We start from the raw sequence: 248,961 nt of genomic DNA, 5'->3' as shown, positions 1-248,961 counted from the left end.
GAACATCGTAGACTTTAAATCCCCACAAGATTAAATACGCAGATGCATTCGTTTTGGGATAAATAAGCTAACATTAACAAAAATTTAGGTGTTCTATTCTACTGACGTGGAGTGTATGTAAACGTACTATAAGCTGCCTTGCCTGCTTGCCTTGCTTGCGTTACTTGATTTTTCTATAGCTCTGTTCCTTTACGTGCAAGAATCTTCAAGTTTTACCACTTTTTACTCGAAAAGCGTTCCTTTACTTCAGACACCATACAATTCATATGGGAGCAGTTTACAACTATTTTTGCCGGTTTTACCATTTTCAAAAGTAAGTCCCAATTTACATTGGGCGAGTTTACTTGCGGCAATTGTCATTTTGTAGGAGAGAGAGGTGACGCATATGGTAACCCTTTGCCTCTCAGCACCCTCTCTCACCTACAAACTGACAATTGCCGCAAGTAAACTCGCCTAATGTAAATTGGGACTAAAGGAACAGACCATATGTATTGATTTTTGAAATAAATAAATAGAGAAGGCCGAGTCAATTACGATTATGACACATGAAAAAGTGTAAGTTATGCCAAGTTTTTTGAAAAACAACAATATGGCTGCCGCATTAAAGTTAAACATAAGCTTTGTTCCTTTACTTTTTTAATGGTAAAAGTGGTAAAAGAGAAAACTGTCAAAATTGCCCAAAACTGCTCTCTCATGAACATTTTTACCAGAGAAGTAAAGGACGAATTAATGGTAGATCTGGTAGCAAGGTCAAAAAAAAAATAAAAATTAAATTTTCTTCTTTTATTTCACGGATTTTAATTTTGTTTTGTCGGCGTTCGATTTTTTTTTCTATTTTTGTTCATTTTTTTCTTCAATGTCAAATAATCGTAAAACAAATGTTGAAAAATCAAAAAATTTTTGCCTGAAGAAATTTGGCTGGTAGCCTGTGGTAGAAGAGAAAGACATTCTAGCTCTCTCTCCTCTCTCACTCTTTTCAAAATTGCTTCCAGTTTTAAGCATGGCAGAATAAGAAGGTAATCTCATTTGAAAAAACCGTCCTTGAGCTGCCAAATACAACCATGCATTCAAAACAGTATGAAAGTTGTTGTTGTTATTCTATGTCAATGACAACAATAACAAAATATTGTTTGTTTACATTTTATCTATTATATAATACATCTCAAATACATCTCAATTATTAATTTAGTTGAATTAGCCAAGCGGTGTAGCATCATCTTTGGCACTATTGCGGGAGAAAGTGTGTTCCTTTTCGTGATTCATTTAATTAGTGTAATTCTGGGCTGCAGATACAATAACTGTCCGAAAAATTGCCAAGAAAGATTGCAAGCAATATGCCTCAAGACACCAAATTTAATTGATGAACGGTCTCGTATATTGGGAAAAGGATAAATCAAGGAAAAGAGCGATTGCTTGCCAGCAGTGTTTAAGGAAGCCATTGTCCTGGATGTCGTCAACGATATTCATGAATTGATGACCGTAACTAGCGTATAACTTATTTCGTTGTCAGCGAAAAAGCAGGTAAGTAATTGAATTGGAGCGCTGATGTATGGAATTATATTTTTATATATGTATACAATTTGTGTTGCAGGTCACCAGACAGCCGAATCACAGTGTACTAGTCCTGCTGTTGCTTGTATTCCCCATGTCCGTGGTGGTTGTTGTTGCAGTCATCGCTCTTGTCAGTTGCTTTGTGACCGCCACGCATGTTCGGCCCTACTAAGACTTCCCCAATGTCATGTAAACCAACTACTAAACCAGCTACGCTTTGGTATCTGTCATCGCTGCTTCCATGACATATTTGAAGGCCATTGGTCGTTTCTGATGAAGTACAAATGTTGCAAAGGACCAAATGTGTAACGCTTCCGGGCTGACTGTGGAACCATGCCCGACCGTCGTCGCATGCCCTTCATCGTATATTGCGTAGACGAATCCTTGTGTCGTGCTCTCCGTAAGATTCCCCGGAATTGAAACACAAGTTTTGACAACCGGAACTTGTTGAAATTGGCTCATGGTGGCTTTGTTGGTCGTTTTGTCATCTGGGAATCGTTTTGTCATGGAAAGAATACAACTAATAAAACTTTAGTCAACCCAAGATGGCTAATACCTATTTGTCTCGCCGTAATAAACTGAAACAATCAGCAAGTTTGTCCGCCGTCTCAAGATGTCAATGAGAACAACGTTGAATTGGTTAAGAACTACTTTTCTGTTGTTGCCACCAAGCTATTATCCATTATTTGTAATATAGGCTGAATTCTGTACCGTCAGATGCTTGGCAAATATCTGCAAATGTCTGAAGTATAGTGTGTCATAATGCCGCAATATTTAACAAATGCGGAGCTACGTAGTTCAGAACGTCACTACTGCGCAAAATTAAACATGTATCATTTCCATTTCTGATGCATTTATTGAAATATGTTGACGAAGTTTAAAAACAACATAGCATCTGACGATACGGAAGTCAGCCCTAGTCTTCTGCTTTTTCATTAGAATCTCTTCGACGGTTGTACACAAAGTAATAAAGGCTGACAAATGTCCTAATAAAAAAATAATAAATAGCATTTTATGCGTTTGTGGGGTAGGTATTAAAAACAGAAAAACTTTAGTGCGAGAGAAGGAGTGGCCCTAAATATTGTGTCATTTCGGGTCCATAACTCAGAATGTGTTAATTTCCCCCAGCACAAAATAATATAATGTTGTAGCCATGATAAATTTCCAATTTTTTATTATTAAACATCAATGATGCAAAAATACATATCCTCTAAATAAGACAAATATATACATACATTAACAAGTGATGTAGTCATGATTACGAATAGGCGCTATACAATTTTCGAAACGCCTTAGTCCATCTTGCAACTTGATCTATTTTATGGAGTCATTTCTCTCGATAGTTATCGTGCCAAACAACCATTTTAGTTGGCTACCGTAGGATTTTTTGAACTTTGGCTCATGTCTGGAAGCAAGGACTTGCTCATGTTTGAGAGAAATATTACGTTGTGCAAAAGTTGGTCCCATCTCACTCCTTTCAATTATTGTGACCACCAGTAGGAATTCTTGAAGCTTTTGGACCAATATGTCTGGAAGCATTCGCTTGTCCAAGAAACACATTATATCGCTCTAAACAAGACCACAAGGAATACCTTAGGGAAAAGTGTCAAATTGATCCTCTAAATTTTTTGTGCTTTGATTTGTTGTACGTTTGGAAGAACTTTTTTGATGTGCACATTTCGGACAAAGCGGAAGTATGTACTTGCCCATGAAAAAACCTGCCTGCTGCAAAATACATCATCACGTGCGTCCAAGCTGCATTTATGCCAACAATTTTCTGTGGGAGACACCCAAGGGATGAGTCCGATACCGTCGATCTATATCAAGAAGAAATATTACGATGTGCAAATTATGGACCAAACTAGTAACTTACCAATACGCAACATATCAGAGAAAAATATTGAACTTTTTTGGAGGTTGTACAAGTGGACTGATATGGATCATCATCAAAGTTTCGACATAATAAATCCAAATTATAGGAAAAATTTAAATTTAATTTTAAATAATAAAATTGGGGTTGAAATTGAAAATGTAAACATAACTGACATATGTATATTTTAACATATACATACATACAAAGTTTGTCAAAATCATTTTGTCAATGAAGGGACGGCAAAGCGAATACAACTCTGTGAGCTGCGAGCGTGAGGTTACCTTGTATCATTGTATCATGGTTTTAAGGAACGCTTTGGAGGTTAAAAATGGTGACCTGAGGTAAGTAAAGGAACACAACTACAATTTAACTTTTTTGGCACAACGTGCGTCACAGAGTGCCACTCAACGGACAGTATGTGCTGAGCACTGTGTTATAACACAGTGCTGTGTTACATCAACCACATAAAACCTTCAAGAACAAACTTGGCATCACTAGGTGTGTTCGTTTACTCAATAATTTGTACAAGTCCAGTAATACGGCGTTTAGATTATAGTTGTTTGCAGGGTTAACCTTCTTTATGAGGATTTATTTGAAGTATACACAATGGAAATGACATTTGAAACCCGGACCCACTGGGTTAACCCGGTTATATGTAAACGGCCTATAACTTCTTGTAAACGACTAAGGTATTTTGCATTGTACTGTAGAGTAAACGAACAGCATCCAGTAACAATTTGTACAAATTTTGAGTAAACGAACACACATACTTACACATTTTTCATGAGGTTGTTGTTTTCAACGCGTCACACGATGTATCGTATGTGCCAAGCCCTTTAAGGCCTCGGCATCACTTACATTTTTTTCTTGTGGTTGTTGTAACGCGACGATCAACGTACCGTATTGCTTGGTTTACATTCAGCGCCGTTTCGTGATTTCGAAGGGGTTTTATGATTTCGCGCGGAACCCAGCAACATTTATTATGATTTCGGATACAAAAATGAAATCATCTCATTTCGTGATTTCAGCGAAATCATGATATACAACCCTGTTTTTGCCTAAAAAAGTACAAAAAGTTGCAACACTTTTCACGTAACACAATAAACAAGGTAGATGGTCAATTGCTGCAACAAAAAATATTATGCGCTTTTTACATTAGCACGAAAAACTGGTTTTAGAGCTGTTTCGTCATTTATCTGCTAAAACAGGCAACATTTTGCGTCATTTACCATACAAAAATAAATGGCGATAACTGCGTCATTTATTCTAAACAACGCACGAAAACACCATACTATTATACGCAACCCAGCTTTTTCGTCATAAACTACCAAAAAATGCAACTGTTTTATGATGTCTTTGTTTGTTTGTGTGTGTTGTAGAAAAACAAAAATACTCAAACGATGACAAAAGTGAAAATAAATGGTTAAAAAACTTGCAAAAATTATGTTTTTTTGCTTTTGGAATTAATTTAAGTTATTTGATACACATTTGTGTTGTGAAATTCCTATTTTTCTGAATAAATATATTGTGTGCGTGTGTTTGTGTTATTGTATAAGTGCGTATGTGCGATTGTGTGCGTAAGAAAATGACGCAAAAAAACAGATGTAAATACACTTCATTTGATTCTAGGATTTCGTAAAACGAAATCATTTAATATGCATATGTAAATTGGACTTTAGTATCAAAATGTGTAAACAATGTGAAAAAATATTAAATTACTTTGATACAATGATATTTTCCATTGTGTTCCCGTACTTTTTGAATGGTAATGTTAGAAAAAAGAGCGAATTGTCAAAAATTGCTTTCCCATACAAATTTCTTAAAAAATAAAGGAACGGAAAAATGACGTAATGGCCCCGGCACATACGGTACGTTGTGCGTTGCGTCACGCGTTAAAAACAACAACGACATGAAAAAAATGTAAGTGATGCCAAGTTTGTTCTTGAAGTTTTCATGTGGTTGTTGTAACGCGACGCACAACGTACCGTATGTGCCGGGGCCATAAGTTGCAAAAACTCCAGCAGAAATGCCAAAGTCAACGTATCAGCTGTCATATTCAGATATCAAAAACGTGCTGCTAGTTTCTACTATGCCAAATTTGTATAACAGAAAGCAGGAGAAGAGGGTGTTTGTTATTCAGGGCTATTTTTGTTTAATGAGAAGTGCAAGTCTTGCTATATTTTTGGAGTACTGGAAAACTACTACAAGTAGTAATATTTTGCAGGTTCTGAACAAAACTTGTATCTATCAAAATTTATTATTATTATGTCTCATCGATAAAGTCATTTTTTTTCATTTGTTAGTTTTTTACACAATTAATACGATATATAGCTAATTTTACGATAATTTTCTTAATAAAGCAGTAAAGTTCTATATTGTCGTACTTTAAAGCTGGGTACACATTGGCAGTTTTGAATGACAGCTTTGTTGTTGCTTGCTAGTGTGGCCGTTCATTATTGTCATTCATCATGCAACCAAAAAATGTTTGGTGGTTGCTGGACGTTTTGACAGTTATCGATAATTGCGAAATATCGACATTCAAAACTGACAATGTGTACTGCACTTTATCATGACTAATACAATTTACAACAATTTGTTTTGAAAATTCATGTTCGATCAGCTGCGCATATGCACCTACCTTGATTATTGTGATATGCTTAAAATCAACAAAAAAAAGAAAAAAAATAAGTGTAAACACCGGGGTGTATTTCAGGGGTGTAGGTTAGGTAATTTTGCGTTTCACAGTTTTTGGGAGAGATAAGGTGAAGGAACTCCTACATCTCCGCTCTCCAGTGTGATCATTTGAGCATTTTTGCAGCTAAATTTAGTATATTTTTTTCGTATATAGCCGCAAAATTTATATCTAGCGTTAAAAGGTCGCGACACATACGGTGCGTTGAGGCATTTGTTGTTGTTCCTTTACGTTTAAAGTCCATTTAGACTACTGTGGATTTAGCAATTATCTGGCTTTATTTGACATATGTTGTATGAAAATGACAACTTAAATCCACTGGATTTGCTAAATCCAGCATAGCCTAAATCAGACATTAAGTTTTTTTTTTAAGTTTTATAATAGACTAATGTCCAATTTACATTAGCAATTTTTTCGTCATTTAGAGCTGTTTCGTCATTTATTTGCTAAAACAGGCAACATTTTTCGTCATTTACCGTACAAAAATAAATGACGATAGCTACGTCATTTATTCTAAACGACGCACGAAAACACCAAACTATTATACGCAACCCTGCTTTTTCGTCATAAACTACCAAAAAATGCAACTGTTTTATGATGTCTTTGTTTGTTTGTGTGTGTTGTAGAAAAACAAAAATACTCAAACGATGACAAAAGTGAAAATAAATGGTTAAACAACTTGCAAAAATTATGTTTTTTGTTTTTGGAATTAATTTAAGTTATTTGATACACATTTGTGTTGAAATTCCTATTTTATTGTATATGTGTGTTTTTTTTTTTTTTTTTGATATTTTTATCTGAGAATATAGCTCCCATCAAAAACTAACCCCATGTTGCCATTTGCAAGAACAAAATATTTATCAACTTGTAGTTTTTGGCATTTTATATTGAGTTTCTTAGTGACCACACTATATTCGAACATACTCGGTGAGAGCATTGATAAATTCATTAGTCTATGGTTTCACTTGTTTTATAGTACGTTTATATATAATCGGATTTAACAAACCCACTTGGTTTCAAATGTCAAATCCTTTGCGTATACGTCAAATAATTCCTCATTCAGAAGGTTAACTCTGCAAAAGTTCGATAATCCAAAAGTTTGTACATATTTGTGGAAACTTTTACAAAATGCTGCTCGATAACAAACTTGTTCAGTAAAAGAGAAATGAGAAGTAGTTGCAAGTACTTGCAATTTTTTTTTTATTTACGAAGTTATCGAACATTAGTGCGATTCTCTAAAACATTTTTTGAGTTAACGACAAAAATCGGTAAAATTAAAACGCAAAATTATGAACGAAAAGTTCAAGTAAAAGTTGACAACACTCTTGCTACCGGTAGAACTTTGCGACTGCTTTTTATTCGTCGCTATCTTACCAAAATTATAAGCATTTTAATTTTGCCGACAATTGACGGTAAATGAGTTAGAGAATCGAACTACAGGCCTATCCCAGCAAAAAGTTTGCATCCGCGGATGCATTAAATCACTATAACAATTGCCGCTGGAGTACATCTTTTCCTATGAATTCACCTATGAATTTTACAAGAGAGCGCGCAGCTAGGATGCACTCCATTTTGCTTCCACGGCACACAGCTAGGATGCACTCCATTTTAGATCCAAATCACAGCCTTTGATGTAGTGTTTTGGATTGAATTTAAATGCAGTCTAATAGTACGTTTATATATAACCGGATTTAACAAACCCACTGGGTTTTAAATGTCAATTCCATTACATATACGTCAAACAAATCCTCATAAAGAAGGTTAACCCTGCAAAAGGCTATAATATAAACATGGCCTAAAGATAATATAAAATGCAAGCCAAATATCCCAAAATAAATAAAATACATTGCTTATTCGTGTCTCTGCTTTTTATGACGTCGAAATTGATATTGCTTCATCATCCAAATGGACTTTAATTTTTCCTCCTACTTCAGTTCAGATTTCCAAAAAACTCCAACTCCACTTCAAAAATAATTTGCGTCTCGTGAATTACAGCAATGTTCATAACTTTAGTTTGTATTTCTTTATTTTTTTATAAAACAAATTCTTAGAATTTTAACACTCTTTCTTGTGTTCAGAAAAAAGACTGCGACTGTGGGGATCAAAAAATTGGCTTGCTTGGCTAGGGATCTTAAGCGAGTGCTTCCAAAATGTATCAAGCGCAGTGCATTTTCATAACTCCGTGTGAACTGCATCGAAAGATTTATTGAAATCATAACTCTGCATTGCACTACTTCCAAACTTTTTTGCTGGGAAGGACTATGAAACGTTGGAAGTGTTTTCGGCTTCAGTGTCCCAGCAAAAAATTTTGGAAGTTGTGTAATTGGAGTTATGATTTCACAACATCTTTCGATGTACTCCAACAGAGTTATGAAAAATGCACTCCGTTCGATACATTTTATAAGCAGTTGCTGTAGAGATCCCTACAGAAAAAAAAAACAGTTGGTTGATCCCTACACATTTCTTTAAAAGATAAACGAGAGTGTGTGTATACATTTCAAAGAATTTGTAATAATTTAAAGAAATAAATAAAAATAAAGAAATAACAACTTATGTTGCGAACATTTTTGCGGTAATTCTCGAGACGGAAATTTTTAATGGAGTGGAGTTGGAGTCCATGTCGAAAACTGAGCAGTGAAGGGAAGGCAACATAAAAAACTTTAGGATGATGAAAGAAAATCAGTTGCGCTTGGATTAAATGGAGAACGGAAGAAGTACACTCAATTGTGATTGAATTTAATGGAAGCTTTTTAAATTTGTGTTTATATAATAAAGTTCTTTGTGTTCTTGTTTTACACAAATAATAAATGCATTTTATTAATTTTGGGATATTTCGCAATGGCTTGCAATTTAATTGCATCTTTAGATTGATTAAAAATGCAATCCAGTTCAAATGTTGTACAATATATCGCATAGTGGGAACAGAATTATCTACTAACTACCGATTACCTGTTAACCCTTCAGTTTACAATTCCAATACAACAATTTTTAATGAGTAAATGAGACAGCACTATTATTGGTATATGTTTTGTAAAGGCGGTCACTTGCGGGAGAGTTCGAAAAATATACGTTGGTATTTATTGATTTTATAGAATAGAAATTAATAATATCAATTTCATTCAAATATAATTGCGCATATAAACATATTTTACTGAATAATACTGATATAACCCGTTTTAGGAACTCCAATTGGAAAAATGAAGGAAAAACACTTGTTTATTTACCCATTCAAGATGAGATTTGTTGTTGGAAAGAGATCAAAACCTGTTGTCGCCGTTGAAAATTAAATCACTGGCCCGGTTATGTATTTTTTTCATTTGTTTTGCTCTCTTTCTCACTTCCTTTTGCATTTTGCGCTCTCTTCTCACAGGTTACTTCGGCAAAGAAACTTTTATTTGAATTTTGATTTTGACGTGAGTGGACGTGGAATTCGTGACGACGCAAAGTCTCCGCCATTAACGCGTTCTTAATTTTTTCTTATTGTACATTCTTCTTTTTAGTTGTACAACGTTCAACAAATATGGTGAATGCAGCGAAATAACAAGAAGAATTAAAACAAAAAGAATTAATAGAAAATAAATTATCAGTGAACGAAAAAATTTATGGTGTATATAAAAGTTCGAAGAAGCAATAATAAAAACCTCGTTTTTGGTAAAGAAGAAAAAGCAAAAACAACCTATCGTCGAAAAGGGGGTGGTAATAAAAAACCTGTGCGTTGTGTTGTGTGTGTGGCACGAAAAGAAGCAACCAAAAAAAGGTTTATCTCACTTTGGCTGCAACAAAATTACAAATTAACATAAAATTTACTAAATGCTGCATGTTGAGCAAAGCTAAATTGAATTTAGCTATAAAAAAGAAAAACAAATCTTTAGTGACAAATTATAATAACAAACATCCATCTCCCATTGCAAATTGGCCGGAGGAAAACTTGAAAACTTCTGTGAAAAATCCAACAACAAGAAAATTAAAACAAGTGCGTAATTTTCTTTACCCAAGATTACAAAAATCTAACGGCATTTGGAGTAAGAGAAGAAACGACAACAAGCCTCCTCCATCATTCGTGCACTTTGTTTCTTCGCGTTTTTCGACGGCAAAAAGTCAGCAGCTTCGTCTAAAAAGAAGGTAAGTCCAATTGTCATTTCTTCTTTTCTTTCTTGTTTGCATGGTTAATAGCGGATTCTCTTGTTTTTTTTCATTTTGTACATGTCTTGCATCACTGCTAGTGTCAACATTATTATGTATGGTGTGGTGGTGCGCCAAATAATCTCTTTATATTTGACATTTACCTGTGATTACGTTTTATGAACAAAAAAACACAACAAACTGTCAAATATAAATTGAGCACAAAAATCCCGGAAAATTTTTCTTAAATCTCACAGAGATTCCATCTCTGCCACAAATACAAAAAGAAGAATTGTTTTGACGTTTAACTTTTTTGTTCTCTCCTCATCTTGTTTACGCAGTCATTTTCTCCGCTGAAGTAAAATTTTATGCATGTGATTTAGGGTTGCCAGTTTTTTTGTGATTTCTTAAATAAAATACCCAAATTTGAAAAACTAGAAAATAATGGTTTTATCTTTTTGGGAATTTCTAAGACTGATTGTGCACTATTCGGCTTTAGGGGCACCTCTCGGATCGGGCTTAAATTTTTACAGTAGATAGCACTTGGCATCCTGAATACAACGATATATAATTTTCCATACTTCCCGAGATAGACATTTTATAATTCTAACGTGGGCAATATGGGCATCGTTTTAAAGCTAATGGAGAGTACTTTTATGCAGGCGACCTATTTTTACACCTGTTTATAGGAGAATGTATTAAATTCCTGGTCAAAGCCGGCTACTTAGGAAGCTTTAAATTTAAAAGAAAGTTTTGATCGCGTAGCCCACTTTTGTCCCTGTCCATAGGAGAAAGTCTTAAATCCCCGGCCGAATGCCGGCTACTTTAGAACACTTTCAATTTGAAAGAAAGTTTTAATCGCGGAGCTCACTTTTGTCCCTGTCCATGATAAAAGTAAAAAAAGTCAAGACCCATATCTCTGGAACTAAGGACTTCCCCCCGGAAAACTATATATCATTGTGTTCAGAGTCCCAAGAGCTACCAATGGTAAAAACTTCAGCCCGATCCGAGAGGTGCCATAAATAACCTATAGGTGTTAAAGTACGAAATTTCCGAAATGTTAAGACCCATATCTCGGGAAGTATGGACTTCCCCCCGCAAAATTATTTATCGTTCGAATCAGGTTCCAAGGGCTACCTATGGTAAAAATTTTAGACCGATCCGTGAGGCACCCCTAAACGACACTAGTTTCCCGGTTATTATGAACCGACTCCCTTGATATGTGTATCATATGAAAGTTTGTGAATATACCTATAATCGGATAACCAAGACAAAATTTCCAGCGTATTCCGAGCCTTATGCCTATAGTAAATTTAAGCCCGCATTGACACTCGGGAAGTCCATTCTTTTGTGCGATAATGACCCGATAGTTCTAAAGAACCCAACGGTCAGCTACTAAATTGTCTTTTTATACCCTCAGCCTTTAGGCTAAAGGGGGTATATACACTTTGAAAGAACGAAAAATGTGCCTCATGGAAATAATAATTTTTATACCCCAAGTATGTTGGACGAAATGTGTTTCATACAGATTGGAGTCGATTTAGGCATGGCCGACCGTCTGTATGGCTGGCTGGTGCGCACGATAACTCGAACGAAGCAACCGATAAGCAACCAATTCGTAATATTTTCTCCAAACTTAGTTTAAGTACGAAGATGGGCCATATTGGTCCACATCTTCGGTACCTCCCTCGCAAAAGTTCAAAATTTTCCACGATTACTCTCGAAGGGAGTAACCGAATTGGTCTTAACTTGCGTATGGTAATATTACTTCTAGGCATAGATAGGGTTCGAATATAGACTACACCTTTTTTCAGATGTACAGTTGCGTTCAAAATAATAGGAGCGCCCATACAAAAAAAGAAAATTGTCAAAAAATATGGTTAAACTTACCCATTTTGGTTTATTTTGAATTTGTTTAACATTGTTGACATCCCAACAGTTAATTCATCAGCAGAAATGTGGCAATATGTTTTAAATTATTTACTGTTTACACCGACATTATAAATCGTGTATAAAGTTTTTGTTCAAAAAAATAGGAGTGTGGAAGAAAAAGGACGATAAAAATAGCTTTAGTTGAGTTTAGGATCAAAATTTTCAATATTTTAGTTAACAGTAGTAAATCCAATAGATTTTATGAGATTTGATTGCTGTTTGAAAACAAAAGTCCTTTGGAGGTAGCCAAGAAACAGGCGATTGTCCTTGCAGAAATTGTTTCCATAAATTGAGCACTTATTGGGCAACTCAATGGATTTTGTAGACAAAAGCTTTAACGATTAGATTTGTTTGATGCTGTGGATGTTAGCTCTAACAATATATAATGATTGGTATCCCATAAATTTATGTATTTTGATCCTTGAGCCAAGTATAAGGACAGTTTACATTAGCCCTTAAGGCAAGGATCGTCCAAAAAATCGTATCTATAAGGAATTTGTTCCCCTAACCAAATAACATTTAAAAGTCCTTAGGATGCCAACCTTGTATATGCAATCAGTTTCGCTTCTATTCAAAAAATGTTTAAAACGTGAATGGTTGAAATGTACTTTGAACCATTTAGTGATAGGCAGGCTGGGATTGCACTAAGGTTGGTATACGCCGTAATATATTTTTCAATATAAGCTTACGTTTTTCACTCAAAAATACTTCATTTAGGTTATTTTCATTAGAAAACTGTTTATTATACGATGCAAAACCTAATAAAAATAATCTTAGGCAAACTTCAAAAGTTTATCTTTAAAATTTCCTTCTCAACAAAGCGTTTTGAAAAATGTCTCATATGTGCCAGTCATCCAATTATTCAAAAATGAACCATATAATGAATTCTGCGTGCAGTTAAGATGCTAAGGACCTCAAAACATCACTTGATTGAGAAATTAATGCCTTATAGATACGCTTTTTTTAACCGATCCTTACGTAAAGAGGTAACGGAAACTGGCTTTAACTTGGCTCAAGGATCAAAATACACAGATTTCTGGGATACCGATCATTATATATTGTTCGAGATAACAGTCAGAGCATAAAAAAACTCTAATCACAAAAGTTCTGTCTACAAAATCCATTGAGTTACCCAATAAGTGCTCAATTTATGGAAAAAATCGCTGCAAGGACAATCACCTGTTTTTAGGCTACCTCCCAAAGAACTTTTGTTTTCCAACAGCCATCAAATCTCATAAAATCTATTGGATTCACTACTGTCAACTAAAATATAGACACTTTTGATCTAAAACTCAACTAAAAATATTTTTATTGTCCTTTTTCTTCCGCACTCCTATTTTTTGAACAACAAATTTGAAGGCGATTTATAATGTTGGTGTAAACAGTAAATAATTTAAAACAGATTACCACATTTCTGCTGATGAATTAACTGTTGGGATGTCAACAATGTTAAACAAATTCAAAATAAACCAAAATGGGTAAGTTTAACCATGTTAATTCGACTATTCCCTTGGTGTGAATGAGCACTCCTATTATTGCTGCGGCTTCGCGTTCGAAAATATACTACATCGGTCCCATTGCTTCTTCGGGTACTTCCCACACAAAATTCAGAATATGTGAAGTTTAAGAGCATCTCTCGGCTCGTTGTGAAATTTTCTTCAGCAGGTTGTCCTTGCGACCGCCCCCGTTTTGAGGGTAATTTTTTTTTCGGGGACAAGTCCATACTTCCTGAGATAATGGCTTAAAACTACAAGAAACCCTGACGGTACCAACTAAAATGAAAAATCGGCAAGATAACTCTGGCAGGGAGTATCTTATGGTCCAAACATTGTACATCGTATTATTCCATCTAGTCATGTATCAGTTTGGAATATGGACTATATCGGTCCCGACTTTCGGGTACCTCCCACACAAAATTTAAAAAAAAAAACTGAATTTCAACACCTCGCCTCGGATCGTTTTGGATTTTTTTCGAAAAGTTCTTTTTGCGGACCCTGTTACGACTGCGAAATTTTTTTCGGGGGCAAGTCCATACTTCCTGAGGTAATGACCCAAAATCTTAAAAAACCCTGCCGTCAGCATCTTTACTGGGTAGTACGTAAGATAACCCTCTAAGGGAGAAACTGATTTGGTCCAAATGTTTTACACCGTATTATGTCATACAGCCTCGAATTATGTCATGTCAGAACATTAATTATATCGGCCCCCTCTTTTCGGGTATCTCCGACACAAAGTTTAGAAAGAGTGTAGTTTAAAGACTCGTCTGGGATCGTTTTAAAATTTGTGTCAGCATGTTAGGTATGCGGCCATAGTTAACCCTTTCGGCCCCGAACTTTTTTCCTCGCATTAGTAGTTACTTTAAGAACATAGAATTAAAGTATAAGTCAAAACTAAGACATAACATAAATTTGTGGGCGTTACCCCACCTATTTCGGAAGATACAGTACATTTTATCTAAAATTTATTTGCTCATTATTTTGTGCAATTATGTAAATATAAATGTTATAATCGTATAGAAGTATACCTCTGACATTACTTTTGAAGAATCAAAACTAAAGTTTAACATAAAGCTCATACATTTTAATTTAGAAACGATTTAAATAATTTGGACTGTACACATCGATTTTTGACATGCCGTGATTTTCCAGACTTCACACTGAATAATTCATCGTAGTTCTGTTGATCGGGATACAACTGGCACTTTTTTAAAATTTTTGCATTCTTAGGACTACAATTAGCCAAAGCAATGTGTTCTTTGAGGAAAAAATTCTGTTAGTTTTAAATAAAACGACGTTAAAATCGAAGTTGCTTATAAGCAACGTTGGGGCCGAAAGGGTTAAAACGGTACTATTTTTTCGGGGGCAAATCCATATTTCCTGTGAATTTGGGCTATAGTAGTATTGTGTTGACTTCTTTTCTTTAGATCCGAGGCTGAGGGTATATCTCTGTCGGCACAGCTGACTGATACTTTCTTACTTGTTATATCCTACATAGGGTAGGAATATACACATTGTCACAATCAGAAGTGTGTCTCATGGAAATAGTGGCTTAAGTCCCCTCATATGTTAAGACCAAATCCCATTCAGAAAACTTTGTGCCGGTCATGCAACACTACAAACCTCGAAGGGAATAAACGATTTACTGTAAACTTTGTACATCGTACTATTTCTTCCAAAGATCAAGTTCGGAGATGAACTATATCGTCAGTCCAAACTATTGGGTTCTTCCTTGTCCTGTCCTGATTATAATGATATTATTTTTTTCCGTTGAATGCTTTAAATCGGCTGCTGGGGCGATAACTTTCGAAAGGAGTGACTCCCATGTTAAGATCAAGTTTCATACTTGAGCTTAAATTCAGTTTAATGGCAATTTTCGGATCGTGTTGAAATTTATAGAGGGACCACTTCTCCGATCGTTTTGAAATATTAATAGCGTATCCAATACATTCCGAGGTATGGGCTCCGAAAAGTTTCAGTATTGATACCCTTAACCTTTAGTCTCGGCCCACACTAGAGTGATTTCAAGGAAATAATTTCATGAAATTAGACGTTCTCACATTTGGCTGAAATGAAAAGAAAAAATACGGATAATACTCATTGAAGGCCTATATCGGACAACACCTTCCTGTACCTCCCTCACTATAGTTGATAAAATTTCATTTAAGTGTTTCCTTCATGTTTCCTGACAAAGCTCCAAAAGTCTTACCGATAACCAAGTAAAATGGCTGGGCCACACGATAACTATCGAAAGGAGTACCACCCGATTTTCGGTATTTTGACTTGTTTGTTCCTACAAAACTTTCCTCCAGAAATTTGTCAGTATTGTTTCACGTTTTGAAATAGCCCTCATAGAACGGTACCGCACGATTTTCGGTATTCTTAAGGTTTTAGCCGCATTATCCTACAGGAATGGGTAGAATTCGGTACATAGTCTTTTTTGGGATATATAGCATTACTGCAAACAATTGTCGGTATATATCCACGTTTTGAATATATCCCGCATAAAATGCACATCCCGATATTCGGTATTTTCATGGATTTAACCACATTATCTAAATCAAAATGGCTGAAATTTGTTTGGTTGTGGGTACAAAACTTTCCCTCTGAGAAAGTTCGGTACAGATCTACTTTTGATATGGCCTCATAGCAAGTAACTCGTGATTTTCGGTATTTATCCACATTATCATATCGAGAAAATTGTGGGTATAGAAGCAACTTTTAATATAAAAAAAGAGATACGCCATACGCCCTATCATCGAGTCCACGCTATGAATATGCAAATGTCCGCCACTAAATCTACGTCCACTCTGTTCACCACATGGACGGGCAGAACTGAGAACAGAGTTGAATGCAATGGTAGATGGCCGCAGAATTCCGTCCACAAACTATCCTAAAATTCTAGGGGTCACATTCGACAGCATGTTCACAACGTCCTAGCATGCCACAGCTATCTGCGACAAGCTAAGATTTACGAACATGGTCTACAAGTCTCTGGCCGGCAACATTTGGGGTGCAGATTAAGAAACATACTCGTATAACGCGATAGGTCGGTCTGTGGTCAGTTTTGTTCCGCGAATATAAGTGCAACGTAATGGAAAAATATTCAAACCTGTCAGAATGCCGCCCTGCGAACTGAAAGAGAAGCCAACGAAGCTTCCAGTACAGAAACATAAACGCATCCTTTCGTTGCAGTACTTGATCGGGTGTTACCGTGAGAGCCATCCTAATCACTATATGGTGGAAGGACCCCAGGGGCAAGTCCATACTTCTTGAGAAAATAGCCCGAAAGTTGTAAAAAACCCTTATGGCACCATATGTAGTGGCTGGAGAGCTCGAACCGAATGACGTTCGTTCTCACTTTGGATATCTTAATATTTCTTCGAATATTAGATGTAATTCGAAGGTGGTGCTTATAGGTCCACTCCTTCCGGCACCTCCCCCACAAAAGTTCGAAAATATTCGCTAAAATGGTACGCGCGATATCTCATAGACGTAGCAACCGATTTGGTCCAAACTTTGGATCTTTAAATATTGTCGAAATTTGGTTTATGTTCAAATTCGGGCCCTATCTGTCGAATCCTTGTGGTATCACCCACACAAATGTCCAACATTTTTGTGTGGTTAAGGGTCTGTTCGAGGATCCTTTGGACAGTTTACCGAAGGTTTTCCTAGTGGCCCTGTTTACAGCGATATTATGTTTTTCGTGGCTAGTATGGTAAAAAAAGTCATATCTACCGATATCCCAGCAAATTTTTTGAGCTTTAATCCCATCCATATTTTTGTCGGTTCCTACTCCCAAATTTTTGAAAACGCCCCCCAAATACATACGTGTTTTTTTTTTTTTTGGGAAAAAAGTATTTAAATCCACACATGCTGAGTGTATATCTCTGTCGGCAAAGCCGACTGATGCTTTTTTACTTGTTTTTTTTTTTTTTTTAGTTTTGGCCATCTTTCACACTACAATGCATTTATTATTTATTTCTTGGAATTAATTTAAAAACTGCGAGATGGCATCACTGTTATTGGCTAATTAATTGCTCAAAAATTCTCTCTCCGCCTCTCCTCTTTTTTTGATTGCCAATTATTTTCAACTTCTAAATTTTATGTGTAGATTCGTTCTGCTAATGCATTGTATTATTTTGTTTATGTGGGATTGGATTAAATTTCTATTCTTCAGGAGGAGAAATGGATTTGTTTTTGTTTTAATTAAGATAATTGTTTATTTCTCTACATTAGACTGTCCCAAGAATACGTTCTCTCTACTTAAGAAATAATTTTTTTTCTCAAATAGTAATTTGTTGACTACTCTAAAATACATACAATCAGTTCATTAGCATCATTTCACTTTCATCTAACCACTGTTTTAATGTTTAATTTACGATTTTTTTCTAAGGGCTCCTTGAAAACATTATTAAATGACAGATGTCCTTGGGGTTAACTCAAGTCGTTTGACTTTTTAAATTGTAACTGCCAAATCTTGGTGAAAATGTAAATAAATGTCATTTCCTGCTAAGAATGAGAGTGAAAAGGACAGAGCAAAAATATCGATTAGTATTGTATTGTTTTGATTCACAAGTATGATCGTCAATTATTCCCAGGGATGGGAAATACGAATTAGAAATATAAAAGTCTGATGAAACTGGCTGATGCCATTTCATTAGATTTGCTTTCTTTGTTACAACTTATGTTGAATGTTCGGGCTGGGGAATGTAGAAAACATGTTTTCTTCTGTTCTGCATGTATCATCATTTACAATGTTGTTTAACAATGTCAATATATAAACAAAGGGGGTTATCATGAACGGCAATTCCCCGTGATTTTTTTCATTTTCTCCCTTAAGTTGCAACGGCGGAAAAACAAAACTCACGGGGAAATTTCATTCATGATAACCACCATAGTGTTCAATACTGTTTAAAATCTATAGAGTAACTGTGTTTTTTTTTCTCAACGCTGCTATGTAAAAAAGAAGTCCGACTTAAGTAAATAAAATTTTTTACAATTTTAAAATGTTATAGGTACCCTCTTTTAATAATTTCCATCCCTGATCATTTCCAAACATTGCGCCAAAAACTTGCCTCTTTTCCAATGCGAGAGCTACAACGACGATCAACACAATTGCGTTTAAGAAGAGCATAAAGAGCGAGTCCCAAATCTTTACTTTGAAGAGTAATTGAAGTGGTTTAGTAAACACCAACAACAACAACTACTACTACATAAAACAGGTACTTGATAAAATTTGACACCACTGCTCTGCTGTTCCTCTGTTGTTTTCTTGATGATTCCAAAAATAAACAAAAGCACCAAAGAAAAAGTGCTGATGGTTGTGGTGGTCGGTCGTTGTTTTCGTCGTCGTCGGGGTACTGCTGTTGGTAACGCAACAACAATAACAATAAAGTCATACAAAAAAATGCAAATCAAGACCCGTGCCAGAGTCAAGCTGAAATATAAATGCCAAAGCATGATGTGCCTGTCTGTCTGTCGTCTTTGGTCTGATGTTTTGTTTGAACATTGTTATCATTTCATGTACAAAATTTGTGTTTCTTATTTTTTATCGGACTGTCGCCTTTGTCATTGTATTTTGTCACACACGTGTATGCAACAACCAAGACATTAGGGTGGGATGGATTGTATTTTTTTTTTTGTAGGATTACATGTGATTTGTTGAAAAAAATTAGGAGTTTATCTTTTGTGCCCTGAACACCACTTTTTTATGAGCAGATATAGTCGACATCTCAGGGTTAATGATCGTGAACGAACGTTCATTGTAGAGATAATGGTCCAGGCGGGCCATTATCGTGGGCGTAATGATCTTGGCGGACATTATCTTAATGATAATGGTCCTGACCAGTCATTATCTCAGAGATAATGATCCTGACGCGCTACAGTCTTAAAGATAATAGTCCTGGTAGGCCATTATCTTAGAGATAATGATCCTGACCGGCCGCAATCATAGGCATAATTATCCTGACAGCCCATGATCTTGGTGATAATACTGACCAGCTGTTATCTTAAAGATAATGGTACCGACGGGTTATTGTCTTAGAGGTAATTGTCCTGACGGGTCACTATCTTACAGATAATGGTCCTTACCGGCCATTATTTTACAGATAATGATCCTGACCGGCCATTATCTTACAGATAATGGTCCTGACAGGCCACTATCTTACAGATAATGGTCCTTACCGGCCATTATTTTACAGATAATGGTCCTTACCAGCCATTATTTTACAGATAATGATCCTGACCGGTCACTATCTTACAGATAATGATCCTGACCGGTCACTATCTTACAGATAATGATCCTGACCGGTCATTATCTTACAGATAATGATCCTGACCGGTCATTATCTTACAGATAATGATCCTGACCGGTCATTATCTTACAGATAATGGTTCTTACAGGCCATTATTTTACAGATAATGATCCTGACCGGCCATTGTCTTACAGATAATGGTCCCGACCGGCCACTATCTTACAGATAATGGTCCTTACCGGCCATTATTTTACAGATAATGATCCTGACCGGCCATTATCTTACAGATAATGGTCCTGACAGGCCACTATCTTACAGATAATGGTTCTTACCGGCCATTATTTTACAGATAATGATCCTGACCGGCCATTGTCTTACAGATAATGGTCCCGACCGGCCAATATCTTACAGATAATGGTCCTTACCAGCCATTATTTTACATATAATGATCCTGACCGGCCATTATCTTACAGATAATGCTCCCGACCGGCCATTATCTTACAGGTAATGGTCCTGATCGGCCACTATCTTACAGATAATGGTCCTGACCGACCATTATCTTACAGATAATGGTTCTGACCGACCATTAACTTACAGATAATGGTCCTGACCGGCCATTATCTTACAGATAATGATCCTGACCGGCCATTATCTTACAGATAATGATCCTGACCGGCAATTATCTTACAGATAATGATACTGACCGGCCATTATCTTACAGATAATTGTCCTGACCGGCCATTTCATACAGATAATGGTCCTGACCGGCCATTAGTCCGGCTATTATCTTACAGATAATGGTCCCGACCGGCCATTATCTTACAGATAATGGTCCCGATCGCCTATTATCTTACAGATAATGGTGTTGACCGGTCATTATCATACAGATAATGGTCCTGGTCGGCTATTATTTTACAGATAATGGTCCTGACCGCCCATTATCTTACAGATAATGGTCCTGACCGGCCATTATCATACAGAAAATGGTCCCGATCGGCAAATGTCTTACAGATAATGGTCCTGACCGACCATTATCTTACAGATAATGTTCCTGACCGGCCATTATCTTAGAGATAATGGTCCTGACCGGCCATTATCTTACAGCTAATGGTCCCGACTGGCCAACATCTTACAGATAATAATCCTGACCGGCTATTATCTTACATATTATGGTCCTGACCGGCCAATATTTTACAGATTATGATCCAGACCGGTCATTATCTTACAGATAATGGTCCCGACTGGCCAACATCTTACAGATAATAATCCTGACCGGCTATTATCTTACATATTATGGTCCTGACCGTCCAATATTTTACAGATTATGATCCAGACCGGTCATTATCATACAGATAATGGTCCTGATCGGCTATTATCTTACAGATAATGGTCCTGACCGGCCATTATCTTACAGATAATTGTCCTGACCGGCCATTATCTTACAGATAATGGTCCTGAACGGCCATTATCTTACAGATAATGATCCCGACCGCCCATTATCTTACAGGTAATGGTCCCGATCGCCCATTATCTTACAGATAATGGTCCTGACCGGCCATTATCTTACAGATAATGGTCCCGACCGGCCATTATCTTACAGATAATGGTCCTTACCGGCTATTATCTTACAGATAATGGTCCTGACCGGCCATTTTCTTACAGATAATGGTCCTGACCGGCCATTATCTTACAAATAATCGTCCTGACAGGCCATTCATTATCTTACAGATAATGGTCCTGACCGGCCATTATCTTACAGATAATGGTCCTGACTGGCCATTATCTTACAGATAATGGTCCTGACCGGCCATTATCTTACAGATAATGGTCCCCACCGCCCATTATCTTACAGATAATGGTCCAGACCGGCCATTATCTTACAGATAATGATCCTAACCGGCCATTATCTTACAGATAATGGTCCAGACCGGCCATTATATTACAGATAATGGTCCTGGCCGGTCATTATCTTACAGATGATGATCTTGACCGGCCATTTGCTTACAGATAATAGACCTGACCGGCCATTATCTTACAGATAATGGTGCTGACCGGCCAATATTTTACAGATAATGGTGCTGACCGGCCATTATCTTACAGATAATGGTCCTGACCGGCCATTATCTTACAGATAATGGTCCTGAACGGCCATTACCTAACAGTTAATAATCCTGACCGGCCAATATTTTACAGATAATGGTCCTGACGGCCTATGATCTTACATATTATGGTCCTGACCGGCCAATATATTTCAAAAGAGTGTCCTATCCGGCCATTATTTTGCAGATAATAGTCCCGACCATCCATTATTTTGTAAATAATTGCCCTGACCGATAATTATTTTACAGATAATGTTCCTGACCGGAAATTATCTTAGAAATAATGTCCTGGCCAGCCATTATCTTACAAATAATCGTCCTGAACGAGGCATTATATTAGAGACAATGGTACTGACCGACCATTAGCTTAGGGAAAATGGTCCTGGCGGACCATTATCTTTGAAATAATGGTCTTCACCGACCATTATCTTTGATATAATGGAGATAATGGTCTTGGTGGTCAACTCTCTTAGAGGTAATGTTCCTGGCGGGCCATTATCTTGGAGATAATAGTCCTGCCTGGTCATTATCATGGAGATAAAGCTACTTGGAGAATATGTTCTCGATCCCGACCAATCATCTCGGAAATAATGGTCATTACCTTGGAGGTATTTGTCAAGTAATTGTCTAAGTAATGATCTGCATTAGCCATTATCTTATAGGTATGGTTCTGGTGGGCCATCATATTAGAGATAATAGTCCTGGCGTGACTGGACCATTATCTTCTGAATAATTTTCCGGGCGCCCAAAGTTGAACTATTCCACCCTAATATTTTCCCTTTTTAAGCTGGATAATGATTTCTTGACACGCGTTCACCTAATGAAATGTTACACAAGGCGCATAAACACACTTCTATTACTGGGACCGAACTACCTAAGCTCTTGTTTTAATTTACTTGTGCCATTTCAAAACAGAACGTCATTCCCCCCATCATTTCCACAGGGAAACCATTACGTAGAACTTGCGTTGTTGCCAATGGCTTCCCTACCTTTGTTTGTTGGGGCTATCAAAAGCCAAAAAAAAGTGAAAGTGAATTTCATTGTGTACCTACACCTACCCTTCGACATTACAACTTTTAACCCTTTGTATGTTAATAAAACCCTTTGACTCTCATTAAGAATTTATGGTTGTTGTTGCTGCTGCAATCCTTCTTAAATGCTTTGGTTGTAAATCCTTACTTTTCGGTACAGTGCAGTGTGCTGCTGCTGTTACTTTTAACCATGAATAAACGATTAAACTTTATTATGTTGTGTGTGTGTGTGTGCGGTTTAATGTTGATGAAGTGCTTGACTCAATTCCTGCACCGCACAACCACAATCAACCAGGGACATCATTGGCGGGCAGCATCATTACAGCAACATATGGTTTTGGTTCTTTTTTTCGGTGGCTTCTTTAAGGTTATAAATTGAATTTTTATAATAAAATTCCGTGGAATTTGCATGGATTTTTTAAAAGCATACAAGGTTGTGGGATGACGAATGGCAAGCAATAGACCGGAATGTTTTTAACTTGGCAATGACCTACCCTAGTAGCACTGGAGGACCTAGCTCTAACATATGGTCAACGTATGCTAGGTTCCAGAAACTGCAAGAGTCGACTGTTCTTGAAAATTTAAACATTTTTCCCTTAAAAAATTACTCAAAAATAGTAGCCTCTTGCAGGTTCTGGAACAGAGTAACAGTGAGCTATAATTGGAGGTGACATTATATATTATAGATGTGATGAGCATAGATAAGAGTTTGGTCGTGAACATCAGATTAAACATATTCTTGAGTATTCTAATGCCAAAATGAAACGAAGAATATCTTTGGCTCGGCCTCCTCCATTGAAATTAGATTTCTGTAAAACAAAATCAAAAAATTCTTTTAAAAATCCAAAAAAATCTTTTAAAAATCAAATCTCCAAAAAATACTTTTAAAAATCAACGTATCCAAAAAAATACTTTTAAAAATCAACGTATCCAAAAAAATACTTTTAAAAATCCACGTTTTGAAAAAACATTTCCAAAAAAATCTTTCAAAAATCCACGTTCCCAAAAAATTCGTTTAAATATCCACGTCACCAAAAAAATATTTCCAAAATATTCTTTTAAAAATCCACGTCTCCAAAAAAATATTTCCAAAAAATTATTTTAAAAATCCACGTTTCCAAAAAATATTTAAAAAAAAAATTCTTTAAAAAATCAACCTCTCCACAAAATATTTCCAAAAAATCCTTTAAAAATCAACGTCTCCAAAAAAATATTTCCAAAAAATTCTTTTAAAAATGCCCGTCTCCAAAAATTCTTTTAACAATGCACGTCTCCAAGAAATTCTTTAAAAATCCACGTCTCCACAAAAAATATTTCCAAAAAATTCTTTAAAAATCCACGTCTCCAAAAAATATTTCCAAAAAATTCTTTTAAAAATCCACGTCTCCATAAAAATATTTCCAAAAAATTCTTTTAAAAATCTACAGCTAAAAAATTTATTTCCAAACATTCTTTTAAAATCCGCGTCTACAAAAATTATTTTAAAAATCCTGGTCCTCACAAAATTATTTCAAAACTCAACGTATCCAAAAAAATATTTCCCAATAATTCTTTTAAAAATCCACCTCTCCAAAAATTATTTCTAAAAAAATTCTTTAAACAATTCACGTCTCCAAAAAAATATTTCAAAAAATTCTTTTAAAAATCCACGTCTCCAAAAAAGTATTTCAAAAATTCTTCTAAAAATACAAATCTCCTTCAAATTCCTATTAAAATCGACGTCTCCTTCAAAAAAAATTCATTTAAAAATTCACGTACCCAAAAAAATATTTCCAAAAAATTCTTTTAAAAATCTACGGCTCAAAAAATTATTTCCAAAAATTCTTTTAAAATCCGCGTCTACAAAAATTATTTTAAAAATCCAGGTCTCCACAAAATTATTTCCAAAAAATTATTTTAAAAAGTCAACGTCTCCAAAAAATATTTTCAAAAAAAAAAAAATTATTTTAAAAATCCACGTCTCCAAAAATTATTTCCAAAAAATTCTTTAAACAATTCCAAAAAATATTTCCAAACAATTCTTTTAAAAATCAACGTCTTCGAAAAAGTATTTCCAAAACTGTTTTAAAAAACCGAGTCTCCTTCAAAAATATTCTTTCTAAAATCGACGTCTCCTTCAACAAAAATTCTTTTAAAAATCCACATCCCCAAAAATATATTTCCAAAAAAATTCTTTTAAAAATCTAAGGCTAAAAAAAATATTTCCAAAAATTCTTTTAAAATCCGCGTCTACAAAAATTATTTTAAGAATCCAGGTCTGCACAAAATTATTTTAAAAATCAACGTCTCCAAAAAATATTTCCAAAAAATTGTTTTAAAAATCCACGTCTCCAAAAAATATTTAAAAAAAAAAATCTTTAAAAATCTACCTCTCCAAACAAAATTTCCAAAAAATTCTTTTAAAAATCCACGTCTCCAAAAAATTATTTCCAATATATTCTTTTAAAAATGCACGTCTCCCAAAAATTTTTTTAAAAATCCACGTCTCCATAAAAAGTATTTCCAAAAAAATTCTTTTAAAAATCCAAGTCTACAAAAAATTCTTTCAAAAGTCTACGTCTCCAAAAAATTTCAAAAGAATTCTTTTAAAAATCCAGGTCTCCAAAAAACTGTTTTTCAAACAATTTTTTAAAAATACTCGTCTCCAAAAAATATTTTAAAAATCCACTTCTCCAAAAAATGTTAAAAAAAACTCTTTTAAAAATCAATATTTCCAAAAAATTCTTTTAAAAATCCACGTTTCCAAAAAAGTATTTCCAAAAATTCTTTTAAAAATCCACGTCTCCAAAAAAATATTTTAAAAATCCACTCTACAAAAAAATCCTTTAAAAATCCACGTCTCCAAAAAAATTTTGTCCAAAAAATTATTTAAAAACTAAAGTCTCCAAAAAATTATTTAAAAAAACAACGTCTCCAAAAAATTATTTCCATTTTTTTTAATCCACGTCTCCAAAAAATGATTTCCAAAAAATTTTTTAAAAATCCACGTCTCCAAAAAATTCTTTTAAAAATCGACGTCTAAAAAATAAAAAATATACGTTTCCAAAATAATATTAAAAAAAATTAACGTCTCAAATAAATTTCCAAAAAATTATTTCCACTTCAAAAAATTATTTTAAAGATCCATGTTTCAAAAAAAGTATTTAAAAATCCACTCAAAAACAAGTTAAATAAAACACTGTAAAAATCAACGTCCCCAAAAGATTATTTATTTCCAATTTTTTTTTTTCAAAATCCATGGCTCCAGAAAATTATTTCCAAAAAATTCTTTTAAAAATCCACGTCTCCAAAAAATATTTTAAAAATCCACGTCTTCAAAAAATATTTTAAAAACCCACGTCACCAAAAAATTCTTTAAAAAATCCTCGTCTCCAAAAAATTCTTTAAAAAATCCACGTCTCCAAAAAATTATTTCCAAACTTTTTTTTACAAATCTACGTCTCCAAAACATATTTCCAAAAAATTCTTTTAAAAATCCTAGCCTCCAAAAAATTATTTAAAAATCCACGTCACCAAAAAATTCTTTATTTTCCAAACATATATTTGTAAAAATATGTTTGGAAAATAATTATTTAAAAATCCAAGTCTCCAAAAAATTCTTTTAAAAATTTAAGTCCCCAATTAATTACTTCCAAAAATTCTTTTGAAAATCCGCGTCTCCAAAAATTCTTTTAAAAATCCACGTCTCAAAAAATTAGTCCCAAAAATTCTTTTAAAAATCCACGTCCCAAAAAATTATATCGGAAATTCTTTTAAAAATCCAAAAAATTATTTCCAAAAAATTCTTTTAAAAATTCACGCATACAAAAAATTATTTAAAAAATCCAGGTCTCCAAACAATTATTTTAAAATATCACGTCGCCAAAAAAATATTTTCAAAATCCTTAAACCAACCTCGGGTCGATAAAATATCTACGTTATGGAAAGTGTTGCCCTCTCCAGGAAATAGAAGCAAAATTTATTTTAGAGTAACAAATGCCTAAGCCAAAAAATCCGAATCCAACTAGAAGTGTCATGCTGTCGCTGACTTTGGGATTAATAATACTTAACCTTGGCATTGGCAAGTGGCATAATGATTATTGTAATTTTGTTCTGATTTTGGAAAGGAATAGTTTTTTGATAGCCAAGGTGAATCTCATTAAAATGAATAACACACGCAATAAAGGTAATGTAATGGGTCAGGTACCCTACATTTCGGTGACCTTAAGGGGGCTATTCTACTTTAATTTTGAAGGTCCCAATAGTCATTTCCTACAGAATGACGGACAATAATTTAATCATAAATTACAGCTCACCACAAATTTCTATAAGAAAGGTTATGGGTACGGATTGCTAAGGAAGAAGCAGCAACCACGTGTTAACAACTCAGCAAAATGTTGGCTAAACGTCGTACACACTGCCTGGCTGGCTGACTGGTTGGCTGCCTAAACACTTGTTTTGCAAAAACAGCAAAACAACAATTGCCGTATTTTAACGTCAATAAACTTAAATCCTTCACACAATGATAGGCAAAGAATAAAACAAAAAAACACCAGAGAAGCAAAACCACCAGAATATGACACAATAGAAAAAGTAGAAAGAAAGCAAAGGATCTGAGAAAGCAAAAGAAGCGTGCTAAAGTGGAATAGCAAGCTAACCACATACCGCCGCATACACATTGTCAATTGAGTCAGTGTGTCGTTCGTTGTATCGTTCCTTTCCTACCAACAACGACGCATTCGATAAGAATGATGTGAACGCCAACGACCACGACAACGCCACAAAACCACATTGGGACACATTGCGACACACTGGTGGTGGTATCTAAGTCATCTCTTTGTCTTGCTGTCATTTTCATACCACCCTCTCATCCCCCCCATCAAAGGCCAGGAAAGGCTGACCGACATTTGCTATTGTTTGCGGGATACATAGTTAATAGTTAATCTAGGCAAAAATAATAGAAACGAATTACATCGTTAAATGACGGATTATGTGAGGGCGGGCGATATGTTGTGTTGTACAGAAATTTTCTCATATCCTGATGCGGAATTGTATTACGGATTATGTGAGTGTTTGAAATGAGGAAGTGATGTTGGTTTGGTGTTGGGAACTATTTTAGGAGGAAAATATTTTTTCTTTGGAAAAATCTTAGCAGCGAGAAGCTACCAAAGATTTGTAAGGTTTACAAGTCGGGACTGCAAGCCGATCATGGTAATATATGCTTAAGTTTTCCTGGATACTGTAATGATAAGCTATCTACGGTTGCTGGCATAAGCTCGTGGGTTTTTTTTATCATATTTTGTATTGAAATATGAATGGTTTTTTTTTTGTATGTTACAATCTGTTGATTCGGACCACTACCTTGTTGCAGTAAAGGTACGTACCGCCTAAACGTTGCAAATAAAGCACGAACAGACACAACGCGGAAGTTGGACATCGATAGGCTGCAAACACAACAGATAGCCACAGCATATTCCACTCAACTAGCCCAATTGCTTAATGAGAGCACTCCTTGTCCCGATAACATAACACAATGGCAAAGTATTGCCCACTCCATGCAAACAGCCGCAAAATCCATACTTGGATTCCAGAGACCTCCACAAAGGAATTCATGGTATGACCAGGAGTGTCGTGCTGCTACCGAAGAGAAAAATGCGGCATATAGAGCTACTTTACAATCCGTAGCAACGCATAGAGCACGAGAGAGATATCGGGAGTAAAGGAGAGAAGAGAAACGTCTTTTCCGCAAGAAAAAGAGAGAAATGGAAAAGCGGGAGTGTAAAAAAATCGAGATGTACAGGAGCCAGAATGAAGTCCGAAAATTCTACTAAAGAGTGAAACATCAAACAGATGGCTTTGGTACAGGCACATCCTCCTGTAGAGACCAGCAAGGTAATCTGGTAACAGATACAGATAGCGTGGTCAGGATATGGAAGGAAAATTTTTCCAATCTGCTGGTATGCAATAGTAGCGAAGACGATGATACCACAGATCCAATCCCAGAAGATGGTATAGAATGTATACCACCCGGCCAAGATGTGGTAAAAATAGCAATCAACCGGTTGAAGAATAGTAAAGCAGCAGGAACCGATGGCTTACCAGCCGAGCTGTTTAAAACCGAAGGCGACGCGCTGATAAGGTGTATGCATCAGCTAGTTAGCACCATCTGGCAGAAAGAACGCGTACCCGACGATTGGAACCTGAGCATCCTGTGTCCCGTCCACAAGAAAGGAGATAAGACCGTATGCTCCAACTATGGGGGCACAAGTCTTCTCCCTATCGCCTACAAGATCGTGTCAGGGATATTGTGCGAACGACTAAAGCCAATGGTCAACGAAATAATTGTTAAAATTGGAAAGAACCTCTCCGAACAGTTTAGTACCAAAAGAGGTTTCCGACAAGAATACAGCCTTTCGTGTGACCTATTCAACATTTTGCTGGAAAAGGTAATACGAGATTCCAAATGTCAAAAGAAATGGCACAATTTACACCAATAACCACATGTTACGAGTACTTGCTTATGCTGATGACATAGACATCATCTGGCGATCAGTAAAATAAGTAACCGATACCTTTAAGCATCTGTCGCCAGATCAAAGAACAAGAAATCAAATTGATCACGTTGTGATAGATGGAAGACATTCATCAAGCTTTTTGGATGTACGATCGTTCCGAGGTGCAACCATAGACTCGGAAAGCTGCAATCACAGCAGATAGCCACAGCATATTACACTCATCTAGCCCAACTGCTTAATCAAAGCACTCCTCGTCCCGATAGCATATCAGGACAATGGCAAAACATTGTCCACTCCATGCAAACAGCCGCAAAATCAGTACTTGGATACCAGAGACCTCCACCAAGGAATCCATGGTATGGCCAGGAGTGTCGTGCTTCTATCAAAGAGAAAAATGCGGCATATAGGGCTACTCTACAATCAGTAGCAACGCGTAGCGCATGAGAGAGGTATCGGGAGAAAAGGAGAGAGGAGAAACGTCTTTTCCGCAGGAAAATGAGAGAGATGGAAAAGCGGGAGTGTGAACAAATCGACATGTACAGGAGTCAGAATGAAGTCCGAAAATTCTACTAAAGAGTGAAACATCAAACAGATGACTTTGGTACAGGCACATCCTCCTGTAGAGACCAGCAAGGTAATCTGGTAACAGATACAGATAGCGTTCTCAGGATATGGAAGGAACATTTTTCCAATCTGCTGGTATCCAATAGTAGCGAAGACGATGATACCACAGATCCAATCCCAGAAGATGGTATAGAATGTATACCACCCGGCCAAGATGAGGTAAAAACAGCAATCAACTGGCTGAAGAATAATAAAGCAACAGGAGCCGATGTCTTACCAGCCGATCTGTTTAAAACCGAAGGCGACGCGCTGATAAGGTGTATGCATCAGCTAGTTAGCACCATCTGGCAGGGAAAACGCGTACCCGACGATTGGAACCTGAGCATCCTGTGTCCCGTCCACAAGAAACGAGATAAGACCGTATGCTCCAACTATAGGGGCATAAGTCTTCTCCCTATTTCCTATAAGATAGTGTCAGGGATATTGTGCGAACGACTAAAGCCAATGGTCAACGAAATAATTGGTCCATACCAATGTGGCTTTAGACCTGGCAAGTCCACCATTGACCAGATATTTACCCTGTGGCAAATCCTTGAGAAGACCAAAGAGATGCAGATCGACACATATCACCTTTTTGTCGATTATAAAGCAGCTTTCGACAGTCCCCTCCGATCAAAGGTATTCCATGCAATGTCTGAAATTGGTATCCCCGCAAAGCTCATCCGGCTTTGTAAGATGACTTTAACTGACACTAGGTCATCAGTTAAAATTGGAAAGAACCTATCCGAAGAGTTTAGTACCAAAAGAATTTTCAGACAAGGAGACAGCCTTTCGTGTGATCTTTTCAACATCCTGCTAGAAAAGGTTATACGAGAGGCAAACATCAAAATAAGTGGCACAATCTACACCAATAGCCACATGTTACTTGCTTATGCTGATAACATAGACATCATAGGACGATCAGTAAAGGAAGTAACTGATACCTTTAGAAAGGTCGAAGGAGAATCTGCGAAAGTGGGTCTGGCGGTAAACGGCGAAAAGACCAAATTGATGGTGTCGACGCGCAAAGCGTCCATAGAGCTCGGACCAACTGTGGAAGTTGGTACCTATAATTTGGAGGTAGTTAAAGACTTCGTCTACCTCGGCACTGCCATAAACACAACAAACAACATCAGTTGTGAAATAAGAAGAAGAATTGTATTGGCGAACAGATGCTACTATGGTTTAATAAGCAATTTAAAAACAAAGCCACATCTCGTCAAACAAAAATAACACTATACAAAACGCTGATACTGCCCGAAGCATGGGTACTTGCACAAGCAGATAAGGCAGTGCTTGGTGTGTTTGAGAGGAAAATTCTTCGAAAGATCTACGGGCAAATTTGCGTTGACGGTGAATATCGACGTCGTATGAACCACGAGCTATATAAGCTATACAAAGACATGAATATAGTTAAACGTATCGAGATACAACGATTGCGTTGGCAAGGCCATATCATAAGAATGAACGATGATGAACCCGCTATGAATACTTGCCACATGGCGGTGCACGCAGAATCGGGAGGCCTAAGCTTCGATGGAGAATACAAGTGGATGAAGAAATGAAAAGGCGCGGTATTCCAAAAAGCGAAGCGAAAAACAGAGAATTGGAGATCTTTTCTTAGTTCGGTCTATGGAACAAATTTTCTATATTGGGCCAGCTAAGTAAGTAAGTAATCATTTGATTCCAGATGCCGATTTCCCGCTGATGATTTCAACTTTGAGGAAAATGTGTTTTATTTCACAACTAAGGAGAAGCGTTCAACGATGTTTTTATTTATTTATTTTTTTTTTAAAGAGTGACATTTTAAAAATTATTTCATTTAGTTTTTCTTTTATTAGAGTCTGTTATGTATTTCTGTGGAATTTTGTATGTACCTATGTGTCTGTTGTTGCTTTTGCTTTTTTTCTATGCCTTTCAATAAACTACCACCATTTATAAATGTGTGTATATGTTTGAGATAGCCAGTGAGCGCTTACTGATAGCAAGTGAGCATACATTTCAATGTGTTTTACATTAAAAATTACGCTCCCTTGCTCTCAGAAAGCGCCCACTGGTGCATGTGTTTGTTTTTTTTTGTGGCTTTTATGAGAGAGTGGACCGATATGGCCTGAGAGAGTGGAACGATATGGCTTATCATCGAACTTAAACTTTGGACAAAATATTACGAAGGCCAATTTTTTGAACCGAATCGGCAGATCCGTTCGATAGTTATCTCAACCACTACACACGGTGTCATAGGGGTTTTTTGCACCTATCAGGCTATTTTCTCAGGAAGTATGGATTTGTCCCTGATGAAATTTGTACCGCCGTATGGGGGGGCAGTGAATACAAGTTGCTACAACAAAAATCGAAACGATTCGAGAGCAGTTCCTAAACTGAACTTTTTCGAAAATTTGTGTGGCAGGTACCCGAAGGAGTGGTAGAAATGTCACTATATACAAAGCGTGGACCAAATCGGTTACTCCCTTCAAGAGTTTTCGTATGCAAAAATTTTACGAACATTTTTCAGCTTTTGTTGGAGAGGTACCTGAAAGAGTTGTTGTTGTTGTAACAGTGTTTTTTTATGTTTGTACGTTCGTTCCTCTGTTCAATCTGGCTCTGGGTCTATCTCCAGTTCCAGAAAAATGGCTGCTTCAATGGGATGTAGCCACAGATCCACTGGAGTTAGATGGGTAGGTTTGGCGGGGCATTTGAAAAGGTGTTCTGTGTCGTGCGGATACTAGGCAGATGTCTTGCACGGCGCGATCGATTTCCGCCCAATAAGAATTTAGGCGACTGCAATATCCCGAGCGTAGTTGAGCCAAAACTACTCTGGTTTGTCGTGGCAGATGACGCCCCTCAGCTGCGATAGATAGGGGATGTACTCCGAGTACTTTATTCACACTATAATTGCTTAAGGCCTTGGCAACTGCGTCCGTGTGAATGCTATTCAAACCTCCTTGATATGCTTGTTGATCTAGGGGTTATCTCCTGTATCGTTGGACATCTCCCTCTAGAGCATAGATATCCTTCCTGATCTGCTTGAATGTGTCGTGCCTACCCGCAAAATGGTGATTGGGATGGCTCACACGATAACATCCAAGCAAGTACTGCAACGAAATCATCTCATGGTGTTACTTTACTGGAAGAATCTTTGCCTCCTCATGTAGATGGTCCACTGAAGATTTGAGGAGGCACCATGTTGCTGTTCTCAGGGCTGCATTCTTGCAAGTTTGAATCTTTTTCCAATTCGTATCACATAATCTCGGGGACCAGACTAGAGCCGCATAGCTTACCACAGACCGACCTATCGCATTATACGTGGTCAACAAGGTTTCTTTATCTGCACCCCAAGTGCTGCCGGCTAGGGAATTGAGGATCTTGTTCCTACATTTCAGTTTATCGCAGATAGCTGTGGCATGCGGGGACGACGTGAAAGTGGTGTCGAATGTGACCCCTAGAATTTTGTGGTCGGAATTCTGCTACCATCGACCATGATATTCAACTCTCTTCTATACTGCGCCGTCCATGTGGTGAACAGAGTGGCTGTAGATTTTGTGGCGGATATCTGATTTTCCTCCCGTGGAAAAAGGTGGTAAGATCGGTTAAATAGGAGTTCAGTCTCTCACAGATGTCATCATGCTAGGCACCCGACGCCAGGATCGTACAATCATCCGCATACGATACGATCTCAATGCCGTCTGGAGGGGGCGGAATACAGGAAAGGTAGAGGTTAAACAGTTCCAGAGATATCACCCCTCTTTGGGGAACTCCCTGTTTCACTCTACGGGGCTTGGATTTCTTGTTCCTGAATTCCACACACGACTGGCGACCACACATATAGTTGATTATCCAACGTTTCAGACTTGGCCTGAGGGTTGTCTACTCGATGTCCTCGAACAGAGTAGAGTGATTGACATTATGAAAGGCTTTTGATAAGTCAAGCGCCACCATCACTGTTCTATCACACGGCCGATCCTGGTGGAGTCCTCGACAAATATGTGTGGGGATGGTGTGCAGCGCTCTTGTCGTGCTGTGCTGCTTACGGAATCCATGCTGATGATGGGCAACTTGATAGCTATTTCTAATGCTGGGGGGACTAAGGCCTCAAGGATCGGCCTGTACGATTTACCTTTGCTGGCTTCAGTAGCGGGACCACCCTGCCGATTTCCAGACTTCGGGAACAACAAGGGTGGCTCATCCAGCTGTTTCAACATTACCATGGAAATTCCGTCTGGGTCCAACGCTTTGGATGATTTAGCGTTCCTGATGGCATTCGCAACATCATCCATTGTAAACTGTGGTGGTTCATCCTCGGCAGGAAGAGATGTAATGCGACGTAACACTCTTCTCATCGCCCTGTCACTCTCGGGGTGCTCGACAAATTGTCGATTGAAGTAACTTGCACACCTCTTCGGGTCAGTCAACGTAACGTCGCCAAACGTGACTGAGATCCTGTCATCCCACCTTTAGGGGTTCGAGAGTGACTTAACCGTTGCCCACAATTTACTTATACCGGCTCCAATGTTGCAACTCTTCCGATGATTTAACCACTTGTTCCGCTTATGTTCGCCGACCAGCCTGTTAACTTCCAGTGTCAGCTCCCTGACTGTGGGGTCGTCGTGGGGTCGTTTAGTCTTACTTCGGGTATTCGACCAGCAGGTATATGGCGAGCGGCTGCAGCATAGTTGATGTCTCGGAACGTCCTTTCCGCTACCCGAACATCAGAAGGATTGGGAAATTCTCTGAAGCGGTGATTGGTGAAATCTCTCAAACACGGCCAATCAGCTTTCCCATGGTTGACGAATGTGCGGCGTTCAGAGGTGATGAAATCGGGTGGTCTGCTGATGGAGACAATTATGGGGAGATGGTCTGATCCAAGGGAAATGACGGGTTGCCTGGTGACGCCATTTGTCAGACCAGGTGATACGATTGTTATGTCTGGCGAACTGTGAAACGTTCCTCTTATTCTGGTAGGGGCGTCCTCATTGACCGAGCAAAACGTAGAGCTATCAATCTGCTCAGCCAGCGCTGTACCTCTCTGGTCGTTTTCGAGGGCCGAATGCCACATCTCATGATGCGCATTAAAGTTCCCCAGGACCAGACGATTATGACCTCTCAAAAGCGGGCTAATGTTAGGCACGTAATCAGAGATACAGCTATTTCTCGGCGGGATGTACACGTTCCGCAACTCTATCTCGGCAGTTCCACACCTGACTGCTACCCCCATACCAGAGAAGTGCGCAAGTAGCTGATTTTGACACTCATAAGCCACATGCTAAAAAACAAGCGTATGTGCGGCTTGCTACTCTAAAAAATAAATGCAAGTGTTGCTTGCCATTCTCAAAATATGTACGAGTGTGGCTAGCCACTCAAAAAATAAGTTATTTAAAAATGGATATTTTTTGACACTTGCGTATGCTTTGCCAAGTAGTTTTAAATACGCAATAACATGTTCTGTCTTACTTGTTTGCTCATTGCACATCAAGTATTGTTTTCAACCCTTGTAATTCAACCGATTGTCTCGTGCTCTCCGAGAGAGTGAGAGCTAAGATCAGTTTCTAACACTGATTTTCAAACGTTAAAAAACATGCAAAAACACACATAACACTCCAAGCAAATAAAGAAAATCATACACAAACGAAACAACAACAAATAAAATTGCAATTGTTTATTTTTGTAGTGTTGTGTGTGTGCTTCTACTTGATAAGCCAATTGGCAAACTATCTACAATTGCGAGTTTTGTATACAGTGCAAAATACGATGGACACTTGTTTTACTTATTACGCACAAGCAACGCACAGTGGAAAAAAGTACCGATTTAGCGCGCCAAAAGTAAAAGTCTATGTTTTATTGTATGTTTTTCCATAAATTCGATATGAACAGCAATAAATTGACAATTTTACTTCATTTATTAATATATTTGGTAAATTTGTATTTTTACCGTAGAATGGTACCTATCGATTTTCGGTATTTTAAAGATTTCTACCACATTATCCAACCGAAACGGATAGGATTTGGTGTTTAGTCTCCGTGGGGGTTATGCATACACTCCTATAAACATTTTCGGTATAGGACCATGTTTTCATATAGCCCCCATAGACCGGTACCACCGATTTCGGTAATTTTGGAGGTTTTAGCCATATTATTCAACCGATATAGCTGAAAGTTGACATTTAGTCTTCGTTGGTGGTATAAAATATTCCGACTGAGAATTTTCGGCACAGGTACACGCATGGATATGGCCCCCATAGAAAGGTACCGCTCTAATTTCAGCATTTTTACATAAAAAATTATATTAATAAAAATAGTAATAAAATAAAATGTTGCAGTTTGTTGCAGCTAAAATTTTACAAATTAGTTAAGAACTATGTGTACTAAAAATAAAATAAAAAATCTACGCGCCATCCCGCGACACTCCTTAATAATAGGTGTAACAAAGTGCTCAATTTGGAAAAAAATCGGATGTCACATGTTTTAAGTGTAAAATCCTTGCTGCAATAAATAACATCTTATACTCAACATTTTTTAAATCACCTGCTTCACGAAATGTTAAATTCAATAAAGCTTTAAAATTACTTTGTAGGAAGAGTGCATGCGACGATCACAAATTTACTACTAAACTATATTATGAAAACTAGTTAAAAAAATGTCAACCAAAAACGGACCGTTATTCCGCTTAGACTGATGCAAAACAAATTATTTTAAATGCCGTTGCATTCTGTGGACACCTTAGATTAATACTGCAACAATCATTTTTAAATTGGCGTATGTGATTTTTTTTACTTTTGGCGCGCTAGATCGGTATTTTTTTCCACTGTGCAACGGTCTTGATGCGTCGTAAGTATTTTTTGTGGTGGTGGAAAAAATACCGAGTGCGAGAAAACACATGCGTTAAAAAAGCAAAAGGCCCAAAAAACTTGTGCGTGCTCAATTGGCTTACGGGGGCAAGTAACTCATTGATGATCTCTGCCCCATACATTCCATGTACGGGTCATTAGAGACAGGCTCAAGCGAGATAGGTCTGTATTAGACAGACTGGTGCAATAGGAAAGCTAATCCCCCACCTCCACTTCTGGTGCGATCATTCCTTAGCACGTTGTAACCATCGCAACGTTGTAAGCTACAGTTGTTGTTGAGCTTGGTTTCTTGCCCCGCAGAGACCTTGATATTCCTCCGACTCATGAAATCTACTATTTCCTCGATCTTACCTCGGAGTCCATTGCAAATAAATTGCAAAAAGGATGCATTTTCCGGGATTGGGACAACAACGACTGGTGTTAAAGGCTGCATGTGCGGTTGTTGTCGAGGGGACTGCGGGGGAGTCTCATAATCAGACGACGAGGGAGTTTCGTAATCCGATGACGACTCACTGGGGACTATATTCACACAGCATGTAGCAACATAGTCCCTTTCGTAGTCCAGAGCAACCCCTTAGATGCACCCACTCCTGACATTACCGAAGGCTGGAAGTGGATGAAGATGCGGATGTCACAAATATATTGGTCCTGGGTTTTCCTCCGTCCCGGCACGGACCAAAAGAATTCGGAGCAGGCATTCCGAGATTTGCTGCTCCCAACACAGAAAAACGGAACAATGATGTTGTGTAGTTCCGGGTCAATCCGGTACGAAAGAACCCGCTGCCGTGGGATTGACCTATGACCTATGTGTCTGTTGTTGCTTTTGCTTTATTTCTATGCCTTTCAATAAACCACCACCATTTATAAATGTGTGTATATGTTTGAGATAGCCAGTGAGCGCTTACTGAGAGCAAGTGAGCATACATTTCAATGTGTTTTATATTGAAATTTACGCTCCCTTGCTCTCAGAAAGCGCCCATTGGTGCTTGTGTTTATTTTTTTTTCTGGCTTTTATGTGAGACTGGACCGATATAGCCTGAGAGAGTGGACCGATATTGCTTATCATCGAACTTAAACTCAGTTTGGACAAAATATTACGAAGGCCAAATCGTCAGATCCGTTCGAGAGTTATCGTGTGCTCCAACCCGTACACATGGTGTCATGGGTGTTTTTTGCACCTTATTCTCAGGAAGTATGGACTTGCCCCTGATGGAACTTGTACCGCAGTATGGGACCAGTGAATACAAGTTGCTACAACAATAATCCAAGCGATTCGAGAGCAGTTCCTAAACTGAACTTTTCCAAAAATTTGTGTGGCAGGTACCCGAAGGAGTGGTAAAAATGTCACTATATGCAAAGCGTGCTCCAAATGGGTTACTCCCTTGAAGAGTTATCGTGCTCAAAAATTGTATCGAACATTTTTCAACTTATGTTGGGGAGATACCTGAAGGAGTGGACCGATATGGTTTATCTTCGAACTTAAACTAAGTTTGGACAAAATATTACGAAGGCCCAATTTTGGAAATTGAAACGGATTTCGTCCATACTTGATGAGATAGATGAGCCACATTTTGCCCGTATGAAAGTGTATAAACCCTCATTAGCATAAATGCTGAGGTATTAAAAAAATCTGAAAATATACTGAAATGTTTTGCTGATGAGCAGCATCACCACAACAAAAAATTAAGGAAATCAAAAATCAATTTTTGAAAAAGTGTCCGATTTCACACAGAAATCCCCTTTTATAATTGCGTTTTTTTTAAACCAAAATAAACCCCCGTGAACAGAAAAAAATTTTTATCGTTTTCCGCGATAAAAAAATGGTCATATTGACAAAATTCGATAAAATTATTTGATTACAAAGTAAAAATATTTCACATATTGACAAAAATATTTATCAAAATATTTCACATATTCCATTTTATCAGTTCAATATAAAAAATCGATAAATATTTTAGTCAATATGTAAAATATTTTATCAGTTGTATTTTTACTTTGTGATCAAATAATTTTATCGTATTTCGTCAATATGATCATTTTTTTATCGCCGGATTTTTTTTTTTGTGTGACACGAAACACCTCCCTAGCAAAGCCCGCCTCTCTTTCATATACCCCAAATGGTTTCTATAATATGTTTTTTAAACATATGGCAATGTCTGGGGATGCAATAACCTTTCAAGTGTATAATGTCGTATTCAACAACATTATATTTCAATTCATTCATTTCATTCTTAATTAAATATTTTCATTTAAGTAAATCCTTTTCTTTTACAGACATTTGTATTAATACAACAAATAAATTTCATTTTAAATGTTTGTCGACAGACCGTTGAAATGGTTACAACTCTTCCACTTGTTTACCAACCAAGCCATCGTCGTCGTTTGCCACTTCATTAAGAAAATAATTAGAATTTTTAATTTTGACTTGTACTTCTTCTTCTATTTGTTTTTGTTGTGTAGAGTGTTTCATTTATTCTATTCATGTCTTACTTCCAAATGACTTTCAAGGATTTCAAGGACATGTTAAAAGGCAATAGGGCAGAAGTTTTTTGTTTTCTTTAATTTCCGCAAGAGCTTTGGAATGTTCTACTCGAAGTATTCGCATTCGCATTCGATTTGTACAACCGAAAAAAGGAAGGTATTTCTTGTGCAAGAAAACCTTGAAATATTTTCCTTTAAGTAGTACCGAGCAGTCCATCAAGTCTATTTTACTTTGCAATTTATTTACAATTGGACATTTTAACATTTAGTTTGACACATTTGGTTTTTATTTTTGTTTGTCCTGTAAGCAGATCGGTAGGTCGGTTGGTCAGCAGCAGCGATTCCATGTGCTGAAATGTTACTAACCACCGCAGTATGTACAACGTGTACAAGTCGTCGTCGTTATTGCCCATTTATCCTTGTCTCGCTTGTTTGCCGGCCACCATCACGAACCGGCAGGAAATGCTCAGTTGTTGTTTGGTATGAATAAATAACAGGTGAAATCCTTTTCTTTATCCTCCAATACTTCCTTTTTTGGGTGATGATAGATAGACAGGCGGCGGATGGTCAAAACAGTTGTAGTAGTTGAATGCAAAGACGACTGGCATTTTGTTTGGCTTTGACTGCTGGTTCTTGTGTCAATTTTACTTTTCCGTAACGGGTTTTTGCTCTCGTGCTAACCGGTAACAAGTTGAATGTTTGTTTTTCGGAGACATGGAATAGTGGGCACGCTTTAGGTATGGATTTTTTTGGGAGACGTGGATTTTTAAAAGAATTTTTTTGGGAGACGTGGATTTTTAAAAGAATTTTTTTGGGAGACGTGAATTTTTAAAAGAATTTTTTGGGAGACGTGGATTTTTAAAAGAATTTTTTTGGGAGACGTGGATTTTTAAAAGAATTTTTTTGGGAGACGTGGATTTTTAAAATTTTTTTTTGGAGACTTGGATTTTTAAAATAATTTTTTTGGGAGACGTGGATTTTTAAAAGAATTTTTTTGGGAGACGTGGATTTTTAAAAGAATTTTTTTGGGAGACGTGAATTTTTAAAAGAATTTTTTGGGAGACGTGGATTTTTAAAAGAATTTTTTTGGGAGACGTGGATTTTTAAAAGAATTTTTTTGGGAGACGTGGATTTTTAAAAGAATTTTTTTGGTAGACGTGGATTTTTAAAAGATTTTTTTTGGGAGACGTGGATTTTTAAAAGAATTTTTTTGGGAGACGTGGATTTTTAAAAGAATTTTTTTGGGAGACGTGGATTTTTAAAAGATTTTTTTTGGGAGACGTGGATTTTTAAAAGATTTTTTTTGGGAGACGTGGATTTTTAAAAGAATTTTTTTGGGAGACGTGGATTTTTAAAAGAATTTTTTTGGGAGGCGTGGATTTTTAAAAGAATTTTTTTTTGGGAGACGTGGATTTTTAAAAGAATTTTTTTGGGAGACGTGGATTTTTAAAAGAATTTTTTTGGGAGATGTGGATTTTTAAAAGATTTTTTTTATTGGGAGACGTGGATTTTTCAAAGAATTTTTTTGGGAGACGTGGATTTTTAAAAGAATTTTTTTTGGAAGACGTGGATTTTTAAAAGAATTTTTTTTGGAAGACGTGGATTTTTAAAAGATTTTTTTTGGAAGACGTGGATTTTTAAAAGAATTTTTTTGGGAGACGTGGATTTTTAAAAGAATTTTTTTGGGAGATGTGGATTTTTAAAAGATTTTTTTTTGGGAGACGTGGATTTTTAAAAGAATTTTTTTGGGAGACGTGGATTTTTAAAAGAATTTTTTTGGGAGACGTGGATTTTTAAAAGAATTTTTTTTGGAAGACGTGGATTTTTAAAAGAATTTTTTTTGGAAGACGTGGATTTTTAAAAGATTTTTTTTGGGAGACGTGGATTTTTAAAAGAATTTTTTTTGGAAGACGTGGGTTTTTAAAAGATTTTTTTGGGAGACGTGGATTTTTAAAAGAATTTTTTTGGGAGACGTGGATTTTTAAAAGAATTTTTTTGGGAGATGTGGATTTTTAAAAGATTTTTTTTGGGAGACGTGGATTTTTAAAAGAATTTTTTAAGGGTGACGAGGATTTTTTAAAGAATTATTTGGAGACGTGGATTTTTAAAATATTTTTTTTGGGATACGTGGATTTTTTAAAGAATTATTTGGAGACGTGGATTTTTAAAAGAATTTTTTTTTTGGGAGACGTGGATTTTTAAAAGAATTTTTTTGGAGACGTGGATTTTTAAAAGAATTTTTTTTGGAGACGTGGATTTTTAAAAGAATTTTTTTTTTTTTTTTGGGAGACGTGGATTTTTAAAAGAATTTTTTTTTGGGAGGCGTGGAATTTCAAAAGAAATTTTTTGGGAGACGTGGATTTTTAAAAGAATTTTTTTGGGAGACGTGGATTTTTAAAACGAATTTTTTGGCAGACTTGGATTTTTAAAAGAATTTATTTGGAAGACGTGGATTTTCTTTAAAGGATGTTTTGGATTCTTAAATTTATATAAAATATTTTTTTTTTTTGGACACGTGGATTTTTAAAAGATTTTTTTTGGAAGTCGTGGATTTTTGAAAGAATTTTTTTGGGAGACGTGGATTTTTAAAAGAATTTTTTTGGGAGACGTGGATTTTTAAAAGAATTTTTTTGGGAGACGTGGATTTTTAAAAGAATTTTTTTTGGGAGACGTGGATTTTTAAAAGAATTTTTTCGGGAGACGTGGATTTTTAAAAGAATTTTTTTGGGAGACGTGGATTTTTAAAAGAATTTTTTGGGAGACGTGGATTTTTAAAAGAATTTTTTTGGGAGACGTGGATTTTTAAAAGAATTTTTTTGGGAGACGTGGATTTTTAAAAGAATTTTTTTTGGGAGACGTGGATTTTTAAAAGAATTTTTTTGGGAGACGTGGATTTTTAAAAGAATTTTTTTTGGGAGACGTGGATTTTTAAAAGAATTTTTTCGGGAGACGTGGATTTTTAAAAGAATTTTTTTGGGAGACGTGGATTTTTAAAAGAATTTTTTTGGGAGACGTGGATTTTTAAAAGAATTTTTTTGGGAGACGTAGATTTTTAAAAGAATTTTTTTGGGAGACGTGGATTTTTAAAAGAATTTTTTTTGGGAGACGTGGATTTTTAAAAGAATTTTTTTTGGGAGACGTGGATTTTTAAAAGAATTTTTTTGGGGGACGTGGATTTTTAAAAGAATTTTTTTGGGAGACGTGGATTTTTAAAAGAATTTTTTTGGGAGACGTGGATTTTTAAAAGAATTTTTTTGGGAGACGTAGATTTTTAAAAGAATTTTTTTGGGAGACGTAGATTTTTAAAAGAATTTTTTTGGGAGACGTGGATTTTTAAAAGAATTTTTTTTGGGAGACGTGGATTTTTAAAAGAATTTTTTTTGGGAGACGTGGATTTTTAAAAGAATTTTTTTGGGGGACGTGGATTTTTAAAAGAATTTTTTTGGGGGACGTGGATTTTTAAAAGAATTTTTTTGGGGGACGTGGATTTTTAAAAGAATTTTTTTGGGGGACGTGGATTTTTAAAAGAATTTTTTTTGGGAGACGTGGATTTTTAAAAGAATTTTTTGGGAGACGTGGATTTTTAAAAGAATTTTTTTGGGAGACGTGGATTTTTAAAAGAATTTTTTTGGGAGACGTGGATTTTTCAAAGAACTTTTTTGGGAGACGTGGATTTTTAAAAGAATTTTTTTGGGAGACGTGGATTTTTAAAAGAATTTTTTCGGGAGACGTGGATTTTAAAAATAATTTTTTGGGGAGATATTGATTTTTAAAAGAATTTTTAATCGAATTTTTTGGGAGACGTGAATTTTAAAAGTTTTTTTTTAAATGATTTTTGTTTTTTTGGAGACTTGGATTTTAAGAGACATGGATTTTTAAAACGAATTTTTTGGCAGACTTGGATTTTAAGAGACATGGATTTTTAAAACGAATTTTTTGGCAGACTTGGATTTTTAAAAGAATTTATTTGGAAGACGTGGATTTTCTTTAAAGGATGTTTTGGATTCTTAAATTTATATAAAATATTTTTTTTTTGGACACGTGATTTTTAAAAGATTTTTTTTGGAAGTCGTGGATTTTTGAAAGAATTTTTTTGGGAGACGTGGATTTTTAAAAGAATTTTTTTGGGAGACGTGGATTTTTAAAACGAATTTTTTGGCAGACTTGGATTTTTAAAAGAATTTATTTGGAAGACGTGGATTTTCTTTAAAGGATGTTTTGGATTCTTAAATTTATATAAAATATTTTTTTTTTTTGGACACGTGGATTTTTAAAAGATTTTTTTTGGAAGTCGTGGATTTTTGAAAGAATTTTTTTGGGAGACGTGGATTTTTAAAAGAATTTTTTTGGGAGACGTGGATTTTTAAAAGAATTTTTTTGGGGGACGTGGATTTTTAAAAGAATTTTTTGGGAGACGTGGATTTTAAAAAAAAAATTTTGGGAGACGTGGATTTTTAAAAGAATTTTTTTGGGGGACGTGGGTTTTTAAAAGAATTTTTTTTGGGAGACGTGGATTTTTAAAAGAATTTTTTTGGGAGACGTGGATTTTTAAAAAAATTTTTTCGGGAGACGTGGATTTTTCAAAGAACTTTTTTGGGAGACGTGGATTTTTAAAAGAATTTTTTTGGGAGACGTGGATTTTTAAAAGAATTTTTTCGGGAGACGTGGATTTTAAAAATAATTTTTTGGGGAGATATTGATTTTTAAAAGAATTTTTAATCGAATTTTTTGGGAGACGTGAATTTTAAAAGTTTTTTTTTAAATGATTTTTGTTTTTTTGGAGACTTGGATTTTAAGAGACATGGATTTTTAAAACGAATTTTTTGGCAGACTTGGATTTTTAAAAGAATTTATTTGGAAGACGTGGATTTTCTTTAAAGGATGTTTTGGATTCTTAAATTTATATAAAATATTTTTTTTTTGGACACGTGATTTTTAAAAGATTTTTTTTGGAAGTCGTGGATTTTTGAAAGAATTTTTTTGGGAGACGTGGATTTTTAAAAGAATTTTTTTGGGAGACGTGGATTTTTAAAACGAATTTTTTGGCAGACTTGGATTTTTAAAAGAATTTATTTGGAAGACGTGGATTTTCTTTAAAGGATGTTTTGGATTCTTAAATTTATATAAAATATTTTTTTTTTTTGGACACGTGGATTTTTAAAAGATTTTTTTTGGAAGTCGTGGATTTTTGAAAGAATTTTTTTGGGAGACGTGGATTTTTAAAAGAATTTTTTTGGGAGACGTGGATTTTTAAAAGAATTTTTTTGGGAGACGTGGATTTTTAAAAGAATTTTTTTTGGGAGACGTGGATTTTTAAAAGAATTTTTTCGGGAGACGTGGATTTTTAAAAGAATTTTTTTGGGAGACGTGGATTTTTAAAAGAATTTTTTTGGGAGACGTGGATTTTTAAAAGAATTTTTTTGGGAGACGTGGATTTTTAAAAGAATTTTTTTGGGAGACGTGGATTTTTAAAAGAATTTTTTTTGGGAGACGTGGATTTTTAAAAGAATTTTTTTGGGAGACGTGGATTTTTAAAAGAATTTTTTTTGGGAGACGTGGATTTTTAAAAGAATTTTTTCGGGAGACGTGGATTTTTAAAAGAATTTTTTTGGGAGACGTGGATTTTTAAAAGAATTTTTTTGGGAGACGTGGATTTTTAAAAGAATTTTTTTGGGAGACGTAGATTTTTAAAAGAATTTTTTTGGGAGACGTGGATTTTTAAAAGAATTTTTTTTGGGAGACGTGGATTTTTAAAAGAATTTTTTTTGGGAGACGTGGATTTTTAAAAGAATTTTTTTGGGAGACGTGGATTTTTAAAAGAATTTTTTTGGGGGACGTGGATTTTTAAAAGAATTTTTTTGGGGGACGTGGATTTTTAAAAGAATTTTTTTGGGGGACGTGGATTTTTAAAAGAATTTTTTTGGGGGACGTGGATTTTTAAAAGAATTTTTTTGGGGGACGTGGATTTTTAAAAGAATTTTTTTGGGGGACGTGGATTTTTAAAAGAATTTTTTGGGAGACGTGGATTTTTAAAAAAAAATTTTGGGAGACGTGGATTTTTAAAAGAATTTTTTTTGGGAGACTTGGATTTTTAAAAGAATTTTTTTGGGAGACGTGGATTTTTAAAAGAATTTTTTTGGGAGACGTGGATTTTTAAAAGAATTTTTTCGGGAGACGTGGATTTTTCAAAGAATTTTTTTGGGAGACGTGGATTTTTAAAATAATTTTTTTGGGAGACGTGGATTTTTAAAAGAATTTTTTTGGGAGACGTGGATTTTTAAAATAATTTTTTGGGGAGATATTGATTTTTCAAAGAATTTTTTTGGGAGACGTGGATTTTTAAAAGAATTTTTTTGGGAGACGTGGATTTTTAAAAGAATTTTTTTGGGAGACGTGGATTTTTAAAAGAATTTTTTTGGGAGACGTGGATTTTTAAAAGAATTTTTTTTGGGAGACGTGGATTTTTAAAAGAATTTTTTTGGGAGACGTGGATTTTTAAAAGAATTTTTTTTGGGAGACGTGGATTTTTAAAAGAATTTTTTCGGGAGACGTGGATTTTTAAAAGAATTTTTTTGGGAGACGTGGATTTTTAAAAGAATTTTTTTTGGGAGACGTGGATTTTTAAAAGAATTTTTTTTGGGAGACGTGGATTTTTAAAAGAATTTTTTTGGGAGACGTGGATTTTTAAAAGAATTTTTTCGGGAGACGTGGATTTTTAAAAGAATTTTTTTGGGAGACGTGGATTTTTAAAAGAATTTTTTTGGGAGACGTAGATTTTTAAAAGAATTTTTTTGGGAGACGTGGATTTTTAAAAGAATTTTTTTTGGGAGACGTGGATTTTTAAAAGAATTTTTTTTGGGAGACGTGGATTTTTAAAAGAATTTTTTTGGGAGACGTGGATTTTTAAAAGAATTTTTTTGGGGGACGTGGATTTTTAAAAGAATTTTTTTGGGGGACGTGGATTTTTAAAAGAATTTTTTTGGGGGACGTAGATTTTTAAAAGAATTTTTTTGGGGGACGTGGATTTTTAAAAGAATTTTTTTGGGGGACGTGGATTTTTAAAAGAATTTTTTTGGGGGACGTGGATTTTTAAAAGAATTTTTTGGGAGACGTGGATTTTTAAAAAAAAATTTTGGGAGACGTGGATTTTTAAAAGAATTTTTTTTGGGAGACTTGGATTTTTAAAAGAATTTTTTTGGGAGACGTGGATTTTTAAAAGAATTTTTTTGGGAGACGTGGATTTTTAAAAGAATTTTTTCGGGAGACGTGGATTTTTCAAAGAATTTTTTTGGGAGACGTGGATTTTTAAAATAATTTTTTTGGGAGACGTGGATTTTTAAAAGAATTTTTTTGGGAGACGTGGATTTTTAAAATAATTTTTTGGGGAGATATTGATTTTTCAAAGAATTTTTTTGGGAGACGTGGATTTTTAAAAGAATTTTTTTGGGAGACGTGGATTTTTAAAAGAAATTTTTGGGAGACGTGGATTTTTAAAAGAAATTTTTGGGAGACGTGGATTTTTAAAAGAAATTTTTGGGAGGCGTGGATTTTTAAAAGAATTTTTTGGGAGACGTGGATTTTTAAAAGAAATTTTTGGGAGGCGTGGATTTTTAAAAGAATTTTTTTGGCAGACGTGGATTTTTAAAAGAATTTTTTTTTTTGGGAGACGTGGATTTTTAAAAGAATTTTTTTGGCAGACGTGGATTTTTAAAAGTTTTTTTTTGGGAGACGTGGATTGTTAAAAGTTTTTTTTTTTGGAGACGTGGATTTTTAAAAGTTTTTTTTTTTTGGAGACGTGGATTTTTAAAAGTTTTTTTTGGGAAACGTGGATTTTTAAAATAATTTTTGAAGACGTGGATTTTAAAAGAATTTTTTTGGGAAACTTGGATTTTTAAAATAATTTTTTGGGAGACGTGGATTTTTAACAGAATTTTTGGGGAGGCGGTTTCTTTAAAGAATGTTTTAAATTCTTAAATTTCTTATTCCACTTTAACCAACTTTTTGATCTTAAATATTTACGACATTGCTCGAATGCTATTCATTTCAATTGAACTTTTCTGTTTTGATTTATGTCAAATTTAAGTTTTTTCCGTTGCCTTTTTCTTTGTTGTCATGTTTTCCGCTTTGTTGTATTGTGTGGTCAGTTTTTATTTTGCTGTTGCTCTTGTCACTCTGTGATGTAGTCATTCGTTCAATTCAATTGTTTGTTGGTGTGTGTGGTACCCGAGGTTTACCCCCATTTTTTCTGACATCATTGATTTTCCGTGTTGTAGCCGAGCAGAGTTGAATGTTTGGTTTGAGTGACAAGGGTTGGGTTGACTGGTGGGGTTGGCTAACTGGGTTTGGACGTTTAGTGTTGGTGGCGTCAGAACAAACAACAGAAACAACAAAAGGGGTTCTCGTATTTAATTCTGTTGATACTTTTTGTGTGTTTTGTTTTCGATTTTTTCTTAGCTGTCCTCTTGCTGCTAGTTAAGTTCATAAGTTTATTGGAACATGTCTCCCCGTCCTCCATCTCATTTTCAGGGTTTGTTTTCCTTCTACATTTCTGTTACATTTGTGAATAAAGCAACGTTGTTATTGTTGTTGACTTTTCCTGTTGGTTGTTTTGCTCATAACCAGGATAGAACACGGAAATCTGATATTGAATTGTTTTTTTTTTTCTTCTTTGATTTGTCCATTACGACAGTCGGACAATGGAACATGATGGATTTCGTATGGACAACGTGTTCACAAACCAGCAGTAGTTATGTTATATGAAACGTATATGTGAATGACAGTTTATTGGGTCAACATGTCCATATGCTTGCCAGAGTGAGGTACCCTTTGGTCTTTAATATCCTTAACAAATGTGAGGCAAGTTTGAAGAACTAAAGGCCGAGTATCTCACAGTTTTCAACCTGTCCCTAGCCACCCTTGAGACTATCACAGCCTTAGGCGTGGATTTTTAAGAATATTTTTGCCCAGAGACTATCACAACCTTAGGATTTTTAAGAATATTTTTGCCCAGAGACTATCACAGCCTTAGGCGTGGATTTTTAAGAATATTTTTGCCCAGAGACTATCACAGCCTTAGGCGTGGATTTTAAAGAATATTTTTGCCCAGAGACTATCACAGCCTTAGCCGTGGATTTTTAAGAATATTTTTGCCCAGAAACTAATCACAGCCTTAGGCGTGGATTTTTAAGAATATTTTTGCCCAGAAACTAATCACAGCCTTAGGCGTGGTTTTTTAAGAATATTTTTGCCCAGAGACTATCACAGCCTTAGGCGTGGATTTTTAAGAATAAATTTGCCCAGAGACTATCACAGCCTTAGGCGTGGATTTTTAAGAATATTTTTGCCCAGAGACTATCACAGCCTTAGGCGTGGATTTTTATGAATATTTTTGCCCAGAGACTATCACAGCCTTAGGCGTGGATTTTTAAGAATATTTTTGCCCAGAGACTATCACAGCCTTAGGCGTGGATTTTTAAGAATATTTTTGCCCAGAGACTATCACAGCCTTAGGCGTGGATTTTTAAGAATATTTTTGCCCAGAGACTATCACAGCCTTAGGCGTGGATTTTTAAGAATATTTTTGCCCAGAGACTATCACAGCCTTAGGCGTGGATTTTTAAGAATATTTTTGCCCAGAGACTATCACAGCCTTAGGCGTGGATTTTTAAGAATATTTTTGCCCAGAGACTATCACAGCCTTAGGCGTGGATTTTTAAGAATATTTTTGCCCAGAGACTATCACAGCCTTAGGCGTGGATTTTTAAGAATATTTTTGCCCAGAGACTATCACAGCCTTAGGCGTGGATTTTTAAGAATATTTTTGCCCAGAGACTATCACAGCCTAAGGCGTGGATTTTTAAGAATATTTTTGCCCAGAGACTATCACAGCCTTAGGCGTGGATTTTTAAGAATATTTTTGCCCAGAGACTATCACAGCCTTAGGCGTGGATTTTTAAGAATATTTTTGCCCAGAGACTATCACAGCCTTAGGCGTGGATTTTTAAGAATATTTTTGCCCAGAGACTATCACAGCCTTAGGCGTGGATTTTTAAGAATATTTTTGCCCAGAGACTATCACAGCCTTAGGCGTGGATTTTAAAGAATATTTTTGCCCAGAGACTATCAGCCTTAGGCGTGGATTTTTAAGAATATTTTTGCCCAGAGACTATCACAGCCTTAGTAGTCTATTTTTAAGAATATTTTTGCCCAGAGACTATCACAGCCTTAGTCGTCTATTTTTAAGAATATTTTTGCCCAGAAACTATCACAGCCTTAGGCGTGGATTTTTAAGAATATTTTTGCCCAGAGACTATCAGCCTTAGGCGTGGATTTTTAAGAATATTTTTGCCCAGAGACTATCACAACCTTAGGCGTGGATTTTTAAGAATATTTTTGCCCAGAAACTATCACAGCCTTAGGCGTGGATTTTTAAGAATATTTTTGCCCAGAGACTATCACTGCCTTAGGCGTGGATTTTTAAGAATATTTTTGCCCAGAGACTATCACAGCCTTAGGCGTGAATTTTTAAGAATATTTTTGCCCAGAGACTATCACAGCCTTAGACGTGGATTTTTAAGAATATTTTTGCCCAGAGACTATCACAGCCTTAGGCGTGGATTTTTAAGAATATTTTTGCCCAGAGACTATCACAACCTTAGGCGTGGATTTTTAAGAATATTTTTGCCCAGAAACTATCACAGCCTTAGGCGTGGATTTTTAAGAATATTTTTGCCAAGAGACTATCAGCCTTACGCGTGGATTTTTAAGAATATTTTTGCCCAGAGACTATCAGCCTTAGGCGTGGATTTTTAAGAATATTTTTGCCCAGAGACTATCACAGCCTTAGGCGTGGATTTTTAAGAATATTTTTGCCCAGAGACTATCACAGCCTTAGGCGTGGATTTTTAAGAATATTTTTGCCCAGAGACTATCAGCCTTAGGCTTGGATTTTTAAGAATATTTTTGCCCAGAGACTATCAGCCTTAGGCGTGGATTTTTAAGAATATTTTTGCCCAGAGACTATCAGCCTTAGGCGTGGATTTTTAAGAATATTTTTGCCCAGAGACTATCACAGCCTTAGGCGTGGATTTTTAAGAATATTTTTGCCCAGAGACTATCAGCCTTAGACGTGGATTTTTAAGAATATTTTTGCCCAGAGACTATCACAGCCTTAGTAGTCTATTTTTAAGAATATTTTTGCCCAGAGACTATCGCAGCCTTAGGCGTGGATTTTTAAGAATATTTTTGCCCAGAGACTATCAGCCTTAGGCGTGGATTTTTAAGAATATTTTTGCCCAGAGACTATCACAGCCTTAGGCGTGGATTTTTAAGAATATTTTTGCCCAGAGACTATCACAGCCTTAGGCGTGGATTTTTAAGAATATTTTTGCCCAGAGACTATCACAGCCTTAGGCGTGGATTTTTAAGAATATTTTTGCCCAGAGACTATCAGCCTTAGGCTTGGATTTTTAAGAATATTTTTGCCCAGAGACTATCAGCCTTAGGCGTGGATTTTTAAGAATATTTTTGCCCAGAGACTATCAGCCTTAGGCGTGGATTTTTAAGAATATTTTTGCCCAGAGACTATCACAGCCTTAGTAGTCTATTTTTAAGAATATTTTTGCCCAGAGACTATCACAGCCTTAGTCGTCTATTTTTAAGAATATTTTTGCCCAGAAACTATCACAGCCTTAGGCGTGGATTTTTAAGAATATTTTTGCCCAGAAACTATCAGCCTTAGGCGTGGATTTTTAAGAATATTTTTGCCCAGAGACTATCACAACCTTAGGCGTGGATTTTTAAGAATATTTTTGCCCAGAAACTATCACAGCCTTAGGCGTGGATTTTTAAGAATATTTTTGCCCAGAGACTATCACTGCCTTAGGCGTGGATTTTTAAGAATATTTTTGCCCAGAGACTATCACAGCCTTAGGCGTGGATTTTTAAGAATATTTTTGCCCAGAGACTATCACAGCCTTAGACGTGGATTTTTAAGAATATTTTTGCCCAGAGACTATCACAGCCTTAGGCGTGGATTTTTAAGAATATTTTTGCCCAGAGACTATCACAACCTTAGGCGTGGATTTTTAAGAATATTTTTGCCCAGAAACTATCACAGCCTTAGGCGTGGATTTTTAAGAATATTTTTGCCAAGAGACTATCAGCCTTACGCGTGGATTTTTAAGAATATTTTTGCCCAGAGACTATCAGCCTTAGGCGTGGATTTTTAAGAATATTTTTGCCCAGAGACTATCACAGCCTTAGGCGTGGATTTTTAAGAATATTTTTGCCCAGAGACTATCACAGCCTTAGGCGTGGATTTTTAAGAATATTTTTGCCCAGAGACTATCACTGCCTTAGGCGTGGATTTTTAAGAATATTTTTGCCCAGAGACTATCACAGCCTTAGGCGTGGATTTTTAAGAATATTTTTGCCCAGAGACTATCACAGCCTTAGGCGTGGATTTTTAAGAATATTTTTGCCCAGAGACTATCACTGCCTTAGGCGTGGATTTTTAAGAATATTTTTGCCCAGAGACTATCACAGCCTTAGTCGTCTATTTTGAAGAATATTTTTGCCCAGAGACTATCACAGCCTTAGGCGTGGATTTTAAAGAATATTTTTGCCCAGAGACTATCACAGCCTTAGGCATGGATTTTTAAGAATATTTTTGCCCAGAGACTATCACAGCCTTAGTCGTCTATTTTTAAGAATATTTTTGCCCAGAAACTATCACAGCCTTAGGCGTGGATTTTTAAGAATATTTTTGCCCAGAGACTATCAGCCTTAGGCGTGGATTTTTAAGAATATTTTTGCCCAGAGACTATCACAACCTTAGGCGTGGATTTTTAAGAATATTTTTGCCCAGAAACTATCACAGCCTTAGGCGTGGATTTTTAAGAATATTTTTGCCCAGAGACTATCACAGCCTTAGGCGTGGATTTTTAAGAATATTTTTGCCCAGAGACTATCACAACCTTAGGCGTGGATTTTTAAGAATATTTTTGCCCAGAAACTATCACAGCCTTAGGCGTGGATTTTTAAGAATATTTTTGCCCAGAGACTATCACAGCCTTAGGCGTGGATTTTTAAGAATATTTTTGCCCAGAGACTATCACAGCCTTAGACGTGGATTTTTAAGAATATTTTTGCCCAGAGACTATCACAGCCTTACGCGTGGATTTTTAAGAATATTTTTGCCCAGAGACTATCAGCCTTAGGCGTGGATTTTTAAGAATATTTTTGCCCAGAGACTATCACAGCCTTAGGCGTGGATTTTTAAGAATATTTTTGCCCAGAGACTATCACAGCCTTAGGCGTGGATTTTTAAGAATATTTTTGCCCAGAGACTATCACTGCCTTAGGCGTGGATTTTTAAGAATATTTTTGCCCAGAGACTATCACAGCCTTAGGCGTGGATTTTTAAGAATATTTTTGCCCAGAGACTATCACTGCCTTAGGCGTGGATTTTTAAGAATATTTTTGCCCAGAGACTATCACTGCCTTAGGCGTGGATTTTTAAGAATATTTTTGCCCAGAGACTATCACAGCCTTAGGCGTGGATTTTTAAGAATATTTTTGCCCAGAGACTATCACAGCCTTAGGCGTGGATTTTAAAGAATATTTTTGCCCAGAGACTATCACAGCCTTAGGCATGGATTTTTAAGAATATTTTTGCCCAGAGACTATCACAGCCTTAGGCGTGGATTTTTAAGAATATTTTTGCCCAGAGACTATCACAGCCTTAGGCGTGGATTTTTAAGAATATTTTTGCCCGGAGACTATCACAGCCTTAGGCGTGGATTTTTAAGAATATTTTTGCCCAGAGACTATCACAGCCTTAGGCGTGGATTTTTAAGAATATTTTTGCCCAGAGACTATCACAGCCTTAGGCGTGGATTTTTAAGAATATTTTTGCCCAGAGACTATCACAGCCTTAGGCGTGGATTTTTAAGAATATTTTTGCCCAGAGACTATCACAGCCTTAGGCGTGGATTTTTAAGAATATTTTTGCCCAGAGACTATCACAGCCTTAGGCGTGGATTTTTAAGAATATTTTTGCCCAGAGACTATCACAGCCTTAGGCGTGGATTTTTAAGAATATTTTTGCCCAGAGACTATCACAGCCTTAGGCGTGGATTTTTAAGAATATTTTTGCCCAGAGACTATCACAGCCTTAGGCGTGGATTTTTAAGAATATTTTTGCCCAGAGACTATCACAGCCTTAGGCGTGGATTTTTAAGAATATTTTTGCCCAGAGACTATCACAGCCTTAGGCGTGGATTTTTAAGAATATTTTTGCCCAGAGACTATCACAGCCTTAGGCGTGGATTTTTAAGAATATTTTTGCCCAGAGACTATCACAGCCTTAGGCGTGGATTTTTAAGAATATTTTTGCCCAGAGACTATCACAGCCTTAGGCGTGGATTTTTAAGAATATTTTTGCCCAGAGACTATCACAGCCTTAGGCGTGGATTTTTAAGAATATTTTTGCCCAGAGACTATCACAGCCTTAGGCGTGGATTTTTAAGAATATTTTTGCCCAGAGACTATCACAGCCTTAGGCGTGGATTTTTAAGAATATTTTTGCCCAGAGACTATCACAGCCTTAGGCGTGGATTTTTAAGAATATTTTTGCCCAGAGACTATCACAGCCTTAGGCGTGGATTTTTAAGAATATTTTTGCCCAGAGACTATCACAGCCTTAGGCGTGGATTTTTAAGAATATTTTTGCCCAGAGACTATCACAGCCTTAGGCGTGGATTTTTAAGAATATTTTTGCCCAGAGACTATCACAGCCTTAGGCGTGGATTTTTAAGAATATTTTTGCCCAGAGACTATCACAGCCTTAGGCGTGGATTTTTAAGAATATTTTTGCCCAGAGACTATCACAGCCTTAGGCGTGGATTTTTAAGAATATTTTTGCCCAGAGACTATCACAGCCTTAGGCGTGGATTTTTAAGAATATTTTTGCCCAGAGACTATCACAGCCTTAGGCGTGGATTTTTAAGAATATTTTTGCCCAGAGACTATCACAGCCTTAGGCGTGGATTTTTAAGAATATTTTTGCCCAGAGACTATCACAGCCTTAGGCGTGGATTTTTAAGAATATTTTTGCCCAGAGACTATCACAGCCTTAGGCGTGGATTTTTAAGAATATTTTTGCCCAGAGACTATCACAGCCTTAGGCGTGGATTTTTAAGAATATTTTTGCCCAGAGACTATCACAGCCTTAGGCGTGGATTTTTAAGAATATTTTTGCCCAGAGACTATCACAGCCTTAGGCGTGGATTTTTAAGAATATTTTTGCCCAGAGACTATCACAGCCTTAGGCGTGGATTTTTAAGAATATTTTTGCCCAGAGACTATCACAGCCTTAGGCGTGGATTTTTAAGAATATTTTTGCCCAGAGACTATCACAGCCTTAGGCGTGGATTTTTAAGAATATTTTTGCCCAGAGACTATCACAGCCTTAGGCGTGGATTTTTAAGAATATTTTTGCCCAGAGACTATCACAGCCTTAGTCGTCTATTTTTAAGAATATTTTTGCCCAGAGACTATCACAACCTTAGGAGTGGATTTTTAAGAATATTTTTGCCCAGAGACTATTACAGCCCTAGACGAGGATGTGTAAGAATATTTTTGCCCAGAGACTACAAAGCCCTAGGCGTGGATTTTTAAGAATATTTTTGCCCATAAACTATTACAGCCTTAGGCGTGGATTTTTAAGAATATTTTTGTCCAGAGACTATTACAGCCTTAGGCGTGGATTTTTAAGAATATTTTTGCCCAGAGACTATCACAGCCTTAGTCGTCTATTTTTAAGAATATTTTTGCCCAGAGACTATCACAACCTTAGGAGTGGATTTTTAAGAATATTTTTGCCCAGAGACTATTACAGCCCTAGACGAGGATGTGTAAGAATATTTTTGCCCAGAGACTATCAAAGCCCTAGGCGTGGATTTTTAAGAATATTTTTGCCCAGAGACTATTACAGCCCTAGGCGTGGATTTTTAAGAATATTTTTGCCCAGAGACTATCACAGCCTTAGGCGTGGATTTTTAAGAATATTTTTGCCCAGAGACTATCACAGCCTTAGGCGTGGATTTTTAAGAATATTTTTGCCCAGAGACTATCACAGCCTTAGGCGTGGATTTTTAAGAATATTTTTGCCCAGAGACTATCACAGCCTTAGGCGTGGATTTTTAAGAATATTTTTGCCCAGAGACTATCACAGCCTTAGTCGTCTATTTTTAAGAATATTTTTGCCCAGAGACTATCACAGCCTTAGGCGTGGATTTTTAAGAATATTTTTGCCCAGAGACTATCACAGCCTTAGGCGTGGATTTTTAAGAATATTTTTGCCCAGAGACTATCACAGCCTTAGTCGTCTATTTTTAAGAATATTTTTGCCCAGAGACTATCACAGCCTTAGGCGTGGATTTTTAAGAATATTTTTGCCCAGAGACTATCACAGCCTTAGGCGTGGATTTTTAAGAATATTTTTGCCCAGAGACTATCACAGCCTTAGGCGTGGATTTTTAAGAATATTTTTGCCCAGAGACTATCAGCCTTAGGCTTGGATTTTTAAGAATATTTTTGCCCAGAGACTATCAGCCTTAGGCGTGGATTTTTAAGAATATTTTTGCCCAGAGACTATCAGCCTTAGGCGTGGATTTTTAAGAATATTTTTGCCCAGAGACTATCACAGCCTTAGTAGTCTATTTTTAAGAATATTTTTGCCCAGAGACTATCACAGCCTTAGTCGTCTATTTTTAAGAATATTTTTGCCCAGAAACTATCACAGCCTTAGGCGTGGATTTTTAAGAATATTTTTGCCCAGAGACTATCAGCCTTAGGCGTGGATTTTTAAGAATATTTTTGCCCAGAGACTATCACAACCTTAGGCGTGGATTTTTAAGAATATTTTTGCCCAGAAACTATCACAGCCTTAGGCGTGGATTTTTAAGAATATTTTTGCCCAGAGACTATCACAGCCTTAGGCGTGGATTTTTAAGAATATTTTTGCCCAGAGACTATCACAGCCTTAGGCGTGGATTTTTAAGAATATTTTTGCCCAGAGACTATCACAGCCTTAGGCGTGGATTTTTAAGAATATTTTTGCCCAGAGACTATCACAGCCTTAGGCGTGGATTTTTAAGAATATTTTTGCCCAGAGACTATCACAGCCTTAGGCGTGGATTTTTAAGAATATTTTTGCCCAGAGACTATCACAGCCTTAGGCGTGGATTTTTAAGAATATTTTTGCCCAGAGACTATCACAGCCTTAGGCGTGGATTTTTAAGAATATTTTTGCCCAGAGACTATCACAGCCTTAGGCGTGGATTTTTAAGAATATTTTTGCCCAGAGACTATCACAGCCTTAGGCGTGGATTTTTAAGAATATTTTTGCCCAGAGACTATCACAGCCTTAGGCGTGGATTTTTAAGAATATTTTTGCCCAGAGACTATCACAGCCTTAGGCGTGGATTTTTAAGAATATTTTTGCCCAGAGACTATCACAGCCTTAGGCGTGGATTTTTAAGAATATTTTTGCCCAGAGACTATCACAGCCTTAGGCGTGGATTTTTAAGAATATTTTTGCCCAGAGACTATCACAGCCTTAGGCGTGGATTTTTAAGAATATTTTTGCCCAGAGACTATCACAGCCTTAGGCGTGGATTTTTAAGAATATTTTTGCCCAGAGACTATCACAGCCTTAGGCGTGGATTTTTAAGAATATTTTTGCCCAGAGGCTATCACAGCCTTAGGCGTGGATTTTTAAGAATATTTTTGCCCATAGGCTATCACAGCCTTAGGCGTGGATTTTTTTTGGAATATTTTTGCCCATAGACTATCACAGCCTTAGGCGTGCATTTTTAAGAATATTTGTGCTCAGCCTTAGGATTGAATTTTTATGAATATTTTTGCCTAGAGACTATCACAGCCTTAGGCGTGGATTTTTGAGAATATTTGTGCTCAGCCTTAGGATTGAATTTTTATGAATATTTTTGCCTAGAGACTATCACAGCCTTAGGCGTGGATTTTTGAGAATATTTGTGCTCAGCCTTAGGATTGAATTTTTATGAATATTTTTGCCTAGAGACTATCACAGCCTTAGGCGTGGATTTTTGAGAATATTTTTGCTCAGCCTTAGGATTGAATTTTTATGAATATTTTTGCCTAGAGACTATCAATCTCACGATAACTACTTCCATTTCATTTCACTTGTTTGTTTCATTGCCATAAAAACACTTCGAACAATCCTCCACGAAAAGAAATGCCAGCAGATTAATGTTTGTTTTACACCATTACATTGCTAAAAAAATCTAAAGAGCTTTACGTGTTCGAGTACTTTACTCCACTACCATATATAGAGTGTTTGTTGGAAGTGAGCGCACCTGCCAAATACTTTTTCTTGAGACCAAAAATAAGTATCCCATTTTCTGTGTCCTCACAACTCTGTTGCATTCCAATTTTTTGTGGTGGTTCTATTTTGTTTTTCCTTTCTTTTTGAAATCTATTTTGGTTGATGCCATAGTATTTTTTTGGCGCGACGGCAATAGTCTGCTTGCTGCTTGGCCAACAGTTTGTCTTGATAGCATCACATCTAAGCCATTTATTTTATTAACTCTTTGCCAGCCAAACATGAAAGCTGAATGATGTTGTTGGTGGTTGTAGCTATTCAGCAAAATGTATTGCTGTCGTCATTCGTTTATTTCTCTGTTTCGTTCTCTAGTCAGGATTGAATGAAAATATAAGGTAGGCAATTTGCTGCTTTTCTTGTTGCATTCTTGATCTGGAAGGGCTATTATGTAAAATTGGATTTATCAAATGGGAGAGGTGTTCAGTGGATTAGTTCTCCACACACAAACTTCGGTGAGATGCAATACATATCGGGAGTGGGTGCATCTCAGGGGTTGTTCTGGACTCGTCCATGCGAGGTACAATGTTGCGGCATGATGCAGCACCTGGTCTAATAAATGACAGCCTTGATGGCCATAGGAAAAAATATTTAAAAAAATCCACGCCTGCCTTGATGACCCTAGGAAAAAATGCTTAGAAAAAACCACGTCTGCCTTAATGACCCTAGGAAAAAATATTTAAAAAAATCCACGCCTGCCTTGATGACCCTAGGAAAAATGCTTAGAAAAAACCACGTCTGCCTTAATGACCCTAGGAAAAAATATTTAAAAAAATCCACGCCTGCCTTGATGACCCTAGGAAAAAATGCTTAGAAAAAACCACGTCTGCCTTAATGACCCTAGGAAAAAATATTTAAAAAAATCCACGCCTGCCTTGATGACCCTAGGAAAAAATGCTTAGAAAAAACCACGTCTGCCTTAATGACCCTAGGAAAAAATATTTAAAAAAATCCACGCCTGCCTTGATGACCCTAGGAAAAAATGCTTAGAAAAAACCACGTCTGCCTTAATGACCCTAGGAAAAAATATTTAAAAAATCCACGCCTGCCTTGATGACCCTAGGAAAAAATGCTTAGAAAAAACCACGTCTGCCTTAATGACCCTAGCCTGCCTTGATGGCCATAGGAAAAAATATTTAAAAAAATCCACGCCTGCCTTGATGGCCATAGGAAAAAATATTTAAAAAAATCCACGCCTGCCTTGATGGCCATAGGAAAAAATATTTAAAAAAATCCACGCCTGCCTTGATGGCCATAGGAAAAAATATTTAAAAAAATCCACGCCTGCCTTGATGGCCATAGGAAAAAATATTTAAAAAAATCCACGCCTGCCTTGATGGCCATAGGAAAAAATATTTAAAAAAATCCACGCCTGCCTTGATGGCCATAGGAAAAAATATTTAAAAAAATCCACGCCTGCCTTGATGGCCATAGGAAAAAATATTTAAAAAAATCCACGCCTGCCTTGATGGCCATAGGAAAAAATATTTAAAAAAATCCACGCCTGCCTTGATGGCCATAGGAAAAAATATTTAAAAAAATCCACGCCTGCCTTGATGGCCATAGGAAAAAATATTTAAAAAAATCCACGCCTGCCTTGATGGCCATAGGAAAAAATATTTAAAAAAATCCACGCCTGCCTTGATGGCCATAGGAAAAAATATTTAAAAAAATCCACGCCTGCCTTGATGGCCATAGGAAAAAATATTTAAAAAAATCCACGCCTGCCTTGATGGCCATAGGAAAAAATATTTAAAAAAATCCACGCCTGCCTTGATGGCCATAGGAAAAAATATTTAAAAAAATCCACGCCTGCCTTGATGGCCATAGGAAAAAATATTTAAAAAAATCCACGCCTGCCTTGATGGCCATAGGAAAAAATATTTAAAAAAATCCACGCCTGCCTTGATGGCCATAGGAAAAAATATTTAAAAAAATCCACGCCTGCCTTGATGGCCATAGGAAAAAATATTTAAAAAAATCCACGCCTGCCTTGATGGCCATAGGAAAAAATATTTAAAAAAATCCACGCCTGCCTTGATGGCCATAGGAAAAAATATTTAAAAAAATCCACGCCTGCCTTGATGGCCATAGGAAAAAATATTTAAAAAAATCCACGCCTGCCTTGATGGCCATAGGAAAAAATATTTAAAAAAATCCACGCCTGCCTTGATGGCCATAGGAAAAAATATTTAAAAAAATCCACGCCTGCCTTGATGGCCATAGGAAAAAATATTTAAAAAAATCCACGCCTGCCTTGATGGCCATAGGAAAAAATATTTAAAAAAATCCACGCCTGCCTTGATGGCCATAGGAAAAAATATTTAAAAAAATCCACGCCTGCCTTGATGGCCATAGGAAAAAATATTTAAAAAAATCCACGCCTGCCTTGATGGCCATAGGAAAAAATATTTAAAAAAATCCACGCCTGCCTTGATGGCCATAGGAAAAAATATTTAAAAAAATCCACGCCTGCCTTGATGGCCATAGGAAAAAATATTTAAAAAAATCCACGCCTGCCTTGATGGCCATAGGAAAAAATATTTAAAAAAATCCACGCCTGCCTTGATGGCCATAGGAAAAAATATTTAAAAAAATCCACGCCTGCCTTGATGGCCATAGGAAAAAATATTTAAAAAAATCCACGCCTGCCTTGATGGCCATAGGAAAAAATATTTAAAAAAATCCACGCCTGCCTTGATGGCCATAGGAAAAAATATTTAAAAAAATCCACGCCTGCCTTGATGGCCATAGGAAAAAATATTTAAAAAAATCCACGCCTGCCTTGATGGCCATAGGAAAAAATATTTAAAAAATCCACGCCTGCCTTGATGGCCATAGGAAAAAATATTTAAAAAAATCCACGCCTGCCTTGATGGCCATAGGAAAAAATATTTAAAAAAATCCACGCCTGCCTTGATGGCCATAGGAAAAAATTTTAAAAAAAATCCACGCCTGCCTTGATGGCCTTAGGAAAAAATATTTAAAAAAATCCACGCCTGCCTTGATGGCCATAGGAAAAAATATTTAAAAAAATCCACGCCTGCCTTGATGGCCATAGGAAAAAATATTTAAAAAAATCCACGCCTGCCTTGATGGCCATAGGAAAAAATATTTAAAAAAATCCACGCCTGCCTTGATGGCCCTAGAGTGTTCACCACATGGAGGACAGAAATGAGAACAGAGTATAATGTCATGGTCGATGGTAGCAACAGGAGGGTGCCTCCTCATATTTTCAGTGGACCATGAGGAGACAAAGGTTATTCCAGAACAGCAACACAGTGACATGCTCTCGTTGCAGTACTTGCTCGGGTGTTACCTTAATTAGGACCTCCCTGATTGTTTTTTACTTGTTTTATTTTTCCTTTTAAACAGCTATCACCATTGGCCCTGCCCTTTTCTCTTCCATTGTAAGAAATAAAAACAATAAAGCAAGTTGAAAACAAAACCTCAACAAATGAATTAAAGTTGAATGTTTGACACAAAAGGGCTTTTCAATTGTTGTTGTGTGACATAAACTATGAAAAGGACTTGGTTTTCATTTGAGGACTTGCGTCACAGAAGTCCTTCTATAATCCTTCGCTAAGTTGATGTAGTTATACTAAAGAAAGTGAATAAAGAAGACACAAAAGATAGTGGGGTTCTACATACCCCGCCTTTTAGCAACACCGAGTCTATAGAGTAACATAATGCGTTCTCCAAATGGATCAGGATTGTGAGATAGTCCACTTCTAAAAACTTGATCCTGGGAATTTTTTGTCGTAGAATCGAATATAACCTTAGTGTACATTGGGCTAGTCTCCTTATGATATTGTGATTTGTTTGTAATTTATTCTTTTTTTTTCTTAATCCACTATTTTAATTTACTGGGAATTCGTTTTCAACAGGTTCAATATCCCTTATTTAAATTGAAAATAATTCAAATTAGTAGATGGTTACAGTAGGAATTTCGTACTAATTCAATTTAATTGTATACAAATAATAATTTTTCAAATATAACCAAACATTTAGGGTCAATAGATTAGTTCTCCCTAGAAGTGTGTGTTTGTGTTTTGTGCGTACGTGTTTGATTTTAATTAAATTTATATCTGCAGCAACCATTTTTCATAAAATAATTTGCATGCGTGTGTGTGTCTTTTCGCTTACCCAACTGAACTCATTTCCACCTGAATAGAGATGTAGCTTTTCTAGCCTTTAATGGCCATAATCGAATGATGATTCTATTTATAGCTGGAGAGCATTAAATGCATATATTTTTGTTTGCAGATGGCAATAGGAACTTCTGTTCTGCTTGCAGTAGCTTGGCTATGCAAAATGAAACGAAGAAACTACCAAAAAATTGTTTTTTTTTTGGCATTTTGTCAAACGAAATTATGATTGTGTTTATTAGTAATTTTTTGGTTTGACGTTCTTATTGCCCTAAAATTTTGTTGTTTCTGTTGTTGGCATTACTTTTGCGGCTTTGGATTTGTGTTACGGAATTTGATTTGATAAAAACTAGAATTGTTGCTTTACAGGGAGGTTCTTTGGAACATAATAAGATAAGATCATAGCTGCTTTTAATGTTGGAGACGTTAGGTCTTCCTATCCAGAGGTCTTCATTAAAAGGACCGGCCGGACCAAAGGTCTTCACATAGGTCTTCATATAGAAACCCAAAGGTCTTCATAGAGGAAACCTGAAATCTTAATAGCGAAAACCATTGAGGTGTCCAGAGGTCTTCATTGGGAAGACCAGAGGTCCTCAAGACCACAGGTCTTCATAGAGAAGACCAGAGGTTTTCATTGAGAAGGTATAGAAGGCCTGAGGGTCTTTCCAATGAAGACTCAGAAGTCTTCATAGAAAAGACCCGAAGTGTTCATATAGAAGACCAAAAGTGTTTATATAGGCCAGAGGCATTTATACGAAAGACCCGCGATCTTCATAGATATTTTCATAGACAAGGCCCTCGGTCTCCATAGAAAGACCAGAAATCTTCCTATAGAAGTCCAGATTTCTTTATTTGGAAGACCTGAGATCTTCCTATAGAAGATCATAGGTCTTGCTATAAGAAGACCTAAAGTATACATATAGAAGATCTCAGGTCGTCCTATTAAAAAAAGAATAGAAAAGACCAGAGGTCTTCCTATAGAAGATCAGAGGTCTTCCTATATAAAACCTTAGGTCTTTCTTCATATAGAAGACCTTAGGTCTTCATATAGAAGACCTTAGGTCTTCATATAGAAGACCTTAGGTCTTCATATAGAAGACCTTAGGTCTTCACATAGAAGACCTTAGATCTTCACATAGAAGACCTTAGATCTTCACATAGAAGACCTTAGATCTTCATATAGAAGACCTTAGATCTTCATATAAAAGACCTTAGGTCTTCATATAGAAGACCTGAGGTCTTCATATAGAAGACCTGAGGTCTTCATATAGAAGACCTGAGGTCTTCATGTAGAAGACCTGAGGTCTTAACATAGCAGACCTGAGGTCTTCACATAGAAGACCTGGAAGCTTCACAGAGAAGACTTGAAAGCTTCACAGAAAAGACCTGAGGTCTTCACATAGAAGACCTGAGGTCTTCACATAGAAGACCTGAGGTCTTCACATAGAAGAACTGAGGTCTCCACATAGAAGACCTGAGGTCTTCACATAGAAGACCTGAGGTCTTCGTATAGAAGTCCTGAGGTCTTCATATAAAAGACCTGAGGTCTTCATATGAAAGATCTGAGGTCTTCATACAGATGACCTGAGGTCTTCATACAGATGACCTGAGGTCTTCATACAGATGACCTGAGGTCTTCATACAGATGACCCGAGGTCTTCTTACAGATGACTTAAGATGTTCACATTGAAGACCTGCGGTTTTGACATAGAAGACCTAAGATCTTCACATAGAAGACTGGAGGTCTTCATATACATAGAAGACCCAAGGTTTTCATATAGAAGACCCGAGGTCTTCATATAGAAGACCCGAGGTCTTCATATAGAAGACCCGAGGTCTTAATATAGAAGACCCGAGGTCTTCATATAGAAGACCCGAGGTCTTCACATAAAAGACCTTAGGGCTTAGACCTGAGGGCTTCTTATAGAAGGCCTGAGGGCTTCATAAAGAAGAAATCAGGTATTCATATAGATAACCAGGATCTTCATACATAAGACCCGAGGTTTTAACATAGAAGACCTGAAGTCTTCACATAGAAGTCCTGAGGTCTTCACATAGAAGTCCTGAGATTTTCACATTGAAGACCTGAGGTGTTCACATATAATACCTAAAGTCTTGACATAGATGACCTGAGATCTTCATATATAAGACTGGAGGTCTTCATATACAAGACTGGAGGTCTTCATATAGAAGACCTGTCTTCATATAGAATATCTGAGGTCTTCATATAGAAGACCTGAGGTCTTCACATAGAAGACCTGAGGTCTTGACATAGAAGACCTGAGGTCTTCACATAGAAGACCTGAGGTCTTCACATAAAAGACCTGAGGTCTTCACATAGAAGTCCTTAGGTCTTCACATAGAAGTCCTTAGGTCTTCACATAGAAGACCTGAGGTCTTCACATAGAAAACCTTGGGTCTTCACATAGAAGACCTTGGGTCTTCACACAGAAGACCTGAGGTCTTCACATAGAAGACATGGGGTCTTCACATAGAAGACCTGGCGTCTTCACATAGAAGACCTGAGGTCTTCACATAGAAGACCTAAGGTCTTCATATAAAAGACCTGAGGTCTTCACATAGAAGTCCTCATTGAAGACCTGAGGTCTTCACATTGAAGCCCTGAGGTCTTCTTATAAAAGACCTGAGGTCTTTATGTAGAAGACCTGAAGTCTTCATAGAGATGACCTGAAGTCTTCATATAGAAGACCTGAGGTCTTCATATAAAAGACCTGGGGTCTTTATAAAGAAGACCTGTGGTCTTCATACAGATGACCTAAAGTCTTCATATAGAAGACCTGAGGTCTTAATAGAAGACCTGAAGTCTTCTTATAAAAGACCTGAGGTCTTCACATAGAAGACATGGGGTCTTCACATAGAAGACCTGGCGTCTTCACATAGAAGACCTGAGGTCTTCACATAGAAGACCTGAGGTCTTCACATAAAAGACCTGAGGTCTTCACATAGAAGTCCTTAGGTCTTCACATAGAAGACCTGAGGTCTTCACATAGAAGACCTGAGGGCTTCACATAGAAGACATGGGGTCTTCACATAGAAGACCTGGCGTCTTCACATAGAAGACCTGAGGTCTTCACATAGAAGACCTAAGGTCTTCACATAGAAGACCTGAGGTCTTCACATAAAAGACCTGAGGTCTTCACATAGAAGTCCTCATTGAAGACCTGAGGTCTTCACATTGAAGCCCTGAGGTCTTCTTATAAAAGACCTGAGGTCTTTATGTAGAAGACCTGAAGTCTTCATAGAGATGACCTGAAGTCTTCATATAGAAGACCTAAGGTCTTCATATAAAAGACCTAGGGTCTTTATAAAGAAGACCTGTGGTCTTCATACAGATGAGGTCTTAATAGAAGACCTGAGGTCTTCACATAAAAGACCTGAGGTCTTCACATAGAAGACCTGGGGTCTTCACATAGAATACCTGGGGTCTTCACATAGAAGACCTGGGGTCTTCACATAGAAGACGTGAGGGCTTTACATAGAAGAACTGAGGTCTTCACATAGAAGACCTGGGGTCTTCACATAGAAGACGTGAGGGCTTTACATAGAAGAACTGAGGTCTTCACATAGAAGACCTGACATCTTCACATAGAAGACCTAATGTCTTAACATAGTAGACCTGAGGTCTTCACATAGAAGACCTGGGGTCTTCACATAGAAGACCTTGGGTCTTCACATAGAAGACCTGAGGTCTTCACATAGAAGACCTGGGGTCTTCACATAGAAGACCTGTGGTCTTCACATAGAAGACCTGGGGTCTTCACATAGAAGACCTGGGGTCTTCACATAGAAGACCTGGCGTCTTCACATAGAAGACCTAAGGTCACATAGAAGATCTAATGTCTTAACATAGAAGACCTGAGGTCTTCACATAGAAGACTTAAGGGCTTCACATAGAATACCTGAGATCTTCACGTAGAATACCTGAGGTCTTCACGTAGAATACCTGAGGTCTTCGCATAGAACACCTGAGGTCTTCATATAGAAGACCTGATGTCTTTACATAGAGACCTGAGGTCACATAGAAGATCTAATGTCTTAACATAGAAGACCTGAGGTCTTCACATAGAATACCTGAGATCTTCACGTAGAATACCTGAGGTCTTCACGTAGAATACCTGAGGTCTTCACATAGAATACCTGAGGTCTTCACGTAGAATACCTGAGGTCTTCGCATAGAACACCTGAGGTCTTCATATAGAACACCTGATGTCTTTACATACAAGACCTGAGGTCTTCACATAGAAGACCTGAGGTCTTCACATAGAAAACCTGAGGTCTTGACATAGAAGACCTGGGGTCTTCACATAGAAGACCTTAGGTCTTCACATAGAAGACCTGGGGTCTTCACATAGAAGACCTTAGGTCTTCACATAGAAGACCTTAGGTCTTCACATAGAAGACCTGATGTATTCACATAGATGACCTGAGGACTTCACATAGAAAACCTAAGGTTTTCATATAGAATACCTGAGGTCTTCATATAGAATACCTGAGGTTTTCATATAGAAGACCTGAGTTCTTCATATAAAAAGCCTGAGGTCTTCATGTAGAAGACCTGAAGTCTTCATATAGAAGATCTGAGGTCTTCACATAGAAGACCTGATGTCTTCACATAGAAGACCTGATGTCATCACATAGAAGACCTGAGGTCTTCACATAGAAGACCTGAGGTCTTCATATAGAAGACCTAATGTATTCACATAGAAGACCTGAGGACTTCACATAGAAAACCTAAGGTTTTCATATAGAAGACCTGAGGTCTTCATATAGAAGACCTGAGGTCTCATATAGAATACCTGAGGTCTTCATATAGAAGATCTGTGGTATTCACATGGAAGACCTGAGGGCTTCATATAGAAGACTTGATGTTTTCATATAGAAGATCCAGGGTCTTCACGTAGAAGTCCTGAGGGCTTCATATAGAAGACCTAGTCTCTTTAGAACAAAAATTCCTTTTCAAATTATTCATTTTGCGATTTGACATCATTTATAGTTCCCTTGAGTTTTCCCTTGCCATTGCTTTTTGTTTTCAATTTTCACCTTCATACCTGTTTTTTTTTTTTGTACGACCAACCAGGGTCAATGACTTGTCGAAAGATTTTTGCATTGGCATTATGCAGCTGCAGTACTTTCTTCTTTGCTTCCTTCTCTCTTTGTGTTCACATCCTAAGAAATTTTTCGGTCTATTTCTTGTTTTTCGTTTTCAATTAGATGATGTCTGATGAGAATGATAAACATGTCTTGGGTGGTTTTTTTCTCGGTTCTGGTGGGTGGTTGTGAACGGTGGAAGGAGGGAGGATACAGCATGCATAATTTCTATTTACATTTTTGCTACTAATGCTGAGGTGCAACACCCACCATGCATTATGACGTTGCAAAAAAAAACACACATTTTCACATTTTTGTGCATCTCAATTTTCCATCCATTTATGGTTGCTTGAAAAGAAAAATTATCTGACTGAAATTCGGATGTCATCACAAGTAACGGTATTAGCTTTTAGACTACCTGAGTGCGTTTGTTCTAAAAATGCTTCTTACAATTTGATTATGCTGAGTCAAAAGATTCATCCAACCATTCAAATGAACGGAAGGAATTTCCTTTTGTCAATGTAATTTACACGAATATAACGATGATTACTGTTGTCAGGTATTTTTTTCAAAGGAAAATACGTGTGTTTTAAAGGAGAAGCTAGATTTGTGAATTTTAAGAAAACACTTGCTCTTGTTTTAATGTTAATATTTTACTTCTTTGCTAATAATTAATTCTCTTTTTATTTTTTTAGGTTAGTAGACAGACCAATATACAGAAGTGTGGTAAGTTGATAAAAAATAAAATAGAATTTGTTCAGTTATGCCTACATTTTTCATATAAAGTAGAATTTTAACTAAGGCAAAATCACCAGGAAAATCAGAGAATAGTTCCCACGTAGTTTTCCAGTAGTCTGACTTGACTTGAGGGTCATTCTTTCGTCGTACTCTAACATCAAATGGAAATAATTCCCAACTATCCCATCAAACTATGAAACTATAAACGACAGGAAATGGTAATTGCAGGGGCAATATTAAACTTTTTTTAATCCAATCCTTTTATGCCTTGAATCAGAGACACGCGTAACCCTGGTCAGAAGCGCTGTTATGATGTTAATGTTGATCTTAATCATCAGTTTACACGATAATTTTCCTCGTACTGCGTTATCACGTTTCAGATTTGTAAATTAAATTATTTCACTGTTTTGTCGTTTATGACAAACAGACACCTCGTAGGAAGCCGCCAGAAGCAGTTTTTATAACTGAAATAATATTTTTTTATTATATTTTTTTTTGCCCTGCTGTTGCTTGTATTATTCCGTCGAAACCATCGTTGTATTCTGTACACAACAACACACAATAAACAGCTAATGTTTTCCATTTGTAATAAAATACAATTTTCATCACTTGTTCGTAATGTGATAATAACAAGTTCGTACACAGTGGGGGATATATTTTCGAATATATTTAAATTCTAAAACTATTTGAAAAATAGAAAATTTATTAACCCTTATTCATATCGACAGTATACCACCAAAACGTCTTCCATAGATCTAAGACCATCGAAAAGTTTTTCTATAGGCTGAAAACCTACAGCAGATCTTTAAAAGGTCATGTGTCTATAGAAGACCTAAAAGGTTTTAGAATACCCTCAAAATATCCTCAGCCTATTGAATATCTTTCGAAGCATATTTTTCTAAGAGAGTCCTTATGTTTGTAGAAGGTCTTCTGCCTATAGAAGACCTTAAGACGGCCATATAACTATAGAAGATGATTTCGGCCTATAGAAAACATTAAGAGCCACTTCTATAGGCAGAAGACCTTCTAGAAACAGAAGACCTCTCTTAGAAAAATCTCCTTTGAAAGATATTCTACAGGCTGAGGACATTTTGAGGGTAATCTACAAGCAGAAACCCTTTTAGGTCTTCTATAGACAAATGATCTTTTAACAAGATCTGCTGTTGGAAGAATACATTCTTATGTTCAATAATCATAATACCTTTTTAAAGTTTTCTGTAGACAGAAGACCTTAGAAAAGTCTTCTATCGTCAAAAGACCTCTGAGAGGCCCTCTACAGATAGAACACATCCGATAATCTTCTCCTTTAAATGTTCTATAAAAACATGTAAAAAAGTGTCAGTCGGCTTTGCCGGCAGAGGTATACCCTCAGCCAATGTGAATTGAAACTTTCACCTACGGACAGATCGAATATATTTAAGGTATCTTCTGAATTTTGTGGCTCTTTTAGGACATTTGAACTTGCCGACAAAAATGTGGATTAGGAATTAACTGCACTAAGACACAAATGGTGAACTTTTGTAGGGGAGGTACCCTTGGGAGGACCGATATGGGCCCATTTAGAAGTTAAACTAAATTTGGACAATATATTAGAAGATACAAAGTTTGGACCAAATTGGTTGCACCATTAAAGTGATATCGTCCTAACATTTTAGTGACATTTTTTAAATATTGGGGAGAAGTACCGGAAGTTGGGGACCGGTATTGCACCATGAAACTAAGTTTGGATAAAATATGACGAAGACCAAATGTTGCACCAAATCGGTACAGTTCGAGAGCCACATATGGTGACATAGGGCTTTTTACACCTTTCGGGATGTTTTCCCACGAAATATGGAATTGCTCCTGAAAAAACTTTTACCGTCGTAATGGAGGTAGGGAATGCAAATCGCTTCAACAAATCAAAGTGATTCGAGAGAAGGTCTTAAAGTGAACTTATCCGAAATTTTGTGTGGGAGGTACCCAAAGGAGTGCATAAATATAGTCTGTATTCGAACCTGATCTATATCTGGTAGATATATTAGGATGTGCAGAGTATGGATTACATCAGTCACTCCCTTCAAGAGTTATCGTGCGCATATATTTTTCCTAAGATTTTTGAATTTTTATGAGGGAGGTACCTGAAGGAGTGGACCGACATGGTTTATCTTCGAACCTAAAATATGTTTGGACAAAATATTACGAAGGCCAACTTTTGGACCGAATTGGCAGATCCATTCGAGATTTATCTTGCGCTCCAACCAATACACACGGCGTCATAAGGGTTTTTTTGCAACCTTCAGGCTATTTTCTCAGGAAGTATGGACTTGCCCCTTATGAAACTTGTACCGTCGTATGGGGGACAGCGAATACAAGTTGCTACAACAAAAATCAAAGCGATTCGAGAGCAGGTCCTAAACTGAACTTTTCCGAAATTTTGTGTGGGATGTACTCGAAGGAGTGTACCGATTGAGTCCATATTTAAACTTCATCTAAGTCTGGTAGAACTTTCACGATGTGCAAAGTGTGGGCCAAATCGGTTACTCCCTTCAAGAGTTATAGTGAGCACAAATTTTCCGAACATTTTCGAATTTTTGTGGGGGAGGTAACGGAAGGAGTGGACCGATATAGCCCATCTTTGAACCTATAGACCTATAAACAGAAGACATCATTTAGGTCTTTTATAGACATAAGACCTTTATGAGGTCTGTTTTACAGAATATACCTCCAAAACGTCCCTATATACAGAAAACTTCGAAAACTCTTCTGTAGACAGAAGAAAACCTCCCATTGATCTTATATAGTCAGGTGACCGTCTTTAGGTCGTCTATAGTTAGAATACTTTCTTAAGGCCTTCTGTAAACAGGAGTTCTGCAAACCTTCTAGAAACAAAAGACCTCCCTTAGGAGGCCCTCGAACGGTTTTCTATAGTCAGAAGGCCTTTTTAAGGTATTCGCTAGGCAGAAGACCTTTTAGGTCTTCTATGGTCTTCAAAGGTCTGCTTTAGACGAGAGAGACCATCTTAGGGTTCATAAATGGAAGACCTTCTTCTATTGACAGAAGACCTTTGATTTTTTTCTATAAACAGAAGACCTTCGAAAGGTCTTCTATCGTCAGAAGATATTCGAAAGGTCTTCTGTCGTCAGAAGACCACTTCGAGATCTTCTATATAGAAAAACCCTCCAAAACGTCTTCTATAGAGAGAAGACATCCGGCAGGAATTCTCTTTTAGGTATTTTATATAAGAAGAAGACCTTCTTATGGAAGACCTCCCTTAGGTCTTCTACAAATGGAAGACTTGTCTTAAGTCTTCTTTCTGTGGAATACCTTCTTAAGGTATTCTATAGGTAGAAAACCGTCTTAGGGTCTTCTCCAGGCCAACGACCTCCATTAGGTATTCTATAGGCAGAAGACCGTTTAAGATCTTCCATAGACAGAATACTTTGCAAAGGCCTTCTACAGGCAAATGACCTACATATGGTCTTCTATAAGCAGAAGACCTCACTTAGATCTTATATAGGTAGAAGACCTTCCTTACTTTTTCTAGGCCTTTAGGTCCTGAAGAAGACCTTCCCTAAAAGAACTTCTTAAAGTCTACTTACTTACATAGTTGGCCCATTACAGAGCATTTGTTCCATAGACCGAACTAAGAAAAGATCTCCATTCCTCTCTGTTTTTCGCTTGACTTTTTGGAATACCGCGCCTTTTCATTTCTTCATCCACTTGTATGCTCCATCGAAGCTTAGGCCTGCCGATTCTGCGTGCACCGCCATGTGGCATGTATTCATACGCCTTTTTAGCGGGTACATCATCGCTCATTCTCATGATATGGCCTAGCCAACGCAATCGTTGCATCTCGATACGTTTAACTATATTCATGTCTTTGTATTGCTATATAGCTCGTGGTTCATACGACGTCGATATTCACCGTCAACGCAAATCGGTCCATAGATCTTTCAAAGAATTTTCCTCTCAAACACACCAAGCACTGCCTTATCTGCTTTCGCAAGTACCCATGCTTCGGAGCCATACATTATACCATAGTAGCATCTGTTGGCCAATACAATTCTTCTTCATATTTCACAACTATTGTTGTTTGGTCTTTTCGCAGTTTACCGCCAGACCCACTTTCGCAGATTCTGCTTCGACCTTCCTAAAGGTATCGTCCCATGATGTCTATGTCATCAGCATAGGCAAGTAACATGTGGCTATTGGTGTAAATTGTGCCATTTCTTTTGACATTTGCATCTCGTATTACCTTTTGCAGCATGATCTTGAAGAGATCCCACGATAGGATGTCTCCTTGCCTGAAACCTCTTTTGGTACAAAACTCTTCGGATAGGTTCATTCCTATATTAACTGAAGATCTTGTTTCAGTTAGAGTCATTTTACAAAGCCGAATGAGCTTTGCTGGGATACCAAAGTCAAACATGGCTTGGAATACCTTTGAATGTAGCGGACTGTCGAAGGCTGCTTTATAATCGACAAAAAGGTGGTAGGTGTCGATCTGCATCTCTTGGGTCTTGGGTTTTTACCGAAATGGTGGACCCAAAAAGTCAAAATTAAATTTTCTGGCTTAAAAAACGGATGTTTTTTTGTCATAAAACGAACAAAAAATTTAAAAATAAAATCGATCGATGAAGGGCTATTTTTTGATGTCCCTAATAAGCCCACAAAATTATATGACAATCGGTTTATAAGTTTTTGAGCTAGAGTTGGCACCGTTTTCAAAATGTCATTTGGAGAAAATGACATCTCAGTCATTTTTGTTTCGATCGATTTGAAAGTTTTACCACATATTCTATGGTACTTATTCTTTAAAACAGTGCAATAACATTTTTTTCGATTTTCTGAAATTTACAATTAGGGATAACGCCTAAAAAGGCCATCTGTCTATAGAAGACCCAAAATGTTTTTGCGTATAGAATAATTGTTCCACAAACATCCCATACGGGACAACGCAGACTTCTCTCCTATCTCATGAGTAGACAGCGGAATCCTATGCAAATGTATATATGGTTAGGATGGTCGTAGAGAAAATCTGATTAGACAGAAAATCGTTTTATCACAAAATAAAAGGAACTAGGCCCAGAAATGTTTGCATATTTTGCATATTTTTACATATTTGCATAAAATTAACATATGCAAAACCATATGCAAGGGTTTGTGGCCTGAATATCCTACCGAAATGGCTGAAATTTAATATTAAGTTTTCGTTGGGGGTATAGAACTTTACACCTGAAATTTGTCCGCATAGGTCCACGTCTTCATATAGTTCCCATAGAACGGTACCTCCCGATTTTCGGTATTTTGTAGTTTGTGGCCTCAATATCCCACCGTAGTGACCAAAATTTGGTAATTAGTCTTCTTTGGGAGTAGAAAACTTTCGACCTGAAATTTGTCGGTATAGGTCCACGTCTTCATATAGCCCCCATAGAACGGTACCTCCCAATTTTCGATATTTTGAAGGTTGTGGCCTCAATATCCCACCGAAACAGAAGGCATATCTTAAAAAAATCTCCTTCGAAAGATATTCAATAAGCTGAGGACATTTTGAGGGTATTCTATAAGCAGAAAACCTTTTTTAACTTCTATGGACAGATGATCTCTTAAAGTTCTGCTGTAAGAAGAATACATTCTTAGGGTCTATAAATATAAGACCTTTTTAAAGTCTTCTGTAGACAGAAGACCTTAGAAAAGTCTTTTATCGTCAGAAAACCTCGGAAAGGTCCTTTACAGATAGAACACATCCGACAGATCTTCAGGTCTTCTATAAAAAAGAAGACCTTCTAAGATCTTCTATAGGCAGAAGACCGTTTTTTAAGTCTTCCATAGACAGAATACATTGCAAACGCCTCGTATAGACAGAAGACTTTCCTCAGGTTCTCTGTAGAGTCCTTGTTATATTGTTCTGCAGGCAGAAGACCTTCCACAGGCCTTCTATAACGAATACCTTCCCTATTTGAACTTATTAAGGTCTAGTCAGAGGACCTTATTTATGTCTTCTATAGGTCCTCTATAAACGGTAAACCTTCTTAAGGCTTTCTGTACACGGAAGACCTTCTATAGACCTACTATAAACAGAAGACTTCACTTAGGTCTTCTAAAGACAGAAGACCTGTAAGGGGTGTGTTTTACACAGTATACCTCCAAAACCCCTCTATAGACAGAAGACTTCGAAAACTCTTCTGTAGACAGAATCCCACTGCACGGTGCTCTTGGACCAACTTTAAACCAAAGGAGGCGATACATTCAGTGCATTGTCCCAATTTGAACTGCTATATCTCAAAAATGGTAAAAGCTACGAAAATATCAAAAAGGTCAATCTTGTAGAGAATTTTCACAGCCACAATATTTTCTCCAATTCAATTAGGACCTGTGGTTTTCCAAGCAAAATCATGAAAACCAAAAAACCTAAATATGTGAAATTTGATCGCGATTTATTTAAAAAGAGCTCAGGCGATTTTTTATGATTTTTCTCATATATGAACTTTGTAGTTTCAGAATCCGCAAAAAACTTTCAGTTAGAGTTGGTTCAAGAGCACCGTGATTGCTCAGATGACCGTCTTCAGGTCATCTACAGGTAGAATACATTCTTAATGCCTTTTTTAAACAGAAGTTCTACAAACCTTCTAGGCCTTAGGTGGCCATCGAAGGGTTTCCCATAGTCAGAGTGCCTTTTAAGATATTCTTTAGGCAGAAGACCTCTTAGGTCTTCTATAGTCTTTAAAGGTCTGCTTTAGGCGAGACACCTTTTTAGGGTCAATAAGCAAAAGACCTTCTTAAAGTCTTCTGTAAACCTTTAAACCGTTAAAAGGACTTCTATAGACCGAATAGCTTCTTCCATTGGAAAGTCTTCTATAGGCAGAATACCTTCGTAGGATTTCTATTGACAGAAGACCTTTGATATTTTTTCTATAGACAGAAGACCTTCGAACGGTCTTCTATCGTCAGAGGACCACTTACAGGTCTTCTATAGAGGAAAACCCTCCTTCTTATGGTCTTCTACAAAAGACATCTCTTAGGGCTTCTACAAATAGAAGAACTGCCTTAGATCTTCTATCTGTGGAATACCTTCTTAAGGTTTTCTATAGACATAAGACCGTCTTAGGGTCTTCACCAGGCTAACGACCTCCATTAGGTATTCTATAGCCAGAAGACCTTTTAAGATCTTCCATAGACAGAATACTTTGCAAAGGCTTTCTACAGGCAAAATACCTTCTTATGGTCTTCTTTAGGCTGAAGACTTCACTTAGATCTTATATAGACAAAATACCTTCCTTAGGTCTTCTATAAGCGGAATATCTCCTTAAGATCTTCTATAAGCCGAAGACCCCAGATTGGTGTTCTATAGGCAGAAGAAATTCTTAAGGTGCAGACGACCTTCCTGAGGTCCTGTATAGAGAGAAGACCTTCTAAGATTTCTAATAGACAAAATACCTTCTTAAGATTTTTTATAGGCAGAGGACCTTTTTAAGGTCTTCTAAGAAGAAGACCTTTTTAGGGTATTCTCATTGCAGAAGACCTTCATAAGGTCTTCTATAGGCGGAGAGCTTTTCTTAGATCCTCTATAGAGAGAAGACTTTCTTTTGTTCTTTCGCAAGCAGAAGACCTTCCCTAAAAGAACCTCTTAAGGTCTACAATAGACAAAAGACCTTCTTAAGGTCTTATATAGGCAGAACACAACTTGTATAAGTAGAAGCTTCCCTTAGGTCTTCTATAGACGGAAGACCTTCTTAAGGCTATATGCAGACAGAAGACATTCTACACGGCTTTTAAAGGTCTTTTATAGACAAAAGCAGCAGAGACATGGACAATTAAAGCCAAAGATGAAAAAAACTAGAGGCATTTGAACTATGGATCTATAGAAGAATCTTAAAAATACCCTGGACCGATCGAGTAACTACAATGAAGTTTTAAGAAGAATGAACGTGGATCGACAATTGATTAAAAATAGGAAAATCTCATATTTCGGCCACATAATGAGAAATGATAAATACCAACACATCCAAACAATTCTCAAAGGGAAAATTGAAGGATGACCCAGTAGAGGAAGAAGAGAACTCTCCTGGCTAAAAATATTCAAGATTGGACTGGCTACGTTGACGAAAGGAACTTGTTTAGGGCGGCCATAAATAGAGAACTGCCGACAATATAAATAACAAAAATATATATAAGAAAATATTTATATATTCTGAAATGTAAGAGAATTATTGTAAAACGATTTAATGTATGATCGCTTATATCCGAACAACGGATGGGAAAATAAAAGAAGAATAGACAAAAGACCTTTAAGAGGTCTTTTATAGATAGAAGACTTCGAAAAGTCTTTTGTAGTCAGATGACCGTTATGAGGTCTTCTATAGGCAGAATACTTTCTTAAGGACTTCTGTAAACAGAATAACTTCTACATTCCTGTCTTAGAGAAAAGGCCTTTCAATGGTCTTCTATAATCAGTGGACCTTACTTCTTAGGGTCTATAAACGGAAGTCCTTCTTAAAGTCTTCTATTGACAGAAGAAATTCAAAAGACTTCGATAGACCGAATATCATTGGTAAGTGTTCAATAGGCTGTAAACCTTCTTAAGGTATGCTATTTATAGAAGACCTTCGAATTTTTTACTATATTTTTTACTATCTACAAAAAGAGGACCTCTTTTTAGGTCAGGCATAAGGCCTTCCTTAGTTCCTCCATAGAAAGAAGACCTACTACAGGCATTGTTAAAGAATACATTGTCTAGAAGAACTATCTATAACGTATACCTTCCCTAGTAGACCTTCTTTACGTCTTCTATAGGTCCTCTATAAACGGTAAACCTAAAGGCTTTCCGTACACGGAAGACGTCCTATAGACCTTCTATAAACAGAAGGCCATGTCTAGAAGAACTTCTTAATGTGTCCAGTATTAAAAATACCATCTTCTGTAGGCAGAATGCCTTCTTAATGTATTCTATAGTAGAAGACCTTTTTAAAGTCTTCTATAGGAAGAAGGCCTTCCTTAGGTCCTCTATAGACGAAAGACATTTTTAATACTTCCTGCTGGCAGACGACCTTTAAATCTTCTATAAACAGATGTCTTTTATAGACAAAAGACCTTCGAAAGGACTTCTATAAACAGAGCACCTTCGAGAGAAGACCTTAAAAATTCTTCTATAGACAGAAGACCTCCGAAAGGTCTTTTTTAAAATAGAAAACTTTCGAAAAAGTCTTCTGTGGACAGAAGACCTCTTAGGTCTTTCATAGATAGTAGCCCTTAAGGTCATCTATATGCCGAAAACCTTGCAAAGGTCTTCTATAGGCAGAATACTTTTTTATGGCCTTTTAAAGGCAGAAGAACTTTTTATGGTCTTCTACCACACTTAGGTGTTCAATAGGCAGAAGACCTCACTTCTGCTTTTAAAAGACCTTCCAAAGGTTTTTTCTATAGACAGAAACCTCCGACCTATCTTTCGTAGATAGGAGAGCTTCTTATGGTCGTATATAAGCAAAATACCTTCTTAAGGTCTGCAATAGGCAGAAAACCTTCGAATAATCTTCTACGGATAAAAAAGCTATACTATAAACAAGGGGAGCTGCGAAATGTTTTATAGATGGACGACATTTGAAAAGTCTCCTATAAACGGAATAACGTTAAAAAGTTTTTTACATACTGAAGGCCTCCAAATGTCTTCTATAGAAAGAACACTCCTTGAAGTATATTTTATAGATAGAAAATCATCATCTATACACGGAAGACCTTTAAAGGGTCTCTGCATACACAAGACCTTAAATAAGTTTTTGCCTTGTATTTTTTAATTACCCAATATTTGAGAGTTTTGGCGTATTTATTTATGATGTCGACATCTATTTTGTGTTTTGAAAATAGTCAGGCTTAATCTATTGCAGTTGAGGAAAATCGGTTGTCCACTTTAGTTTTTAAGCCACACATTTCCACAGATTTGTCTGTATGTTTAAATTTTGGAAGAGTTTTTTTTTTTACAAATCTCCCAGTGTGTCATTTTCACAGCCACATTGTTAACCACAATCAACAGACATACTGACTGAGTGGCTGGATGATTGACAGACTGACTAACTGTCTATGAATCGGGATAACAACAATGTAACTGAGGTTTTCATAACAAAACACACACGAAATGGAAAATTGAGCAGAAAGCCAACCAAACTAAAAAAAACATAACAAAATAGGCAGGCAGGCAAGCAAGCATTTTCATGATTGCTATAAAAATTCCGGAAAATTACGTCATGTCGAATCTATTATTTGTCATTTTTTGCTTTTTATGGATGGATATGAAAGTTTTTCGCCACATCATCAGCATTGTCGCCGTCGTAGTCGTTTGCCGTCAGTCACATTTATTGGAATTCAGATTTTTCCCACTTTTCAGCCACCAAAAACCCACCCACATGTATGGTGATGATGATGATGCACGCACCAAAGGAGATTTCTGATGATGTTTTCTATAATTCTGTGGGTTGGGAAAATGAGAATTTCAAACATGAATTGAGGTGCTGTTGATTGGAGTTTGAAATTCGGGACAAAGGCAACATGTATGTATGTATAGAAGTTCTGAGGAAACAATCAAAAACGAATAAAACTAAGCATGGATTTTTAAAGAATATTTCAAAGGCCATCTGAGGCCAATTAAGCGTGGATTTTTAAAGAATATTTCAAAGGCCACCTGAGGCCAATTAAGCGTGGATTTTTTAAGAATATTCCAAAGAATAACTGAGGCCAATTAAGCGTGGATTTTTTAAAGAATATTTCAAAGGCTATCTGAGGCCAATTAAGCGTGGATTTTTTAAAGAATATTTCAAAGGCTATCTGAGGCCAATTAAGCGTGGATTTTTTAAAGAATATTTCAAAGGCTATCTGAGGCCAATTAAGCGTGGATTTTTTAAAGAATATTTCAAAGGCTATCTGAGGCCAATTAAGCGTGGAATTTTTAAAGAATATTTCAAAGGCCATCTGAGGCCAATTAAGCGTGGATTTTTTAAAGAATATTTCAAAGGCTATCTGAGGCCAATTAAGCGTGGATTTTTTAAAGAATATTTCAAAGGCTATCTGAGGCCAATTAAGCGTGGATTTTTTAAAGAATATTTCAAAGGCTTCTAGCTGAGGCCAATTAACCGTGGATTTTTACAGAATATTTCAAAGGCTTCTAGCTGAGGCCAATTAACCGTGGATTTTTACAGAATATTTCAAAGGCTTCTAGCTGAGGCCAATTAAGCGTGGATTTTTACAGAATATTTCAAAGGCTTCTAGCTGAGGCCAATTAAGCGTGGATTTTTACAGAATATTTCAAAGGCTTCTAGCTGAGGCCAATTAAGCGTGGATTTTTACAGAATATTTCAAAGGCTTCTAGCTGAGGCCAATTAAGCGTGGATTTTTACAGAATATTTCAAAGGCTTCTAGCTGAGGCCAATTAAGCGTGGATTTTTACAGAATATTTCAAAGGCTTCTAGCTGAGGCCAATTAAGCGTGGATTTTTACAGAATATTTCAAAGGCTTCTAGCTGAGGCCAATTAAGCGTGGATTTTTACAGAATATTTCAAAGGCTTCTAGCTGAGGCCAATTAAGCGTGGATTTTTACAGAATATTTCAAAGGCTTCTAGCTGAGGCCAATTAAGCGTGGATTTTTACAGAATATTTCAAAGGCTTCTAGCTGAGGCCAATTAAGCGTGGATTTTTACAGAATATTTCAAAGGCTTCTAGCTGAGGCCAATTAAGCGTGGATTTTTACAGAATATTTCAAAGGCTTCTAGCTGAGGCCAATTAAGCGTGGATTTTTACAGAATATTTCAAAGGCTTCTAGCTGAGGCCAATTAAGCGTGGATTTTTACAGAATATTTCAAAGGCTTCTAGCTGAGGCCAATTAAGCGTGGATTTTTACAGAATATTTCAAAGGCTTCTAGCTGAGGCCAATTAAGCGTGGATTTTTACAGAATATTTCAAAGGCTTCTAGCTGAGGCCAATTAAGCGTGGATTTTTACAGAATATTTCAAAGGCTTCTAGCTGAGGCCAATTAAGCGTGGATTTTTACAGAATATTTCAAAGGCTTCTAGCTGAGGCCAATTAAGCGTGGATTTTTACAGAATATTTCAAAGGCTTCTAGCTGAGGCCAATTAAGCGTGGATTTTTACAGAATATTTCAAAGGCTTCTAGCTGAGGCCAATTAAGCGTGGATTTTTACAGAATATTTCAAAGGCTTCTAGCTGAGGCCAATTAAGCGTGGATTTTTACAGAATATTTCAAAGGCTTCTAGCTGAGGCCAATTAAGCGTGGATTTTTAAAGAATATTTCAAACGCTATCAGCGGCCAATTAAGTCCGCTTATTAAAAGAAAATTTCAAAGGCTATCTAAAATCAAATAATAATCACAATGACGATAATGATGCTGAGAAATACGTCACAAATTTAAACATCTTCAGTAAAATGACAGGAACATGCTAATGATAACAAAATGCCGTGGTGGTTTATTTGTAAAAAAGTGAGCTCAGTGTTTGTGGCTAATGTAAACAATACAATGACAAAGTTTTCTCTGCTGCAAATGGGCCATAAATTCCACGAGTCAATGTGAGTTTATTCTTCTTTTGCCAAATATGGTGTAGGTATCGTGAAAATTGTCTGCGTATGTAATATTTCAAGGTCCCCATTGAATTTGTTTCTTATGCTCTGTCATCATCAGCAAAAATCCAAAATAGATTTTGATTGATTTCCTATAAAAATAAATTAAAATTTGGGGAATAATGAACATTAATATTTAATGTTAAGAACAAATAATGAACATCTACCCCTAGAAAAAATATTGTTCAAAAATTCCACGGAAAAATATTTTAAACAAATCCACGTATGAACAAAATATTAAATGGCCGCTAGGAAAAAATGTTTTAAAAAATCCGCGCTTTGATGGCCGTTTAAAAAAAATATTAAATGGAGCATAGAAAAAAATATTTAAAAAAAAAAACCACGCCTGCCTTGATGGCCGTAGGAAAAAAATATTTAAAAAAAAACCACGCCTGCCTTGATGGCCGTAGGAAAAAAATATTTAAAAAAAAAACCACGCCTGCCTTGATGGCCGTAGGAAAAAAATATTTAAAAAAAAAACCACGCCTGCCTTGATGGCCGTAGGAAAAAAATATTTAAAAAAAAAATCACGCCTGCATTGATGGCCGTAGGAAAAAAATATTTAAAAAAAAACCACGCCTGCCTTGATGGCCGTAGGAAAAAAATATTTAAAAAAACCACGCCTGCCTTGATGGCCCTAGGAAAAATATTTAAAAATCCACGCCTGCCTTGATGGCCCTAGGAAAAATACAGTGGTGTGAAAAATAATAAGGACACTTCAATCCATACCCAAGATTACATTGAAAACTGACTAAAAAAGTGAAAATTACATTAGTTTATAAAATTTATTGTTTTCTTAAAATGTTAAGAGAAGTATTATAAAAATATTTTGATTGCCTGTAACCATATTTTATTTATCTTTTATGTTTTATGCGAATTGTCGTAGTTTGGTGTGTGAAAAATAATAAGGACACTTCATGACATCTTTTAATAAGGACCAAACTTGATAGAAATTAATGCAGGTTTTTACTAAATAATGGTAGATAAAGTGCTTCAGTGTCATTAATACTTTGTAGATGATCCTTTGTTTTCTAAAACGGAAGCACATCGCCTGGGCATCAAGTCGACCAAATTTTGGCACTTCTCTACTGGTATCGCGTCCTACGCAACTTGTATAAGTTGCCAAAGGTCGCCATAATTTAATGGACACTTTCTCCTGCTTGATTTTTTAACTTCATTCCACAACATTTTTTCAATCGGGTTCAAATCAAGGGATTGTATGGGCCATTCTAACAACTTGACTTACCTATCCTGGAACACCTTTTTTCATTTTACCGTCATTTTTGGGTCATTAACCTTGCTGAAGACTCTTTTGAGAAGCACACCCACTTCAGCATACGGAATAATTATATTTTTCAAAATTTCAATATAATCTAGTGATTTTAAAAACACTTTGAATACTGTATAGAGACCCCACAGCATAGTAAGAAAATGAGCCCCACACCATGCTGTTACCTCTGCCATATTTAGCCGCCTTCAGAGTATATATTGGGTTATATTATTGATTTTTAGGTCTTGAACCCTGATAAACTCCTCTATCGGAACAAAAAAAATATATTTGGTTTCAACAGACCAAAGAATGGTACGCAATTTTTCTTAGACCAAGCGATGTGATTTCTAGCAACCTGTATTATTTGCTGAATATTTTTATACCCTACACTACTACGTGGCAAGTGTATAATTTTTCGATTAAAATGATACTTTTCTGACACTGTGAGCTCTAATGTGGCCACCACAGAGGTTTTTAGGAGTTGTTGATGCATCAAAATTAATATTTAAGTAGTTTTTTATTTGTAAAGATGTGGTAAAATGATCTTTTTTAATCATCGAATAACGCATTTATTATTACAGGTGCAATTTTTGGATTTCTGCTACGACTTTTACCTTTGAAATTCACTTAGCTGCATCCTCCACCATTGTTTTTAAAGATTCTAAGCTTTTTCTGTAATTTTTCTGTATGAATTTCCTTCTTTATGTAAACACTTAATGATTTCTCGAGTAGCATGATAACAATGCGTATTTTTACCCATATTTGCAAACAAAAACTAAAAAATAACAGTAGATTTAACATTTAATGAATAGAAATTAATTTATTTTAAACTTTTACTTACAGAAAGAATCACCAAAAAATAGAATCAATTTATTTTTACTAAAACGAAAAACTGTCCTTATTATTTTTCACAGCAGAAATCACGGATTTTACGAAAAATATTTGTTTTGTATAAAAACTAAACAGAAAGAAAACAAAGTCGTAACGGGATTTCTTATTGCAATACATGTACATTTGCAAAAACAAATTTCCATCGCAAATTCTTCCATTTTACACATTTTAGGAGCGACCAAAAGTTGTGAATGTCACTGTCCTTATTATTTTTCACACCACTGTATTTAAAAATCCACGCCTGCCTTGATGGCCCTAGGAAAAATATTTAAAAATCCACGCCTGCCTTGATGGCCCTAGGAAAAAAATATTAAAAAAAATCCACGCCTGCCTTGATGGCCCTAGGAAAAAAATATTAAAAAAAATCCACGCCTGCCTTGATGGCCCTAGGAAAAAAATATTTAAAAAATTCACGCCTGCCTTGTTGACCCTAGGAAAAAAATATTAAAAAAAATCCACGACTGTCTTGATGTGAGTAGGAAAAAATTTTTAAAAAAATCCACGCCTGTCTTGATGTGAGTAGGAAAAAATATTAAAAAAAATCCACGTCTGCCTTGATGGTCCTAGGAAAAAATATTTAAAAAATCCACGTCTGCCTTGATGGTCTTAGGAAAAAATATTTAAAAAAAGCCAAGCCTGCCTTGATGGCCCTAGGAAAAAATATTTAAAAAATCCACTCCTGCCTTGATGGCCCTAGGAAAAAATATTTTAAAAAATCCCACGCCTGCCTTTATGGTCCTATGAAAAAATATTTAAAAAAATCCCACGCCGGACTTGATGGCTTTAGGAAAAAAATATTTAAAAAAGTCCCACGCCGGCCTTGATGGCTTTAGGAAAAAAATATTTAAAAAAATCCCACGCCGGCCTTGATGGCTTTAGGAAAAAAATATTTAAAAAAAATCCACGCCTGCCTTGATGGCCTTAGGAAAAATATTAAAAAAATCAACGCCTGCCTTGATGGCTCTAGGAAAAATAATAAAAAAAATCCACGCCTGCCTTGATGGCTCTAGGAAAAATAATAAAAAAATCCACGCCTGCCTTGATGGCCCTAGGAAAAAATATTAAAAAAATCCACGCCTGCCTTGCTGGCCCTAGGAAAAATAATAAAAAAATCCACGCCTGCCTTGATGGCCCTAGGAAAAAATATTAAAAAAATCCACGCCTGCCTTGATGGCCCTAGGAAAAATATTAAAAAAATCCACGCCTGCCTTGATGGCCCTAGGAAAAAATACTAAAAAAATCCACGCCTGCCTTGATGGCCCTAGGAAAAAATACTAAAAAAATCCACGCCTGCCTTGATGGCCCTAGGAAAAAATATTTAAAAAATCCACGCCTGCCTTGATGGCCCTAGGATAAAAATATTAAAAAAATCCACGCCTGCCTTGATGGCCCTAGGATAAAAATATTAAAAAAATCCACGCCTGCCTTGATGGCCCTAGGAAATATATTAAAAAAAATCAACGCCTGCCTTGATGGCCCTAGGAAAAAATATTAAAAAAATCCTCGCCTGCCTTGATGGCCCTAGGAAAAATATTAAAAAAATCAACGCCTGCCTTGATGGCCCTAGGAAAAAATATTAAAAAAATCCACGCCTGCCTTGATGGCCCTAGGAAAAATAATAAAAAAATCCACGCCTGCCTTGATGGCCTAGGAAAAAATATTAAAAAAATCCACGCCTGCCTTGATGGCCCTAGGAAAAAATATTAAAAAAATCCACGCCTGCCTTGATGGCCCTAGGAAAAATAATAAAAAAATCCACGCCTGCCTTGATGGCCCTAGAAAAAAATATTAAAAAAATCCACGCCTGCCTTGATGGTCCTAGGATAAAAATATTAAAAAAATCCACGCCTGCCTTGATGGTCCTAGGATAAAAATATTAAAAAAATCCACGCCTGCCTTGATGGCCATAGGAAAAAATATTAAAAAACAAGTGAGAAAAGGCTACAGTCGGAACGGGGCCGACTATGTGATACCACTCCCTCTGTGTATAATCTTTTCACTTGAAAACATTTCTTTCAGGGAGATACGAAAGTTTTCACTTATCTGGCTTATATACCAAATGACTTAAGGCGAATGGAACCAAATAATTAAATTTAATTTTATATTTGACTACTATGGACATCACCAACATCAATATGCTTCTATCTCTGTGAGAAAATTTCGTGATGATCCGATCCGGACCTGTAGTGTGATTACAGTAAAAGTGGAAAAAGGGATGCATTACCGACCATTGCGATATTTCTTTTATTTGACCACCTACGCCAAACTACTTTGCATAATTTTGAAGATGGGATTTTCTACTTTCTTAGTCAGGCTTTGCTTTTAGAAGGTCCCCAAACAAAGGTGTGATATCCGTCATTACTATTTAAATCGCAAAAAAATGAAAAGTTGGGTTCAATTAGCGACTATTGCGATATCTTCGATGTTTGAGCACCTACGACAACCAGCCAGGTTTTGCTTTTTGTATACCCCTTATAGGCGCTGAGATATTTGCTTTGGAATAAAATGTTGACTTTTTCTCCAAATACATTTTTTGCTAATTCCGACCCCTAAATATTATCCGACCATCACCAAAATCAATAACCTTCTTCCTCTGTGAGACCTAGATTAACCCACGAAATATCGTGACGATCCGATCAAAATTGCGACCTGCAGCGTGATTTCCAAAAAAATGGAAAAATGGGATGTATTACCGACTATTGCGATATCTCCGTTAGTTGGTCACCTACGCCGACCTAGTTTGCGTCATTGTAAAGATACGATCTTCTACTTTCATAGTCAGGCTTTGCTTTTGGAAAGTCCCCAACCAAAGCTGTGATATTCGTCATTATAACTACAATCACAAAAATGAAAATTTGGGTTTTATTTGCGACTATTGTGATATCTTCGTTGTTTGATCACCTACAAGAACCTACTTTACATCATTAGAAAGGTGATATTTTCTACTTTTATTGTCAGGTTTTGCTTTTGGTATACCCCGTATAGAAGCTGAGATATTCGCTTTGGAAAAAAACGTTGTCTTTTTATCCACATAAGTTTTTGCCCATTCCGACCCCTAAATATTATCCGACCATCATCAATAGGCTTCTTTCCCTCCGGGACCCCCATCAACATCCAAAATTTCGTGGCGATCGGATCAAAATTGCGACCTGTAGCGTGATTACAAAGTTTAGATGGACAGACGGACGGACTGACGGACGGACACACATAGCCAGATCGACTCAGCTCGTCGAGACATTCATTTTGATATATATAAGTATGGGTCTACGACCATTATTTCGATGCGTTACAAACTTTTTGGCCAAAACCAACTTGTAATACCCTCCCCACATAGTGGTGTAGGGTATAAAAATCCATGCCTGCCTTGATGGTCTTAAGAAAAATATTTAAAAAATCGAGCCCTGCCCTGATTGCCCTAGGAAAAAATATTTAAAAAAATCCACGCCTTGATTGCCCTTAGGAACAAATATTTAAAAAAGGTCGACGCCTTGATTGCCCTAGGAAAAAAATATTTAAAAAATCCACGCCTTGATGGCCATATTTTATTTTAACAATTTCACGCCTTAATGGTCGTAGGAAAAAGTATTTGAAAAATGCAAACCAGATGGCCCAGGGAAAAATTATTAAAAAAATTTAGCGCAAATGCTTAAAAAATTCACGCTCGTTTTTTGTTCTTAATATGAAATATTAACATTTTTACTTTTTTGTAATTTTCATTGCAGATTATATCAACCAAAAAAGCTGTTATTGTTTCTTGTCAGCAATATAAATCTTTTGAGCCTCCCACTAATATCCCTACCTCTCAATGATACGGTAAGTTTCACTAAAACCAGCACTTCAAATTAATTTTCTAAGATTTATTCTACTCTACGGCCACTTAAAGTGTATTCGTTCGTTAACTACTATGCCAAAGTTTGGCAATTCAATGCGGATTAGGCCACAATTTTTCGTGTAGTCGTCTTACCTCAACAATTCGTGGGTATTTGTTGGTGTTTTTGTTGTTCATTTTATGAGATTCATTCTTCTCTTCTTAATTTGAAGTAGTTGTTGGTATTACTTTGTTTGTGATACATTAATTGTATTTTTTTTCTATGTCAAGACCATATATACATCCGTGTTCTTCTCCTCCGCCTCCTCTCTCCTCAATAATTTGCACATTAACAACAAGAAGGTCATGCCTGATAATAATAATGTTTCATGCCTTGCCTTGCTCCCATAAGTATGTGGGCAGACGGCAATATATCTGCGAAGGATATCACAAAAGGCAGAATTATTTTGTTTTTGAAAGGCAATTAGAAGAAAAGGAAACCCAAAAGTACGTGAATATAACCATATTTAAAAAAGGTTTTAAGGATATGTGAGTTGGTTAATGATTGAAACAGGGTTTGAAATATTCAGGGCTTGGGAATGTTATTTTGTGTGCGATTGAAGTTGTGTGTTCAGAAAGATGGCAATGAATTGATCTGGTCAAAACTTTGCCAGTAGTAATATTTTGTCAAAACTTAGGTTAAGGTCAAAGTTAGGCAATATTGGTCCACTAAGTCGGGTAACTCCTCCATAAAAATTTAAATATATGCGCTAAAATGTTGCGCACGATAACCCTCGAATGGAATAACCGATTTGGTCCAATCGGTTATAAATCGTAATATTTCTTCCAGACATAAATCAAGTTCGAATACGGTCTACTTCTTCGCTCCCATACATAGTGTGTGATAGTTGTTGTTGTAACAGTGTTTTTGTTATGTTTATTTGTTCGTTCCTCTGTTAAATCTGGCTCTGGGTCTGGGTCCAGTTCTAGAAATGTGGCTGCTTCGATGGGATGTAGCCACAGATCCACTGGAGTTAGATGGGTAGGTTTGGCGGGGCAGTTAAAAAGGTGTTGTGTGTCGTGCGGGCCCATGCCGCATACTGGGCATATGTCTTGCACGGCGCGATCGATTTCCGCCCAATACGAATTTAGGCGACTGCAATATCCCGAGCGTAGTTGAGCCAAAACTACTCTGGTTTGTCGTGACAGCTGACGCTCCTCAGCTGCGATAGATGGAGGATGTACTCCGAGTACTTTATTCACACTATAATTGCTTAAGGCCTTGGCAACTGCATCCGTGTGAATGCCATTCAATCCTGCTTGATATGCTTGCTGATCTAGGGGTTCTCTCCTGTATCGTTGGACCTCTCCCTCTAGAGCATGGATATCCTTCCTGATCTCCCTGAATGGGCCGGGCCTACCCACAAGATGGTGATTGGGATGGCTCACACGATAACATCCAAGCAGGTACTGCAACGAAAGCATCTCATTGTGTTGCTTTACAGGAAGAATTTTTCCTCCTCATGTAGATGGTCCACTGAAAATTTGAGGAGGCACCCTGTCGCTGATCTCAGGGCTGCATTCTGGCAAGTTTGAATCTTTTTCCAGTTCAAATCACACAATCTCGGAGACCAGACTGGAGCCGCATAGCTTACCACAGACCGACCTATCGCGTTATATGTGGTCAACAAGGTTTCTTTATCTGCACCCCAAGTGCTGCCGGCCAGGGACTTGAGGACCTTGTTCCTACTTTTCAACTTGTCGCAGATAGCTGTGGCGTGTGCGCACGACGTGAATGTAGTGTCGAATGTGACCCCTAAAATTTTAGGGCAGTTTGTGGTCGGAATTCTGCTACCGTCGACCACGACATTCAACTCACGTCCAAACTGCGCTGTCCATGTGGTGAACAGAGTGGCTGTAGATTTTGTGGGGGAAATCTGCATATTCCTCGAATGGAAAAAGGTGGTAAGATCAGTTAAATAGTTGTTCAGTCTCTCACAGATGTCATCAGGATAGGTACCCGACGCCAAGATCGTGCAATCATCCGCATACGTCACGATCTCAATGCCGTCTGGAGGGGGTGGAATACAGGAGAGGTAGAGGTTAAACAGTTCCGGAGATATCACCCCACCTTGGGGAACTCCCTGTTTCACTCTACGGGGTTTGGACTTCTTATTCCTGAATTCCATGTACGACTGGCGTCCACACATATAGTTGACTATCCAACGTTTCAAGCTTGGCCGGAGGGTTGTCTGCTCTATGTCCTCAAACAGCGTGGAGTGCCTGACTGTATCAAAGGCTTTTGATAAGTCAAGAGCCACCATCACTGTTCTATCGCACGGCCGTCTCTGGTTAAGTCCTTTACAGATATATGTGGTAATGGCGTGCAGCGCTGTTGTCGTGCTGTGCTGCTTACGGAATCCATGTTGATGATCGGCAACTTGATAGCTGTTTCTGATACTGGGGAGGATCAAGGCCTCAAGTGTCTTTGCTACGGGCGACAAAAGCGAAATCGGTCTGTACGATTCACTTTTGCTGGCATCCTTGCCTGGCTTCCGTAGTGGGACCACCCTGCCCGTTTTCCAGACTTCGGGAACAACGAGGGTGGCTAGCGATAAGTTGAAGACTTTGGTGAGATACTCGACTCCCGGCTCATCCAGCTGCTTCAACATTACCATGGAGATTCCATCAGGGCCCAACGCTTTGGATGATTTAGCGTTCCTGATGGCATTGGCAACATCATCCATTGTAAATTGTGGTGGTTCATCCTCGGCAGGAAGAGATCTGATACGACGTAATACTCTTCTCTTCGCCCTGTCACTCTCGGGATGCTCGACAAACTGTCGATTGAAATTACTTGCGCACCTTTTCGGGTCAGTCAACGTAACGTCGCCAAACGTGACTGAGGTCCTATCTTCCCTTCTTCCAGGGTTCGAGAGTGACTTAACCGTTGCCCACAATTCACCTATACCGGCTCCAATGTTGCAGCTCTTCAGATGATTTAACCATTTGTTCCGCTTATGCTCGCCGACCAGCCTGTTAACTTCCAGTGTCAGCTCCCTGACTCTGGGGTCATTGGGGTTGATACGACGAAGCTCATCACGCTCGTTTGCTAATCCCGTCGCCTCTGCTGGGAAATTTGGTCTTACTTCGGGTATTCGACCAGCAGGGATATGGCGAGCGGCTGCAGCAGTGATGATGTCCCGGAACGTCCTGAAATCGGGTGGTCTGCTAATGGAGACAATTATGGGGAGATGGTCTGATCCAAGGGAAATGACGGGTTGCCAGGTAACGTCATTTGTCAGACCAGGTGACACGATGGTTATGTCAGGCGAACTGTGACACTCTCCTCTAATTCTGGTAGGGGCGTCCTCATTGACCGTGCAAAACGTAGAGCTATCAATCTGCTCAGCCAGCGCTGTACCTCTCTGGTCGTTTCCGAGGGCCGAATGCCACATCTCATGATGTGCATTAAAATCCCCCAGGACCAGACGATTATGACCTTGCAAGAGCGGGCTAATGTCAGGCCTATAATCAGGGATACAGCTATTTCTCGGCGGGATGTATACATTCAGCAACTCTATCTCGGCAGCTCCACACCTAACTGCTACCCCCATACATTCCATGTACGGGTCATTAGAGACAGGCTCAAGCGAGATAGGTCTGTATTGGACTGACTGGTGCAATAGGAAAGCCAATCCCCCACCTCCACTTCTGGTGCGATCTTTTCTCAAAACATTGTAACCATCACAATGCTCTAAGCTGTGGTTGTTGTTCAGCTTGGTTTACTGCACCGCCGCGACCTTGATGTTCTTCCGACTCATAAAATCTACTATCTCCTCGATCTTACCTCGGAGTCCATTGCAATTCAATTGCAAAAAGGCTGCATTTTCGGGGATTGGGACAACAACGGCTGGTGTTAAAGGCTGCGTGTGAGGTTGTTGTCGAGGGGACTGCGGGGGAGTTTCGTAATCAGACGACGAGGGAGTCTCGTAATCCGACGACGACTCACTGGGAACTGTGTTCACACAGAATGCAGCAACATAGTCCCTGTCGTAGTCCCTCACGTGGACGAGTCCAGAGCAACCCCTTAGATGCACCCACTCCTGACATCTATTGCATCTCACCGAAGGTTGGATGTGGGTGAAGATGCGAATGTGACAAACTGAGCACAGATATATTGGTCGTGGGTTTTCCTCCGTCCCGGCTCGGACCAATAGAATTCGGAGCAGGCATTCCGGGATATGCTGCTCCCAACACAGAAAAACGAAACAAATACGAACATGTACACACTGAGGTGGCAGCCGCTGGCCGGAACATTGGTTTTGTGTTGTTCCGGGTCAATCCGGTACGAAAGAACCCGCTGCCGTGGGATTCTCCTAGTAGTTCTGTTTACAGCGATATGATGTTTTTCGTGGACAAATTCATGTTTCCTGATATAAGGGTCCTATCGAGTGGAATTACTCTCAAAATAAGACACACTTCCAAAATGGGCTATGTCGGTCCATTCCTTTAGGTAACTTCCCCAATGTGAATTTTCACAAAAATTCTCTAAAGATTGCAGTTATGGTCCAATCGATGAAAAAAATTGCCTTTGGCCCCCATACCATGTACTGTAGAAATAAAGATCCTTCAGGGGGAACAAGTTATCGTTAACCGATCGTTATTTCCTTATTTCCTTCGATGTGTCCAAGGGGTTCTTGCAGTCCAAAACCGCCGCTTACTAGATAGTGTGGGACCTGAGTGATATAAGGCCCGGATAGTCGACTATCTTCGTAGAATGTATCAGGTACAACAATGTCCCATTTTCCTATTGTTTATCAATTGGCTAGGAAGACATAACAATTGTCGTTAAAATTATATGAGACCAGTATAGGAATTCTGTAACTTTTATCGACTAAAAAGTTGTTAAAATTTCTTTTGTTTTTGTAACAACTACAAAACAAACAAATGAAGTTGTTGTAAAATAAACAATGAGTAAAGTTGTTAAAAAGTTACAGAATAGGTACCCTGTAAGTTATCCATCCTAGACCAAAATAAAGTTTGCCAAACCTCGCGAGTTCTTAAATATTCTTCACCCTTGGGGGTCTACTGACACCCTAATGAAAAGACTCCCATTTTCCGGAAAGTGACTAATCAATTTCCATGAGCTGGTGGTCGGCAGATTGGGATTCTGTATACCGAGTCAATTGTCAATATGGGTGCCACCGACTCCTGTGGGCCTTGCACACATGCTGGGGATTTCCTTCAAATTAACAACCGTTAGTTGGCACCCTTCCTCTGTTGTGTTAGTAAGAAATTCTACCGATTCCTTATCTGGCAACAGATTACCTTGACTCCTCTAAAGAGATCAGCGGTACCGTACTGCGTTTGGAAGGTCCAACATTGATAATCTTCGATAAACAGCAATCGATTGTCTCAGATCGATGAGTGCCACTCGTTGTTCATCTGGTACCATTGGTCTTCTGGCGCTGCTACCTTTGAGAAGAGATCCATAGACGAGAGCATGTGGATCAGTATAGCTTTGTGAGGCTATATTGGCAGTGGTCTGACTTCCCAGCTTTCTGCATATTTTACTGATTCATCTGCTTTCACTTAACATCCTTCCTCTTCAAGGGGTGCACTTTCGGTGTGGTGCAGAGACTCCTTTTGAAGAGGGTCCTTTTGAAAAGGGACAGGGACAAGTTATGGTGTCTTCTTTCGACTTTGCTCATCACCTTCATATTGATTCTGATTAATTCTATGAAAAGAAGGCCTTCTAAAGGCCTTCTATGGAAGGAGCAGCTTATAAGAGTCTTCTGAGGGAAGAATACGTTTTTTTGTGGAAAGAAGGATTGAGAACGGGAAGAAGATCTACAAAAAGAAAACCTTATAAAGACCTTCAATGGAAAGGAGATATTCTAAAGGAGTAAAGGCCTTCTCAGGGTCACCTGGTGAAAAACAACTCTCTATAGGGCTTCTAGGGACAAAATACCTTCTAAAGGTCTACTATGGAAAGAAGACCATTTAAAGGGATTCTTCTATAGAAAGATCTTCTAAGGGTCTTCTGAAGAAAGAAGACTCTTAAAAGATCTAAAGGTCTTCTATGGAAAAAATACCTTCTAAGGGTCTTCTGGTGAAAGAACACTCTCTAAAGGGCTTCCATGGACAGAAAACCTTAATGTCCGCTGGTGAAAGATGACTGGAGAGAAAAGAAGAAGAAAGTGCTTCAAGTGCTTCTATGAAACGAAGACCTTCTAAAGGTCTTCTGGCGAAATAAGACCCTCTAAAGGGATTCTATGGTAAGAAGACCATCTAAAGGGCTTCTATGGAAAGAAGGACTTCTAAAGATTTTCTATGGAAAAGGACCTAGACGTGTTTCTATGGACAAAATACCTTCTAAAGGTCTTCTATAGAAAGAAGCACCTTATAAGGGTCTCTGTAGAAAAAAACAGACATTATAAGGGTCCCTACAGAAAACAAGTAAAGAAGTATCAGTCGGTTTTGCCGACAGAGATATACCATCAGCCTATGTGAATTGGAACTTTCATCTACGGACAGATCGAATGAATTTAGGGTCTTTTCAGAATTTTGTGGCACTTTTTGGACATTTGAACTTGCCGACAAAAATGTGGATTAGGATTATAGTTCAAAAGTTTTGCGGAGGAGGGAATGGACCGTCATAGTGCATTACGGAAGTGGATCTTATTTTGAGAGTCATATCTTTTCGATAGATATCGCGCCCACTAGTCTTTTCAGTGGGTTATCGTACACCTGTTGGACCAGTATGCCAGGAAGCATGGACTTGTCCACGGAAAACATAATATGGCTGTACATCATCGGTATAAATTTCCAAAGGATCTCCGAACAGATTCTAAACTGCACTTGGACACAAATGTTAAGCTTTTGTGAGGGAGGTATCCTAAGGAGAGGACCGATATGGGCCATTTTAGAAGTTAAACTAAGTTTGGACAAAATATGACGAAGGCGAAATGTTGGACCAAATCGGTCTATCAGTTCGAAAGTTATTGTGCTCTTCAACTACTACATATGGTGCCATAGGGGGCTGTTTCCCAAGAAGTATGGACTTGCCACTGAAAAAACTTTTACCGCTGTAATTGAGACAGCGATTGCAAGTTGCTTCAACAGAAATCAAAGTTAGTCAAGAGCAGGTTTTAAAGTGAACTTATTCGAAATTTTGTGTGGGAGTTACCCGAAGGAATGGGCAAAAATAGTCCATATTCAAACCTGATCTATATCTGGTGGATATATTAGGATGCGTAAAGTATGTACCAAATTGGTGCGTCCCTACGAGAGTTATCGCTCGCACAAATGTTTCCAACATTTTTGAACTTTTGTGGGGGAGGAACCTGAAGGAGTGAACCGATATGGCTTATCTTCGAACTTAAACTATGTTTGGACAAAGTTTTGGATCGAATCGCCAGATTCGTTCGAGAGTTATCTTGCGCTCCAACCACTACACACTGTGTCATAGGGGTTTTTGAACCTTTCAGGCTATTTTATCAGGAAGTAGGGTTTTGCCCCTGATGAAACTTGTACCGCCGTATGGGGGGCCGTGAATACAAGATGCTACAACAAAATCAAAACGATTCGAGAGCAGGTCCTAAACTGAACTTTTCCGAAATTTTGTGTGGGCGGTACCGATTGAGCGTGGACCGATTGAGTCCATATTGGAACCTCCTCTAAGTTTGGTAGAAATTTCACGATGTGCAAACTTTGGACCAAATCGGTTACTCCCTTTAAGAGTTATCGTGCGCACAAATTTTCCGAACATTTTCGAACTTTTGTGGGGGAGGTACCGGAAGGAGTGGACCGATATAACCCATATTCGAACTTAAACTAAGTTTGGACAGACGGACGGACATGGATAAATCGACTCCAAATTGTCTGAAACACATTTCGTCCAAACATACTTGGGGTCTAAAACCATTATTTCGATGAGGCATAAATGCTGGGTGTATAAAAAGACATTCTATAGGTCTTCTATGGAGAGAAGACCTTCTAAAGGTATTCTATGGAGAGAAAACCTTTTAAAGGGCTTCTATCGAGAGAAGACCTTCTAAAGGTCTTCTATGCAAATAATACCTTCTAAAGGTCTTCTATGTAAAGAATACCTTCTAAATGTATTCGGGGGAATAGAGAACTTTTAAGGTCTTCTATGGAAAAAAACCTGAAGGCGTTGCTATGGACAAAAGACCTTCTAAGGGTCATCTATGGAAAGAAGACCTTCTAAATGTCATCTATTTATAGATAGAAGACCTTCTAAAGGTCTTCCATAGAAAAAACTCTCTAAAGGTCTTCTGGTGAAAGAAGACCCTCTAAAGGCCTTCCATTGAAAGAAGACATTTTAAAGGTCTTCTATGGAAAGAAGATCTTCTGAAGGTCTTCTGGTGAAAGAAGACTATCTACAGGTCTTCTGTAGAAAGAAAAGAAGAACAAACGAGACTCTCTCAAGGGCTTGTATGGAATGAAGACCTTCTAAAGGTCTTCTGGCGAAAGAAGACTCTCTAAAGGGCTTCTACGGAAAGAACAGCTTCTGGAGGTCTTCTGGGAAAGAAGACCTGCTAAAGGTCTTCTATGGAAGGGCCTTTCTGCGTGTGTGTTGATCAGTTCGTGTGTTTCAAGGGATTAGCTGTTTCCACTGAGCCGAAACTAGTTTATAGACGACTACAGTTGCTGGTCCGATTGGTATCGATAGATTCGACTTCGTCGTAGTATATGACGTCTTCAGGCTCACCAGAAGTACTACCTTGCCAGTGACTCCGGGCAACCGTCTGTTTTTTTGAGCCATACAGGTATGTGATGAAAACCGAATCGACTCGATTTGAAGAATTGTATATATTCGGGGTACTTTTGATGATATATATATAGTTTTGCTTACACCCTTATTTTAATAATATTTTTAAAATATTATTAATGTAATAATATAATATATTAATAAAATATTCTCAAAATTTTTAAATATACGATTTCGATTTAGGAGAAGTCGACAACTTCTTAATTAGGTACCCCTGCCGGATGAGAGCCGTCCAGTACAATCTTTATCTAGAAGAAATGATGCCGCTGCTTGGAGAGATCACTAACCTGGCTTGCTTGTGGGATCTCTAAACAACTGCTTATAATGCATTTTAAATTACTGTGTTGGACTGCATCGAAGATGTAGTGAAATCCTGACTCCACATTGCACAACTTCCAATTTTTTTGCTGGGATTATTTCTTTTGCTCTTTTATTTTTTTTTTTTACATCCCATTACATCCATCCCATATGACCTTCATCGTAATTTGGCTCCTTAACAGTAAAAGCTACGCAACATTTTATCTTTGTGTTCATGTGCAGGCACATAATTGAATTTTTGCTTCTCATTCAATATTCCTTTCTGTAATATTTCATTCTTTAGGGATATAAGCGAAGAATAGGCTGCCACAACCGAGCATATTATTATATTTTCATTTCATTTAATAATGCCATTTATATTTTTTTATGCAATCACCAGGGATAAAATATGTCCCAGTGACAATGTTGTTGTTGCTGGAGTATTGTTGTGACATTGATTAAATATTATTTATGGATTTTATTGTCAGAAAAGTCAAATTATTCCTTAAGAGGATTTCTTTTTTTTAGGCTAACATGTCGTCTACATGGCCTTTATGAGCTAAACAAATACTATTGATATAATTATATGACAAGGTTTGTAAGATTTCGAAATCTAAATCGTAATTTATTTTAAGAGTTAATATTCACTTCATCGTTTTAGCATCTAATCATTCTTATTTTACACCTGGTGATTCCAAGTCAGTGTAACATTGCAGTTAAATTTCCCAACATTGTCTTTCTTTATAAAAATGTTTTACAAAACTTTTTAATCCCCATAGAAATATAATTTTTGATACAATTCTTGATTACACCTTCCAGCTAACAAGGACTTATTGCTCAGCAGCGTATCCTCCATGCAATTGCAATGTAATGAAAAACACATCTGGTGGCCCCAATAGGCCAATTCAATTGAACTTTACTCAAATGTTTATTACCTTCGCATTGCCTTTTTTTCGTTGTTCGCCAAAAAATACATTTCTTTTAAATTTATGAGCGCTTCTCGTCTTTCAAACATTGGGGTATTCAGAGCATTTTATGCTATCCTTCTACCCTAGCCTCCACAACACACACGACAGCGAATGATTGTTGCTGCTGGTTTAACAATTTTGGCAGCACAATTTTTGCTGCAATTGCTCCTTCACAGTTGTTGCTTTTTTGTTGTTTTTGTGGTGAGGAGGCGATAAATGTAAATTTAAATTTTATTCGACACTCGCCGTTGCCATTTCAATTTCCCTTATAGGTGGAACTATTTGTTCTTTCTTTACTATTTGCCCACCACCACCTTCTTTGCCTTGTCAAATAATCGATTCACTCCGCTCCTCGTCTCTTCTCTTCTCCATACTAGCTGCGAAGTATAGCTTTTGTGTTATAACCATAAAATACCTTTTAGATAAGAATTAGCTTTTGTTCTGCTGTTGAATTATTGGAACATTTCACCGCCATTGAGCCACTGCAGATTTGAAGTTGTTTGCATGCATTGTTGGGCTGTATTTGTGTTTCTGCTGCCAAATTAACACAATGTGTGATGGTGTCATGTTTTTTCTCCACTGGTTGGTTGGTTGGTTGTCTGGCCTCACATCAGCCTTTTTAGTGTTGCATGTTTTTTTCTGGGTTATTGACTGCTGGTGTGGCTGGTGGTGTTGCTGATGTTGTGGTCTAATTAGGAACCACAGTCTGAAAACAAAAAAGGAAACATAGCAGCAATAATGGGGAATTTCTTTAAATAAGTTTTCAATATTTAAGAGGTTTTTTTTCATAGAAGTAATATAAATGTAAAATATAGAAGTTATTCTAAGGTCATAGAATACCTTATTGACTTAGAACGCCCCAATCCTGCTTTAGAAAACCTGCAAAAGGGTTTTCTTTTCATTGAAGACCTTTAAAAGGTCTTCGTTCCATAGAAGACCATGGAAAAATCCTTTTTAAGGGGTTGTGGTCACTTATTTAGGACGAAAATGACATTTTCTTGCCTTTTTCGAGAAAACTACCAAATTTTTGTAGAAGATTTTATTTTCAACTGATAGATCATACCTTGAGCTACTTTCGGATTTTTTTTTATTGAAAAATATCGCACAGTTTTGTGACAAATGGCCGCCTACGAAACACTGTTTTTATACCCTCAGCATTTATGCTAACGAGGGTATATACGCTTTCATACGGGCAAAATGGTTTTAGACCCCAAGTATGTTTGGACGAAATGTGTTTCAGACAATTTGGAGTCGATTGAGCAATGTCCGTCTGGCTGGAGCGCACGATAACTATTGATCAACCGATTCGATCCTAAATTTGGCTTTCGTAATATTTTGTCCAAACTTAGTGTAAGTTCGAAGATGGGTTATATCGGTCCACTCCTTCGGGTACCTCCCCCACAAAAGTTCGAAAATGTTCGGAAAATTTGTACGTAAGATAACTCTTAAAGGGAGTAACCGATTTGGTCCATTCTTTGCAAATCGTGAAATGTCTACCAGACTTAGATGAGGTTCCAGTATGGACTCAATTTGTCCACTTCTTCGTGTACCTACCACAACAAATTTGGGATAAGTTCAGTTTAGGACCTGCTCTCGAATCGCTTTGATGTTTTGTTTTAACAACTTGTATTCACTGCCCCCCATACGACGGTACAAGTTTCATCAGGGGCAAGTCCACACTTCCTGAGAAAATAGCCTGAAAGGTGCAAAAAGCCCCTATGACACCGTGTGCAGTGGTTGGAGCGCAAGATAAATCTCAAACGGATCTGCCGATTCGGTCCAAAATTTGGCCTTCGTAATATTTTGTCCAAACATAGTTTTAATTCGAAGATAAGCCATATCGGCCCACTCCTTTAGGTACCTCCCCCACAAAAGTTCAAAAATGTTCGGAAAAATTGTGCGCACGTTAACTCTTGAAGGGAGTGACCGATGTAATCCACACTTTGTATATTCTAATATATCTACCAGATATAGATAAGGTTCGAATATGGACTATATTTGTCTACTACTTCTGGTACCTCTCACACAAAATTTCGGATAATTTCACTTTAGGGTGCCACCGTGGCAATGGTATGCACGCGCGCCTTGCACGCAGAAGGTCGGTGGTTCGATTCCCCGGCCAGGCAACATCAAACATTTTTCAACGGTGACAAAATACCCCTCAGTAATGTTGGCGACATTTCCTGAGTATTTCAGCCATGAAAAACTTCTCCACAAGTGGTGTCTTAGACACGCCGTTCGGACTCGGCGATAAACAGTAGGTCGCATATCTAAGCTAAATATGAATCGGGGTGCACTCATTGATATGAGAGAAGTCTCCCTTGTCCCGTATGGGATGTTGTGGAACAATGTTGTTTATGTTCCCTTTAAGACCTGCTCTCGAATCACTTTGATTTTGTGTTAAAGCGATTTGAAATCGCTACCTCTATTACGACGGTAAAAATTTTTTCAGTTGCAAGTCCATATTTTTTGGGAAAAAAGCCCGAAAAGTGGAAAAAACACCAATGTCACCATATGTAGCGGTCGGAGAGCAGGATGACTCTCAACCGATTTGGTCCAACATTTGGTCTTCGTCATATTATATCCAAACTTAGTTTCAAGAGCCAATACCGGTCCACAACTTCCGGTACTTCTCCCCAATATTTAAAAAATGCCACTAAAATGCTAGGACGATATCACTTGAATGGGACAACCAATTTGGTCCAAACTTTGGATCTCCTAATATTTTCGTCAAAATTTAGTTTAACTTCTAAAATGGCCCATACCGCTCCTACCTAAGGGTACATCCCCCACAAAAGTTTAACATTTGTTTCTTAGTGCAGTTAATTCCTAATCCACATTTTTGTCGGCAAGTTCAAATGTCCAAAAAGGGCCACACAATTCTGAAGGACCTTAAATACATTCGATCTTTCCGTAGGTGAAAGTTTCACTTCACATTGGCTGAGGGTATATATCTGTCGGCAAAGACGGCTGACACTTTTTTACTTGTTACTAAAGCCGTTTGCGGTGCCCACTGTAGATCGAAATCGAATAAACCAATCAGCATATGTTTTGTAGGATCATTAGGAATCTAATGATCTTGTACTTAAGCGAAACGGATTTAAAAATATTCATTAAAAAAAAATGTGAACTCAAAGTCAAAATTTCGATATTAACTAAAAAATTGATAGTTTTTCGCCAAAAATCCGTCCATTTTTTTAAAGTCTCTCGCTTAACTACAAAACCTTTTATATGTAAAATAATCGCACAATAAAAAATTTTCGATATTGTAAAATTTGCAAGTGGCCATAACTCCTTAATAGGTCATCTGTCTATAGCAGACCTTCTAAAGGTCTTTTATCCATAGAAGGTATATTTTCTGTAGAAGACCCTTAGAAGGTCTTGATTCTATAGATGACTTTTAGAAGATGACCTTCCTGTGATAAAACACCGTAAGAAGTTTTTCTTTTCACAGAAGGCACGTAGAAGGACTTCTATCCAAAGAATAGTTTTTGAAGGTCTTCGTGACATCGGAGACTTTTAGATGATCTTCTTAACACAGAAGACATTCAGTCGGTCTTCTTTCCAGAGAAGACCTTTAGAAGGTCCTTTGTCCATAGAATGCCTTTAGAAAGTCTTCTTTAGAAGCCCTTCCATAGAAACCCTTAAGAAGGTCTTCTTTCTGTAGAGAACCGTTAGAAGACTTCCTTTCCACAGAAATCCTTTAGAAGGACTTCTTACCACAGAAGACCTTTATATGGTCTTCTTTACATTGAAAACCTTTAGAAGTCCTTTTATCCATAGAATACCTATAGAAGGTCTTCTTGCCATAGAGGGCTTTCCAAAGAAGACCTTTAGAAGGTCCTCTATTTGTAGAAGTCCTTTGGAATGTATCTTTTCATAGAAGACCTTTGGTATTCTGTTCATAGAAGACATTTAGATGGCCATCTGTTCACAGAGGACCTTTCGAAGTTCTTCTCTCCATGAATGACCATAGAAAACATTTAGAAGGTCTTCATTCCATAGATCTGCAGAAGGTGTAGAAGACATTCTTGCCTTAGAATACCTGTAAGAAGTCTTCTTTTTTTAAAAGACCTTTAGAGGTCTCCTTGCAATAGAAAACCTTTAGGAGGTCTGCTTGCCATAAAAGACCTTTTAAGTGTCTTATTTCCGTATAAGACCTTTGGATAGTCTATTATTTTCTGGAAGAAGGTTTGCTTTCTATGTAAGAATTTTAGAAGGTCCATAGAAATCTATTAGATCCCCTTAGAAGTCCTCTCTCTATGAAAGACCTTTAGAAGGACATATGTCCAAAGAAAACCTTTAGATGATCTTCTGCCCATAGAAGACCTTTGGAAGGTCTCTTTCCATAGAGGACCTTTAAAAGGTCTTCTGTCCTTTATATGTCCATTGAGGACCTTTCGAAGTTCTTCTTTCCATGAAGGACCATAGAAAACATTTTGAAGGTCGTCATTATTCTATAGACCTGCTGAAGCTCTTCTTGCCTTAGAATACCTGCAGGAGGTCTTCTTTCCATAGAAGAACACATTTGGAAGGTCTTTGTCCATAGAAGACATTTAGAAGATCCTCTGCCCATAGATGACGATTAGAAGACCCTCTTTCCATAGAACGCCTTTGGAAGGTCTGTGTCCATAGAAAACCTTTCGAAGTTCTCCATTCCATACTCCAACAGCTTGGCAAGAGGCAAGGGTAGTATTCATTCCCAAGCCTGGCAAAGCAAGTTACGTAATACCAAAAGCTTATCGCCCGATAAGTAATAGGAGCTTACGAAGAACCCGTCTTCCTAGATAAGAAGATAAACATTTCTCCAAGAATTAAGTACCTGGGAGTAATTCTAGACAGGAAACTGAAATGGAAAGACCACATTCAGGAAAGGGCTAATAAAGCCCATAGATGTGGGTCAACTTCCGAAATTAGAGCGCTCAACAGGCCTACTTTGGCTTAAGTGTATGCCTATACGGGCATATGGCGAGTCCCAAAACGCCCCTTTTTTTAAACCTAACCTATCCTTTCCATAGAAGGTCATATTTGCATAAAGAAGCTCTTCTTTCTATAGAAGATCTTTAGAAGGTCTTCCTGCCGTAGATGCCTGCAGTAGGTCTTCTTGCCTTAAAAGACCTGTATCAGGTCTTCTTTCCATAGAAGACGATTAGAAGACCCTCTTTCAATAGAACACATTTGGAAGGTCTTTGTCCATAGAAGACATTTAGAAGATCCCCTGTCCATAGATGACCTTTGGAAGGTCATTTGTCCATAGAAGACCTTTAGAGGGCTCTGACCTTTGGAAGGCCATTCGTACATAGAAAACCTTTCGAAGTTCTTCTTTCCATAAAATACCTTTAGAAGGTCTTCTTTCCATAGAGGACTTTTAGAAGGTCTTCCTGCCTTAGATGCCTGTAGTAGTTGTTCTTGGTTTAGAACACCTGTATCAGGTCTTTTTTTCCATAGAAGACCTTCGACCTTCGAAGGTCTCTCTCCATAGAAGACCTTTAGAAGAGGGAAAGGTTCAGAGAAGTCCTTTAGAAGGTGTTCTGTCCATAGAAGACCTTAAGACGGTCTTCTTTCCATAGAAGAAATTTGGAAGGTCTTCTTCATAGAAGACCTTTGGAAAGTTTTTTTTTCCGTAGAAGGCCTTTATAAAGTCCTTAGAATGTATTCTTTCCACAAAAGACCGTTGGAAGTCCTCGGTTTCACAGATACTCAGATACTCTTCTTGCCATAGAACACCCTTAGAAGGTCTTTTTCCATAGAAGACATTTGGATAGTCTTTTTCCATAGAAGACATTTAGATGGTCATCTGTCCATAGAGGACATTTCGAAGTTCTTTTTTCCATGAAGGACCATAGAAAACATTTAGAAGGCCTTCATTCCATACGAGGGGCAGTAGAAAACCTTCTGACCTAGGCAACACGCAGTGCCGCCGGGCGTCATTTGACATTTTATTGGAAAGTTTGATAGTTTTTAGCCTAAGCATACTCAGGACAGTTTGACATATGACCATATGTTGGGTTGTTAACAGTGGCTTGATTGATACACGCTTTTACAGAATCTTCTGCCGATGAAAATCGTTGACCACGCCTTTTTTTTCTTGATTTGCTGGAATCAAATGAAGCCATTGGATCCCCAGTCAAGGCTGTACGTCGGATGACCCATCAATTACACGTGTTGTCCGGTCAAACAGGCGCTAGTTTGAATCCATGTGTGAGAGCTCGCATTGTTATGAAGCAGATTGATTCGTCTCCTCTTGTTTGTTTTTCGAATTCCTCAGGAGACTTCAAGCAAACCAATTGTAGTGTACCACTCAGAATTAACCGTCCTACATTTCTCAAGCCGTATAGAAGACACAGGCGACCATTTGCTTAGAAGGTATTCTTCCATGAACAACTTTCGTTGGATTTGGCTCGCTTTCGAAGACCCAAATGGTACATTCCTCTTTTGTTTCGGCTCCTATGCATAGATCCAAGATTCGTCGTCTGTGACGATCGCCTTTTTTGAGCGATTGTCCAGCCAGGTGTACATGCAATATCAAATGGTAGTTGGTGGAAGAAATACCCAAGGATGCTCCTATCTCACGGTATATAACATGACGATCTTGTACTATCCTTTTACGCACGGTTTACTTTTTTTTGGCACAACGGTCGATTTTGTGCGAACCTCACGACCTTCGTTTTTTTGCGAGTGTCAGCCACGATTGAATTCATTAAATATAGGATGGCCCTTAATCGACATACAAAGATTTAATTTTATCGATGCGCTCTTGCCGTGATTATCCACGCCGAAAGTTGTGAAAAATAACGGACGAAAATGTTCACAAGTAAATTCCATTTTTTGCAAAGTGTTTTTTAAGTCACTGTAAACTACCCAACATGTGGTCGTATGTCAAACTGTCCTAAGTACGCTAAAAACTGTCAAACTTTCCAAAAAATGTCAAATGACGCCTGGCGACACAGCGTGTTGCCTAGGCCAGAAGGTTTTCTAGTGCCCCTCGTAGACCTGGCGAAGGTCTTCTTGCCGTAGAAGACCTGTAGAATGCCTTCTTACCTTCTTTCAATAGGATTCTTTCAGAGGGACTTCTTTCCGTCGTTGACCTGTAGAAGGTCTTGTTTTATAGAAGACCTTTAGAAAACCCTCTTTCCATAGAACACATTTGGAAGGTCTTTGTCCATAGAAGACATTTTGAAGTTATTCTTTCCGTCTATATAAGACCTTTAGAAGCTATTTTTCCATAGAAGACCTTTCGAAAATCTTTTGTCTGTAGGAGACCTTTGGAAGGACCTTTGACAATAGAAGATCTTTAGAGGGTCTTCTTTCCACAGAAGTCCTTTCGAAAGTCCTCTGTCCATAGAAGACGTTTAGAAGATCGATCCTCTTGACATATCAGAGCATTTTCTTGTCATGTCATACCAGTAGTGCAAATCTCTAACTCATTTTTGAGTTACCGACAAATGTCGGGAAAATTTAATCCCAAAACTATGAATGAAAAGATGTGCGTGAAGATAAAATCGATTTTGACTAGCGGAGACAAAAACCACATTGGTGGTGGTGGTATAACAGTATAACAGTTGTATAGCAGATTCGTACGAAGGTAAAAACGATTTTGAAAAACGATTTTCAAGAATATATGTTTGTTTTAGAATATTGCTCGGTATATAAAAAAAGATGAATGCATGCATAGCACTAAGTATTTCATTGTGGAAATTTTGAGAAAATCGGAAATTTTTGAAAAAAAAATATTATTACACAAGAAAGTTAAACAAATTGACCGATGATGAAAAGCCTCCATATATGGGATGGACCTATTGAGGGGCCTCCTAGGCGAAATCTGTGGGGGGTAGAACATTTTGGCGTATGCAGCTAACTAGAGCATTGGCTTGGCTATCAGAATATGCTGATATCCAATGGATTCATTGTAGAAAGTTAAACAAAATCGACCGATTATGAAAGTCCTTCATATATGGGATGGACCCATTGAGGGGCCTCCTAGGCGAAATCTGTGGGGGGTAGGAATATTTGGCGTATGCAGCTATTTAGAGGATTGGGTCGGCTACTAGAAAGTGCTAATAGCTAATCATTTGATTGTAGAAAGTTAAACAAAATCGACCGATTATGAAAGTCCTTCATATATGGGATGGACCCATTGAGGGGCCTCCTAGGCGAAATCTGTGGGGGGTAGGAATATTTGGCGTATGCAGCTATTTAGAGGATTGGGTCGGCTACTAGAAAGTGCTGATAGCTAATCATTTGATTGTAGAAAGTTAAACAAAATCGACCGATTACGAAATGCCTTCATATATGGGATGGACCCATTGAGGGGCCTGCTAGGCGAAATCTGTGGGGGGTAGGAATATTTGGCGTATGCAGCTATTTAGAGCATTAGGTTGGCTACTAGAAAGTGCTGATAACTAATCATTTGATTGTAGAAAGTTAAACAAAATCGACCGATTATGAAAGTCCTTCATATATGGGATGGACCCATTGAGGGGCCTCCTAGGCGAAATCTGTGGGGGGTAGGAATATTTGGCGTATGCAGCTAACTAGAGCATTGGCTTGGCTATCAGAATATGCTGATATCCAATGGATTCATTGTAGAAAGTTAAACAAAATCGACCGATTATGAAAGCCCTTCATATATGGGATGGACCCATTGAGGGGCCTCCTAGGCGAAATCTGTGGGGGGTAGGAATATTTGGCGTATGCAGCTATTTAGAGCATTTGGTTGGCTACTAGAAAGTGCTGATAACTAATCATTTGATTGTAGAAAGTTAAACAAAATCGACCGATTATGAAAGTCCTTCATATATGGGATGGACCCATTGAGGGGCCTCCTAGGCGAAATCTGTGGGGGGTAGGAATATTTGGCGTATGCAGCAATTTAGAGGATTGGGTCGGCTACTAGAAAGTGCTGATAACTAATCATTTGATTGTAGAAAGTTAAACAAAATCGACCGATTACGAAATGCCTTCATATATGGGATGGACCCATTGAGGGGCCTCCTAGGCGAAATCTGTGGGGGGTAGGAATATTTGGCGTATGCAGCTATTTAGAGCATTAGGTTGGCTACCAGAAAGTGCTGATAACTAATCATTTGATTGTAGAAAGTTAAACAAAATCGACCGATTACGAAATGCCTTCATATATGGGATGGACCCATTGAGGGGCCTCCTAGGCGAAATCTGTGTGGGGTAGGAATATTTGGCGTATGCAGCTATTTAGAGGATTGGGTCGGCTACTAGAAAGTGCTGATAACTAATCATTTGATTGTAGAAAGTTAAACAAAATCGACCGATTACGAAATGCCTTCATATATGGGATGGACCCATTGAGGGACCTCCTAGGCGAAATCTGTGGGGGGTAGGAATATTTGGCGTATGCAGCTATTTAGAGGATTGGGTCGGCTACTAGAAAGTGCTGATAGCTAATCATTTGATTGTAGAAAGTTAAACAAAATCGACCGATTATGAAATGCCTTCATATATGGGATGGACCCATTGAGGGGCCTCCTAGGCGAAATCTGTGGGGGGTAGGAATATTTGGCGTATGCAGCAATTTAGAGGATTGGGTCGGCTACTAGAAAGTGCTGATAACTAATCATTTGATTGTAGAAAGTTAAACAAAATCGACCGATTACGAAATGCCTTCATATATGGGATGGACCCATTGAGGGGCCTCCTAGGCGAAATCTGTGGGGGGTAGGAATATTTGGCGTATGCAGCTATTTAGAGCATTAGGTTGGCTACCAGAAAGTGCTGATAACTAATCATTTGATTGTAGAAAGTTAAACAAAATCGACCGATTACGAAATGCCTTCATATATGGGATGGACCCATTGAGGGGCCTCCTAGGCGAAATCTGTGTGGGGTAGGAATATTTGGCGTATGCAGCTATTTAGAGGATTGGGTCGGCTACTAGAAAGTGCTGATAACTAATCATTTGATTGTAGAAAGTTAAACAAAATCGACCGATTACGAAATGCCTTCATATATGGGATGGACCCATTGAGGGGCCTCCTAGGCGAAATCTGTGGGGGGTAGGAATATTTGGCGTATGCAGCTATTTAGAGGATTGGGTCGGCTACTAGAAAGTGCTGATAGCTAATCATTTGATTGTAGAAAGTTAAACAAAATCGACCGATTATGAAATGCCTTCATATATGGGATGGACCCATTGAGGGGCCTCCTAGGCGAAATCTGTGGGGGGTAGGAATATTTGGCGTATGCAGCTATTTAGAGGATTGGGTCGGCTACTAGAAAGTGCTGATAGCTAATCATTTGATTGTAGAAAGTTAAACAAAATCGACCGATTACGAAATGCCTTCATATATGGGATGGACCCATTGAGGGGCATATGGCGAAATCTGTGGGGGGTAGGAATATTTGGCGTATGCAGCTATTTAGAGCATTAGGTTGGCTACTAGAAAGTGCTGATAACTAATCATTTGATTGTAGAAAGTTAAACAAAATCGACCGATTATGAAAGTCCTTCATATATGGGATGGACCCATTGAGGGGCCTCCTAGGCGAAATCTGTGGGGGGTAGGAATATTTGGCGTATGCAGCTTATAGAGGATTGGGTCGGCTACTAGAAAGTGCTGATAACTAATCATTTGATTGTAGAAAGTTAAACAAAATCGACCGATTACGAAATGCCTTCATATATGGGATGGACCCATTGAGGGGCCTCCTAGGCGAAATCTGTGGGGGGTAGGAATATTTGGCGTATGCAGCTATTTAGAGGATTGGGTCGGCTACTAGAAAGTGCTGATAGCTAATCATTTGATTGTAGAAAGTTAAACAAAATCGACCGATTATGAAATGCCTTCATATATGGGATGGACCCATTGAGGGGCCTCCTAGGCGAAATCTGTGGGGGGTAGGAATATTTGGCGTATGCAGCTATTTAGAGGATTGGGTCGGCGACTAGAAAGTGCTGATAGCTAATCATTTGATTGTAGAAAGTTAAACAAAATCGACCGATTACGAAATGCCTTCATATATGGGATGGACCCATTGAGGGGCATATGGCGAAATCTGTGGGGGGTAGGAATATTTGGCGTATGCAGCTATTTAGAGCATTAGGTTGGCTACTAGAAAGTGCTGATAACTAATCATTTGATTGTAGAAAGTTAAACAAAATCGACCGATTATGAAAGTCCTTCATATATGGGATGGACCCATTGAGGGGCCTCCTAGGCGAAATCTGTGGGGGGTAGGAATATTTGGCGTATGCAGCTATTTAGAGGATTGGGTCGGCTACTAGAAAGTGCTGATAACTAATCATTTGATTGTAGAAAGTTAAACAAAATCGACCGATTACGAAATGCCTTCATATATGGGATGGACCCATTGAGGGGCCTCCTAGGCGAAATCTGTGGGGGATAGGAATATTTGGCGTATGCAGCTATTTAGAGGATTTGGTCGGCTACTAGAAAGTGCTGATAGCTAATCATTTGATTGTAGAAAGTTAAACAAAATCGACCGATTATGAAATGCCTTCATATATGGGATGGACCCATTGAGGGGCCTCCTAGGCGAAATCTGTGGGGGGTAGGAATATTTGGCGTATGCAGCTATTTAGAGCATTAGGTTGGCTACCAGAAAGTGCTGATAACTAATCATTTGATTGTAGAAAGTTAAACAAAATCGACCGATTACGAAATGCCTTCATATATGGGATGGACCCATTGAGGGGCATATGGCGAAATCTGTGGGGGGTAGGAATATTTGGCGTATGCAGCTATTTAGAGCATTAGGTTGGCTACTAGAAAGTGCTGATAACTAATCATTTGATTGTAGAAAGTTAAACAAAATCGACCGATTATGAAAGTCCTTCATATATGGGACGGACCCATTGAGGGGCCTCCTAGGCGAAATCTGTGGGGGGTAGGAATATTTGGCGTATGCAGCTATTTAGAGGATTGGGTCGGCTACTAGAAAGTGCTGATAACTAATCATTTGATTGTAGAAAGTTAAACAAAATCGACCGATTACGAAATGCCTTCATATATGGGATGGACCCATTGAGGGGCCTCCTAGGCGAAATCTGTGGGGGGTAGGAATATTTGGCGTATGCAGCTATTTAGAGGATTGGGTCGGCTACTAGAAAGTGCTGATAGCTAATCATTTGATTGTAGAAAGTTAAACAAAATCGACCGATTATGAAATGCCTTCATATATGGGATGGACCCATTGAGGGGCCTCCTAGGCGAAATCTGTGGGGGGTAGGAATATTTGGCGTATGCAGCTATTTAGAGGATTGGGTCGGCTACTAGAAAGTGCTGATAGCTAATCATTTGATTGTAGAAAGTTAAACAAAATCGACCGATTACGAAATGCCTTCATATATGGGATGGACCCATTGAGGGGCATATGGCGAAATCTGTGGGGGGTAGGAATATTTGGCGTATGCAGCTATTTAGAGCATTAGGTTGGCTACTAGAAAGTGCTGATAACTAATCATTTGATTGTAGAAAGTTAAACAAAATCGACCGATTATGAAAGTCCTTCATATATGGGATGGACCCATTGAGGGGCCTCCTAGGCGAAATCTGTGGGGGGTAGGAATATTTGGCGTATGCAGCTATTTAGAGGATTGGGTCGGCTACTAGAAAGTGCTGATAACTAATCATTTGATTGTAGAAAGTTAAACAAAATCGACCGATTACGAAATGCCTTCATATATGGGATGGACCCATTGAGGGGCCTCCTAGGCGAAATCTGTGGGGGATAGGAATATTTGGCGTATGCAGCTATTTAGAGGATTTGGTCGGCTACTAGAAAGTGCTGATAGCTAATCATTTGATTGTAGAAAGTTAAACAAAATCGACCGATTATGAAATGCCTTCATATATGGGATGGACCCATTGAGGGGCCTCCTAGGCGAAATCTGTGGGGGGTAGGAATATTTGGCGTATGCAGCTATTTAGAGCATTAGGTTGGCTACCAGAAAGTGCTGATAACTAATCATTTGATTGTAGAAAGTTAAACAAAATCGACCGATTACGAAATGCCTTCATATATGGGATGGACCCATTGAGGGGCATATGGCGAAATCTGTGGGGGGTAGGAATATTTGGCGTATGCAGCTATTTAGAGCATTAGGTTGGCTACTAGAAAGTGCTGATAACTAATCATTTGATTGTAGAAAGTTAAACAAAATCGACCGATTATGAAAGTCCTTCATATATGGGACGGACCCATTGAGGGGCCTCCTAGGCGAAATCTGTGGGGGGTAGGAATATTTGGCGTATGCAGCTATTTAGAGGATTGGGTCGGCTACTAGAAAGTGCTGATAACTAATCATTTGATTGTAGAAAGTTAAACAAAATCGACCGATTACGAAATGCCTTCATATATGGGATGGACCCATTGAGGGGCCTCCTAGGCGAAATCTGTGGGGGGTAGGAATATTTGGCGTATGCAGCTATTTAGAGGATTGGGTCGGCTACTAGAAAGTGCTGATAGCTAATCATTTGATTGTAGAAAGTTAAACAAAATCGACCGATTATGAAATGCCTTCATATATGGGATGGACCCATTGAGGGGCCTCCTAGGCGAAATCTGTGGGGGGTAGGAATATTTGGCGTATGCAGCTATTTAGAGGATTGGGTCGGCTACTAGAAAGTGCTGATAGCTAATCATTTGATTGTAGAAAGTTAAACAAAATCGACCGATTATGAAATGCCTTCATATATGGGATGGACCCATTGAGGGGCCTCCTAGGCGAAATCTGTGGGGGGTAGGAATATTTGGCGTATGCAGCTATTTAGAGGATTGGGTCGGCTACTAGAAAGTGCTGATAGCTAATCATTTGATTGTAGAAAGTTAAACAAAATCGACCGATTACGAAATGCCTTCATATATGGGATGGACCCATTGAGGGGCATATGGCGAAATCTGTGGGGGGTAGGAATATTTGGCGTATGCAGCTATTTAGAGCATTAGGTTGGCTACTAGAAAGTGCTGATAACTAATCATTTGATTGTAGAAAGTTAAACAAAATCGACCGATTATGAAAGTCCTTCATATATGGGATGGACCCATTGAGGGGCCTCCTAGGCGAAATCTGTGGGGGGTAGGAATATTTGGCGTATGCAGCTATTTAGAGGATTGGGTCGGCTACTAGAAAGTGCTGATAACTAATCATTTGATTGTAGAAAGTTAAACAAAATCGACCGATTACGAAATGCCTTCATATATGGGATGGACCCATTGAGGGGCCTCCTAGGCGAAATCTGTGGGGGGTAGGAATATTTGGCGTATGCAGCTATTTAGAGCATTAGGTTGGCTACTAGAAAGTGCTGATAACTAATCATTTGATTGTAGAAAGTTAAACAAAATCGACCGATTATGAAAGTCCTTCATATATGGGATGGACCCATTGAGGGGCCTCCTAGGCGAAATCTGTGGGGGGTAGGAATATTTGGCGTATGCAGCTATTTAGAGGATTGGGTCGGCTACTAGAAAGTGCTGATAGCTAATCATTTGATTGTAGAAAGTTAAACAAAATCGACCGATTATGAAATGCCTTCATATATGGGATGGACCCATTGAGGGGCCTCCTAGGCGAAATCTGTGGGGGGTAGGAATATTTGGCGTATGCAGCTATTTAGAGGATTGGGTCGGCTACTAGAAAGTGCTGATAACTAATCATTTGATTGTAGAAAGTTAAACAAAATCGACCGATTACGAAATGCCTTCATATATGGGATGGACCCATTGAGGGGCCTCCTAGGCGAAATCTGTGGGGGGTAGGAATATTTGGCGTATGCAGCTATTTAGAGGATTGGGTCGGCTACTAGAAAGTGCTGATAGCTAATCATTTGATTGTAGAAAGTTAAACAAAATCGACCGATTATGAAATGCCTTCATATATGGGATGGCCCATTGAGGGGCCTCCTAGGCGAAATCTGTGGGGGGTAGGAATATTTGGCGTATGCAGCTATTTAGAGGATTGGGTCGGCTACTAGAAAGTGCTGATAGCTAATCATTTGATTGTAGAAAGTTAAACAAAATCGACCGATTATGAAATGCCTTCATATATGGGATGGCCCATTGAGGGGCCTCCTAGGCGAAATCTGTGGGGGGTAGGAATATTTGGCGTATGCAGCTATTTAGAGGATTGGGTCGGCTACTAGAAAGTGCTGATAGCTAATCATTTGATTGTAGAAAGTTAAACAAAATCGACCGATTATGAAATGCCTTCATATATGGGATGGACCAATTGAGGGGCCCCCTAGGCGAAATCTGTGGGGGGTAGGAATATTTGGCGTAGGCAGCTATTTAGAGGATTGGGTCGGCTACTAGAAAGTGCTGATAGCTAATCATTTGATTGTAGAAAGTTAAACAAAATCGACCGATTATGAAATGCCTTCATATATGGGATGGACCCATTGAGGGGCCTCCTAGGCGAAATCTGTGGGGGGTAGGAATATTTGGCGTATGCAGCTATTTAGAGGATTGGGTCGGCTACTAGAAAGTGCTGATAGCTAATCATTTGATTGTAGAAAGTTAAACAAAATCGACCGATTATGAAATGCCTTCATATATGGGATGGACCCATTGAGGGGCCTCCTATGCGAAATCTGTGGGGGGTAGGAATATTTGGCGTATGCAGCTATTTAGAGGATTGGGTCGGCTACTAGAAAGTGCTGATAGCTAATCATTTGATTGTAGAAAGTTAAACAAAATCGACCGATTACGAAATGCCTTCATATATGGGATGGACCCATTGAGGGGCCTCCTAGGCGAAATCTGTGGGGGGTAGGAATATTTGGCGTATGCAGCTATTTAGAGGATTGGGTCGGCTACTAGAAAGTGCTGATAGCTAATCATTTGATTGTAGAAAGTTAAACAAAATCGACCGATTATGAAAGTCCTTCATATATGGGATGGACCCATTGAGGGGCCTCCTAGGCGAAATCTGTGGGGGGTAGGAATATTTGGCGTATGCAGCTAACTAGAGCATTGGCTTGGCTATCAGAATATGCTGATATCCAATGGATTCATTGTAGAAAGTTAAACAAAATCGACCGATTATGAAAGCCCTTCATATATGGGATGGACCCATTGAGGGGCCTCCTAGGCGAAATCTGTGGGGGGTAGGAATATTTGGCGTATGCAGCTATTTAGAGCATTTGGTTGGCTACTAGAAAGTGCTGATAACTAATCATTTGATTGTAGAAAGTTAAACAAAATCGACCGATTATGAAAGTCCTTCATATATGGGATGGACCCATTGAGGGGCCTCCTAGGCGAAATCTGTGGGGGGTAGGAATATTTGGCGTATGCAGCAATTTAGAGGATTGGGTCGGCTACTAGAAAGTGCTGATAACTAATCATTTGATTGTAGAAAGTTAAACAAAATCGACCGATTACGAAATGCCTTCATATATGGGATGGACCCATTGAGGGGCCTCCTAGGCGAAATCTGTGGGGGGTAGGAATATTTGGCGTATGCAGCTATTTAGAGCATTAGGTTGGCTACCAGAAAGTGCTGATAACTAATCATTTGATTGTAGAAAGTTAAACAAAATCGACCGATTACGAAATGCCTTCATATATGGGATGGACCCATTGAGGGGCCTCCTAGGCGAAATCTGTGTGGGGTAGGAATATTTGGCGTATGCAGCTATTCAGAGGATTGGGTCGGCTACTAGAAAGTGCTGATAACTAATCATTTGATTGTAGAAAGTTAAACAAAATCGACCGATGCCTTCATATATGGGATGGACCCATTGAGGGACCTCCTAGGCGAAATCTGTGGGGGGTAGGAATATTTGGCGTATGCAGCTATTTAGAGGATTGGGTCGGCTACTAGAAAGTGCTGATAGCTAATCATTTGATTGTAGAAAGTTAAACAAAATCGACCGATTATGAAATGCCTTCATATATGGGATGGACCCATTGAGGGGCCTCCTAGGCGAAATCTGTGGGGGGTAGGAATATTTGGCGTATGCAGCAATTTAGAGGATTGGGTCGGCTACTAGAAAGTGCTGATAACTAATCATTTGATTGTAGAAAGTTAAACAAAATCGACCGATTACGAAATGCCTTCATATATGGGATGGACCCATTGAGGGGCCTCCTAGGCGAAATCTGTGGGGGGTAGGAATATTTGGCGTATGCAGCAATTTAGAGGATTGGGTCGGCTACTAGAAAGTGCTGATAGCTAATCATTTGATTGTAGAAAGTTAAACAAAATCGACCGATTATGAAATGCCTTCATATATGGGATGGACCCATTGAGGGGCCTCCTAGGCGAAATCTGTGGGGGGTAGGAATATTTGGCGTATGCAGCTATTTAGAGGATTGGGTCGGCTACTAGAAAGTGCTGATAGCTAATCATTTGATTGTAGAAAGTTAAACAAAATCGACCGATTACGAAATGCCTTCATATATGGGATGGACCCATTGAGGGGCATATGGCGAAATCTGTGGGGGGTAGGAATATTTGGCGTATGCAGCTATTTAGAGCATTAGGTTGGCTACTAGAAAGTGCTGATAACTAATCATTTGATTGTAGAAAGTTAAACAAAATCGACCGATTATGAAAGTCCTTCATATATGGGATGGACCCATTGAGGGGCCTCCTAGGCGAAATCTGTGGGGGGTAGGAATATTTGGCGTATGCAGCTATTTAGAGGATTGGGTCGGCTACTAGAAAGTGCTGATAACTAATCATTTGATTGTAGAAAGTTAAACAAAATCGACCGATTACGAAATGCCTTCATATATGGGATGGACCCATTGAGGGGCCTCCTAGGCGAAATCTGTGGGGGGTAGGAATATTTGGCGTATGCAGCTATTTAGAGGATTGGGTCGGCTACTAGAAAGTGCTGATAGCTAATCATTTGATTGTAGAAAGTTAAACAAAATCGACCGATTATGAAATGCCTTCATATATGGGATGGACCCATTGAGGGGCCTCCTAGGCGAAATCTGTGGGGGGTAGGAATATTTGGCGTATGCAGCTATTTAGAGGATTGGGTCGGCTACTAGAAAGTGCTGATAGCTAATCATTTGATTGTAGAAAGTTAAACAAAATCGACCGATTACGAAATGCCTTCATATATGGGATGGACCCATTGAGGGGCATATGGCGAAATCTGTGGGGGGTAGGAATATTTGGCGTATGCAGCTATTTAGAGCATTAGGTTGGCTACTAGAAAGTGCTGATAACTAATCATTTGATTGTAGAAAGTTAAACAAAATCGACCGATTATGAAAGTCCTTCATATATGGGATGGACCCATTGAGGGGCCTCCTAGGCGAAATCTGTGGGGGGTAGGAATATTTGGCGTATGCAGCTATTTAGAGGATTGGGTCGGCTACTAGAAAGTGCTGATAACTAATCATTTGATTGTAGAAAGTTAAACAAAATCGACCGATTACGAAATGCCTTCATATATGGGATGGACCCATTGAGGGGCCTCCTAGGCGAAATCTGTGGGGGATAGGAATATTTGGCGTATGCAGCTATTTAGAGGATTTGGTCGGCTACTAGAAAGTGCTGATAGCTAATCATTTGATTGTAGAAAGTTAAACAAAATCGACCGATTATGAAATGCCTTCATATATGGGATGGACCCATTGAGGGGCCTCCTAGGCGAAATCTGTGGGGGGTAGGAATATTTGGCGTATGCAGCTATTTAGAGCATTAGGTTGGCTACCAGAAAGTGCTGATAACTAATCATTTGATTGTAGAAAGTTAAACAAAATCGACCGATTACGAAATGCCTTCATATATGGGATGGACCCATTGAGGGGCATATGGCGAAATCTGTGGGGGGTAGGAATATTTGGCGTATGCAGCTATTTAGAGCATTAGGTTGGCTACTAGAAAGTGCTGATAACTAATCATTTGATTGTAGAAAGTTAAACAAAATCGACCGATTATGAAAGTCCTTCATATATGGGACGGACCCATTGAGGGGCCTCCTAGGCGAAATCTGTGGGGGGTAGGAATATTTGGCGTATGCAGCTATTTAGAGGATTGGGTCGGCTACTAGAAAGTGCTGATAACTAATCATTTGATTGTAGAAAGTTAAACAAAATCGACCGATTACGAAATGCCTTCATATATGGGATGGACCCATTGAGGGGCCTCCTAGGCGAAATCTGTGGGGGGTAGGAATATTTGGCGTATGCAGCTATTTAGAGGATTGGGTCGGCTACTAGAAAGTGCTGATAGCTAATCATTTGATTGTAGAAAGTTAAACAAAATCGACCGATTATGAAATGCCTTCATATATGGGATGGACCCATTGAGGGGCCTCCTAGGCGAAATCTGTGGGGGGTAGGAATATTTGGCGTATGCAGCTATTTAGAGGATTGGGTCGGCTACTAGAAAGTGCTGATAGCTAATCATTTGATTGTAGAAAGTTAAACAAAATCGACCGATTATGAAATGCCTTCATATATGGGATGGACCCATTGAGGGGCCTCCTAGGCGAAATCTGTGGGGGGTAGGAATATTTGGCGTATGCAGCTATTTAGAGGATTGGGTCGGCTACTAGAAAGTGCTGATAGCTAATCATTTGATTGTAGAAAGTTAAACAAAATCGACCGATTACGAAATGCCTTCATATATGGGATGGACCCATTGAGGGGCATATGGCGAAATCTGTGGGGGGTAGGAATATTTGGCGTATGCAGCTATTTAGAGCATTAGGTTGGCTACTAGAAAGTGCTGATAACTAATCATTTGATTGTAGAAAGTTAAACAAAATCGACCGATTATGAAAGTCCTTCATATATGGGATGGACCCATTGAGGGGCCTCCTAGGCGAAATCTGTGGGGGGTAGGAATATTTGGCGTATGCAGCTATTTAGAGGATTGGGTCGGCTACTAGAAAGTGCTGATAACTAATCATTTGATTGTAGAAAGTTAAACAAAATCGACCGATTACGAAATGCCTTCATATATGGGATGGACCCATTGAGGGGCCTCCTAGGCGAAATCTGTGGGGGGTAGGAATATTTGGCGTATGCAGCTATTTAGAGCATTAGGTTGGCTACTAGAAAGTGCTGATAACTAATCATTTGATTGTAGAAAGTTAAACAAAATCGACCGATTATGAAAGTCCTTCATATATGGGATGGACCCATTGAGGGGCCTCCTAGGCGAAATCTGTGGGGGGTAGGAATATTTGGCGTATGCAGCTATTTAGAGGATTGGGTCGGCTACTAGAAAGTGCTGATAGCTAATCATTTGATTGTAGAAAGTTAAACAAAATCGACCGATTATGAAATGCCTTCATATATGGGATGGACCCATTGAGGGGCCTCCTAGGCGAAATCTGTGGGGGGTAGGAATATTTGGCGTATGCAGCTATTTAGAGGATTGGGTCGGCTACTAGAAAGTGCTGATAACTAATCATTTGATTGTAGAAAGTTAAACAAAATCGACCGATTACGAAATGCCTTCATATATGGGATGGACCCATTGAGGGGCCTCCTAGGCGAAATCTGTGGGGGGTAGGAATATTTGGCGTATGCAGCTATTTAGAGGATTGGGTCGGCTACTAGAAAGTGCTGATAGCTAATCATTTGATTGTAGAAAGTTAAACAAAATCGACCGATTACGAAATGCCTTCATATATGGGATGGACCCATTGAGGGGCCTCCTAGGCGAAATCTGTGGGGGGTAGGAATATTTGGCGTATGCAGCTATTTAGAGGATTGGGTCGGCTACTAGAAAGTGCTGATAACTAATCATTTGATTGTAGAAAGTTAAACAAAATCGACCGATTACGAAATGCCTTCATATATGGGATGGACCCATTGAGGGGCCTCCTAGGCGAAATCTGTGGGGGGTAGGAATATTTGGCGTATGCAGCTATTTAGAGGATTGGGTCGGCTACTAGAAAGTGCTGATAGCTAATCATTTGATTGTAGAAAGTTAAACAAAATCGACCGATTATGAAAGTCCTTCATATATGGGATGGACCCATTGAGGGGCCTCCTATGCGAAATCTGTGGGGGGTAGGAATATTTGGCGTATGCAGCTATTTAGAGGATTGGGTCGGCTACTAGAAAGTGCTGATAACTAATCATTTGATTGTAGAAAGTTAAACAAAATCGACCGATTACGAAATGCCTTCATATATGGGATGGACCCATTGAGGGGCCTCCTAGGCGAAATCTGTGGGGGGTAGGAATATTTGGCGTATGCAGCTATTTAGAGGATTGGGTCGGCTACTAGAAAGTGCTGATAGCTAATCATTTGATTGTAGAAAGTTAAACAAAATCGACCGATTATGAAATGCCTTCATATATGGGATGGACCAATTGAGGGGCCCCCTAGGCGAAATCTGTGGGGGGTAGGAATATTTGGCGTATGCAGCTATTTAGAGCATTAGGTTGGCTACCAGAAAGTGCTGATAGCTAATCATTTGATTGTAGAAAGTTAAACAAAATCGACCGATTATGAAATGCCTTCATATATGGGATGGACCCATTGAGGGGCCTCCTAGGCGAAATCTGTGGGGGGTAGGAATATTTGGCGTATGCAGCTATTTAGAGCATTTGGTTGGCTACTAGAAAGTGCTGATAACTAATCATTTGATTGTAGAAAGTTAAACAAAATCGACCGATTATGAAAGCCCTTCATATATGGGATGGACCCATTGAGGGGCCTCCTAGGCGAAATCTGTGGGGGGTAGGAATATTTGGCGTATGCAGCTATTTAGAGGATTGGGTCGGCTACTAGAAAGTGCTGATAGCTAATCATTTGATTGTAGAAAGTTAAACAAAATCGACCGATTACGAAATGCCTTCATATATGGGATGGACCCATTGAGGGGCCTCCTAGGCGAAATCTGTGGGGGGTAGGAATATTTGGCGTATGCAGCTATTTAGAGGATTGGGTCGGCTACTAGAAAGTGCTGATAGCTAATCATTTGATTGTAGAAAGTTAAACAAAATCGACCGATTATGAAAGCCCTTCATATATGGGATGGACCCATTGAGGGGCCTCCTAGGCGAAATCTGTGGGGGGTAGGAATATTTGGCGTATGCAGCTATTTAGAGCATTTGGTTGGCTACTAGAAAGTGCTGATAACTAATCATTTGATTGTAGAAAGTTAAACAAAATCGACCGATTATGAAAGTCCTTCATATATGGGATGGACCCATTGAGGGGCCTCCTAGGCGAAATCTGTGGGGGGTAGGAATATTTGGCGTATGCAGCAATTTAGAGGATTGGGTCGGCTACTAGAAAGTGCTGATAACTAATCATTTGATTGTAGAAAGTTAAACAAAATCGACCGATTACGAAATGCCTTCATATATGGGATGGACCCATTGAGGGGCCTCCTAGGCGAAATCTGTGGGGGGTAGGAATATTTGGCGTATGCAGCTATTTAGAGCATTAGGTTGGCTACCAGAAAGTGCTGATAACTAATCATTTGATTGTAGAAAGTTAAACAAAATCGACCGATTACGAAATGCCTTCATATATGGGATGGACCCATTGAGGGGCCTCCTAGGCGAAATCTGTGTGGGGTAGGAATATTTGGCGTATGCAGCTATTCAGAGGATTGGGTCGGCTACTAGAAAGTGCTGATAACTAATCATTTGATTGTAGAAAGTTAAACAAAATCGACCGATGCCTTCATATATGGGATGGACCCATTGAGGGACCTCCTAGGCGAAATCTGTGGGGGGTAGGAATATTTGGCGTATGCAGCTATTTAGAGGATTGGGTCGGCTACTAGAAAGTGCTGATAGCTAATCATTTGATTGTAGAAAGTTAAACAAAATCGACCGATTATGAAATGCCTTCATATATGGGATGGACCCATTGAGGGGCCTCCTAGGCGAAATCTGTGGGGGGTAGGAATATTTGGCGTATGCAGCAATTTAGAGGATTGGGTCGGCTACTAGAAAGTGCTGATAACTAATCATTTGATTGTAGAAAGTTAAACAAAATCGACCGATTACGAAATGCCTTCATATATGGGATGGACCCATTGAGGGGCCTCCTAGGCGAAATCTGTGGGGGGTAGGAATATTTGGCGTATGCAGCTATTTAGAGCATTAGGTTGGCTACCAGAAAGTGCTGATAACTAATCATTTGATTGTAGAAAGTTAAACAAAATCGACCGATTACGAAATGCCTTCATATATGGGATGGACCCATTGAGGGGCCTCCTAGGCGAAATCTGTGTGGGGTAGGAATATTTGGCGTATGCAGCTATTTAGAGGATTGGGTCGGCTACTAGAAAGTGCTGATAACTAATCATTTGATTGTAGAAAGTTAAACAAAATCGACCGATTACGAAATGCCTTCATATATGGGATGGACCCATTGAGGGGCCTCCTAGGCGAAATCTGTGGGGGGTAGGAATATTTGGCGTATGCAGCTATTTAGAGGATTGGGTCGGCTACTAGAAAGTGCTGATAGCTAATCATTTGATTGTAGAAAGTTAAACAAAATCGACCGATTATGAAATGCCTTCATATATGGGATGGACCCATTGAGGGGCCCCCTAGGCGAAATCTGTGGGGGGTAGGAATATTTGGCGTATGCAGCTATTTAGAGGATTGGGTCGGCTACTAGAAAGTGCTGATAGCTAATCATTTGATTGTAGAAAGTTAAACAAAATCGACCGATTACGAAATGCCTTCATATATGGGATGGACCCATTGAGGGGCCTCCTAGGCGAAATCTGTGGGGGGTAGGAATATTTGGCGTATGCAGCTATTTAGAGGATTGGGTCGGCTACTAGAAAGTGCTGATAGCTAATCATTTGATTGTAGAAAGTTAAACAAAATCGACCGATTATGAAAGTCCTTCATATATGGGATGGACCCATTGAGGGGCCTCCTAGGCGAAATCTGTGGGGGGTAGGAATATTTGGCGTATGCAGCTAACTAGAGCATTGGCTTGGCTATCAGAATATGCTGATATCCAATGGATTCATTGTAGAAAGTTAAACAAAATCGACCGATTATAAAAGTCCTTCATATATGGGATGGACCCATTGAGGGGTCCATAGCTAAAAGAATTTGCACCGATTGGAGTCGGGGGACAATAAATGCGGTGTTAATAGGATTTAATAAGGGACATGATATATGTACCATGAACAAATATTTGCAATGCTGCTATACGCATTGTTTAACAAATTCAAAGCCCGTCTTTACAGTTCTACAATTATGCTGCGGGCATTTCATGAAAGTTGTAGTAGATGACATAAAAAAATATGATTTTGATGAAAATGTTATGTCTTGTCTTAAAAAGCAATTTAGAACTGCTGTAAATATAAGTAATATTCATCGGTACAATGCTTGGTTAAAAAATATGTTCATATTGTTGTTAAGTCCCTCCACATCAAATAAAGTAGTAGCCGACCCAATCCTCTAAATAGCTGCATACGCCAAATATTCCTACCCCCCACAGATTTCGCCTAGGAGGCCCCTCAATGGGTCCATCCCATATATGAAGGACTTTCATAATCGGTCGATTTTGTTTAACTTTCTACAATCAAATGATTAGTTATCAGCACTTTCTAGTAGCCAACCTAATGCTCTAAATAGCTGCATACGCCAAATATTCCTACCCCCCACAGATTTCGCCATATGCCCCTCAATGGGTCCATCCCATATATGAAGGCATTTCGTAATCGGTCGATTTTGTTTAACTTTCTACAATCAAATGATTAGCTATCAGCACTTTCTAGTAGCCGACCCAATCCTCTAAATAGCTGCATACGCCAAATATTCCTACCCCCCACAGATTTCGCCTAGGAGGCCCCTCAATGGGTCCATCCCATATATGAAGGCATTTCATAATCGGTCGATTTTGTTTAACTTTCTACAATCAAATGATTAGCTATCAGCACTTTCTAGTAGCCGACCCAATCCTCTAAATAGCTGCATACGCCAAATATTCCTACCCCCCACAGATTTCGCCTAGGAGGCCCCTCAATGGGTCCCTCCCATATATTAAGGCATTTCGTAATCGGTCGATTTTGTTTAACTTTCTACAATCAAATGATTAGCTATCAGCACTTTCTAGTAGCCGACCCAATCCTCTAAATAGCTGCATACGCCAAATATTCCTACCCCCCACAGATTTCGCCTAGGAGGCCCCTCAATGGGTCCATCCCATATATGAAGGCATTTCGTAATCGGTCGATTTTGTTTAACTTTCTACAATCAAATGATTAGTTATCAGCACTTTCTGGTAGCCAACCTAATGCTCTAAATAGCTGCATACGCCAAATATTCCTACCCCCCACAGATTTCGCCTAGGAGGCCCCTCAATGGGTCCATCCCATATATGAAGGCATTTCGTAATCGGTCGATTTTGTTTAACTTTCTACAATCAAATGATTAGTTATCAGCACTTTCTGGTAGCCAACCTAATGCTCTAAATAGCTGCATACGCCAAATATTCCTACCCCCCACAGATTTCGCCTAGGAGGCCCCTCAATGGGTCCATCCCATATATGAAGGCATTTCGTAATCGGTCGATTTTGTTTAACTTTCTACAATCAAATGATTAGTTATCAGCACTTTCTGGTAGCCAACCTAATGCTCTAAATAGCTGCATACGCCAAATATTCCTACCCCCCACAGATTTCGCCTAGGAGGCCCCTCAATGGGTCCATCCCATATATGAAGGCATTTCGTAATCGGTCGATTTTGTTTAACTTTCTACAATCAAATGATTAGTTATCAGCACTTTCTGGTAGCCAACCTAATGCTCTAAATAGCTGCATACGCCAAATATTCCTACCCCCCACAGATTTCGCCTAGGAGGCCCCTCAATGGGTCCATCCCATATATGAAGGCATTTCGTAATCGGTCGATTTTGTTTAACTTTCTACAATCAAATGATTAGTTATCAGCACTTTCTGGTAGCCAACCTAATGCTCTAAATAGCTGCATACGCCAAATATTCCTACCCCCCACAGATTTCGCCTAGGAGGCCCCTCAATGGGTCCATCCCATATATGAAGGCATTTCGTAATCGGTCGATTTTGTTTAACTTTCTACAATCAAATGATTAGTTATCAGCACTTTCTGGTAGCCAACCTAATGCTCTAAATAGCTGCATACGCCAAATATTCCTACACCCCACAGATTTCGCCTAGGACGCCCCTCAATGGGTCCATCCCATATATGAAGGCATTTCGTAATCGGTCGATTGTGTTTAACTTTCTACAATCAAATTATTAGCTATCAGCACTTTCTAGTAGCCGACCCAATTCTCTAAATAGCTGCATACGCCAAATATTCCTACCCCCCACAGATTTCGCCTAGGAGGCCCCTCAATGGGTCCATCCCATATATGAAGGACTTTCATAATCGGTCGATTTTGTTTAACTTTCTACAATCAAATGATTAGCTATCAGCACTTTCTAGTAGCCGACCCAATCCTCTAAATAGCTGCATACGCCAAATATTCCTACCCCCCACAGATTTCGCCTAGGAGGCCCCTCAATGGGTCCATCCCATATATGAAGGCATTTCGTAATCGGTCGATTTTGTTTAACTTTCTACAATCAAATGATTAGTTATCAGCACTTTCTGGTAGCCAACCTAATGCTCTAAATAGCTGCATACGCCAAATATTCCTACCCCCCACAGATTTCGCCTAGGAGGCCCCTCAATGGGTCCATCCCATATATGAAGGCATTTCGTAATCGGTCGATTTTGTTTAACTTTCTACAATCAAATGATTAGCTATCAGCACTTTCTAGTAGCCGACCCAATCCTCTAAATAGCTGCATACGCCAAATATTCCTACCCCCCACAGATTTCGCCTAGGAGGCCCCTCAATGGGTCCATCCCATATATGAAGGCATTTCATAATCGGTCGATTTTGTTTAACTTTCTACAATCAAATGATTAGCTATCAGCACTTTCTAGTAGCCGACCCAATCCTCTAAATAGCTGCATACGCCAAATATTCCTACCCCCCACAGATTTCGCCTAGGAGGCCCCTCAATGGGTCCATCCCATATATGAAGGACTTTCATAATCGGTCGATTTTGTTTAACTTTCTACAATCAAATGATTAGCTATCAGCACTTTCTAGTAGCCGACCCAATCCTCTAAATAGCTGCATACGCCAAATATTCCTACCCCCCACAGATTTCGCCTAGGAGGCCCCTCAATGGGTCCATCCCATATATGAAGGCATTTCGTAATCGGTCGATTTTGTTTAACTTTCTACAATCAAATAATTAGCCATCAGCACTTTCTAGTAGCCGACCCAATCCTCTAAATAGCTGCATACGCCAAATATTCCTACCCCCCACAGATTTCGCCTAGGAGGCCCCTCAATGGGTCCATCCCATATATGAAGGCATTTCGTAATCGGTCGATTTTGTTTAACTTTCTACAATCAAATGATTAGCTATCAGCACTTTCTAGTAGCCGACCCAATCCTCTAAATAGCTGCATACGCCAAATATTCCTACCCCCCACAGATTTCGCCTAGGAGGCCCCTCAATGGGTCCATCCCATATATGAAGGACTTTCATAATCGGTCGATTTTGTTTAACTTTCTACAATCAAATGATTAGTTATCAGCACTTTCTGGTAGCCAACCTAATGCTCTAAATAGCTGCATACGCCAAATATTCCTACCCCCCACAGATTTCGCCTAGGAGGCCCCTCAATGGGTCCATCCCATATATGAAGGCATTTCGTAATCGCTCGATTTTGTTTAACTTTCTACAATCAAATAATTAGCCATCAGCACTTTCTAGTAGCCGACCCAATCCTCTAAATAGCTGCATACGCCAAATATTCCTACCCCCCACAGATTTCGCCTAGGAGGCCCCTCAATGGGTCCATCCCATATATGAAGGCATTTCGTAATCGGTCGATTTTGTTTAACTTTCTACAATCAAATGATTAGCTATCAGCACTTTCTAGTAGCCGACCCAATCCTCTAAATAGCTGCATACGCCAAATATTCCTACCCCCCACAGATTTCGCCTAGGAGGCCCCTCAATGGGTCCATCCCATATATGAAGGACTTTCATAATCGGTCGATTTTGTTTAACTTTCTACAATCAAATGATTAGTTATCAGCACTTTCTGGTAGCCAACCTAATGCTCTAAATAGCTGCATACGCCAAATATTCCTACCCCCCACAGATTTCGCCTAGGAGGCCCCTCAATGGGTCCATCCCATATATGAAGGACTTTCATAATCGGTCGATTTTGTTTAACTTTCTACAATCAAATGATTAGCTATCAGCACTTTCTAGTAGCCGACCCAATCCTCTAAATAGCTGCATACGCCAAATATTCCTACCCCCCACAGATTTCGCCTAGGAGGCCCCTCAATGGGTCCATCCCATATATGAAGGCATTTCGTAATCGGTCGATTTTGTTTAACTTTCTACAATCAAATGATTAGCTATCAGCACTTTCTAGTAGCCGACCCAATCCTCTAAATAGCTGCATACGCCAAATATTCCTACCCCCCACAGATTTCGCCTAGGAGGCCCCTCAATGGGTCCATCCCATATATGAAGGACTTTCATAATCGGTCGATTTTGTTTAACTTTCTACAATCAAATGATTAGTTATCAGCACTTTCTGGTAGCCAACCTAATGCTCTAAATAGCTGCATACGCCAAATATTCCTACCCCCCACAGATTTCGCCTAGGAGGCCCCTCAATGGGTCCATCCCATATATGAAGGACTTTCATAATCGGTCGATTTTGTTTAACTTTCTACAATCAAATGATTAGCTATCAGCACTTTCTAGTAGCCGACCCAATCCTCTAAATAGCTGCATACGCCAAAGATTCCTACCCCCACAGATTTCGCCTAGGAGGCCCCTCAATGGGTCCATCCCATATATGAAGGACTTTCATAATCGGTCGATTTTGTTTAACTTTCTACAATCAAATGATTAGCTATCAGCACTTTCTAGTAGCCGACCCAATCCTCTAAATAGCTGCATACGCCAAATATTCCTACCCCCCACAGATTTCGCCTAGGAGGCCCCTCAATGGGTCCATCCCATATATGAAGGCATTTCGTAATCGGTCGATTTTGTTTAACTTTCTACAATCAAATGATTAGTTATCAGCACTTTCTGGTAGCCAACCTAATGCTCTAAATAGCTGCATACGCCAAATATTCCTACCCCCACAGATTTCGCCTAGGAGGCCCCTCAATGGGTACATCCCATATATGAAGGACTTTCATAATCGGTCGATTTTGTTTAACTTTCTACAATCAAATGATTAGCTATCAGCACTTTCTAGTAGCCGACCCAATCCTCTAAATAGCTGCATACGCCAAAGATTCCTACCCCCACAGATTTCGCCTAGGAGGCCCCTCAATGGGTCCATCCCATATATGAAGGACTTTCATAATCGGTCGATTTTGTTTAACTTTCTACAATCAAATGATTAGCTATCAGCACTTTCTAGTAGCCGACCCAATCCTCTAAATAGCTGCATACGCCAAATATTCCTACCCCCCACAGATTTCGCCTAGGAGGCCCCTCAATGGGTCCATCCCATATATGAAGGCATTTCGTAATCGGTCGATTTTGTTTAACTTTCTACAATCAAATGATTAGTTATCAGCACTTTCTGGTAGCCAACCTAATGCTCTAAATAGCTGCATACGCCAAATATTCCTACCCCCCACAGATTTCGCCTAGGAGGCCCCTCAATGGGTCCATCCCATATATGAAGGCATTTCGTAATCGGTCGATTTTGTTTAACTTTCTACAATCAAATGATTAGCTATCAGCACTTTCTAGTAGCCGACCCAATCCTCTAAATAGCTACATACGCCAAATATTCCTACCCCCCACAGATTTCGCCTAGGAGGCCCCTCAATGGGTCCATCCCATATATGAAGGCATTTCGTAATCGGTCGATTTTGTTTAACTTTCTACAATCAAATGATTAGCTATCAGCACTTTCTAGTAGCCGACCCAATCCTCTAAATAGCTACATACGCCAAATATTCCTACCCCCCACAGATTTCGCCTAGGTGGCCCCTCAATGGGTCCATCCCATATATGAAGGCATTTCATAATCGGTCGATTTTGTTTAACTTTCTACAATCAAATGATTAGCTATCAGCACTTTCTAGTAGCCGACCCAATCCTCTAAATAGCTGCATACGCCAAATATTCCTACCCCCCACATATTTCGCCTAGGAGGCCCCTCAATGGGTCCATCCCATATATGAAGGCATTTCGTAATCGGTCGATTTTGTTTAACTTTCTACAATCAAATGATTAGTTATCAGCACTTTCTGGTAGCCAACCTAATGCTCTAAATAGCTGCATACGCCAAATATTCCTACCCCCCACAGATTTCGCCTAGGAGGCCCCTCAATGGGTCCATCCCATATATGAAGGACTTTCATAATCGGTCGATTTTGTTTAAATTTCTACAATGAATCCATTGGATATCAGCATATTCTGATAGCCAAGCCAATGCTGTAGTTAGCTGCATACGCCAAAATGTTCTACCCCCCACAGATTTCGCCTAGGAGGCCCCTCAATAGGTCCATCCCATATATGGAGGCTTTTCATCATCGGTCAATTTGTTTAACTTTCTTGTGTAATAATATTTTTTTTTCAAAAATTTCCGATTTTCTCAAAATTTCCACAATGAAATACTTAGTGCTATGCATGCATTCATCTTTTTTTATATACCGAGCAATATTCTAAAACATACATATATTCTTGAAAATCGTTTTTCAAAATCGTTTTTACCTTCGTACGAATCTGCAATACAACTGTTATACTGTTATACCACCACCAATGTGGTTTTTGTCTCCGCTAGTCAAAATCGATTTTATCTTCACGCACATAATGAAAAGTTCAAATAAAAGTTGACAACACTGTTGTTATCGGTAGAACTTTACGACTGCTTTATTTTGGTCGCAAACTTACCGAAAAAATATCGTTAATTACTGAATTTTTAAGCATTTTAATTTTACCGATTTTTGTCGGTAACTCAAAAAATGTGTTAGAGAATCGCACTACAGATTTTTCCATAGAAGTCAACAGAAAACATTGGAAAGGTCTCATTTCCATTGAAACCTTTAAAGGTATTTTTTCCACAAAAGACCTTTAATAGTTTGCCTTTCCACAGAAGACCAGATCACATTTAGAAGGTCTTCTTTGCATGTGACTTAGTTGCCTATTTAAAGCAAATTCTTTTTCAATTAAAGTTTTTTTGTTTTACTACAACAAACTGCATCTTCCCTTGCATTTGTCTCTGACCTGTTAAAACTATTACCATTACGTGGAACTTTGTGTGCGTGATAAGAAATTTTAATAGTTTAAAACATTTTTTGGTTTATTTTTGGAAAAAATTGTTTTAATTGTAATAAAAATACAATTTGGCAAACAATGGTTCAATTTTACCCTCGCTCTTTCTCTCTCCCCCTCTTTGGTCTGCTGTGTCCTTTCCATGCAAAACTTATCAAATTTCAACTTAAAATAATTTTCTGCACTAAGTCTTGCTAAAAAAAGTTTCTATATTTTTTGTTTGCCGTTCAGCAGAGGTTTACGGTTACAATGAAAGCAGAAAACACAAACTTATCAGAAACATAAAATTGCCAACAACTTCCATGTAAAAGTTAAAAAATTGCTTGATTTTGTTTGTGTGTAAAATAAACAAGGACTCTTGTTGCGGGGGGCCATAGAAAACTTAATCATTTAACTTTAACCAACGTGGGTTGGCGAAAAACTGTCTGTAAGGAGACAGTTATAAGTACATTGGATTCGGGGAATAGAAAATAGTTTCAGAAATTTCGAATGAAAAGCAAAAAAAATTATGCATTTGTATGAGTATTACGACAAAAATGCTTAGTGGCTCGCGGTCTTAAGCACTGCGAGTTCTTTAGGAACAACTATTCATAAATATTTCCACAATTTAGCTCTGTTAGTATTCCAAGAATCATACGTACTCGTAGTTATCCAAAACTGATTTCCAAAGCACCGCATTTTTAGTACTGCTACAAGATGTGCTCAGTAGGTGGCTAATAATCCATAGGTCTTCTGTAAATAGACTCTTTCCATAACATCTAATGCATAGCCAATATAACTTTCTTCATAAAATGAATCCATCTTCACTATATATGTATACTAGAGTGGGGCGATTTGAACACCATCACGGGCGCCTGGAGTTTCTGATTCTTGGGATTGTACTGAGCAAAAAAGTCAACTAGACCATATGTCTACGGTGAAAATCGAGCCCCCGGATTTTGACTTGAAATTTTTTTTCAAGGATTTTTGGATATTTTGGCATATAACAACCAAACCACTGAGATTTTCGATCCAAGACAAAGACAACAATTGTAGCCAAGACAATAATAAAGAACTCTCTAGTACATCGCAAAAGCATTGGAACGCTCCTTCAATTAGTTATGGCCTCGAGAAGGTGCACATTTTTCGGAAAATATCGATAAACGACACTGTGCTACAAAATGGAACTCAAAGTCAGTGGGTGGAAAATTTCTTTTGGAGATGAAAGCCCTTGGTGAGTGTATTGAGAACCCAAAAGGAAATTTTCACCATAGGTCAAGTTTCCGAGATATTGCGTGATTAATGGTTTAATTTTGGCCCCTTAATTTTTGATCAAATAGCTATATATCTCTCTAAAGCGTTATTGTAGCTTCATTTTGGCATTACATGTCTTCAGTCAAATCGAATGGTGAATCTTTTTGTAGAATATTTCATCCCTCTAACTCAATTCCTTTCATGTCCTTTTCGTCCTTTATTTTTTGAACCGTAGTAAAAGTACCACAAGGCGAGATTTTACAGCATCCAAATATTCTACAAAAATGTTGTTCAGAAGATTTTAGGTACGGTTCTCATTGATGACCAATCGTTATTTCCCCGTTTTCATGGTCCTTTTTGACATTTTACCGGTTTTTGTTAAGAAAACTATGTTTTGTTTTTATGTATATTCGTTATTGGTCTGTGGTGCTTCTGAAATACTTTCCATAAATAGCTCTTGTAATGACGAACACGTTAATAACAAATTTTATTGGAGGACAGATCCGGTTATCTAAATTTTTGAACCGGATATTCTGATATTAAAACCGATTTTGGAACCGGTTTTAAGTAAGCGATTAACCGTATATGTATATCATTAGAAAGCTGACTTTGAGTTCCATTTTGTAGCACAGTGTCGTTTATCGATATTTTCCGAAAAATGTGCACCTTCTCGAGGCCATAACTAATTGAAGGAGCGTTCCAATGCTTTTGCGATGTACTAGAGAGTTCTTTATTATTGTCTTGGCTACAATTGTTGTCTTTGTCTTGGATCGAAAATCTCAGTGGTTTGGTTGTTATATGCCAAAATATCCAAAAATCCTTGAAAAAAAATTTCAAGTCAAAATCCGGGGGCTCGATTTTCACCGTAGACATATGGTCTAGTTGACTTTTTTGCTCAGTACAATCCCAAAAATCAGAATCTCCAGGCGCCCGATAACATTTTTTTCCTTCCATACAAATCGCCCCGGCCTAATGTATACGTATGTTATCGGCATAAATTCAGCCACATCATGTGTCACATTATTTCCTTTCCTCTACTCCTCTTTATGATTAATATTTTCACAAAATATAACCACATACATCTGCATCATTATTTCATTCTTTCACCATTTTTTTGTTTTGCATTTCCTTCCCATTTTAATTACTTTCCTTTTGTTCATAATTTTCTATAAATTTAAAGGGCCTACGACCACCACTCCTAACATGCCATGCCGCGTTTGTGTGGTATGTTCATACCTATGTGCATGTGAATATTGCAGATTTTTTTCTTTTGCACTCTGCCTGCTTAAGACAATAGCTCCGCTCCGCTGCAAGTATTGTATTTATGTTCTGTGTTGCAGGTTATTATTTTATTAGGTCAAGGTATTATCGTCCGTCACACTATAGCGCAATATCTCATCACCATTGTCGGAACCACCGCTCCGCCACCACTTCAACAACGCCCAACTAACTAGGTGTTAGAATGGTGTGAGACCACCGACCTCCTTCAACACACCACAACCATCATTATCCCTATTGTTCTCATCATCACAATCATTCAAAGACGTCCAAACGGCCCTCTCGAAATGCCATCCGTTTTTTTGAAATGTTTGTCTTACAGTCAGAAAAAAAAGTTTGTTAGGTAGAAGTGGTAGGAAGAAGTCTTAAAGATTAGTATTACAATAACACTAAGACGATTCGAATACAAATTCATTCGAACTACAATAGCAGTTTGGTAGTAATTCGAACGAATTTGAATTCGTATCGCCTTAGAGAAACAGGCAAATATTTATTTTTAAATGCACATATATATATTTGGGTAAATATTGCGAAAAGACTTGTTTCTGTGTCCAGACACATTTAAGGTTAAAATATTGAAATTTTAATTCTTAGAAACGGAATAAGTAAAACAAAATGTCCTTAAGCGAGGCTCGAAAATAAAAATAAAATATTCTACATATTTATATGAAAAAAGTTGGTCGCAAGGTGCAAATACTCATTACCGTGGCGTGTCCCCAGTCGTTTTGTGCTCAAAAAACACTGATATTCATTAATATTTCAAAATATATTATATAAATGAAGTACGGCGAGTTATTCTAGAAGAATAAACAATGTCTATTTTAATTTCATGAATATAATTTTATTTTTTAAATTATGATTTTGAGATATTTTAGTCGTGCGCCAATGTGTATATTAAGAAAAAATGCTTTAAACCGGTTTTTTGTTTATATGTAATCTGTGAATGTAGCGACAATTCCCGTTAGTTTTAAAGATAATCGACAGAAGTGAAAAATTCAGTCAGTTGCTTGAGGACTTGAAGTGAAGTGTTTTTTGTGCATGTTCCCGAAAATTTGTCATTCCCGTGCTGAGTATTTTTTCCGTTATTTATATTATAATTTCCAAATTTATGGTAATGGTGTATTCATTTCTTAAGCCTTCATTGATCTATATTATATTTTGTAACAAATTTTGAAGATTTCCACATTTAAATCCACGAATAATCACGTTTCCATCATTAACGTGACACTCACTACAAAAAAAAAAAAAAAAAAAAAAAAAAAAAAAAAAAAAAAAAAAAAAAAAAAAAAAAATGGCCCATCGCTAATTAATGCATAAAATTGTCTTATAAAACAGTAAAAGCCGACAAATATTTATTTAACCCCATTTTCGCACTTTGCAGTTTTCGATCACAAAAACAAGTATTTTCGCAATATTCACCCATTTATGTTTTGTCTTAACTACAGAATGCATGAAAAATGAACAGGAGTCGTCTGGTTGATAATTAATTTTATTTTCCCTTTTGAATTTGATTGAATACGCTACAGTCTGTAATGATTAATGGGTCCGGAACTACCGAACCAAAATTTGGCATAATATTCAGAATATGTAATCAAACATCCGAATAGTTAGACATAGTTTCCGATTTTCGGATCGAACATCTCGAATATTTTTTACGAAAATTTATTTATTTTCCGCAGAATTTTCCAAAAATTTCTTTCGAATTCTAAACGAAATCGTCTAGATACTCGCATATTTTCGACAAAACGTTTTGAATTCTGCAAATCGCTTTATACATATTCGTATCTGTTTTGCATGCAAATTCGGAATCAGAAAATTGTGCCGAGATTATTATTTATTCCAAATTCGGTACGATATCGCCAAAAATTCAAATAAATTGCTATTTTGGTGGGTTGTACATACTTAATATTGTATTTATGAGGGTCAGCCCTCCTCTCCTATAAAAAACACAACAGAAAACTTGCCGGTCTTCCGAAAATTAATACTTTATCTCGTATAGGAGGATCTCCTCTATGAGACGGCATTCTTCTATAAGGAAACCATTTTAGTTTTGGGTAGTATCGAAACTACTTACTTCCACCACCAAAGACGAGATCTTTTTATGTATCAGCTCCCAATATCAGAACTATGGAAACTAGAAGGACAGAAAAACGAACATTGTGTCGGTGTCGGAACTATCTGGCACTATTTGAAACTAAATTTGCCCAACTCTAGACCATTCTGTGTTCTCTAAGTATACCATATTGCCTTTCGTAAGGAGATAATTATATATTCTATATGATGGAAATCATGCATTCTATAGGATCATTATGTCTATAAGACGATTTGTGGGTTTCCATAGATTTTTTGCTCTTCTTCTATAAGAAGACCCTTTGACGTTCTATAAAACGACTTCCAATATTTAATAAGACAATCTAGAAGATATACATCATCTAAAAGAAAGTGTTCTGGTCTTTTATAAAATAGCATCTAAAGAAAAACACCATCTATGAGAAGATCTTCTTATTATACCCTCAGCCTTTAGGGTAGCAAGGGAATATACACTTTGATACGACCAAAAATGTGCCTCATCGAAATAACGGTTTTAGACCCCAAGTGTGTTTGGACGAAATTCGAGTCTTGGAGTCTATTTAGCCATGTCCTTCTGTCTCGCTGGCTGGTGCGCACGATTCCTCTAGAAAGGATCAACCGATTCGAACCAAATGTTGGGTATCGTAATATTTTGTCCAAACTTAGTTTAAGTTCGAATATGGGCCATACCTCCCCCAAAAAAGTTCAAAATTTTTCTGTAAAATGGTGTGAACGTTAACTCTTGAAGGGAGCTATTGATTTGGTCCAAACTTTGCACATCGTATTATTCCTTCCAGATATATATCGGACTAGAATGTGGACTATATCGGCCGGCTCCTTCGAGTACCTCCCATACAAAATTCGGATAAAGTGAATTTTAAGAGCACCTCTCGGATCGGATCCTTGCGGTTCCCTTTACGACGGTACAATTTTTTTCCTGCGCAAGTCCACACTTCTTGAGATATTAGCCTAAAAGCTCCATGAAACTCTGACGGCACCAACCAAAATAGCAAATCCGCATGATAATTCCGGCAGGGAGTTTCTGACTGGTACAGACTTTGCACATCGTATTATTTTATCCAGTCATATATCAGGTTAGAATATGGACTATATCGGTCCACTCCTTCGGGTACCTCCCACACAAAATTCGGAAAAAGTGAAGTTTAAGAGCTTCTCTCGCATCGTTTTGATTCCTTTTTCAGTAGGTTGTTCTAGTAAGTCAATACTTCCTGAGATAATCGCCCAAAAGCTATTGTGCAAGATAACTCTAAAACTTTCAAAAATGTCTGCCAAACTTTGTTTAACGTAATTTAATATTTCGAGTCCCTTATGAAGATGTTTAGTTACTAAAAATGTTTGGTATATGTCAATGATTTGGTATAGCCTCACATTACGGTACCTACAGATTTTAAAGCAAACTCATGATACAAAATCAATATTTTATGTACCGTTTTTTTTGATCAGTGGCTGAGGGTATATCTCCGTCAGCACAGCTGACTGATACTTTCTACTTGTTAAAAATACCATCTTGTCTTTTATTGGAATACTTTGTGGTCTTCTACAAAAAGACCTTCTGAAATTTTCAAAAATATCTTTCGGAAATTTTTAAGAAGACTTTCTGCTCTGTCCATAGAAGACATTTAGAAGTTCTTCTTACCGTAAAAGACCTGTACAAGGTCTTTTTTCAACAGTAGATTTATAGAAGGTCCATAGAAGACCTTTAGAAGTTAAGAAAGTACCTTTTGAAGGTTCTCTTTTCATAAAAGACATTTAGACGGCATTCCTTTAAAAAAATCGAAGATCTTTTTTCCATAGAAGACATTTAGAATTTCCCTTTTCCACAGTAGGAATTTTTTCCAAAGAAGACCTTTAACATGTTCTTCTTTCCATGGAACCTTCTTTCTACAGAAGACCTTTAGAAGCTATCCTTTCCAAGGAAGAACTTTAGATTGTTTTACCGCGGTAAGAAGGTAAGAAGGCCTTGAGAAGGGTATTTCCATAGAAGACCTTTAGAAGGATTTCGTGAAACATAAGACCTTTTTTATAGAGGGACTATACAAAGTCTTTTTCCAACAAAAAGCTGTTAAAAGGTATTCTTTGCAGAAGAACTTCTGCTCTACCTTTGTTATTCTCGAAAAAAAAAACTTCTAGTCTTCTAATACAATATGAAAATATATTTTTTATAAGATGATCTTCTACTCTTCTTGAAGGTTCTCTGTCCATAAAATACCTTTAGAAGTTCTTCTTTCCGTAGAAGGCCTTTAGAATTTCCTTTTTCCGCAGAAGGACTTTAGAAGGTCTTCCTTACATAGAAGACTTTTAGAAGGCCGCCGTTCCATGGAAGAACTTTGGATAGTCTTCCTTCCATAGAAGACCTGTAGAAGGGGTTCTTTCTATTGAACCCCTTTAAAAACTCTTCTTTCGTAGAAGACCTTTAGAATATATTATTTTCACAGAAGATCTTCTTTCTACAGAAGATCTTTTGAAAGCCCCCTACCTATGGAAAACCTCAAGATGGTATTTAGAAAGTCTTTTTCTCCACAGAAGACCTTTAGAAGATCTTCTTTCCGTAGAAGATCTTTTCGCAGAGGCGTTCTTTCCACAAAAGTACTTTAAAAAGTTATTTGCTCATAGAAGACCTTCAGAAAGCCTTCCTTCCACAGAAGGCCTTTAGAAAGTCCTTTACCATATAAGATCTTAAGAAAGTTCTCTGATCATAGAAGACCTTAAGAAGGACTTCCTTCGTTAGGAGAGCTTTAGAAAGTCTTCGTTCGTGGAAGACCTTTAGGATATCTTCTTTCCATAGAAGACCTTCAGAAAGTCTTTTCCACAGAAGACCTTTAGAAAGTCTTATGTTTATAGATGACCTTCTTTCCATAGGAAGCCCTTAGAAAGTTTTCGTTCGTAGATGACCTTTAGAACCTTTAGGAGATATTTTTTTCCACAGAAGATCTTTAGAAAGTGCTGTGTTCATAGAAGACCTTTAGAATATATTTTTTTCCACAGAAAATCTATTGAAAGTCCTCTGTCTATAGAAGACCTGAAAATGATCTTCCTTCCACAGAAAACCTTTAGAAAGTCTTCTTTCTCACAGAAGACCTTTAGAAGATCTTTTTTCCGTAGAAGACCTTTAGAAGCTTTTCTTTCCATGGTTCTTCGTCTTTTGATAAGCTTTAGAAGGCCTTATTTCCACAGACTAGCTTCAGAAGGTCTTCTTTCAATGGAAGACCTTTAGACGATTTTCGTGTAGAAGATCTTTAGAAGGTCGGCTGACTTCCGAAACGTCAGTTACTTTGTAGTCGTGCATGAAACTAGGCGTTCTTATATCGAGTTCCCCGCTACTGCAATTTCATTAAACTACTCTAGTATGGAACTCGATCTAAGAACCCCTAGATTAATGCACGATTACAAAGCAATTGACGTTTCGGAATACAGCCGTCCTGTTTGGATAGATGACACCTTTCTAGTCTTCTAAAAGAATATAAACATCTTCTGGTATTTCATAAGAAAACCTTCTGCTCTTCTACTAAAAGTGCTTCTGGTCTTATTAAAGAAGATCTTCTGCTCTTCGAGAAGAAGAAGAAGAAGACCTTTTGCCCTTGTAGAAGAAAACAGACTGCACATCGAGAAAATATCTTCTTCTAGAAAAATATTTCTGAGGACTGTCTGCTATTTTAGGGGAATAACTTCTACACTTACAGAAGAAGACTTTCTGGTTTCTAGAAGAGATTCTGTTTTTCTGCAGGTAACCGAAGTAGTAGACTGATAGAGTGCATATTGCAACCTCATCTATGTCTGATGAAACAAATTTCATGATGTGAAAAGTATGGACCAACACGGTTTCTCCCTTCAGCAGTTATCATGCGCACAATTGTTCATGAAGGGGTGGGCCTATATGGCTTGTCTTCGAACTTATAGGAAAACCTTTAGATGGTCTTCTTTCCACAGACTACCTTCAGAAGGTCTTCTTTCAATGGAAGAGCTTTAGGAGGTTTTCGTGCAGAAGATCTTTAGAAGGTCCTGTTTGGATAGAGTCTTCTAAAAGAATATGAAAACATCTTCTGGTATTTCATAAGAAGACCTTCTGCTCTTCTACTAAAAGACCTTCTGCTCTTATTAAAGAAGATCTTCTGCTCTTCGAGAAGAAGACCTTTTGCCCTTGAAGAAGAAAACAGTCTGCACATCGAGAAAATATCTTCTTCTAGAAAAAGAATTCTACTCCTCTAGATGAGGACTGTCTGCTCTTTTAGAGGAATAACTTTTACACTTACAGAAGAAGACGTTCTTGTTTCTAGAAGAGATTCTGCTTGTTGGAAGAAGACTTTTCGTTCATCTCTAAGAAAACTATGAGATACGTCTTCGCTAATCTATATTAAAATCTTTGTAGGCAACTCGAAAACTGAGTTACAGAATTCCGGTGTTTGCAGCCGAAATTAAGGTTAAATACATTATTCCTTCTAAATGTCATGGAGAGCTCAGGTTTTTATTTTTTGGTTTATGAAACCCCCTTCCAACTAGTGTAAAATCGTAGGTTCTCTAAAAATTTATGGGGCGTACATACAGTTGTGTTCAAAATAATAGGAGTGCCCATACACAAAAGAGAGAGGTCCAAAAAAATATGGTTAAACTTCACCATTTTGGCTTATTTTGTATTTGGTTAACATTGTTGACATTCCAACTGTTATTTCATTAACAGAAATGTGGCAATTTGTATTAAATTATTTACTGTTTACACCAACATTATAAATCGTCTTAAAATTTTGTTGTTCAAAAAAATAGGAGTGTGGAAGAAAAAGGACAATAAAAATATTTTTAGTTGAATTTAAGACCAAAACTGTAAATATTTTAGTTGATAGTATTAAATACAATATATTTGAATTTTTTTTGAAAACAAAAGTCCTTTGGTAGTATCCAAAAACAGGCTATTGTCCTTGTGGATACTTTTCCAATAAATTAAGCTCTTATTGGGGAATTCAGTAGATTTTATAAACAAAACCTTTATTGATTAGAGTTGTTTAACACTCTGACTGTTACCTCAAACAAAACATAATGATTGGTATCCCATAAATTGGTGTATTTTGAACCATGAACCAAATTTCAGCCAGTTTCCATTAATCATTTATGAAAGGATCGGCCAAAACAGCGCATTTATAAGTCTTTTATTCCTCGACCAAATGAAATTATGAGGTCCTCAGGATGTTAGCTTTATGTACACAATCAATTTCACTTCTATTCCAAAAATATTTTAAAGCGTGAACGGTTGAAATTAGTGTTACACCATTTTGTGATAATCCGGCTTTGACTACTCTATGGTTGGTGTACACCGTACTATATTTTTCTACATAATTTCACGTTTTTCGTTCAAAAGTACTTAATTTAGATTAGTTCTCATTGAAAATTGTGTTTTATACGATGCAAAACCTAGTAAACATATTCGCAGGGCAACTTCAGAAGTATTTCCTTAAAATTAGCTTTTTAACAAAGCGTGCAGAAAAATGGCTCATATCTGCCAATGATCCAATTTTTCAAATATGAACAAAATAATTGTTCTGCGTGTAGTTAAGATGCTAAGGGCCCTAAAACATTATTTGGTCGAGGAATTAATGCCTTATAGATACGCTTTTTTGGTCAATCCTTACATAAAAGTCTAATGGAAACTAGCTAAAGCTTGGCTCAAGGATCAAAATACTCAAATTTATGGGGAACCAATCATTATATATTGTTCGAGGTAACAGCTAGAGTGTTAAACAACTCTAATCAACAAAGGTTTTGTTTATAAAATCCATTGATTTCCAAATAAATGCTCAAATTATAGGAAAAGAGCTGCAAGGACAATATCCTGATTGTGGCCACATCCAAAAGCCTATTTTGTTTTCAAACATCCTTCAGATCTATTAAATTCAGTACTAACAACTAAAATATTGTCAATTCTGGTCCTAAACTCAAATAAAAATATTTTTATTCTCCTTTTTCTTCCACACTCCTATTTTTTTGAACAAAAAATTTAAGACGATTTATAATGTTGGTGTAAACAGTAAATAATTTAAAACATATTGCCACATTTCTGTTAATGAATTAACAGTTGAGATGTCAAAAATGTTAAACAAATGCCGAATTGGCGAAAATGGAGAACTTTAAACATGTTTTTTTGGACCATTCTATTTTGTGTATGGGCACTCCTATTATTTTGAACACAGCTGTATATCCAGGGTCTTGATGAAATAGTTTTAGACCGTCTACTCTCAGTTGTCATGGTCTCGCGTGCTAACATTAGGTGGTACAGTTGGGTATACGTACAATGTACGCAGATAGACTTGATAAAATTGCATGGTTGTCCTTCCCTCGCCATTCAAAAAGCGAAAGTCGATATAACCATGTCCGTCCGCCCCTCCGTCCGTCCACGTCTTAGAACGGTACCACCCGATTTTTGATATTTTGATGGTTGTTAGCTCAATATTCCACCGAAATGGCTGAAATTTGGTACTTAGTCTTCGTTGGGTGGTATCAAACTTTCTCCCACAAATTTGTCGGTATAGGTCCACGCCTTAGTTTAGCCCCCATAGAACGGTACCTCCCTATTTCCGGTATTTTGATGGTTGTGGCCTCAATATTCCACCGAAATGGCTGAAATTTGATATTTAGTCTTCGTTGGGGGTATCAAACTTTCTCCTAGAAATTTGTCTTAGTATAACCCCCATAAAACGGTACCACCCGATTTTCGGTATTTTGAAGGTTTTAGTGTCATTATCACACCGTAATGACTGAAATTTGGTAATTAATCTTCGTTGGGTGTATTAAACGTTCCATATGGAATTTGTCGGTATAGGTACACGCCTTCATATAGCCCCCATAGTACGGCACCTCCCGATTTTCGCTATTTTTATGGTACTTAGTCTTTGTCTATTTGGTACTTAGTCTTTGTTAGGGGTATCACACATTTTCCCAGAAATTTGTCGGTATAGGTCCACGCCTTCATATAGCCACCATAGAACGGTACCTCCCGATTTTCGATATTTTGAAGGTTGAGCCCACGGCAACACCCGAAATGGCTGAAATTTGGTATATAGTCTTCGTTAGGGGTATAAAACTTTCCCCCAGAAACTTGTCGGTACAGGTCCACGCCTTAGTATAGCCCCCATACCTCCCTACTTCCGATATTGTGAAGGTTTTGGCCTTAATATTCCACCGAAATGGTTGAAATTTGGTATTTAGTCTTCACTGGGGGTATTAAACGTTCCATATGAAACTTGTCGGTATAGGTCCACGCCTTCATATAGCCCCCCATAGAAGGGTACCTCCCGATTTTCAGTATTTTGATGGTTGTGGCTTCAATATTCTACCGAAATGGCTGAACAAATTTGGTACTTAGTCTTCGTGGGGGGTATTAAACTTTCTCCCAGAAATTTGTCGATATAGGTCCACGCCTTCATATAGCCCCCATAAAACGGTACCACCCGATTTTCGGTATTCTGAAGTTTTTAGCCTCATTATCACACCAAAATCGCTGAAATTTGGTATTTAGTCTTCGTTGGGGGTATCAAATTTTCTCCCAGAAATGTGTCGATATAGGGCCACGACTTAGTATAGCCCCCATAGAACGGTACCACCCGATTTTCGGTATTTTGAAGTTTGTGGCCACAGCAACCCATCGAAATGGCTGAAATTTGGTATTTAGTCTTTGCTGGAGGTAAAAGCCTTTCTGACGGTACAGGTCCACGTTTCGATATAGCCCCCATAGAAAGGTACCTCCCGATTTTCGTAACTCTGAAGGTTGGACGTCAATATCCCACCGAAAGACTGAAATTTGTTATTTAGTCTTCCACGGGGTTATAAAATATTCCAGAAAAGAATTATCGGTATAGTTCCGCGGGTTCCTATGTCCCCCATAGAAGCGTACCTCTTGAGTTTTTGGTATTTTGAAGGTTTTACCGAAATATCGGAAATTTGGTACTTAGTCTTCTTTGGGTCTAAAAATTTCCGCCAGAAATTTGTATGTATAGATCGACGTTAGATCGACGAATTTCGTATTTTGAAGGCTAGCCACATTGTTTTCCGAACTTGCTGAAATTTGGTATTTAGTTTTCTTCATAAACAAGAGGAAACTAATTGCTCCATTTTACTTCAATACAACTCGTGGTGGAGGGTATAACAAGTTCGGCCTGGTCGAACTTAACTCCGTTCTTACTTGTTTCTTCACTAAATATTCTTAAAGAAAGTACAAGAAAGAATCCAAAAATGCCCCATTTCGATAATTTCGACGACATAACAATTTGAGTGTAAACATAAACCCCCCTCGAATGCAATATTTACGCCATGCATTACATGCAACCTTAAGTATTCGTGTTTATGTTCACGTTTTGTAGTGGATTCTAAGTTTGTACTTTTTTCCGTTCTCAATATTATTAAAAACATACTTATACTTGAACCGTGGATTCGTAAGTGGACACTTTAGTAGAATCTTAAAAGTTAATAAAATTATAAGCCATACGTTGTGCTGCTGCCCCTCAGTAATGTTGGCGACATTTCCTGAGTATTTCAGTCATGTAAAACTTCTCGACAAGTGGTGTCTTAAGACACGCCGTTCGGACTCGGCAATAAACAGTAGGTCCCATATCATTGAGCTAATATGAATCGGGGTGAACTCATTGATATAAGAGAAGTCTCCCTTGTCCCGCCTGGGATGTTTGTGGAACAATTATTATATATACGTTGTGCTTCACATATTTGTCTAAAATATTTGACACCATGAACGTTTTCAAAAAATAGCATTTTAAGCAAAAAACAGTTTAATATGCATTTTAAGACCTTTTTTAGTTTTAACCTGCTAAACACTTGGCGGCCTCCTGTTGCCTAACCTAAACATCCATCCGCAATGTTTCGTGTCTAACGCTTCACCATTCATTCATCCACCTGCCATCCATCCATTCGACTATTCATTTCAGGCCACTAAAGAGTGGTTTGTTGGCTGGCATTCACACAATTTGAGAGGCAAGTCAAATGTGTTATAAGGATTCGGTATAGCCTTAGTTTTTTCTAGATACTTCCTGTTGCAGGCAAAGAAGCAACAGAAAAAAACGAGTGTAATAATAATTTCCCCTAAGAGAACCGTTAGCCAAAGGAATTTTGAATACGTGTTATGTGGTTCTCGCTAACAATTTTAAAGCCCCCCCCCCCCCCCCCCCCCCCCCCCCCCCCTTCCCTTCTAACGTTTAAAAAGTGTTTTTGTAGTTTTCATTTTTACTATCGGCTTTTTGTTGTTGTTGTTTTGTAATTTCTGCTGTGCAAAATTTTTGCATGACTTTAAAAATAAAGCAGAAAAACGTAAGTGAAGAATTTCCGTTTAGAAAATATATAGCCCTGCTTTCCTTTTCATGGGCTTTTCTCGTTTTGCGATATTTTCCTTTGCTGATGTTAAAAAATAATACCAACCCCATTCTTTGCGTTTCATTTAGAGCGTTTTTTTATTCGAAATTAGCATTTTTGTAATTTATGTATGACATAGTTTATCCGTTCGCATGCTCCTCTTCATTCTGTGGTTGGGGCTATTTTTGCAATTTTAATTTTTTTAAGTCAAAACGATTTCCGTTTCACCACCACCACACTCACTTTTGGTAAAACGGGGCCAAAGGTTTAAAAGTCAAGGGTTCAACAAAATTAAGGTAAATGTCAATAGAAATTACAAGTTTTACTTCACTCATCGCCATAGCAGGCAGGCAGCAGCATGAATGAAATTAGCCAGAGGAGAAGGACTCTTTGAAAAAGGGGTTTTAAAATATTTTAAAGACAGTTTTTCCGAGGGACCTGCATTCGTCGGAGAGCAGAGTTTTTACAGACGATCAATAGCGTAAATTTCTGGAGCACCAGATGAAGAAAAAGTTTTTATTGGAGATATCATCATAAAAGTGAAAAGAGAGAGTCTCTATAGACGAAAGAAAAAAGGGGCGAAATTAAATGACAATCATCATTAAAGTGACCACGGAGAAAAAAGAGGAATACAATTCTAAATTCTCGAATCATCAATAAGTTATTATTTTGTTATAAAATATTTTAAAGATAGTTTATCGTCAGAGAGCAGCGTTTTTACAGGCGATCAATAGTGTATCCTTCTGGAGCATCAGATAAAGAAAAAGTTTTTATTGGCGATATCAGGATAAAAGCGAAAAGAGAGTCTCTATAGACGATTTCAAGGCCATCAAGGGCGTCTCTTTACACCTTTTTCAGATGTAATTCGAAACATTTTAGTTGTAATTCTTAACATTTTATTTGTAATTCGAGAATTCCATTTATAATTCGAACTCTTCTATTTGCAATTCAAATTATTCTATTTGTAATTCGAATTATTCCATTTGTAATTCGAATTATTCCATTTTCAATTCGAATTATTTTATTTGAAATCCGAACTATTTCACTTGTAATTCGAATTATTACATTTGATATTCGAAAAAAATACAAAATATTGTTTGTATTGATTTTATATCTGTCTTTATCGAATTACAAATAAAATTATTCGAATTACGAATGGAATACTTTGAATTTCATATAAAATAATTCGAATTACAAATGGAATAGAATAATTCGAATAAAACAATTCGAATTACAAATGGAATAATTCGAATTACAAATGAAATGTTACGAATTACAAATAGAATTCTCGAATTAAATTTAAAATATTTTTATTTCGTCTCTTTAGACGACCTGAAGAGCGTCTCTTTAGACGACCTGAAGGACGTCTCTTTCGACGACCTGAAGGACGTCTCTTTATACGACCTGAAGGGCGTCTCTTTAGACGACCTGAAGGACGTCTCTTTAGAAGACCCGAAGGTCGTCTCTCTAGACAACCTGAAGGACGTCTCTTTAGACGATCTGAAGGGCGTCTCTTTAGACGATCTGAAGGGCGTCTCTTTAGACAACCTGAAGGACGTCTCTTTAGACGACCTGAAGGACGTCTCTTTAGACGACCTGAAGAGCGTCTATTTAGACGACCTGAAGGTCGTTTCTTTAGACGACCAGAAGGTTGTCTCTTTAGACGAACTGAAGAACGTCTCGTCTAGACAACCTGAAGGACGTCTCTTTAGACGACCTGAAGGACGTCTCTTTAGACGACCTGAAGGGCGTCTATTTAGACGACCTGAAGGACGTCTCTGTAGGCGAAGGGCGTCTCTTTAGACGAAGGTCGTTCCTTTAGACGACCTGAAGGGCGTCTCTTTAGACGACCTGAAGGGCGTTTCTGTCTCTTTAAACGACCTGAAGGGCGGCTCTTTAGATGACTCGAAGGGCGGCTCTTTACATGACCTGAAGAGCGGCTCGTTACTTGACCTGAAGGGCGTCACTTTAGACGACCTGAAGGGCGTCTCTTTAGACGACCAGAAGGGCGTTTCTTTAGACGACCAGAAGGGCGTCTCTTTAGACGACCTGAAGGACGTCTCTTTAGACGAACTGAGGGACGTCTCTTTAGACGACCTGAAGGACGTCTCTTTAGACGATCTGAAGGGCGTTTCTTTAGACAACCTGAAGGACGTCTCTTTAGACGACCTGAAGAGCGTCTATTTAGACGACCTGAAGGGCGTATCTTTAGACGACCAGAAGGGTGTTTCTTTAGACGACCAGAAGGGCGTTTCTTTAGACGACCAGAAGGTTGTCTCTTTAGACGAACTGAAGAACGTCTCTTTAGACGAATTGAAGGACGTCTCTTTAGACGATCTGAAGGGCGTCTCTTTAGACGACCAGAAGGTCGTTTCTTTAGACGACCAGAAGGTTGTCTCTTTAGACGAACTGAAGAACGTCTCTTTAGACGAATTGAAGGACGTCTCTTTAGACGATCTGAAGGGCGTCTCTTTAGACGATCTGATGGGCGTCTCTTTAGACGACCAGAAGGTCGTTTCTTTAGACGACCAGAAGGGCGTCTCTTTAGACGACCAGAAGGGCGTTTCTTTAGACGACCTGAAGTGCGTCTCTTTAGACGACCTGAGGGGCGTCCCTTTAGACAACCTGAAGAGCGTCTCTTTAGACAACCTGAAGGGCGTTTCTTTAGACAACCTGAAGGGCGTCTCCTTAGACAACCTGAAGGGCGTATCTTTAGACGACCTGTAGGTCGTCTCTTTCGAAGGCCTGAAGGGCGTCTCTTTAGACGACCCGAAGGGCGTCTCTTTAGACGACCTCAGGGAATTCTCTTGAAAGGCTTCTCTTTAGACGACCTGAAGGGTGTCTCTTTAGACGACCTGAAGGGTGTCTCTTTAGACGACCTGAAGGGCGTCTCTTTAGACGACCTAAATGTAGTCTATAGACGACCTGAAGGAAGTACCTATAGACGACCAGCAAAGAGTCAATATTGGTCCCCAGAAGAGGGTCTCTATAGACGACCTGAAAGAAATCTCTATAGACGGTCCGAAGGAAGTCACTCTATACGAACTAAATGGAGTCTCTGTAAACGACTGGAAGAGAGACTCCGTAAATGACCGGAATTGAGTTTCAATGTACGACTACAAGGAGCCTATAGATCACCAAAAGGAGACTCTTATCTATCCATAAAATACCCTTTGGAGGTCTTCTACCCATTGAAAACCCTTAGGAGGTCTTTTATCCATAGAAGACCCTCAGGAGGTTTTCTATCCATAGAATGCCCTTGGAGGTTTTCTACCACTAGAAGACCTTTGGAGGTTTTCTATCCCTAGAATACCCTTAGCAGGTCTTCTATTCATTGAAAGTCTTTAGGAGGCCTTCTATTCATTGAAGGACCTTAGGAGTTCTTCTATCCCTAGAAGGTTCTTTGGACGTCTTCTATTCACTGAAGGCCTTTAGGAGTCCTTCTATCCCTAGAAGACCTTTAAGAGGTTTAGAAGGAAATCTTCTATCCATAGAAGACCCTTAGGAGGCCTTCTATCAATTGAAGAACTTTAGAAGGTCTTCTATCCATGGAAGACCCTTGGAGGATTTCTATCCCTAGAAGACCTTTGGGGGCTTTCTATCAATAGAATACCTTTAGCAGGTCTTCTATTCATTGAGAGCCTTTTTGAGGCCTTCTATCCATTGAAGGTCCTTTGGAGCTCTTCTATCCATAGAAGACCCTTAAGCCCTCGGCACATAAGGTCCGTTTAGTGACACGTTGGGACACGCGTTGTCCCAAAACAGTTAAATTATGTTTAACTTTAATGCGTCAGCCATATTGTTGTTTTTCAAAAAAACTTGGCTTCACTTTCACTTTTTTCATGTGGTTGTTGTAACGTAACGCACAACGCACCGTATGTGCCGAGCGCTTTAGAAGTTTTCTATACGTAGAAGACCTAAAGGAAGTCTTCTATCCATAGAAGATCTTTAAGATGTCTTCTATCCATAGAAAACCCTTAGGAGGTCTTCTATCCATAGAATGTCCTTAGGACGTATTCCATCTTTAGAAGATCCTTTTGGAGGTATTCTGTTCATAGAAGGCTTTTAGGAGGTATTCTATCTATAGAAGATCTTAAGCAACCCTTTTATCCCTAGAAGACCTTATCCATAGAACACTCTTAAGTGGTCTTCAATTCATAGAAAACCCCTTTGGAGGTAGTCTATTTATTGAAAACCTTTAGTAGGTCTTCTATCCATCGAAAGCCTTTAGGAGACCCATTTACCCTTAGTAGATTTTCTATCCTAATATTCCCTTTAGAGGTCTTCAGATTGGTAGGATGATTTTCATCCATAGAAGACATTTGGAACATATTCCCTAAAAGACCATTGGGTGGACTTCTATCATAAAAGACCCTTTGGAGGTCTTCTGTCCATAGAATATCCTGTGGAGGTATTCTAGCCAAGACGTTTAGGAGGTTTTCTATCTTAAAATACCCGTAGGGCCTTCTCACTTAGAAGACTCTTCGGATGTCTTCTATACCTAGAAGCGCCTTAGAGGTATTCTATCCCTAAAAGACACTTATTAGGTCAATTATCCTTTGATGACCCCTTGGAGGATTTCTGTCCATAGAAGGCCTTTGTCTGATTAAGTCCGATAGGAGGTCTTCTAGAAGAACTTAAGGAGGTCTTACGTCAATAGAAGATCTCTATGTGGCCTTCTGTTTATAAAAGACATCTAGAAAGTAGTTTGCCTATAGAAGGCTTTCATAACGTCTTCGGTCTACAAAATACTTTTGGAAGGTGTTCTGTCAATAAAATGATTTTAGGAGGTCTTCTAACCCAGAAGATCCATCTTCTGTCCATTGAAGATCTTTGAAAGGTATATTATTCATTGATGGACTATTCATAGAAGACCTTAAGGAAGTCTTCTATCCATAGAAGACCACTGAGAGGTATTCTTTTCACAGAAGACCATTAGGAGGTTATCGATCCATAAAAGATCCGTGGGAAGTTCTTTTATCCATAGAAGACCCATAGGAGGTCTTCTATACCTAGAGGACCGTTGAAGCTGTTCTATCCGTAGAAGACCAATAAGATTTTTTAATTTGGAAGATCTTCTGTCCCTAAAAGACCATTGAGTGGACTTCTGTCCGTAAAAGACAGGGGACCTTTTCGAGGGTTTCTATCCTAAAATACACGTACTTAGAAGACTCTTTGGATGTCTTCTACACCTAGAAGACCCTTAGATGTCTTCTATCCGTAAAATACACTTTAGAATGTCTTCTGTCTGAAGAAGTCCGATATGAGGTCTTCTAGAAGAACTTAAGCAGGAGGTTACGTCAATAGAAGAAATTTGTGGTCTGCTGATTATAGAAGACACCTAGGAGGTATTTTGACTATAGAAGGCCTTAAAGACGTCTTCGGTCTTCAAAATACCTTTAGAAGGTATTCTGTTAATAAAATGACTTTGGGAGGCCTTCTAGTCAAGAAGACCCCTCAGGGATCATCTCTCTTTAAACGGTGTTTAATTCATTGATGGACTATTCATAGAAGACCTTATCTATATCTATAGAAGACTTTTAAGAGGTCTTCCACCCATACAAGATCATTGGGAGGTATTCTATCTTCAGAAGACCATTAGGAGGTTATCTGTCCATAAAAGATCCTTAGGAGTTTTCTATCCATAGATGGCCCGTAGGAGGTCTTCTATACCTAGAGAACCCTTAGGAGCTCTTCTATCAGTAAAAGGCCCTTAAGAGTTTTTCTATCCTTAGAAGATCCGTTGGCGGTGTTCTCACTATAGAATGCCATTAGGAGGTATGTTATCGATAGAAGGTTTTCTATCTATAAGGAGACAGAAGTCTGAAGAAGACCTGTCTTCTGTCAATAATATCCCATTATGAGGTCTCCTATTTAAATAATTTCTTAAGGAGGTCTTCTGTATACAAACAAGTAAAAAAGTATCAGTCGGCTTTGCCGACAGAGATATACCCTCAGCCTGTATATATTGAAACAATTTTTTCCCAAAAAAACGTATGTATTTAGGGGTTTTTAAAAATGTTGGGAATTTGAACCGACAAAAATGTTCATTAGGATTAGAGATCAAATGCTTTGCGGAGGAGATACTAAAAGGAATGGATCTACATTGACCATTATGGAAGTGGATCTCCAGCCACAACATATGGTGCCATAGGGGGTTTTTACACCCTTCGGGATGTTTGCTCAAGAAGTATGGACTTGCCCCTGAAAAAACGTTTACCATCGTAATTGAGGCAGCGAGTACAAGTTGCTTCAACAAAAATCAAAGTGATTCGATAGCAGGTCTTAAAGTGAACTTATCCGAAATTTTGTGTAGGAGGCACCGGGTGGAGTGGACAAATATAGTCCATATTTGAACCTGATCTATATCTAGTAGATATAGATAGATTAGGATGTGTAAAGTATGGACCAATTCGGCCACTCCCTTCAAGAGTTACCGTATGAACAAATTTTCCGAACATTTTTGAACTTGTGTGAGGGAGGTTCCTGAAGGAGTGGACCGATATGGCTTATCTTCAAACTTAAACTATGTTTGAACAAAATATTAATAAGGCGAAATTTTGGACCGAATCGGCAGATTCGTTCTAGAGTTATCTTGCCCTCCAACCACGTCACACGGTGTCATAGGGGTTTTTTTTGCAACTTTCAGCCTATTTTCTCAGGAAGTATGGACTTGTACCATCGTATGGAGGGCAGTGAATACAAGTTGCTAAAACAAAAATCAGAGCGATTCGAGAGATGGCCCTAAACTGAACTTTTCCGAAATTTTGTGTGGGAGGTACCCGAAGGAATGGACCGATTGAGTCTATATTGAAACATTATCTAAGTCTGGCACATATTTTACGATGGGCAAAGTATGGACCAAATCGGTTACTCCCTTCAAGAGTTATCGTGCGTACAAATTTTCCGAACATTTTCGAACTTTTGTGGGGGAGGTACCGGAAGGAGTGGATCGATATAGCCCATCTTCGAACTTAAACTAAGTTTGGGCAAAATATTACAAAAGCCAGACGGACGGACATTGCTCAATCGACTCCAAATTGTCTGAAACACATTTCGTCCAAACATACTTGGGGTCTAAAACCATTATTTCGATGAGGCACATTTTTCCCGTATGAAAGTGTATATACCCTCGTTAGCATAAATGCTGAGGGTATAAAAAGCTAGTCTACCATAATGGTATGCATAAAAGATCCTTAAGTGTTATTCTATTCATTGACCCATAGGAAATCTTCTATACTTTACAGGTCTTCTGTACCTACTCTACCCTTAGGAGGTAATCTATGAAATTTCCCATACATACAAGACCCTTAGGAGGTCTTCTATCCACAGAATACCTTGAGGAGTTCGTCTATCTCTAGAAGACTTTTCAGAGGTATTCTATCAGTAGAAAAGACGGTCATTAGGAATTGTATCTACGCCCTAGAGATCGTCTGCCACCTAGAGTCTCTATAGACAACCAGAGGGCATTTTCCTCGTATAGATCCCCCAGAGGCTGCTTCTATTGACGACCAAAGCTCGTCTGTATAGAAAATTACAGAGATGTGTAAAAAATGTTTTTCGCCATTTAACAAATCGATTTCCATCCACATTTGTCACGCTTACTTAAATGACGTGCATTAGAAGACTAATCTTTTTGTCTGGACCGCATCTCCTTATCTGTGCAATGAATGAAAATAATTATGTTGTTATTTTTTGTGTGAATGCAATTTGTTGTTTTTTTTGTATTTCATAGACATGAAAATAGTCTATTTTTATTTTGTTTGTGTTGTTGTTATTTTGTGCTTTTTTTAGTTGTTGCGCCAAATTTACTCATTTCCAATTGATTTCGTTTCCATAGTTGTTGCTGCTCAGTTGTTGAGGGGTAATTGTTTTTTCTGTTGTTGTTGTTGTACTAACCGCGGCTGCCTCCGTGATGGGGTATTGTTTTGTTTGTAGCTTTATTTCAAGGTCAGAAATGTTAAACATCCGTCGTTGAAAAAATGCATGTCGCACAGTGGGGTAAGACATGGACTAAAAAAAACATTAAAGAGGGTTTTGGGTGTTTTTGTATTTTGGAATGAAGACTTGTAGTTTGTTTTTGCAAATAGTCAGGATAAATATTTTATTAATACAAACAAACATTTTTACCAAGTTATAAGTCTGGGATGGACTGGACTATTTTCCACTGGAAACCTGTCATTCCAACAGTTCTGCATGTGTGACAAATATTTCCTACCAAAGAAAAAATTCCATACCTGCAGTGGATAATTTTGAAATATTTGTTGGTTATCATCTTTTTTACGAAATGATTCCACTGTGTACATCTTGTGTTTCTCCGCTGAAAATAAGATAAACAAAATAAAGCCGGCAACACCTTGCACATCGCAAAATATCTAAGATTGCAATGGCATTGATTTTAAGAAGCGAAAGCGGCGAATAACGACTTCGTTCGATGGAATTTGAAAACAATTTAAAGAAAAAATAAACAAATCTTATTTGTGTGAAAATATTTTAGTTTTCTATTTTTATAATTTATTTTAATGAGCTGCTAATAGTGATTTTCAATTTTCTAATTTATTTATTTTTTTGTACTTATTTTTAGGTAAGTTATTGGCAAATTTAACAATTGTTGCACGTAAGTTCGGTTTGTATGAACAAATAAGTTGTATATCGGTGCTACCGTGGTGCAATGGTATGCACACCCGTTTTGCTTTGCACGCTAAAGCTCGTGGGTTCCAGGCCAGGCAAAATCAAATATTCAACGGTGGCAAAATACCCCTCAGTGATGTTTGCGACATTTCGTGAGTATTTCAGCCATGTGAAACTTATCTACTAGTGGTGTCTTGAGACAGTCCGTTCCGACTCGACGATAAACAGTAGGTCCCATATCATTGAGCTAATATATGCACTCATTGATATGAGAGATTGATATGTGGAACTATGATAAAAAAGTATCAGTCGGCAGTCGGCCTATGTAAATTGAATCACTTTTTTCAAAATGTATTTAGGGTTTTTTTTTAAATGTTGGACGTATAAACGTACAAAACTATGTATTTGGATTAAATCTCAATAGTTTTTCGGGGGAGGAATAGATCGACATAGTCCATTTTGTAAGTGGGTCTTATTTTGGGAGTCGTTATTACTCTCGATAGATATCGCGGACACCTGTGACTTCTGTTGGTCACCATATAAGTTAGAGCTTTTGGACCATTATATCAGGAAACATGTACTTGCCTGCGAAAAACATAATATCGCTGTAAACAGGGCCACTCGAATCCTCAAACTATCGATAGTCGGACTATCGTTTTGATCACTGTCGTAAGGCTTTGTTTATATCGGACTCAAAAGCAATTTTGTTTTATACAATTCGCGACAGATAACCCAAATAACTTGTTTCGGTTGCCGACGTATCCATTGTTTTGCGAAAGACTGGACTGTCGATAGTTTGCCAGCTTTGCGCACAAAAATGTCCTTGGTACCCCAATGATCGGACCGATAGAGCCCACTTTTGAACATAAACTAAGTATGGACAAATACTTTTTATAAGATATCACGCGTACCATTTTAGCGAATGTTTTCGATCTTTTGTGAGGGAGGTACGGGAAGGAGTGGACCTATAAGCACCACCTTCGAATTTCATATAATATTCGAAGAAATATTACGATATGCACAGTATGGACCAACGCAGTATTCGGTTCGAGAGTTGTCGTGAGCACCAGCCACTTCATCTGCTGGCCGTAGGGGGTTTTTTACAGTTTTCGTGTCATTTTCTCAAGAAGTATGGACTTGCCACTCAAGAATCTTGAACTATCGTAAATGGAACTTTGAGCACAACATGTTGCAAGAAAAATTAAAACGATTCTAGATGAGGTCCTAAACTGCACTTTTCCGAAATTTTGTGTGGGACGTACCCGAAGGACTTGACATATATAGTCCATATTCTAAACGGATTTATGTCCCGTAGAAATATTACGATGTGCAAAGTATCATTCAGGAAACCAGGAGGGTGCTCACAGAAGAGGAGTATCTATTATTGTTAAAAATCATATAGCGGCCTGTGTCACGGGATTCGTTCCAAAGTCAGACAGGACAATGTTGTTAAAAATAAGCGGAAAACCGCTAAATTTTAATATCATACAAGTCTATGCTCCCACTGGAGATGCAAATTTGAATGAAGTCGAAGAATTTTATAGTGATATTGCGCAGTTACTAAAGATGACAAAAAAACACGAAATAACAATAATACAAGGCGACTTTAATGCCAAGGTCGGAAACCAAGAAGTTGAAAATATTACGGGAAAATATGGCCTAGACGAACGAAATGATAGAGGAGACAGACTAGTGCAATTTTTACAGGAATATTGTATGAAAGTGACCAATACGTGTTTTCCCCTACATCCCAGACGGTTATACACCTGGAAATCCCCACAGGACAATGAAAACCAAATTGTGAGAAACCAAATAGACTACATAATAATAAATAAAAGATATTTCTCCAGTGTTACAAAATGTTCGACCTACCCAGGAGCAGATGTGCCATCGGATCACAACTTACTCGTGGCAAATATACGAATTAAGCTCGCATCAAATCGGACAAAACAGCCCCAAAATAAAATGAATATTGAAAAACTTAAAGACTCGGCAACTAAACATGAGCTGCAAAACAATATAAATGGACAACTACAACAGTTGAATGAAGAAAATATGCACGAATTGTGGAACAAGGTGAAAGATGTTATAAACACGACTGCAAAGAACACTCTGGGAAAGCGAACATCATCAAGAACAGAAGAATGGATTACCGACGAGATTCGAGAACTATGGAATGAGCGAAGCAAATACAGAAATAAAAACTATGAAAAATACTGGGAGATAAATAAGGAGATACGATCTGCGACCCGAACAGCCAAAAATGCGAATTTGAATGCCAAATGCCAGGAAATTGAATTTCTACAAAGTATACACGATGATTTTAACCTCCACAAGAAGCTAAAGGAAGCCGCCGGAGTATATGGAAAGAAAATAACCAATCCAGTTCTAATTAACAAAAACAATGAAGCTGTATTTGACTTGGAGGGAAGGAAGCATATATGGGAGGAATATATTACCAATCTTTTTACTGATAACGAACGATCATCTTATGAGGATGATTCGGAAATTCCAAGAAGAGGGACGCCTATAGCGCAGAGCGAAGTAGAACGCGCTATAAAATCATTGAAAGACAGAAAGGCTACAGGACCGGACGAAATCCCATCAGAATTACTGAAACTTATTGATTCCAGCAATATACACCTACTAGTCAACCTTTTCAATTACATATACAACACTGGAAACTATCCACAAGAATGGCTAAAATCAACCTTCATCGCAATACCCAAGAAAAATAATGCAAAACAATGCAGTGACTTCAGACTCATTAGCTTAATGAGTCATGCCTTGAAGATATTTCTAAAGATTATTCATAGTAGAATATACAAAATATGTGAAGCACACATGGGAAATACCCAATTTGGGTTTAAAGAAGGAATGGGTACAAGAGAAGCACTATACTGCATCCAAATTATAACACAAAAATGTAGGGATGCCCAGAAGGATGTATTCATGTGTTTTATTGACTACGAAAAAGCTTTCGATACCGTCAAACACGATAAATTAATGGAAATATTACATGATATAGGAATGCAAGACAATGAAATTATGTGCATAAAAAGTCTCTATTGGAATCAGTCGGCAAGAATTGAAGTAAGTGGAGAACCAACAAAAGAAATTGGCATCTCAAGGGGTGTTAGACAGGGCTGTCTTCTATCTCCCTTATTGTTTAATGTATATTCAGAGAAAATATTCCAAGAAACGCTAGAAGGAGAAAACGTCGGAATAAAAATTCATGGGAAAATAATTAATAACATAAGGTATGCGGACGATGCCACGTTACTGGCTGGAAGTATATCCGGTCTCCAGAAACTTGTGGAGAAACTTGCACGTGTAAGTGAGAAATATGGCCTTAAAATAAACATGAAGAAGACGAAATATATGGTCATAAGCAGAAAAAATCCCCATGCAGATGTGACCTTAAAAGTTCAAGGTACAGAAATTGAAAGAGTGCGATCTTTTAAATATCTAGGGATACTAATAAACGACCAATGGGATCCCTCGAAAGAGATTAAAAGTCGTATAGAGATGGCGCGAGATGCTTTTTGTAAATACAACAAACTTATGAAAAGCCATGACATAAACGTAACAATGAAAGTACGTTTTATAAAATGCTATATTTGGTCGGTGCTGCTATATGGAACAGAAGTTTGGACGCTCAAATCCTCTGATGAAAGAAAATTGGAAGCCTTCGAAATGTGGATTTACTGGCGAGTACTGAAAATACCATGGACTGCGAAAATTTCTAATGACGAAGTACTAAGAAGGATGAATGTAAGCCGGCAGTTAATAACAACAATAAAAAGTCGCAAAATAGCATATCTTGGACACGTATTAAGGAACAATAAATACAACATTTTACAAGCAATTTTAAAAGGAAAAATTTATGGAAGGCGTGCTAGAGGAAGAAAAGAAACATCTTGGCTCAAAAACATCATGGACTGGACAGGTTATACCGACGAAACTGATCTGCTGAATGCTGCAAGACACAGAGAGCTGACAACCACTATACTATAACATAAATATAATGCGATAAATATTAAAAACAAAAAGAATTGTACGATCACTTATATCCGGATAACGGATGAGTAAATAAAGAAGAAGAAAGTATTTATGAAATCGGTTACTGCCTTTGAGAGTTATCATGTGCACCATTTTAGCGAAAGTTTTGAACTTTTGGGGAGGAGGCACCCGAAGGAGTGGACCGATATGGTCCATCTTAGTACTTGTTTTAATTTTACGCAAAATAGTACGACTGCCATATTTTGGACCGAATAGGTTTATCCGTTCGAGAGTTATCGTGAGCTCCATCCAGTACACATGGTTCCATAGCGGGTTTTACATTTTTTCGCCTTTTTTCTGAGGAAGTATGGGCTTGCCCCCGAAAAATTTGTATCGTCGTAAAGGGGATGGCAAATACAAGTTGTTACAACAAAAATCAAAACGATTCAAGAGGAGGTCTTACACTATATTCCATATTCGAACTTGATCTATGTCTGGTAGAAATATAACGTTGTGAAAGTATGCATCAAATCGGTAAGTCCCGTCAATAGTTATCGTGCGCACAATTCTTCCTAACATTTTCGGACTTTTCTGGGGGAGTTATCTGAAGGAGTGGATCGATATAATAGCCCATCTTCGAACTTCAACTAAGTTTTGGCAAAATATTACAAAGTGCAAAATTTGGTTCGAATCGGTTGATCCGTTCGAGAGTTATCGTTCGCACCAGCCAGACGGACGGACATATCTAAATCGACTCCAAATTGTCTAAAACGAATTTCGTCCAAACATACTTGGGGTTTAAAACTGTTATTTCGATGAGACACATTTTTTGTTGTATGAAAGTGTATATACCCTCGGTATAAAAAGTGAAATATCAGAGAGAAAGGCAATATCCAAAAGGGAACAAACAAAACGCAATCTGTGGAACGGTTATAGGCTCTAAATTAGGTTTTAGTCCTTAGATGACACGCCGCAAGGCAATGAGAACTACACCGATCAGGGTAAAAACTACTCCCAACACTGAGCAGGACATGCAGGGATTACAGGTAACGGGATGGATAACTCCTTGGTAAAGAATGCCTGAGAAGTAACCACGGTATGTGGCGCACCTAGAACTACAAACAAGTAAGAACGGCGTTAAGTTCGGCCGGGCCGAACTTGTTATACCCTCCACCACAAGTTGTATTGAAGTAAAATGGAATAATTAGTTTCCTTTCGTGTATGAAGAAGACTTAATTCTAAATTTCAGCAATTTCGGCAAAACAATGTGAGGCACCATTATTTTGGGCTATTTCTAAACGTCGATCTATACCGACAAATTTCTGACGAAAAGTTTTTAGGCTCAAAGAAGACTAAATACGAGATTTCCTATATTTCGGTAAGAGAATGTGGCTAAAACTAAAAAAATACCGAAAATCAAGAAGTAAGCTTCTCTGGGGATATAAAAAAACGTGTACCTATACCAGGGACGTACGCAGGATTTCATTTCGGGGGGGGCACAACTTGACCAAAAATTATGAAAAATTCAAATGTTGTGTAGCGTTACGTAAAGCCATTTTAAGGGGTTATGGCCACTTATAAGCATGAGAAAAGCCATTTTCATGCATTTTTATAAAAAATCTATTAAACCTTAAGTTACCTTCTATATATATTTTTTTTATTTTATTTATTTATTTTTTTTTTTTTTTTGAAAAATCTTACATTTAAATGCCCGCTTATAAAGCACTGTTTTTACTAAAGCAGTTTGCGGTACCCACTGTAGTTTGAAAAAGAATAAACCGATCAGCATATATTTTTGTGGGATCATTACGAACCTAATAATCTTGTCCATTATCGAAAAGGAATTAAAAAATTCAATTTTTAAAAATTTTGAACAGTTAAAAGCAAAATTTCGATTTTAACAAAAACAAAACACTGTACAAAATTGACATTTTTTCTTGCTCTGTTCCAGAACCTGCAAGAAGCTACTATTTTTTACTACGATAACAGTTTTTCCTTTATTTTATCGAAAATAATTAAAAATTAGTAGATTCTTGGAGTACTGGAACAGACCATCTGACTCCGTCAGCATATTTAGAATTGAAAATAGACAATATCGGGCCACGTTCCGCAATGTCGCCATGTAAAATTTATTGAAGTATATTGAAGTTTTTAATCATACAGTTCCACGTTATGGTTTATCGCAGAATTTTACAACCACAAAGAATTGCCGTTGTCTTTGCTATAGCAAGATTTTCACTATTTCGATGATCTTAGCCTAATTTTTAAGAACATCGGCTGTCGTTGTTGTTGATATGTTTCCAAATGAAAACATTAAGAAAAATTTAACAGTTTTGGAGATATGGTGCGAAATGTATACAAATTATGGAATTTTTAGATATATTATAATTTTTTTTTTTTCATTTCTCCAAATATTTTATTTTGGCCCTTATCTACAAATTTGTAGCAAAGGTTAGAAGAAGATTTGCATTGGTTTGAGAGATATAGCCCCGAGTTGTTTAAAAAGTCGATATTTAACAATGTTTAGATGAGGCCATAAAATCCAAGCTGTATCTGTCTCAACAAAACGGAACTAGGGCTTTTGTACTTTGGGTCTGCACTTTCAAAAAATCCTCACTTCAAATTATTTGCCCAAGATTACCTTAAAAATGTTGCACAGTTTTATTTACCGATAGAGATAGATTCTGATACCAGGATTATTTTTACTTTTAAAATTATGTTACAAAAGAAGCGTTATAATTTGTTTTCTTAATCGCACGATTAGAAGTTTTTGGACTCGATGACAAACACTTTGATGGACTTATTGAACCCCACATAATTATTCACTAATAATTATTTGAGAGACACTCCTCTCGATAGTTACCGCGCCCATAAGCTTTTTAGTTGGCCACCGTAGTATTTAGAGCTTTGTCAGGAAGCATAAACTTGTCCACAAAAAGTAGGATATCGCTGTAAACAAGACTACAAAATGTCCAAAGAATCATCGAACAGTCTTTAAACTGCAGTTATGTTAGACTTGTACAATGCTAAGTTTACACTTGCGCTCTAAAATCCACTGGATTTCACGAAATCCTGAAATACATCCCGGTGTTTACACTTATTTTTTTGTTGATTTCATACATATCACAATGATCAAGTTAGATGCATACGCGCAGCTGATCGAACATGAATTTTCAAAACAAGTTGTTGCAACTTGAATTAGTCATCAAAAATATACGACAATATAGAACTTTACAACTTTATTTCGAAAATTATCGTAAAACTATCTATATATCGTATTAATTGTGTATAGAACCCGTTCCCGTACTCCGAAGTCTAGCAAGACTTACACTTCTCTTTAAACAAAAATAGCGCCGAATAACACCCTATTCTCCTGTTTTCTGCCATACAATTTTGGCATAGTAGGAACTAGCAACATGTTCATTATCATCTAAATACGATAGCTGATACGTTGATTTGCTGCAGTTTTTGCAATTTCCGTCATTTTTTCGTTCCCGTATTTTTTAAGAAATTTGTATGGGGAAGCAGTTTTAGACATTTCGCTCTTTTTTTCTAACATTACCATTAAAAAAGTACGAGAACGCAATGAAAAATAGCATTGTAACAAAGTAATCTAATATTTTTTTCACATTGTTTAAAAATTTTGATTCTAAAATTTTTTGTTCATCATGACAAATTTTGCTTGATTCCGCGCGAAATCACGAAACGCCTTCGAAATCACGAAAAGACGCCGAATGTAAACCAAACACAAGAGACCTGAAGATGTTGTCCAAACATATTCTCTTGATGTACTTTTGGAAGTAATCTTGCGAACCATATTAGGTTCGATTTTAGACCCAATCGGTTAGTTCCTTCGACCATTTTAGTGAACATTTTTGAACTTTTATGGCGGAGGTACCAATATGACTTAAATTTAATTTGGACAAAACATTGCGAGATCCATAACTTGGACCGAGAGTTATCATGTGTTCCAACCTGCCAGACAAACAGAGATACAGACGGACAGTGGCAAGTACTTCCATCTTGGCTGAAACGAATATCGTCCAAACATATGTGAAGTCTTAAATCATTATTTTGATGAAATCTATACGCTACAATCCTAGTGTATATAATCTCGTAATCTAAAGTCTGAGGTTACAATAATACTTCGGTGATGATAAGTAAAAACCAAGTGACGCACAAAAATTCATTTGTCTTCATTATTTTCTCATACTGTTTAGCAGCAAATTTGTCTAAAACAGAATAACAAAACTTTGGCGATGACAGTAAAAAAATTTCTAATTGGCTTTCAATATGTAGTCCACGAAGGACCGACCCTTCATACATTTTATTCAATAGATTTTTTTATATATTTCCATTCCCACAATACTGAACTCGTTATTTTTGTTATAACCGGATGAGTTTTAAGCCTCGAGAGCTCTATACAGTTCAAATAAATAATAGACATAGGGTATATTCATTAAGGAATTAGCATTTGATAGTGGTATGATATGACATAAAGAAGTAATTCAGATTTCATTGGAAGTTTCTCTCAAAAACAGCTTACAAACAAACATTTTTTAAATATTTTCTTACAAAACTTGTTAATGATGTACATTTTCTGTTCAGAAACTTAAGAAAATATAAGTTTTAATTTGAAATCTTTAAATATACAAACATTTTTATGAGAAAAAAATATAATAACTAGTTACAGTAGCTTAAAAAATTTTGTTCGACCAAACCATTTCGGGGGGGGGCCCGGGCCCCCCGTGCCCCCCCCCTGCGTACGTCCCTGACCTATACTGATAATACTCTTCTGGAATATTTTATAACTCTTGGAAGACGAAATAACGAATTTCAGACATTTCGGTTGGATATTGACGTCACAATCTTCAGTATTACGAAAATCCGGATGGGGGCTATATCGACACGTGGACCTATACCGACGAATTTTAGTCAGAAATGGGGTAATATGAAATCGTGGACCTGTACAGACATATTTCTGGCGAACAGTTTTATATCACATTGAACACTAAATACCAAATTTCAGCCGTTTTGGTGGAATATTGAAGACACAACCTTCAAAATACGAAAAATCGGGAGGTACCTTTCCATGGGGGCTATATGAAGGCGTGGACCTATACCGACAAATTTAAAGGGGAAGTTTGAGTACCCCTAACGAAGTCTGAATACCAAATTTCAGCCATTTCGGTGGAATATTGAGGCCACAACGTTCAAAATACCGAAAATCGGGAGGTATCGTTCTATGGGGGCTATATGAAGGCATGGACCGATACCGACAAAGTTCTGGGGGAAAGTTTTATACCACGAACGTAGACTAAGTACCAAATTTCAGCCATTTCGGTGTGATAATGAAGCTAAAACCTTCAAAATACCGAAAATCGGGAGGTACCGTTCTATGGGGGCTATATGAAGGTGTGGACCGATACCGACAAAATTATAGGGAAAAGTTTTGTACCCCTAAAGAAGACTAAGTACCAAATTTCAGCCATTTTGGTAGGATAATGAAGCTAAAACCTTAAAAATACCGAAAATCGGGAGGTACCGTTCTATGGGGGCTATATGAAGGTGTGGACCGATACCGACAAAATTCTGGGGGAAAATTTTATACCCCTAAAGAAGACTACGTACCAAATTTCAGCCATTTTGGTTGGATAATGAAGCTAAAACCTTAAAAATACCGAAAATCGGGAGGTACCGTTCTATGGGGGCTATATGAAGGTGTGGACCGATACCGACAAAATTCTGGGGGAAAAATGTATACCCCTAAAGAAGACTACGTACCAAATTTCAGCCATTTTGGTAGGATAATGAAGCTAAAACCTTGAAAATACCGAAAATCGGGAGGTACCGTTCTATGGGGGCTATATGAAGGTGTGGACCGATACCGACAAAATTCTGGGGGGAAAATTTATACCCCTAAAGAAGACTACGTACCAAATTTCAGCCATTTTGGTACGATAATGAAGCTAAAACCTTGAAAATACCGAAAATCGGGAGGTACCGTTCTATGGGGGCTATATCAAAACTTGGACCGACCATTTTCAATACCAACCATCCTGCAAGTAGTAAAAACTTTTGTACCAAATTTTGACTCTCTATCTTTAAAATTGCGAGCTGTATCTTGATTTCAACAGACAGACAGACGGACGGACGGACAGACGGACATCAATAATATATATAGTTTATAGGGTCTCCGACGAATATTTCGATGTGTTACAAACGGAATGACAAATTTAATTATACCCTCCATATGGTGGAGGGTATAAAAAGCCATATATTCCTTTAAAACAGTAAGGTAGGTTGGAGGAGGTTACAAAAAATACTGCCACATGTTTCAGCTCTCGTCAGTTATTGACTTCTCCTCTTACATCGTGGCAAACAATGGTCGGAGTAGATTCAGACCAAATTCTACATTCGAGTCCGAACGCCTTAAGCCACCACTTGTGGAGAAGTTTCATAAGGCTAAAGTACTCAAAAATTGTCGCCTACTTTCCGCTGTGGGATATTTTTGCCGTCATTAAAAATGTGATATTGTCTGGCCTGAAAATCAAACCAGGTCTTTCAGAGTGCAGAGTGCTTACCATTGATCCACCGCGACACCATTATTAATTTTTGACGGAATGTTTGTTATTTTGTTGCATCGTCAAGACTTTTTGTGAGCTGATCTACTGAACTGAACCTGAACATTGGGCGATTCGGAATTCTTCGATGAGTCTCTCGTTGCTACACCGCGGAAGTCTATAATAATGTTCTTCTTACGTGCATGAAGTCCAGACAAAAATCCTGCTCAAATAGAAACAAAATTGTCACTTAATGCAAACGCAAGAGAAAAAAATTCTCCACAATGAGAAAAATCTCTCTAAGACATTCTGACAGAATTCGGACAGAAGTCTGTCAGACGTGATGGAAAAAACATTCAGACTTTGTGCAGATGTGTAAAATAGTAGACAAGAAATAATGTGCTTTGATTTCACTATATCTAATTCTGCTTCATTATACCCTACACCACCACTATGTGGGGAGGGTATTATAAGTTGGTTTTGCCCAAAAAGTTTGTAACGCATCGAAATAATGGTCGTAGACCCATACTTATGTATACCAAAATGAATGTCTCGACGAGCTGAGTCGATCTGGCTATGTGTGTCCGTCCGTCAGTCTGTCCGTCTGTCCATCTAAACCTTGTAATCACGGATCGGATCGTCACGAAATTTTGAGTGTTGATGAGGGTCCCGGAGGGGAAGAAGCCTATTTATTGATTTTGGTGATGGTCGGATAATATTCAGGGGTCGGAATGGGCAAAAAACTTATGTGGATAAAAAGACAACGTTTTCTTCCAAAGCGAATATCTCAGCTTCTATATGGGGTGTACCAAAAGCAAGACCTTACAATAAATGTAGAAAATATCACCATTCTATTGATGTAAAACAAGTTCTCGGAGGTAATCAAACATCGAAGATATCACAATAGTCGCAAATAAAGTCCAAATTTTCATGTTTGCGATTTTAATTATAATGACGAATATCACAGCTTTGGTTTGGGACTCTCTTAAAGCAAAGCCTGACTATGAAAGTAGAAGATTCCATCTTTACAATGATGCAAAATGGTTGGTAGGTGACCGAATAACGGAGATATTGCAATAGTCGGTGATACATCCCATTTACCCATTTTTTTTTTTGGAAATCACGCTACAGGTCGCAATTTTGATCGGATCGTCACGAACTTTTGAGGGTTAATGGGGTTCTCAAAGATGAAGAAGCCTATTGATTTTGTTGATGGTCGGATAACATTTAGGGGTCGGAATGAGCAAAAATTTTATTTGGAGAAAAAGTCAACATTTTATTCCAAAGCAAATATCTCAGCGCCTATAAGGGGTATATAAAAGGCAAAACCTGGCAATGAAAGTAGAAAATATCACCTTTACAAGGATGTAACGTAGAATGTCGTAGGCTAAACAACGAAGATATCGCAATAGTCGCAAATAGAACCCAATTTTTCATTTTTTCGATTTTAATAATAATGACGGATATCACACCTTTGGTTGAAGACCTTCTAAAAGCAAAGCCTGACTAAGAAAGTAGAAAATCCCATCTTTAAAATTATGCAAAGTGGGTTGGCGTAGGTGGTAAAATAATATAGATATCGCAATAGTCGGCATCCCTTTTTCTGCAATCAAACTTTCGTATCTCCCTAAAAAAAATGTTTTCGAGTGAAATGATTATGCACAGAGGTAGTGGTGTAGGGTATCACATAGTCGGCCCCGTACCGACTATAGAATTTTCTCACTTGTTTTTACCTTAAGTAATTTTTAAATTATTTGTCATAAACTATTTGTAGAATTTTATTAATTAATAATAAATTTCTACAATTTTCAACCGCCATCATCATCATCATAATCATCAGACTAAATAGCCCTCTAACTAACGACCACCACAAATGACAACCATAAACAATTTAGTTGGTTTTTTTTAAAACACATTTGTTTAATTTTAAAATAACGTGATAACGTAATATAAGTGGGTGGGTGTTTATACTGCCCGCCTTCTCGTGGCTTATTCCCCAACACGATATTGTTCCTAACGAATACTTGTTTCAAAACGTGACTGAGCTGAGCGTTCTGCGTCAAGAATGAAAGACTTAAAAATGAAAATCGATTTTTGTTTAGCTCGTGCTGCTGTAGCAGTTGTTGTTGTTTTGTTTGATGTCTTAAAGCTAAAGCTTTAATTTGCTAATGACAGATGGATGTTGTTTTGTAGGTCCTGGTGGTGGTGGTGGAAAATTAAAGAAAATGTTTGTAGGGGACTTTCATTTGTAGAGAGAACATTAGAGATTTGCGCCCCACATTAGAAAGGCAGACACACACACGTTAATTATAAAATTAATTCCTGGGCTATTAAAAATGATTAAATTTATAAGAAAGTGAGTGAGTAGCTTGGAGATTGTGAAGAAGGTCTTAGGGGGAGGGAATTGGAAATTGACACTCAAGGAAAAATAATATAATAAAATATAATAATTAAAAATAAGTAAAAACTGTTCTGTAAAAAATAATTATTATGGTGGGAAATAACGGCAAGCAGTTGTTCACATTACTAAAAACGTATTTTATGACTTCAAAAATAGTTATTGAATAAAATACAATTTGATCATTTTTATTGAAGCAAAACTGTTTTTTCAAAAATGTTCAAATTTTATTTTATAAACACATTTTTAAATATTTTAATAACTCAATTTTATTGGGATTCTAAATATGTTTCTCTACACTGTAATAGGAAAAAAAATTAATCCATAAATTATAGTTCGATTCAATTTGCTGCCAAACACGCCAACACAAATAAATTTAACGTCAAATTCATTCAAGCGGAGAGAAAAAAATTTCGCCCCAAACAAAAACAAAAAAATAAACAAATTTGTCAAGCAAACCAAAACTAAATAAATGTTCAGCATAATTAGCTGTCATGAAAGGTTAAACAAGAATCATCAAAAATTCGCAATACATACAGAGACATAAATAATTCAATTGATTTGTTGTTCTCACCGAAATATGAATAATTTAAATAAATCAAAACATGTTAAATTCAATGCTGCTATTTAAGATCACAACCCATACATGAGATAACCCAACAAACCAATCGTACCGACATCGCACTATGTCGCGAGTTCATATTAACTGTGGCCAAAAATAAAAGGAGATATCTTAGGTGCATCAATGTTGGTACACGTACTTATTGTTGACTTACAATAACGAGGGCAAAAAACTGGGATGTTCGGTCCACATTTTGATATAGCCCCCATGGAATCGTACCTCCCAATTTTCGGTATTTTGAAAGTTTCAGTCACAATAACCAACCGAAATGATTGAAATTTAGTATTTAGTCTTCGACAAAGGTATGAAACATTCCAACAGAGAATTATGGGTGTAAGTTCACGTTTTGATATAGCCCCCATATAACGGTACCATTTTTGAACTTTTGAAGGGGAGGTACTTGAAAGAGTGGACCGATATGGCTTATCTTCGAACTTAAACTATGTTTGGACAAAATATTACGAAGGCCAAATTTTGGACCGAATCGGCAGATCCATTTGGGAGTTATCTTGCGCTTCAAACACTACCCATGGTGTCATAGTGTTTTTTTTTTGTACCTTTCAGGCTATTTTCGCAGGAAGTATGGACTTGCCACTTATGAAACTTGTACCGTCGTATAGGGGACAGCGAGTACAAGTTGCTACAACAAAAATCAAAGCGATTCGAGAGCTGGTCCTAAACTGAACTTTTCCAAAATTTTGTGTGGGGCCTACTCGAAGTAGTGAATCGATTGAATCCATATTGGAACCTCATCTAAGCCTGGTAGAAGTTTCACGATGTGTGTAGTATGGACCAATTCGGTTACTGCCTTCAAGAGTTATCGTGCCCACAAATTTTCCGAATATTTTGGAACTTTTGTGGGTAAGGTACCGAAAGGAGTGGACCGATATGGCCCATCCTCGAACTTAAACTAAGTTTGGGCAAAATATTACGAAGTGCAAAATTTGGTTTGGGTAAGCCGTTCGAGAGTTATCGTGCGCACCAGCCGGCCAGGCACATGGACAGACGAACGGACATTTTTAAATCGATTCCAAATTGTCTGAAACGAATTTCGTCCAAATATACTTGGGGTCTAAAACCGTTATTTCGATGAGGCACATTTTTGGTCGCATCAAAGTGTATATACCCTCGTTAGCATAAATGCTGAGGGTATAAAAAATAGACCCTCTCTGAGTGAAAGGGTGCTTCTAGAGAACCTTTCTGAAAGAAAGGGTGCTTCTATAGACGCTTTCTGAAACAAAGGGTGCTTCTATAGACCCTTTCTGAAACAAAGGGTGCTTCTATAGACCCTTTCTGAAACAAAGGGTGCTTCTATAGACCCTTTCTGAAACAAAGGGTGCTTCTATAGACCTTTTCTGAAACAAAGGGTGCTTCTATAGACCCTTTCTGAAACAAAGGGTGCTTCTATAGACCCTTTCTGAAACAAAGGGTGCTTCTATAGACCCTTTCTGAAACAAAGGGTGCTTCTATAGACCCTTTCTGAAACAAAGGGTGCTTCTATAGACCTTTTCTGAAACAAAGGGTGCTTCTATAGACCCTTTCTGAAACAAAGGGTGCTTCTATAGACCCTTTCTGAAACAAAGGGTGCTTCTATAGACGCTTTCTGAAACAAAGGGTGCTTCTATAGACCCTTTCTGAAACAAAGGGTGCTTCTATAGACCCTTTCTGAAACAAAGGGTGCTTCTATAGACCCTTTCTGAAACAAAGGGTGCTTCTATAGACCTTTTCTGAAACAAAGGGTGCTTCTATAGACCCTTTCTGAAACAAAGGGTGCTTCTATAGACCCTTTCTGAAACAAAGGGTGCTTCTATAGACCCTTTCTGAAACAAAGGGTGCTTCTATAGACCCTTTCTGAAACAAAGGGTGCTTCTATAGACCCTTTCTGAAACAAAGGGTGCTTCTATAGACCCTTTCTGAAACAAAGGGTGCTTCTATAGACCCTTTCTGAAACAAAGGGTGCTTCTATAGACCCTTTCTGAAACAAAGGGTGCTTCTATAGACCCTTTCTGAAACAAAGGGTGCTTCTATAGACCCTTTCTGAAACAAAGGGTGCTTCTATAGACCCTTTCTGAAACAAAGGGTGCTTCTATAGACCCTTTCTGAAACAAAGGGTGCTTCTGTAGACCCTTTCTGAAACAAAGGGTGCTTCTATAGACCCTTTCTGAAACAAAGGGTGCTTCTATAGACCCTTTCTGAAACAAAGGGTGCTTCTATAGACCCTTTCTGAAACAAAGGGTGCTTCTATAGACCCTTTCTGAAACAAAGGGTGCTTCTATAGACCCTTTCTGAAACAAAGGGTGCTTCTATATACCCTTTCTGAAACAAAGGGTGCTTCTATAGACCCTTTCTGAAACAAAGGGTGCTTCTATAGACCCTTTCTGAAACAAAGGGTGCTTCTATAGACCCTTTCTGAAACAAAGGGTGCTTCTATAGACCCTTTCTGAAACAAAGGGTGCTTCTATAGACCCTATCTGAAACAAAGGGTGCTTCTATAGACCCTTTCTGAAACTAAGGGTGCTTCTATAGACCCTTTCTGAAACAAAGGGTGCTTCTATAGACCCTTTCTGAAACAAAGGGTGCTTCTATAGACCCTTTCTGAAACAAAGGGTGCTTCTATAGACCCTTTCTGAAACAAAGGGTGCTTCTATAGACCCTTTCTGAAACAAAGGGTGCTTCTATAGACCCTTTCTGAAACAAAGGGTGCTTCTATAGACCCTTTCTGAAACAAAGGGTGCTTCTATAGACCCTTTCTGAAACAAAGGGTGCTTCTATAGACCCTTTCTGAAACAAAGGGTGCTTCTATAGACCCTTTCTGAAACAAAGGGTGCTTCTATAGACCCTTTCTGAAACAAAGGGTGCTTCTATAGACCCTTTCTGAAACAAAGGGTGCTTCTATAGACCCTTTCTGAAACAAAGGGTGCTTCTATAGACCCTTTCTGAAACAAAGGGTGCTTCTATAGACCCTTTCTGAAACAAAGGGTGCTTCTATAGACCCTTTCTGAAACAAAGGGTGCTTCTATAGACCCTTTCTGAAACAAAGGGTGCTTCTATAGACCCTATAGACCCTTTCTGAAACAAAGGGTGCTTCTATAGACCCTTTCTGAAACAAAGGGTGCTTCTATAGACCCTTTCTGAAACAAAGGGTGCTTCTATAGACCCTTTCTGAAACAAAGGGTGCTTCTATAGACCCTTTCTGAAACAAAGGGTGCTTCTATAGACCCTATAGACCCTTTCTGAAACAAAGGGTGCTTCTATAGACCCTTTCTGAAACAAAGGGTGCTTCTATAGACCCTTTCTGAAACAAAGGGTGCTTCTATAGACCCTTTCTGAAACAAAGGGTGCTTCTATAGACCCTTTCTGAAACAAAGGGTGCTTCTATAGACCCTTTCTGAAACAAAGGGTGCTTCTATAGACCCTTTCTGAAACAAAGGGTGCTTCTATAGACCCTTTCTGAAACAAAGGGTGCTTCTATAGACCCTTTCTGAAACAAAGGGTGCTTCTATAGACCCTTTCTGAAACAAAGGGTGCTTCTATAGACCCTTTCTGAAACAAAGGGTGCTTCTATAGACCCTTTCTGAAACAAAGGGTGCTTCTATAGACCCTTTCTGAAACAAAGGGTGCTTCTATAGACCCTTTCTGAAACAAAGGGTGCTTCTATAGACCCTTTCTGAAACAAAGGGTGCTTCTATAGACCCTTTCTGAAACAAAGGGTGCTTCTATAGACCCTTTCTGAAACAAAGGGTGCTTCTATAGACCCTTTCTGAAACAAAGGGTGCTTCTATAGACCCTTTCTGAAACAAAGGGTGCTTCTATAGACCCTTTCTGAAACAAAGGGTGCTTCTATAGACCCTTTCTGAAACAAAGGGTGCTTCTATAGACCCTTTCTGAAACAAAGGGTGCTTCTATAGACCCTTTCTGAAACAAAGGGTGCTTCTATAGACCCTTTCTGAAACAAAGGGTGCTTCTATAGACCCTTTCTGAAACAAAGGGTGCTTCTATAGACCCTTTCTGAAACAAAGGGTGCTTCTATAGACCCTTTCTGAAACAAAGGGTGCTTCTATAGACCCTTTCTGAAACAAAGGGTGCTTCTATAGACCCTTTCTGAAACAAAGGGTGCTTCTATAGACCCTTTCTGAAACAAAGGGTGCTTCTATAGACCCTTTCTGAAACAAAGGGTGCTTCTATAGACCCTTTCTGAAACAAAGGGTGCTTCTATAGACCCTTTCTGAAACAAAGGGTGCTTCTATAGACCCTTTCTGAAACAAAGGGTGCTTCTATAGACCCTTTCTGAAACAAAGGGTGCTTCTATAGACCCTTTCTGAAACAAAGGGTGCTTCTATAGACCCTTTCTGAAACAAAGGGTGCTTCTATAGACCCTTTCTGAAACAAAGGGTGCTTCTATAGACCCTTTCTGAAACAAAGGGTGCTTCTATAGACCCTTTCTGAAACAAAGGGTGCTTCTATAGACCCTTTCTGAAACAAAGGGTGCTTCCATAGACCCTATCTGAAACAAAGGGTGCTTCTATAGACCCTTTCTGAAACAAAGGGTGCTTCTATAGACCCTTTCTGAAACAAAGGGTGCTTCTATAGACCCTTTCTGAAACAAAGGGTGCTTCTATAGACCCTTTCTGAAACAAAGGGTGCTTCTATAGACCCTTTCTGAAACAAAGGGTGCTTCTATAGACCCTTTCTGAAACAAAGGGTGCTTCTATAGACCCTTTCTGAAACAAAGGGTGCTTCTATAGACCCTTTCTGAAACAAAGGGTGCTTCTATAGACCCTTTCTGAAACAAAGGGTGCTTCTATAGACCCTTTCTGAAAACCCTATAAACCCTTTCTGAAACAAAGGGTGCTTCTATAGACCCTTTCTGAAAACCCTATAAACCCTTTCTGAAAAAAAGTCTGCCTTTCTAGACACTTTCATAAAAAAATGTTGCTACTGTAGCTTCTTTTTGAAAAAAGGTTGTTTCTATAGACCCTTTCTGAAAGAAAGGCTGCTTCTATAGACCCTTTCTGAAAGAAATACTGCTATTATAGACCCTTTCTGAAAGAAAGGCTGCTTCTGAAAGAAAGGCTGCTTTTATAGGCCCTTTCTGAAAGATAGGCTGCTTCTATAGACCCTTTCTGAGAGAAAGACTGCTATTATAGACCCTTTCTGAAAGAAAGGTGCTTGTATAGACCCTTTCTGACAATAATATATACTTTCAGATTTTTAAAATACCGTATTTTATACCTAGAATAACATTCTTTCGACAATATCTCTTCTTTGCGTGTTAACATATTTGGAGTTTAGAAAACATTTTTTCGATGGGACACGAATTGACGCAACACATTCTTCGGTATTAAAGGCCTCCGCCATGAAATGTATTCCTACATCTACAACTAATTGTAAAAAAATATTTTTTTTATTTACATTCATTGGCCTTTTTTGTATTTTTTTTTTCGAGTTCTTTTTTTAAATCCACCTGACATTTTCACCGAAATCTATAATTCTGCTGCTTGCTATACTCATGGAGTAAAATCATTAGCTCTGACTTCATTTCATTTTCAAACATATAAACTACAAAACTGAATCCGCCTCGTTCATTTTTTTAGTTTTATGTTAGCTTTTGGCAGTGGTGGTGTCAATAACAAATACCACACGGAAGCTTTTTGTTCTGGTTTTTTTACTTGTTGGGTACCTTTTGGCGTTGGATGATGTTTTTTTTACTTTTGTGTTTTAGTAAAATAATTGCTCACAAGAAGAACACATCATAGTAAATGAAAACAAAAAAATATATAAAAAAGAATCACATTCGTACACCCATCATCATCGTTGACGTCGTCATCCATCTTTCTTTGTATCTCCTAACCAGGCAGGAAGCCTTTGGTTCTAACAAGCAACCTTTGGAAAACGCGCAAAAATAACCGACCAACCAAAAATGATAGTTGAATGGATGGAAAGGTGTGTGGGCGCTATTATTTCAAGTTCTATTTGACAATATCTAGCCATGACAGACCGAGCGACTGCTGCTGTCATATTCATTCAGTCGTTCATTCATTCATTCATCCATTCAGTCAGTCAGTGATTCGTATGTGGGAATGACAAGTAAATGGAATTGTTGAAAATTCCATATTAAACAAAAAACATCAAAGAAGCTGCTGTCAGTGGTTGCGGTTTTTTGTTCTAATGTTTTCTCCTTTGTTTTGTTTTGGATTTTACTTTTTTATGTATAAAATATTTAAAAGTGCTTTCTGCTAGAATACGAAGTGATTAGAGGGAGTAGTAACTATTTATTGGAGTTGTGGATGACCTCTATTGGAATTTAATAAAATGCCATATGTAGATCTTTTATGTGGAGGGTCGAGTCTTCGAAAGGCGTGTTGGTCGAGGCGGTTTCCCACAAACTTCCCAGAAGGAACAAGGGACATGTTTCAGCCTTGGGCTAAAGAGAGTATATACACTTTAATACGACCAAAAATGTGCCTTATCAAAATAATGTTTTTAGACCCCAAGTATGTTTAGACGAAATCTGTTTCAGATAAATTGGAGTCGATTGAGTAATCGAAGTGATTAGAGGGAGTAGTAACTATTTATTGGAGTTGTGGATGACCTCTATTGGAATTTAATAAAATGCCATATGTAAATCTTTTATGTCGAGAGTCGGATCTTCTAAAAGCGGGTTGGGCGGGGTGGTTTCCCACAAAAATCCCAGAAGGAACAAGGGACATTTTTATACCCTCAGCCTTTAGGCCAAAGATGGTATATACACTTTCATACGACCAAAAATGTGCCTCATCAAAATAATGTTTTTAGACCCCAAGTATGTTTAGACGAAATCTGTTTCAGATAAATTGGAGTCGATTGAGTAAAGTCCGTCAGCCCGTCTGTCTGGCTGGCTGGTGTGCACGATAACTCTCGAACGAAGCAACTTAAACCTTCGTAAAATTTGTCCAACTTAGTTTAAGTTCGATGGTGGGCCATACCGATCAATTCCTTCCGGTACCTCCCCCACAGAAGTTCAAACATTTTCGCTAACCGACCGGCTTGGACATAACTTTGCATATGGTAATATTACTTCCAGGCATATATCTGGTTCGAATATGAACTAATTGGTCCATTCCTTCGGGTACCTCCCACACTCTCTCGGGCTTTGTGCCACCATATCTGGTTTGCGTGGCAGCTGACGCTCCTCAGCTGCGACATGTCCATTAAGATAAATTCGTATTTAATTAGCGAATAAACAGACCACACTAGCGAATACACAGACCACTCTAGCGAATACACAGACCACTCTAGCGAATACACAGACCACTCTAGCGAATACACAGACCACTCTAGCGAATACACATACCACTCTAGCGAATACACATACCACTCTAGGAACACATATACCAGTCTATCGAAGACGTAGACCACGCTATCGAAGACGTAGACCACTCTAGCGAAGACGTAGACCACTCTAGCGAAGACGTAGACCACTATAGCGAAGACGTAGACCACTCTAGCGAAGACATAGATCACTCGAAGACATATACAACTCTATTAAAGACATAGACCACTCTAGCGAAGACATAGACCACTCTAGCGAAGACATGTACCACTCTAGGGAAGACATGTACCACTCTAGGGAAGACATAGATCACTCTAGGGAAGACATAGATCACTCTAGGGAAGACATAGATCACTCTAGGGAAGACATAGATCACTCTAGCGAAGACATAGACCACTCTAGTGAAGACATAGACCACTCTAGTGAAGACATAGACCACTCTAGTGAAGACATAGACCACTCTAGCGAAGACATATACCACTCTAGCGAAGACATATACCACTCTAGCGAATACATGTACCCCTCTAGCGAAGACATAGACCACTGTAGCGAATACACAAACCGCTCTAGCGAATACACAAAGCGCTCTGTTAACGGTTTTGCTAACATCGCGTTAGCAGATCATCGGAATATTCATCGGAGACCCGATTTTCGGAGGTTTTAGCTTCATTATCATGATGAAGGAGCTTCTTCTCCTCCTCTCTCTCTCCCAAAAGCTGTGAAAGTTTTGTGTGAAAGTTTCAACGTGTGGCTTTAGAGCATGCGCGGACGACGTTAACACGACGTTAACAATATAGGCCTAGAATCTGAGTGGTAGGAATTCTGCTACCATCGACCATGACATTCAGCTTTACAGTCCATGTGGTGAACAGAGTGGTCAAATAGAAGTTCAGCCTTTCAAAAATGGCATCAGGGAAGGTACCCGACGATAAAATCGTACAATCATCCCCCCTCCGTCTGGAGGGGTTGGAATACAGGAGAGGTAGAGGTTAAACAGTTCCGGAGATATCATCCCACTCCCTGGGGAACTCCCTGTTTCACTAGACGGGGCTTAGACTTCTTATTCCTGAATTCCACATACGATGGGCGTCTACACATATAATTGATTATCCATCGTTAAAAACTTGGCCGGAGGGTAGGCTGCTCAGTGCCCCCAAACAGTGGGGAGTGCTTGACAGTATCAAAGGCTTTTGATAAGTCAGACAGACGCCACCATGGCTTGTTCTGTTGAATCCTCGACTAATTTGTATAGAGATGGCGTGCAGCGGAATCCATTGAGTGTCTGCATCTGGAGAACTATTTCTGACGTTGGGGATAAGTAAGGCTTCAAGGGTCTATGCTATAAGCTACAAAAGTGAAATCGGTCTGTACGATTCACCTTTGCTGGCATACTTGTCTGACGGCAGTGGCGGGATCACCTTTACAATTTTCTAGACTTCGGGCACGATGTGGGTAGCTAGCGACAGCTGCAGAACTTTAGTGAGATCCTCAACACCCAGCTGTTTCAACATTACCATGGAGATTCCATCAGGGCCCAACACTGTGAATGATTTAGCGTCCCTGATTGCATTCGCAACATCATCCATTGTTAGTTGTGGTGGTTCCTCCTCTGTATGAAAATATTTAATGCGACGTAGTACTCTTCTCTTCGCCCTGTCACTCTCGGAGTGCTTGGGTCAGTCAGCGTAACTTCGCCAAACGTGACTGAGGTCACATTCCGGCTCCAATGTTACAACTCTTCAAATGAATTGGCCACTTGCTCCGCTTATGTCCACCGACCGGCATGTTAACTTACAGAATCAGCTCCCTGACTCTGGGATCACTGTGGTTGTTACAACGATGCTCATCACTTTCAGTTGCTAATCTCGTCGCCTCCGCTGCGAAATTTGGTCTCACTTCGGATATTCGACCAGCAGGTACGTACTCTCTGCTACCCGAACTGAATCTGAAACTAACGCAATTAGTTTTTCCCATGACTGATGGAAGTGCGGCGTGCATACTTGATGAAGTCGAGTGTTCTGCTGATGGAGACAATTATGGGGATATGTCCTGACCCAAGAGAAACAACGGGTTGCCAGGTGACGTAATTTGTCAGACCAGGTGACACGATATCTGCCGAATTGTGATAGTCTCCATTAATTTTTGTAATCTCTTTATTAGCCATTACTGGTCGTTTCCGTGGACCGAATGTCACAATTCATCCACGAATGCCATAATCGGTTATGACCCTCCAAAAGCGGACTAAACGTGGGCCTATAACTTGGAGTGCTATTTATCGACGGGATGTATGTATACATATACAGTGTGGATCATGTCCAAGAGAGTACCAGGATGCTCTCTGTCAAGTAACATAATGTGTTGCTGACTATAGAGTGCCGTAATCTGCCAAGTCCTGCCAATCATCACATTTTGCAGCCACGAAGGCATACAAAATGTAATTCCATCGGACATCAAAGAATTGTCGATGACGAACTCCAGTGGACCAGCAGATACATGATGCAGTAAATTCTTAAAGAGACACATCCTTCTCCTGCAATTTCGGACAGTGAACATAATCTTCCGAGGCAAATACGTTCTCATTTCATATTGATGGATAATTGCTTTTGGTGATGGAAAACCCTTGTCGGGTTACTGACTGAGACACCAAAAGGAAAAAATCGCCATAGGTCAAGTTTTTGAGTTATGGCTTGATGATTTGTTTATTGTCTCCCCTATAATGGTTAAGATAATAGCTTTATATATCTGTTTGGCGTTACTGTAGCTTCGTTCTGGGATTATGTGTCATCAGTCGATTCAAATGGCGAATATTTTTGTAGACCATGTCGCACTTTTTTCTTCAAATGAGGTAAAAGTACCTCAATATGAGTTTTTTTAGTCCAAAAATTTTACAAAATTATCGCGCAGAAGATATTAGTTGGGATCTTCAAAGATAAGAATTGGCATGTTTTCATTGCTCTTTTATAATGTCACCCCATCCTTTCTCGCAGTAATTCAGAAATATGACCACTGGTGAATCAAAAGTTCCCTTAACACACTAACTCTTAAATATTCTGTCTATGTAATGTCCTCAGGTTGTATTCATCAATTCCTTATATTTTGTTTTGAAACCTTGATCTTGTTTACATCTAACTTTTCTCCCTTTGCATAATTATGGATTAAAAGTTGTCACAATAACATCGTCTTTAATGTGGCATAGCTGCGATTCTGCAAAATAATCCAAACCCTTTGCAATTAATTTTCTATTCGATGCTTTTGTTTTGTTTTTATTCTTCTTTTCATTGCATTCTTGTTATTCATTCCATTCAATCTCTTCTATTCTCCATTTGTGTTACTCAATAATGTTTAACGGTCGAACCTAACCCTACCACCGCCTCGTTGTCATTGATTTTGAAAAAAAAAAAAAGAATTCAATCAATTGATTGTTGTTTTCCTGTCCTTCTCTCTGTCTGTATCAATAGTTTCATTATTTCGAAAAAAAACAACAATTGCAGTTGTTTGTTGGTGTTTTAATCTGCTATTGGAAAACAATAATTATATTGTAGTGCTGCACAGTGGTTTTGAAAAAGGAATTGGAACAATTATTTATTTATTTTAAAACCACGTTCTCAAGGAATCTATTGTTTGCTGAAATGTTGAAAAAGTTCTCGCTTTGTTAGTCTAAACTTAAAAAAAAATTCTCCAGACTTAAGCTATAAACTTAAAAAATTTATATATGAGAAATTCTGAGTGACTAACGGTTCCAGAGATATCCTGATCAAAAAGGTCGAATTCTATATAAACTATTGGTCCAAACAGAATTTTTTTAAATTGTTTTTTTAGCTATCTAATAAAAATTGAACAAAATGCACAGTGGGCTTGGGTGCAATTTTCACAACTTAAGGGGTTATCCCTAGCTGTGCTGGCCAAAAAACTCAATTTTCATAATTTTTTCTGAGTAAACTACCTATATTTTTATACCCTCGGCATTTATGCTAACGAGGGTATATACACTTTCATACGGGCAAAATGTGCCTCATCGAAATAATGGTTTTAGATCCCAAGTATGTTTGGACGAAATGTGTTTCAGACAATTTAGAGTCGATTTAGCAATGTCCGTCCGTCCGTCTGCCTGGCGGGCGGGCTGGATCGTGCGATAACTCTCGAACGGATCAGCCGATTCGGTCCAAAATTTGGCTTTCGTAATATTTTGTCCAAACTTAGTTTAAGTTCGAAGATGGGTTATATCGGTCCACACCTTCCGGTACCTCCCCCACAAAATTTCAGAAATGTTAGGAAATGTTGAAGGGAGTAACCGATTTGGTCCATACTTTGCCCATCGTGAAATGTGTTCCAGACTTAGATAAGGTTTCAATATGGACTCAATCGCTCCACTCCTTCGGGTACCTCCCACACAAAATTTCGGAAAAGTTCAGTTTAGGGCCATATCTCGAATCGCTTTGATTTTTGTTGTAGCAACTTGTATTCACTGTCTCCCATACGAAGGTACACGTTTCATCAGGGGCAAGTCCTTACTTCCTGAGAAAATAACCTGAAAGTTGAAAAAACCCTATGACACCATGTGTAGTGTTTGGAGCGCAAGATAACTCTCGAACGGATCTGCCGATTCGATCCATAATATAATGGCCTTCATAATATTTTGACCAAACTTAGTTCAAGTTCGAAGATGGAATATATCGGTCCACTCCTTCCGGTACCTCCGCCGCAAAAGTTCGAAAATGTTCGGAAAATTTGTGCGCACGATAATTCTTGAAGGGAGTAAACGATTTGGTCCATAGTTTGCACATCTACCAGACTTACATGAGGTTCCAATATGGACTCAATCGGTAAACTCCTTCGGGTACCTCCCACACAAAATTTCCGAAAAGTTCAGTTTAGGACCTGCTATCGAATCGCCTTGGTTTTTGTTGTAACGCCTTGTATTCACTGTCTCCCATACGAAGGTACACGTTTCATCAGGGGCAAGTCCTTACTTCCTGAGAAAATAACCTGAAAGTTGAAAAAACCCTATGACACCATGTGTAGTGTTTGAAGCGCAAGATAATTCTCGAACAGATATGCCGATTCCGCCCAAAATTTGGCCTTCGTAATATTTTGTCCAAACTTAGTTTAAGTTCGAAGATAAGCCATATCGGTCCACTCCTTTAGGTACCTCCCTCACAAAAGTTCAAAAATGTTCGGAAAAATTGTGCGCACGATAACTCTTGAAGGGAGTGGCCGATTTGGTCCATACTTTACACATCCTAATATATCTACCAGATATAGATCAGGTTCGAATATGGACTATATTTGTCCACTCCTTCGGGTACCTCCCACACAAAATTTCGGAAATGTCCACTTTAAGACCTGGGCTTGAATCACTTTGATTTTTGTTGAAGAAGCTTGCATTGGCTGCTTCAATTACGACGGTAAAAGTTTTTTTATGGGCAAGTCCATGGTTCTTAGGAAAACAGCCCGAAAGTTGTAAAAAAAACCCTATGGCACCATATGTAGTAGTTGGAGAGCACAATAACTCACGAACTGATGGACCGAGTTGGTCCAAAATTTGGCCTTCATCAAATTTTGTTCAAACTTAGTTTCAGTTCGAAGATGGGCAATACCGGTCCACAACTCCCGGTACTTCCCCCAATTTTAAAAAAAAGGTCACTAAAATTATATGCGCGATATCTCTTGAACGGAGCAACCAATTTGGATATCCTAATATTTTGTCTAAATTTTCTTCTAAAGTGACCCCTATCGGTCCTCTCCTTAGGATACCTCCCCCACAAAAGTTCAGCATTTGTGTCCAAGTGCAGTTTAGGGTCTGTTCGGAAATCCTTTGGAAATTTATAATTTATACTGGTCCGACAGGTGTACGATAACCCACTGAACTGACTAGTGGGCGCGATATCTATCGAAAAGATATGACTCTCAAAATAAGATCCATTTCCGTAATGCACTATGTCGGACCATTTCCTCCTCCGCAAAACTGTTGAACTTTAATCCTAATACACATTTTTGTCGGCAAGTTCAAGTTTCTAAAAAGGACCACAAAATTCTGAAAAGACTCTAAATATTCACATAGGCTGAGGGTATATCTCTATCGGCAAAGCCGATTGATACTTTTTTACTTGTTTTTTTTTTAACTTTCCTACAAAAATATTTATAAAAGTAAGATTTGAGATCAACTGGTCCTTGAAAACTGTTATCAAAATATTTCCGTTTTATATGTCAACTGATCCCTAAATAATTCTGTTAAAAATATACGAATTGTGGTCTGCAAGACCTTCAACAATTATTCCAATAAAATTAGATTTTAAAAGTCTAAACTTCTTCGAAACCACTGTATGCTGCCCATGTCTTCTATTTAATGTTTATTGCTGCTTTTTGTTCTTCGTCACAACAAATGCACTCTACCAGATGGACTATCTTGCAGGCCATTGTCGTTTAATAGATCTCACGAATAGAAGTAAATTAGTATCTCTTTAACTGTGATTAAGTTAGTTGATGTTTAGCTGTTGTGATAATCGATTGTTAAATTAATTCTAGTTTTTCTGCTTAAATTAAACTCGACAAAGTAATTGTCGATAATTTTGTCGCAATAACAAAGTTCGAATTGCATCAGATAAGCTGTAATTTGCGGCATAGTTTTCACATAGCAAGATTGTTATTATTATTATTATTTTCTAAACGTTTTTTCTGATAATTGAAAACTAATTCTGAGAATTTTATAGTTTTCAATAATTTATATAAAAAATATATTTTTTTAAATTTATTACTGTAGGCACGTAAACACCAACAACCAACTCTCCTCTAATGCAATTTTCATTAAAAACAACAATTCAGTTGCATTGCATTCCTCCACTCACACCTGCTCTACCCTCAACAATCCAAAATAATTGCTAATTTTCAAGTTCAACCACCCTCGTACAGAAACAAAGATGCATCATTCCGAATGTGTCTGGTAGTAGTATGTACTTGAAACTAACTGCTGCTGCTGAGCTTACATAGCCATACTAAGCAGCATACAAAGGTGCTGTTGTTGTACCCCCACCATCACCTTCACAATACTCATTCATTTGTGGCTAAGCATAAAATTTCCATAAGTTCTACACCCACACAACGGTTTAGACAAAACGACAACAAAAAACAATAATAATCCAATCCAGTGAATAACAACAAAACACATATCATCATTAGCTCAAATCTATAAATTTCTATATGGACTCAGTATATCAGCTAACAATCTGCATAAATGACCAATACCAAAAGGTGATGTAAATTAAAAAAATAATAATCAGTGGTGTGAAAAAATGTTCACACTAATTGGCCGGGGTAGGGAAAACTGATCTGGATATTAGATTTTAACAAGTAAAAAAGTATCAGCCGGCTTTGCCGACAGAGATATACCCTCAGCCTATATGAATTGGAACTTTCATCTACGGACAGATCGAATGTATTTAGGGTCTTTTCAGAATTTTGTGGCACTTTTTGGATATTCGAACTTGCCGACAAAAATGTAGATTAGGATTAAAGTTCAAAAGTTTTGCGGAGGAGGGAATGGACCGACATAGTGCATTACGGAAGTGGATCTTATTTTGAGAGTCATATCTTTTCGATAGATATCGCGCCTACTAGTCATTTCAGTGGGTTATCGTACACCTGTTGGACCAGTATGCCAGGAAGCATGGACTTGTCCACGGAAAACATAATATGGCTGTGCATCATCGGTATAAATTTCCAAAGGATCTCCGAACAGACCCTAAACTGCACTTGGACACAAATGTTGAACTTTTGTGGGGGTGGTATCCTAAGGAGAGAACCGTTATGGGCCATTTTAGAAGTTAAACTAAGTTTGGACAAAATATTACGAAGGCCAAATTTTGGACCAAATCGGTCTATCAGTTCGAGAGTTATTGTGCTCTCCAACTACTACATATGGTGGTTCCCAAGAAATATGGACTTGCCACTGAAAAAACTTTTACCGTTGTAATTGAGACAGCGATTGCATGTTGCCTCAACAGAAATCAAAGTTAGTCAAGACCAGGTTTTAAAGTGAACTTATCCGAAATTTTGTGTGGGAGGTACCCGAAGGAATGGGCAAATATAGTCCATATTCAAACCTGATCTATATCTGGTAGATATATTAGGATACGTAAAGTATGGACCAAATCGGTCCGTCTCTTCAAGAATTATCGTGCGCACAATTTTTCCGAACATTTTTGAACTTTTGTGGGGGAGGTACCTGAAGGAGTGAACCGATATGGCTTATCTTCGAACTTAAACTAAGTTTGGACAAAACATTATGAAGGCCAAATTTTGGATCGAATCGGCAGATCCGTTCGAGAGTTATCTTGCGCTCCAACCACTACACACGGTATCATAGGGGTTTTTAGAACCTTGCAGGCTATTTTCTCAGGAAGTAGGGTTTTGCCCCTGATGAAACATGTACCGCCGTATGGGGGCCGTGAATACAAGATGCTACAACAAAAATCAAAACGAAGGAGTGGACCGATTAAGTCCATATTGGAACCTCATCTAAGTCTGGTAGAAATTTTACGATATACAAAGTATGGGCCAAATCGGTTACTCCCTTCAAGAGTTATCGTGCGCAGAAATTTTCCGAACATTTTCGAACTTTTGTGGGTGAGGTACCAGAAGGAGTGGACCGATATAACCCATCTTCGAACTTAAACTAAGTTTGGGCAAAATATTACGAAAGCCAAATTTTGGACCGAATCGGTTGATCCGTTCGAGAGTTATCGTGCGCTCCAGCCAGACAGACAGACGGACGGACATGGCTAAATCAACTCCAAATTGTCTGAAACACATTTCGTCCAAACATACTTGGGTTCTAAAACCATTATTTCGATGAGGCACATTTTGCCCGTATGAAAGTGTATATGAGGAAAAGTCAAAATTTTTTAGTTTCCATGAAGCCAAGGTTTGCACTATTATAATACGCGAACTATTGTAGTTTGGTAGTAACTATGACTATTGCTGGATTAATTTAGATGTTTTTGTACAAAGCTCAAAAATTTAACAAAAAAATTTAATTTACGTGGTAGTTACGACCGCGTAAAGGAAAAACCATAGGTAAAAACACGTTGAATCTAAACAGGTTTTTTACATTGCTATTCGATTTCTGATTAAACCATTCAAATGACGGACATCTGTCCAAAGTAAAAGTTGGAGAATACAAAATGAAGATTACACTTCTAATGTATCACTTTCCAAAATTTCCACTGCATCCACCTTTTATGGATGCTGACATTTTGAAGCCGGATTTCAGGTGTTTTTTGTATTTTTTATGTAACTGGGACGCGCATTCGGATATTTCGAAAAACCAATTATAGGACTAAAGAACTCGCGATTTCGCATAATCTGATATGTATATTAAGTATGTAGCCCACACAGCAGCAGAGTAATCTACTGCGAAAGGCCAAAATTTAGTGCGATATTTTTTTCGTTTTGAGTGTGCTGGTACCCCGCGATATTTTAGTTTTTCGACAATCCGGATCATATGAATCACAGATCGTAAAAATCCATCTACTAGAACGGCGGAAATAGCTACTGCAAAAATTGAAAAATTTGCAAAAAATCTTTTTCAAAATATCGCTGACTAATTCGTGTTTTATGTGGATCGTTTCCATTTCAATGAAGAAAGTGAATCATCACTCGCGTTTGTGCGAAAACAGCGGTTTGAAAAATTTAGTGGCATGGGAGCTGTATCCGATTTATCCAAAAAATACTGTGTGATGCTACATCCACGGTTCATGATGGATTTTATTGAAATATGTTTAGATCGATGTATTTTTTCACGGTTGATAGTGAAATCGGATGCGCATTAAAAGTGTATGCACTTTGTGCAAAATATAAGCGTAATACAGTTTGTTGCACACTAAACTGCAGACGATGCTACATCTTAGCGGCCAAAGTAAATCCTGGCAAATGTGTACAAATTAAAAGAGAAGAACTCGCTGTATTGGTAAACCGCATGCGCATCAATTGATTTTGAGGATTTCGCGATTTACACGCATTTCAAAATGAACATTACCCGATACAGTTTTATTTCAAGATTATACCCCATTTAAAGGAACCCAACATTTATTTGAAAGATATCCATATCTTCTGCTAGATGTTAGCGTGTTTTCGAGAAGTGATTAGAATAAAAAATGTGATTTATTGCGTGAAATTTAACTAAAATAGAAGAAAAACTCCGACCTATTTTTCTTACATTTTGTTCAACTAACTCACAAAATAAATTTTAATAAATATTTTCTCTTACAAAAATTTTATAAATTTCCTCAATATATTTTTTGTTTTTTGCTATAATATGCAAACCACTAAACGGATTTTTATAGTTTTGGTTTCATTTGAATCTTCGCGATGTTTAGATTACGTACATATTTTTTATATATTTTTCAGATGCATAAACAGCTTGAATTTTATTAGAACAAGTTGTAAACTACCAATTGTTTTGAATGCTTTCCTAATTTCCGCGAAAATTTACAACTTTTTCACTAAAGTTATGGGACCTCAGTAAACATATAGTATGTAGGGAGCCCCTAATTAAGAGAGTTTCTCAATATAATAATTAGAGTCTTTTAAAGATTTTTTTCTTTTTATCAGAATTGAAACCGCCATAACTTTTGCGCGCAACAACCAAAATTAGTATCTCGAACAGATTTAAGAATGGGATTTTTTTCCCAATGTATGTACCAAAAATCATTCATGTAGCTTAAAAAAAATTTTTAATTTTTTTTTATGGAAAACTAAAAAATTTTGTCTTTTCTTCATATACCCTCGTTAGCATAAATGCTGAGGGTATAAATAGACCATTTAACCCACCACCCCCAGCGAAAACTCTCCAATTTTTTTTTAAATTTTTGTCAAAAGGTAGTGTTTGTTGCGCTGATTACTTACTTACCTCATTACAGAACATTTGTTCCATACACCGAACTAAAAAAAGATCTCCAATTCTCTGTTTAGTGCATCGCTTTCTGGAATACTGCGCCTTGTCATCTCTTCATCCACTTGTTTGCGCCATCTATTCTTCGGCCTGCCAATTCTGCATGCACCGCCATGCGGCCCGAATTTATACGCCTTTTTAGCGGGTTCACCATTGCTCATTCTTATGATATGGCCTAGCCACCGCAATCGCTGCATCTTGATACGTTTATCTATACTGATGTCGTTGTATAGCTGATACACCTCGTGGTTCATGCGACGTCGATATTCACCGTTAACGCAGATTGGTCCGTAGATCTTTCGAAGAATTTTTCTCTCAAACACGCCAAGCACTGCCTTATCTGCTTGCGCAATTACCCATGCTTCGGAGCCATGCATTAGTACGGGTAGTATCAGTGTTTTGTAAAGCGTTATTTTTGTTTGACGAGTTGTGGCTTTGTTTTTAAAGTGCTTACTTTAGCCAAAGTAGCATCTGTTGGCCAATCCAATTCTTCTTTTTATTTCACAACTGTAGTGCGATTCTCTAACACATTTTTTGAGTTACCGACAAAAATCGTTAAAATTAAAATGCGTTTAAATTCGGTAATTAAGGAAATTTTTCGGTAAGTTAGCGACCAAAAGAAAGTAGTCGTAAAGTTTTACCGACAGCAACAGTGTTGTCAACTTTTATTTGAACTTGTCATACATAATTTTGCGTTTTAATTTTACCGACACTTGTCGGTAACTCAAAAAATGTGTTAGAGAATCGCACTACTGATGTCGTTTGTTGTGTTTACGGTATACGAAGTCTTTTACTACCTCAAAATTATAAGAACCAACTTCAACAGTTGGCCCGATCTCTATGGACGCATTGCGCGTCGACACCATCAACTTGGCCTTCTCGCCGTTAACCGCCAGACCCACTTTAGCAGATTCTCCTTCGACCTTCATAAAGGTATCGGTTACTTCTTTTACTGATCGTCCCATGATGTCTATATCATCAGCATAAGCATGTAACATGTGGCTATTGGTGTAGATTGTGCCACTTCTTTTGACGTTTGCCTCTCGTATAACCTTTATCTAGCGGAATTTGTTTTTCTTTTCTTTCGTTTTTTTTATTAGGCTGCTTTTTTCTAGGGGAGGGTTACTAACCCGGCGCTCAAACTCAAGTTTTTATCGTTCTTATGGAAGAAGGCGCGGCACATTTTAGCTCACTACCTTTAACGGGTGTTAAAGGCAGCGACCCCAGGTGACACCACGGGGAGGTCAGTGTCCACTTGAGATGAGAGAGGGACCAAGATAAATCCGGGAGTTTGCAATGTTAAAGCCGGTCAGGACCGTTCCTTGGTATCATTCATCCCCCAAGCCACCCGTTGCGCTGATTACAACAATGTATAATTTTCATGGGCGGCGGATCCGGTTTGCCGGTTATTTGACCCGAAAGTCCAGATTTATAGCCGGTTTAGGCCCGGTTCTGCTGAACCGATTACTGCAAAAACGATACCCACGTTTGAAAGCTTATGGAAATACCTAACCGGTCACCTCATGATGTTCTTACGAGACTCATTTCTTCACAAGGTTTCTTCAAAAGGTTATAAAGATCATTCTTGTAGATAATTTTTAAAACTACAACTTTTACTCTAGTGGGTTTCTGATAGGTCTTACCGTTTTTAAAAAAAATAAAAAAGCTGAATAAGGTCTCCAAAAATGACCTTTGACCCTGAATAACTTCGTTTGCATGCATGGGATCGATGGGGACATTTAAGGCCTTACTTCTAATGGCAAACCCTAGCTTTCTAAAAAATTTCAGCTTTGTTGTGGGAATTTTTGCTATTTCCCCTCATACGAGTACGCATGTCTATTTTGACTGGCCTATATAAAGTCCTTCTAACTATAGAACTCCTTTGGATGTCTTCTGATAATAGAAGACCTTTATAAGGCCTTCTTACTATAGAACCTCTTTATAAATTCTGGCTCTAGAAGACCTTTAGGAAGTTTCCACAATAATGGAATACTTTGAAAAATGTTATCAGCCTATTAAATTATTTCTTTAATTTATTGATCTTTTTTTTTTTTTTTTTTTTTTTTTGAATAAAAATGTATAAATATAAATTTTAAAATAATATTCCTTTTTTATCATTTCAGTAAAATTTCGAGAATCGTGCAGCTGAAATCAAACTGAGCAGTGCCGTTCCAAAGGACATCTAAATTACAAAAAAATCCACATGTGAGGAGCCTAGACTCGAAATAATTTTCTAACAAAATCAAGTTGTGGCGGAGATCAATGTCCATATACAAGAGAAATTAAAGTCATCAACCCTTAGGGTAAAGTCTCAAAATTGAATCAACAGATTCCGTGTACTTAAATTTGCAGTAAAACGAAATTATCCATTCACATCTCCAACACCTTCAACTGTGTCTGGATTGTTGCCGAAATTGTGTTGCATGCCTGGTTGGTTAGGCAGACTTACAGGTGGTGTTGGCTGTGTTCTATAGCGTGCTGCCACACTTTTTACAAACATTTGTGGCCTGTGGCAAAAATTCTTTCCCACAATCCTGTCATCGTCATCATTCAACCACATGACGTCATTAACTGATTTTTATTGATGCGACTATAAAAACGGCAACCAACTATTAATCAAAACGACAGCAGCCACCCTCCATTCTGTCTACTGCTGTTGTGACTTGCTTGGGCTTACTCCTCCACCTTACGATTAAATCGCAGCCATTAGAGAAGAGAACTTCAATAAAAAAACATTGCAAACTCAACAGTCGTCAACTCGACCCGACCAGCACTACCACCAGCAGCAGCAACATGTTGGATGATGACAACAATGATTTGTTGGCTTCGGCATCAGAAATACAACGCAGTAAGTAAAACAGAAAACAAATCCCTCTCCCCTTTCTGCAATAATAGACGAACGAACGAACAGGTCATTGATTATTTTCGTACTTTTTTTTTCTGATTGTTTGCGTTTGTTTGCTTGGCGGAAAACATGAATGAAAAGTTGTGTTTTTTTTTGTTATTCTTCGCATTCATGTTTTGTTTCGCTGTGATGAATTCAATACATTTGTTTATTTTGAATCATAGACGTTGGTTTTTTTTAGTTTGAATTTAATTAAATAATCAGAGTAGTTTATGTGTATGTGGACTGGGACACAATGGGAGATTTGTTTCAACTTGTGCTATGTGACATAATTGCGAGATTTGAAAGTGGATAGGTATTTGAGGAGTTGTTTTGCATTCTTTGAAGACCCTTAGAATATGAGGAGTTTGGTGACGGACTATATCGGTCCACTTATCGGACAACTACTTCGAAAATCTCTCCCACAGATGTTCAAAATTTTCACTTGAGTGCAGTTTCGAGGATTGTGTCGAATTTTTGATTTTAAATTCTCTACGATGGCCAATTGGCTGGTAGGCACGATAACTATCGAAAGGAGTAAACGACATTGAAAAAACTTTTTCTCAAACTTACATCCTCTTACTTACCTTCATGGAGGAGCTCACAAAATTGTGAAATTGATTTTTTTTACCGAAAGTAGTCCTTGTGATCCTGTTTATAATGTAATTCTGTGTATAATGCTTTTATACTCTCAGCATATACACTTTCATACGGACAAATGTGCCTCAACGAAATACTGGTTATAGACCCCAAGTATGTCCGATTTAGCAATGTCTGTCCGTTTGTCCGTCTGTCTGTCTGGCTTGCTGTAGCGCACGACAACTCTCGAACGGATGAAACGATTTGGTCCAAAATTTTGCCTTCGTAATATTTTTTCCATACTTAGTTTATTGAAGGTACTTTACACATCGTTAAATTTCTACCACGCATAGATTAAGTTCCAATATGGATTCCATCGGTCCAATTCTTTGTGTACCTCCCACACAAAATTTCGAACTAGTTCATTTTAAGACCTGTTCTCAAATCCCTTTGATTTTTGTTGCAGCCACTTGTATTCGCAGACCTCATTACGACGATACACGTTTTTTCCGGGGCAAGTTCATACTTCCTTAGAAAATAGCCCGAAAGCTGTAAACAACCCCTATGGTATGATGTGTAGTGACAGGAGCGCACAGTAACTCTCGAACGAAGCAGCCGATTCGGTCCATAATTTGTTCGAATATGAAATTCTGCTGCCCATTCCTTCGTGTACTTCCCACACAAAATTTCGGAAAAGTTTAAGACCTGCTGGTAGACAGCGTAAATGATGTATCAGAAATAAAAAAAGTTTCTATCGAAAACCCATACACAAACCGAGATTGTGGTGAATGATATAGGAAATAAGATGGAAACAATCGAGGACACGCTGGGGCTTTTGATGAATACACATTTCCCGCCGAGCACTACGGCAAATGTAGGGATATCGGCAGATGGGGAAAAGGCTACGGACGAAGCACCAAACATTGATAAAACAATGGTTAAAGATGCCATCAACAGTTTCAAACCTTTTAAAGCAGCGGGACCAGACCAGGTCTTTCCGGCCTTACTCCGAAAGGAGGTGGACTATATTTCCTCCAAATTAGCTGGTATCATCAACGCATGCTTAAAATTTGCGTATACCCCTAAAGCCTGGCAGGAGGCGAGGGTAGTGTTTATCCCCAAACCTGGAAAGGCTAGCTACGCAATTCCTAAGTCTTACCGCCCGATAAGTCTAACTTCTTTATTACTCAAAACCATGGAATGTATAGTCGATACCATGATTAAGAGCAAGATCCCAAACGATATGCTTAAGTACAAACAACATGCATACGTTAAAGGCAGATCAGTGGAAACCGCTTTACATGAGGTAGTACACCACATCGAAAACACCTTCGACAAGAAGATGTATACACTGGCAGTATGCATTGACATTGAGGGTGCTTTCAAAAACGTCAGTACTGAAACCCTTATCCAATCCTTAGATAATTTTTATGTGGACCTTAGGAACTGGGTAAGCAATATGCTAAGGAATAGTTGCGGGCTACACGACGTAACGAAACGGTATAAAGTTTGTCAGGGAACGCCACAAGAGGGGATTTTGTCACCTCTCCTGTGGGTTAAACATTGTTCCACAACATCCCATACGGGACAAGGGAGACTTCTCTCATATCAATGAGTGCACCCCGATTCATATTTAGCTCAATGATATGGGACCTACTGTTTATCGCCGAGTCCGAACGGCATGTCTTAAGACACCACTTGTGGAGAAGTTTTCAAGGCTGAAATACTCAGGAAATGTCGCCAACATTACTGAGGGGTATTTTGCCACCGTTGAAAAATGTTTGATTTTGCCTGGCCGGGGAATCGAACCCCCGACCTTCTGCGTGCAAGGCGGGCGTGCATACCATTGCACCACGGTGGCACCCATCTCCTGTGGGTTACTACCATAAAAAGCCTACTGAGGAGTTTAACCAAAGAGGGATTTGAACCAGTCTGTTATGCAGACGACGTTATAATACTTCTGAGGTGAAATAACCCAACTTTGTTATGCAGAAGGGCCGAATCGGCCCTCGAAACGTAAACCCGAAAAAAAAACAGAAATATGTATTTTCACTAGGAAAACAAAACTGGGTCACATCGAGGAACCTGTTTTCCTCAACAAGACTCCAATAAGGTCAAATATCTGGGAGTAATCCGGGAAAGGAAAAACTTAAATGGAAGGATCATACCCAAGAACGAGCCAACAAAGCATACAGATGTTGGTCAACCTGTAGAAGGGCGATAGGCTCTAAATGGGGTCTCAATCCAAAGATGACACACTGGCTATACAAAAGCGTAGTTCGACCCATCCTAACATACGCGTCAGTAGTCTGGTGGACAGCGATGGATAAAAAATGTAATATAAAAATTTTACAAAAAGTCCAAAGAATGTGAGGCTTAGGCGTAAGTGGTGCTATGAGGACAACACCAACGAGGGCACTAAAAACTATTCTATACATACACATAAGGTATAAAGCTGCCGTCGCACAGTGTTGCCTCAGTGGACAAAAATCGAAAAATGTGTTCTTGACTTTTTTATAATTTTATGGTTTTATTTTATTGAGAACACTTCAAATAGGACAAACCTCAAAGATGTTGTCGATATTTGGTGTTACTATAAAGTTATAGCTCGTTAAACATAGAACATTTTTCGTATGTGACATTTACTAAAATGTATTTAAACAAGAAGCCCATGTTCTTGGAAATGTTTTAAAGAAGTTGTTGACATATTCCACAACTTTTGAATCGGGAATTAAAGAGTGGTCGATAATCTTGCAATTTATGAAAAAAAAGTTTACATATAATGTGTATACATAAAGTACCGTTATATTGATTGAAACAATAACGTGTTATACAAAACTTCTTTCATGGAGTGTATCTAAAAATTGCAGCAAATTGCAGTTTCGACCATTTGGTACATGAAACAGACATCCCTTTCGAATTGAAAAATGCTAAGTTTACATCCTATAAAATCCGATTCTCGGAGCCACAACCATATCATCATAAACAATTTGTACGAAAGGAGCAAGAATCCTTTTTTTGTCTCAGTGGATAAATTCACTTTATTTGACTGCTTCGTTTTATATATCCAAATATGAACCGATTTTTAACAAAATCGTTAAAACTGATCAGAGGCCCAAACAAATATCGCATATTATATTTGAAGGCGGTTCAATTAAAATTGGCTGAGTTATAGCAAAATCGGGGAAAAATATATATGTGGGGGCTATATCGAAATCTGATCCAATTTTTAACAAAATCTGTAAAACTGATCAGAGGCCCAAGCAAATATCGCATATTAAATTTGAAGGCGGTTCAATTAAAATTGTCTGAGTTATAGCAGAATCGGAGAAATATATATGGGGGATATATCCAAATCTGAGCCGATATGGACCAAAATGGGAATTTTTCTTTCCTATGTCCGCATAAGTACTTGTGTAAAAGTTTATCGACCTAGGTTAACCCCTTCTATTTTTGTCCACGTTTACAAGGACGCGGCAACACTGTGCGACGCAGCCATAAGGCTGAAGGCGACAGACGAGTGGATCGAAAAGGATCACGTAACATACCATCAAAAAATTCTACAGGTAACAACGGGGAAGTCAATGGATAACGTTAATTCGGAACTTATACCTGAAACAATTGTAGATACCTGGCAGAGACTCGTGGATCGGCGGGACCCTAGCTGAAAATCCTCCTGGAAACTGCTGTTACACATACGGCTCGATGTTAGGGGGGAGGACGGGACTGGGACTTTTTATTGAAGAACCAGAGACCAAAATCTCTCTTCGGTTGCCGGATCACAATACGGTTCTTCAAGCGGAGATCAGGGCGATCACAGAGTGTCTGAACTGGTATAATGCTAACTCGAGACCAACTACCGTTAACGTCCTTACGGACAGTAAAATGGCAATCAATGCAATAACATCCAAGACAGTAAAATCGAAAACTGTACTGGACTGCATAAATACGATAAACAATTATTCCCAGCAAGGAATAGTGCGTATCATATGGGTACCAAGCCATGCGGGGATTAAAGGTAATGCAAGAGCAAATTCTCTGGCAAAACATGGCAGGGAATTAGCAACTGTAAATTTAGACAGCGCAAAGCCTCTAAATGCGTCACGTCTAGAGTTAAAAAATTGGGCAAAACAGGCCCATACATCCATATGGAATAGAGAGGAGATAGGGAAAACCACTAAAACTAAAAACTTACTATTATTAGGTAAGGCAGATATTAGTAGGCTAACAGGTATCCTTACTGGTCACTTGGGCCTACAAGCTCATCTGCATAAAATTAAATGCGCAGATAACAGCGTATGCAGGATGTTAAACAGTTAAGGGATTTTGTTAAGGGCACAGAATTCCTAAAATAAAAAAAGAGACGAAATACGACCCTTTCTTCAATTAGTCTAGAGCACACAACAGGTCTATTCTGGCTTAAGTGTATGTCCATTGGACATGTGGCGACTTACGCCCGTCTTTTCAACCTAACCTAAGACCTGCTTTTGTTGCAGCCACTTGTTTTTGCAGGTCCCATTACGACAATACAAGTTTGTTCAGGTCCATACTTTCTGAGAACATGGCCCGGAAGGTGTAAAAATCTCTATGGCAGCATGTGTAGCGGCTGGAGTGCACAATAACTCTCGCACGGATCTGCCGATTCGGTCCAAAATTTGTCCTTCGTAATATTATTTCCAAACTTAGTTTAAATTTGAAGATGGTTAATATCGGTCCACACCACAAAAGTTCAGAAATTTTTGCTAAAAAGGTACGCACAATAACTTTCGAAGGAAGCAACCGAGGTGGTCCTTACCTGACACATCATAATATAGCTGCGAATCTTAGATATTGTTCGAATATGGACTCTATTGGTCCACTCCTTCGGGTACTTCCCACACAAAATTTCGAAAAAAAAAAATTCAGTTTGAGACCTGTTCACGAATCGCTTTGATTTTTGTTGCAGCCACTTGTATTCGCAGCCCCCATTACGACGATGAAATTTTTTTCAGGGGCAAGATCATACTTCCTGAGAAAATAGCTTTCTACTGAAAAAATAAGAAATTTTGAGTTACTACCCTTTTCTTGAAAAAAGTGATCTCTGAAATTTCTTTGAAATGTCTTCTAACTTTAGAAGACCTCCTTTCTTAATAAAAAGGCCTTTTTTTTTTTAGGAGACCTAGAAGAAGGTATCTATCATCTATCTATAGAGGAACATGGTCATAATTTTAACCTAAAGACCTTTATAGGTCGATTATGGAAGTACTCGGTCTATATCAGAGACGGGCTTCTTTCCAAAGAAGTATAGAGGACGCCCTCTGAGTTGTTTTGCATTTGCTTCTCTCTCACTAATAAACATAATGTGGTCGTTGTTTTCTTCACCCATACATAAACACATACTACAACATTGATGGACATTCTTGGGTGACGCTGGTTCATATGAAGACTTTTGGAAGAACATCTATTTGTATACAGCATTACTGTACGAACACATGGTGATGTCCTCTGCATTTCTATTAGAGGTTTCACACACACACATGTCCCGTCTAACAAAAGTATAGTTTTATTACAATTATATTTAATGCAATTATCCAGCATTATTAATTAAACAAAAAATCCAATGCATGCCTACTCTTTGTCACAATTAGTCCCTTCGTGTATGTCGTGTTTGGTGATGTTACGCGACAGGATAATATTTCATTTGTTCGTTATTTAGATTAAAGTGTGATAGTGATGATGGTGGCTCGTGATGGTGGTTTTCGGCCGTTGGTCGGTCAGTCACAGCCAAACATCAAACATAAAATGTTGTGTATGTGTTTATATAAAACAATTTAAAATACTTCATATAATACTGTACATTTAACAAAACAAATAATAATAACTTGGTAATTTAATAACACAATTTGTTGTAGGGACTTTGCAAAATGATATATATCTAAATTTGATTTATTTTTCAGAGAGAAATAACAATTGCCAATAATAAAAAGTAAGCAAAGACTACAGTCGGGACGGTGCCCCTGACTACGTCAATGCAAAGCTGGGATATTTGACATTACAAGTAGGAAAAAATGGAATGTATGAAATAATATGAAAATGGAATATGCCTACTAGAAGCGGAGATATTGGCATAAGACTAAAACTTTGAATTTTTCTCCGCATAAGTTTTTTTCCATTCCTCTTCTTCATCTGGGGCCCCTGGGACCCCCATTAACCACTAAAATGTCATGACGAATCGATTCAAATTGAAACCTGTAGTGCGATTATAAAAAAGAATGGAAAAGTCGTATGGATGCATTACCGAATATTGCGATATCTCTGGTATTTGATCACCTACATCAACCTATTTTAGATCAATGCAAATGTGTTTTTTTTTTCTTTTTCCATCGAAAGGCCTTCCTACTAGACGCGGAGATATTCCCATATGAATAAAACGTTAAATTTTCTCTACATAAGTTTTTTTTGCACATTCCGATCCACGAATACGACCATCTCCAAAATCAATAGGCTTCTTTCTTCCTCTCTGGACCCCCAAAATTTCATGACGATCCGATTAAAATTGCGACATGTACGTACCGTGATTACAAAAAAAAAAAAATAATAAAATAAAAAAAATAAAAAAAAATAAATAAAAAAACGGGATGTATTACTGACTACTTCGATATCTTCGTTGTTTGACTCCCTATACCAACTTACTTTGCATCATTGTAAAGGTGAGATTTCCTACTTTCGTTATCAGGTTTCGCTTTTGGTATATAGTGGAGAATAAACGTTGACTTTTTATTTAAATAAGTTTTATGTCCATCACCAAAATAGGTTTCTTCCCCTCCGGGACCCCCATCAACAACCAAAATTTGATGACGATCAAAATTGCGACCTATAGCGTGATTACAAGGTTTAGATGGACGTACGTACGGGCACACGTAGCCAGATCGACTCAGCTCGTCGAAAAATTGGTTTTGGAATATATAAATATAGGTCTACGACAATTATTTCGATGTGTTACAAACGTTTGGGCCCAAACCAACTAATAACAAGATAGGTGTAGGGTACAATAAATGTGTTAGGTTAGGTGGAATAAGAGGATATAGTTATTAGGCCTAATGAGTTTGAGTAGTATTACAAACAGTTATTTCGTCAGTCTGAAACCTTTATCGTTAAGAAATCGACCTCTACTTTTTTCTGTAGAGATCATTGAGTGGATGCAATTTTTAGAATGCTGTTCGATTCCCTGGCAATACTATATTAAAACTTAATGTGTGGCTTATATTTCCTGAGCACATTTTTCAGGCATGTCCAAGCAAAAAAACACATTTCAAATCTACTTACTACCCCATTATTTTAACAAAGGTATGTGTCCAGAAATAAGTAGTTTATTTTTGGCTACTAAAGGTCGTAACTATTTATTTAACTACTTATTCGTAGAGTTTTAGTGACCCAAAAAGTGAACATATACACTTTAATACGACCGAAAATGTGCATCATCGAAATAATGGTTTAGATCCCATGTATGTTTGGGCGAAATGCGTTTCAGGCAATTTGGGGTGGATGTAGCCATGTCCGTCCGTCTGTCTGTCTGCCTGGTGCGCACGATAACTCTCGAACGAATGAACCGATTTGGTCCACAAAATTTGGCCTTCGTAATATTTTGTCCAAACTTAGTTTAAGTTCGGAGAACCTACTCCTTCGGGTACCTCCCCCACAAAAGTTCAAAATTTGTATGTCAAATTGTGTGAACAATGTGAAAATGTCCAAACTTTGCACATCGTAAAATTTCTACCAGACATAGATGAGGTTCCAATATGGGCTGTATTATCGGCTGTATGGGCTGCTTCCAGTACCTCCCAAACAAAACTTCAGAAAAGTGCAGTTTAAGACTTCCTCTCGAATTCCTTTGATTTTTCTTGTATTACCTTTTTGTCGCGTCCCCATTACAACACTACAAGTTTTTCCAGGGGCAAGCCCATACTTTCTGAGAAAGTGGCCCGAAATCTGAAGGTATCTCAAAATTTTTTTAAAAAATCCACGATTTTTGCCTGAAGGTACCTTGATAATATGTAATTGTTTAAAAATCCGCGATCATTGCGATTTTTAAGAATCAACGGTTATTGCCCTGAAGGTGCCTGAAAATAATTTTTTAAAGATCCACGATTATTGCCCTGAACATAACTTAAAAATATATTTTTTTTTAAATTCCACGATTATTTCCCCAAATGTACCTTAAAAATAAGTTTTTTAATTTGCCCTGAAGGTGTCTTGAAAATATTTTTTTTTTAACACCAAGACAATTAGCCTGATGATACCTTAAAAATATTTTTTTGAAAATCTGTGATTATTGCCCTGAAGGTATAATTGTTTATAAATCCACAATTATTGTCCTGAAGGTAACTTGCAAATAATTTTTTTAAATATCCACGATTTTTAAAAATCAACGGTTATTGCTCTGAAGGTACCATGAAAATATTTTTTTTTTTAAAAATCCACGATTATTGCCCTGAAGGTGCTTTGAAAATAATTTTTTAAAAAATCCACGATTATTGCCCTGAAGTTGCCTTGAAAATAATTTTTCAAAGTTCCACGATTATTGCCCTGAATGTGCCTTGAAAATAAATTTTTAATGATCCACGATTATTGCCCTGACGATACCTAGAACATATTTTTTTTTTAAAAAATCCACGATTATTGCCCTGAAGGTACCTTGAAAATAATTGTTTAAAGATCCACGATTATTGCCCTGAAGATACCTAGGAAATAACTTTTTAAAAATCCACGATTATTGCCCTGAAGGTACCATAAAAATGTTTTTTTAAGAAAATCTGCGATTATTGCCCTGAAGGTACCATGAAGATAATTGTTTAAAAATCTGCAATTATTGCCATGAAGGTAACTTGAAAATAAATTTTTAAAGATCCAGGATTATTGCCCTAACGATACCTAGAAAATAACTTTTTAAAAATCCACGATGATTGCTCTGAAGGTACCTTAAAAATATTTTCTAGAAAATCTGCGATTATTGCCCTGAAGGTACCTTAAAAATATTTTCTAGGAAATCTGCGATTATTGCCCTAAAGGTACCTTGAAAATAATTGTTTAAAAATCCACGATTATTGCCCTGAAGGTACCTTGAAAATAATTTTTATAGATCCACGATTATTGCCCTGACGATACCTAGAAAATAACTTTCTAAAACTCAACGATTATTTCTTTTAAAAATCCACGATGATTGCCCTAAAGGTGCCATGAAAATAATTTTTTAAAAATCCACTATTATTGCCCTGAAGATACCTAGAAAATATATATTTTTTTTAATTGGCCTGAAGATACCTTGAAAATATGTTTTTAAAAATCCACGTTATTGTCCTGAAGATAGCTTGAAAATATATTTTTTTAAGTTGCCCTGAAGGTGCCTTGAATTTTTTTTTTTAAATCCACGATAATTGGCCTGAAGATACCTTAAAAATATTTTTTAGAAAACCCCCTATGGCATCCTCCGTTGTGGCTTGAGCACACGATAACTCTCGAACGGATCAGCAGATCCCGTCCCTTCGTAATATTTTGCCCAAATTTTGTGAACATTTAGCCGAAAATGGTCCATATCAGTATTCTCCTTAGGGTGTGTCCCCCACAAAAGTTCAACGCTTTTGTTTAAGTTGGATGATCCGTTGGAAATTTATACTGAAGCTACACACAGAAAAAATGGCCTCTCTAACATACATATGTCCCAAACATATTTTGCAGCAAACATATATTTGTTTGGAAGCAGTCCCAAACATAACAACGCCTTTCATAAAGCAAAAGAAAAATACTGGTTCTTCTGAGAGATTAAAAAAACAATTTTGGCGAGTTTTTATTGACTAACAACCTCCACACACCACCAAACAAAACAGTGACAAGTTTTGCTGCTTTTTATTTATTAATTCTTGTATTTTGTATTACACTATGCAACACTGAAAATGCAAACAACTTCTACTACGCATTTTTTGAAAGTACATATTTAGACTACAAAAACCCTAGTAGGGTTTTGTCTTGTCAGATCCAGTTCGGATTTTATGGCCTCATCTAAACCGGGCTAAATCTACACTTTTCTGCATTTATCAGGTCTTTATCTCAGAAACGAGTAGGAATTTGGCCTTGCTGTCTTTAGCAATATAGTGGCCCTATACGAGTAGAACTTATCTTTTGAAAAAACCACATAAGAAAAACTCCATCTAGGGCATCAAAATCTATAAAATATAGAAAATTTTACATAATTGCTGAAATTCTGGTCAGTATCGGCTTAACTATTGGGAGTTGAACAAAGTAACCTTTTGCAAAAATCTTCCAAATAATGTTCTCAACAATTCTTTAGAACATTCTGAAACTCTAAAATGCTACTTCATGTTGTTTCAGCGGTATTTTGCATCATATCTTTTACAACACGTATTTCAAACACAGTTCACACCAACAGTTAATTCTCGCATTTCGGATTTCACTACATTATTGACATATTTATTAAATCGTCGTTGAAAAATGTACTGAAAACAACGGCATAGAGGTATTTTACAACAATGACGTGTTCGAAAGAGTTTATTACAAAGAGTGTATTACATTCCAGGGAATATTTTTGGAGATACGGTGCGAAATGTATAAAAATTGTAGAATTTTTGCATATATATGTATTTCGAAATTTGAAGCAATAAATGTAGTTTTTCGAGTTCATTATTTCTCCAAGTATTTTAATCTTGCCCTTTTCTACAAATTTGCTTCAGAGGTCAGAGGTCGCATTGGTTTCAGAGATATAGCCCCGAATTTGTTTTTACAAACTCAATATTTAACCATGTTTAGATGGGGCCATAAAATCCGAGCTGGATCTGACACAACAAAACCCAACTAGGGTTTCTTGTCGTTTGGGTCTGTACTTTCAAAAAATCTTCAGTTCGAATTGTTTGCACAAGATCAACTTAAAAATGTTGCACAGTGTTATCGTAACTTAGCGTTTCTTTTAAAGATTTTCACTATAGTTGTTATCGTCTTGTGAGCACAGCAGAACAATATGAACCATATGTACATACAGTGGCTCCAAGCGAAAGTCGTACACCTAATGAAATTTTTTTAATTGACTTATATCTCCGACACAGAAAGGTATATGAAGAAAGTATTTACGCAGTCTTTTAGTGCATTTAGTCGACAAATTAGAAGCACGATATAATTAAATAATCAACCCGTTTACATTGTTGAAAAATTAAATTAGCTAAAATACTAAGAATTTTAGCACCAAGCGAAACTCGTACAGCAATTATAAAGACAAGGTATTTGTTAATATAATTAATTCTACTACATGTTCCTGTTTTTTGTTAAATCCTACGACCGATTTAGTGTAACATCAGTGCTTCTTTACAATTAAGAGGGTCAATTCTGGAAACTTGTATCAGATTAAATGGGAAAGAGGCGTAAAAATGGAATAAAAATAGTTTTTATGAAACCACATGAGAAAATGATTTATTCAACTTTACAAAAACTTTTTTTTCGATTCAGCAGGTATCGAAAATTAAAACTGCAAAGCTATTCAATACTTTGATGTCTACTAATAAGAAAAAAACACATATGAAATATTTAAAATAACTCAAACATTAAATAAATAATATTTTCTTGTGGATAGTTTAATACACGAAGTGCAAAATGAGTTGATTTTGAGTGTCCCGACACTCTAATCGATTGAGAAAAATATTTGGAAGCTTATTTTTCCAATGTGCAGTCAAATTTTTACAACATAAATACCTTGTCAATTGGTGATAAAAAGGCGTAAAAAAGCTATACATAAATTTGTCCAAGAACGATGTTTAGAATATCAAAACAATAGCGATAAATGCTTAAATTTTCTGAAAAGAGTGTAATTTTGATAGATGCAACAAGTTCTGTGCGAAACCTGACATTACATTGTGAAAAATCCCACAAATTGCTTCATGTCTAATACACGAATAATAGAACATAACGAATCAGTGTATCTGCGAGTGTGTGGGGCTTATCTTTCAGATTTGAGTCGTTGTTTTATAATTTTTTTGAAGTCATTGGGAATCGAACTATGAGATTTTATAATTAAAATGAGTTCTTACTTCCTGGCGAATAATGTATTGGCCAAGTTAAGCGTTGTTCTTTCTGCAAAAACTCTGACTTTAAGCATAAAAGCTTATTATTTGCGACCACTGGTATTAAATAATTGCTTCAATAACATGGGTTGGCTAGACTGTAGTCCAAGCTTGAACAATAAATCGTCTATAGTGGTTCTATAAATGGAAAATGTCTCCAAACGACTTATTCTTCCAGACATCCTTATAGGAGAGATTTTCAAAACAAGCGGTAACATATTTTACACTACAGGTGTACAGAACTGATCAAAAATATTTTAAATTGATTGCAGAATTCAACTGAAACCAGAAATATGCGGAAGGATTATTTATATTATAAAATATTTTCTCTTTATAATTGCTGTACGACTTTCGCTTGGTGCTAAAATTCTTAGTATTTTAGATATTTTAATTTTATAACAATGTAAACAGGTTGATTATTTTATTATATCGTGTTTCCAAATTGTCGACTAAATACACTATAAAGCTGCGTAAATACTTTCTTCATATCTCTTTTTTGTGTCGGAGATATAAGTAAATTAAAAAAGTTTCATTAGGTGTACGACTTTCGCTTGGAGCGACTGTACATGTTGAGTCTATCAGCACTAGGTTGAGATATTAGATGTTGCCTTTATAATAAAGAAATTACAAATTTGTAGTTCCGAAGTATTTGACTGTACGAACTTTGTTTTTTCGACACCAAACGCACTGTAGTTGTTTGGTTTGTCAGTTTGTCAGTTAACTAACAACAATTGTTGCGACAGCGGTAGTTGTGTGTGTGGTTTGTTGATAAATTCTCAATGTATCGTGAGACGATGGTGGGGGTTGTGTTGTGGTTTGTTAATACAATGTGATGGTGAGACAATGAGACCGATGAAAATATAGGGAATAACAGCCCAGCAAACCAATCGTACCGACATCGTAACGAAATCGGAACAATGCACATGCACACAGCTCTTTATTATAAATTATGTTTGGATCCAAACATATATTTGTTTGCCATCAGTCCCAAACAAATATTTGTTTGGATCCAAACATATTTCGAACATATATTTTTCTGCGTGTACCCCTTGTGGTCCTGTTTACAACGATATGTTTTTCGTACGCAATTCCATGCATCCTGACGTAGTGGTCCAAAAGCTCTAAATTATACGGTGACCAACTGAAATGACTGGTGGGCGCGATGTCTATCGAAAATAAATTACTCCCAAAAATATGATCCACTTCCCCAACACTTGAGTTCAAATCCATATTTTGTCGGCAAGTTCATATCAGAATATAGAATTTTCAGAGAAAAGTATCTTTGTTATGTGGCCGCTTCCATCTGTCCGTAGAGGAACTTATTGATTCACAAAGGCTGAGGGTATATCTCTGTCGGCAATGCCGACTGATCCTTTTTTTTCTCATTATTTCTTTTTTCTCTTCTAAAATCCAATTTTGTTGAAATTTCCCTTTGCAATCTGGAAGGTATGAAGAGGTTCTATTGACTTTTCTAACTTTTTGTTTTATTATATTCATTGCTTGTACTACCACCTTTGTTTTCTTCTTTAGCTTTACCCTGAGGAAAATTCTCATTCTTCTACAAATAAAAATAAATTTGTTCATATTTGTTGTATTTTAAGTTTTCGATTTGCTGGCGCTTCACAATACCTTCGACATTTTATTTTGTATTCAATTTTTTTCACATTGTTGTTGTAGGAACTTTTAACACAATTTGTTGTTGTTGTCTTTAGTTTTGTTATACTTTGTATTGGGGCTAATAGATAATCAGCTCTGTTAAATGTGAAAGGGTGTTTGGGGCTAGAGATGGTACTTCGCACCTAGCATTTTCCTCTGGTAGCCGACAAAAGTCTGACAATTGTATGACAAATATACATACATATATTAGGTTCTATGAACATCAGCGAATAGACACAAGCGAGACTTCTCAGAGACCAATGGGTGCAGGTCGATTTTATGTTTAGCTCATTGATATGAGGCTAAATATTCAGAACTTGTGCTGGGATTTTCCGTCAGTGATCTGTCAGTGTGGTGCATTAGTAAGCATACCCTCCTTGCACGATTCGATTCCGGGTTCGATTAAAAGTTAAGGCAACATTGCATGTTCAACGGTGGCAATAAATATTTCTCAGCGTAATGTTGGCGACATTTCTTGAGTATTTCAAACATCTACAAATGCTCTACAAATGTTAGGCCCCACATCATTGAGCCAATATGCATAGGGGTGCACTTGTTGATATGAGAGAAGCCTTTCTTGTCCCTTCAGAAAATGTTCGTGGGAACATATGTATGTATGATGTTCTGGGCAGAAATTTAACCACAGATCTACTGAATCCAATATTGCCTTGTGCACCACAAATGTGACAATATTATTCTAAAAACTGGCGCACATTACTTTCAAAATTTAAAAAAAAAAAAATTGTACGAATTCTTTCTTGAATACTTATGACATATCATACACACGTTTTGTTTTCTACATAACACCTGTATGTCACATACATAACAATTTACGACAAACCTTCTCTTGTATTTATAAACTACAGTCTTCTTTACCCGGCTTAGTATTTTTGTTTGTTTCTTTATTCCTTCTCCTTGGAAAAAGAGGGGGATACCACCTAGCAGTTGCTGCTAGAAAATGCACACTTATTGGAAACCTAATAACTACCATCACCACCACCGACACCATATTGCACTCACGTGCTTCGATACACTTCTTGAATAACTATCACCTTCTTCTTCATATAAATATTCTGCACTCAAAACATGTCTTCTTACTCAATATTCATATGTATCCATTCATGTTCCTCGTATGTAGGTAAATCTAATAAAATTTATTGGAAAATATATAAAACGAAAAAAACAAATAGAGACGACTTTTACCACCTCCACAAAACAGAAGAAGAAGTTCTTAGAAAGTAATTTTTGTATATAAATCATTGGATGTGCGAGTATATAATTTTAAGTCAAGGAGGTTTTTTATACATACATACATATATCATAATAGTATTCATATGAATATGAGGGATTTCAAATTGAAGGGAGGTCAGGGGAGGCATTTAAGACAATATTTAACCGGTGTTGGGTAAGTAGAAGAACTCCCACCTTCTATAAGGTCTTCTATTTATGGAAAACTTTTCAGAATTGGGAATAAACAAGTAAAAAAGTATCAGTCGGCTTTGCCGATAGAGATATACCCTCAGCCTATGTGAATTGGAACTTTCATCTTCGGACAGATCGAATGTATTTAGGGTCTTTTCAGAATTTTGTGGCACTTTTTGGACATTTGAACTTGCCGACAAAAATGTGGATTAGGATTAAAGTACAAAAGTTTTGCTGAGGAGGGAATGGAATAACATAGTGCATTAAGGAAGTGGATCATATTTTGAGAGTAATATCTTTTCGATAGATATCGCGCCCACTAGTCATTTCAGTGGGTTATCTTACACCTGTTGGGCCAGTATGCCATGAAGCATGGACTTGTCCATGGAAAACATAATATGGCTGTAAACTGGACCACAAAGAACATCATCGGTATAAATTTTCAAAGGATCTCCGAACATACCCTACACTGCGCTTGACCACAAATGTTGAACTTTTGTGTGGGAGGTATCCTAAGGAGAGGAGCGATATGGACCATTTAAAAATTAAACTAAGTTTGGGCAAAATATGACGAAGGCCAAATTTTGGACCAAATCGGTTTATCAGTTCGAGAGTTATTGTGCTCTCCAGCTACTACATATAGTGCCATAGGGGTTTTTACAACTTTCGGGCTGTTTTCCCAAGAAGTATGGACTTGCCACTGAAAAAACTTTTACCGTCGTAATTGAGACAGCGATTGCAAGATGCTTCAACAGAAATCAAAGTTAGTCAAGAGCAGGTCTTAAAGTGAACTTATCCGAAATTTTGTTTAGGAGGTACCCGAAGGAATGGACAAATATAGTCCGTATTCAAACCTGATCTATATCAGGTAGATGCGTAAAGTATGTACCAACTCGGTCCTTCCCTTGAAGAGTTATCGTGCGCACAATTTTTCCGAACATTTGTGAACTTTTGTGGGGGAGATACCTGAAGGAGTGAACCGATATGGCTTATCTTCGAACTTAAACTTAGTTTTGACAGAATATTATAATGGGCAAATTTTGGATCGAATCGGCAGATCCGTTCGAGAGTAATCTTGCGCTCCAACCACTACACACGGTGTCACAGGGGTTTTTTGAATCTTTCAGGATATTTTCTCAGGAAGTATGGTTTTGCCCCCTGATGAAACTTGTACCGCCGTATGGGGGGCCGTGAATACAAGTTGTTACAACAAAAATCAAAGCGATTCGAGAGCAGGTTCTAAACTGAACTTTTCCGAAATTTTGTGTGGGAGGTAGTAGACAGATTGAGTCCATATTGGAACCTCATCTAAGTTGTGTAAAAATGTTACGATGTGCAAAGTATGGACCAAATCGGTTACTCCCTTCAAGAGGTATCGTGCGCACAAAATAAAGCCAAATTTTGGACCCAATCGGTTCATCCGTTCGAGAGTTATCGTGCGCACAAGCCAGACAGACAGACGGACGGACATTGCTAAATCGACTCCAAATTGTCTGAAACACATTTCGTCCAAACATACCTGGGGTCTGAAACGATTATTTCGATGAGGCACATTTTGCCCGTATGAAAGTGTATATACCCTCGTTAGCATAAATGCTGAGGGTATAAAAATACCTTGTACAGGCCTTCTGTAGGAAAGGGATCTTATATATGACTTTTATAGGCAAAATATCTTCTACAGGTTCTCTATGGGAAAAAAATACCTTCTACAGGACTTCTTTAGGCAAAAGAGCTTCTACAGGTCCTCTATAAGCAAAATACGTTCCACAGATCTATCTATACGAAAAATACCTTGTACAGGTCTTCTGTAGGAAATGGACCTTATACATTACTTTTATAGGCAAAAAACTTCTACAGGTTCTCTATAGGGAAAATACCTTCCTACAGATCTTTTTATTGGCAAAATACCTTCTACTAGTCTTCTATAGGCAAAAAACCTTCTACAGATCCTCTATACGGAAAATACCTTCCACAGGTGTTCTATTGGCAAACGACCTTGTACAGGTTTCTATAGGTTAAAGACCTTCTACAGATACTCTATAGGCAAAATACATTCTACAGGTTCTCTGTAGGGAAAATGTCTTCCACAGATCCTCTATAGGAAAATACTTTATACAGGTTTTCTGTAGGAAAAAGACCTTGTGCAGGATTTTTATAGGCAAAATACCTTCTACAGGTTCTCTATAGGCAAAGACCTTCAAATCCTACAAATCCTCTATAGGCAAAATACCTTCAACAGGTCCTCTATAGGGAAAATACCTTCTACAAGTTTCTAGAGATTAAAGACCTTATGCAGGTTTTCTATAAGGAAAATATCTCCTTAAAGTCTTCTACACTCAAAAGTCCTACAGATCATCTATAGGCAAAATACCTTCTACAGGACTTGTTTAGCCAAAAGACCTTCTACAGGTCCTCTATAAGGAAAATACCTTCCACAGATCTATCTATACGAAAAATACCTTGTGCAGGTCTTCTGTAGGAAAGGGACCTTATACATGACTTTTATAGGCAAAATAACTTCTACAGGGAAAATGCCTTCCTACAGGTCTTTTTATAGGCAAAATACCTTCTACAAGTCTTCTATAGGCAAAAAACCTTCTACAGATCCTCTATACGGAAAATGCCTTCCACAGGTGTTTTATTGGCAAACGACCTTCTACAGGTTTCTATAGGTCTACTCTATAGGCAAAATACATTCTACAGGTTCTCTACAGGGAAAATGTATTCCCAAGATCCTCTATAGAAAAATAGTTTATACAGGTTTTCTGTAGGAAAAAGACTCTATGCATGACTTTTACAGGCAAAATACCTTTGCAGGTTCTCTATAGGCAAAGACCTTCAAATCCTACAAATCCTCTATAGGCAAAATACCTTCAACATGTACTCTATAGGGAAAATGCCTTCTACAGGTATTTTTATAGGCAAAATACCTTCTACAGGTCTTCTATAGGCAAAAGACCTTCAACAGGTCATGTATAGGGAAAATACATTCTACAGATGTTCTATGGGCAGACGACCGTCTACCGTTCTTCTATAGGTTAAAGACCTTATGCAGGTATTTTAAAGGAATATACCTTCACCAGTTCCTCTATAGGCAAAATACCTTCTACGGGTTCTCTATAAGGAAAATATCTCACACAGGACTTATATAGGCAGGACTTCTACAGGTATTCTATAGAAAAATACCTCCTAAGGTCTAATGCAGGTAAAATGCCTTCTACAAGTCTCTAATATGGAAAATACCTTCTACAGGTCCTCTATAGGAAAAATACCTACAACAGGTCCTCTATATTCAAAAAAGACATTTTACAGGTCTGCCTAGGCAAAAGACTTCTAAATATCTTTTAAAACGGAAAATCTTCTAATGATATAAGACCTTCTAAAAGAATCTGCTATAGACAGAATACCTTCTGCAGGTTCTATAGGTAAAAGACCTACAGGTATTTTATAGGAAAAGATCTTCCTATACAGGTCCTATATAGGTAAAATATCATCTACAGGTCTTCTATAGGATAAATACCTTCAACAGGTCCTCTAGATTCAAAATACCTTCTACAGATACCTTCATAAGGAAACGAGATAGACCCACAGTTACTTTTAGGGATATACATAGAATCACTTTCTGATCCGATTTATGCATGTCAGTCCGTCCGTCCGTTCGCAACGTACAGGTCGCATTTGTTGTTCGATTCACACACAAGAGAAGACATTTTGTTGGAGCAATAATATTCTACGTACAAAATAGTGTATTTTAAAAATCTGAAAATATATATTGTTGATCTAACAATATATTTTGTGTCATTGAGGATCCCAACACACAATATATGGTTGAAACAACAATATATATTTTCAGATTTTTTTAAAATACACTATTTTGTTCTTAAAATATGATTGCTCCTACAATATCTCTTCTCTGCGTGCAGCTGAATTGGGAAATATAGTTTTTAGGCTTAGGAAGAACGCTATTGCTTTTGGTGAAAATCGGTTCAGATTTGGATGTAGCTCCCATATATTTTTTCTTCCGATTTCACGTATTTGTTGCACCAAACATGCTATATATGTCCCATATCTATGACATTTTGAATGTGTGACTGATTTCGGTGTATAAATAAATGTGCCAAATTATATCGAAATCGGTTCAGAAACGGATAAAGCTTCCCTATACATATATCTTACATATTCACAGTGGTGTTGGGTATCATGTGGTCGGCCCCTCCAGACTTTGATCCGTTCCTTCAACAGGGTAATTTGTCTTCTGTTGAGAGAAGAGGTTTAAAATGGGCTCTATAGATAAAATCCAGTCCATCAGTTCTGATGCCTTGACCTTCAACAGGTCTTCACGGAATAAAAAACAATGGACATTTGCATTGAGTTTTGATGCTTTTTAGGTAGTTTTGAGATGGAATCCAATCTTGTGTAAAACTGAGTTGTACATAGAACGCCAACAGAAAAAATCAAGCGGCTCAAAATATATTACAAATGTTTTGAAGTGTGTACTAAACCCTTTTTTGTCTAACAATAGATACAATTAAGTAGAAACGGTTTCGAAATTAAAAATAAATGGTGAACCCATTGCACCGCCTCAATGTCGAACAAAAAAACCAACATTGGTGTTCTACTTATTAAAAAAACAAAAAACTTGGGAAATTTGAACAAATGTTGTCTATGTAAATTAGACAACCCCTATCCATATACATCTAATACAACGACGGGGTTAGAGAAGGCGTTCCAAATTGTTGTGTTGTTCTGTGTTGTAGTTGGAGTTTTAACAACTGCGTCACTCTTTAGTAATTGCACTTGTTTTCTAGTATCTCTGGTGTTCGTTCGCCAGCTCATATTTTCTCCGCTTGTTGTTTAGAATTTTGCTTTCATTGAAATTTCATGTGTTGGTGTACATGTGTATGTGTGTGTTTTTTAGTTTTGTGTTTTTTTTTAGTTCTTGGCACATTGAAAATTTATGCAAATTGATAAAAATGGAGTGGTTTATTTTCAATTTTTTATGCAGTCTGTCCCTTTGTTCCTTATAGCGACAGCGCAACAACAACAACATCAACTGATGTGGGAAAATTATTTACGAAAACATCAGTTGGTAGTGGTGTTACACTTTAATAATTGATGTAAAAGTTTTGCTTATTAAGGAAATATCTACTTTGTTTCGGAAAAACTTTTATGTGTAGACTTGAGTTAGCGGCACACTTTGAAAATATCTCGGGCCCTTGGATGATTTACAGAAGTTTTTTTTTCTAACAGATTCTTCAAGTGGCACCAATTGGTAAAACGGCTAATTTGTATCTCCATTAAGATAAATTCTTATTTAATTAGCGAAGACACAAACCACTCTAGCGGAGACACAAAGTGATCTGTTAACATTTTATTTAACAGCGCGTAAGAAGAGCACTTTCCTTTTTAGGTCCCTTAAGGAAAATTCTGCCAGGACAACGTGAGATCATTGGAAAGCTTATGCAGACGGGGATAGCTGTCTGATCTAATAAAATCTTTAAAAATATTGCTCGGTGTCGTAATATTTACCGTTTTTGGGAATGACCTCGCAATAAGTTCACTTATTTTGACCACAGATCCTTTAAGGAAAATTCTGCCAGCACAACAGAAGTTTTTTTCTAACAAACTCATCAATTGGTACCAATTGGTAAATCGGCTAGTTCATATAACCATTAAGATAAATTTGTACTTGATTAGCGTAGACACAAACCACTGTAGCGGAGACACAAAACGGTCTGTTAACACTTTATTTAACAGCGCGTAAGCAGAGCACTGTTAAACTTAACAGAGCTATTCAAAAATGTTTTTCTTGATAAAAAATATCCTTTTTATGTACTTAAGGAAAATTCTGCCAGGACAACATGAGTACCATTGGGACTTATCCAGACAGCTATCCCCTGAACTAATTAATAACATCTTTAAAAATATTGCCGATGTCGCGATATTTACTTTTTTTTGGGAATGACCCTGCATAATGTCACTTATTTGGACCACAGATCCTTTAAGGAAAATTCTGCCAGCACAACAGAAGTATTTTCTAACAGATTCATCAATTGATACTTATCAATTGGTAAATCGGCTATTTCATATGTCCATTATGAAAAATTCGTATTTAATTAGCGAAGACACAAAGCGCTCTGTTAACGCTTTATTTAACCGCTCGTAAGGAGAGCACTGTTAAAATTAACAGAGCTACTAAAAATGTTTTTCTTTGTAAAAAAATATCCTTTTTAGGTCGCTTAAGGAAAATTCTGCCAAGACAACGTGGGTATCATTGAAAAGCGTATCGAGACAACTATTCCCTGAGCTAATAAAATCTTTAACAAATATTGCCCGATGTCGCGATATTTAGCGTTTTTGCGAATGACATTGCAATAAGGATACTTAATTTGACCACAGATCCCTTAAGGAAAATTTTGTCAGGACAATAAGACAGGATCACCCCAAACAACGGTAAACATTGCGACATCGGGCAATATTTTGTAAGGATTTTATTTGCCCAGAAGATAGTTAGCTCGATGAGCATCCCAATTATAGCCATGTTGTCCTGGCAAAATTTTTCTTAAAGAATCTGTGGTCAAAATAAGTGTCCCTATTTCAGGATCCTTCAAAAAACGGGAATGATATTAATGCTACCCATGTCGTCCTGGCAGAATTTTCCGTAAAGGATTTGTGGTCAAAATAAGAGTCCTTATTGCAGGGTCATTCGCAAAAACGGTAAATATCGCTACATGGGTGCCACCGCGGTGCAATGGTATGCACACCCGCCTTGCACACATAAGGTCGTGGGTTCGATTCCCCGGCCAGGCAACATCAAAACTCTTTTCAACGGTGGCAAAATACCCCTCAGTAATGTTGGCGACATTTCCTGAGTATTTCAGCCATGTAAAACTTCTCTACAAAAGTGGTGTCTTAGACACGTAGTTCGGACTCGGCGATAAACTGTATGTCCCCTATCATTGAGCTAATATGAATCGGGGTGCACTCAATCGTATGAGAGAAGTCTCCCTTGTCCCTTATGGGATGTTTGTGGAACAATTATATTATTGCAGGGCCATTCCCAAAAACGAATAATATTGCGACATCGGGCTATATTTTCAAAAGATTTTATTAGCTTAGGGGATAGCTGTCTGGATACGCTTTCCAATGATAACGTGAGTATGATCCCCCTGAGCAAATCTATGTTGTTGTTGTTGTAACAGTGTTTTTTATTATGTTTGTATGTTCGTTCCTCTTTTCAATCTGGCTCTTCGTTGGGATGTAGCCACAGATCCACTGGAGTTAGATAGGTAGGTTTGGCGGGTGTTCTGTGTCGTGCTGGCCCATGCCGCATACTGAGCAGATGTCCTGCACGGCGCGATCGATTTCCGCCCAGTAAGAATTTAGGCGACTGCAATATCCCGATCGTAGTTGAGCCAAAACTACTCTGGTTTGTCGTGGCAGCTGACGCTCTTGAGCTGCGATAGATGGGGGATGTACTCCGAGTACTTTATTCACACTATAATTGCTTAAGGCCTTGGCAACTGCGTCCGTGTGAATGCTATTCAAACCTGCTTGATATGCTTGTTGATTTAGGGGTTCTCTCCTGTATCGTTGTACCTCTTCCTCTAGAGCATGGATATCCTCCCTGATCTGCCTGAATGTGTCGGGCCTACCCACAAGATGGCAGGTACTGCAACGAAAGCATCTCATTGTTTTGCTTTACTGGAATAATCTTTGCCTCCTCATGTAGATGGTCCACTGAAGACTTGAGGAGGCACCCTGTTGCTGTTCTCAGGGCGGCATTCTGACAGGTTTGAATCTTTTTCCAATTCGTATCACATAATCTCGGGGACCAAATTGGAGCCGCAGAGCTTACCACAGACCGACATATCACGTTATATGTGGTCAACAAGGTTTCTTTATCTGCACCCCAAGTGCTGCCGGCTAGGGACTTGAGGACCTTGTTCCTGCTTTTCAGTTTGTCGCAGATAGCTGTGGCGTGTGCGCACGACGTGAATGTAGGGTCGAATGTGACCCCTAAAAATTTAGGGCAGTTTGTGGTCGGAATTCTGCTACCGACGACCACGACATTCAACTCACGTCCAAACTGCGATGCCCATGTGGTGAACAGAGTGGCTGTAGATTTAGTGGCGGAAATCTGCATATTCCTCGAATGGAAAAAGGTGGTAAGATCGCTTAAATATTTGTTCAGTCTCTCACAGATGTCATCAGGATAGGTACCCGACGCCAGGATCGTGCAATCATCCTCGGCAAGAAGAGATCTAATGCGACGTAATACTCTCCTCTTCGCCCTGTTACTCTCGGGGTGCTCGACAAACTGTCGATTGAAATAACTTGCGCACCTCTTCGGGTCAGTCAACGTAACGTCGCCAAACGTGACTGAGGTCCTATCTTCCCTTCTTCCAGGGTTCGAGAGTGACTTAACCGTTGTCCACAATTCACCTATACCGGCTCCAATGTTGCAACTCTTCAGATGATTTAACCACTTGTTCCGCTTATGACCGCCGACCAGCCTGTTAACTTCTAGTCTCAGCTCCCTGACTCTGGGGTCATTGGGGTTGGCTCGACGAAGCTCATCACGCTCATTTGCTAATCCCGTCGCCTGTGCTGGGAAGTTTGGTCTTACTTTGGGTATTCGACAAGCAGGGATATGACGAGCGGCTGCAGCAGTGATTATGTCTCGGAACTCCTTTCCGCTACCCGAACATCAGTAGGATTGGGCAGTTCTCCGAAGCGGTGATTGGTGAACTCTCTGAAACTCGGCCAATCAGCTTTCTTATGATTGACGAATGTGCGGCGTTCAGAGGGGTAAAAGCCATTTGTCATTTTAATGTTGGCTTACATTTTCTCAGTATTTCATCCATGTAAGATACGCCGTTCGGACTCTGCGATAAAATAAGTCCCAAATCATCATTTAATCGGTGTGCCCTAAATGATATGAGAGAAGACTCTCTTGTCCCTTCGGGGATGTTGTGGGTAAATATGTATGTATGTCTGTAACGTTCGACCCAATGGCACAGGGTCAGTCAATAATACATTATCCCAAATGTCGTCAGGGATGTCAGTCGAGCACATAACTACCGTCCGTTTCTTTGTCACAAGGTGGATGGAACAGCCTGCATCAGTCCAAGATTAACTTTCTGGTTCTTTTTTTGTAAAAGCTCGTATATCCATGATATATTAATTTGGTGAGATACAGAATCATAGGCTCCTTACTACGACAAGGGCTTGACAACTAAGCTTAATACTCATTGAGAAGGCCAGGTATTCACGTGGCTCCATTCAAATACAGTTGGTACACTACTGCGAACCTTGAAATACAAGTAACCTCAAAGCTACTGAAGTTAGTTGAATTGCCTTGACAAGGCAGCTGAAAATGTACAGTGTGTCGTGCGGGTCTGTACCGCATGCTTGGCTTGTTTTGAACGGCGTCTACGTAGTTCTGCCAAAACTACTCTGATTTATCGTAGCATTTGACCTTTTTATGCTGCGATAGAAAGTTGGGGGATGGATTTCCTGCAGTTAAGGATAGCTCGAGAGTTAATGGTCCGTGACTAGAGAGCCTTGAGGGCGGCTTGACTGTCGACATGTATAGTAACAGGTCCTGTAAGATTAATTTCATATCCTTTCATCAATTCTGCAGCTTTCCTGATAGCAAGAGTCTCTGCCTGAAAGACACTGCAGCTATCGTTAAGCTTGTATGAGGGTTTAAATGGTGGGTTCTCGCAGAAAACGCCGGTGCCAGGGCCTTCTTCCATCTTGGATCCATCTGTGTATATTGCCAGACCGTCCAGAGGGGAAATACTTTCAGCCCATTTGTCTCTACTTGGAAAGATGACAGATAAAGAGTCAACTGAATGAGTTGGGCATAAAATATGTCATTTAAGGACTTTCGCATGTCCGAAGTGTGACCACCGCCACAATCCTAACTCCTTCCTGTAGTCTAAAAGCTGTTCTCGCCGCTTGAAACTGGATTAGTTAGGATGCCCTGTGCAGAGGTTGGAGATCCATATAACAACGTTTAGGACGGCCTGAAGAGTGCTTTTAATTATGCCGGAAATCAGTTTTGATGCAGTCCTTTGTACACTTGATAGTTTGGACAGTTACGCTTTGTTCTCCAGTGCTGGCCACCAAACAAGTCCACCGTCGGATAAGATGGGTGGGACAACGGTTGCATACAGCCATTGTATGATTTGTGGTCCCAATCCCCAGCTTTTCCCAATTAAGTTCTTGCAGCTGTAGAGTACAGCGAGTCCATTGTTCGACCGCTCCTCGATATTCGTTGTCCAATGCAACTCCGTCCAAAACTACAGGCTGGAAAACGGGAATTTTGCGTTTCCTTGAGAATAATACAAGATCCGTCTTCTCTGGGTTAACTCCATGACCGTTGTCATGTTCCCAGTAGTACCAAAGCCCTTTGCAAAAGGTGAGACAGGATTGATAAAAATTTGCCACATATCAGCACTACCACACCATCGGCAAGGCCTTCTGCCTGTCGGTCGAAACACACAAGAATTTCATTTATCACCAAAAGTCATAACAGAGGTGAGAGAACCATGGTGTCAACGAAAATAAATTTCTTACGGCTGTGAATTTTTAAGAAATTGAAAATTGATCAGCTGTTTTTTGTTACCTAAAAGTATGCTTTAATTATAAACATTGATCCCCATTTCTACTTTAACTACTACAAGAGAATAATAAATGCTTTTTGTCTCGATACTCTCACTGCGAAATATTATTTATTGACTTAATAAAATAATACATTATTTAAAAATGTAAATTTTCTGATAAGTAAATCTTTGCATAAAATATTAAAACTCAGTCAGTCATTTAGTCACGCAACTAACAAACAAAAGCAAGGACCAAGAAAAGTCATGGACAAAGGTCATAGCAGTTATATTTAAATCAGTCAGCCAGCAGCAAGCAGCTGGTGCACTGTTTTCCGAATTTCGTACGTCGTTAGTAAATATTCTTCACAAAATAATGACTATGTTAAATGCAAATCCCCCCTAAAAGTATACCACAAAAATAACTCTTTTGAAATATAAACTGGTACTGCGAGTCATTGTATATTTAATTTTACATACCAACCAACTAACATACATACATATGTACGCCTTTTGTTCACATTTATTTTTGTTAACTTTTTAGGAAAAGTTGCAGTGTTGAACATTGCAATCAGTTAAACTGAAATTTCTTCTTCTCTTTGCTTTGTGTTTTTTTTTGGTTTGGAGCTGGCCTCAGGGAAAATGCATGAATGAATAAAATTCATAAAATTTTTGTTGTATTTTTTTGGTTGCATGCGACATTCACACTTCCATAACTGTCATAACGAAATTTTAATTGAGGGACAAATGTTGGCTGTAAATAATTTATTAAAACCGTGAAGAACAATTGAAAAGCTACTTTTCTTTAAGAAAGCTTCTATATAAACACACTTCTTATCATTAAGTATATAGAAGGTCTATAGAAGTACCATTCCTCTCAGATAGAGCGTCCATAGAAGCATAAAGGATCTATAGAAGCACCCTTCCTCTCAGAAAGAGGGTCTATAGAAGCACCATTCCTCTCAAAAAGGGACTATAGATGCACCATTCCTCTCAGAAAGAGGGAAATAGAATCACCCTTTTGTCTGAAAGGGTGCATAGAAGCACCCATTCTTTCACAAAGTATCAATAGAAGCACCCATTCTATCAGAAAGATCTATAGAAGTACCCATTCTTTCAGAAAGGGTCTATAGAAGCACTCTCCTCTCAGAAAGGGTCTATAGAAGCACTCTCCTCTCAGAAAGGTTCTACAGAGGCACCCTTCCTCTCAGAAAGGGTCTATCGAAGCACCCGTTATTTCAGAAAGGGTCTATAGAAACACCCATTGCTTCAGAAAGGGTCTATAGAAACATCCATTATTTTAGAAATGGTCTATAGAAGCAACCGTTCTTTCAGAAAGGGTCTATAGAAGCACCCGTTCTTTTAGAATGGATTTATAGAAGCACCCTTCCTCTCAGAAAGTGTCTATCGAAGCACGCTTCCTCTAAGAAAGGCTCTATCGAAGCACCCGTTATTTCAGAAATGGTCTATAGAAGCACCCGTTATTTCAGAAAGGGTCTATAGAAGCACCCATTGTTTCAGAAAGGGTCTATAGAAACACCCATTGGTACAGAAAGGGTCTATAGAAACATCCAGTGTTTTAGAAATGGTCTATAGAAGCACCCGTTCTTTCATAAATGGTCTATAGAAGCACCCGTTCTTTCAGAAAGGGTCTATAGAAGCACCCGTTCTTTTAGAATGGATCTATAGAAGTACCCATTCTTTCAGAAAAGGGTCTATAGAAGCACTCTTCCTCTCAGAAAGGGTCTATCGAAGCACGCTTCCTCTAAGAAAGGGTCTATCGAAGCACCCTTCCTCTCAGAAAGGGTCTACAGAAGCACCCTTCCTCTCAGAAAGGGTCTATAGATGCACCCTTCCTCTCAGAAAGGGTCTATAGAAGCACCCTTCCTCTCTGAAAGAGCCTATAGAAGCATCCTTCCTCTCAGAAAGGGTCTATAGAAGCGCCCTTTCTTTTAGAAAGGGTCTACAGAAACACCCTTTCTTTTAGAAAGGGTCTACAGAAGCACCGTTTCTTTTAGAAAGGGCCTATAGAAGCATCCTTCCTCTCAGAAAGGTTCTATAGAAGCGCCCTTTCTTTTAGAAAGGGTTTATAGAAGCACCCGTTCTTCCAGTAAGGGTCTACAGAAGCACCCTTTCTTTCAGTAACTGTCTACAGAAGCACCATTTCTTTTAGAACGGTTCTATAGAAGCATCCTTCCTCTCAGAAAGGGTCTATCGAAGCACCATAGAAGCACCCGTTATTTCAGAAAGGGTCTATAGAAACACCAATTGTTTCAGAAAGGGTCTATAGAAACACCCATTGTTTCAGAAATGGTCTATAGAAGCACCCGTTCTTTCAGAAAGGGTCTATAGAAGCACCCGTTCTTTTAGAATGGATCTATAGAAGCACCCATTCTTTCAGAAAAGGTAAAGAAGCATCCTTCCTCTCAAAAAGGGCTATAGAAGCACCCTTCCTCTCAGAAAGGGTCTATCGAAGCACGCTTCCTCTAAGAAGGGGTCTATCGAAGCACCCGTTATTTCAGAAATGGTCTACAGAAGTACCCGTTATTTCAGAAAGGGTCTATAGAAACACCCGTTGTTTCCTCTCAGAAAGGGTCTATAGTAACACCCGTTGTTTCAGAAATGGGTCTATAGAAGCACCCTTCCTCTCAGAAAGGGTCTATAGAAGCACCCTTCCTCTTAGAAAGAGTCTATAGAAGCACCCTTTCTTTCAGAAAGAGTCTATAGAAGCACCCTTCCTCTCAGAAAGGGTCTATAGAAGCACCCTTCCTCTCAGAAAGGGTCTATAGAAGCACCCTTCCTCTCAGAAAGGGTCTATAGAAGCACCGTTCCTCTCAGAAAGGGTCTATAGAAGCACCCTTCCTCTCGGAAAGGGTCTATAGAAGCACCCTTCCTCTCAGAAAGGGTCTATAGAAGCACCCTTCCTCTCAGAAAGGGTCTATAGAAGCACCCTTCCTCTCAGAAAGGGTCTATAGAAGCACCCTTCCTCTCAGAAAGGGTCTATAGAAGCACCCTTCCTCTCAGAAAGGGTCTATAGAAGCACCCTTCCTCTCAGAAAGGGTCCATAGAAGAACCCTTCCTCTCCGAAAGGGTTTATAGAAGCACCCTTCCTCTCAGAAAGGGTCTATAGAAGCACCCTTCCTCTCAGAAAGGGTCTATAGAAGCACCCTTCCTCTCAGAAAGGGTCTATAGAAGCACCCTTCCTCTCAGAAAGGGTCTATAGAAGCACCCTTCCTCTCAGAAAGGGTCTATAGAAGCACCATTCCTCTCAGAAAGGGTCTATAGAAGCACCCTTCTTCTCAGAAAGGGTCTATAGTAGCACCATTCCTCTCAGAAAGGGTCTATAGAAGCACCCTTCCTCTCAGAAAGGGTCCATAGAAGCACCCTTCCTCTCAGAAAGGGTCTATAGAAGCACCCTTCCTCTCAGAAAAGGGTCTAAAGAAGCACCCTTCCTCTCAGAAAGGGTCTATAGAAGCACCCTTCCTCTCAGAAAGGGTCTATAGAAGCACCATTCCTCTCAGAAAGGGTCTATAGAAGCACCCTTTCTTTCAGAAAGGGTCTATAGAAGCACCCTTCTTCTCAGAAAGGGTCTATAGTAGCACCATTCCTCTCAGAAAGGGTCTATAGAAGCACCCTTCCTCTCAGAAAGGGTCCATAGAAGCACCCTTCCTCTCAGAAAGGGTCTATAGAAGCACCCTTCCTCTCAGAAAAGGGTCTAAAGAAGCACCCTTCCTCTCAGAAAGAGTCTATAGAAGCACCCTTCCTCTCAGAAAAGGTCTATAGAAGCACCATTCCTCTCAGAAAGGGTCTATAGAAGCACCATTCCTCACAGAAAGGGTCTATAGAAGCACCATTCCTCTCAGAAAGGGTCTATAGAAGCACCCTTCCTTTCAGAAAGGGTCCATAGAAGCACTCTTCCTCTCAGAAAGGGTCTATAGAAGCACCCTTCATCTCAGAAAGGGTCTATAGAAGCTCTTCCTCTCAGAAAGGGCCTATAGAAATACCCTTTTTTAGCAAAATTAATTTAAAAGAAAGAAAAGGCGATAAAAAGCATGTTGCACATTAAAATCGTTAGAAATTCAAAAATGTTAATGTATTTTTTCTCTGTTACAGATCGCTTGTATTTTGTGGCATTCAAGATAATGATCTTTGACGCCATTATCTCAGAGATAATGATCTTTGACCTTTGTCCTTAAAATCGTTGGAAATTCTAAAATTTTGATGTATTTTTTCTCTCTCCTACAGATCGCTTATATTTTGTGGCATTCAAAAAGAATTTCAAGCCCAAAAATACACCCAGCACACATTACTTCAGCATCGATGATGATTTCATCTATGAGAATTTTTACAATGATTTTGGGCCCTTGAATATTTGTATGCTGTATCGCTATTGTCAGAAGCTAAATGCCAAGCTGAACAATAAAACCTTGGCGAGTAAGAAGATTGTACATTACACATCCATGAATCCGGCAAAAAGGGTTAATGCTGCATATCTAATAGGAGCATTTTCGGTAAGCCGTCATTATTCTTATACAAACACATCATAAGTAATAAAACTCTTGTTCTTTTATAGATAATCTACTTAAACAAATCACCCGAAGAGGCCTATCGACCCCTGGTCATTGGTGACATACCTGCCTATACACGTTTCTGCGATGCCTCCTATGGTCCAAGTGGTTATAAAATTTCCCTAATCGATTGTCTCAACGCCGTCGCGAAAGCCATGAAGGCGGGGTTCTTTAACTTTGAAGATTTCGATGCCGAGGAATATGAATACTATGAACGTGTGGAGAATGGCGACTTCAATTGGATTGTACCACAAAAATTTATTGCATTCTGCGGGCCACATCAAAAATCTAAAACACTGCCAAACGGTTATCCTTGCCATTCACCCGAAACATATTTTGAATATTTTCGCAGTAATAATGTAACGACAATTATCCGCTTGAATGCCAAGGTTTATCATGCCTCCAGTTTTGAGAATGCCGGTTTCGATCATAAGGATCTGTTTTTTATCGACGGAAGTACGCCAAGTGATTTGATATTGAAGAAATTCCTGCAAATATGTGAAACGACAAAGGGTGCCATTGCAGTGCATTGTAAAGGTAAGTCGGAGAATTGCTGTGTCGTAGATAATGGTTTTTTTTTTATCACAGAGATAATGGACATGATGAAACAGATAATGATACTTATAGGACATTATGACCTTCAACGATTATAATCTCAAAGATAATGACCATTGACGGTAATTTTTACAAAGATAATGACTTTTCACTGTCATAATTTCAAAGATAATGACATTTATCGGTCATTATCTTAAAAATAATGACATTTGACGGTCATTATCTCAAAGATAATGACCTTTGCTGGTCTTTATCTCAATGATAAATACCTTTGCTGGTCTTTATCTCAAAGATAATGACCTTTGACGGTTTATTATCATAAAGGTAATAACATTTGACGGTCATAATATCGTATATAACGACCTTTGATGGTCATTATCTTAAAGATAATGGCCTCTGCCGGTCATTATCTAAAAGATAATGATCTTTTACGGTCATTATCTCAAAGATAATGGCCTCCACCGGTCATTATCTAAAAGATAATGATCTTTTACGGTCATTATCTCAAAGATAATAACCATTGATGGTTTATTATATCAAAAATAATGACCTTTGATGGTCATTATCTCAAATATAATGACCTTTGATGGTCATTATCTCACAGATAATGGCCTCTGCCGGTCATTATCTAAAAGATAATGATCTTTTACGGTCATTATCTCAAAGATAATAACCATTGACGGTTTATTATCTCAAAGATAATGACCTTATCTCAAAGATAAGGACGTTTGACGGTTTATTATCACAAAGGTAATGACTTTTGACTGTCATAATATCGTATATAATGACCTTTGATGGTCATTATCACAAAGATAATGACCTTTGGTGACCTTCGACGGCCATTATCTCAAAAATAATAACATTTGACGGTTTACTATCTCAAAGATTATGACCTTCGACTGTCAGTATCTCAAAGATAAAGACCTTTGATGGTCATTATCTCAAAGATAATGACCTTTGATGGTCATTATCTCAAGGATAATGGCCTCTGCCGGTCATTATCTAAAACATAATGATTTTAGGTCATTATCTCAAAGATAATAACCTTTGACGGTTTTTTATCTCAAAGTTAATGACCTTATCTCAAAGATAAGGACGTTTGACGGTCATTATCTCAAATATAATGACCTTTTATGGCCGTTATTTCAAGTATAATGACCTTTGCTAGTTTATTTCAAAGATAATGACATTTCACGTTATGATCTCAAAAATAATTACCTTTGATGGCCATTATCTCAAAGATAATGACCTCTGTATGGCATTATCTCAAGGATAATGACCTCTGCCGGGAATAATCTCCCAGATAATGACCTTTGACGGTTTATTATCACAAAGGTAATGGTATTTGACTGTCATTATCTTAAAGATAATGATCTTTGACGGTTTATTATGACACAGATAATGACATATGACACTCTCAAATATAATGACCTTTGACGGCCGTTATCTCAAATATAATGAATGACCTTGGTCGGTCATAATCCTAAAGATAATTACCTTTGATATCTCATCATCTCAAATATAATTACCTTTGACGGCCATTGTCTTAAAGATAATGAACATTGACGGTCAATATCTCAAAGATAATTACGTATGACGGCCATAATCTCAAATATAATTATCTCCGACGGTCATTATCTAATGGATAATGTCCTTAATTGACCGTTATCTGAAAGATAATGGCATTAAACGAGCATTATCTGAAAGAAAATAACCTTAAATGACCACTATCTGTAAGATAGTGGCCTTAAACGACCACTATCTCAAAGATAGAGGCCTTACACAAGCATTATCTTAAAGATAAAGAGCCTTGTGGGACATCACCTTAAAGATTATGTCCCTAAATGATCATTATATCAACGACAATGATCCGGAACATCGAATATCTAAGACAAGGCCCTAAACAGACCATTATCTCAAAGATAGTGACGCTAAATACGTATTACTTCCTCCTCACCAAATAATTTTTCTCGTTTCTTACAGCTGGTCTTGGTCGCACTGGAAGTTTGATTGGGGCATACATTATGAAACATTACAATTTCTCAGCTCTGGAAGCGATTGCATGGTTGCGTTTGTGTCGTCCTGGGTCGGTGATTGGACATCAACAGCAGTGGATGGAAGAGTAAGTAACTATTTTCTAGTTTGTATTACCTCCTCATCATCATTTTCTCCTTCTCCTCCTTTAGCAAACAATCCTGGCTTTGGTCCGAAGGTGAACGTATGCGTAAACGTACCAGCTCACAAACTCCTGTACATAAATTTGGCATTTACAGTTTGGTGTATAAAAATTGTCCCGTAACTGCTGGCCAGTTACTCGTGAATACGGAAAACAATACCGAATTGTTAATGACCCGCGTCAAAGGCATATCACAAAAAGTTGATACCATGCATTTGCATGAAGATCAAACGGATTCAAATCAATTGGATTCCCTCGATTCCTATGAGAATGGTAATAAACCATCGTCGATAGGCAATACGTTAACGACAAACACCACAACCACCACAACAACAACACCACGTTCTCGCGTATTGATGAGCAGTAAAGATGGTGCCATTACACCGCCAACAAGTGCCAGTGACAATGATAATGATGTTACCGAAACTGAAGAAGATTCAACGGCATCAAATCTTAATTCAACATTTATTGTATCGAGAAGGCGTAAATCGCCCAGCATACAGCAGCAACAACTACAGCAACGTTTGGAAACCACAACACCAACAACAACAAATGCCTCGCTTGCTTCAATAGGTGTTAAAATGGGCCAATCACCACTTGCCGCAATGATACTTACCATGCGCCGTACACCGCCCATCAATAACAATGAGCCATCGTTAATTGCCAATAATTCTATAACAACGGCAACATCATCAGCCGTGTCTGCCAGTGTTGGTGGTGGTGCACCTCTTTATTCGGAAAAGAAATTAAAGAAACCCTCCTCCAGCTATGAACCGGCAGCTGCCCTCCAAAGGCCCACAATAGCATCAACAGTTAAAATGACCCAGGCGGCCATCGAAAAGAAAAATGCTCAAACTCAGGGTGATAAACTTAATCAAATTAAAGCTATGCGTCGTCAACATAATTCAAGGTCTGGTGGTGCTACAGTGTAAGTTTTTTTATTTAAAAAAATTGTAGTTTTTTAGAGACTATAACTAGGACTTTCAATTTAAAAGAGATCAAATGTAGGTGTCATAAATGCTCCAAGTTTCGATACATTCCCGCCTAACTCTTAACATTTATGCCGTATACTTAACGACGACATGTATACGCAATGCTTGTATTCCATATTGGAAATTAAAAGAGTTTTCTAAGAGGTCAGTCAACCTTAAATTACCACCTCCAAGCTCTTCGATACTATGAAGTGGAAAATTTGTTGCTGTTGTTAAGATAACCTTAGGTTAGGGGAACCAACGTGGTGCAATGGTAATGGTAATCCCTTAAGTGTAATGTTGACTTATGTTTTCTGAGTATTTCAGCCATGAAAAACTTATATGCAAGTGGTGTTGTGAGACATGCCAATATGAATCGGCGTGCTGTCATTGATATGACAGAAGTCTCCCTTGTGCATTTGGGAATGTTGTGGGAAAATATGTAACCTTAGGTTTGTTCTAGGAAAACAACCCTTATCATTCCAAAAGTAACGCAGTGTTTTGAAGATTTGAGAATCACAAATGCCACGGCAGCGTGTTCTTCGATACCGAATTGACCAGGAACCATACAGCAAGTGTGTCGACATCCATCACACTCAAACTTCAGTGAGATTCATGTATGTCGAGAGTGGGTGCATGCATATCAAGGTTTGATCTGAAATCGTCCATGTTAGGGACTACTACAGGGTCTATGTTGTTGCATGCTGCGTGGACCCAGCCCCCAGGGAGTCGTTGTCGCCGTCAGAGACTCCCTTCACAGTCCTCCCAATTTAACACCAGCCGTTGCTGTTCCAATCCCTAAAAATGCATCATTTTTGCAATTTAATTGCAATGGACTACGAGGTAAGATGGAAATGTAGTGGATTTTATGAGTCGGAAAAATATCATGGTAGCATTGGTGCAGTAAACCAAGCTCAGCGTTGTGCGTACTGAAGAATGATCGCATCAGAAGTGGAGTTGGACAATTTACTTCCCTATTGCACATGCCTGTTCAATACAGGCCAATTGGAATGGGGTTATCAGTCAAGTGTAGGGGTAGAATAGCTTAACATACCGCCGACACAAAGCTGTACTGGTCTCAGAGGACTTTAACGATCATTATGAGTTATGGCATTTAGTAGGACGTTCCTACCAGAATTGGCGGAGAGTGTCACAGTTCGCCAGATATAACCATCGTGTCACCAGGTCTGACAAATTACGTCACTTGGTAATCAATCATGGGAAAACTAATTGACCCAATTTCAATAATCACCTGCACAACCTGTCGGTTGAATACTAGAAGTGGGATCGAATTTCACAGTAGAGGCAGCACGATTAGCAAATGAGCGTGATGATCTTCGTCGTGACAACCTCAGTTACCACAAAGTAAGGGAGCTGACGCTGGAAGTTAACGGGTTGGTCGGTGGGCATAAGCGGAACAAGTGGCTAAATCATCTGAACAGTTGCAATATTAGAGCCGGAATAAGTGAATTGTGGACAAAGGTTAAGCCACTCTTAAACTCCAGAAAGAAGGAAGATAGGACCTTAGTCAATTTGACGACATTAAGTTATTTCAATCGACAGTTCGTCGAGCATCACGGGAGTGACAGGACGAAGAGAAAACTACTATGTCGCATTAGATCTACTCCTGTATAGGAGTAACTACCACAATTTACAATAGATGATGTTGCGAATGCCATCAATGTTGCTAGCCACCTTCATTGGACCCGAAGTCTGGAAAATTGGCAGGGTGGTCCCGCTACTGAAGACAGGTAATGATGCCAGCAAAAGTGAATCATTCGGGCCGGTTTTGCTTTTGTCGCCTGTGCCAAAGTCCTTTGAGACTTAGTCCTCCCCAGCGTCAGAAAGAGCTATCTAGTGGCCGATCATCAGCATGGATTCCGGAAGCAGCACAACACGACAACAGCGCTGCACGCCATCTACACACATATTTGTCGAGGACTCAACCAGCATAAGCCGTGTGATAGAACAGTCATAGTGGCACTTGAATTATCGAAAGCCTTTGATACTGTCAGACCCTCCACACTGTTTGAGGACATTGAGCAGACAACCCTTCGGCCAAGTTTGAAACGTTGGATAATCAATTATATATGTGGACGCGACGCCAGTCGTGTGTGGAATTCAGGAACAAGAAGTCAAAATCCCGTAGAGGGAAACAGGGTGCTCCCCAAGGTGGGGTGATTGATATCTACGGAATTGTTTAACATCTCCTGTATTCCGTCCCTTCCAGACGGCATCGAGATCGCAACGTATGCGGATGATTGTACGATCCTGGCGTAAGGTACATTTCCTGATGACATTTGTGAAAGACTGAACTCCTATTTGACCGATCTTACCTCCTTTTTCCCATGCGAGGAATATGCAGATATCCACCACAAAATCAACAGCCACTCTGTTCACCACATGGACAGCGCAATTCGGAAGAGAACTGAATGTCGTGGTCGACGGTATCAGAATTCCGACCACAAACTGCCCCAAAATTTTAGGGGTCACATTCGACACTACTTTCACGTCGTGCGCGCACGCCCCAGCTATCTGCGACAAACTGAAAAGTAGGAACAAGGTCCTCAAGTCCCTTGCCGGCAGCACTTGGGGTGCAGATAAAGAAACCTTGTTGACTATATAGATAGGGCGATAGGCAGGACTGTGGTAAAATATACGGATCCAGTTTGGTCCCGGGATTATGTGATACGCAATGGGGAAAGATTCAAACTTGTCAGAATGCCGCCCTGAGACCAGCAACAGGGTGCCTCCTCAAATCTTCAGTGGACCATCTACATGAGGAGGCAAAGATTCTTCCAGTAAAGCAACACATTGAGATGCTTTCGTTGCAGTGCACGGGTGTTACCGTGTGAGCCATCTCAATCACCATCTTGTGGGTAGGCCCGACACACCCAGGCACATCAACAAGGATCTTCACGTTCTAGAGGAAGAGGTCCAACGATACAGGAGAGAACCCCTAGATCAACAAGCATATCAAGCAGGTTTAAAAAACATTCACACTGACGCTGTTGCTAAGGCCATAAGCAAATATAGTGTGAATAAAGTCTTCGGAGTACATCCCCCATCTATCGCAGCTGAGCAGCGTCAGCTTCCACGACAAACCAGAGTAGTTTTGGCTCAACTACGCTCGGGATATTGCAATCGCCTAAATTTTTATAGGACAAAGATCGATCGCAACGTGCAAAACAGCATGCGACATGGGCCCGTACAACACACTGCTCTTTCTCAACTGTCCTGCCAAACATACTCAACTAACTCTAGTAGCTTTGAGGTTACAGCCCATCGAAGCAGCCACATTCCTAAAACTGGAAATATACCCAGATCCAGATTGAGCAGAATAATGAATACAACAACAACAAACCAGAGTAGTTTTGGTAGAGATGGTGCAGCCGTCCTATATATAGGTCTAAATTCCTATAGGGCAAGGATCGGTGACACTGTGTAAAACATCTGCCCAGCACGTGGCACAGGCACCTTTTCAATTGCCCTGCCAAACCTACTCAACTAACTCCAGTAGCTTTGCGGTTACAGCCCATCGAAGTAGCCACATTTCTAAAACTGGAGATAGACCTAGAGCAAGCTTAAGAAGAACAACATTGAAAAAGTATCAGTCGGCTTTGCCGACAGAGATATACCCTCAGCCATGTGAATTGAAACTTTCATCTACGGACAGATCGACTGTATTTAGGGTATTTTCAGAATTTTGTCGCCCTTTTTGGATATTTGAACTTGCCGGCAAATATGTAGATTATGATTAAAGTTTAAAAGTGTTGCGGAGGAGGTACTTAAAGGAATATACCGACATATTCCATTATGGAAGTGGATCTTATTTTGGGAGTCATATCTTTTCTATAGATACCGCGCCCACTAGTCGGGAAGCATGTACTTGTCCACGTAAAACAAAACATCGCTGTAAACAGGACCACAACGAACAGCATCGGTATAAATTTCCAAAGGATCTTCGAACTGGCCCTAAACTGCACTTAGACACAAATGTTGAACTTTTGTGGGGGACGTACCCAAAGCAGAGGACCAATATGGGGCATTTTAGAAGTTAAACTAAATTTGGACAAAATAGTAGGAGATCCAAAGTTTGGATCAAATTGGTAGCCCCGTTCAAGAGATATCGTGCATACCATTTTAGTGACATTTTTTAAATATTGGGGGAAGTATCGGATGTTGTGGACCGGCATTGGTCATCTTCGAACTGAAACTGAGATTGGACAAAATATGATGAAGGCCACATTTTGGACCAAATCGGTTGATAAGTTCGAGAGTTTTTTTTTACACCTTTCGGGCTGTTATGTCAAGAAGTATGGGCAAGTTTTTGCCCCATTCAAGTGATATCGTCCTAGCATTTTAGTGACATTTTTGAAATATTGGGGAGAAGTACCGAAAGTTGTGGACCGGTATTGCCCATGAAACTAAGTTTGGATATAATATGACGAAGACCAAATGTTGGACCAAATCGGTTGAACATTTCGAGAGTTATCGTGCTCTCCGACCACCACATATCGACACCTCCAAATAATAGTATGCTAAGTCTAAAAAGTGAGTTTTGCAGGAGAAGCTCTCAAAGTTTGGAAATTTTTTTGAACTTCAGTACTATGCTAAGTCAATATTTGTTCATAACTTCTGTTCGGATTGACCGATCATTACCAAAATTAGACAGAATTTAAGTTAAAGGACGTTCGACACCTCCAAATAATAGTTTGCTAATTCTGAAAAGCGAGTTTTGCAGGACAAGCTCTAAAAGTTTGGAAATTTCTGTTCGGATTGTCCGATAATTACCAAAATTTGACAGAATTTAAGTTAAAGGACGTTAAATAAAAAATGTAAAGAACTTGAAAACATGCTAAGTCGACTTAGCATACTATTATTTGGAGGCGTCAATATGGTGACATAGGGGTTTTTTTACACCTTTCGGGCTGTTTCCCCAAGAACTATGGACTTGCCCCTGAAAAAACATTTACCGTCGTAATGGAGGTAGCGAATGCAAATCGCTTCAACAAAAATCAAAGTGATTCGAGAGCAGGTCTTAAAGTGAACTTATCCGAAATTTTGTGTGAGAGGTACCAGAAGCAGTAGACAAATATAGTCCATATTCGAACCTGATCTATATATGGTAGATATATTAGGATTTGCAAAGTATGGATTACATCGGTCACTCCCTTCAAGAGTTATCGTGAGCAAAATTGTTCCGAACATTTTTGAAATTTTGTGGGGGAGGTACCTGAAGGAGTGGACCGATATAGCCCATCTTCGAATTTAAATTATGTTTTGATAAAATATTACGAAGGCCAAATATTGGACCGAATCGACAGATCCGTTCGAGAGTTATCTTGCGCTCCAACCACTACACAAAGTGTCATAGCGGCTTTTTGCACCTTTCCGGCCATTTTCTCAGGAAGTATGGACTTGCCCCTGATGAAACTTGTACCGTAGTATGGGGGGCAGTGAATACAAGTTGCTAAAACAAAAATAAAATAAAAAGAAGTGATTCGAGAGCAGGTCCTAAACTGAACTTATCCGAAATTTTGTGTGGGAGGTACTCGAAGGAGTGGGCCGATTGAGTCCATATTGGAACCTCATCTAAGTCTGGTAAAAATTTCACGATGTGCAAAGTATGGACCAAATCGGTTACTCCCTTCAAGAGTTATTGTGCGCACAAATTTTCAGAACATTTTCGAACTTTTGTGGGGGAGGTACCGGAAGGAGTTGAGCGATATAACCCCTCTTATGTCGAATGTCAAAAATGGCTATGAAAAGGCGACAAAATCGATTAGTTGTCAATGAGAGCCATACCTACAATTTTCTGAGCGACACTTTTGCAGAACATTTCGAAGCTGAAAAACATCATCCTGTGGTACTTTTATAGCGGCTCTTAAAATGAAGGACGAAAAGGACATTGAAGGAAGCGAGTTAGAAGGTCGAAGTGCTCTACGAAAATAATTCTCATTCGATTTGACTGAAGAAATGTCCATTCAAAAATAAGCTAAAGCAACAGCTAACAAAGATAAAACGATAATTCTTGAGGGATTATAAGTAGTAGGCTAACGAAGAGTTCTGACATAGCATATTATAATATATGTTTCCAGTAGTCAGTAGAGTTCCTTGGTATTAATGTTTCATACAAGGCCACTACACTTGTTTGAAATATCCCGTCTGATCTACTCACCCATCGCCTTGAGCTTTATGGCTGCGATGATGAATATATCTTACCTGAATTTCTATATAATCATTATCATCTCTAGTAATGTTGGTCTTCATTGCTCCGCTGACAATTCAACAACACATTCTACGAACCTGTCGTTCATCCAGCTGCTTAAGCATTACCATCGATATTCGGTGCGGGCCCAACGCTTTGGATGATTTAGCGTTTCGGATGGCATCTGCAACATCGCTCATCGTAAATTGTGGTGGTACCTCCTTGGCTGGAAGAGTTCTTCTTATACGGCGTAGCACACTTCTCTTCGCCCTATCACTCTCGGGGTGCTCTATGAACTGCCGGTTAAAATAACACGCGCACCTCTTTGGGTCAGTTACTGTCACGCCGTTGAAAGTAACAGCCGTTCTGCCATCCTTCTTTTCCGGACTCGAGAGTGATTTAACCGTTGCCCACAATTTACTTATTCCTGCACCAATGTTGCACTGCTTCAGATGGTCTAGCCACTTTTTCCGCTTATGTTCGCCCACTAACCTGTTGACTTCAAGAGTAAGTTCTCTAACTCTTGGGTCTTCGGGGTTCGTACGACGAAGCTCATCACGTTCATTTGCTAGTCCCGTCGCCTCTGCTGGGAAATTTGGTCTTATTTCGGGTATTCGACCGGCAGGTATGTAGCGAGCGGCTGCTTTAGTGATGATGTCTCGGAAAGTTCTCTCAGCTACCCGAGGATCTGAGGGGGTGGGCAATTGACTGAAGCGGTGATTGGTATCGTTAGCCACCCATGTTGTACCGGATGCCTGGAAAGTTGGCAGGGTGGTCCCGCTACTGAAGCCTGGCAAGGATGCCAGACAATCCCACGGCAGCGGGTTCTTTCGTACCGGATTGACCCGAAACCATTGTGTTTCGGCCAGCGGCTGCCAAACCAGCAAAAACCCTATGCATATACGTAGGTTTCTAGCTGCTACAACAACAACAACAACAGGATGCCAGCAGAGGTGAATCGTGCAGGCCGATTTCACTCCTGTCGCCAGTAGCAAAGATCCTAGAGGCGCTACTCCTCCCCACGATGAGAAGGTGTTTTCCAGTTGCCCAACATCAACATGGATTTCGGAAAATGCATAGTACTACAACAGCATTAGACGCCATATCCACACATATCAGTAGAGGACTGAACCAGAAAAGGCCGTGCGACCGAACAGTCATGGTGGCTCTTGACCTATCGAAGGCCTTCGATACCGTCAACCATGCCAAGCTGTTCGAGGATATAGAGAAAACTAATCTCCAGCCATGTTTGAAACGTTGGGTAATCAACTATATGTGTGGACGTCAGTCGTTTGTAGAATTCAGAAACAAGAAGTCCAAAACCCGTAGAGTGAAACAGGGCGTTCCCCAAGGAGGGGTGATATCTCCGGAACTGTTTAACCTCTGCCTTTCTGAAATTCCACACCCTCCAGACGGCATAGAGATCGTGATGTATGCGGATGATTGTACGATCTTGGCGTCGGGTCCTATCGTCGATGACATATGTGATAGGTTAAATGTCTACATAGCTGACCTAGTGCAGTTCTTCCATCTGTGGAATATGAAAATATCCGCCGCTAAATCCACAGCCACGCTGTTCACCACATGGACGGCTGAGATGAGGCTCCCACTGAACATATTGGTAGATGATGGTGCATTGATTCCGACCACCAACTACCCTAAAATACTGGGTGTAACGTTCGATAGCATGTTCAAGTCGCCCGCGCATGCCACAGCTATTTGCAATAAGATCAGAAGTAGGAACAAGGTTCTCAAGTCGCTGGCCGGCAGCACTTGGGGTGCTGATAAAGAAACCTTGTTGACCACCTACAATGCAATAGGCCGGTCTGTCTTAAGCTATGCGGCGCCAGCGTGGTCCGCAAAGGTTAGCGCATCGCAGTGGAAGAAGATTCAAACCTGCTAAAATGCCGCCCTGAGGACTGCAACAGGGTGCCTCCTCATGACACCAGTGGACCATCTTCATGAGGAGGCGAAGGTTTTACCGGTGCGTCAGCACACTTGGTGTTACCGCAGTGAGCATCCCTGTCACGATTTAATGGAAAGGCGCCCCCCACCCAGGCACGTCAGGAGAGACCTTCATGATCTAGAGAGAGAGGTCCAAAGGTATAAAAGAGAACCGCTAGAACAACGAGCCTATCAGGCAGGCTTGAATCGCATTCACACCAACATGGTTGCGCAAGCAGTACGAAGATACAGTGTGAATGCCGTACTTGGAAACCATCCCCCATCCATCGCAGCAGAAGAACGACAGCTGCCAAGGCAAACGCGAGTGGTTTTAGCTCAGTTAAGATGCGGACGATGCAGCCGCCTCAATTCGTATTGGGCCAGAATTGACGCCACGATACCCAACATATGCCCAGCATGTGGATTGGGACCACACGATACTCTGCATTTATTCAACTGCCCAGCTAACCCCACTCACCTGTCTCCTCATTCTTTATGGACGCAACCAGTCCAGGTTGCAGAATTCTTGAGTCTGGATACAGAGGAACTTGATAACTGAAATAATACACGAACGAACATATATGCGTTGCTACAACAACAACAAAGAACCTTTCGAATGAGATTAACATTTGACCAAAAACGAGTTGTTTTCGCATTTAGTATTGGTTAGAAAGTAACTTGCGGGGCGAATATATTGGAAAATTTGCAAAGCATTCTGAGTGACCAGCCAACCTCCTTGTAACTGCTTACCAACTAGAACCACTTTTCGATAACTTGTTTGAGGCATTTAGAATGTTAAGCTTGGGATTCCAACCGTTTTAGGTATTTTTACATTTTGTTATTTGTTGGCTGAATATAACCTACAACTATTTCAAACTGGAACTTATAAAAACGCATTTTACGTTTTTTAATTTAATTTTTTTATTATTCCTTTCATTTACAGTGAAACCGAGAATCCTTTACGTCACACACGTGCCCGTTCACAGCCGTTTCGTAATAACAATAACATTGTTAATATGCTACCAACTACCAATGCAACAACAGCAACAGCAGGCGGGCAATTTCTGGGAAACTCTTCATCGGCCATGGGTAAAACAACGTCAACAACAGGAAATGAATGTGCGGCAGCAACAACAAATAATTTATTAAATAATAATAACAATAACAACAGCATTAATAATAATAACAATCACTGCAACAACAATAATAATAACAATAATAACATTATTAATAACAGCAGCAACAATGGTGGTGCTGCAGCATCAACAGGAGTGGGTAGCGGTACCACCGCCGCCACAACAACCACAACGGCGTCAGGTATTAACAATTCCACAATAACAACCAGGGCACGCAGTTTAGCCATTTATAGTAAACGGTAAGTTTAACAGAAACCCCACCCTACTACCCAAAAATATGCAACTCCCCTTAGAATCCTTTGCCTTTGTTGTTATTGAAAAAAGAAAATCGAATGACGAGTATAAGAAATCTTTAAAAAAAAGAGAAAAAATCTTTACAAAACAAGAATTTGTTTATTTCTTCCTTGTTCTTCCTTTTTTTTTTTGCTCTTTTCTTATTACAATTATCCTTGTGTGTTTGCTTCTTTTTCCCCTCTTTTTTCCATGTGGAAACACAAAAAAAAAAATACAAATTATTTTAGATCCCCTCGAAATACAACCTCCAAAAATATCAATAGTTCCTCCACCACCTCCTCCACTAGAACAATTGTTACCCGCCAAAGCTTTAAACGTTCAATGTCTTCCAGTCTACCGTGTGCAAGAAAAGTTTTCTTTTTAACGTAAAACGTGTTTACCTATCAACAACTCCCAAATAGCTGAGCGTTTTCGAAAAAAAGTATGTTAGCTTCTTCTTCTTCTTTTTCAATTCAATTATATATTTTTTGTTTATCATTTTTCGTAAATATTAATGTTTTGTTTTGCAAACTGTTTTGGCAATTCTCTTTATTTTGGCTTACTTGCGCGTAGAATGTTGTTCAAAGTGTTTTTGTTCATGTTGCCAATTCTTGCGTTTGTATGTGTGTGTGTGTTTTTTTCTTTATTTATTTTTAATTGAATTTTAAAAACTTTAATTAATACTTTTTTTGTAAATTTTGGTACAGTGGTTTTGGGAAATTATACTGTTTTGGCTATTATTATTAATGGACAAATCAAACATAAAATGATTGATTTGAGTTAACATTTTTTTAGATGAGAAGCAGAGTTTTGTATTAAAATTGTCATGTTACAATCCCTATATACGGGAGTATTTGGTATTTTATAGGATTCTCACAAATTTAGAATTACTTCAAGGAGAACTCATTTGTTTGGTGCTGACGAACCTTTATTTTAGTGTAAAATAGTGGCTACTTTACTCGAAGACCTTTGGACCATTGTGTTTGTCTTGGATAGATCTGAATATAATAGTGGGATGACTCCTTGGTTATTGATTGTTAAATTGAGGGTAAAGATGTAGAAATTTGTGTTGTTCCTCGATGATTTATATTGTAACAGAAAGAGAGTAAGAAGGAAAGAGATTAGTTAGGTGTTTTTGCCAAGCCATGATGGGTTCAAATTTAAACAGGGTAATTGTGGGATCTATCCCTTTAGGATATCCACAATGTGATACTAGCAAAGTTCCGTCTTCGCAGCTTAAAATTGGACCAGGATCGCCTTCAAAGCAGCCTGAGGGGTGTTTTCGATTGTTTCGGTGATCAGTATTGAGGCAGCCTTATTCCCATGTGCTTGGCACCAGACAAGTCCACCATAGGTTAAGATTTACAGAACCACGGATACATACAACCAGGGTATAACCGACTTGTGGTCTGAGTTCCCAACTCTTGCCAATGAAGTTTTTGCAGGAGTTTAGTTTTTGATCTTTTTATACCCCCAGCTTTTAGGCTAACAAGAGTTTATACACTTTCATACGACAAAAATGTGCCTCATAGAAATAATGCTTTTAGACTCGAAGTATGTTTGGACAAAATTCATTTCTGACAATTTGGAATCGATTTAGCCATATCCCTCAGTCTGTCTTTCTGGCTTAAGTGCACAATAACTCTCAAAAGGATTAACCGATTTAGTTGTAATATTTTGTCCAAACTTAGATCAAGGAGATGTTGTTGTTGTAGCAGCATTTAAACCTAGGTTAGGTTATAGGATGCGCAGCTGCTATAGGTGGCAGCCACTCCACTCGGAGACCTTGTGGTCCATTGTGATCATCCTGGGTGTTGAAAGTGTAGAAAACTTGATGTGTGTTTATTGGTTGTAGTTGAAGAATTAGTGTAAGATAGTTAGAATCCGGTTGTGGTGATGATGAGTGCTGGTGATGGAAAGAAGCAATGCTATGGAGATGGAGATTAGTTATGGATAGGAAGTAGATGGAAGGTAAGGAGACAGGGGAGAGTAGAGAGATGATAAGAGAGTGAAGGAGAGGAAACAGATAATGTTTAGAAGGTAGATTAACTAATATATTTAGGTTAACCCGCCCCATAGCCATTTAAGGCCTCTGCAGTATATTAGCAAGACTGTGGGGTCGGAAGAGGAGAAGTGAGACAGGGATTCCGTTTCCAAGATATAGACCTACAATCTCGAACGATCCTAGACTTAATAGTGAAAGACCCTAATGCTTTTAGCGCTGCCTGGCTGTCTACGTAAATAGTGGCTGCCCTGTTTGCTAAGTCCGTTCTTCCCACTAGTGCCTCTAAGGCCTTCAATATCGCAACGACCTCTTCAATATTGCAACGACCTCAGTTCATCAGAGTACACACCAGCGCCCGTGCCATCTTCCTCTTCCAACAAAGCTTATGGTCGAGGACCACACCAAGATACTTTGCTTCTTTGAAGAGGCTTAGTTGCACACCATCTAGACTTGGTGGAACGAAAGCAGCAATCTTTCTCTTCCTGGTGAAAAGTACCAGCTCTGTCTTCGCCGGATTCACATCAAGTCCATTATGGTGGGCCCAACGTGAGAGCTTCACTAAAGCACCACGCATAAGTTCAGACAGCGTAGATAACAATTTTCCGCTAATTAGAATGACTACGTCATCCGCATACGCGATCACCTTGGTTTTTAGCTTATCAAACTCCATAAGTATCCCGTACAGTACCAAAAGGGGAGATAAAACTCCTCCCTGTGGCGTTCCTCTGGTGACCGACTTCTTTATAGAACTCTATCCTAAGCTTGAATTGATTAGCCTACTATCAAGCATTCTATCTATCCAAGTTATTAGAATTGAGGGGACACCTAGTGTTTCTATAGCAGAGTGACTTGATTCAAGTTTCACATTATTAAACGCGCCTTCTATGTCGTAAGAAGGCAGCTAAGGTGAAAATTCAATCATCCATATTCTTCTCTATACAGCCCACAACCTCGTGTAGCGCGGTGTCTGTTGATTTTCCTTTTACGTAAGCATGTTGAGAGTTACTTACAAGGTCATGATTTATATATGATCTGATTTCCAAATCTTGTAGCCTTTCTAAAGTCTTTAGAAGAAAGGAGGTTTAATGCTGGGTTGGCAGCCGCTGGCCGAAACACTATGGTTTCGGGTCAATCCGGTACTAAAGAACCCGCTGCCGTGGGATTGAGATCAAGAAGATGGGCCATATCGGTTATCTCCTTCGCGTACCTCCCCATACACATTTTTTCGCTAAAATGGTGCGCACGATATAATATTTCCTCCAGACATAGATCATCTTTATATATGGACTATATCGGTCCTCTCCATAGAATGCCTCCCACACAAATTTTAAAAATTTTTGACACAAGTGCAGTTTAGGGACTCTTGTCGGATCGGCATGAAATTTTTTGTAAAAGATTGCCCTTTCTATCCATATTACGGTGTTAGAATTTTATTCGGGTGCAAGTCCTTACTTCCTGATATAATGGGTCAAAAGCTCTAAATAACCCTGCCCGCATAGACAAAACATATAGGATACCTCCTTCACAAATGTTCAACATTTTGCCTTAAGTGCAGTTTAAGGACCATTCGAGAAATGTTTGCAAATTTGTATCGAAATTACTACTTGTGTTGTCCTGATTGCGGAGATATAATGTTTTACGTAGGCAAGTCCATGCTTTCAGACATAATGGTATAAAAAATCTATGGTGACCAACTAAAGTGTCTGATGAACACGATAACTATGGAAAGGAGTTATTGATATTGGTCCAATCTTTGAGCATCGTAATATTTCATGGACTATAACGGTTCAAATCCCTTCGTTACCTCCCAAAAATGTAGAAATTTGCAAGACTGTTCTGTTTAGGGGCATATCTAGGATCGTTATACACATTTATACAACAGATCTATTACGACAGTACAATATTTATCGAGTGTAAGTCCATACTGGCTGAGAAAATCACCGTAAAGCTGTAAAGGAGATTCAATGCCCATGGACGTCTTTCAATGGTCTTCTTAAAAACCGTTTGATGGACTTCCTAAATCTACAAAATCCACGCCTCATCTCTTTCAGGGGTCTTCCTAAGAAATTCTTTAAAATCCACGACTCATTCAATGGTCTTCTAAAAAATCGTTTGATGGTCTTCCTAAATAATTCTTCAAAATCCACGACTCATCTCTTCCAGGAGTCTTCCTAAGAAATTCTTCAAAATCCACGACTCATCTCTTTCAATAGTCTTCTTAAAAAGTCTTCAAAATCCACTCCTCAAGTCTCTCACAAAAATTTTTGGAAAATCCATGCCTCATGCCTTCCTAAAAATTATAAAAATCCACGCATCATGTCATTCCATAGTCTCCCTAAAAATTCTTAAAATCCATTTCAATATCTTTCAGTGGACTTCCAAAAATTCTTGAAAATCCACTCCTCAATCTTTCAGTGGTCTTCCTATGAAATTCTTCAAAATCCACGACTCATCTCATTCAATGGTCTTCTTAAAGTCTTCAAATTCCACTACTCAAGGCTCTCACAAAAAATTCGTAAAAATTCACGACTCATGCCTTCCTAAAATTTTTAAAAATCCAAACACCATGTCTTCCTAAAAATTCTTAAAATCCAATACAATGCCTTTCAGTGGACTTCCAACAAAAATCTTGAAAATCCACGCCTCAAGTCTTTAAATTGTCATCCTAAAAATCTTTATAAATGCACGTCAAACATCTTCTATTAGTCCTCCAAAACATTTTTAAAAAGTACATCTTCTAATGGTCTGCCCCAAAATTAAAAACGTGATTTAGAGTTTTTGGAAACTCATTCATGCAGGAGTAGATGGCCATGAGTCCTTTCTTTGCCCACTCCTTTGTGTTCCTATTCCAATTCATACAATGGTCCATGAATCGTACCAAGGCTTCGAGAGAAATTCCATTGCAACTCAATTCAAAAGTGGTAATGGAAAATCGGGAAGTTTGTCACCCTTGTCTCTTACCGTGGGCCCAATCTGTCAGCAGCAGACAATTACTGCAACATCATCAACATTTGACATCATTTTAGTCTTCGATTGGTCAAAACTCACAAAGATTTAATTTATTTTTGGTGTGTCCCGTAAGGAGAAGCCCAGCCTCCTCACTGAACTATCTCCTATTTCAAATGTATGATCCTGTTTTTACGTCTCGTCAATCCATTCCACCAGAATATTGAATTTTCCTTTATCTATAGATTCATGCTTTACATTCTCAAAAGTCCCTCTTTGTCAAGGAAAGCTGTCATGGTATCGCTTGAATGAAATCACCATATTTTTACCAAGACTTTCGCCTGAAAATAGCCTCAAAGACATGCAATCTACAATTTCTTCCAAAATACTACCAAACTTCAGTTTTTTGAAAAATATTACATTCATTTTTGTTTTCTATCAAACATACATTTTCTACAACAACAGGAGTTTGGTGAATTTGAATTCAAATCGTCTCAGAGAAACCGGCCATTAAAGTCATGGCGGTCATTGGAAAATATTAATGGTTCTCAAAAAAATAAATAAAATAAATAAATAAAAAAACTAAGTCGTGTGTGAAAAATTCTTAAACCAAAAATTATTGAAAATGTATAGTCCATTAATTTGATAATTTCCCAAACCATTGTGCTTTGATATAATTTTTTATTGATTTTTATTTTATTATTGATTATTGGTAGTTAACATTGTTTGAATTTAATATAATTAATTATGTAGACTAATTTATATAAAATTTCTATGCTTGAGTTGAAATTAACAAAAACGTTGTTGTATAATTTAAAAAAATAATATTTTTTTCAAAATAACCACGTATATTTTTTGTTAATATTTTACAAAATAAATTTTCCCCTTTCCCCTTAAGCTTTATACGAAGTCTAATGCAATTTATAAAATTTCCACGACGATCTGGTATTTGTAGAAAAATGCCTCCTAATACATCTACCACTACCAATACTACTTCCCTCACCACAACCTCCGAACTTCTTCCCAAAGTTTAAGTAAAAAAAAACCTCAAGCCTCCTTCAAACACAAGCAGCTAAATTGTACAAATAAATTATTGTCTTTTGTTTATTACGTACAACTATAAAATAACGTACAACTAAAAAAAAAAAACAAATTATTATGCACAAAATTATAAATATGTTTTATATAAAAATTATTGTAAAAAAATTATATAATTTACAACTTTTTGTATAGTTTTAAAAAATATATAAGTAAATTTTTTTTAAATAGCCATAACTCTCTCCGATTTTGTTTTTATCTAATTTTTTATGTAGTTATTCTAAATTCTGTTTTTATCCTCTTATGTTTTCTATCTCCTCTTTTTAATAAAACTGACTTTTTACAAATTATATATTTTTTTAATAATATTTTATGCATGATCAATAAAATTAAACAATCCAATGTAAAAAATATCCACCCCAAAAAACCTGTTGTATTATTTACTTCTTTAATGGTTGAGTTGTTTGTTTGTTTGTATAATTTGTAATTTCCCTTTTTTCCATTTATTTGTTTGCTTCTCTTTGTCCCTTGTACATAATTTATGTTTTTTGTCTATTATTTTTGTTAATTTGTATGTGAGTGGGTGTTCACTGTTTATTATTCTCCCAAAAAAAACTTGAAGAAATATTTTGCGGAAAAATGCTGAAAATAGATGTCAGTTTTCCACCGTTACTTATGATCACACCGGTAAAAGTATACCTATTTTCTGTGTTATATCAAGGCAAAGAGGATATCAGATTGATAAATAATCGACCATGTTTCATGTTTTTTTTTAACAATCCTAAAAGAAAGGGGTAACAAATTGGTTCTTTGTGTTCATCCTGGATTATTCATCCATTCCGATTATTGGAATGATTAATGATGTGTTTGATAAGTAGTCGGTGCCTTTTTGTTGGAATCAAAATACCCTTACAAAGTTGTTGCTGGATTGTCTCTGTTTCTTCTACATCTCCAAAAGTCGGCAGTAGTCAACACCACTGTCATCCCATCTTGAAGTTAAAGACGTAACCATGCAGTACATAGAGACCCTTAATCATACCCACAGTGATATTCATTTCTAGCATATCGAGTGATTACTGTTCTGCGTCCTGCTCCGCGTTGTTTCTGGTGTACTGATACTAATCGTTTTATTATACCCTCAGCATTTATGCTAACAAGGGTATATACACTTTCATACGGGCAAAATGTGCCTCATCGAAATAATGGTTTTAGACCTCAAGTATGTTTGGACGAAATGTGTTTCAGCGCACGATAACTCTCGAACGGATGAACCGATTCGGTCCAAAATTTGGCTTTCGTAATATTTTGTCCAAACTTAGTTTAAGTTCGAAGATGGGTTATATCGGTTCACTCGTTCCGGTACCTCCCCCACAAAAGTTCGGAAACTTTGTGCGCCCGATGACTCTTGAAGGAAGTAACCGATTTGGTCCATACTTTGCACATGGTGAAATTTCTACCAGACTTAGATGAGGTTCCAATATCGACTCAATCGGTCCACTCCTTCGAGTACCTCTCACACAAAATTTCGGAAAAGTTCAGTTTAGGACCTGCTCTCGAATCGCTTTAATTTTTGCTGTAGCAACTTGTATTCACTGCCCCCCATACGACGGTATAAGTTTCATCAGGGGCAAGTCCATACTTTCTGAGAAATTAGCCTGAAAACACACCTATGACACCGTGTGCAGTGGTTGGAGCGCAAGATAACCCTCGAACGGATCTGCCGATTCGGTCCAAAATTTGGAATTTGTAATAGTTTGTACATGCTTAGTTTAAGTTCGAAGATAAGCCATATCGGTCCTCTCCTTCAGGTACACCCCCCCCCCCCCCCCCCCCCCCCCCCTAAAAGTTCAAAAATGTTCGGAAGCATTGTGCGCACGAACACTCTTGAAGGGAGTGACCGATTTGGTCCATACTTTACACGTTCTTATATATCTTCCAGATATAGATCTGGTTAGAATATGGACTATATTTGTACACTTCTTCGGGTACCTCTCGCACAAAACTTCGGATAAGTTCACTTTAAGACCGGCTCTCGAATCACTTCGATTTTTATTGAAGCAACTTGCATTCGTTGCCTCCATCACAACTGTAAAAGTTTTTCATGGGCAAATACATACTTCTTGAGAAAACAGCCCAAAAGATGTAAAAAAAAACTCCTATGGCACCATATTTGGTGGCTGGAGAGCACGAACTGATCAAACGATTTGGTCCAAATTTTGGCCTTTGTCATATTTTGTCCAAACTTAGTTTAAGTTCGAAGATAGGTAATATTATTTAAATATTATTTAAAAAAAATTCACTAAAATGCTATGCACGATATCTCTTGAACAGGCTGAGGGTATATCTCTGTCGGCAAAGCCGACTGATACTTTTTTACTTGTTTTGTGTTAATGTTTTGTTTCATATTTTAGCCTCGAGCTAGTTGGTACGTCCTTATAGCGCCACGAAGGCACCACACAACATAGAATACATTTCCTGATATGGTTGAGCTTCGGCCTGATCTTTGAGAGTTGCTTCCCTTTGATTTACAACGTGTTTTTATCGACTTGCAAATCAGACAGTCGTTCTGCATCTGCTTATTTCCCAGACATCTGTGACAATGCCTTTAGAGGTTACTATGGGTGGATTAACAGTGGTTTTATGTAACGAATGTATTACTTGTGATCTGAGCCTCCACTTTTACTAATGGACGCCCAAGTTCAATACTCAATACTCAGGCCGGGCAACATCAAATTTTCAACGGTGGTAAAATACCCCTAAGTGTAATGATGGCGACATTTCCTGAGTATTTCAGCCATGTAAAACTTCTTTTCAAGTGGTGTCAGTGTAGGTCCCATATCATTGAGCTAATATGAATCGGGGTGCACTCTTTGATATGAGGGAAGTGTACATTGTCCCTTTTGCGATGTTTGTGGAACAATTATTATATATTCTTGCATTAGCAGACATTTTTTGTCCGCTCTTCCATGTTCCTTTTTTATACCCTCAGCATTTATGCTAACGAGGGTATATACACTTTGATACGACCAAAAATGTGCCTCATCGAAATAAAAGTTTTAGACCTAAGTGTGTTTGGACGAAATTCGTTGCGGACAATTTGGAATCGTTTTAGCCATGTCCGTCCGTCCGTATGTCTGGCTGTTGCTCACGATAACCCTCCAACGGATCAACTGGTTCGAACCAAATGTTGGGTATCGTAATATTTTGTCCTAACTTAGTTTAAGTTCGAAGATGGACCATATCGGTCCACTCCTTCGGGTACCTCCCACACATAAGTTCAAAATTTTTATGTAAAATGGGACGATAACTCTCGAAGGCAGTAACCGATTTAGTTCATACTTTGCACATCGTAATATTTCTACCACATATAGATCTGGTTTGAATATGGGCTTTATTGGTCCACTCCTTCGGGTACCTGAAAATAAATTTCGGAAAAGTACAGTTTAAGACCTCCTCGCGAATTATTTGGATTTTTTTTTGTTCCAACTTGTATTCGCTGCCTGTATTAGGATGGTACAAGTTTTTTCAGGGGCAAGTTAATGCTTCCCCAGAAAATGACGCCTTGTACAGTCTGTAGCGCACGATAACTCTCGAACGGATCAATCGATTCGGTCCTAAATTTGGCCTTCGTAATAGTTTGCCCAAACTTAGCTTAAGTTCGAAGATGTACCATATCGGTCCACTCCTTCGGGTAACCTACCCCACAGAAGTTCAAAATTTGTATGGAAAATGATGTGCCAGGGCTGAATCCGTCAGCGCTCTGAATTGTCCCAACATGCTCTTCTGGCATGATTATACCCTCAGCCTTTAGGCTAGAAAGGGTATATGGCGAATAACAAAATTCCTTTACAATTCCATTTGAAAAAAATTAAAAAATTTTTATGCGAGCACTTCTACGATTTTTGGTATAGAGGTAAAGGAAAAAAATCCGGTTTCAAATCTATTCGCGTTCACGAAATTGGCCAATGCGCGCAAAGTTTATAGCGGTTTTTATTCTCATATAAAGAAAAAATATTTAAAAATATCTTTTTTGTTGTTATGAGAAAATGTATGCATAAATCGTTAACAGCATTCCATATCTATTCGTGGATGTTTAAAAAGTTATTAAATTTATTATTATTTTCGCGGAAAATCAACAAATAATAAAAAAAATTTTGAAGTAAATCCAAATTATCCTTTCCCAGAATCCGTACAAACCCTCAAAAAATAAATTAAAAAATATATGCGGTATCTAGACAATGCGTAGAAAAATATGATACCAAATTTATGGAGATTGGGTACATAAATTGCATATTATAGCAACAACAAAAGAGAAAAACTTATTGTTGGAAAATATTGTTGCAAATATTTTTTTTGGTTTGATTCTAAAAATTCGAAAAAAATATTTGGGAGTTCTCCAACTATTTTGCTAAAATCCGATAGAATAATGAATGTATACTGTTAAAACTTCATCAAAAAATATGGTTTACAATCGTGAGAGTTTAACTGATTACTGTGATAACTTATATGTGTAGGAAATTAAGAGTAATATTGAAATTACAATCATTCAATTAATATTAAAATTAAAAAGCCCGTTATTCGCGAATTAGTTAAAGTCGTTTGATGCGCATTCGTTTTTGGATACAGCGAATCAATCTCTTTCAAAATTTATGCATATTTCGATGTTTCACTCAGGGGCCATTGTGTGCCGCCAGTTGCATCATACACTGCAAAAAACCTTAAAGTTGGTAAAAGTCGCGCAATGTGCATACGATTTTGATGCGCATCCGGTTTCATCAGCGCCTATCAAAAATACGTCAAAATATAACAATTTTAATTAGATTCTTCAAAAACCGCGGATGTGCCTCCATATTCAATTTTTTGTGAAAGACCCATATTACTCGCGTATCTCTTTTCTTTTATGACACGCGTTTTCGCAAATATTATAATCGCAAGTAAAGGATTCCATTTATGTAAAAAATTTTAAAGAAAATCGCGGTTTAGTACGCGGATTTGTCAAAATATATTTTCGCTGATTTTCCGATTTTCAAGGTATCGATATCCGCGGTTTTAGTAGATGGACTCTATCGCGGAAGGCTTCATTAGAACCGTCGCGTAAAAAAAACTAAATTCACGCGGGTTTCAAAGGAAATGGAATGACAGTTGTAAATTTTACACGCAAAAAATAGGTTTTGTAAGAAAATTCACGCATCAAATTTTGGCCTTTCGTCTCCAATTACTAGGATGCTGTAAGGAGCACACTCATGAGATATGCATCAAACGACGTGAAATCACGAGTTCTATAATCGTGTTAAGAGTTTGGAATATTATCTTCTTGCGCGTCCGGATTATTAAAAAAATTCAAAAAACCCCGAAATTCCGGCTTCAAAATGTCAGCATCAATTTTAGGTGGATGCAGTGGATATATCGAAAAATCATACACTACAATCTTGTTGCCCATGGAGTATTCTGTGATTCTTTCTTTGGGGATATGTCTATAAAATGTAAGGTTAAGCCAAAAATCGTATGGGAACATAAAAAAACTTGTTGGCTTCAACCCATTTTTACTCATTTTTCTACATTGATGCCAACACAGCTTCCACGAAAATTAATTTTAATGGTCGACATTATGGGATCCCTCCTAAAACACTTCATTTTAAAGAATTGTAGTCATACTTTATAGCATATATTAACAGTTCGCGAATTCTGATAGAGTGAAACTCGGATTCATCGATTGCAAAACATTTTTGTTATTCGCCATATACACTTTCATACGGGCAAAATGTGCCTCATCGAAATAATGGTTTTAGACCCCAAGTATGTTTGGACGAAATGTGTTTCAGACAATTTGGAGTTAATTTAGCAATGTCCGTCCATCTGGCTGGTGCGCACGATAACTCTCGAACGGATGAACCTATTCGGTTCAAATGTTGGCTTTCGTAATATTTTGTCCAAATTTAGTTTAAGTTCAAAGATGGATTATATCGGTGCACTCCTTCCAGTACCTCTCCCACAAAAGTTCCAAAATGTTCGGAAAATTTGTGGGCATGATAACTCTTGAAGGAAGTAACCGATTTGGTCCCTACTTTGCACATCGTGCAATTTTTACCAGACTTAGATAAGGTTCCAATATGGACTCAATCGGCCCACTTCTTCGGGTACCTCCCACACAAAATTTCGGATAAGTTCACTCTACGACCTGGGGGGTTACTCTGTATTGCGATGCGAAAGCAAATGCGATGCGAAAGTTAAATGCGTTAAGAGTACAATTTGGTACTCTGTATCACAAACGCAAACGCTTTCGCAAAATAAACTGAAAATATGGCAACGCTGGCTGCACAATGTAAACAATAACGAAGAATGAGAAAAAGAAATGTCAAAAAATTGTAAATAAAAACATTTTAAAAAAATTTTTGTTCGGTACGTGCGTTTTTAAAACTTGCTATTCGTTTATAACAAACAAATATTTATGGATTCGGTGGCGGAACGGAGAAAAAAAATTTTCGTCTCAATAAAGATGCGGTTATGTACATTTAGACAACTAATGTATTGCAAATTGTTCGTTTGTAGCAACAAATTATGTAAAAGCTTTACGATTTCTGGTGCAAATCTCTTGCTATTGGTCCTCAAAACAATATTCCATTTAACTATACAAAGTGTTTTTACGATTTATAAAAAGTACAGTGAAAAATAAGCATTGACTACTACTTTGGGTGACAAATAAAGAATTTGGAACAAGTGTCGTTTAGAAGCAACTCTCGGATGGGTCTGAAATTTTTACCATAGCTAGCCCTTGGTACCCTGATTATAACGATATTTAATTTTCCAGAGCTTAGTCTATACTTGCCGAGATATGGGTCTTAACATTTTTACTTTCATCACCATTATTACTAAAACCTATGAAATATGAGACTCGACGAAGAGTACTTTCCAATGCCGCAAATAATTACTAATTGTAATTTGATTTTTTAATAATAATTTATTAAATTATTATACGTCAACATTTTAGCAACATTCCCCTAAAAGAATAAACAATTCTGATATAAATACAATCATTTAATTATGCTAACTTACATGATTCGTTTCCTTTGCGTTTGATATTTTGTTAACGCAAGATATTTGCGCTTATCGCACGAGTTTGACATACGCTTTCGTATTACAGAGTGCGGTGATACCAGATTTGCGAAAACTAGATGCGAAAGGAGATGCGAAAACGCATTAGAGAGTACCAATTACTGGATTCGGTACAATTTTTCTTACGCATCGCGATACAGAGTAACCCCCCTGCTCTCGAATCGCTTTGATTTTTGTTGCAACAACTTGTATTCACTTCCCCCCATACGACGGTACAAGTTCCATCAGGGGCAAGTCCATACATCCTGAGAAAATAGCTTGAAAGTTGCAAAAAAATCCTATGACACACACGGTAGAGCTTAAAGCGCAAGATGGTTCTGGAACACATCTGTCGATTTGGTCCAAAATTTGGCCTTCGTAATATTTTATCAAAACATAGTTTAAATTCGAAGATGGGCTATATCGGTCCACTCCTTCAGGTACCTCCCCCACAAAACTTCAAAAATGTTCGGAAAAATTTTGCGTACGATAACTCTTGAAGGGAGTGACCGATGTAATCTATACTTTGCACATCCTAATATATCTACCAGATATAGATCAGGTTCGAATATGGACTATATTTGTCTACTCCTTCTGGTACCTCTCACACAAAATTTCGGATAAGTTCTCTTTAAGACCTGATCTCGAATAACTTTGATTTTTGTTGAAGCGATTTGCATTCGCTACCTCCATTACGACGGTAAAAGTTTTTTTAGGGGCAAGTCCATATTTCTTGGGAGAACAGCCCGAAAGCTGTAAAAAAAACCCCTATGTTACCATATGTGGCGGTCGGAGAGTACGATAACTCTTGAACTGTTCAACCGATTTGGTCCAACATTTGGTCTTCGTCTTATTATATCCAAACTTAGTTTCATGGGCAATACCGGTCCACAACTTTCGGTACTTCTCCCCAATATTTAACCAATTTGGTCCAAACTTTGGAACTCCTAATATTTTATCAAAATTTAGTTTAACTTCTAAAATGGCACATATCGGTACCTGCCCTACAAAAGTTCAACATTTGTGTCTTAGTGCAGTTAATTCCTAATCCACATTTTTCTCGGCAAGTTTAAATGTCCAAAAAGGGCCACAAAATTCTGAAGAGATCTTAAATACATTCGATCTGTCGGGAGGTGAAAGCTTCACTTCACATTGGCTGAGGGTATATAACTGTGAGCAAAGCCGACTGTTTTTAATCAATTCAGCTTTTTTGGTTGCAAAGATCTCGGCTTGAAAAACGCTACAATTTTTTAGGTCGAGGATGTCGCTGCCATCTTAGATATATTTTTGTTTTATGAATTTGGCCTAATCCTTATGCCTTATGTGTTGGGGGTATAGAGGTCCATTATGGCAAGGATTTTATCTTTAATACGTTGGGCGTCTGTGTATCAACCAGGTTCTGTTCTAATACAGTCGGTATCACAACTTCAAACCTTGAAACACCAATAGTTACACGTTCACCTAACACGACATTACAGGATCTCTGATCTGAAGGAGATCACTACTTCGATAAGATATTGTCGGTCAGAATTTCCTTCACTCAACATTTTCAGGATATTCAGTGAAGGAAATTGTGGTTTTAAACTCCCGCAACATAGCGTCAGTATTGTTATCCCTGGCAAGGGGAAGTATCGTTATCCCTGGCAATGAGGCTATAAACATTAGTAAGTCGTTGCCTTTATAACTTTTAATAATAATAAAACGTTTTTTTTAGAAAATCTACGCTTAATATTATTCCTAATTCGTAAACATATGGTATATGTCACACTGTGCTTTTTCCGCAAAATATTTCTGTACTTTTCTTAATGTCAACATCCAAAGCTTCCTCCTCCCTACATGTATTCGTGCTACAGTGTAAAGCTATTGCTGAAGTTTAATAAACATTTTTGAATGATAATGGAAATAAATCACATCAATTATTATTTTCTTGTCTCTCTTTTCTCTCTCTCTTGTAATTTTCTTAATTCTTTTTGTATGGTGAATGAATGACACTCTATCTGTCAATGGTATGGATTTTCCCAAAAACAACAACAACAACAAATGCAAATTTGATGGTCTGTTTTACTAATCCCTTGGACAATACACATGTGGATGGACAATTTCTGGGGTTTAGAATGGGTCTAATGCATTTACGCAAAGCCGAACAACAACAAATCACCCACAATGTCACTGCCGCCAATAATAATAACAACAACAATACAATTAATTCTACAACAACTAGTCTCAGCAAACAAACCAAAACCTATCAAAATACCCTCATCAGTTCAGCAACGTCCAATAACGCTAGTAGTGGTGGTGGTGGTGGCGAAAGTAAAATACCCATTGTGCGGACCACTGCAGCTTTATTAGATTTAAATCCTGTGGCAGGTACAGGTCTAGTTGGTTCTTGTGCCACAATACCGCCATCAAGAAGTTCAAACCGTTTATCAAGTTTGATACACAATAGTGGTGGCACTGCAACTGGTGGTGGTACCCACCACATGACCTTGAGAGGCCGCTCACGTTTACGTTACCATCAACGCCACAATGAGGGAGGTGGTCAACCACCACCCTGTACCATAACTACGGCTCGTTATTATCGTGATGTTTCAGCTTTGCCCCAGGTTTTAGGTGGCATGGGAGGCGGCAGTGGCATTGCAGGTGGTGCTGGTTTAACAACACGCTCATCATCAGCTAATTTGGATTTCAATTCGAATCCAGTTGGCACCTTAGAAGAGGCCCGCAGCAACATGAACATTAACAACAACAACAGCAATCACAGTAGTAGTAGTTGTAGTAAATTAGAAGAACGCCTTGGCCAAATTGCCAACAACACCACCAACCATAGAAAATCTCAGCCAATATCATCCTCCTCCTCATGTACAGCTACCTCAGTTTCGGCCAATCATTCAAATTCCTCCTCAGATGCAGAAACCCTTAAGTCCACAACCAATAACAATAAAAGTAATAACAACAACAGCAACAACAACACCAATATCACAAGCCATTCGAACAATAACAATAATAATAACAACAACAACAGTAATGTCCCCATTGATAATAATTTTATGCTAAACACACAACTAAACACAAATTTCTCTACATCTAATTTTTCTACCATCATCCATCACCACCACATTAATGATCCCAATAACATTTCCTCCAACCGACCCTCGTCCTCCTGCATTTCCTCCCCCATCCCCACCTGTAATACACCACCTACCTATATAACAACAACATCTCCATCCCCCTCGTGTCCCACACCCACAATTCATCATAATTTAGATACAAATCGTCTTAGTCGAAATTCACAAAGGTCATCATTGGGTACCGGTGGCGGCGGCGGCTCCTCTTCTACGCATATACCCTCATGCAGCGGCAGCAGCAGTCCTTATGGTGGTGGTGCTATTACCGGCTCATCCACATCACCTTGTGGTGGTGGCGGCGCTGGCGGCAGTAATATTAAACGCAACAAACGTTCCTTAAGTAGTACTCGTATCGAAAAGGATAAATGTGATGAGTACAACAATAAATTGTTAAGGAAGACCAGCAACAACAATCAAACAACGTCCAATAACAGCTCAGCCCATGCAACAGCTGCTACCTCTTCGGCATCAACAACGTCCAGCAGTTCCACAACCATTACAGGGGGTGGCAGTTTTCGTTCACGTTATTTACGTCACACCACATCGGGACATTTAGTGGAATCCTCTACAGCTTCCTCGACATCGACATCAGCATCAACATCGGGTATACCCACACCCACTAGTCAAGGTATGTATGTGCCAGCACGTGGTAAATATAGCTCTTCGGTATTGCCTAACAACAGTAGCAGCAGCATCAGCGGTGGTCATGAACGTGAACATCAGCAGCAACAACAACAACAGTCACGTTTGTCACTTAAGCTGCGCAAGAAAATAAGTTACTAGAATTTGGGGTATTTACCTATTCGTAGGTATTATATTTATGGGAAACGTCGACGACGAAGAGACTTATCATTTGAACATTAAAATTAAATTAAAAAACGTATGTAAATTTCATTTCAATTTTTTAGTTATTTTTTAATTAATTGTCCTTGTTTCCCCTATACTCCATGCATCTTCCTTATCCTTAGTATTAAAATATATATCATCAATGATCGTTAAATGTTTCTAAAAAGTCGCTTTACAAGGAAAATCTAAGTTAACGGCCCTTTGGAGACCATTTAAAACTGTTTTACTCTGGATTTTGGTATTTTCTATGAAAAAAAAAAAATTAAAAATATATACAATCGTTATAATAGATTTTTAACTATATATAATAACTACTACCAATTTAGACGTGTTTTATATTGTTCAAAACACCGACCTTTCAATAAGCTTTAAACTACGCCTAAGCGGATCTCCTTATGACTTTTTTAATTATTATGTTTTAAAGATGATTTATATTTATATATACACTTTTAGTTTTATTTTCTCAGCATGGTGAAAAATTTATATAACATTTTTATGTAACTTTAAAAATTAAGCATTAAAACATTTTATTATTTTTTGTTTTTTTTTTTTTTTTTTGTTTTCAGGTTAGCTATATTTGCGATTTCGATTTTTTGATAATGGTTTCATTTTGTTTTGTGCAATACATATAACATTAATTTCGTTATATTTAATGTTCTCAATTTTAGAGGTTATGTTCATGCAAGGTTAAGATTAAAGATGTTATTATTATTGCTTTACGAGGGTTGGGTATTTTAATTTGGGATGACCATTTTTATTTTGCTTATCAAAAATAGACAGGCTTAATCCCATAGTCGTTGTTTTAATATTTTATCAAAACAACTTTAATTTTTTAGTGGGAAAAATTGGTGATCTTTACCAAGGTGTAAGGCATGGAAGACTATAGTTTCGGATCTCGCCACGGATCCTTATCAGTTCGCTTGTTTCTTGTCAATTGCTCGCTCAAGTGTGTCAAGTGTCAATTGCTCGCTCAAATAGATACGTGTCCAAAGAAACACTGTGATCGAGAATTTCTTCGGCACTAACTAAACTCGAGCAATTTCATTTGCAAAAAATTGCTTCACTTGCAAAAAATTGCTTTATTCGGAGACCATTGGTCCATTTTGTTCATCCTGCATAGGTTGAAGAGGTTGATGCAACGTCTTTAATGTTTTGAATGGGTGCTTCTTATTCATTATACCCTCACCATTTATGCTAACGAGGGGTAAAATGTGTGCCTCATTGAAATAATGGTTTTAGACCCCAAGTATGTTTGGACGAAATCCGTTTCAGACAATTTGGAGTTGATTTAGCCATGTCCGTCCGTCTGTCTGTCTGGCTGGAGCGCACGATAACTCTCGAACGGATCAACCGACAAAAATTTGGTTTTCGTTATATTTTGTCCAAACTTAGTTTAAGTCCGAAGATGGGTTATATCGGTCCACTCCTTCTCCAAAAATTCGAAAATGTTCAGAAAATTTGTGCGCACGATAACACTTGAAGGGAGTAACCGATTTGGTCCATACTTTGCACATCCTGGAATTTCTTAGATGAGGTTCCAATACGGACTCAATCAGTCAACTTCTTCGAGTACCTCCCACACAAAATTTCGGATGAGTTCAGTTTAGCAACTGGTCTCGAATCGCTTTGATTTTTGTTGTAACAATTTGTATTCACTGCCCCACATACGATGGAACAAGTTTCATCTGGTGCAAATCCATACTTCCTGAGAAAATAGCCTGAAAGGTGCAGAAAACCCCTATGACACGGTGTGTAGTGGTTGGAGCGCAATATAACTCTCGAACGGATCTGCCAATTCGGTCCAAAATTTGGCCTTCGTAATATTTTGTCCAAACTTAGTTTAAGTTGGAAGATAAGCCATATAGGTCCACTCCTTCAGGTACCTCCCCAAAAAAAATTCATAAATGTTCGGAAAAATTGTGCGCACGATAATTCTTGAAGGGAGTGACCGATTTGGTCCATGCATTACACATCCTAATATATCTACCATATGTATATCCGGTTTGAATATGGACTATATTTTTCCACTCCTTCGGGTACCTCCCACACAAAATGTTGGACAAGTTCACTTTAAGACCTGCTTTCGCATCACTTTGATATTTTTTAAAGCTACTTGCATTCACTGCTTCAATTACGACGGTAAAAGTTTTTTCAGTGGCAAGTCCATACTTCTTGAGAAAACAGCCCGAAAATTGTAAAAACCCATATATCACCATATGTAGTCGCTGGAAAGTACTATAACTTGGTCCAAAATTTGTTTGTCCAAACTTAGTTTCAGTTCGAAGATGGGCAATAACTTCCGGTACTTCCCCCCAATATTTAAAAATTAAAACTAAAATAGTATGCACGGTATCTCTTGAACAGGGCAACCAATTTGGTCCAAACTTTAGATCTCATAATATTTTGTCCAAATTTAGTATAACTTCTAAAATGGCCGATATCGATCTTCTCCTTACCCCTAGTTTTTGTACAAAAACGAATTGTCAAATTTTGTTGATCGATTTACTCGCGCTGATTTTTAAATGAGTAATTCTTACGATATGTCTTCTGGGGGCTGAGCTATGGATGCCTAAATTATTACGAATATAGACGAACGAACAAAAA

At 38.1% G+C, this 248,961-nt stretch overlaps 1 protein-coding gene across 5 annotated transcripts; it reads left to right on the top strand.

The window, feature by feature from the left end:
• Positions 1-9,503: 9,503 nt before the first annotated feature.
• Cdc14 (cell division cycle protein 14) lies at positions 9,504-246,626 on the top strand. Of its 5 annotated transcripts, XM_073970686.1 has the most exons (11): positions 9,506-9,529; positions 9,617-10,238; positions 86,375-86,465; positions 184,343-185,067; positions 215,717-215,982; positions 216,045-216,576; positions 218,578-218,716; positions 218,781-219,698; positions 228,840-229,271; positions 244,500-245,407; positions 245,651-246,626. In XM_073970686.1, the coding sequence occupies exons 4-11, from the start codon at positions 185,013-185,015 to the stop codon at positions 246,292-246,294; spliced, it is 3,894 nt and encodes a 1,297-aa protein (XP_073826787.1). In that variant the 5' UTR covers positions 9,506-9,529; positions 9,617-10,238; positions 86,375-86,465; positions 184,343-185,012; the 3' UTR covers positions 246,295-246,626. The 5 variants fall into 5 exon arrangements, with proteins under 5 accessions (XP_073826784.1, XP_073826787.1, XP_073826786.1 ...); XM_073970683.1 differs by having other exon boundaries at positions 9,504-9,529; positions 244,500-246,626; XM_073970685.1 differs by having other exon boundaries at positions 9,506-10,238.
• Positions 246,627-248,961: the final 2,335 nt, after the last annotated feature.

Source organism: Musca autumnalis, unplaced genomic scaffold (assembly GCF_047663935.1).
Source record: "Musca autumnalis isolate F117 unplaced genomic scaffold, ASM4766393v1 scaffold_2, whole genome shotgun sequence".
Classification (NCBI taxonomy): Eukaryota; Metazoa; Arthropoda; class Insecta; order Diptera; family Muscidae; genus Musca; species Musca autumnalis.
The sequence above is the reverse complement of the archived record's forward strand: the minus strand, read 5'-3'. Positions and strand labels throughout refer to the sequence as shown.

Coding starts and splice junctions, on each gene's coding strand:
- Cdc14 (XM_073970683.1), top strand. CDS start 185,013: ATGTTGGATGATGACAACAATGATTTGTTGGCTTCGGCATCAGAAATA. Junction 218,717..218,780: donor CAACAGCAGTGGATGGAAGA/GTAAGTAACTAT, acceptor CTCCTCCTTTAG/CAAACAATCCTGGCTTTGGT. Junction 219,699..228,839: donor AGGTCTGGTGGTGCTACAGT/GTAAGTTTTTTT, acceptor TTTCATTTACAG/TGAAACCGAGAATCCTTTAC.